The following is a 216,224-nucleotide window of genomic DNA, read 5'->3' on the forward strand; positions in this document are numbered from 1 at the left end:
TGCTGTGAGGCAACAGCACTAACCCCTGCGCCACCGTGCAGCCCCGCCATTCTAATATTATTGTGTAAAAACAACGTCATAGCGTTAGCTATTAGGTAAACAGTTAATTTTGCTGTTTTCAAACTGTAGCCACTCAGTAATCAAATGCATTGATTCATCTTCAAATATGGCTCTAGATCCCTACAGATTTCTCTATGGATTGTCTTTCATGCGGCTGGCCATTTTGGAAGTGATGAAATGATTAAAGGCAATCAATTTTTCTACGTAATTACAACATTGTTTTCAATTTGTTTGGATGCACAATATTATTGGTATAATATTTGCTTAAAAATGTAATTGATTACTGCATATAAGGAACATTTCTTCCGATATCAACAACTGATATCAGCTTTAAATATTCTATACTGGCTGTATGTTCAAAGAAGTTAGAGGACTTTTAGGCAGGTCCAACAGACCTGGATCAGCTGAAGCCTTTTCCTTTGTTCCTCCTCATTCTTTAAACTTTAAAGTGCCTTAACAACTGAAGTTTTAATTCTGGACTACATTTACATATCAGTATCAATACTGGTGTCTGCTTTAATGAATTGGCAGATATCAGCGTGATGGAAATTGGCAAAAATCCATTATTGTGCATTCCTTTAAATTTGAGCTTCCCATCTTGAGCCTGTCATCAGAGGTAAATGTGTTGAGAATATTTGTTAAATTGTGCTTTGGCTGTGCCAGATGAACCCAAAGCGGACTAGTTGATGTGTTGGAAAAACAAGTATGAAAGGTGTCAGGGATCAAAGCTTAGCTCAAAATCCTGTATGAAGAATGAAGAGTGGATGAGAGCTGACAGCCAAGAGAAGAGAGGAAAGCCCATCCAACAAGCTGATGCGCTCCAGTTCCTCCTATGTAAAGCGTGTCTCAAATGTCATTGAAAGAGCCAAACAACAGCCCGTCTCATATTCTTCTACTTAGTGGTATCTGTAATCCTATAGTTTTATTGTACAGCGGATAAAAACATTTGTTTCCCCTCAGAAATGTATTTCCATAGTCTAACTTGCATTCATGACTCAGTAACAGTCACAAAAGTCCTAGTCCAGCTCTTGCTGTTTACCTGCCGTGACAGTGAGTTTGTTCTCTTTAGCCAAGCAAAAGGAGTGAAAGATTTTTGGAACGAAAGAAAATATCATTTTAGATAAGTTCCTCAGCTCTGAGCATCCAACACAGACTAGACAGCTTACAATATGAGGAAAAATGAATAGGTGGACAAATGATAAGGGAATCTTGTTCAGTTTAGACCAGCATCTGCAGAGGCACATCAAAAGAGACATCCATTCATTTCTAACTTTTGGATAAAGATAAGAGCCCATCCTTCAACAGAATGGAACTTAATTCTGTTTCTAGGTCTACAAAAACATTTTAAGGAGCAATATGTGTTTGGTTACAAGAGTTTTCCGTTATAATTAGGAGCAAGTGCGATATAAATCACAAAGGGAAATCTCAAGCTACTGAGTTACAGCTACATGCTCCTGTGCCAAGACCCGACACAGGACACTGTCTGTGTACTTAGGATATTGTAAACTGTGCGGCGTTTAGAGGGTCCTCTTGGTCAAAAATGGTTTTTCATGGAGAACGTGTTATTAATGTTTGGGCTCCGTTGGACCACATCTGGCACTCATCACTGTGTTGTTCCAGCCCTGATGTCTGGCCAGGCCGCTCAATTAGATTTCACTTAAGTCTCTTCCTCTCCTCGACGTCCGACTCCTGCTATCTCCAGATCCTGAGCATTCTGCTGAAGTTGGAGATTACTATAAAATGTGCTCAATGGGCGAGTTTGAGAGAGGTGAGATTTAATAGGAAGAGACAGGAGTCTGAGGCCTCAGTTTGGCTTGAAGAATGTAGCGAGGAAAAGGTGAATGACTGAAACTCTCACCTTTCACAGGATCTCCCACTTGGATGCCCTTGAGCAAAGAACTTCAGCGTCAGCTGGATGAGTGATTTAGTTGATCTCTGCCTTCTAGAAATGCGCTAATACTACATTTTCATACATTTCAATGCAGTCATTTGGTAAGGATTGTTATAAGTGAACAACAGGAAGGTGGCAGGTTAAAGGTGGGCCTCTGTCTGGGAATTAAACAGACTTTACATCTGCTTCAGAGGGCGCAAAGTGTGGAGTTTGGCTCAGCCAGATGTTACCCCTGTAGCCCCCCACCTCTTTACCCCTGGCCCTCCTTACACAGACACGCACTCCCTTCCTATCTCTACATTTTACTTTCCCCAACTCCAAGGGGGCTCAGAGGTCAGGGTCGGAACCCCTGGAGGTGGTAATATGGATTCAGTGCTTTGCTGTGTGACATGTTAGTGGGGCTGACGTTGGGGGACTCTAGCAACCAAAGTGGTGAACTGCTCGTTTTGGACGCATTTAAATGACTAGTGGTTGTTAAATTAAGTTACAAGCATGCATGTCCAGGAAACCGGCCTCAGTCCTACAGATGCAGGAGGGTCTATGACTGTTATCACTGTGACCTAAATACAGTTTAATGGCCAAGTAGAAACATTAGCATGCACTTTAAAACGTGAGCTTCGGCACGAGTCTCTTTGTAAGCTAGCACACCGGCGCGCGTGCCTATCATGGAGTGGGGAATTTCTAATTTAATTAGCCTACAGCAAAAAAACGCTTCAAACTTATTAATCAAAATGTCGTTTAATCCTATTAAATCACGAGAAATTTATACCTAATTATTGTGACTGTACAATTTTTAACGACTTCTTACCGTCTTTACTTTAGAAAGTGAAACGAATCAATGTAAAGATAAGGCTAGTGATTGAGTCAATTCAATGCAAATCTGCGTCATGAAGCCACAGTATATAAATAAATACGTAGTTCTTTACACTAAATAGTTTCCTTTTAAACGGTAGATTTTATTAAAGAAACTCCTGACGAATAAAATCTAATCTAAACACATTACGATAAGTAATATTGTTTTCCTGTTTGTCCACTTACTTTTATTTTGAAATAAAGCTTAAAAGGACCATGGCAGGCTTATTTCATCATGATCAGAAGCAGAGCTTCTTGTGTCTTACCTGTGTCCAATATAGTGACCACTACACAGAGCAAAGCTTGGTAAATCCATACGTTTGTCCTCATGGCTATAAGCAGGATAGAATCCGATAAAGTGAGACAGACTCGGTGCTTGTATGAAGTCCACAGTGAATGCAGAGCAGCAGAAGACTCCCTCACTAAGATGCCACTTTGCCAGCAAACCACACGTCCTCGGTTCAACCCCCCCACTTAACTTGAGTTTGTGCTCCTCTTCTAACAGCGTCTCACCTCACCACTGCCAAGTACGCTGGATTAAATAGCGACATTTCCGGTGGGGAGTTTCAAAATAAAACCGGATGTGAGTCACAACGCTATTAAATTCCGCAGACGAAAGTCTGGTGTTGTTTTATGTTTTTCTGCTGTCAGCAAATAAAAAATATGAATCGGTTTTACTCAGCTTTCTCTGTGCCTTAGGAAAAGTCACGCAAAAAAGCAGACTAAATTGAAGTAAACATCATAATTGCATCAAGCAGTTGAGCATGTAATTCTTTATGGATGAAAAACAGTAAGCAACTGGGGAGAAACCCAGAGAAGCAGTACTTAAAGTGACTCACAGTGCTCAGATAGACATAAAACAACCAATTAGATATTTATCAAAGCGGGCCAACTTTGGCTGACTTGGTAGAGTTGGTATGAATGGGATTAATTAAAACTGATGGCAGCCTTTGCTGTCATCTTGTGGCTTTGACTCAGAACAATGACCTTGTTGTCTTTCAACCATTCCAGCGATGCTATCTCTGTATGCTTCGGGTCATTGTCTTGCTGCAAAATAAATCTTCCCCCAAGCTGTAGTTCTCTTGCAGACTGAGTAAGATTGTTTCATTTCACCTTCTACCTTTACAAACCATTCAGGGCTGGCAGCTGAGATGCATCCCAACGGTATGATGCTGCCACCACCATGTTTCACAGTGGGAATGGTATGTTTGTGGTGATGTGTAATCAATCATTTTACTGTACACATTTTTGTTTAATTTACATTATTTTGTATAAATCTTTTTTTACTTTGACCTTAATGCGTTTGTTAAACTACCTTTAATTAAAATTTGAATAACTTTGTGAACCATAACTCAAAGTCTCTTATTTTTACCTCTTGATGCTAGCCGTTGCGCTGTTCCAATGATGCTATCCATGCCTTCATAGCCCTTAAGGAAGCATTCCTAGCAAACTCAAGTGACTTTTAGGAGACTTTAAAGATTAAATCCATACCAGTAATATCTGACATTGAGCCTCTTTTTATCCATTTTTAATCCATTTCAATTCTTTATTGTCTTTAGCTGTAATGCTAACAAATGCATTATTACTATTGTGCTTGTCTGTTTTTTTCAGACATCTGAACTGTATCAGAGTTAAATAAAATCAAACTATTTAACAACCTTCAGGGGATTTATATCTTTTAAGAGCCTTTTTAAGAGTCCTGAGAATTGATTAGTTGTAAACACTAAACATCATTAAAAGCACTTTTAGCGTATTTCTACAAGCAATTAACATAATGAGGGAGAATTTGCTGATAATGTGAAAATAAAACATTTATTTTTCTGTACACGTTTAAGAAGCATTTGCAAGATATCAGTTTTTTTACAAACCTGACGGGGTTGAAATTTCAACACCTGATACTGCCTTAAAACACTTTATATGTTTATAAAGTGAAATTTATAGTCTAAGTGGTGCATAATGTAGCTGTTAAGGTTGCGGTAGGTAACTTTAGAAAACGAGTAAGGGCAGGAAGGGCTTTTACTTGAATTGATCAAATCATCTCCATATACGCATACAACTGGCATTCTCCTCTTTTTTTTCTCTTCCTGTCAGCACATTTGTCGAAGATAGTTTGGATTTAAAGCGACTTTTACCCAAACTGACAAAAAAACATCCCCTTAAAACCATTTCCTACCCAAGTCTTAATGACTTTATGAATGGCCTGTCTTCACTCGCCAACCAGCCAGCTTTTCAAAGAGGTCATCAAACAGGATCTTCTTGACAGGATGATCTTTCTGTCTCTCCTCGCTTGCCTCACTTTGGCTCAACTGAAAAGGCAGATGGGCTTCTTTACATGCTGCGCCAGAGAGCGCTTGGCCCGCTCTAGTGATTGCATCCTCAAAGGATTAGCCAGTTGCAAAATGCTTAAGACAGAACCAGACAAAGTGCACGAGCATAAAACACAGAAATGAAGCAGGGAAAGAGCCGACTGAAGTGTCTTAGTTCAAATCATCAAAAACCTGACCCTGTACTCGTGGCTGACTGAATCCACTGATGTCAGGTTTCTGCTGTTTTTTGATATCAAACATGTTGACGCTTTTCTGAAATGTTCCCAGCATGTCATAGCCTGTAAACTGCCATTTGCTTTGATTTATGCCCTCAGTAAAGTGACAAACTGGGACTGAAGTGCATAAACCTGATTTAGAGATGCATGTCCGTGCCATATCATGACACAGCATGTTTCTAATGAAAGTCTCCGCATTACAGTGATGAAAGATATCCGTCAGGGACTGAGGGAATATTTGTCCTGCTGTTTGAGCAATCCCCCTGAGAGGGCAAGGTATGGGGGAAAAACGGAGCGCCAAGAGTCTATTTGTGGTTTATTCAAATGGTACTTTGGAGACTGACCTCATACAGCTCCCATAAAGACTTCCAGTGTGAGGACACCATTGGACAGAGCATGCAAAAGCATGCAACTTTATAATATCTGGTATCTATATAAGAGGATAATTACATGATTATTGGAGTTTAAAGTGCTATAAAAGTGCATTAATGTCTCTATAAAGACAACACCAGGCTCTGCAAACACAGTATAACTCCCTATAGGAGCATGAAGTGACTGGGTTCAGGTGAGGCAGATGGAAGTGATCCCACTCATGTACCAGCCTGCAGGACTTTTGTTGGGCCCTAACCCTTACTTGACAGGAAATCCACACTTCAGCCGTTAACGGGTGGCGGGCTTAAAGCCCTCCAGAGAGAGCAGAACCGTTTCGAGGCAAACGCCAGACGCCCGGCCCTCACTCATTAAGACGCGTGCAGGTCATTTAAGCTTTTCTTTGTACCAGCAGGTGTAGAAGCGTGTGCATGTGTGGCTATTTAAGCTTTGGAGGTACCCACAACGTCAATCAGTGTCAGCACAAAGAGGAATTCCAGACACTCTGAAAATCTGTCTTGGAACAAATTTCCGCAGATTGGTACCTTTTGAACCTCCAGCTCGCCTTGTCCCATGTGCCTCACACACTTCAGGTAAATAAGTTAAGTTTGACAGCTGATTATGCATCAAGGGGGAAGATGTTGGAAGTGGGAGTGTTCCTCTATAATACAGCAAAGCAGTGGGAGTATAAACTTTCATGATTGATTTTTTTCACTCAAAGCCTCGGGCATTTCACGAAGGATGCCAAAATGTCAGTCATTCTGTGGCGGTGTTATTCTGAGCATGGGAAGTCTGGCAGTGAAACGATGTACGAGGCTGATGAGCATTTTTTTAAATACTAGCTGAAGAAATAATCAGAGCAACTGACATATATTTTACAGCTGCCAGTAATAACAGTGTCCAGTTCTTGTCCAGTCCTTGGACAACCAATCAAACACTACAAAGTTACTACCCAATGAGCTCCAGTAAATTTGTGATCCCATTTAATAAATCTGGAGTCATTTGCGGTCACTGGCTTTAAGTTACCTTTCATGGCTTTATAAATGTGACTACTTACATTTGACAAGTCTAGACAGTGAGATGATTGGGTCTATACAGTAGAAAATTCAAAAATGTTTTATTTTTACAACTAAATGTGCTGAAATGTGACCCGACTAGGTTTCATCCTCTCTGGCTTTTTCTGCCAATTTGGTTTGAAAGAAGAACCACATGGCTCGTCGTCTGGCCGGCTTTGGTAAGAGTTTGACTCACCAACTGGCTCTACTTACAGTAGGCATAGATATCGGAACAGCAGAGTTTTAAATGCTGACCAAGTTTACACGCCTAAAAGAGGAATTAGTGCGCTAACGCAAAGCCTTAATGTGCTCTGGTAAGCATAACGTGCTCAAAGTTTGATGAAATTTGTGCACTTCAGAGAGGATTCCCCTTGCTAACGGTGCTACATGCTAACGAACATCTACCTTGCTTCCAAGCAATTTTTGTGCATACACATAACGTTTTCACATGCTTATGAAAAGGTTTCATGTTCTGCTGGGAAAGTTTTACGTGCATGCTAGTGAGTTTTGTGTGATTACAGAAGCTTTATTTTTCACAGGCAACTTTGAAGTGCTAACGAACCAATTCAACATGTGTGCTCACATGCACGTCTTGCATACTTACAAAAGGGTTTTGCATGCTCATAAGAAATTTCTATGCACTAAGAAGAACATTTTTTGTTATCAGAAAGTATTTGATGAGTACAAGAAGATCTTGTACTCATGAGAAAGTTCTGCGTACTAGGGTACTAAGGAAGAAAAATACTAAGGAAGAAAAATAATAAAGATTATCCCTTAATTTTTTAGAAAAAATATCATCTTTAAGGTTATAAAGTAGTATATTCATAAGAAAAATCAAGGTTTTAAACTTATGAATCTAGGACATTGTAAAATTGAAAAAAATCGCGACAAATGGAATCAAAAACACTGGCTGGATAATCCTAATTCACAGAAAGGACTCTTCCAAATCCAAAAGATAATGATAATGTGATTTGTGCTTCATGTAGCTGGATTTTTCTCCATGAATACTTCTAGATTCAGCTACATAAGCTATGTATCTGAATCTAAGGCCAACAAGGGTACTTTATCGATGTAGATTATGTAGCTAAAAAGCTAACATAGCTGACATAGCAAAACCTAAAAATAATGTAGCTAATCTAGTATTGTTGGCTTTTGTAGTGACATATCTACATACTGTAGGTTAGTTAGCTTTAGATTCAGCTACATAGATAACCTGGCTAAATCTAAGGCTAACAAAGCTATGTTAGCTATGTAGATAATGAAGCGGACATATCTTAACCTAAAGTTAACATAGCCAATCTAGCTTTGTTGGCTTTTGTAGTGACATATCTACATAGCTTAGCTAGCTTTGTTTGCTTTAGATTCAGCTACATAGCTAATCTAGCTGAATCTAAGGCTAACAAAGCTATGTTAGCTATGTTAGCTATGTAAATAGTGTAACTGACATAGCTAAACCTAAAGTTTACGTAGCTAATGTAGCTTTATTGCCCTTTGCAGTGATATATCTACATAGCTTAGTTAGCTTTGCTAGGTTAGCTATGTAGCTGAATCTATAGCAGCTCAGTTGCTTTTAGATTTAGCTTCATCAGGGACCTTCACTTCTGCATAAGCGACATAGCTTTGTAGCTAATGTAGCTTTAGATTTAGTTACTTTGGCTATGTAGCTGAATCTATAGCAAACAAAGCCAATAAAGCTAAAGTTAGCTATATAAGTTACATAGATCATATAGCTATGAAGCTAATGTAGTTAAGTTGTGTCAGTGTCTTCCATGAATCAGCGCTATTTTCTACTTTATGATCTAAAAAATTCCAAGTTTTGGTTTCTCATAAATTAACAGATTTAATGTGGACAATTTTACTTTTTTCAGCATATATTTACAACTTTTTAGCTTGAAAATTGTATTTTTTTTCTAGAAAATTAACAGATCTTTTGTTTTTTTGTGGTTCGACTGTATTATATAGCTGAGCTGAGCTGGGAGGAGGCCAGAAGGAAGTCGACTGATGTGACCAAATATGGTTCATTTCCCCATAAAGGTTTAATCTCATCCTAAGAGACTGAATGTCTTCATGGTCACGCTCAAACTTTCTAGTGATCAATCAAAATGCATGAAATAGCATCTTGTGAGCACCAGAAATATAATACCCTCAGGAATCTCACATGATAATGAACAAACTGTCATCAAGATTAAGAATGGTATAAGTCCATCTTTCTCTCTGCTTGCCATTCTCTCCTCTCCCTCATAAACCACTTACTCCAGGGCCTGCTGAGTCACATAAAGAGGTGTGGACAGCAGAAGGCGGAGGAGGGTAGAGATGGGCAATGTTTATCGTCAGGGAGGGCAGAGAGGGTTTTAACACCGTCAGCTCCCAGGGCCAGAACCTGTCAGCACCCATGTAATCCAGGCTCAAGTTATTTTTTTCCTGACCTGCTAATGCACAATGCCAACAAGATGGGCTTGAAAAATAAAGTTGTTTTTAACACAGCTGATGTGGTTTTCCACCTGGCAGGTTTAATTTGGATTTTCAGACACTGTGAGCTGTTGGCAGGATGTGGTTCCAAGGGCCCAAAGAAAGGGCACAATGCTTCTCTCTAAATCTTTTCCTGATGGTTAGACTTTTTTGGATTGACCTGGAGTCACTTTACCAAAATCCAAGCGTCCATGCAAAGACCTAAAGAACTAACCATGGTGCACAACCAACATTATGTTGAAGAATCTATAGCACTTACTACCTTAAACACTCAACCTCGTGACTATCTTGCATAGTCAATTCTGCACAACAACTGTGTCGGTCATCTCACACCACACACTTCAAGAACTAAACTGTTAAATCTGTCATTATATATCAGCATGTGTGGGGTCTTTGATTGGGGCCAGGCTTTAGATAACCATTGGTGCAGACCATCCTTCACCATCATCATTGCTAATTGTCTTTCACGACTTATCGTACAGATCACCCGCACAGATTTACTAGTTCTGTTTTCATAGAGTGAGTTGAGCAACGAGATGACTATCACACCACGCACTAACAGATCTGGTTCAACAACAACCAGAGTCTCTGCTTTCAAAACTTCAGTAAACAAACTAAATGTGACTAAGCGATCTGGTACATTGATGGGGTAGCAATTTGTTCCAAGTCTGATTGTGGTATGTTTGACAGGATGCATTCATATAAACACTTGAGCTGTTGAAACCAGTCAGCAAGTTGGTCCTCCAACTCTGAGGTCCATCTAGTGCTTTGAAGATGCATTTGCCCCCTTCTGAAAAAAGCCATCTAAACCTACCGGACATTCCTCCTCAGGATTTTCTGGTAAAGAGCAGACTTCATGGTTCCATCAGGCCTCCAGGTCTTAAATCAGCAAAGCAGCCCCAGACCATCACACTCCCACCACCATGCTTGACTGTTGGTATGATGTTCTTTTTATGAAATGCTGTGTTACTTTTACGCCAGATGTAATGGGACACTAACCTTGCAAAACAGATGGCAATGCCCATTTCTGTGTTTCTCACCAGCGAATCTATCTTGCAAATCTCCCATCTGAACCGTTTGGGCCCGGTTAGAAAGTGACAGGACTAATCAGCAACGAGGGACAGTACTTTCGGGTGTGGTCGAGTCGTGACATAAGCAAGCAGCAACAAGAGGCCGGTGATGTTATGGCAGAAGACATTAGCGTGGATGCTGCTAAAGCGCCAGTTTAATCAGAACTTGACAACATTTCCTCGTTAAAAGAAGAACAAAGAACAGCAGTGAGTTGTTTTTTTTTCAAAAACGACAAAAGTCGTGTCCTGACATGTCTGCAGTCGCCATGGTTCACGTTATGCAGTTCTATATGGAGTTTATTCCTCCGTAGCTGCGCATGTGAACCACGGTAGCGACGATGACGTCATGTGTTTTGTTGCTCTGATTGGCCCGTAAAGATGTGACAGACAGAACGTTCTTCCAATCACACTTTTTTCAAAAGCTCTGCCCTTTCCTAAACGCTGTATATCAAGGGTTTCCAGATGGATAGGTTAATGGGACACCACCTCCCGAAAAATTCAACTGTTGACTGGTCAGTCCACACAATATTCTCCCAAAAGTCCTGGAGATCATCAAGATGTTTTGCTCTTTTTGGTCAGGAGGGGTTTTGGCCTTGGAACTCTCCCATGGATGCCATATTTGCCAGTCTCTTTCTTATTGTTGAATCATGAAGACTGACCTTAGCTGAGTCAAGTGAGGCTTGCAGGTCTTTAGATGTTGTCCTGGGTTCTTTTGTGACCTTCTGAGTGGGTCGTTGGTGCCCTCTTGGTGTAAGTTTAGTAGACCGACCACTCCTTGGAAGAGTCACCACTGATACAAGTTTTCACCATTTGTGGACAATGGCTCTTACTTTTGTTTGCTGGAGTTGCTGGAGGTTTGGATGGCTTTTTCCCCTCAATAAATGACATAATCATTTAAATGCTGCATTTTGTATGAACTCTGATTGTCTTTGTGTAATATTAACATTTGTTTGATGATCTGAAACATTTAAGTGTGACGATTATGCAAAACATAAGAAATCAGGAAGGGGGAAATACTTTTTCACAGCACTGTACCTTTATGCTTTCCATTTCAGTATTGTTGCCATGGCTGTGTTTGCTGTGCTTCCTCCTTCGGTCGGCTTGCTTTCTGACTGGCTGTTTCATATGCTGAATATCTTTCATGATCAACTTCACAGAACATTTTTAGCAATCTACAGCCCTGACAAGCTTTGAATCAACTTGCTGAGTATCTTGAATGATCACCAGCCCTGTACTGCCTCACAACACTGACCGTCTTACGAGATCATTAGTGCTGACCATCTTGTGCAACACTCAAACACTCTTCACTCTGACTTCTTACTTCATCAATCGACTAGTAACTCTTTCTCTCTAATGACTTTACAATCCAGCTGCCCAACAAACATCCCCTGTCCTTGCTTCCCTCCATCCCTACATAAGAAGAGGGCTAATCACCGGTGTGATCTCCCTCCTTTCACCTCTGACCCCCCAAAACATTAGAATAACAACCTCCACACTAGCCCCCAAACGCCTCGATGCTCCCCCCTCCCCAATTAGGTGGGTGCCTTTCCCTTTGCAGATGACAGATGAGGGGTCAGGGGGTTGTCGGACCCCCTTGCTAGTTTCTCGTCATGCCCACTGAGGGATGAAACAAGAGGACGTCCTTGCCTTGGGGAGTGACAAGAAAAAAGGTTTGGAGATGGAAGTTGCATTGACGTAGATAAATGACCGTCGGAGAACTGGGCACACTGAGCGGGGAAGTCAGGGTAGGAAGCAGATGGGAAATTAGACATGTTGGATCGAGTTTAGAGGATGGAGCAATTCAAGGATAAGTTGGGTCTGAAAAGGGAAAATCTGACTTAAAAGCAAGGGTAAAAGCTTCTGCAGGAAACTGAAAACTTAAGTGCAGAGAATCAGAGAAGACTGAAGGATAAAATGACCTAAGTAAAAGCAAATAAAACAGGGAACATGAGAGGAAAAAGACAGAGAGAGATAAGGCAGCTCTCGCTGTGCAGCGACTTTTTCCTCCGCTGCAATAAAAGCAGAGCCACAGTCCAATGAATCAAGGCGTTGGGGGGCTTTGCTCTCTCTGTTGTGTGTTATGTCCAGTGCTAATGGCCAGCAGATGTGGAGGTATTTCACAAGTGTGGCTTTGGAAAACATTCCCGCACATAAATCCAATTAGGTCGGACCCTGCACACGAGCTAGCTTGAGCAGAGAAGTGCCGTCGACTGCCCAAAAGCTGCGCAGACACAGTTGACTTAAATAATCAGATTTCTCACAGCAGCTTGAGGAAGATGTAGACTCGGTAATGGTTAAAGACTTCCCAAGCTTAAGTAAACTCACGAACTAATTCAGGAGTTTGGGCTGTTTGGGTTTGTCTGGTTTTGATGCTGTGATGGGTGATCAGCTCTGACAGCTCTGTGTTTGCTGTCAGGCTTTTCTTTGCACAGGTGCTTATTGGACTAAAAAGATCCAGTATGCCGCTTGTGTGCATCTGAAAGCAGATCTGCATCCAAGGACAAAGTTGCAACACCATTCGGGATGTTCTTCTACTAATGCTCTCAGGTACTAGGTCTATAATTCACAACAAACAACCTCACATGAACTTTGTGCCAAGCCAATAAACAAAGACGTAACAAAACATTTTCACTCCAAGTCTTCCTACTAAAAATGTCAACCTCTTAAATCAAACTGTTTGTTCCCATGGTGCAATAATTACGCTTGTTTGGAAAAAGACCAGAAGCCAGATAATTTCTTGCAACAAGGATTATGCTTTACGAGGTTCAACACATTAATGAAGTAATTAAAGTAATAAATGCTTTATGTGCATCATTAAGGCCTTTAATTACAACGCTGGCTCATAAATGTAGCTCCACTGTGGTCTAGCAAACATGAATAGGTAAGAGAATAGGCCTCATTTATGCTCACTCAGCCATGCGATGAAGAATTTCCTATAGGATGTAGGCTTACCTCATTTTCTAAGCCCAATAGTTAACCTATGCGAGCCTATGTGAGTGTTACGGATTTGTCAGTCAAAATTTGTGGCTATTTTCTCAAATGTAGAGTCTTAAATGTAAATAGTAAATGGACTTAAGCTTGTATAGCACTTCTGATGTCATCTAACTACAATCCTAACTCCAAAAAAGTTGGGGCACAATGATTTGCAAGTCTTATAAACAGATTTTTGATTCAAAATAGAACATAACATGTTGCTGGTGTCAGGCCAAAACCTTGTATCTCCAATATCACCACTTTTCAGGGAATTAAATGAACTGGTTAAAACCCACTAACAGATGTAAAGGATGATCAATAGCACTGATTTATGAAAAAATAAATAAAATCAAGGAAACAGAGGTATGAGGTTTTGGCTGACACCAGCAATATCAGATGCTGAAACTGAGACATTTTACTATTCTATGAAAAATATTAGCTCATTTTGAATTTGATGGCAGCAGCACATATTCCCAGATGTGTCAGCAGCTCATCCCATAGGTGCTAATGCAACCCTGTACCATCAGAGATGCAGGCTTTTGTGTGCTGATAACAAGCTGGATGGTCCCCTGCCTCTTTACTCCACAGCACACTGGGGTCATTGTTAAAAAAAAAATTCAAATTTTGATTCATGTGACCACAGAACAGTTTTCCATGTTGTCTCAGTCCATTTTAAATGAACTCTGGCCCAGAGGAGACGGCCGTGCTTTTGGATCATGTTCATATATGACAGGGGTGTCCAAACTATGGCCTGGGGGCAAAATGCGGCCCATGGTCCATTTTTCAGAAAATTCTTGATATAAAATGAAACACGGCCCACATTTGATCAATTCTGTAAACAAACATGTTGACAAAAATTATTTACACTTGTTTGGGACTAATTTGGGACAACACTGTAAAGAGTGAACAGATCTGCAACCAAGATCACAACAATATCTTGGTTTATAACACCCTGATAGATTACTGCTGCAAATAGCAATAGCAGTAACATTTCAGGGGCGGAGCCAGTGGTAGCCAGGGCCAAACAGGGCCCCCTGAAATCTAATCAGTCTCCCAAAATCCTGAAAATGATTGTCTATACCCTGACAGTCATTAACCAATCAGGCACACTCAATAACTTGGCATATCTTAACCTACATTAGATTGGTTTTATTGTTTTTAGATATTCTCAAGGTGAGGAGTATGAAAATGGCCCCACTATCCAGAAATAAATATTTCTGTATGTGGCCCTCAGTGGAAAAAGTTTAAACACCCCTGACATACGACTTCTTCACATGATTCAGCTTTAACTTACATTTGTGGATGGGACAGTAATCTGTGCTGACAGACAGTGATTTCTGGAAGTGTTCCTGATCCCATGCAGTGATTTAAAGTACAGAATCATGCCTGTTTTAATGCAGTGCCACTGAGGGCCTGAAGATTACAAGCATCCCATGCTGACATTTGACCTTGTCCTTTGCAGAGGGATCCCTCCTAATTCTCTGAATCTTTTCATTATAGTATGCACTAAAGATGGTGGGATATTCAAAGTCTTCACAATTTTACATTGAGGGGCACTTTTATGAAATCAAACCTCTGCCCATCTTTACCTCTGAGAGCCTCTGTCTCTTTAAAATGCTCCTTTTATACACAGTCATGTTACTGACCTGCTGTCGATTAACCTAATTAGTCACTGGTTGTACTCAAAGCGCTTTTTACACTGCAGATAATATTTACCTCATGAACCAATCAATCCATCCTTACTTAAATAGCGCCAATTCATAACAGATGTTATCTTGAAAAACTTTGCAGACAGGGCACATCTTGACCGTGGTCTGTTGTATTATTCATAAAGACCCAACATTAATCCACCATGAGCCAACAATAAGCCAAGTTACAGTGGCAAGGACCGACATCCCAGCTAGGAAAAAGGAAGAGGAAGATACAGGAATAAAGAATATGTTTGGCTTATTGGCTGGCATATGACAGTTTCATGATTTTAACAACAGGAAAAACACAGTGGCTGCTATGGAAACATCCAATCAGCATGCTCAATTATGGAGGAATTTGCATGTCTTATTAAGTCAAAGGTGGGATTACATAATAGACTCACAAAATCTGAGTGAGCCACCCCTAAAGTTTTTAAATATAGCAGGTGTAGCTGTCAACATCTGGCCTCCAGCTGTCAGCCTAAGTGGTTTCTAAATTAAAGATTTCCAGAAAAGAATTGATTTTATAAAATTTGTTTTCCAACAAAGTGTTTCATTGAAGTGTTGTGGTTGTGGGTGTTCAACACCCTTGTGCATTCAAACTTTGATACATCAGGACAACTTTTGATGAAAAACAAGCCTAAAATAAAACGAAGGAAAATGCTTTGTTTGATATGATGAGTTTGATTAGGTTACTTGTTTTGAAGATTTATTTTGGGGCCTTTTATGCCTTTATTTGATACAGGAAGGACGGTGGATAGACTTGGGAAGGAAAGAGAGTGGGGAGAGACATGGGGCAGAGGACCACAGGCTGGATTCGAACCCAGGCCGCCCGCGTACATGGGTAGCGCCTTAAACCATGCGACCATCTGCGCTCCTTGATTATGTTACTTTTAACTGTAACCCCACAGGACACTTTGCAAGGCTTCAAGTTGTGCAAACACTGTCAAAGTCAGGCCATTAAAGACAGCTGACATATTTCTCCCACATTTGGGTGCAGGTATGACCCACACTGAACACAGTTCACATGACCCTGACACTAATATCATCTCAACAATTACAGCAGAACACAGGATCTGACCTAGAGTCAGCGCTCTGCAGCCTACTGTGTCTGAATCACAAGCTATTGTTTCTCATGGCAGCTGCTGCATGCTTGTCTGGCACCTCATTCGCTGCTAACTGGCTCCACGTGTGTAAAACGACAGGTCCACGTACACTGAACACGCACTCTACAAGGTCCACGCATACGGCGTAAATGCACACCTCGCCACACGCCACAGATGGACACACATGCATGCACACACCCGCTAATCCCTTGGCTTTAGTGGCACAGTGGGAGTGTGGTGGTCTTGTGTGGTTTTATTAACCGGGGTGGGGCAGGGAGAGGTGAGAAGGTAGAACGAGCGAAGGATCGAGGAATGGGGTAGGGATAAGGGGGTTGGTGGGGAAGGGGGAGTCCCACCAGGTGCTAATAGATTTCCTGCAGCTTTGAAACGTTTGCTAGCGCTGGTCTCTTGGAATGGAGTCAGGTTTCATCTGTGGCAAATTACCCGGACCGAGGATTGACCTCCCTTCAACACACACCCCAGACACACGCCTGGGACACACATTCTGACACACATTCAACAAACGAGACAGATGTACGCACACACCCACAGTTACACCTACATCACACTAACGTTCATCCTGAGGAGTGAAATAGCCTCAACCATTTTCATTAGCTTTGTATTTCCCTTTATTTAAAAAGGTAAAGTCTCCTACTGAAATTAAACATATTTTATTATAAGAAACACCTGTGGCAAATTAAGTTGATTGGACATGATTTGGAAATACACACACCTCACACATCATCAATATCAGAGCAAAAACCAAGCCATGAGGTCAGGAGAACTGCCTGCAGAGCTCAGAGACAGGATTGTTGCAAGGCACAGATTTATAAAAGTGAGACAAAAAGGCTACAAAATAAGTCTGCTGCACTGAAGGTTTCCAAGAGCAAAGTGGTGGAAGACTACATAAAACATATCTGCAACAGTTAAAATGGAAAAAGGCATGTTTATCTGAATTTTGTTAGGGCCATCTTTCAAAATGTCTTTCCAAATGTGTCCGGTTCCCTTACTTCAAGTTACAGTGCGCTAGGCTAATCAACTGCCTGAACCTTGTTAGCTTAACGCACAAAGCAGGCTATCAGTATTCAACAAAATGCTTAGCGTCGCACAAATAAAATATTTTTGCATGTTTTAGCCCTTTTTGATTAAGATTAGCCAAAAGAGGATGACTATTTTATCATTGCTAAAAAGCAAATGGACGTTATCTAAACTGTTGTACTGATTCTCACCCACTTTAGCCGCATAGCTAATTTTTAAACTCAAGTTTTATCAAAAGTTGACAAATCTTTAGAGATTTATTTTTAATGGGTGTTGTGTTGGAAGATTTATGTTCAGTTCTGTTGGAGATATGTCTCGCTGATTTGTGTAAAACATATCCTGTTTCCTGTTTTTACTATGCTAAACTAAGCTAGGCTAACGGTCTGCAAGAGGTCACTTAGCTTTGATAAGCATATTATGAGTTATTTTCTCCCTTTTTGAAATTATGTCAGGATTTTTGATCCCATGATATTGGTGTTATCTAAAAAATAGCTTCTCCTTTATCTACTTTGGGAAGAATAGCTAAGCACTGCTAAATACTGAAAGGTTCCTCTAACTCTATCACCCACTTTAGCTACACTAGCTGCACTTTCTTTAAGTAACACCTGACCACACACACACATTAGCCATGTAGCAACCATTTCATAGCTGTGGTTATAAAGGTGCTGCACACGCCTGTTAGCATGCTTAATTACTCCCGTTTGTGTGGTTAGAGCCTGTTTTCACCAGTGGTTTTGCCTGAGGTGAGTTTTGATAGTGAGTCACTTGTACTCGGGAAAAAAAAAATGTATGAATAGTTCTATGATTGCTGGATATAATTATCAAACTGTAGGTGTGAGACTTTGCAAGTTAATCTGTCCTCTATGCATACACTCCTGATCAAAATCTTAAGAGCAGTTGAAAAATTGCAAGACTTTGCATTTTGCACTGTTGGATCTTAAGAAGGTTTTAAGTAGAGCTTTGAAATGCAAAAAGAAGAAATGGGAGTGAGACAAAAAAAAAAAATTGAGTAAGCAATTCATTGAAAACAACAATTAAACTGAAATAGGCTGTTCATCAGCCTTTCTGTCTCACTCTCATTTCTTCTTTTTGCATTTTGAAACCTTTCTTAGAATCTTCTTAAGATCCAACACTGCAAAATGTAAATTCTTGCAATTTTTCAACTGCTCTTAAGATTTTGATCCGGAGTGTATATTAGTGTGTGTGAGACGGTGTGTGGGCTTTTCTGCACATCTGCTGGGAGCCCGAGCCCTCAGATGAAGCTTTCATTAAATGCAGCCACAGTAGACGAGGCTTTGCGTGTCAGAGGGTCTTTAGGAAAGTGGCTTCTCCGTGTGTGCTAGACTTCAAAATGCTTAATCACGGGTATTATCATCACACGTGGATGAAATGCTGACTCGCCGCGTTGATCAGACACCTGGGGCAAACTGCGAAGGAAATAACTCACACCCCACCAAAGTAAAAGGTCTTTATTATGCAACTGACTTGTGTCTGATCTATCTGATATGAGTCTGCCTCTAAAACCAGAGTCATCGGAGCTGTTTGTCCGTCTGTGTGAGTCACTGTTTGTTACTCTCACAATGACTGGACATGTTTGCTCAGATGTTAAATGAGGCTTTCAGCCAAACAATCAGTAGGTCAGTAAAAAATGTGTCTGCTGAAAAGGAAGTACTGTCATAGCCTGAGCTAGGTACTGGCGAATTTCTGAAGAGCAAGTTAGTATATTTTAAATCAGACTGCATGACTCACTAACTGATTCGTCAACATGATAAATCTTATCAAAAGTGCAGAATCATTTCCCTTCTGGAATCATTATAGATGAAAAAAAACACATTTTCTGTGCTTTTGTTGGCACCAATAGTCATAAAGTTATCATGCTTGTGAACCCTAGCACAGTACAATGCAGCTGAATGGAAATGTGATGGGGAAGGAAACTTCTGATGAAATTTTAAAAATTCAGACCTTATTTTAATCATTAAGCAAGGGTGTCCAAACTTTATTTTTCACTGAGGGCACATACAGGAAAATATAATATTGACTAGGCCACTTTGATTTACCTGAATTTCATGTATTAAAGATGACATCCCTCTCTCCAGTGACGTTTTCCAGCTCTTCCTGAGGGACTGAGGCCTTCCTTGGCCAGCTGGGACATATAAAAGCTACATCTGAAAACATGAGAATATCATGAAAAGGCTCATTTTTACTGTAATTTTTTTTCTGTGCTCTTCCTGTTGCTTTTGCACCTTTTCTTACCACACTTTTCCCTTCCAGTCAACTTTCCATGACTATGCTTGGATACAGCTTCTGAGAGCAGCCTGCCCTGTCAGCTATGACCTTAGTGGCTTACCCTCCTTTTGGTCAGTGTCAGTGATTGTCTTGTGGACATTTGTCAAGTCAGCAGTCTTCCCCGTGATTGTGGCTGTGAGAACTGAACCAGAGTGAGAAGATGGAGGCTTGGGATATATTTAGAAATTTGACTTTTCTGCAATTTTCTAACATTTTGAGATAGTGGAATTTTTTATTTTTTTGAGCTGTAAGCAGTAATCAAGTCAACACAAAAAAGTCTTGAACTGTTTTACTTTGCTAACCTTGCAAAGCAGATGAGTTTGCCAGACTCCATCTCTATCATCAAGTAAAGCGGGGTACACACATAAAGATAATCGGGCTGTTTTTGTCCTGATTTTCCCCCTTCCTGACCAAGGATGGCAAACGCCCGATTATCTTATGTCTTGTATGATTATCCTATAAGATTATCCTGTGGTCTGAGGTGTGTTAAGAGTGAGTTTGTACTGATAATTGGCTCCGAAAATGGTTGGGCTGACAATCGTAAATATTACGACCCAAAATCTTCGTGTGTGGGGAAAGCCGACGACTCACGAGTCGTGACTCCGTGATTTGTGTCGTGGAATGGAATGTAGCCAATCAAGAAGCGAGCTGACTGACAACAATTCACCTCTAGCTCGCCCAGTAGACTACAAAGTCCCTGTTCACGCTGTCTCCAGGATTTTCTCCACGGTCTTCTCTTTTTTTTTAGTTAAAAAAAAAAAAATAGTCCCAAGTACACCATCATTCACTCTTCTTGTATGTCCTCTTCCATGTTGCGTGCTGTGTTGTCCGGTTGTTGCTATGTTTCTTCTTTGTCGTTTCTGTTAGATCACCCGTGATCACGCGAGATTTCTGACTTGGAGGACGAGATTCTAGATCGGTGATGGGACAGAGTCATGATGTGTGTGATGTGCAGTCTTGAAATTATCAGAGCACACCACACACAGTACGACCGAAACTGTTGAATGCCTGATTTTTTATCTTCATGTGTGGGGTGTTTAACAGATAAAAAATTTCTCAAGATTTAGAAAATCCTTATGTGTGTACCCCACTTAAATTGGTCTTGAAAAGCAACAATCCACAACATTTGTGCTGAACAAATCATTGTTCGGACCAATCAGTGTTGATGAGGCAGTAGCTATGGGTGGGCATTAGTTGGAGTTGAATCAGTTTGCAATACTAACTCCAGTGTGTTGATTAGCACTGATCGGATTTAGCTCTAGTAAAGCAATTTTATCAGATTTGGGCTGTTAGTGGAGTGATTAGCTCAGATGTAGCCACAGCGGCAGTTTTGTCAGAACTAGACGACATTTCTTTATTAAAACAAGGGCAGGGAGCAACACTGAAACTTTTTCATGACAGAAAAGATGTTTTTGCACTTCTCCTGGTCCGCTTCAGCATGAGTTTGTCAATTGTTACTGTCAGGACGAGGGGAGTTAGGACACAAAAGCAGGGGTTCTTAAAGTTATCCTAAAAGAATAACCACTAAAACCACAAGAGATCAATAGGGAGAGGGGAAAGACAACAGCTGTATGTTGGTATGTAGTAACTCTGAAGCACTGGTTCTAAATATAATGAAGAAATTAAACCACTGCTTGAAAAAGGAAACCAAAAATGGCTGCGTTAAAACCTTCAGCACTGATACACAATGATCTTTCAGTGACCAGAAAACTAAGAATTCGTACAGGAAGTTTCAGAAATACTTATGAAAATACACACACAAGAAAACCCAGAGAGATGTTCTCAGTATCTCTGAGGGTGAGATAATGAGTCAGCAAAGAGAGCTGGAGCTCAAGGCTTCCCACACCTGGTCATCAACGAAGCTAATCAGCCACACACCTGACTCTGCAGGTGAGTCGAATTACTGCCTCACCTGGCTCAATGAGCAGCATGAGTGAGTGTCCTCACAGTTACCGCTGTGTTTGCTGGCTCTATGGCTCAGATGTCGCTGTAGGAAAGCAGCAGTTTCATCAGAACTAGACCACAATTCCAATTGTCCTGGCAGAGAAGACGTTTTTGCACATCTCTCGACTACACGAAAAAAAAAATTATACCAAACACCTAGACTTTAAGTGATTAAATTACATGTAAATTTTCAGTGTATTTTTATTACATTACTTCAAGGTAAAATACTTGATTGATCTTCCCTGAATGTGGAGCAAACACACAACCTTCTTGTTGAGTGGTCATCACACTAACCACACCACTGTGTGTCTTGTAAGATCACTGTCATCTGTAACTGTCTTATTTGACTGTGCTGCTGCCTACCTTGGCCAAGACACTTCTGAAAAGGGGATTTTTAATCTCAATTTTTCTCCTGGTTAAATAAAGATTGAAAAAAAAGTAAAATAAATATATTTGACATTATGGACCTGCTGCCGACCGGCACCTTACAACCTGGGCTGTGCATGGGGATGTTGGTGTAAAATAAGTGTATTTCTACTTTCTTTGTCTCATAATAATCTCAAGTATGACTTCTACATAATTACTGAAACTTTATTGCTATCACATCTGTGCCCCGCCCCTTTTCAGAGAAAGAGCAAACCCATCTGATCACAGAGCGTTTACTTGGATTGTTTTAAATGAGTTAATGCAAAGTATGTTAATGTTGGTTTTAGTTATAATTATTGAATGACATTTAATTTGATGTAATTTAGTTACAATTTACTCAAAATTTTATAAAATCTTTTTTTTTCAGTGTAGCCGTGCATCAATTTTATTCATGCCATTAACAATATAGAGCAGCACAGAACAGAGCAACCCTGGCAGAGTTATGAAGAGAAAGATTTCAATGAGTGTGGAAAGAAAACTAGTGAGAGATGTGTCTGTAGATCCCAGGACAGCTGCCAAGACTCAAGTGAATGACTTAGCCAGATGTACTGACATAAACTAGAACAATATGAAACTTCAGAGAGTATAAAACATGACAAATCAAGAGAGAAGACAAAACAAGCATGTTTTAATAAAGTTTCATAGACTTTTTGGCAATTTAAGGCTGTAAAAGTTGAGTGACTAATAGAGTAAAATTTGTGGTCAAACCAAAACTGTTACAAAGATTTATTAGGAAGCTTTAGGTTTGTTTGAATCAGCTGAACTAGTTTGTCTCTTGTGCAGAGGACCCTCTCCATCATTTTCAAGAATGACCTCTTTCCCCCCTCTTTGTCGGGGCACCATCTTTTAAAGACAAAGTTTTGACAGCTTGTTTCTTTTCCACATCTGATCTGTCTGCAGATCTCTCCAGGAGCTGCTGTGTTTTCTCTCCTCCCTCGTTCCCCCCCTTCCAGCGAGATAAGGACCACTCATTTTTCCAGTCAAGGACAGCTGATACAAAACCGTGGGTGATGATGATGATTCAAAAACCACATCAAACCTCCGGTACTGGTCACTGCTCGGCCCAGTGAGAGAGTACGTCCCACATCTGCCCTGGATATTTTTTTTCCAATACAGCCTCCACTTAAGCCCCACTTTCTCTGCGGCCAAAAAACATGGGAGGAACATGAAAAACCAAAGCTACCAGACTGCAGCAATTACAACAAAGTGAGTGCATAAATGAGCAGCAGATGAGTCACAAAGTAACAGAACTCCCAACAGGGATCCAGACTGGTGCAGAGACTGGGCAGCAGGTGAAGGAATTTGGATCCAAGCTATTTTGGAAAGATAGTGAAATGCTTTGTCTTTCCTGAGTCAATTGTTTAAAGCTTTTTTCCAAGCTTTCATGTTGTACAAGTTACACAAGACTATATAAATAATTACTTTTGCTAATTTCCAGAGGAAGTGCATCATTGTGCTGTTATTTTAACACACTAAAGCTAGTCTGAATTCAATTGTGTAATGTACACACTGATGCCTCCTTCCTGGTGCACATTTACATGGAAACTATGACACTATTTTGCTTTTATTTCTGGTAATCTACCCATTTATAATTGTTTCTTTATCCAAATCTTAGTCCACTTTACATGTAACTTAATATCTCAAAGACTTGTGAAGTCATCTTTTTTTAATACAGTGACCTCGCTGACCTTTTGCATGAGCACGTAGTCGCAACAAACATCCCTAAAAATCAAAGCTGAGATTACGCTTTTGAGATTTCACAAACATGCAGTCTTCTACAGGTTGAAACCATCCACTGCAACAGTTTTTCTGGAAGATTTCTATTGGCTGATCTAGTGCTTAGTGACATACGTGGTGCCATCAAAATTCACAGCTCAACCAATCAGGTATGTTGCTGGGACACTTGGTGGGTACAGCAGTGGTAGGTACTGACACCTGAGATTGTGAATTAACCTTGTCTATCTTAACACAAAGTCGCTAATATACGACCCAATTCCAAAAAAGTTGGGACACCATTTAAGAATAAAATAAAGTAGTGCTGTTACTCAATTAAAAAAATTAATCTGGTTAATCACATCACTACACTGTGATTAATCATGATTAATCACAACATTTCTTTCAGTAGTTTAAGTATATTTTATGTTTTTAGTTTTTTAAAGGTTGTTATTGTCAAGTCTTTTACTTTAATTCATTTAATTCTATGAACAGCACATTGAAAGTGCTGATCTAAGTCCTTATCAATACCACTATCAATAATTTCTATAGTTTGGTGGAAAGACAAAATAAAGGCAAATATTTGAACCACAAGTGGTCTTAGCTGAATGGAGCTTGAGTTAAAAAGCTATGATTCAGTCTGTCACATCTATTTTATATCCCTCAAATATAAACACATATTCACTCTGTATTTATTGAAGTTTACTGTCAAAAACTACATATTCCCATTTTTATGTGACAATTGAACACATCACAACATATAGAATATGGTCTTCTAATTTACTGAGGTTACCTAAACGCATCATATTTTCCGTCTTCAGCTCGTAAAGTTAACTTCAACTTTGCGGATTTCTACACTGGATTAATATTGTTAACAAACAGGACTTTCTCAAAGTTTTGGAGCACTTTTCAGCATTTATCTGAGCAGCTGAAGAGATGGTATGACCATGGCTTGATCCCATGTTGTTGTTAGCATCTTTGCTAACATTAGCAAAGACGTGCTTTGCCCGAAGGTTGAACTTAAGACTCGTGCTTCGGTGTAAAGACACATCACTGCAGTATGTACCCACATTTTTGGATTTATCTTAACTAACATTCACCAGCTTTTAAAAAGAAAATTGCCATTAAACAGACCTGCGTCTGTCTCCTCATTCATCACTGCTAGTTGTGTCTGACACCTCTTCACACCCAGGCACATAAACATCCATGCTAGAGGACTACTGGAGCATATTGTGGTCAAACTTACTCATGTGATTAAACTGTGTTATTATTTTTATAACGCAATTTCAGAGATGTGTCCTCAACGTAAAATTGCGAGGACTTTGAATATCCCACCATCTCCAGTCAATAATATCATTAAAGGACTCAGAGAACAGATGATATTCAGGCTCTCAGGCAGCCCTGCATTTAAAAAAGGCAGGATTCTTTACTGGAAATCAGAATCATCAATTGTCTTCTCTGAACCAAAGCTCATTTAAAATGAACTAAGGTGAAATGGAAAACTGTTCTGTGGTCAGATTAATCAAAATCTGAAAGTCATTTTTTGAAACCATGGGGGCCGTGTCCTGCAGACTAAAGAGGACCATCCAGCTTGTTATCAGTGCCCGGTTCAAAAGCCTGCGTCACTGATGGCATGGGGTTGCATTGGTGCCTACACATCAATGCTGAAGAGTATGCTTTAGAGGCAACGTTTCTTTCAGGGAAGGTCTCACATATTTCAGCAAGACAATGCTAAACCACATACCACATCCATCACAACAGCATGGCTTCACAATAGAAGAGTACGGGTGCTGAACTGGTCTGCCCACAGTCCAGACCTTTCACCTACAGAAAACATTTGGAGCATCATAAAATGAAAGAGGATCAAAGAATGCCCAGGAGGAGCAGGTAGAATCCTACATAAGACAAGAATGGGACAACTTTGCTCTCCAAAAACTCCAGCCGCTGGTTTCTTCTAGATCAGTGTTACTCAACGTGTGGCTCTTCATCACATGTGGCTCCTTTGTGATGATCTGTGGCTCTTCATATCTTAATTTGAAAAATGTTTCCCCCAGAAAGCCGTAAAAAAAGAAAAACTTTGACTTTAGAAACTATCTATTGCAAGTCACTTTTCCGCACTTCTGCCACTTGTATTCAGTTTTTGATGCTTTTTGCCCACCTTTTTATTTGATTTTTTTCTCTTTTTGCCATTTCCTGACACTTTTCACCCATTTAAGCTGCCTTTTGCCATTAAATGCCACATTTTGCTAGTTTTTCTTAACTTTTTGCTACTTTTTGGCTCATTCTAGTCACTTTTCACTAATTTTTTCCTGTTTTCTGACAATTCTTTCCACCCGTAACTTACCTTATCATAATTTCTCACCCAATTTTGGACACTTTCTGCCCTATTTGCCACTTTTTCTTTCCATTTTGCCACTTTTTACCCAGCATTAGCCATTTAATGTCTATTTCGGCCCTTTTTGCCACCTTAAATTTGATTGTATTGCCACTTTAACGCTTTTTAGCCACTTTTCACCACTTGGATTGCGCCTCTTGCAAAGGAAATTTTGAACATTTTGGCTCTTTGGTTGAGAAGGGTTGAGGAACACTGTTCTAGATGTTTCCAGACTGTTTAGAGAAGAAGGGATGCTAGACTGTTTGCCATGGCCCTGTCCCTACTTTTTTAAGATCTGTTGCTGCCATCAAATTCAAAATGAGCCAATATTTACATGAAATGATAAAATGTCTCTATTTTATTATCTGTTTTTATTTACATTGTACACAGCACCCCAACTTTTTGGAATTGGGTTGATAATATACAAACTCATGTCCGTTGTATGACCATATATGGTTGTTTCACACTTATGTAGCTTGTGGTAACTCTACCTTGAATGTTCATGACAGTATGGCTAATAATAAAACCTTAAAAGCAGCATGGCCTGAATGATGTGGCCGATAAAGGACAGGAGAAAAGGGGGAGTGGGTGCAATCACTAAGACACCCAGTCAAAGAGTTGCCACATGGCGACAGACAACATTTTTTTCCCCACATTTACACCTTAGGGAAAGTTCCAGAAGAACATGCTGCACCTGGAGGAAACCCAGTCAAGGGGAGAACATGCAAACACTAAAGTACAAAGGTAAAATGAAATGAGGCTTTCTGAGGTAAGGGCAACATTTACTAAACATATCAATCTTAACTTCCTTGAAATGATATCCCCTTGTGCCTTATAAGTATCACAAGATGTCCATTATAGCAGTTGTGATTGGGTTTTGGGCCTGAGCCAAACAAATGCCTTTATGAGGTGTTTGAAATTTAAATGAAGGGGTATGAACTTCTTTTGGGATGTGGGTGGTTGCAGATGTTTCTCCTGAGCACAAAGTCAGAGTGCAGGCTTAAAATGATATAGAGGAGCTTAAAGACAGGAGACATGGAGAAAAACAAAAGCCACAACAATGCCATGGCGGTCTAATCCTCACTGTACTCTGTTGCCTGTTGAAGTTGTGAATGCTATATTTTTCCGACCACATCCCTCAAAGTTGTTCTTTCTTCCCAACAAGCATGTGGCTACTGAACGCATGCGTGCAAAGACAACATTTTCTCAGCTGTAGTTGGTTGTAACAGTTTTTGTGTGGGGCGATGTGCTCCTTAGTAGTCCAAATCTGGTCATCATTTAGTATCACTTCCAGGGAATAGAAAGGAAAACTACTTGCGAGAGTTGTGCATATAGATGAAGTGGTGACCTCTCCTTATGAAGGATTATAAGATTTGATTTCATTTTAAGAGTTAACTCAGGTGCTCAGAAAACATGGGACACCATGGTTGCACTCCCTGTAAAGGATCTTCTGTAAAAACAAATTTACAGTGCAGTGAGAGGACTGTTAATGTTTGCAGACTTAATTACTTGCATAGAAAACTTTTCAGATTTACTCCAGAGGCTGTTTACTTACTGGACGTCAGGCCAGATATCAATCAGTGACAGAGGGACACAAGCCTGAAGGCTTGGGATAACAATCAAAAACACAACAGGAGTGACCTCTCAGTGTAAACTGGTCAAGTTTGCTGGCAGACGCAAAATCCAGAGACTGAGGCAGGAAATCCACCAAGTGCTGTTGACATCGCAACTCATCCGTGGCAGACAAGGAATAACACTTTTGGAAAGGAAATGTCTGGAGAAAAACTCCAAAATACATGGCGCTGTCACTGGAAACACACTTTTAAGATTGTAAAAGGCATGAACAGGAAAGTGGCAATGTTATGGTTACGAATTGGTGGATGAGCTGAAATTAAAGTGAGTTAAAAAGTGCAAATTAGTCAGATTCCAAATTCAGATAGCGCTCAAAGTGTTGAAGGTTCTCATTGATAAACCATGAATTGTTTTATGATGATCAGAATTAGAATAAAAATCAGAGTCCTTGTCCTTGTGCATTAATAAAATGGTTGCAAGATGTGCAACGTTTGCATGAATACTGACAAGACAGAATCATATGAAACATGTAAGGATGTGGGCATGTGAACATGAGCTACATAAGATCATTTGAGATAGCTGATTAGTGTAAATGTGCATATGAGGTGAGGCATTTCACCACAGAGAGCCTTGTTGAGCAGTCTTCAGAGTCATTCTGTGACTGTTAAATGGTCACAAAGTGACACTGTGACTGTCAAGTGGATATCAGAGTAATGCTGCGTTTCCATTATCCTTAGAAATGTGCAAAATCTAAATAGCGCAATAAAAAACTGATAATGGAAACATCGGAATTTCAAAAAAACCTTTCAAATACTGCAAAAAAAAAAAAAGTTTTTCATGAGCTTTTTCAGATATATCACAAAAGTGCAATGGAAACACTTTCTGCATTTACAAGTCACAGGACGGGACGTATGGTGTCACATGTCCAGTTCATTCTGAGACAACATGGCGCAGTTTGTGTGGACAGAAGAGGAGACGAGACTTTTCTTGATATCATACTTGTACCCGTGTACGTGGCTTTTGCCGTACATACGGACTGTGCCTCTTGACTCTCAACAAAATTATCAAGGCAACCATGACTTTTTAAAGGATTCTTACTATAGAGCTAATGGCTTTTCTAGTTTTGTCTTGTCGCCATTATTTTCCTGTTATGATTGTTAGTTCGTCAAATTGCCTTCAAAGAATTTTTCTAAAAAGTCTTGCCCTTCCCATGAGAGTTTTCCCAGATGATGTGAAATATATCCTATTCACTGGATATATGAAACAGTCTGTCAGATGTTCATGTTAGGAACATGCAGAATTCCATACAGAATTAGAGTATGTTTTTAATGTCCACAATAAAGAGTAAAATGAGCCCATAGTTTGCCTTTGGGGGTAGTGAGGAATACTGACTCCAAGAATCTGGGCTTGAGCACAGCTGGTTTCAGGTTTAAGTGTGAAGCCGACCACACTAACGAGAAAGTCATTTACCATTTGATCAACATGCAATGGGGAAAACGGGATTTACTGTGAATTTATGACCAGAGAACATTACGGGTCGCTGTTAATGGACACGTCCTTGAGCCAAATTCAATGTTGTAGAGAGATGTGGCTGGACCCACGCCTGCGCCGTTTCTTTCCTGGACATTGTTGACTTTGGCTCAACATCAGTTTCTGATCTTGGCTAGACACTGGGAGAGCAGACTCAGGGTGCTTCCTTCTCATTCTCACACACATTTGGATGGGAAATGAGTGTTGGCAATGTGACAGAAGCTAGTAACAGAAATCTGGTCCACTAAGGAAACAAAATGACATTATGCAGCCACAACTGAATGAAATGCAACAGATAATAATCATAAACTTTTATTCTGAATATACCTTATTTGCACATGAATAAACACGTTATTCCTCTCCAGGATTATAAATATTCTTTTTTCTTTTTGTTGAGAACAACATCAGTTTTGTACAAATTTTTACATGACTGATTCTGGAGAATCAAATTCCACTAAAGCACAATCGAGGGAGACTGACAGAGAGGCCCACTAAGACCATCCCAAAGCAGAGTTTGGTGAGGGTTGACATGGTGGACGCCTCCATCGAAAGCCTGCCTTGAAATCTAAGGCAGAGCAAGGTTGACTGACAGGCCCACCAATCATCTGCCTAAGACTGGCAGCAAGGTAGCAGACACAAGAAAAACATATTAGGCAATCCTCAAGATTCCAGAAAAAAAAAAGAGGCCAACCCACACGATCCATACAGAGAGCACCAACATAATCAAAAACACTTCATATCACATCGAGAGTATATTGTTCCTGAGGTGACAGCATCTGAGTTTAGCACTTTGGAAAAGGATGGAACATCTGGATAAGTATGAAGCCCACCTTAATTTTTTTCCAATGGATTCTGTTAATAAATAATCCAGCTGCAGCATTAAAGAAGGTGCATATTCCCTTTGTTTCACATCTCTATGATGTATGCCTACAGTGACTTAAAGGACCATACCAGTGTTTTTGCAAGTAAAGCTTCTTAGAAAATCATTCTTGGTTTATGGCCAAAACTGCTGGTCGTAATTGACTTAACTTTTTTTTTTTTTAAACTGTTAAGCTAATTATTGATATCCAGTCATTTCTGTATAATTTTATAATTAAACTTAGACAAACTTAACTTGCTGTTGCTTAGCAAGTAATATTAGCAGTTTTCTTCATCATGCTTTAGCCTATTAGATGTAACTTCTAATACAAGACTAGTCCAGTCAGAGATGGAAGAGCCATGGTTTTTTTATGGGTTTGTATCTAATCAATTGACAAATCTGACCTATATGGGAAAGTTAACCTGCTATTGCTAAGCTAAAAAAAATTTTTATTTTAGCTAACATGACCTTCATTAAACAGAAAACAAAGTTGAAAATTTGAGAGATGAAAGTCGACACATTTAAGTTTAATTGTAACGCTAATGCTAACCTGCTATTGCTGAGCAGCTAATGTTGTTTTTCTTTATCCTAGTTGAGCCTGTTAGCTTTTTACCAGACACAAAAAAACAGTCAAGATAGTTAGTTTTCGCAGCTATATGCTAAATGCTAATTACATTCTAACCTGCTTTTGCTGGGTAGCTGTTGTTGACAATTTTTTTCAGCCTACATTAGCCTGTTTGCTAACATTTCGCGCCAAGAATGCTAGCGTCATTAGTTTTAAATCAAATTAATCAACTATTTGGAAGCATATATTAATCACACTGCTAACCTGCATCCTAGTTTGTCCTGTTAGCCAAAATTTCAGGACATAAACTGTACAGTTTATGACTGGAGAGATATAAATTTTGTATAGGTATATGCAAATAATGAACATGTTTGTGCTTAAAGTTAATACTACTATTGCTAAACAAATTAAGTTTAATGTAGCATGCTAGCTAACTTTCCCTTATTTAAGGGAACACATGAAGCAGCTTACATTTGAGCTACAATGACAATGAGAATGGTTTACTTTCTTGTCATCCTAATATAGTTTTTAGCTAACATTTTATTTTAACTTATTAAATTTTTGTAGGAATTGTAAAGTAATGCTGAAGTTTATGGGATATTAAGGTTTTTCAAATTCCAAATTGTTGGACAAATTTGACTGGATGGTTGTGCTATAATTAGTTAAAACACCATATATTATATAACAACAGGGTTATGATATATTTATTGGAGAGTTTTTGCTAACGGTAACTTTATGGACATTCTCCTAAAATTGCAAATGCCAGCCTCATAGTGGCACTAGAGTAAAAGGCAAACAAGAACATCATGTTTTTTTGTCTTACATTTCTAATTTGTTATAAGCACACTAAATCTTGCTGATTCACTGGTATGATCCTTACATAATTGATAATCCTACATGGGCTGGACCAATCAGACAGACCGACTAGAGCATTCAAACATCACGCTGGCAAACCAGGTTCACTCTCTCTTGCTGACTCAGGCTGCTGTCCCCTCAAGAGAAAGGCAGTTATAGCTGATCATATCATATCATATCATGAACAAATGCCTGAACATTATGCTTCCCAACATTACACACTAAAGCCGGAGCACACAGGATATGCTTTTTTCTTTTAAATTAGTCAGCCACTACCATGCAGCACAGAGAAACCATTTAAGAGACTTACATCTTGCTTTGATAAATTGCATAAATGTTATATTATGATAATAGGTTTCTCCACGAGAGAATACGAGAGTCCTATATGGCACTTAATATTCTTGAGTTAGTAAATGTGGAGCATAAATATCAGTGTTAGTTTCACCACATTTTACGGACTGATATAGATCATTAAAACATTGAGAGTTAATAGTGCACCTTAAATCCCCCTGACTTCAGAAAATTTGACTCCAGAATGATGGGACTTTTAAAAAAAGAGTGAGAAATAGATGGCAGTGGTGTTGTGACGCACAGAAATTATGATGCTTTTTTAAAGTGGTTTTCTCTTCCCGACAGTATAAAGAAAGCTTTCTGCAAACATGTGTCAGTGTTTTACCATTATGCACACATAAAAAAAGATGCAATCCCTGGTTTAGGTTTAGTGTCAGTAAAGTGTCACCTAAAACACATTTCAACAGTTGACACAGAAACTATTTTGGAGTAAACTGGAGGGAAATTTGGTGATGCTATTAACCATTAAACCAGCTTGTTTTTAAAATATCTAGTGACATAAATCTGTTTTTTACCCTCTTTATGAACTAATGAGGTACTGTACAGCATATGAATCCGTTTAACCCTTGATTGTCAAGTCTTTCCCAAAACCAACACACATTATTAAAATCAAAATTAGCTTCTTTCTTCTTCACAAACTCAAGTGCAGCAACAGTCACGTCACATAAATTTCTGTTTGTATTTACCCTTCAAATCAAGCAGTAGTTTCAATCTTAAGAGGTGTATAAATACATAAATAAAAAAAACACACATCTTTGTCTATATATTGCATATTCTGCATGGACTGAACATTTTCATCTTTAAAAGTGTATTCATGGAAGATGTCGTTTTCTCATTTTTGGCAGAGTTGTGAGCTGGCAACATACTAGACGATTTTCAAAACTTAGCTGATGTTTAAAAAACTGGGAGAACAAACATAAGGACGATTTCAACCAGTTTTGACCAGACCAGTGGTTCTCAACTGGTCCAGCCTCTTTTAAGAGAAATCGCACCCCAAATTTTTGAAAAATTTCAACCACTCAAATTTATAAAACAAAGAATTTGGCCGTTAGGGTTAGGGTTAGGGTTAGGGTCCCTAAATGGAACAAAACATAATCAACCAAAGATTTATCACTGTAATAAAAGAGCTTCATTACAGAAGGAAATGCATGCATGAATTTCATTTTACCCAATCTTCCTAAGACAGCTTGAAAATTTGGTAATTTCACAAGGAATTTCATCAAATTCTTGGAAAAACCTGCTTTTTATCCAGAGAAAAAGATAAAAATGAATTGAAATCTTGAGACAAACAGTGAAGTTTACTTATTATCATAGGAAAACCTATAGAATACACGTATGTACATATGTCCCCTTAGGGCTTCCATACAGTAGACTTTTTGCCACATTTTTCCCTGGCACACATTTTGCGACCCACTTGAAAGATCTTTGTGACCCACTTTTGGGTCCTGACCCACCAGTTGAGAACCACTGTACTAGACTATTCTGTCAGACTGTGAGACCACACACCTGCCCCTCCAGGAGAAAAACAAATATGGAGGATGACTTACATTTTCAGCTAGCTGAAAAAAAAAAAAAAAAGCAAAATCCCACTGTCAACGCTACCCAGTCTGCTGGCTCTCATTGGCTATAGTTAAAAAAAAAAAAAACATGCCTGGAATCATAATATCACTAATTTTTATGACCTCTTCACCCTTGAGGATGCAAGGACCCAATTGAAACTGAAAAAATATTATGATATTTATTTTTCTGCAAAATGCTACTTTGTGGGCTTCAAAATGCTGAAACACAGCGCCCCCTAATGCTCTGAATTTGCAATCCCTTGAGTAGATATGAACTACATACTTGAAAATCAGTACACACATGTATCCTGTCCAGACAAACAAAAAATGGTCAGGGGGAAAATTAAAAGGAAGTGAGGTTTTAACAATTAAACGTCAAGTTTTACCAATTTTTGGCCGATTCACAGGCTGCACTGTATAATGAACTGGTTGATATTTAATATTCAAGACTGGAAAGGCTCTGACTGGATAAAATAATAATACTGACATCACATAATCATAAAGTCGTGCCCTCCCAATCATAAGAGGAGGGAACCGGGCCAAAATCGGGCCTAAAATTGTCTAGTGTGAAGCCAGCTTTACAGAATCAGGTTGGTAAGACAATTTTCTGCCGTGCACTCAGGCAAACATGATGACACCGTTAAAATAAAACAATCTACAGAAACGCTGTAAATTTCTACACGTTAGCATCTTTTAGCTATGTAACTAATGAAAAAGAAGGCACACAAAATGAAAGGTAGGATCAGAAGTTCAGACTGACTGCAGTAATTTCTGATAGGCGATGTTACACCACACTGCAAGAGGGAGAGCTAAACTTTCAAGATAAATAACAAAAAAACATAGAATTAACACAGTGACAGTGGTTAATACAGATGTCCTAAATGTTGCTGCTTTTCTGACATGAATGACTAATGTGTTTTCAAAGCCCCATTTCATTTCCTGTTATGGTGGCAACAAAAAAACAGTAGCATGCCATCCTCATTTAAATAAATAGTAAGTAGTAACGCAAATACTACACTGTTTCGCTCTGCGGCCACTGTCTAAAAAGCTAAAAGTTTGCTGAGTCACAAAGTCCACATGGCACTAGAGAATTGTCCAGCGAGCATGCATAGGACACCAGCCAGGCTCACCTGGATTGGTTGATGTGCACTATGGCAGCAAAGTTCTCATTGGAGCAATCCAACAACAAGGTAGGAAATCCAGATCGTTGACCACTCACTCGATTGTGGCTCATGGTTGGACGATCAGCTTAGAAATGGAAAACCGTACTCTTAGAAGCAGGCGCTCTGTGGCAGATGAACATGATCTCCATATTGTATCCACATGTGGCGAAAACAAAGATGCCGCATCTTGAGAATCCTCTGAGATTTAGTAAAAATGTTCTTGGTGGTGTGGTCTAACATGGTGAACTCAAACCACACTTTCATCAGCAACCCAACAGAGGCAAAAGAAGGAGCTTGTGGTGCAAGAATTTGGCATTTGTTACTGCAATCTTAGCTGAATTCTCAACCACAGAAACAACAAATATCTAAACTATGCCCACTGCAAATCAACTCAAATAAAAGTGTTCCCTTGCAAAGGGTGGCGCTTAATCTGGCAGTGGTGAAGAAAACTGCCCAGCATCTTCGATAACTGTAAAGTCCTCCCCATCATGATTCAAATCCATCTGACTCTATAAGGCAGTCTCACTTCAGTCGTCATTAACATTTCCACGTCAGCCAATCACTGGATTCCTCTAATCGTTGTTGGCAGGGACCAGTGTCTTGTTGAAGGATAGGTATAGGTCCTTCAAGCCAATATCTTTCAATATCCATTTCTTCAGAGGCTTGTACATTTGCAAAATCACTTTGAAAGGGGGTATCAAAAACAGACCGCACAGGATGTAGGGCTCACAGGTGTTTGATTGTTCATTACAATCGCCTCTCATCAGGCGTTCGTCATTTTGGTTGGCGAGCTGGTTGCCATTTTTGGAGATAACCGAGGGGAGGAGAGTGAGGGTGGGATCAAGATGTTCGAAAGGTCATGATGGGATGGCGGGGTGTCTGGAGCCGGACAAAACCCAGAGCAGCACCAGCTGGAGGGCCACCATCAGCCAGAGTGAGGGACTCAGTCCGGACGCCCCTCCACAGTCAGGGTCCTCCTCCTTATGAAATACAACACATGAATTACTCTTCAGTTGACTTCACCTCAAAGCTTTTGTCCAATCATAACTTAGCAACAATACATTGGTGTAAACAGGTAAGAAAGAGGCTCATCTTTGTGACATAGCATGAAACTATTAGCATGTTAGGCTAACTATATTAGCTAGTGGAGTTAGGCTGGAGAAATACTTGCTGTTTGTGTTTGTGGCTGTGTCATTAGCATAATAGGAAATAAACTGACTATGCATGACTCGTGTTACTGATGAATACCTCTAGGGGGCACATCAGAGAGCTCGGAGTGTATACAACTATCTGATATATGGGATGTAAACTACAAACATGGCAACACTAGAAGAGGCAGGAACCAAAATGGAAAAGTTTGGAAAAGTTTACTTGGACTTTGCGATAATTCAAAAGCCTACTCAACTGCAACCCTAACCCGCAATTTCCACATAGGACAACTGCGCTGCACGCCGAAGCGCTGCGGGTTTGCTCCGACCAGAGGCGAGCGACCTTGCCCACTGGAAGCGTGTCTAGAGCGCTGTGCCGCGGCGTGCAGCCCTGATCAGTGTGCAGAGATCATGGGAGAACTGTGAGTTCACACAGGAATAGTATGTCAACTGCAGATGATTTTACCTTTTAGGGTTAATTTATCATCTCTTTCGGTTTCAGTCCATGATATTATTGCTTCCATCATTGGGTGAATACATTAGCAAGTTAAAAGGTTAATGCTTGCTTAAAGGATCTGTGGGTTTATGTAAAATTCTTTGGCTAAATATCCTCAAAAGTTAACTTTCCCTCATCAAGGGCGCCGTTGTAGCTCTGTGACCAACTGACTTCTTTGTGGTCCTTTGCTCTCGCTGCAAAGATGAGATGTAATGTTGGTATAGTGATAATTTACGATTGAGACTCCGTGCAACCGGATATTCTACGCTTGGAACTTCCTGTTTGGACTTTTCTGATCGATGAGAATTGATGCGGTTTTGCAGCGGCCAGTGCTGAAAATAGACCTGCAGCATATCTTGAACAAAGCGTATTGGAGTGGCGATTCAGGGACACGCCGCTGCTGGACTGGAGCACCGGCTGTGGAAATGCTCTGATAGACTAGAGAGAGGGAGTTCCTGTTCCTGTTTTAGGAGGCGTCTGGCTATCCCAGTAATCGGATGTCAGCAGAGAAAACACTGGAGTCTGTTGGTTTGGACAGAAAGTGATTGATGAAGACAGATACAAAGAGCATGGCTTGAAGATCAAAGTCACAAGAAATGGAGAAAATGTTGGTGAGAGACAGAGTGAGATGGAAAGGTAAGTTTAGGGAAGGTGGAAACAGATGGTGGTAGGACATACAGAGTGACAGTTGCAGATGACGAGGGCAAGAAAACAACAGAAAAAGACAAAGAAGAGGGGAAGCAGCCATGGTTGGAGATGTAAAAACAGGGGAGGATATATGGTGAGAAGAAGTATGAGATGATGATTAAATGCAAATGAAAGAGAAAGAGTGAGCATTATGAAACTGACCCGAGACAGCACATGAACAGTGGCAGCAGTAACATGAGCAGAGAGGAAGCCAATGGGGAGCCTGCGCTCCTTCTGCACATGACCTCATCCTAACCATCAACAGCCAATCACAGAGCAGGAAACAGAGAAAACAGAGAGAGAGAATCATGCAGCAAAACATCCAGAAAGTTAGCAAGACCTTAGAATGTAAATAAGAGCAGAAAAGAGGGAAAATTGGGTTAGAAAGCAGTAGTAAAAGAAGGATGCATTTTAAAGTGTCAGAGTAAGAGTGCATTCATGTGTGTTTGTGCAGGCGTAAGATTTCATTCATAAGACCGACAAAGTCTGACACTGGAAAAAGACTATAGAGTAAAAACAAACAGAGCATTCAAGTACAGAAGTTTCACACGCAGAGAGTCAGAGCAGCTCATAAAACTGTTTGTTTAGCTTAGTTATTCAAAGATGATTAGCAACACAGTGTTTGGCTTTGCGTGGGAAATCTGTGCACATAAACCTTTTGAAGCATTGCAGGGAAACAAAAAAGCAGTGACATGCACCGTGTAAAGATATTAGTGATGGAAAGGTGCCATGGGTAGGATTTCCTCACTGATGTATCATTTCCATTTTGGGAGCAAAGCTCAAAATTGTTGGGCGGGCTCCGGGCCAATGAGGCTGAAGCATTAACTTTATTTTAAGACTGGCTAAAATTCCACATATTTTTACTGATCTCTCTGTGTTGCACTTGTTACCTCTTATTTACCACTGTGAGAACAGATCAGGTTATGTCCTATGAGGAACACAGAGAAAAGAAGATATTCTACAGTGCATCATGATGAATATAATTTGACTTTTTTGCTTAAAAACCCCTCTTTAATGTCAAAGTAAAAACAGATTTCCACAAAGTAATGCCAATTAAATAAAAATATGCATGTTAAAATAGCGACTGCATAAATATTCAACCCCCTTTAAAGTGAGTGACCTAATTCAACAGAGGTCCGCACAACCGGTGCTAGTTGTCTCACAATTAGTGAAATAGGGATCACCTGAGTGCAGTGAATGTGTCTCAAGTCATTGTGGTATAAAGACACTTGTGTCAGGAGGGTCCAGTCACTGGTTAATCAGTATTCCTGGCTACCATTACACCATGATGACAAAAGAACACTCCAAGCAACTCAAAGAAAATGTTATTGAAAAGTACTAAACACCCCTCAGAGTTCAGCTAAATCCATTTTCAAGAAATGGAAGGAATATTGCGCATGTGTAAATCTGCCTTGATCTAGTGCAAGGAGATGAGTCAAGAGAGACCACCAAGACACCTATGACTACTGGAGTTACAAGCTTCAGCAGCTGAGATGGGAGAGACTCTGCAGACAACTGTTGCCATGGGTCTTCACTAGTTAAAGCTGTATGGGTGAGTGGCAAAGAAAGCCGCTGTTGAAGAAAACTCATTTAATTAGAGTTTGCCAAAAGGCATGAGGCAGACTCCATGGTCAAGTGGAAGAAAGTTCTTTGGTCTGATGAGGTGCTTTCTGACCATCAGGCAAAACTCTATGTCTGGTGGACACTAAACACTACACATCACCACAAACACACCATCCCCACCGTGAAGCATGGGGGTGGTGGCATCATGCTGTGGGGATTCTTCTCGGCAGCTGGCCCTGGAAGGCTTGTAAAGATAGAGGGTCAAATGAATGCAGCAATCCTGGTGGACAATCGCATTAAGTCTGCTAGAGAACTACAGCTTGGGAGAAGATTTATTTTCCAGCAAGACAATGGACTGAAGCATTCAGAAAAAAGCTACACACAAGGTTTAAAGACAACAAGGTGAATTTTCTGGAGTGGCCCAGTCAAAGCCCATACCTCAATCCAATAGAGAATTTATCTGGACTCAAAAAGGGCTGTTCATGCCTAATACCAACACACCACCCTGACAGTGAAGCATGGTGGTAGCAGCATCATGCTGTGGGGATTTATCTTGGCAGCCATCCCTGGAAGACTTGTAAAGATGAAATGAATACAGGTCTGAGTCGTTAGGCCAGACGACCAGCTCTTGGAAGAGTCCTGGTTGTGCCAAATGTCTTCCATTTACGTATTATGGATGTCACTGTGCTCTTGGGAACCTTCAGTGCAGCAGAATTATTTTGTAGCCTTCCCTAAATCTGTACCATGCTTCTGTGACCTCATGGCTTGGATTTTTGCTCTGATATGCATTGTCAGCTGTGAGGCCTTCTACAGAGAGTTGTGGCTTTCCAAATCATGTCCAGTCAATTTAATTTACCACAGGGGGACTCTGATCGAGGTGTAGAAACATCTCAGCAAAGATCCGGAAAAATGGAAGGAACCTGAGCTAGATTTCAAGTTTTTTTGCAAAGGGTCTGAATACTTAGTCAATGTGATATTTCAGCTCTTTATTTTAAACTACTTTGCAAAAAGTCTTTAAATTTTGTTTTTAATTTGTCATGATGGGTACTGAGTGTAGATTTAAAAAAAAAAAGAAAATTTCAACTTTAGCATTAGGGCGTAACATAACAAAATTGAAAAAGGTGCTTGAACACTCTCTAAATGCTCTGTAAACTGCACACTGTGTCATAATGTCAGTATCTAATAGATATGGGGGATTTTGTTATCCGTCTTTACTTAAGGAAAACAAAAGAATGCATTCTGATGATCTTTATCAACTCTCTTAGGATGAGAAAAACAGATTTTTGTAGCACTAAGCTGTTAGCAGGCCTATATTTTCTGGATGATAAACTTAAACAATCCAAAGCAGTGAAACCCCAAAAATGCAAGTTTGGAGTCATGGTTCATTTAAAAAGCTTTCTAAATGAAGCTGGATTTCCTGCAAATCTCTTTACGTCTTATGGGGCAATTAAGGCAGAAAAGGCCTGGCTGTTTAGTGGGGTGCCCATATTATAAACCCGACGCAGATCACCTTCACACACAACACAATTCAGTTCCTGTTGTTCTTACATTCTCTGTGTTGTCAAAGCAGACTGAAGGCCCTTTCCTGTACCGAGGATTCTGGGCCAGCTCACAGGGATCGGGACCGTCAGCTGGAGGAGAAGAGTCAGGGATATGACAGTTTCTGAGGGAGCCTTGACAGCAGCAACAAACGGTCATTTTTCAGTAGACACTTGTATCTTTGATTACCCCATAGCAGTTATGATTAAAGCAGAACATCAACGGGATGTATTGTATTACTATCCAGACCCCGCACTTTGAGTAGAATTATAAAGGGACCATTACATCTTTAAGCAACTTGTCTCTGGAATTTCACGCAGATTGCTCAATACTTCAACGACATGGTAGTCTTTTTCCAGGATTGTGTTTTTCCAAGAGGCTTAATCTGTAATTGACCACAGCCCTGTATTTCAGAGAACTTCATAGATTTGTTTGTATTCTGTTCAACAGACTTACCCCACACTTCCATCTGTTTTCCAGACACAAAGAACTCCAGCGCAAGATTCTTATGTCAGTAAGTGCGGGAATAATGACTTTTTGTTACTGATTTGGGATCAAGATAGATTAAAAGCCAAAGAATAAAGTTTTGACTATCATGGGTGATGGAAAAAAAACCCTTTTCAAAAGTTACAGAGAGATATTTGGTTATTTATTGCATGTTTTCTTTCACTTGTGGAAATTTCTGCTAATAGCAACATGTCAAAACAAACTATTATCCCAGTTATCTTGTAAAAACACACAAGTCATGAACATCTGCTCACTTAATCAAACTGTCATTGTCTATGCCAGATAAAAGCTGTGTTAGCTGAGAGGATACACTGCTGTTCGTCCTGTATTAACAGCTTGTTGTCACAGGATTTGCAGGTGTCTTTTCCATCAGCGATGATAAAAACCAGGTTGGTCTTTGGGAGCTTTTCCGCATGGTACATCCTGGAGAGGAGAGGACACACGAGAGACAAAGGAAACTTATTGAGCCCACAAAAAATGGAGGATAGTATTTCATTAAGGAACATTTCACTAGAGGATGAAGATTTGATTACTCCTCATACGTGACTAAGAAATCTTCAACACAATGAAAAGCACTGCCTCCTAACTGCTTAAACTCCTAAGGGGACTTAAATCCACTGTGCCACCCCCACCTCCAAGACCTTTACCGAAGCCCACATGTCGCTGGTGCACAAATGATTTTCTCTGCTTTTTTATGGTGGTCATTAAAAAGAAACGTGTGCGCAGCTAATGTGTAGGAACGCGCCGCGGCATGCAGGCAGGCACTCCATTAGCCGGCACGAGGGGGCCTTTAAAATGGCGGGTGCACAGTGACACACACGAACATGCCAAGACGGTGGTCCACGCTAGTGACTTGACTTCATCTTTATGGCATGTGAGTTTTTACAGCCCCTGCTTTTAATGCCGCCTCTGGGGATTTTATTTGTGTGTCACGGATGCAAACGGATCACTTCTAGTCTGTGAGCGTGTGGCAGAGAGGGAGTGGACACTCTTACCTGCTGCAGTTCACACAGTCAATTTCACCTCTGAAGGTCAGGCTGTCGGTCTCAAAGTAGAACTGAATCTGCTCTGTTATGCAGACCTCTTTCTGCATCACGTCTGCCTGATCGTCCTCCATCTCAGCTGCGGAACGACACGAGAACATTAACAAGCACGTCCATGTAAACAGGCTTCATTATGGCTGATATATACAGTTTATAATTTGTACAAGAAGCAAAAGCTAAATACATTAAAGTACAAGAATGTTTAAAGATGCTTTAGGAGATCCTCTGTCAGTACTTGATGATGGAAACTTTACGGGAAGAAAAACAAGCTTCAGACACAACATAAAGTCAGTTTGATTAGATGAAATTTCAATATTGATTTAAGTAGAAGTGCCCAACCTGGGTCCCCTGGGGGGGGCACCAAAGATCTCAGGGGGGCCCAGGGCCCTGTCTGCTCTGAGGTTGACAAAATTAAATAAAAGACAATCCCCTGATTTAAAAAAAAAAGAAAGAAATTTTTGAGGTTATAAAGTAGCATATTTACAAGAAAAAATGTGAAATTTCCAAGTTTAATAAGTGGTACATTTTGACATTATAAAATGAACAATGTCAAGTTTTCAATGGCATAAATTTAAAACATTATAAAGTCAAAAATTTACAGCAAACTGCACTGAAACCCCTGGTTGGATAATCCTAGTCAACAGAAATGACTATTCTAGGCCCAGGGATAACAATAATGTGATGATTCTGGGCTAAAATCACAATTACCTTCTTATTACTTATTAATATTCCTAAAAATTCTCTGTAACTGACAGATTTTTTTGAAGAAGGACAGTGGACAGAGTTGGAATCAGGGACGAGAGAGTGGGGTGAGACATGCAGGAAAGGGCCACAGGCCACCAGATACATGGGGCATGCTTTAAAACACTGGGCCAGCTACGCTCCAGGCTGTCCGTGATTTTGACAGACTAGAATGAGGAGGAGGAGCCTCCAGCACCCTCACACAGACAGATGCATAGACCTTTTTCATTTTGCACACAATAACTAACAAGGAGGTTATTTAATCTGTCAAAAATATCTCAGAGCCTGTGGGCTCTATCACTGACTAAGCTACTGTAGTGAAAGCGTGTTGGTCTCAAATCATTCAACTCCCTTTCCAGTCTCTACTGGCATTCTAAGGGTTCTGTACTGGGCCCTCTACTATTCATTATCTATCTACTTCCTCTTGGTCATATCTTCTATATATTAAACATCAACTTTCATCGCTATGCAGATGACATCCAGCTCTACCTATCCATCAATCCTATATCCTCCCTCCTCCATCTGTCATTGTTTACAGGGAATCAAATCCTGGTTTTCACACTCTATCTAACCGCTGTCAGTCCAGTCATGCCTCAATAATGTTACCTGGTCTGCATACTCTGGTCGCATTCAGTTCATACAACTCAAATCATTCAAATCACACCATTTCCAGTCTGTACTGGTGTTCCCCAAAGCTCTGTACTGGGCCCCCTTCTATCCATTGTCTATCTTCTTTATATTAAACATCAACTTTCACCACTATGCAGACGACACCCAACTCTATCTTTCCATCAATCCTATCTCCACCTTCCTCCCTCTGTCAGTGTTTACAGGAGATTAAATCCTGGTTTACACAACTTCCTCAAACTCAACAAATATAAAACCAAAGTTTCTATCTTTTTAAAACAACCAGAATGTCACAGCTACCTCTGCTCCTCACTTAAATTAAAGTGAGAGCTATTTTGTTGGGAGGGCAGAGCAAACACTGTTTAAAGGAAGGGAAGGTGTGCTACGTTTACCACACGACCTAAACTATGGAAAAAACAAGTGCACAGTGTGTGGCATCTGTTTTTTTTTGTTGTTGTTGTTGTTGTTGTTGTTGTTGTTTTTAACGCGGGACGCAAGAATTTTACCTGAAAACGAAACCTCCTAATTTCCCAGCTCTATTTCTAGCATCTCCAAAATTTTGTACATTATGGAGAGCAGGGAAGTTGGCATAATTATTTTTTTTTTTTCTGAAAAGATGAACCTTATTCTGTTCGAGGCATGCTTAATTAGAAAAGCCAAAAAACAGCTGAGTTATGAAGTGGAAAAACCAAAATGTGGTGCTGAAAGATACTAAAAGGCTAAATGGAGTGGAGAAAAACTGTAGAAGTCGTGTAATAATTCTCTGTGGGATCGTCACTAAATCCAATTCTGTGACATTGTAAATCATTTGACCCTTTGTTTTTATGAAAACAATGACGATAAAAGATTTGTCAAGGATTTGACAAGAATTACGGCCTTAGCGGTCGAATGCTTCTGCCAACTACTCATGCTCAGTTTGCATCCATTATTGTTTCTCAATGTATGACAATGTAACTGAAGCTGGGGCAAAGGCTTTGTATTTGTAAATAAAAATATTTGAGGGCAATGTTCCTAAAAACAAATGAAAGTCAGGAGTGAGACTTAATTAGACAGGGGAGGTTGTACCACATCATATACAGTGACAAAAGAGGACAGTTTTCTCCTTCCTGTTACTCTGCATGGAAAGGGATTTTCAGCTCAACCATTGAACAACTGCAGAATTAAAAGGCAAAACCTTTGGACATCAATTTTTTAAATCTACACTGCTTATCCTGTGTGGGGTCATGAGGGTGCTGAGCCAATCCCAGCTGTCACCGGGCGAGAGAGGCGGAGTGAACCCTGAGCTGGTCACCAGTCAATCACAGGGTGATCTCTTGGACAGATAAAGAAAAAAAATACACCAAATGTAATAAAAGTTCCACAGGCATTGATGACATTTCCCTTTCAAGATAATAGGATAAACGTGTCAATGAGAGCAAATCAAACTAGCTCAGCCTTCAGTCCAAGTTTACATTTGCTCTAAATTTAAACACATTCCCTTCAAGCCTTTCCTGTGATATCATGCCCACAAGAATGGAATAAAACAAAAAGAAAACAGACATTAGGGAGTCACAGTAAGGCGGATGGTTTACTCCTCATTGACATTTGTGTGAGACTGTATCATAGTAAGACTGATTTACATAGTCTCAGCGACCTCACTCATTGTTGTCTTGCCCTCTTTGGTGCCCTCTAAATGAAAAAAATACTTGGCTTTGTGTTCTCTACATGGACAAACATTTGACAAAGTGCACTCTTAGGTGCCCTCTTTGGGTAAAATCTGGCGTATGGCCCTGTAAACATACAAAATTTGATAAAGAGCCCTCTAGGTACCCTCTTTGTGGACAAAATTGCTTTCTTAAGCGCCATCTCTTTGGGCAAAATTTGGCTTATTGCCCACTAATTGTATATAATTTGACAAAGAGCCATCATTGGTGCACACTTTGGGGACAAAATTGGACAAATAGCCCTCTTTGGTCACCTCTTTATGGGCAAAATGAGACAAATTGCCCTCTTTGAATCTTGTTTTGTTGAAAAAATTGGACAAATTGCCCTCTTTGGTCCAGTCTAAATGGGAAAAACATGGCTTTGTGCTGTTAAAGTGGACACTCATTTGACAAATTGCCCTCTGGAGTGCCCTCTCATTGGGCAAAATCTGGCATCTTGCCATGTAAATGTACAAAATTTGATAAAGAGTCCTTTCAAGTGCCCTCTTTGTTGAAAAAATTGACCTCTTTGGTGCCCTCTAAATGGAAAAAATGGCTTTGTGCTGTCTAAGTTTCCCTCTGAAGTGCCCTCTCTTTGGGCAAAATTTGGCATATTGGTCTCTAAATGTACAAAATTTGACAAATTGCCTCCCTGGTTCCCTCTTATTATTAGCTTATTGCCCAATAACTGTAATTTGACATAGAGCCCTCATTGGTGCCTGCTGTTTGGACAAAATTGGACAATTTGCCCTCCTGGTGCCCTTTATGTGGACAAACTTTTGACCAAACAAATCCTCTATGGGCCCCTTTTAGGGTCAGAATTGGACAAACTGGACAAACTGGACAAACACTTTGGTGCCCTCTAAATGGACAAAATTGGACAAAGTGACCTGTTTGATGTCCTCTTTGGGGACAAACTTGGACATATTGCCATCTTTGGTGCTCTATTTGTGGACAAAACTTGACTTGATGCTCCCTAAGTGGACAAAACGTGGCTTTGTGCTGTTTAAGTGGACAAACATTTGACAGTAAGCCCTGTAAAGGGCCTTCTTCTTGGGCAAAATTTGGGATATATTGTCCTCTAATTGTACAAAACTTGAGCCCTGATTGGTGCCTTTTAAATAGACAGAATGGGACTTTTTGGTTCCCCCTAATGGATAAAAACACTCGGTTTTGTGTTCTCTAAGTGGACAAAACTCTACTTAATGCTGTCTAACTAAACAAACATTTGACAAAGTGCCCTTTTAAGTGCCCTCTTTGTAGACAAAATTGGAAAAATTGCCCTCTTTGGTGACCTTTTTGTAGACAAAACTTGGCTTTGTGCTCTCCAAGTGGTCAAACATTTGACTAAAGTGCCCTTTCCTCAGGTGAAATTTGTGTACAAAATTTGACAAAGAGCCCTCATAGAAAAAATTATACAAATTGCTCTTGAGATGGAAATAAAAGGCTTAGAACCTATAAGTGAATATGTACTGTATATATGATAAATTGTCTCTGCTTTGTTTAAATAGAAAATGTTAGCTAAATTGTGATCCATGCTGTCTCTCTACCAAACAATAAGTGATGAAATAACCTCCAGGGTTGTCTTCAAGTGAGGAGAGTATCCTCTCAGTGGATAAAACCACATGTACAACAGTGGAGAAAATGCAACAAAGTGCTATAAGCTTCTTGTTACTAAATTCATTTTCATTTACATCCTTCCTTGTTAAATCAATGGTTTAATGGTTCCTAATTTCTCGTCTTTTTACAAATGTTTGACAAATTTTTGAACACTGGTGCCCCACAGCACACAACAGGTGCCCTTTCTATCATTTTGCCCCTGACCCTCAAACATCCTGAGTCCACCACTGAATTATTGCACAATGACAAGCATCTGCCTTTTGACGCACCAAATTTGAACGCTGGTTTTTTGAGTAAAAGAAGACACTTGTGCCACATTTGACCATTTGTCCACCTGGAATTCCTGAAAAGAATGTTTGTTACGTCTGGAAACATACTGCTTCCTGGCCATGGCTTTAACCAGCATTTCCGGCTTCATTTTCAACACCAGAGGTTCCTGCTCTATGAAATATTGGGCCATGGGGAGAAAATGCAAGAGATCACGGTGGCCCTGACCTTGGCCCACTAAATTCTAAACAGTTCTTCCTTGAATATAAAAGTGGATATTTGTGCCAAATTTTACTATAAATCCACCTGTAATTCCAAAGAAATAGTGTTTAGTACCTATGAAAACACAGTGCTTTCTGACGATTGCTTTCACAAGCATGTAGGTGTAAATCCCCCCCCCCCCCCCCCCGGTAGGACTATACATCTATGGAGGACAAGATAAACAGCATTAAAATATTCTGCTTCAGCTCAACAAGGAGAAAACCATTCTACCTAACTGTAAATCTAAAAGTCTGACTTCTCCTGAGTGGCCAGGTGCATGAGAGAACACTGGATTTCTCTTTTAAAGGCTCCTGAGACTCTTGGCTCTCAAAAATCACATACCGTAAATCCCTGCAAAAAAAAAAAGTGCAATGCACAAACAACATAAGCAGACAAACCATTGAGTGGATGAGTGCAGTGGTAAACAAACAAGGCATGTGCTTGTTTACCCAAGTTTTAAAAAGAATACATTCCTACTCACTCTAAACTATTCAGCTGTTTTTGCTTTAATTTAACAGCATTTTGAGAAAAATGTCCTTGACATTGTTCTGTTACACTGACAACATAGACGAGAAAGGAGGGAATCTGTGGTTTTCATTAGAGATGCATTCTGCTGCATGAAGAGTCATGATGATCTGACCGTTATACCAGAAACACGGATTGAGGCACAAATCTCCAAACCTGAGCAAATTAAATCATGATTTACTCTGCCTTGCATGACACCAGCACCTTTAAGTCCGAATATGTCATTTTTCATGATTTGGATGAGGCCATAATTTAACAAGTTTCATCTTAATCATGTTAAAGGTTAATAAGAGACAGTCCTGTTAGGCTGCTCTGTTTTGGGTCTGTTGGCTATCTGGATAATCTAATAGCACATTTGTACCCACTAAACAACTCCACGGTTGCACAGTTGGGGTCAGGCAGGCATGCAATAACTTAAGACAAATAAGCATTACATTGTTCCTGTACACCAGGGGTATCCAAACTATGGCACAAAGGCCAACAAAGGCCAACATGGCACACAGCAAATTCTGAAAATAAAAACAACTAGAAATGCAAGCAGCAATAAAGGGCCCTTGCACCCTGGTGCATGCTGGGGTGTGTCGCAAGACTTGCAACCATGGGAGTGTTGGAATAATTGTGTGTAAGCAACCCATGCTGTGTGCTGCAGCAGAGCAGAGAAAGTATGTTGATCCTCCAAGGCCTGTTATTTGTCATGTAAAATGAGAAAAGGACATTAGATGTTAGTGATGCTTTCTTGCGGTAGGATGCTCATTAGCAAAAACATATAATACACATTTAAATACATAGAGGGCAAGACCCTAACTATGCCAGATTTGATGCAAATCATGAGTTTTATTGAAGAGTTACAGTGACTATCTGTGTAACGGTAAAATAACGAACTACTTGGCAATAAAGAAACAGCCCAATTGTGTCACTTCCTGTTGCCAGTATGGGTATTACATCAAACTGATTAAATTAATCTTTGAATATGTTGAGGGGCAGACCTTGATCCGACATGTGAAATGTGAAGGCAATCAGATGTTTGGTATGAGAGTTGCATCTACTTCCTGTCAAACTGGCGAGATGTTGAAACAATTGCCACTGCCAGTAAAACATATCTGTGTTGTGGCCAATTATTGACTCCTTTATTTCAAAATCAGAGCTCAATAGGTTAAACACAATAGAAGGAATGAAGACATATTGCGTCACTTCCTGTGGCCAGAAGGGGGCGCTATGATAAGATGTTTGCATGTGAGCAGGTTCAGTGTGAAACTGTTGTCTTGCAAGGAAGAGCAGAAGATCACAGAATATTGATTAATAAAGTTAAAATAGGTTCAAGTCATTTGGCACCATCAAAGATGGCTTATTTTGAAATTGAGATGAAGCTGGAGGACTTCCTGTTGGCATTTGGGTGTGGGTCTAGGAGGCTTTTTTGTACGTCATATGATGACCCATATGCAGAACAAAAATCATCAGCCTAGGTTGAATGGTGACAAAGTAATGATATTGCTGTATGAATGTATTCAGGATCAATGAGTGATCATCCCTGAGAGGTTTGGTGATGACAGTCAAAAGCGTTGAAAAGTCATAAAGCATTATTGGTTTCTTCACTGCAAAAAATGTACAAAAAAGTAGTTCAAGTTTGGGCTTCTGTCATGGCACCGCCCTGTGGTGAAAATTCACAGTTTGCACAACTTTAGATCTCCAGGTTGTGTAGAATGAGCTAAAAAAAATCTGGAGTCAATTTGATGAAAACCCTCAGGCTAGTTTGTTAAAATATGAAACTTGTGAGCTGCCCAGAAACACCAAAATTTGTATACAATACATATGTGTACTGATTTTCATGCACATAACCATCATCCAGTCTCGCTGATACTGAACAATTACAATGCATTTGAACATTTGGACAATGCTATTCTTCCAACTTAGTGGCAGCAGTTTTAGGAAGGCCCTTTACTATTCCAACATGACTGTGCCCCTACACAACATAAAGATTTAAGTTGAGCCAACATGTTCCGGGTGCTCTGCTTAAATAGCTGGCTACTTTTGTTGAGCCTACTGAAATATAAATTTCTATTGGAATTTTTTTTGCCACCTCAACATTTTCAGACATGAGCACTTTATGGCAACATTAAAGGTCACATATTTTACTCCTTTAAGACAAGTTGATATTGGTCTCAGAGGTCCCCAAAACATGCCTGTGAAGTTTGTTGCTGAAAAAACACTCCATTATAGGTTTTTTTGTATGTCTTAAAACCCCTCCGTTTTAGCCCTGCTCAGAACAAGCGGTTTCTGTGTCTGTGGCCTTAAATGTTTATGAGCTGTCTGACTCCGCCCTTCCCAGGAAATGGATATGGTTTAATGGATGTGGCTGTCCTCATCTTCATCTCAGCTGCCAGCTGAGAGGAGGATAGTGAGGCCAAGGTGGAACTGTCTTCCAAGCAGGTAGGGCCAACCAAACCTGAGGGTGGTGCTAACTCCCTTACACAACATCATGAGGGGAGAATTTGAGAACAGCTTGTTTCAGCACACATTTTCTAAAAGGTGTGTGTGGGGGGTTCTGATTCTTGGGGGAAACATAGTTAGAAAAAAAAAAAAGTGTATTTTATATAATATGTGACCTTGAAGTATTAAGTTGGGCCCCTCAGTTCAAAAAGCTGTTTTACATTGAGCCCTAATATTGCTTTTTACACTGAGTGCACAAAGCAAAGATGTTTAGACAGGGTTTGATGAGTTTGGTGTGGAAGAAGTTGACTGGCCTGCACAGAGCCCTGACCTCAACCCCATCGAGCACCTTTGGGTGGAACTGGAACAGAGATTGTGACCCAGGCCTTCTCGTCCAACATCAGTGCCTGACCTCATAAATGCTCTACAGAATGAATGGGTGCAAATTCCCACAGAAACACTCCAAAACGTTGTGGAAAGCATTCCAAGAAGAGTGGACGCTGTTGTAGGTGCAAAAGTGGGGCAACTCTATATTAAAGTTACATGCATTAGCCAAGTTAGGGCCAACAAAGGCCCCCTGAAATCTGATTGGCCACAATGACTGGCTATTTGTCTTGTCAGCCATTCGTGGAAAGCCGTTTTTTCCTCAAGCATATTCAGTTTGTCAGCATATCTGAGCCCACACTGGATCGTATTTTAATTCACTAAAGGTGAGGTATGTCAGAGCAGTGTAGTTATCTTTATATTTTCTGAATGTAGCTCTCAGTGAGAGAAGTTTGGCTGTAATAACCTGTTTTATTTCTAGCAACATATTCTTGGCCAATGTGCTCAAATTTAGAGATAAAGAAACAGTTTGAAAATAGTGTGTTTGCTATCTTTTAAGACCTTGTCAAAGTAGTTAAAACTTATCATTTTATTTCCATAATGAGGCAATTTGAGCTCTCCAGAGTGTAACATTATAAAATGCCGTATTAAAACCTTAAAGCTCTTTTCTGCTTTTTGTATAAAACTGACAGGAACTCACCTGCATCCAGGAAATTGGGGAATGTGATGCTGACCAGTAACTGTTGCAGCAGTGACCTAAGAGCAAAAACAAACCCCCCAAAGGAGGATTAAAAAATATATCTCTGGATTCATTGGAACATAATGTACAATAAATATTCTGTGTAAATGCTAATGCAACGATAAATCAACTGTGGATTTTTTGGAATGCGTACTGTCCTGGGAACAATTCAGCTGTTAAACAGATGCTATGTGTCCATTTTGTAGGAACAAATCCTGGCCTGCTTTCTATTACATTCCTGGTTTAAGGACTTATATTGCTGGATTTTTATAGTATATATTTTAGGTATTAATCATTTGAAGACAAAGTCTGTAAAAAGTTCTGGGAAAAAAAGGCTCACCATGCTGCAGCCGTTGCCCACCATCCAAGATTCAAAATATCTGCAATTGTGGGCTGAGAAAGAGACAAACAAAGTGGGAATTAGTGCAAAAAAAAGAGACAAATCTAAGCATCCTGCTTGTGTTTACAGAGGCTGCAGACTGCCCAGTCCAGCCAGGCAGGCAAAAGGTCCAAAGAGTAGACTTGATTTTTTTTTCCACGTTTTCAGAGGAAATTAGAGCACAATCCATCTTAACAGATGGGAGCATAAATATGTAAACAAGGAGCCAGTGAGAAAACAAAGCAGCACACGGTTTGAATCAAAAGCCCAACATGCTGCTCTGATTAGGGCTAGCATGCGAGGGCCTTGTTTTGGTGAATCACTGCTGTATCCTTTCTCTTCAGTCACCGGTGTGTTGAGTCATCAAGGAGTCTTAACTAACCGTGTTAGAGGCATCGCTGGCTGTACATGGCTTCTTTGATCAGACCATATCTGCACCTTTCATCTCACCTTGCTAACACTGGGAAGTTGTAAACATTTGAAGTCTGAGTCGGGGAATTATATGGCTCCAATTTTCTACCTTTGAAGGGAATTTACACATCTGTAAATATCTTCTTTTCTTGTCTTACTTCTGCTGACTACTACATGAGATTAATTAGAATTAGTAGACTGTCTGCAGCCTTGTTTGCATCATATCACTCAAAGTTGTAGGTGATGAAAAACAGCACCTCTTTCTACATCACTCGCCGTGTTAGCCAAGCACGCTAGACCACCTAATCCTGTTACTGTTACTCCTACTCCCACTCTTAACGCTTTCACCATACCCTCTGCTTCCCCTCTCATCTGCTCCATCCAGATTTATGGCTCCCTGGAGTGTGAAGGTTTTTCTGTATCTGACCATTTGGAAGTGTGCAAGCAAGCTGGTTTGGCTACAAATGCATGCATGTGTCCTTGCATCCGCCTGTGAGCTAATGCAGAGTAATGTATATATATATTCAAATGGATATCAAAATGTGTTAACATGTATATGTGGGTGTGCGTATGTGGGTGGTGTAGTGTGTGCGCTTAAGCATGCTAAGTTGTGTGTAGACGGTCTCTGGCTTATGTAACTCACCACATAGACAGATCGCAGGCCTGCAGCCGCCTTGCTCTCTCTCTTGGGGTCACAGAGCGACTGGTAGTCGAAGGTCTTTTTAAAGGTGAACAGGGACGAGTTGACAAGGTTTCTCATGAGGATCGGGTCGATGACACCAAAGAACTGGCCAATCTAAGAGCAAGGGGATGAAAGAAATTCCAACATTTTTAGAAAACCATACATTTTTTTTAGCAACATTTGTCCTCCTTTCTTATTTCAACTGGTGTGTTTCCACTAAGTGGTCTGGTTAGGATCAGTACAATTTGGCACAGTTTGGTGCTGTAAACCCTGATCTTACACACTTTTCAGCAGTCAATGCCAATCCAATCTAAATCACTTCATTTATATAGCACATTTAAAAAACATTAATGTTTTCCAAAGTGACTTAAACACATAAATAATACACTACAACAGCAGAAATACATCTAAAAAACATTAGGAAAAGGATGTAAAAGCAAATAAGAACATCATTGAATCAATGAAAGGAATAAAAAACAGATTATAAAAGTGTAAAAACAAATAACAGTCATAAAAACTCAAGGATTAAGAACATGAAATATAAAAGAGGGCAATGATCTCACAACTGTCATGCTCACTTCAAAACAAAAAATAAAAATCTATGTATTTTTGTTTTTTGAAAAAAAACAAAACAAAACAGATTTCTTTGAAGAAATGTCAATTAAATCACCTGAGTGATCATGAGAATGTATCTCATGTGACTGTAGTATATAGACACCTTTGTCTGGAAGGTCCAGTCACTGGTTTATCAGTATTCCTGGCTACATTACACCATGAAGACAAAAGAACACCCAAAGCCCCCAGAGTTCAGTTAAATTCATCACCAAGAATTAGAAGGAATATGCCACATGTGTAAATCTCCCTAAATCAGGCCGTCCTCACGAACAGAGTGAACGTACAAGAAGAAGACTAGTGAGAGAGGCCACGAAGACACATATGACTACTTTGAAGGAGTTACAAGCTTCAGCTGCTGAGATGAGAAAGACTCTGCATACAACAACTGTTCACCAGTCAAAATTTTATGGGAGAGCGGCAAATAGAAAGCCACTGTTGAAGAAACTCATTGAATCTCAACTAGAGTTCACTAAAACGCACGTGGGAGACTCCATGGTCAAGTGGGAGAAAGTTCTTTTGTCTGATGACACCAAAATTGTGCTTTTAGCCATTTTTTTGTTGTAAAAAAGCAAATATATATATATATACAAATCAATGAAAGGGTAAAACATCTAAGGCGGCTGTTCTTTTTTATAGGCACTGTAGGAGTCACCACAGAAGAGGCTCAATCATCTTGGGTTCCAATCTGTCTTTAGACAGAAAGCCATTCTGTCTTGATGAGGTGAAGCTGATGTCAGAAATGTACATAGGAGCTTATCTGTTTAAAGAACTAAAAACAGAGGATAAAATTTTAGAATGAATTCCAAAATGAACAGGGAGCCAGCAGAGAGAGGCCAGGATTAGAGTGATTTATGTCCATGTTTACAAGTACCAGTTAAAAGTCAAGCAGTGGCATTTTATACTTACTGTAAACACCACATAGAACCCTGTTAACTTCAACATAAAGGGCATTAAAGTAGTCTAAATGTGTAGAAATAAAGCATGAATCACTCTCTCAAAGTCATTCAAAGATAGTACCTGTTTAATCTTGGACAAAAGTCTAGAACAGTAAAAACTGGAGTTTATTTATTGATACAATTTAGAATCACTGTCGACCTTTATACCAAGAGTTAACACTGTGGGTTTACCATAAGGTAGCAGGGGGTCCAGGTCCCTGAAAGGTGCTTCCCAGCCTCCACTGGGGCCAAAAGCCATGAGTTCAGTTCTGGTTTTGTTAAAGTTTAAAAAGCCAGGGCACAGATGGCCTTGTGGTTTAAGATGTGCCCCATGTAGGTAGGTCCCAAAAATGTATCTAAAAAAATGTGAAAAGCTAAGAGCCATCCAGTCCTCAAGGTCTTTTAGACAGTCAAGCAGATGTTTAGCAGAGCTGCCATCATTTCTTTTAATAGGCAGGTAAATTTGAGTGTTGTCTGCATAGAGGTGGTAAGATATGTGGTAAATTAACCCAAGAGGCAGAAAACCTTGCAAAGCAGATAGGTTTGCCGGACTCCATCTCCATCATCAGACAAAATCCATCTTGAAAAGCTCCAATCCACAACATTTGTGCCAAACCGAACACCAATCGACTTGAAGCCGTTTGTAAAGGCTGCCTTCAGTACAGAGATTACCTCGGATGTTGCTTTCGCATAGCGTCACTTTTACTACAACTGGACATGGTTTCTGTATGAAAAAAGAATTAAAACAACAGTTTTCGTTTCTGCGATCTGCTTCAGCATGAGTTTGTGAGAGATATGGGATGGTGATAGTTGTGGTACGAGTGGTTGTATACCACGGATGCTAGAGGAGGGATTAGCTCGGACGTAGCCACAGTGGCAGTTTTGTCAGAACTGAACAATGTGACTTTATTAAAGCAATGGCAGAGAGCAACACTGAAAGCTTCTCATGACAGAAAAGATGTTTTCACTCTTCTTCAGGTCTGTTTCGGCATGGGTTTGTGATCGCTACAGGTAGTGTAACCAATGGCTGCTGCCACAGTAGCTATTAGCTCAGATGTAGCTGTAGAATAGCGGCAGTTTAATTGGAACTGTGCCACACGTCTTTTTAAGAACATAGAGTCACACCAAAACCTTGTCTTGGCAGAGATGTTTTTGCATGTCTTCTGACACGCCTTGGCATCAGTTTTATTCACCTAGAATCTCCGCCATTAACAATCTACAACAGGGTAGCCTGTCAGCTCAAGAGTAGTGCATGCATACAGGGTCATTTTGTTTGCTCTGATTGGTCTGACATGAAGGTGACAGGCAGAACGTTCCTCCAATCGCCTTCAGAGAATTTTTTGATAAGTCCTGCCCTTCCCAAACACTTTCTATGGGAGCTTTCCAAGATTAATGCGGAATATATCTCTGTAATGGATATAAGAAATAGTTGATCTTTATATATAGATCCATATCAGCATACATAAACATAAGAAATAATATGGAAAAGAAAACAACCTTTCAAACAGGAGGAAAAACTTTTTGAACTTCCTTCACAATCAACACAAATTTTATTTGCTAAACAGTATATCAATGTTTTTGTCCATAGCCTGTTTATGATAAAATGAGGGAGAAAAGCTGCTAAAGAGGATCTCTTAGCCTCCTGGCTCAGATCATTAGAAACATTTTGTTCCAGTTTAGAAAATCAAACTATTTCTTTATGTTGATTTTTATGTCCAAAATGTCAAAAGCTCTGCTATTTGTAGATTCCAGCAGATAAGAGCACCCACAAGGCCATGAAAGTCACACACATCACAGTGCTCTAACTATTGCCTGTTAATACACCAGTGTTTTCCTGAAAGTGCAGAAAACACGCACGCACTCTAACACACTCAGTAAATCACATTCAAACCAGGATGATGGACCTCAGTATAATCTGATTAACACAGTCCACCAGGCGGCCATAAATTTCCCCTAAGAGGAAGCAGTTTGTCTCCGCATTTCAGAGGTGTGACACGACCATGTGTATGGGAGTGTTTAAGTGCCTGTGTATTCAGAAGGGGTTTGTACTGTATTCATCTACGTGTGCTAAAAGACGGACATGTGAGGTGTGCATGGGCGTGAGGAAAAGCGAACTATCCCTTTCCTTCCACCTTGTGAGGTCACCGTTAACAAGCCGTCCTCCACACATCCATTTCTCTTTAGTGTAACAGCCAGAGGATATATAAATCTTCCAATCTATAATGTAAAACGAGCCTTCTCTCCTTCCCCTGTGCAATAACACAAATAATGAATTAACAGTCGCAGCCCTGCTGGCTGCAGACTCCCCGAGGGTTTTGGCAAAAAAGGAACGTACTAAAGCGAGGAAGACATAAAGTGAGCGGGGGAGAAAGCGAGAAGCTCACAGGGAGAGAGAGGGAGAGACTTTGCTCCTGTAGGAAATATGATTGAGGGCACACAGCCTTTTCTAAACAAAGCCTTGGGCCCCCGGGTTTTAGTGCTGCTGCCAAACTTCAGAGGGCGACTGATTTATCCGGCGCACACCCAGCGCTGATTAGCAAGGAGCCGAGGCAGCATGAAAAAACGTTTACTCAGGCGGCAGCGGGTGACTGCACTTAGCGTTTAGCATAAAGCAACAGGCCTCCTAAGGCCTCCTCTAAATGTGCTTGCGTGTTAAAGAAAAGGTGAGTTTTTACAGGTTAAGAATTGCTTGGACAGTTGGAGGCACCCTCTTTGTCTTAGCGGTGACATTTGACAGAAAATCTCTTCCTTTTTTAAATTCCAAATGTCTTAAATGTCACTCACTGTGGCTCTTTTAAATGGAAAATTTAAAAACCAACTATCATTCCTTCTATGTGGCCCCTACCCTGTGGTAGGGCAGGCAGGAAGGCATAAAAATGAACTACTTTGGTGACTTTGGCGCCCCCTGTGGCCAAGCAAGTACACATTATTGTAACTGATTTTGTCCTTTACATACATTAAATGTGTTCTTTTTTCCCTTAACCAAATAATCTGATCCTGCCGTCTTTAACAATCACTCCCTGCAAGGCTCTATAATGACAACATACACCATTCTGTACAGCTAGCAAGCTACGGCAAATTTTCTGAGAGGACTTCTGGGGAAACGCAGGGTTAGCAACCAATCATGAACAGACATCGCTACTGATGATGCAAAAAAATATTTCTTGAGGTAATACTAGATATTATAATTACCTTCTAATGATGGGAAATATTGATTAAAAAACATAATTTTTTAATTGTTGATTTAAAACAATTGCCTGTGTATCTGTGCGTCTGTCTTGATTTGCACGCCACACTGTTGCTCTCATTGTTCTTGATACCTCTTTGAACACTTCTTGGGTTTACTAGTTCTCAACTGAAACTGGTGTGTTGTCCAGTGATCACTGTTAGGTGCCTTTGCTCTTGTTTCTGGTGGACCAGAGTGAAGTTATTCACTACATTGGTCACCTACTGCCTATGTGGCAGGGGATTGTCTATAGCAAAGGCTGACTTTCTAGCTCTGCAACTTATCTATTTGCTCCATACTTGTCATAAGAAGCTGGACTTTGCCAAGGATGTTCAATGCAAGATGGCAATTTTTTAAGTATGAAAATTTATAAATACCTCAAATTTACACCCAAAGTGAAAGGAAATAACAGAATACTGTGCTAACACTTTAACACTATGAGTGTTAAAAATCAACACAACAAGGGAGTTAAGATATTAACACTTTCAAGTGTGATTTTAACTTGAAAGCCACAGATACTGTATAAACTCAGAAAAAGTGTTATATTTAACATTATGGGAGTTAAATTAACACTGATGATTTTGCCGTGTACATCTGACCGTGTAAACTTGTGACTATCACTTGAGTGCGTCCATGGCTGTATTTGTTTTACTTTAGGATTTCATGAACTCAAACAGATTGTTTTAATATTAGTCACACTCAAGCTGCTAAGTGCAACAATTTGATGTTCATACAGTAGCTATAAAAAAATTATACATTAATATTCTGTTCTACTTTCATTGATTTAATATTTTTCAACAACAAGTGGCCTAACTACTGATATCAAATATTCATTCATTTGTAAAGATTTTCACCCTCTGAATGTCTGCTTTTGTCATAATGCAACATATCTTTTAATTGAAAAAAAGAAAAAATAATTATTTTCAATATACAACATGCATATTAATTTCAGTGTAGAATGATTCTAGCCAGGGATATGCAAATGATTAGCAGCAACATTAATTTGTATGCATTGTTATTTGTTGTGCAAAGTCACTATCTGCCTCTCAAGGTGCTAAGAGCAAAAAATGTACTTTTCATAGTTATAAAAAAAATCATACTTTATTATTTCTTCTTCTTTTTTTATTGAGATCATTTTTTTCACCTAAAAATGACCTAACTATTGATATCAAATATTAAATTTTTTGAATTCTTTGAATGCCAGTTTTGGCATAATGCCACCATATTTTAAAAAAAAAAACAAAAAACAAAAACCAACAAAAAAACAAAAAAAACAAAAAAAAAAACCTGAAAAGGAATTACTTTCAATATACTATATGCAAAGTAATTTTTTGTGTTAAATTACAAAAGTCTGGCTGCCACAGTAAGAGCATAAAATGTGCTTTCATACTAGTAGCTATCAAATTTTTATACAGCAATATTTCATTATACTTTCAAAGAGCTATTTTTACCTGCAACTGACCTAATTATTGACATAAAAACCATTAATTTTTAAAGATTTTAAACCTTTAAATACAAGTTTTTGTCATGATGCCACCATGTTTCCAATGGATTATTTTCAATATACGACAAAGTAAATTTTTATGTGTTGAATGATTATAGCCATAGATATGCCAATGATTAACAGCAACAATGATTTGTATGCATTTTTTTTTTTTTATTTTTTTTTTTTGCATTTTAAGCATGTTTTTCTCCGAATGTCAAATATGACCAAAATTACACCATCTGGTGGAGAGTAGTAAAAACAATAAATTCCAAGGCAAAAGCCCAGATTGACACCCAGTTATGATAAAATACATGCATTATACTTTAATGGTCAAAAAGATCAAATACTGCAGTTTGAATCGGTTTCAATGGTCCACTTTTCGTGCATAACAGCTTGAGTGTAACTCTTGCCTGTAAACTGTGTATTTTAGATCTACTTTAGGAGCTGAGCTGGAAATAACAAGATCAAATAAAAATAAACAATCTTGCCAAAATTCATGCCCTTTACATGAACACAGCCAAAATTATCAAAAAATGAAGAATGAAAAGCGTGTAAGATTTGCACAACTTCCCCTGAAGGTTAAAGACATATCTGATGAGTATATTTTGACGTTTTAATGAAAAACTAAACAAAGAAACATTTACAAGAACTCTTTCTGTGTTCATCAGCTGCTGTAACAGTGACATCTATGAACATGTTTGGCTGAAAGTCAACAGTTAGCACAGTCACCAATTAAACCCTTACACCAGGAGCCTTACGTCCGCATGTAGAGGAAAAAGTTTGTTGACAGTGACCACTCGTCATCTGTTCTTGGAATCATCATTAACTTTAAAATTCTGCGCTGTACCTTTAAAGCTCTTATAGTGTTTCACACATGAAAGCAGTTCAGCCTTTTCAAGCCAACTTGGCCTTTTCTTTTTAAGTGTGTGTACATGAAAGACCCACCTTTTCAATATCACCCTCCTGATTGGTCATCACGAGGAAGCCACCATCATCCAGAATGACACAATCTACATTCTGTATTCACAGAGAGATTAAAATCAATGCTGCACATTTATGACGTTTATCCATTATGAATGGGAGAAAAATACAATCCATCCTTTTACCTTGTCATTTCGAAGGCAGCCACAGATCTCATCATTGCACTACAGATTAAACAGAAGGATAAATGAGACGGACAGTCTAATTATAAAGACACTGCACGTAGGCATCAAGCAGACACTCACATTCATCTTCTGAGTGATATTGATGAAGATCGCCATCCAGGCGCTGATGTCCATCTTTGCACCGACCACTACGATCAAACACAAAAAAAGCCAGACATCCTACATCACGGTGGACCTCTGCATCAACTTTACTCTCTGAACTTTGGAAAATCCAAACTTGGCCAAGGATCACAGGAGACCAGACAACTTGATGTGTGGTTTGTATGTGCGTGTGTTTGTGTGTCTATGTCAGAGGGAGAGGGAGAATAGACGAATGAGGAGTAGCAGCCTGTAAAAAATAGCTGTGTGAGTCTGAAGATATACAGAAATAAGAAGGTTGAGGTTTAAAGTTTTGAAACGAGGGTGTTTAAATCTAACAGTAAGTGTGAGTTTGTTTATATGGAGCTCACTTCAGAAATAGAAAGAATAAAGGTGTTAAAGAAACCCTGTGTATGTGTGACCTTACCGGCAGGTTTGAGTATGATATCATCAATCTTGAGGTTTACTGCTCTGCTCACCAGAAGTGATTCCATTACTGCAAGAAGAAGAGTAATGGAATACTGTTTATATGTGCAGACACATAGACACCAAACACATCCATACTGTAAGTCTGATTTACTCACTGCTTTCTTTTTTAGCATACGGTGTAAAGATATAAAGTTCATTGTCCAAGCTCCGCTTATAGAAACTTGACTCATACGTCTCTGCTTCTTCTGTCCAGTCCATCCCAGCGCTGGTGAATACAAAATGCAAAACACATAAAAAACACAAACATTACTAATATTGTAAACTTTCCTATATGAGCCCCACAACCTCAGTCTCTACAGTCAATGGTTCCTGTAACATCAATAACATTTGGCCTTTTTTGACAATGTGACTGCATAAATATTCACCCCCTCCAAGTCAGTATTTAGTCAGGTGCACCTTTGGCTACAATCACAGCACTGAGTCTGTGTGGATAGGTCTCAATCAGGCTTGCACACTGCAATCTTACAGCCCTTTTCAAGTCCAACCACAAACTCTCTACTGGATTGAAGTCTGGGCTTTGACTGGCCCACTCCAGAACATTCACCTTGTTGTCTGTAAATCATTTCTGCGTAGCTTTTGCTGGGTCACTGTCCTACTTGAAAATAAACGTTCCACCAAGGTGTTGTTCTCTTGCAGACTGGATTAGATTTTCCAGGATTTTCTTTTGTTTTGCTGCTTTCATTTTACCCTCTGCATTTACAAGGCATCCCCACAGCATGATGCTGCCACCACCATGCGTCACAGTGGGGGTGGACTGTTTGTGGTGATGTGCGTCAAACATATCGTCTTGTCTGATGGACAAAAAGCACAATTTTGCTCTCATCAGACCAAAGAACTTCCTCCCACTTGACATTGGAGTCTCCCACTTGCCTTTTGGTGAACTCTGGGTGCTGTTTAATGAGTTTTCCTCAACAGTGGCTTTCTCCCATAAAGCTTTGACTGGTGAAGAACCTGGCAACAGATATTGTATGCTGAGTCTCCCATCTCAGCTGCTGAAGCTTGTAACTCCTTCAGAGTAGTCATAGGTGTCTTGGTGGCCTCTCTCACTAGTCGTCTTCTTGTACAGGCACTCAGTTTGTGAGGACAGTCTAATCTAGGCAGATTTACACATGAGCCAAATTCCTTCTACTTCTTGGTGATGAGTTTTACTGAACTCTCGGGGATGTTCAGTCCTTTGTAAATGTTTTTGTATCCATCCCTTTATTAATATGTTTTAATAACCTTTTGCTTGTCATGTTCTTTTGTCTTCATGGTGTAATGGTAGCCAGGAACACTGATTAACCAGTGACTGGACCATCCAGACACAGGTGTCTTTATACTTCAATTGCTTGAGACACATTCAAAGCAGTCAGGTGATCCCAATTTCACTGATGGCGAGACTACTAGCATCAGTTGGCTGAACCTCTGTTGAATTAGGTCAGTCATTTTAAAGGGGGTGAATTTGTATGCAGTCCCTTATCCTTCCTTAAAAAATATATCAAATTTACATTAATTTGTAGAAAACTATTTTCACTTTGACATTAAAGAGTTTAACTTTTTTTTGGTAAAAATGCACTATTATCTTGACTATGACGGATTTTTTAAATCAATAAAAGGGCAAAACATTCATGCTTGTTTTTAAAGCCTGTTATGGTCAGGCATCACCTTACATTTGCAATGTCCTAATATTATACGAGCCTCATTACTGTTGTTTAAATCTCAGATAAAGAGAATTTTACATCCATAGTTACCAAAGTGTGGTAAACTGAAGGAACAGACTAGGGCTAAATGCCAAGAGATAAATGCCAAGCTTTGCATGGTCTGCTAGAACTTTGACTCAGTCCCTGACAAGTGGCAGCGGATGTTTTTCATTTTAAAAGAGCGGATGATCCTGAGCATGTCTGTTCATTTCAGTGCTCCTAAATCAATTCTCCTTCCTTGATGATTACCTCTTGGGGTAGACTCGCGTGATCCCTCCATCGGTGGCAACAAATCTGGCCGAGACACCATGCCTGACAAGCAGGGGAGATAGAGCTATAAAATATACAGTTACAAAAATCTGGAATGTGCTTCATGTCTGCATGACATTTATTGGTGATGCTGGAATACCTGAACCATCTGTGGTGAATTTTTCTGTATAGACATTCATACCGAATACAAAGCATTGGATTAGCCAATGAAAAGAAACAATAGAGGTTTCAGGGCTGACTCACGGTGACTCCTTATCTTTCCAAGTCTTCACCAGTTCTGAGGTGATGCCAGCATCCAGGAGCAATCTGTTCACCAGCTCCACATTACCTACAAACACCACATGAGACCCCTTAAGTTAGCGATTAAAACCATTTGCTTAATCAAACACTGCCAAAGTCAGCAATTAACTATTCAGTCTTTGATCAGCTTTGAAGTCTTACATCTTAAAAAATAGGGATACCCTATTTGTTGTTTCAGACTTGGCTTGGGAAGCCCATGTAACAGGAATCAGCTGGAATATGTGGGATTAATTCCAAAGGAGCATCAATAGCCAAAAGGGAATGCATAGTAATATGAGTGAAAAGAAAAATGAAATGAAAGGTAACCAAACAGAATAACAACACATGTTCTGCAGAGTTTTCTTCACATGGAAGCTTCCAAAATGAATTGCAAATTGATTGCAACATGTGATGTATTAGAAAACTCTACACAAAAGTCCATATGAGAGAATCTTTGAGAGAACAATCTTACAGACAAATGGATGATTTTTTAACACAAGGTTTCATGGTATATTAAAACTAACCAGCCAAATTGGTTGATAAAGGTGTCAGATTTTCCCCCAAAATCCACCTGACAGATATAACTGACAATAAAAGCTGCTCGCCGATTCATTGGCAGTGCCCACCACTTTGAACTCTCCAACAACCTGCTTCACACCATTAACAACGAGGCTCGTCGATACACCCCCACCACCTCTCCTCCACCTTTATGACACACCACACACATCAGAGAAAACAGCTGGTGTAACACTTTATCCCCCCCCATCCACCTCCACCTCCACCTTCCCTCTTTGGGCAATGGTTTTCATTAGGGATACTTTATTGAAGGCAGCCCAGGAATTCCTAATGTACTTCAACTTCTGCACCACTGCAGTGGCTTAACCGAGGAAAGCGTGTAACGATACTCAAGCTGCCAACAGTCCACATGGGCCTTACTTTAATTCTCTTTCTAACCTCCCTGTGGACTCCATTAAAGTAGCAGCTAATAATGGAGTAAGTAATAATTCAATTGGGTTAAAAGTTTTACTGGGTTGATTTTGTTGAGATGTTTGAACTAGGTTCCAAACTGGAGCTCTTTTATAGACGCCTGGGAACCTTTACTGTTACTCACTGGGTATAAATGCATATCAATGAGTATATGCACCAATGGCAGTGATGTTAATGCATTGGTCAGATGTTGGGAGAAGGTCCACCAGCCCCTGATTTGTGTTTTATTGCTCGGCTCGTGCTCCCGGCTTGACGTGTCCTGCTCTTTCTCACACACACACAGTAATTGGACGAGGCCGAGTGGGTATAGGTGGGGTGGTGTGTCACATCTAAGCCGCCGTGCCTCACACATGTGCACTCAGGCGTGTGATGGTCAGACTTTTAGAGTTAGCATCAAATGGGTAACGTGAACAGAGGGGGTTCCACATCACAAAGCATTGCCTGGTCATGCACACCCAAAAAAACTATCCAACCAGATCTGTGTTTCACTGAAGGGAAAGACCTCTGGGAATAGGTTTCCATTGGCGTTTTTCCATTAAATGTTCAATGCACACCTTAATGCCAAGCCAGATGGGCTGAGATTCGCTCACTTATGCATTCTAGGGCAAATACCATGAAGCTTAGCAGCTCTTTGACATGTAAATGGGCGTCTGTAAGGAGTATGACGCCCACGTGTGCTACAGACAGTAAAGTAGATCCAGTAGAAAGGCTTTGATTTTGGAGGAAACATAATAGTTGATGGCACCAAGATAAGGAGAGGCATTTCTTCTTGTTGTGATACTCACAACTGGGATCGTTTGGAGTCCTTATGTCGATGTAATCGTTGAACTCCGTGAGGAACTCTGTGTTGTTTGTGTTCTTGTCTGGTGGCTTTAAGTCCTTACAGTACACCCTACAGGAAAACAACAGAGCTTTATGCAAAATCAATGAAGTAGAAAAATGTAACTGTGCAAAGCAGATGGATTGGCCAGGCTCCATGTCTGTCATCATGCAAATTAATCTTAAAGCTCCAATCTGGAACAGTTGTGCCTTTTCTGAGAACAGACTGGACCAACCAGCATCAATTGAGGAAAACAAGGCGCTAACTATGATGGGGTTTAGAGTACGGTTTAGACCTCCCCTTTTTGTAAAGTGTCTTAAGATAACTTTGGTTATGAATTGGCACTGTACAAATAAAGAATGATTGATTCAGGGTTTTTTTTTTTAAGTTTTTTTAAGATTTATTTTTGGGCCTTTTAATGCCTTTATTAGATAGAGAAAGGACAGTGGATAAACTCGGAAACAGGGAAAAGAGTGGGGAGAGACATGCGGCAAAGGGCCACAGACTAGACTCGAACCCAGACTGCCCGCACACATGGGTAGCGTCCTAAACCACTCAACTATCTGCACTCCCCATGAATGATTCAGTTGTTCTGGGAGAGGGTTGCAATCACTGCCACCAGTGTAGCATTTAGGTTGCATGCAGCTATAGTATACATATTATCATGTAAAAACACGTACATGTACGACAAACACACCAGCATTCTCAACTTTTTCACAAATTCCTTTTCTTTATCCACATTATTAAACCTAAAACTTCTTAGTTTTAAAATGCTGACTCTCTGAAGATGAAAATTTCCTGACATTAAAAACTTAATGAACATCTTTAGGATTTATGAGTCCTGCAATACTTTCAGTGACGACTGTGGACTTATTTGGTGCTACAGATCTCTTGAGTTTTGGGTGCAGCTGTTCATTTTCAATGTCCAGGTTTGATTTGGGTTTTTTTTGTCTTAATTGAGGCAACAGCAGAAAAAAAAAATCTCACGCAGGTAGGATGTTGCAAAAGGAAAGAATGGAGCCAAGGCTCTCAACGACATTGTTGAGTCTGAGGTGACATCAGTGAATTTCTCCCGTTTAACAGTGTTGAAGTCATCAGCCTGTGTTGCTTAGTCTTGCCTTGCTGCCCCCACTTTGGGAACCAGTGACTTATGAAAAGGTGGCATTATATAAGCCCTTAACCGGTCTCACTGTCACTTTTAAATCAATAATCCTACCAAATATCAATGTTAATAAACAGTGTTGTCTTACCTTGGCGCGATGAACGTGTAGCCGTATTCATCAAATTTGTCCACCAGCAGGCTTTCAGAAACTGGTGAAAAGTAAAAAGTATTAATTTCCTCCCATACAGCTGATATTCAACAGAAATAACCACTGTATGCAGATGACATAGTGCTCTATTTGTCAGAAAAAATCAGTCTTAAAAAAATTCTGGAAATTTATTCAAGGTCACACATTATACTCTCTGTTAACAAGTTAACACTGGTCTCAGAGGTCCCAAAAACATGTCTGTGAAGTTTGTTGCTTAAAAAAGTACTCAGATACTGGATATTAGCATGCCGACAAACCACTCTGTTTTAGCTCTGCTCAAAACAGCCTGTTTTAGTGTCTGACCATGCCCCCTGCTGGCAGTGGATGTTGCTATGGTTTTCTTTATGTTTATAGCTGGTAATAGAATGGAGAAGAAGAGAAAAGAACTGCATACAGTTTCCCTGAATTACATCACCAATGGGAAAATCTCCAAATGGCTTGTTCAAGTAAACATTTTCTGAGTGGCAGCACTAGCAAGAGAAGGAAAGGAAGAGTGACTTACAGACCTCCTACTAAAGTGTTTTTGCATAATATGTGACCTTTAAAAGAAATAATTCCTTTATGAACCAAAGGTTAAATTTCAACCCAAATTCCAAAAAAGTTGGGGCACTGTGTAAAATGATAGAAACAGAATGCATGGATTTGCATGGAGGTTTGGGAGAGGAATGTTGTCCAGTTATTGTCTGATGTAGAATTCTAGCTGCTCAATAGTCCTGGGTCTTCTTGCCAGGTTTGTCATTTTATTTGCATTGATTTGCAAATCATTGCATTCTGTTTTCATTAACATCCTACACAGCACCCAAACCTTTCTGGAAGTGGGGTCGCATTTCTAATCACATGACAGACTGAAAGAAAACACTGGTGCAAAATACCTTTACATATTCAATTTTTCCCTCTTAAAAACCTGATAAATTCTTGACAAAATGCAATGGTTGAAGTTGGTAGTAAGAAAAAGGAAAATTAGACCAGATTTACTCTGCAAAGAAATTAAAAACTATAAAGAATAAAGCCTGGAGCTAAAGCTGTGAGAATCAGGTAGATAAGAGTAGAATCACAATAGACTCTGTCAGACATGCCAGGCAAAGGGATCGACGGGGCTCGAGCGAGAACAGGAGGATAGAGATGAAAGTAAAAAAGGAAAAAAAAAATACTTGCCATTTTCCCCTGGAGTGGAAAAAAATCCCAGCAGAGAGAAAGTGAGTGGAGGAGAGAATCATCCCCCCGGGGAGGAAAAGACGAGAGGGAAAAGAAAGGGAGAAAAGAAAGGACAGGGTAAAACCACAGGGGTCAGAAGTGGCACAATATTTTATTCACAGAGCAAGTCCTGAATAGAAATATTGCATTCCCAACAAAAGGTTTAAGGCCTTTGGATGGAAATGGAGATGATGCTGATGGAGAACACAACCAGAGGCTTAGAATGTGGTCAGGACTTATGAAGTTGACGTGTTTTTAGCGTTAGCTTTCCTCTTAATCTGATGTATTTGCACATAAAATATGAACCACAGCTTATAACCTCCTTTGACAAAGCATGCCATGTCCACTGTAGATTATTCCACACAGTGAAATTCTCATGACGACATGGGCTTCTCCTTGTCCTGTTTTCGGTGGTCGTGATTAGGAAATAATTGCACCCATGTGCCTTTTTCTTTGATATTGGGTCAGCACTTGCTAATCCAAGAAAGTATCTCTCATGATGGATCGCAGGGAGATTTGAGGAGTGACGGCTGCTTATTTTTTGAACGCCTTTTCACACTCACAATGACATATTTGCCAGTTTGTGAACATTCTGCACAGAGCTGAGTAAATACGTTGTCTAAGACATGTCTAAATGGGTTTCTACATGATTAAAGATCACACATACAACTATGCAAGACAAAAACCAGCACAAAGGAATGAAAAATAGATGTGGGAATTTGATGCATGATAGAAGAGGTACAGTGTAAGACTCAAACCAGGCCTCAGTTTTAGTCAATCCTGTGGAGATTCACAAACAAAAGTGATGACACAGCACACAGAAGGACACGGGAGAGATGCAGCTTTGTGTGTCAAGCGGGATCCTGTCTTCCATTAGGAGTTATTTAACAAGGTTGTAAAACACAAAGTGAGTCAAAGAGGAGAAAAGCCAAGAAAACAAAAAAAGCACCAACTCATGTTTTGGGCGCACACTCACAGCTTTCTCCTTTATGGGAACACCCTAAAATAATGCAAACATCCTGCTGTCTGTTCTTTGGACCACAGTGCCAAAACCACATCTGAGGGCCATCAGAACAGGTGGGGGTCCGCTACGTACATGCACACCGCGTGCACGCCATGTGTGGCACACTGTGTGGGCGCGTGTTGCATGCGAAGCCCTGCTTGTGAGTACAGACGCCAGTTTGATTCAGTGCTGTAGAATTGTCATTATTTATCAGTAATCATTAAAGAGAAGAAAACATAACAAGAACAGCATGCTTCTGTGGGTGGACAAGTGCAACATAATGTTAGGGGGTTAGAAGGTGAAGCACAGGGAGAAATTATTGCCCTAGATTTCCCAAATTTCAGAAGAAAACAGTTTTATTACAGTGTTTATTGAATTTAAGGTGAAGATTAGTTTTAGGTCATGTTTGCAACTGAGTTCAAATTCAGGGTTTGAGGTTTTAGTTAGTATAAAGCTGGCCATGAGTCTCTATTTGCAAACATTTGTAATAAAAAGTGGGTCATTCTGAAGAGCCCAGTGCCTTCAAGAGTGATACTTTACTGGCAGCACCTTTGCAATGAGAAGGTTTGTGAAATTTCATCATTCCTAGATATTCCACAGTCAACTGACAATAGAAAGTGGAAGAGTTTAGGAACAACAGCCACTCAGTAATCACAGAGAGGGGTCAATTGAGGCTTTTCATTTAACAAACAGGAGCCTCAGTATCATGTGAAAGAATCACACACAGCCACAACAGCCTCACAAATGCTTTTTGAAGAATGGGATGCCATCCTACAGCAGTGTGTCACCAGGCTGGTGACCAGCATGAGGAGGAGGTCCCAGGCTGTTCTGGCTGTGTCTTCCACATGCTACTGAGGCTCCTGTTTGTTAAATGAATAAATCGTTAAATTGCCAAAACGTCTTGTTTCTTCAGACTTGAATTATCCATTCCCCCAAACAAAATCAAACAAGAGTCAGTGGTTGTTTGGTGTTGGCAGAGATTTGTCAAATTTTTCATGGGTACAACCCATCTTCTCAGCTCTGCTGCTCATCCCACAAATGCATGTTCCTTACAAATGTGGCTCCATTTAAAAAGAAAATAAACAGGCTTTCCAACGGTATAAAGTTTATTACCAAGTTACAACAAGAAATAACCTACCAAACACTAATGTCCTTGCTTTTTGTGCCAAGATTAAATTATTTTTTTTGCATAAACCCCTCCATCTCCAACCATTAGGAGAAAGAGAGATGGCCCCACCCACTCAGGGACGCTCTCTGTAGAAGCAAAAGGGCGGAACTTTATCACAAGTATAGAATTCAAGGAGAAATTAAGTTTTCAAACAGAATACAGAACTTTTTTAATCTGGAGAGACTGGTGCCAAACTGGACATCTACCCTGAGAGTTATATATTTTACCTTTAAAATGCTGAAGTCATTTCTTTCCTTTTGAAGTCTATGCCCTTCTGTCAAACCCCCTATTTGTCACATTCCAATGTTCAGGTCATTAAATAAGCTTTAGAAATAATTTAAGATAACCAGCTTGAAGACAAAAGCCAGTTTTTGAATGATGATTTCATTCATTAAGGAAAAAAAGCACCCAAACCTATTCCAAATAGCTGGTTGTGCTACTCTTGGCAGCAAGTGTTTGCAATAACTGGCAATAAGTCATGGAGGAATTTTGGCCCACTCTATTTTGCAGAGTTGTATTAATTTAGCCATATTGTAGGCTTGTAGAGCACGAGAGGCCTGGTTAAGATCATATCACAGCATCTCAATTGGATTCAAGTCCAGACTTTGACTAGGCCACTCCAAAACCTTCATTATGTGGACTTTTTGGACATTGCATGAACCAAGTGTGCTTGAGCTTGAGGTCACGAACTGATGGACGGACATTCTCCTTCAGGATTTTCTGGTAGAGAGCAGAATTCATGGTTCCTCCAATAAAGTTGGTCCAGAAGCTGCATAACAGCCCTGGATCATCACACTACCACCACCACGTTTGACTGCTGGTATGAATTTCTTTTAATTATCACCTTCCAGAAAAGTTCTCCTTTTGTCTCATCAGTCTACAGAATATTTCCCCAAAAGTCTTCAGGATCATCAAAATGTCTCTTCCTATTGTTGAATCATGAGTCTAGTGAGGCCTGCAGGTCTTTAGATGTTCTGGTTTCTTTTTTGACCTCCTGTATGAGTCGCCGATGCACTCTTGGAGTAATTTTTGTAGGAAGGCCACTCCCGGGAAGGTTCACCACTGTTCCAAGTTTTCTCTATTTGCGGATAATGGCTCTCACTGTAGTTCAGTGGAGCCCCAAAGCCTTAGATTGCTCTGGGACCCTTTCTAGACTGATAGATATCAATGACTTCTCATCTGTTCTTGAATTTCTTTAGACTGTGGTAATTACTTTTTCACATAAGGCCAGGAAGGATTGGAGGGCTTTTTTCCTTAATAAATGCAATCACCATTTAAAAGCTGTATTTTGTAGTTCCTCAAGATATCTTGGTCCAATATTAAAATTTGTGTGAAGATCTGAAACATTTAAAGTGTGACAAATATGAAAAAGAATAAGTTATAGTAGCATGGGTGTATTTCTTACTAAGTTGCTCATGCATTCATCTGCTAGACCAACATTCATATCTAAGATATTCGATTGCATCATTTTCAAATGGGTCTGAGCTCAAAATAGCACTTAATTCAACTCTACAAGTAAATATGGAGGTGATGAAATGCCACATAATGATGGATGATGTGTTGGGGAAGTTTTAAGTCTCTGCCAGTACATTTTTTGACAGCTTTCACAGCCAAAAAGCAGGGAATTTAGATGTCAAAGATGTGATTTGCTCTGGAAAAAGAAGTTATTTTTTGTTTTTAATAATGAAAAATAAAACTGTTTTTCTTTTAAATTAGCAGACAGACAGTGAGAGCAAAGCTTTATGCAGTGAACACACACAGACTCACACACACATATATATGCACTGTAAAACAGTCTTTGAGTCAACGACAGCTTTTACAAGTGGAAACAGACAGCTCGAAAGAGATATGAGATGACAGCTCTGCATATGGACCCTCTGATCCACTGAAAAGCATTCAACAGGCTCCAGCAGAAACATACACGATCATCCACTTAAAGACACGCACATTCACTCAAAGCCATGTCTTTAGTTGTAAATTAACTCATGAGCAGTGTAAGTGTGAAAGAAAACACTGGAGCCACTCGTCCCGCTGTCTGGAAACAAGCTCTTGTTAGATAGAAACCACTGGCAGAAGGTTTCTCAGCCTTACATGGAGAAAAACAACGAAACACGTGGACTTGAGGAGTCATTTTCCAACATTTACCAAACTGTCCAAATAATGGGTCAACTTTAGTGAATGGAAAAACTAAGAGTGGAGCTTTAATGGCACTTACATTTTGCCTGGGTGATTGTGTCACTGATGGTTGTCCGGATGTAATGCATACTATAGTCAGGAAGCACCAGGGCCAGGCTGGAAGAGACATGCTCAAAAATATATCAAAATAGCAGGAAAGTGCAGACTTTTGCATGGACTAAATGCAGTATGACTCTAAGAACCACAACCAGGTTTACTGCCAAATAGTTTGAAACACACAAGGAATTTGTCTTAATATATTGGAGCTGAAGAATGAACACTGTGATGTTATTGAGTTTCACTGTAGTATTTCAGAGTTTGATTTGTTCCCTGTTTCAACATATTGTTTCATTGTTTTCCTCCTTGTGTTTAGTGTTCTTTGTGTAGTCTTAGAGGGTCTTAGTTTAAGTTTCTAGTGTTAATGTCTATGTCATCTCTCTGTCCCTGTGTCTCTGTGTTTCACTGTAATTGTTGTAAAAGTTTTCCATGTTCCCTGTTTCGTTTTGTAGTTTAACTTCCTTATGTGTGATTTCTAGCCCTCATGTTTTTCCCTCCACCTTGATTGCATCTCATTAGGTTCACCTGTGTCTGCTGTCACACCTGTGTCTGATCCCACTCTGTTTAGTTTCTGTGTTTTCTCTGTCCCTTGTCAGCTCGTTGAGTGTGTCGAAAGGCCTGTACAACAAAGCTGGATTAACACGCCCAGGATATCTCTCTGCTAGCTGGATTGACTTAGACATTCGCAATCCAGATCAGCTGTGTGACGAAGCCGGTTATCAACTTGGTAACTGCACCCAGGGTCTTCCAATCTGAATCATGCGCGCTCACATAAAAGGGGTGGTGTTTGCAGCATCTGACCAATCACAAACATGGAGAAATCCTGCAGAGCAGCATATTTCTCAATGGAGGAACATACAATAATTCTCAAAAACTATGAGGAACTAAAAGCAGTCATCCAGGCCACAAGCAACACTATCGCTGCAGCAAAAGCCAGTAAGGAATGCTGGCAGAAAATTGCTGACTCTGTTAATGCGTAAATTCGTCAGATTATACAATATTAATTAATCGGACAATATAAACGGACAGCACTCTGATCACTCAGTTTCACTTTATTACGGCACAGATGTTTGGGGCAGAGCTTCCTCAGAGAATTTTGTGTTGTAATATTTATTCCTCTCAGTGATGGCACCAGTAGTTGTGCGCTCCATTAATCCATGTTTCTGCAGTTATGCCATGTGTGACCATTATTATTAACCCTGTTATTTCAGATGCAACCCTAGTGGAGCAAAAAGGACTTGGGAACAAGTGAAAATCAAATATAAAAACACACATCAAAGCAGCGAGTGACAAGGCTTTATTTCTCCACACTGTCTCTGGATGAAATCACTGGAATTTATCGATCATCTATCCCTAAAAATTCTTTCTCTCCTAAGCGCTCTTCTTACGATCTGTGCACTAATGTCTACAGGATCTTCTAAGAATGGGCAGGCCATTTTCCAAGAGAACTGATTGGTCAGGAGGCGGTGCTTTAATACTCCCTGATCTTGCATCCAGAACATAACCTGCTCTGGAGCAGGTTAGCCATTCAGCATAAGTTACCACGATGATTTATCCTGGTAAGAAGTGAACCAGTGTTGTTGTACAGAAAATTCAGGGTTAATCCTGAAGTTATCTTGATAAGAGAAAATCCAGCTTCATCATACAGGCCTCTGACGTCTTTTGCCCCCCGGTGTTTCTTTGTAATATTTTTGTGAGCTCTTTGTATTTTGGAAGTTTTTGTGGACTCTTTTTCTTAAGAGTAGTTCAGTTTTAGTCTTTCATCTTTGTTTAAATAAATTTTGTTGTGCTTTGCAATTGGGTCCTTTTTAGATTTTTCTTTTGTTTCAAACATGAAGGAGAAAAAAAGTATAAAATAAATAAATAAACTGCTCTACTCCGACTGTGAAGGTATTTTAAGTTTTTAGCTCCTTTAAAACAAGGCTGAAAACTCAGATGCCTTAAATTAGAAATTAAATTTTAAGCCAATTTTTCTTTTTTCAATTTCGGTAGAATATAATAATTATCAGGCTTTAATGTCTTAATCTCAGAAATGTAGGAGTCAGATTTATATTCCGACCTTAATCTCAGAATATTGACTTTAATCCCAGATTTTTCTCTTGAAACTCAGAAATCTTTTTTTATCCTCAGAATTCTGATTCATATTCAAATCTTGATTTCAGAATATAGACTATAATCCCAGAATTTGACTTTGAATTTAGAATTCTGATTTATATTCTGAACCTTTTCTCAGAATATTGACTTTAATCCCAGAATTTTGACTTTAACTCAGATATTTGGCTTTAAATTTAGAATTCTGATTTATATTCAGACCCTAATCTCAGAATACTCGCTATAATCCCAGAATTCTGACTTTAAACTCAGAATTCTAATTTATATTCCAATATTTATGTCAGAATATTAACATTAATGTCAGATTTTTCACTTTAAACTCAGACACCTGACATTAATCTCTCAATTCTGACTTTATCCTCAGAGTTTAAAAAAAAATCAGTGGCCTCTATCCTCCTGTTTGTCTACAAAATGAACTTTTTCCAAAGATTAATATGAAAATTGTTTAATTTTGAAACCCCTTCCTTATTTTCGAATTAGCATCTCATTAACTGCTTTCACGAGATCTTGCTCAACCGACCCAGTCCACTTGTAAAAACATGTTTGGAGGAAGAATTCATTAAAGCCCCATGAAGATCTTTCACTAAGTCCTGCTAAGTGTTTTTAGCAGCAGGCGGGCCCCCTCAGCGCTCCACCTCGAGCTCTTTAAACCATGCCTGGCCTTCATCCTGAACTCGTTCAGCTTCAGCACAAATGAGAACGAAATACTTTTATGCAATTATACAGAGCATTTTGAAAACTCTGTCAGTGCAAAACATCTGGATGTCCGCCTTTTCTGGACAGAAAAGTACCATCAATTATTCATGAGTTCATGCTCAGTATTTACCTGTAATCTGTTCCCTTCACTGGTGCAAAGGTGTACGTCCTCTGGCCTAAATCAATGTAGCGCTTTGAGGGCAATAGAGAGGTCAGAACATTAGTGCACTGCATATCAAAGTAAATATGTTAATCACTATCATGGACTTAATATCTCTCTGTTATGAAATCACCTCGTCTTGGGATTTCACCAAAGTAGAAATTGTGTAATTCCCCGTCAGACCGTCAATCATTTTTCTTCTCATCTGTGGACCAAATAATCAAAAATAAAAGAATTAGCTAATTATCAAAGGAAACAAATAATCAGTTGTACAACATCCAAAAACATTTAAATCTATTGATTGTGACATGAGCTCAGGTGGAGTAATCTATTCCCCAAACCTCCACTTTGATCTCGTTCTCCAGCTCTGCGTCCAAGAAGTCCAGCGTTACCGGTTCATGAAACTGGACGGTCTGTGAGGAAATGTAAGCAATCAGTCCTCAGTGCATACTATAATTTATAATTCAGGGAGGCTTTGAGTACAAAGGCGCAGTAAACATCAGTTGTTGATCTTGTGTGTCCAAAATGAGATTGCTATACATACATTTTTGCAGCCTGGAACAGAGAACATAGTATGGTCTAATTTGTCTGTCAGCGCTGACTTTTGAGTGTTGTAATCATCTGCGACCAATGTGTGCATGGATAATTTAAAGGAAGAGTGCTTTTCTCAAAGGCCAATGAAAAACAGCTTGAAACGTTCCAACAAACAACACTTTGAACCACCGGAACATTTTACAATAAGAATTTAACAGTCAGCCAAATGAAACAAACAAAGTCAGTGTGGTAACCCAGGAGAGCTTTGGATGTGCTGCAGAGATTCACTTTGATGTTCATTTAGTACTGCAATATATAAGTGAGGTAGGAGATACTAAAACTTCCTCAGACACAAGCTCGCTTTTCTATTTCTTAAAACTCTCCAAAATATTTAAAAATATCCCCAAATTTTCATGAAAATGGGCATTTCCCCCAGACATCAAGCCAAATTCCCTGAAATTTGCCCAAAATATTTAGACATTTACCCTAAATTTCCCTGAAAATCATTAAAAATTTTAAGCATATTTCCCTAAATATCCAGAGAAATTCCCTTAAAATGCTCAAAATTTATTTTCAAATTATCTCTTCATTTCAAGCAGTTACTCAAACTTCAATGGACATTTCAAAGGAAATTTGCCCAAAAACTCAAATCAAATTCCCTAAAATTAAAAATACATTTTCCAATTTCAATGAAAATGCCTGAAAGTTTCCATACAAATTCCACCAAACATTCAAACAATTTCCTAGATTCCAATGAATATACCAAAAATTTCTACAGCAAATTTCCCGGTAAAAAATCCAATCCATTTCACAAAAAAATATAAATACTTTTTCCAAATTTCCATATGTATGCCTGAAAATCTCAAAACAAATTCTCCCAAACACCCAACGTTCCCAAATTGCTATGAAATTTCCTAAAAATTCTTCCAATGAAAATCATTCAAACATATCCCCAAAATTTTAAATTAAAATACTTGAAAATTTCTCTAAATTCCTAAAAATTTCAAACCAAATTCCCCCTAAATCAATTTCCCCATATTGCAAACATATTTTCCAAATTTCCACGATTTGCATGCAAATTTCCAGACAAATTAACCCAAAAATTCAAATTAATTTCCTAAATCCCCATGAAAATACCTCCCAAAAATTGAGGCAAATTTCTACCCAAAAATTTTCCAGTGAAAGAGTCGAAAATATTCAAACAAATCCCCTTTATTTCCATGAAAACATTAAAAAAATTCCAAGCAAATTCCACAAAATATCCAAAGATATTTTCCAGATTTCAAATTGTCCCTAATTTCAAGCAAATTACTCAGCTTCAATGGAAATTTGGGAAGCTATCTAAATAAAAACATAATGTCCTCACATGCAGAAGGAGAGAGTATACTGTAAGGCTTTGATTACACCTGGTATTAATCTGCTTCCTCTGTGGTCAGATCACAAGCTCTGCTTTCAGGTATAAACAGCCAAATGTCTTTAAAAAGGATTAAAATCAAACCACTTAGACAACATTGTGAGCTGGTCTGGGCTGCATATGTCCACAGTCTTTCAGCAGTGTGTATGCTAATATGTTGTGGACCACCCGTTCAGTCTCTGTGTTAAAAGACCATGTTGAGTCACAGCATGCTTTGCGGATTTAATACATCTAATGTCTTTTCAGTTATTTATGAACAGCATCCATGCATGTCCACAAAAACTTGGGGATGAATCACTCTTTGTAATAAAGGTGCTTTTAATTTTCAATGGAAGATATAAAAAGATGAGGGACACGTGTGAGACAGAGCCTAGACTTGGTTGAGGAATGTGACAAGATGTGATAAACTTTATTGTTAAGTGTCAAATCCTTGCTCTCTATACTTGTTTAAAAATGTGTGTTTACAAGTCTCTGTGGCTCAGCATCCAAGAACATTACTGACATCCTTATGACATATGAACCATCAAGGACCACATCTGGGGCTGGTCTACAGACTGTCCCGGGAGTTTGAACAACACACAGAGAAGCAGTTTTTTCATACAGCACAGTCCTGGAAGAAACTCCCAGATCATGTGAGACTAGCCCTGATTATGAACACCTTTAAGGTAAAATGTGCCAACAAATCCTGGGGGGTTTCCAGGCCAGCTCAGGCCGTGCCTGACAGATGGAGCAAACTGTGATTAGGAATCCATCCACCCTTTTATTATCAATACAGCTTATTCCATTTGAAGACTGGAGCCAATCCTAGCTGTCATTGGGTGAGAGGCGTGTTACACTCTGGACTGGTCGCAAGCCAATCACAGGGCTGGCATGTAGAGACAAACAACCATTCATGTTGATGCTTATATCTTCTGGCAGTTATATAATTTGATATAATTTTACTATCTTAATGGATTTTTGCTCAATGTAATGTGTTCAACAGCGTTGTGCTCTTGCCTGGCTACGCTCCTCCTCTTTTGTTGGCTTCTGACTTAATCAGTGTCATTCTGTTGTCATTGATGCCTTCTCTGCTCTGGGTTTTGCTGCTTCTCTCCCTGACTTAGGTTTTTCTTATCCACAGAGGAAGAGCTATTTACCTGCTAGACCAGTGTTACAATCCAAGTGATAGTTTTATGCAAGTTAACCAGTCTTTTGGAAAAATAATCTCTGGGGAAAACGGTTTAAGTCCAGTGATTTTTTAGCTTACCCCTGGCTGGAGATTAGGGTGAAGAAGCACATATCCATTGGGGTCAATGGCGAAGTAGTAACCATTTGGTCCAAACTACAAGAAAAAGGAAATATAAAGAGAGATATCTAGTCAGAAAGAGTACTCCAATATGCTGAAAATGCCATATAGTTGAGATCAAAGTCTGTTATTGTTTGTGTTCTTACAGTAAAGCGAGGTGTCAGCCTCTTGATATCTTCCAGGGAGACGTCTATAGCCATTACACCCAGAATGAGCTGGTTTTGAGATTTCTAAAAGAGAAAACCACAGCAGGAGTAAAAACAGAGGAACTAGGGGTAAAAGAGTCAGCGTAAGACATACATGAGTCCTGTTGTTCTTTCTGGATGAGTCAAGTCCCTCTGCGCACTCTGAAGGATTTCAAGGAAATGGAGTGCAACAGAAATCTGGACAGCGTCATTCCCAAAAGCTTTACATGCCGCCATGAGTCACTGACAAGGCATTTCCAGCTTTAACTTTGGAGGTAACCCCAAGTCCTTCGAGGCAGACATGTTAACTCATCTTGAAGCACTTAGCTACTGGATCATTTGTCTCCCTGATCCGCAGGTTTGATCTCTTTTTTGATATCTGCTTTATGACATCTTCCTGTGGAGGCACGTGGGAGGCCTTTAAGGGACCTCAGCGTAAACAAAGGATACAAGGAAGAGCCACAAGAAAGAGAAGCATGAAAGGAAAGGATGCGAGGATAATTGAGAGTAATCATGTTGTATGTCTATTGTTTTAGTCTGGTAAACATTATGGTGTAACCGCAGACTTAAATCTTCCCATGGGGTCAAAGTGTCACACTTACAGTAAATTTAGGCAGTGAGTCGACTGTTAACAAGACGGATGAAAAGAACACAAAAACTTTCCTCCCACCTTTGAGCCCGTGTTGGTCTTATTGAAGACAGGCAAAGTTCCAGTGATCACCAGGCCGAGTTCCTAAATATGAAACAAACAATAAGTTATTAAAGAAATAACCAGTTTATGGGCTTTTCAGCAGCAAAAAACATCAGAAAATGACTGAAAGACCCAAATAAGAAAAAGGAAAACAATTGCTTTACTAAAAACCTAACTGTCCTCCAAAGACCCTCCAAATTTTTGAGATAATGGTAAGAAAATCTGATTCAAGTTTAAGTCATTTGCTTAAAATGTTGGAGGAATTTGCTGTGAAATTTTCATGGATTATTTGGGGGTATTGGGGTATATGTTTGTGCATTTTAAAGACTTTCATTGGGAGTTTTCATGAGAATTTGGAAACATTGTTTTGATGTTTGGGGGAGGTGGCTGTGAAATTTCCAGGTATTTTGGGGAAATTTTGAAAATGTTTTAAGTAAATTTTTGGTAAATGGATTTGGAGGTGTGGAAGGTGTGCTTAGAAATTCTCAGAAATTTTGCATGGAAAATTCTGAGTATTTGTTTTGATGTTGTTTTGGGTATTTTTCATATATTTTCATGGAATTTTGAGAAATTTATTTGGAAACATTCGGGAATTCAATTAGAAATTTGCTCTGATATTTGGGGAAGTTGCTTGAGAATTTTCAGGGATTTACATGGAATTTACAGGAATATTAGGAGGAATTTTTGGCAGGGGCCCTTGTTCTTTTAAGAATTTCATGGAAATTTTCAGGGAAATTGTTTGGATGTCTGAGTAAAATTCTCTTCATTTTCATTGAATTTTTGAGGAATGAATCTGTAAATTTTGGAAAATTTGTTGGGACAAAGAATGGGGATTATTTGCAATTTTCAAGAATTTCATGGAAATTCCACAGAATTTGTTTGGTGTCTGGGTAATCTTTTCCTTCATTTTCATGAAATTTTGAGGAATTAATTTGTAAATTTTGGAGAATTAGATTGGGAACATGGATTTGAAAGGATTTTATGGACATAAAAAGTAATTTATATATAATTTATTTTAATGTCTTGGGGAAATTTCTATCACTTTCATGGCATTTTTGAGAAAAATTTTTTTTGGAGAATTTGATCAGGATTTTGGAGTAAATTAGCTTTGAATTTTGGGGGAAATTGCTTATAAATTCTAGGAATTTACATGTAATTTTGGGGACAGTTTTATTGGAATTTTACGGCTTCATGATAAAGTTTTATTGAAATATTTAGGAAATATTTTGAAGAAATTTTGGGGTACCTTTTATAGGATACTTCAAAAATATCTTTTAAGATTTTTTCACCTGTGAAGAATTTGGAAAATAAATTTAAAAGAAATTCAGATCCTTGAGAAATTACATAATTTGGAACAGCTACCATTTTTTTCTCATTCCCTCTTTTGTTCTATTTTCAATGCATATTTTTTGACTAAAAATCCAAATAGTGAAAACATTTGATCAAATATCATCATAAACAGCAGATTTATCACGGAAACACATAAAGCTAAATCTTTAAAATATGATGCTGCTTGTAACAAAAGGCAGATACATTTCTGCCAATGACAAGTTCAAAAAAGTCGCTAAAGTTGACAGCGTGTTATCAGTAAACAGATGACAGCATCCAAGCTGCTTGGCTGAGTCTACCAGACCGCTCTCTTATCATCACTGTCGCCTAAAACAGCGCTGGAACAGATAAATGCAGCATTTTTCAAATCAACTTTATCTGTCTTTACACAAACACGACTGGAGCAGAGTTGAGGCTGAGTTTACCAGGACCACAAATGTTTGGCATCATTGATGGAGACTTATCTGAAATCCTTTATCTGACAGAAAACAGCCTCATTCTCACACAAGTTTACAAATGCAGCAGTCACAACTTTTTCCTATATCTGTCATAGTTCTGCCTCTCCTTCCATGTTTGGGGAGTTTGTTAAATCACACAACCTACCAGTGCGTCCAGGTAGACGTTGGTCCACTGAACCTGTTTGGCCTTTTTGTCGGCTCGAACCATGGGCCGACCCAAGACATCCAGATACTCCTGCAGAGAGATGAAACTGGCTTTTTGTTGGAAACATGCACATGAGGCCTTCCACCACAAGAGGGGGACATTCACAAGGGTAAAAGCCAGGACAAGAGCTGGAAACGTGAATCAAAGTTTACCTGGGTGTTGATCCTGATGGCTCCAATAGATGGAATCTCATAGTAGTATCCTGACAGAGGGAAATACATTTAAAATATATATCAATGTTCATATTTTTCAGCTCTATTCATACATTTTACCCCAAATGATGTCTGAGAAAATGTTCAAATGGCCTGATTTGTCAGAGTTACTGTCATTTATAAAGTACACAAGCTGTTTCTGTACTTTTTTAGAAGTCTGTTATAGAGAAAAAGCTGTGTAAATACTATTTAGAGGATGACAGATGTGTAAGCTGCCCACGCCATAGGCACTAACTCCCTTAAACTCCATGAAGCAGTCATTTCTATAGTTTTTATGCACTAGAGCTTTGACTTCAGCATGAATTGGATACCAAAGCTCTGATGTTCCTCATACCTTTGTTCTGGCAGGCCATCCACTGGACTGGTCCTTTATCGTAGTTGTGTTGACCTACTGAAAAAGTAAAGATGCGCACCTATGAGGGAGAGACAGTGTAAGTAAAAAGTGAATTAGGGGGAGAAAATGTGTATTTTTACCATCGGATCATTTTGCATTTGCAGTCTTACCTCTTGTGAAGGGTTGTATTTTTCAAATATCTGCTCAGCCCGCTCTTCTCCTCCGTCAGTGAAGAGCATGATGATCTTGTTGCAGTTTGCTCTTGATACATTCACCTTAGAGATAAAAATACATCTCCATCACATTTGACCTATTTTGCCACTTCTTGCCCTTTTTTTTTGCCTCTGTTTACCCATTTTTGTGTCTTTTGACGGATTATGCCAACTTTTCAAAATTAATGTCCCCTGAGGGAAATTTGCTTTGCAGGCAGGTAAAAACATAAAACATAAGAAACACAATCACACAAATTTAGATACAACACTGAAATGGATAAATACATAAAAACCTTGAAGGACAACTGAAGGCAGAACCATCATTACATTGTAGTTAAAAAAAGAATGCATCGTAACTGTTAAACTTCATTTAACCCAAATCTGCCTTTTGGTGCCTCTATAAACCCAATTTTGCCATATTTTACCCTGTTTCAACACTTTTTATGCCCATTTTTGCCAATTTTAACCATATATCACAATTCCATGCACCTTTTTGCCTCTTGTTACTCATTTTCATTACTTTTTCTGCACGTTTTGCCACTTTTAACCTCTTTTTTTTTGCCACTTTCAGCACATTTTTGCCTCTGTTAACCCATTTTTGCCCTTATGAAAAGGAGTTTTTATTTTAAAGAAGGCAATATAATATGGCATAAATAAATGAAATACATTTTTGTTGCTTTGATAAGAGTGGCTACTATTCAGTAGAGATGTTCCAATACCATTTTTTCCTTCCTGATTCCAATACCAAGGTGTTGGGTATCAACTCCATACTGGTGTGAACTTTCCGGACTGACTGTGCAAAATTATTTTAGACTTTTATTTGGCTCAGAATTTGGCTCAACTTATAGAACAGCCTGCCACTGGCTGACAGACTCTCACAGAGGGTAAACATTATGATGGTTAGCGTTCACGCTAGCAGTAATAAATGATAGAAATTGGATTAACATTGATAAAAAAAGGTGTTTCTTATCGGGTTTACTGGTGTGGATTTAATCAGTAAAGTTCAGAAAAGTCACACGAGTTCCAGGCTTGCTGAAAATGCTGCTGCAAGGGATTCAAAGGCATCAATGGGAAGGCACAATGGCTAGCCTTAAGAGGAAGAACAAGTAAGAGGCAACGATTTACAGATAAAGAATTATTAAACTTTTGATAGACTGTGTCACTTCTTGTTGTGTACGACAGCGCCGGTCTGGAAGGCATTTTAACGATAACAATCAGAGAAAAAATGTCACGCAATGCTGCTGCGGTCTATGAAACAGTAACTCTTGCATGCAGTGTTTTCCAAGAAGAATAGATTTCATGTTTTTAACTCTACAATTTAGCATAGTTAAACAAAGCAAATCTAAAAAATAATACCTGCATTTTAATCTTTACTGGACGAATTTCCGATACTGGCATCCGAAACGGAAGAACTCTACTATTCAGGTAAAAACATTTAAATAGGGTTATGACAGCTTTACTAAAGCGCTATTTTGCAAACCTCCATGGGCCCCCCATTTAGCTGTGCCCCAGGATGCTCTCCCCTTAATCCCCCCCATACAGTCAGCTTTTCTTATACAGTACTCTGAAGTCAGCCACGTTTGACTGTAAAAGTGGTTGAAATCTAAAGACAATCCCTGATGTCTTGTAAAATAAATATTTTGTATCAAAACAACCTGCAAGCACTTTAAGGATTTTTCTTTTTTTGCCATATTTGGCCACTTTGTTGACCTTGATTTTCACCGTAATAATGAAATACATATATAATTGACAAAGATAACCACTGTATTAGGATGTCCACCAATAATATTCTAGGGCTTAAAATTTGAATTTCTAAATATTTCAGTGCGTGCCCTTTAAAGGGTTTATCATCTAAGTTGAATACATTGTTACATTAGCTGCCAAAAATGTCAATTTACACCTGATATTTGTGTTGACAACAGAAAGAAGCAGTTATGTCAAGCTGTAATTACTTATATCACCACAAGAGGGCACCAATTACTCACAGTTGTTCCATCCTTACTGCAGAATGTCCTACAGCATGCTATTATTTTCATAACTATTTAAATAGGCCAAGAAGTAATCAGGCTACTTCTGGACTTGTCTGCATGTTTCAGCAAACATGTTGGAGAAAATAATGAAAAAAAACCCAACAAAAAACTCTCATGATAAGACATCAATATGTCTCAGACCATGGTCTACCTCTGCGAGCTGTTTAAACGCCAGCTCGAAGCCGCTTTTGTAGTTGGTGGTGCCCTTGGCAGTGATGGTCTGCACGGCGTCTTTGAGTTTCCTCTTGTTGCGTGTGTTTGCCTGCACCAGGTTCTCGAAACACGTCGCGTGCATGGCTTTGTCATTGAACTGGAGGGGGGAAGAGGGAAGGAGGGATGACGGGAAGTGGAGGGAAGGCACTTTCACATATTTTTCTGTTAAATATGTGCTTTTCCCTTTTTTACGGAAGCATGCAGCATCCCTAACTTTAACAGGTCGGACTTAAAAAAAGCAAACACTTTAAGTTCTTGGAAATTGCTTGAATTTGTCATGCGGGAAATAAAATCAGTCTTAATTAAATCAGCACAGACCGAATGGAGCTAAAAAGGAGGAGAAGGAAGGATTGAGCAGGAGAGAAAGGAAGGCATAAAAAAAAGAAACAAAGCTTGATTATGGAATGATCATGCTGAAGAAACAAACACCACTGTAACCAGTTCAATCGCATTAACACAGGCCTGCATGTTAAAAGTCATTAGATTAATATTGGTGAATCGTTAATGTGGAGGAACAGATGGAATTCTTTCACATCATGCACACAGACATGCTGCATCCATGGAGGGATGGACGTGGCTCATTAATGCTCAACATCTGTTTAGACTTCGACTGCAAACATGTTCAAAACACACACTTACATTTGCATTTATCTGCACATGCACAAGGTGTACACTGCTTTTTCAGAGCTTACAAATGAAATCCTAAAGAAAGTCACCACTTATATCACATGCTTTTCTTTATTAACATTGGCTGAGATCATAGACTGTATAAACATGGACGTAGGTTCAGTCATGCCACTCATTGGTTTCTGAAGAGGTTATCTGAGGCCAAATGATGGCATCCGCCATGTTAGAAAGGCTAACGCCAACTAACTCATTCTTGGATAACAGTTAAAACACACCTATCTAGAGGTCAAATCAGCTAATGTTTATACCAATAAAAATGATCTATAGAGACCATTTTTATTCGGCTGAGTTGAGTTGTTGCTTTAAAAACTCAATTTTTCTGATGTTGCTCCTCAAAATAAAAGCATTTTATGATAATAAGAAGCAGAGACTTTTATTGGGATGAATCTGGTTGGAATGTAAAGTGTCTACCGTCGGACACTCAACTGAACTTTAGTATCGCGATGCTAGCTGAGAGCAGGGAGCAACATCTGCTGCTTTGAGAGAGACAAAGGCACAGCCCACTTCTTTTAATCATCTAGGACTAAAGATGAGTGGGATACCAGACAAAACATACCTTCAGCTGCTAGAGATATTAATTCCTGCTGGATTCATGTGACACCGATACAACCACTCTAGCAAATAGCCTGCAACCTGAAATGATGGTGCACTGTGGTCTTTTGGCCACCTGGATCCAAACCTAAGCCATGCTGATTCACTTTTTCATCACCAGTTTGGCCGAGTCGGGCTACGCTGCACCTGAAACAGTCCTGCTCTGGAGCAGGGCCCAAGCGTGCCCACCCACCTCCCAATACGCCATGGTGATGACACAGCTGTTCAGCATCGCCTCGCAGACGCGTTCAAGTAGCAATTGCTGCACCAAAATTTGAAATAGCTGCCAGATTTCCAATAGAAGAAGAAACTCTGAAGTAGAGACAATGGCCAACTCCTCTTCTTCTCGTGGAACAAAAATTGCTTACTGACGCGCTAGCCAAGCCACTCAGTGTAGGCCTCCATAAGTCAGAGCAGAGAGGAAGAAGGCTGGGTTTAAATTGACATTGTTTCTGTTGCAAATCACTCTGCTATGTTAGTGTTGATGTGCTTCACACCACTATATCTGATGCTCGGCATTGGACTTGGTGAAATTAGGCTTGCATGCAGCTGCTCAGTCATTAAACCCGTCCAGTTTTTGTGTTCACACTAGAAAATAAAGAGAGTGTCTAATAAAAGACAGTGAGAAAGACAACATGTACACCCAGAATGCCAAATCACACTCAAAACTTTGCATTTTGTATTTTCTATCTCATTATTTTAAGATTTTAAAACACTGAAGGATGCTGCAGCTCAGAAAGTCTGTTTCCAAAAGCTCAATGTGTTGTTGGAAGTTTCAGGGCAGACTCTGCCAAGACATTCGTCCTCCAAACAGACGAACGCCTACGCACAAACAGATTAAAAAAATTACAGACATAAAGTACAGGGATTTTTAAACTTTATCTAACTTATACCACACTTTATGAAAGCTACATGAGAAACACAAATTAAAGATCACACAAACACAATTCTGTATGTAGGCAGGATCATTGTACACACTTTAAAGGGATATTTCTGTGTTTGGATTCCATAAAGTCCATGGACATAGATCAGGGAATAACAATGGGGTGAGGTGGAAGAGCATGTAGAATACTTGTTGCACTGGAAAAAAGCGGCAAACCCACTTCAAAAGTTTTCTTTAAAGTGTGCATTTAAGCCAACATTTACTTTGGGCCCCTTTTTACCCTCTTAAATTAGCATGGAGAAACTGCGCCCGGCCATACTTTGACGGTACCCCTGAACAATCTCTCCTTAAAAGGGATTTTATATCAGTCTGGAAAGGGTTATAAAACCATTCAAGGCTTTGGGACTCCAGCAAAACACAGTGAGAGCCATTATCCACAAATGGAGAAAACTTGGAACAGTGGTGAACCTTCTCAGGAGTGGCAGGCCTGCCAAAATGACAAAGAAAAGGACCCAGAACAATATCTAAAGACCTGCAGGTAGCTACTTTTTGCTCTGGAAAATAGCGCCAAACCCATTTTAAAAGTTTTCCATATCGCGTACATTTTTTTAGGCCTATTTTTACCTAAAACTAGCTAAAATTCTGTGGAGCAACTGTTCCTGTCCATACCTTGAAGGTACCCCTGAGCAACTGGGCAGCACAGACTGAAATTTTTTGTAGCTAATATAACCACTATTACCCAGTACCCATAAAACTTCACTTCAAAAATAGTGAAATATCCCTTTAAGTGTGTGCAAAAGCCCTGTCAGGTCCTTTATGTTGTTGGTGGCATTATTTTAGTGCATACATACAGAACCACTCAAGCTCAAAGTCTATATAAATATACACTGACTAGCCACTTTATTAGGTACACCTGTTCTACTGCTCATTAATGTAAACATCTAATCATGTCTAATCATGTCTAAAAGGCATTTAGACATGTAGACATGGTCCCAATGATCTGCTGAGGTTCAAATCAAGCATCCAAATGAGAAAGAAAGGTGACTGAACATGCCATGTTTGTTTGTGCCAGACCGTCTGGTCTGAGTATTACACAAACTGCTGATCTACTGGATATTCACACAAAGTTGTCTCTAGGGTTTTCAGAGAATGGTGCGAATAAGAGAAAATATCCAAATAACCACTCATTACAAGGGAAGTTTGAAGAGGGGCATCTCTGAAAGCACAACATACTGAACCTTGAAGCAGGTGGGCTACAGCAGCTGAAGGCCAGTCTGGTTTCTGGTCCTGTTAGCTAAGAACAGGAAAATGGGGCTATAATTCATACTGGCTCACTAAAATTGAACAATAAAGAGTGATAAACCGCTGACTGGTCTGATGAGTTTTCATTTCTGCTGCTCCGACTATGTCCATGTACTTAAATACATTAGTTGGTGCCATGTTATTAGCAGATTAGAGATTTAAGTTAATGAGCAGTTGAACAGATATACATACTTAATCTTTGAGAAGTTTTTGGAGGAGGCAAGGGCTGAAAATGAGCCTATTGACATTTACCTTCAACCTATGACCTTCAACATCTAATCAGTTGAGTTCAGTTTCACTGGCCACACCCAGGCCTGATTACTGCCAGACCTGTTAATTCAAGAAATCCCTGTAATAGAACCTGTCTGACAAAATGAAGTGGGCTAAACAATCTCAAAAAGCAACACATCATGATGTCATCCAAAGAAATTTAAGAACAGAGAAACAAAGTCATTACATCTATCAGTCTGGAAAGGGTTACAAAACCACAAGAGCACTTCAACGACTCATCAAGGATGTCATTCAAGAACCCAGAGCAACATCTAAAGACCTGCAAGGACACAGTGAGAGCCATTATCCACAAATGGGGAAAACTTGGAACAGTGATGAACCTTCCCAGCTACCTAAGTTAATTCAAGAGTGCACTGACAACTTATCCAGGAGGTCCCAAAAGAACTCAGACCAACATCTAAAGACCTTCCAGCCTCACTGGACTAAGCTGAAGTCAGTGATCATGGTTCAACAATAACAAGGAGATTGGGTGAAAATGGCATCCATAAGTGGTTTGAAGGCCAAAACCACTGCTGACCAAAAAAGAACACAAAAACTAATCTCACATTTGATGATCCACAAGACTTTTGGGTCTGTGTACTGACGAGACAAAAGCAGAACTGTTTGGAAAGTGGTACCTCGTTACATCAGGCATCAAACTAACACAAACACCACACACATTTCCTAAAAAAGACATTGTATAAACAGTCAAACATGGTGGTGGTAGTGTGATGGTCCGGGGCTGCTTTTTTGCTTCAAGATTTAGGCATTAAAACTACATCTATTTAATAGGAGAGGTGCGTAGGAGAAGAGTAAATCCATCAAACATTTCAGGCAAACTCCTGCACACTGTCAAAATTGTCAAACATGCAATTTTTAGAAACTGAAAACAATAAAATAACCAAAATTGTGTGCCTAGGGCTTCTACTTTGGTTGCCATGCTATCATATAAGGTACCAATGCTATTTGATTCTTACTGATATATTAAAATTCTGGCATAATGAAGACCCTCCTGGACCCTACAGCATATAGAATCCCATTAATAAACAGAATCAGGTAGAGATATTGCTTGTTTAGACCACACAAACACTCAATCCAAACAGTGCTAAAAAGCCAGCCCAGCTGCTTTAATTACACTATTAAATCTGAGAGGTTCTGATAGATCAAACTTCAACTTCAAATTTATTTTCCAAGGTCTACTAGCTGAGATGGACGCCATAAATATTCTCATTATGCCGATGCCTGATTTGATTAACTTCAAAAGGCCTTTTCACTTAGCTGATTTGAAAGCCCCAAACAAAAACACAAACCACGCCTTTATTAAGGGAAGTGAAAGAAAATGTAATTAATGATTCATTTGAAAAAGCTTTTTAAGCCCCCTCCCACCAAGGAACGAACAAAGAGGAGACGAATGAGGGTTAGGAGGAAATTTCAAATTAACAGCAGGAATGCTGGAGCATGTGGTTTACTGTCTGTGAAAAATGCAGGTCATGAGAGTGAGATATCTAAGAAAGTAAATCTTTGGAAATTTTATAACAGCGTCTTTTCCAATCATGATGATGATTGATGTAGATGATGATGTAGATAGACAGTGTTTGGAGAGAGTGAGACATGAAAATGTGCTGTTTCTCCAGTTAAGATACAACAGAAAAGAACCTTCTAAGGTCACATTTACTGTTTAAGAAGGGAAATAATGTCATTTAGTTTTGTTAATCAGAAGATTAATGAACTTTTTAGAGTTAACAAAGGACAAAAGCATTCAGGTGCCTGACCATTACACCAACAGGGACTGTATTGACACTGCTTACTTTGTATGTATGTACGTAATGTACTTTATGTATTTAACTCTATGTATGTAATGTACTTTAATACAGATAGAGTTGGGCCCCCTGTCAACAACCTCCACTCTTCTTGGAAGGCTTTCCACAACATTTTGGAATGTTTTTTGGGGGAATTTGTGCCGACTCATTCTGTAGAGCATTTATGAGCTCAGGCTTGCCTTGCAATCTCTGTTCCAGTTCATCCCAAAGGTGCTTGATGAAGTTGAAGTCAGGGCTCTGTGTGGGCCAGCCAAGTTCTTTCACACTGAGATTTTCAAATCATGTCTCTATAGTCCTTGCTTTGTGCACTCCAGCACAGTCATGTTGGCATAGAAAAGCGCCTTCCCCAAACTGTTGCCACAAAGTTGGAAGCATTAACCTGACACGCCAGGTGGATTTGTTTCACACATCCATCAGGGAAAGCTTCAATAGGAAACATTTGAGAAAAGGCAGAGGCTTTGAAAAAACTCAGTGTGATTGGGTGAACGTTCTGTCTGTCACATCTCTACGGGCCAATCAGAGCAACAAAACATGTGACGGAGCCACTATTGAGCTGGGCGTACTCAGCTACTGAGGAATAAAGCGAAACATGGCGACTATAGACATGTAAGTACTCGACATTTGTCATTTTTGAAAAGAAAACAACTCACTGCTGTTCTTTGTTCTTCTTTTTATCTTATCTTAAAAACACAAGTTTTAATGTGACATGTCAAAACAGCATCTCCTCCTGTGGCGTCCCTCAGGGCTCAGTTTTAGAGCCCCTTCTATCTTCCCTTTACATGCCGCCGCTGGACCCCCTTATTAAAAGATACAACAAATCTTTCCACTACTTTGCAGATGATACACAAATGTATCTAAGCCTGAATTGCCACAGTGCTTAGCTGCTTCTTGACATTTTTCAGGACATTAAAGATCGGATGGCACAAAAATTTTTAAACCCAAAAGAACAGAGGTAATCCTCTTGGCCCTCCAACGGTTTTGAGTTAGCCACGCCTTTATATCATCCTGTTTAGAATACTGCAACTCCCTCTTCTTTGGAGTCAGTCAGTCAGTCGTCCCTCTCATGTCTACAGGATGTACAGAATGCTGCTGCTAGATCCTAGTGGAGGCTCCTGAGGCTCAAACCAAATGAGAACCACTGCAGTAAAGAATTTTATCCCAGCAATCCAGCCTCTGAAGGCTCAAAACGTCTTCATGTCTTTGCACAAATATCAGCAAAAAAAAGAGGGAAGAACCATTTAAAATTCTGTTATGATACTCCCAACAGTCTATTGTGCTGTAATGCATGAATTCTCCTAAACTGAACCATGCTGTATACATTTAAACAATGATGGATGAATATTCCTGCGATCCCCCTGTCAGTAAAACCTTTCATGCCTGAAATTCATGAAGAATTTCAATTAAGCCAGAGCAGCTTTTTCATTTCCATAGCACTGATTCAAAGTGAGGATCATAAATACATAAAGTAGTCATTTATCTAACTTATCTTGTGTCATTCCAGGGTTTGCTGGAGCTGTCCTACATGTCCACTTTATTATGCACACATACATGAACTCAGCTCTTGCATCACTCCTACATACATGCCTGCATCAACACATGCAAACTTAAATATATACTCTAAGAGATATATATCAAATAAATGAGCACACAAGCATGCATCCATGCAAATATGAAGCCACAATAAAGATCCATCCATGTGCGGTACATTGAGTCATTCAAAAGGTCACTGCTGTGTTTAAACCAATGACTCAAACAGTAAAGAGTGACGCTTCTTTAACAGCCACAAATATGTCCACATTAACATTCAGAGCTGTGTACACGAGGAAATTCAGAATCAAAACATCTTTTAAGACAGGATTTTGCAGGAAATTAAATGCTCACAGAGTGTATTTAAGCATAAGTTGCTTTCAGTGAAATTAAAGAATAAAGTGTGTGAAAAATACTTACATAAACCACGTTGACGTAGTCGTCGTCAGAGAGGGTCTCCAGCATCTTGCTTACAGATATTCGTATGAGTTTGAGAGTTAGACCGGAAACGCTGCCACTCCTGCAGAATGGGATAAACATTTTCTTGTCAGCATAGCCTAATATCAAAGAAAAAAGGTCTCTTATGTAAGCTCCAAAGTTCAGCAGAGTTGAATAGATCAAGTTGTGTAAACTCACTCAACAAAAATAGTTGAATTTACTTAATTATTTTGAGTTTCTGTGACTTATTCTTAATTTGAGTAATTACAACCGATCATTTTTTGATCAATCTGAACTATTTTGTGGATTAAATGTTCCATTTAATATTTGCTTTTATGAACTGGACAGAATTGTGTGTTACAGGTCAGACCGAATGATATTCTTGACCTTTTCTTGAGGAAACTTTGTCAAACCGGACCTTGTAGAATTGTAATTGATGATCCCTAAGCCCCACCAGCTTTTTTCTGCAGTTAATAAAGCACACCTTTAGTTTTAAGCAACAAATACAATGTCATTTTAGCAGACGCTATTATCCAAAGCGACTTACATCTGACAGGTAGACAGGTGTTCCAGGAGTGAAGGACCTTGCCCCAGGGCCCAAGATGGATAGTGACCATGCACTGACTAGGAATCGAACCAACCGATCTCCCATACCAGAGTCAGCAATGTAACCCACCAAGCTATCCAGCCCCATACTCAAGGTAAGTAGTTTTTGTCACTGTACTCAAATTATTCGACAATCATCCTTTAATCTTAGAACTTTTCCAGAACTCCTTTGGGCATTAGACAATCCTTCACCATGAGTGAAGTTACTCACTCAGTTAGAGAAGACCTTTCAGTCTTTGTCACTTGAAGACACAAAAATTAGACTGGCATGAGTGTTCAAATTAAGATATGGGCAAATATTTAAGCAAAAATGACAACAGGTGAGAAAAGTAAGTTAACTGAACCGAAATTTCCAAGTAAAATCAGGTTGATGTAACTTAAAATGGTTAAGAACCTGCTAGTACTTTAATAACTATTGCCTGCAAAGAATGTTAATTATATATAGCTACTGCCCCTTTTCTTTTAATTCCTTATTTAGCTTTTGTTCATTTACGTTGTCCAATTCTACTGTATTTTTACCACCTTTCTCCTTTGTTGTGTTGCTGCAATGAGAAAATTTCCCCTCTGGGGATCAATAAAGTCTTATCTTATCTTAAGTAACACATACTATTTTTTCCATGAGTGTCACTAAAATGTCTTAGGTAATCAGTTTCCCCCTAATATTTTAAGTTCTATTAATTTATCAGGGTTTACAGCATACCAGATTTGGTTTACTGAAGATGATAAGTACACTTTTATGCTTAAGTCACGTTATTGGGTCAGTATATACTCCAAATACCCAAATATATGTGCAAAAATACTTAAGTACTGAGTAAATATTAAGTTATATAACCTGATCAAAAGCTGAAGCTGTAAATTCAGTCTTAATTTAGATAAAGTCAGCCCAGAACATCCTCTAAATCTAACTTTTTAAGGGCATAAATCACTGGAAGAAACAGCTGGACTGTAAACGAGAAAGTCCTCTTGATACTCCGGCCTCTTTTTTGACTGTTTGTTTGTCAGTGTCACACGAGCGCTGAGGCAGCTGTGAGCACAGCGCAGTCGCTCCCAGCGGGGTGCCGAAGCTAGTCAGCGAGTTAGCATCACGGCCGTCGGGCGCTCTAAATAAATAAATAAAACTCAGACTGTAGGCTAAGGGATGAATCAGAAGGTCGTCACTCACGCATCCACCAGGATCAGCATGTCCTTGGGTGACGCCGCCCCCTGAATGTACCTGGTGAGTAACGACACAAGCAGACACACATAGAGAGTTGTGGATATTGAGCACATGAACGGATGGAGTTGAAAGACAGACAGGCAACTGCAAGGCAAGAAGGATGCTTTTCATGAAACTGATTTCCAAGGAACATGACCAAAACCTGTAAGAGTATTTTTGTCTCATCGCCACATTCAGTAAAAAACATCACTTCACAATAATCTGAATTAAAGTCTACCAATTTTACCTCTTTTCACTCTACTTTCTCCTCTTCTTCATAAAAAACATCAGTCCTTCTTTGTAGAGTTGCAGAATTCAGTAACTGGAGGGCCTGTTGAGTCTAATTAAATTTTAATATGGTGGTCTAAAGGGCTCTCATGGTGACAGGCCAGATTTTAATCAGAATAATGAAGCTTTTGTATTGATCGCCTTTGATATGCAGAAGCTTGATCGTGGTTGTGCTCTGAAGTGTTCGGCTTTGATCAGAAACTCTCACTTAGTTATTTTTAACTGTATGTTTGTGTGCAAGTATAAATCTTAACAAGAGTCGTCTGTTTATGGAAAATGTGAATGAGGTCTTTTAAAGCAGTGGTCCTCAACTGGTCTCTGTTCAATAAGAACTGTCCTCGTTAATCAGTATTCCTGGCTACCATTACACCATGCAGACAAAAGAACACACAAGCAACTCAGAGAAAATCTTACTGAAAAGCTAAATCCATCATCAGGAAATGGAAGGAGTATGGCACATGTGTAAGTCTGCCTGGATCAGACCGTCCTCACAAACTGAGTGACCGTGCAAGAAGGAGACTAGTGAGAGAGGCCACCAAGACACCTATGACTACTCTGAAGGAGTTCCAAGCTTTAGCAGCTGAGATGGGAGAGACTCTGCTTACAGCTGTTGCTCGGGTTCTTCACTAGTCAAAGCTTTATGGGAGAGTGGCAAAGAAAAAGCCACTGTTGAAGAAAACTTGTTAAATCACAACTAGAGTTCGCCAAAAGATTATGTGGGGACTCCATGGTCAAGTGGAAGAAAATTCTTGGGTCTGATGAGACCAAAACAGCGCATTTTTGGCCATCAGCCAAGACGCTACGTTCGCTAATGTAAAGCACAGTGGTGGCAGCATCATGCTGAGGGGATGCTGCTTAGCAGCCTGGCTGAAAAGTCAAAGATCCAACAGGGTAAATACCTTTGTAGGCACTCTATATTAAAGCAACTTCAATTCTGGATTTTATGGTAAATTTTGGTTGTTCTCAAGAGATCTTAAAAAATTAACACATGGGGAAAAAACAGAATTGTTATCCCCAGATAATGAGATAAATCAGTCATCATCTTGTAAAAACAACCAAAAATGCACTTTTTATCACTGTAAACATACTGTAAATATGTACTACATGGATGTATGTCTGCTTAGGGCTTCCGTACATCATAGATTCTGCCACAGTTTTATTAGGGATACTTTTCTGACCTTCTAAAAACAACTCAGTAACCCACTTTTTTTCCCCCATGAGTTGAGAATCACTGTTTAAAATTAATGTTTATTATGACAAATACAAAAACTGATTCAAACAACAATAGGTCTGCTTTTGATAAAACTAAGAAAAACAGACTAATAGGGACAAAGAAAGAAAATGTCATACTCACCACGGACGCCTGCGCACATCATAGAGGTCAATCTTATCGTCTGAACTGTTTGCATTGATCCAAGGAGATGCTGACAGAAGAATCAAACACGTGCATATAAAAATTCAAATCAAGCTTGGGTTTACAGTACTTGAAAACAAAAGCAGAGACTAAATGTTGTTTATCACAGGATGAATATTCTATCTTTAAGCCCCTTTAGGGTATTTTCAGTTTGTGCTGATAATGGCATCCCCTGTGGATGAAATAACACTATCTCTTTAGTAGATTAATTAGCTGGTCTTGTCCTGCATGTAGGTAAGGTGTTCTTTTCTTTTACAAACATGCTAACCATGTCTTCTTTAGACAAACAAATGAGTAACTCCTTGTGAATATTTGAAACTTACAAAGCTGTTCATGCAGCAGGCTGTTAGCAGAAATCTCCAACAGGGCCTTTACCGTAAATGAAAAACTATTACACTTTAAAAAAGGTGTCAAATTAAGATCCTGCGGAAAGACTGTGTGCTAAGTGTGCTAAGATTCATGGGTAACTGAGTGCAACAAGGGAATCAGCAATGATTTAACTTCAGCCAATTTACTAATTAGCAAAAACAAAATCTAAGTACTTGATATTGCTAAATTGATGCTAACTATAAAGCAAAAGGCTTAGTTTGATCAATTAGCTAGACATCCATTGAGTCTGCTGTAGTCCCTGAATGGCAGATGATGATCTATTCCTAAAAAAAAAAAATTGAAATAGAGAGCCTTTCTACAGAAGGTCTAAGAGGCCATGCTTTTGTGTGTTTTATTTTTATTTTTTCTTGATAACAACTAAATTTGGGTTCTTTTTCCTTTTTTCTTTTTCAACCTATTCATGTCCAAATTTCTGTAGAAAAGCACAGATTTATCCTGTGGTAACAAATTTATTTTAAGTCATTTTCTCATCAGATCAAGAAATAATCTCATCATCACTGAAAACAACGGGTTTTAACCTAAAAAACATAAAAAGTCGAGATCTTTAGGAGAGATTTTGCATTACAATGTCTAAATTGTTGGCCAAATTGATAGTGTCTTTTAAGATATCTAAGCTGCCCCCCCATACGAACTAATGCATTCCCATACCCCCATACAACAACGAACAAGAAATTTGAATTTAAACTGGGTTGATCACAGAACAGTTTTCCATTTTGCCTCAGTCTATTTTTAGGAGCGTTGGCCCATAGAAGACAGCTGCATTTCTGGATCATGTTAACATAAGACACCTTCTTTGCATAATAAAGCTTTGCAATTTTACCTTAAGAATTGTTTTTTTGAAATTGTTTCATTGATGAAGCTCTGCCCATCCTTACTGTTAACTCTCTAAATCCTCTTTTTATACCCAGTCACGTTACTGATCTATGTTTGTAAACCCAATTAGTTGCAAAATGCTCCTCCAGCTGTTTTCCATCATCACCACTTACATTTCCAGCCTTTTCTTGCCCTGCCCCAACTTTTTAAAGATGTGTTTATGCCATCAAATTCAAAATGAGCTGGTATTTTAATGTGATTTTAATATGTCTCAGTTTCAACATCTGATATGTTGTTTTTATTTATATTTTACAAAGCATCCCGACTGTTTTGGAAATGGGGTTGCATACTGAATGGAGGCCCATGCTCTTCGGGGCAACCCACCTGGATAGTAGCGAGCCAGTCCGGTGGCAGAGCCAAACACCTGCCAGAGGAGCGAGGGGTCCTCCTCTTTGTTTTTGCGGAAAACATCTTCCAAGGCCTCCGTCCAATTGAGCTCATTCAGAATAATGTTGGCTGGAACACACAGGCAGAGAAAGATTGAATGAGTCATATTTGTGTAGAAGTAGAAAATCATAAAAAGCACACAAGCTCAAAATGACAAAATGTCAAGGCTTTCAGAGGAAGGAGAGGGAGGAGAGACTACACTTGAAAGTCTTACACAAACACGCACACAACCACACGCACATTTGCCAGTATTAGGCGACTGACATTGATGGCTGAGAAGAAGCCTCCTCACAGATATCCAATCTGACGTCAATCTGCTATCATGCGATATTTCCATTTTTTTCAACTTTCTCGCTCTGAAAACACACACACAAAACACACCAAAATCCACAGTGAGTGAGCAAAAGAGGGGAGATAGAGGGCAGAGAGGGGAGGCAAAAACAAAATGATTCAATTTGATATTTCGGGAACAAGACAAAATCCTCTTCCTGGTACTCGCGGGGGACAGACATACAGTAAACGTTCTGTTTACCTGTTTGTCTGCAGGAGCTCTCACTGGCTTAATGCTTCAACAATCTAGTTTGATTGAAAAAAAAAAAGCAAAGCTCTGCCAGGGAGAGTGGGCTGCATGTCAAAGTGATGCTGTGCATGACTCATACTTGCATGTGTGTCTTTTGTGAGAGCAAATGGATTAAAAAGCAACAAAGGACAGAATAAAGGGAGATATAAGGGCAAGACGAGGGACAGGAGGTGCAGGAGGCGGCTGAATTATACATCGAAGGCGACAAGAAGCTGTGCGTTTAAAGTGAATTAGGACGAGTTAGTGTGTGAAGCATCTGCACTTTTAACTCAGTTAGAGAATTAGACTGACAGCTCAGCAGGAAAAGATGCCAGAAAGAGAGGCATGGCAAAGGAAAAGAGGAGAAATTCAATTTAGCCCCTCTGCGCTCTTGAGTGATGCATCTGCTTTGGTAAAAAACAGAGACCTCATTAGTGTTTAGCCAGGCATTAGCTTCCATTTGAGTCACCCTGATATCAACTCATCGGAAAGATCCAAACTCATTACCATCCATGATCCGGGGAACTCTTCAAGCTAACAGGAAATAAGAACTAACTGGTTCCAGCAGTGCTTTTAAGCAGGTGCTAATGTTAGCATGCTGACATACCAAGGATGTTCAAGGAGATATAATGCTAAGTAAGTCACCTACCTAATTTTAGCATGAGTTAACCTGTGCTGGACATGGCTATTTAATGGGTGGGGGTGAAAAATAATATGGCACCAAAAAGTAGAAAGATTGAGAATCCATCACATCCTATGAAACACTGGAAGGTACCTAAATGTCTCCAATGGAAAAATAAATTCCCTGAGGAGACAAAGTGTTTTACAGAGCTGCGGTTTTCAAATGGTGTGGCAAGACACTAGGGGTGTAAGAAAATATCAATACACTAAAAGTGTGATATTTTATGATGCAATACTGTATCAATATTTCAAAATGCAGTATTGATATCGCTTGCTGGCAGCAGGCATTTGACTCTTCCCTCTTCTCCTCTCTTTAGACAACGAGATCACGGAGGCTACTGGTCTGAGTGAGCCAGTTGCTCGTCCCTACCTGGATATGCGCACTTATTTTGGCTTCCTAAACATTAAAGATGGTGCAAAATAAGACAAGAGTCAAGTTGTAAGCAAGATTTGCCACGCCAGAGTGAAACACTCAGATAACACGATGAATCTGTGAGTTAGACATCATATTGATAGCGTTACAGCTAACGGCTAACGTTAACAAACAAGCCTGTTGAAGCTTCCTCTGGTCTCTACTCGTACGACCATAATCACAGTCAACACTTAGTTTTATTTGTAAGGACCTGCGCTGTCTGAGTGTTGTTAAGAATGACGCCTTCTGTAATAGAATTTAAAAAAAACTTGGCTGTCACGCCATCCCCTTCCCACGACACAGTCCATCAGTCTTTAAAGGGGACATATTATGCAAAAATCATTTTTCCCGGCTTTTCTAACAAAAACATGTGCCCCTGGCCTGCCCACAACTGCCTCAAGGACCAGAAAAATCCAGTACCCCAGGGCTTCTCTGAGAAGTCAGAAATGAATCAAGCATAACATTCAACCACTAAAACTATTTCTTCTGTTCAGGAATGCAAGTAAATAACTATAATTTGACATATGAATCAAGAAAATTTGATGTGCTTTACTATTTTTTCAGTTTTTTTGTAAATCAGTACATTTGAAAATTTATGGATAACAATAATAATTATATTTTAGCATTAAAAATACCATTTGGGTTAAAGAGCTTCTACATATTGGTGTATTTACCATTGCAGAAACATAAAAAATGTTTTTGGTAATTACCAATGCTGTTAATTCAGGGCAGCTGTGGCATAAACCTTACTTTGGTTAGGGTTAGTGTGGTCTAATAAATTTGTTAAGCACTGTATATACTGTTTGTAAATATATATATATATAGCATCACCAGATTCTTGCCAATTCACAGCCCCACAAGACACAACAGATCACCCTGAGGCAAGTCTTGCTGTGTCATGGGAATTTGTACAATCATACTTTATTACTACAGTATGTTAAATTGTATCGTACCGTATCGTGTCATATCATATCGTAAAGAATCGTATCATATTGTGTTGTACCCAAGCATCAACTACTGGTCCTGACAGATGAAGCCAAAGCAGAAGTGCAAAAAACTGCAATACCGACAGTGTCCACTTGGGGCTGGCTGCAGAGACACTGGAAGTCCCGTACACAACACATGTTAAAAAGCTGTTTTTAACACTAGAAATAAACTAGTTTACAGCCTGGTTAAAAAAATGTAACGTGTTTCATTAGCTCATGTCTTTAAATCCTCTCACTGTACAGGGTTGAATTTTTTTGTACCACAATTGTTTTGATTATCTTTAGTAAAAACCTCACTGCGCACTGATTGGTGCATCTAATTTGATTGACAGATAGCTTGACAGGCAGATGCTGCCACCAGTTGTTGCAGCTTTATGGTCAAGTTTAAGATTTTATACGTCTTGAAAAAAATCTGTCAAATTTCTGCCATGAAAACCTTTCTCGTACTGGTCACAAATAATCACATAAGGACCAAACTACAGCTACGTTAAAAAAGAATCTCTTTTCGGAGAACGCCTGGATCAAGGCTTAAAAATATAGTTTCCTCTCTACCTCCCACTTCCTTCTCATTTTTCTGCTCATCGCTGTCTTATTGCTGTCATACTCCCCCTCCACCTCGCTACCACGTCTCTGTTTTTGTGCATTGGATAAAAAAGAGAGTTTAGGCTTGCTCTTAAATGTCTCCCTCTGGTATTGTAGGGGAAAGCGTGTCCCAATGATAAGTGGTGACAATTTGCTCAGGCCTGATCTCTCTCCTCCCTGAGGATGGCCCTTAATGGATTTGTCCTGCCGGTTCCCGTGACATCAGTAACAAGAAGTCTCAGGGTAACGAGGCCTCATACAGGAAGCATGGGTTTACCCTCTTTCCTCGAACCCCATGCTGCTATAACTGCGCCGTAAACTAACAAGGAAAGGGGTCATTTAGGATGTCTTCTGCCCACCAGCTGCCACAACAGGAAGTCAATGCAAGCGTGATTTGTGTGTTTGAAGCACGATGAGGAGGATGGACAGAGTAAATGACTGTGTGTCCTTCCTTCTTGTGTCTGTGTGTGTGCTTCTTTGTTTGAAATTGATAAAGCCATTACAGTCTCCCACAGGAATTCTGGACACAAACATACATCAAACAGCCCCAAATGGGCAGTTCAGGCACCACTGATGAGCCCTTAGCAGCTAAATCCAAGGAAGTGTCCTCTAATCTCCACCAAATACTGGAACGAATCACGGTTTCAGCGTAAACAGATCCATCTCTGTGGTGATGTCTGTAGCTTGCTCGAGGTCATGATGATGAGAGGAAGAAATGAGAGGTAACACCAGAGCAGCCTAAGCTCTGGTCATCTCTATTTGTCAGGAGCAGTGTCTTGGCCTGTGGAGACTTTATAGAGGCAGGTTTTTGTGACTATGTACTGATAAACACAATATGAATACAGCAGTGCATGAAATCACAATCTGAATTTCAGTTAAAGGGTTTCCGTCAACAGCTGAAAGAATTAATGATAAACAACAAAGCAATGTCCTTGAGTTCTTGAAGAGACAGTTTCACTTTGATGAGAATTGTTTGATACTGTAATGAGTAAACAGAGACAGAAAAGGTTGAAATTAAGTTGAAAAGAAGAGAACAAAGGACACGTATGCAAGTCTTTGAAGTGTCAAGCAATATGTTGTTTTACCATGAAATTTGATGCATACCGCCCTTTTTGGATCTAAAAAGTTTGCTGCTTCCTATTTACTAGTGTGTTTTTTACCCCCCATCTGTGAGTGCCTCAAGCAGCCATTTTGTTGGGCAAAGCCTGCCATACACTGCAACATAGCAACTTAGGAAATAAACAAGTGTTAACTCTCACAGTAGTAAGGACTAACTAGAGTTGGAGAGCAACTCTCTAAGCTAGCAAACCTGCTAACATCAGTTGAGCTTTTAACAAACCAGTTAGCAAGCTGACAGCAAACAGAGATATGAGGGCCCTACACAGACGGCTAACTAGTGAAGACTATAGCTCATAAGTTAGAGGCAAACATCTTAACGCTTTAGGAACATGTTATTTAATTTTTTAGGTTTACATAGTATTTTCCTTGTATATCTTGTTGCCCTCCTTCACAACAAGAGTTCAATGGCTAAAGCAACAAAAACAGATAAAAAACTGTGATAAACTAACCAGGCTAGCAAACATCCTAGCATTAGTTTAGCCTCCTACAAGGAGGCTAAAGTTAGTAAGCTAAGTTATTAAGCTGACTGCTTGAGATAATAAGGCCCTGCAAAGACATCTAGCTAATGAACACTAAAGCTTAGAAGTTTGTGGCAAACATGGAATCAGTTTAGTAACATTATTCAATTTTTGAGGTTTACAGTTTATTCTCTTTGATATTTTATTGCTCTATCTCTGTTAAAAAAATTGGTCAATGGCAACCACAAAAAAAAAAAAAACAACAACAACAACAATTACATTAAAACAGATAAAAGGTGTATAATAAATTATCCAAGCTACAAACTTGCTAACAGGACTTTAGCCTGTTAGCAAGCTGAACGCTGACAGAATTATGAGATATTGAGGCTCTATATAGAGGGCTAGCCAGTAAACACTTTAGCTTAGAAGTTAATGGCAAACATGTATAGCAACATGTTATCTATCTTTTAAGATTTGCAATTTATTCACCTTTGATATTTTGTAAACACAGCACTTTGTTATTTAGCACCTTTTTTATGCTATACAAATAAAGTATTTATTACTATTATTTTAATATAGTGCTGCTCTACTTCTGTTACAAAAAGTGGTCAATGGCTACACAGACAAAAATAGATCAAAATTGTTATAAACCAGCCAAGCTAGCAATGCTAGCAAACTTGCTAGCATGAGTTTAGCCTACTACAGGCCAGCTCACAAGCTGATAGCTAACAAGACCATAAGATATTAGGGCCTTATATAGAGGGCTAGCTAGTGAACACTTAAGCTTAAGAGTGAATTGCAAACATAGAAACACTTCAGTAACATGTCATTGTTGTTTTTTGGTTTACAGTTTCTTCATTTCTGTGGCTCTTCTTCTGTTTCAAAAAGTTTTTAATGCTCCTGCATGCCACTTAGTAAACTGATAGCTAACAGGATTATGATATATTAAGGCCCTACAATAGAGGGCTAGCTAGTGAACACTATAGCCTAGAAGTTAAAGGCAAACATGTATAGTAACATGTTATCTATTTTAAGATTTGCAATTTATTTTCCTTTGATATTTTGTCAACACAGCACTTTCTAAACCCTTGTTTTTAAAAGCGCTATACAAATAAAGGTATTAATATTAATTATTATCATTTTGTGGCTCTACTTCTGTTACAAAAAGTGGTCAATAGCTCCAGCAAAAGAAATACATAAAAATGTGTGATAATCTATCTAAGCTAGCAAACTTGCTAGCATGAGTTTAGCCTACTACAAGCCAGTTAGCAAGCGTAAAGCTAAAAGGACCTTACAGCAGGGTCCTATACGTAGGGCTAACTGCGAACCTTGTAGCTCACAAGTGAACATGCTAACATGTTAGCACTTAAAGTTAATTTTCTTGAAGGATTACCTGCTTTAAGTTATGACTACATCTCTTCTACCTTCCAGTTCTACCTCTGTTACTAGAAGCAACCTGTACTAACTGAAAAAAAAAGAAAAAGAAAAACAGTTGAAAGAAACTGTTCAAGCTTGCTAATGCCAGTTGAGCTAGCTTTATCAAGTTAGCATTCTTGTTGTCGAAAGGGACAAAGAGCAGTTGACAGCAAAGGCAACAAAGATGGATTAAAGGTGGGAAAAGAAGGCACATGTTACTCATAAACATCAGGTAGCAAAATTTTAAGCTAACAGGATAATGTGTTCACACTCATGTCCAATGAAGGTCCTCAAATTATTCCTTCATAGTTCAAATGTGGAATGAATAATGCAATGAAGTCTTCACGTTAACATAACACAGATGTAATCCTAATGGTCTGTGCAAAACGCTGTTTCACTTACCCTATTTTGATTATTAGTGTAAAAACGGGCACATTTTGAAGAGTCAAACACAAGCTGATTATAAATTCAGCGGAGATGTCCGATCATGCCAGCCTCATAAATCACACTATCCAAATATCACATGGTTAACAAGTGAAGACATGCGCGATAAAGAAAAAAAATGAATGATTCATGGGGCGAGAAGACATGGGAACTGAATATGTAAAAGAAGACAGCCTACTAAATATTCCCTGTGAGGCATGTAGATGCTCCCAAAAACAAATCAAACTGAATTCTGGCAGTGACTGACGAGGGTGACGGGCATGGGAGGAGGGGGAGGAAAGAAGGGGGCAGCTACGCGGAGCCATGCTGAGTGATGCCCTGTGGTGTTCCCTGTCAACAGCTCGCTGGTGGCGGAAACCGCCTGTGCATTTGAAAGTAATTACATGGGGGAGGCTTGAGTGGCGAGAACCTGCAATCATCGTATCAGAAGGGGCCCGCCGCTCCATGATACTTCACTACTGATAATGGCGTAAGCCTTCACACAGCACTGACGCTACTTTTTACCACATCTGTAAATCATAATTCTCTGAGTAAATTACTTCACATTAACTGTCAGCATACAGTGCCTATAAGAAGTATTCACCCCCTTGGATGATTTGCCCTTTATTGATTTTATAAATAAATCATGGTCAATATAATTCGGCTTTTTTGACAAAAAAAAAAAAAAAAAACCCTCTTTAATGTCAAAATGAAAACCTATTTCTACAAGTGAACAGCAATTAAATAAAAATATGTAAGATAAAATAAGTGACTGCATAAATATTCCCCTCCTTTATAGTGATGGACCTGACCACCAGCCAATTGGTGCTGGAAGTCTCATAATGAGTGAAATGGGGATCACATGAGTGCAGTGAATTTGTCTTAACTGATTGTAGCATAAAGACACATGCGTCTGGACAGTCCAGTCACTGGTTAATCAGTTTTCCTGGCTACCATTACACCATGAAGACAAAAGAACACTCCAAGCAACTAAGAGAAAAGGTTTTTGAAAAGTATATGTCAGGAGATGGATTAAAAAAAAATTATTTTCCAGGAATACATCCAATTACATCCCGGCTACATACATACTGAGTCTGTGTGGCAGTAGATCATGTTTCGTAAAGACTATCAGACACGTGATTATTTCTAATGCCACAGGAGTAAATAATGAGTAAACATAAAATGAGTCGTGTGAAAAATACCAATGGCTAAATGAGGATGTGAAGGCATAAAGAACACTCATACCAGCTGTAACCAGTGGGACTAAATGAGAGATATGGACACCAGCCAACACACATACATATAACAAACACATTTCTGCAGCATGAGTAAGGTGTCGAGGTCATGAAGGTGAGAAAAACCCTTATGGTAATTTTCACTGCCTTAAGATTAAGTGCAATTACTCACACAGCACAAACACACTCCCTGACTTTAATGACTGCTGAGTCTTTTTAAGCTTTACTGATGGTATACAGTTTATAGGATTTCACTGGCTACAATACTTCCAACCAAGTCATCTGATTGGGCAAGAGGCATTAAAAAAGTCACAGCCCTGTTTCATTTAGTTTTGGAACCACTGTACATGTAAATGGATGTCAGGTCTCCAACTTCGCCTGTTGTACGGAAGAGAAGCTAAGGAGGACTGACAAAAATTGCTTAATAAAGCCAGAATCTATGCAGTACAAATCTCCTGGTAGAGTCGAGTTTTCTGAACAAAAACAGACATATCTTTCCCCAATAACACAATAAAAGGAAAAAAATCCCGACAGCACAGTAAGGGCTGCATTTGCCAATAGTGCTCTCAATCTTTGCACTCCCTTTTAACAGCATCAAATAAATAAAACTATGCTGTCAGAAAAATAAATACTCATGCATAAATGAGCATAATGAGAGAGCTAACTTTAATGACAGGAACCACAGTTGAGAAATTATTACTGGGCATGTATTTTGATTATAAAGTTTCACCTATGCCCCATCTGTTAATTAAGAGGAGGCGGGGCATATGTGTGGAAAGTTACAATTTTCTGTGCCTTGTTCATTCGTACAAACATAACCTGTCCCAGGTTATGAACTATACTGCAGCCAGTCAGAAGGGAGAGATAAAAATGTATTGGCTTTACTTTTGGGTGAAGTTTTCATTTCCATATTTTATATTTTATGTGTGGAAATAATAAGTTGTTGCCTGTTTGCACTGACCTGACACGCCAGATAGACCTTATCATATATCTCTTGCATGCATATATTTTACTCTCTGGGAAACCTCCCGTATGAAGAGTTTGTGAAGGGCAGGACGTTTCAAAAAACTCTCGGAAGGTGATTGGAGGAACATTCTGTCTATTATATCTATAACGGGCCAGTCAGAGCGACAAGAACAAATTAGGTTCTATGCATGGGCAGCTCCTCTAGTAAAGTAATTTCGCCAGGCAAACTCTGAAAAATGTTTTCTTCGCCAAGAAAAGCTTACAGTGTGGTTCTCTGCTCTTGTTTAACAAAGAAATGTTGAACAATTCTGATAAATGAATGGTTTTCTACTGCTATTAGCTTCAGTGGTAGTAGCTGTTGTAAACACTGGCATACAACAGATCTCAACCTCCTGTAACAATCGCAATTCGCAAACCCGTGCCGGAGCATGTTGGGAAAAGAGCAAAAAACATCTTTTCCATCTTGAAAGCTTTTTGTGTGGCTCATGTGGTCAGATTCTGATAAAACTGCCGCTGTGGCTACATCTGAGCTAATCGCTCCCCTAGTGGCCGACTTATACAAAAACACCTCCCCTTCATCGTACTCATGCAGAAGTAGCTTGGCAAAAGAGCAAAAACACCTTTTCTGTCCAAAAAGAGCTTTCACTGCAGTTCTTTATTTTTTTATTTCATTGTTCATTTGGTCAAAAGCAATTAAAACAAGGTAGCATGAATCTCAATATGAGGGTGGAATAAGCTTTATGCTATAAAGGAGGAGGTTGGGGTGGAGGAGGTGAAGCTTTGCAGCAGCAGCAGCAGCAAGGTATATCAACATTAATGTCAGCAGGGATACGGAGAAGTACGTCATATTTAAATACATCGCTGTTTTGAGAGAAAGAGCTGTGATTGGCTGTGGGAGCTGGGAGGCGATAATTGGGATCAGCTGGCCGTTAGCTGATCACAACTGGGGACAGCATCACTCCCTTGTATTTGAAATTGCGTAATGAGTGGTATTGGTAATTTTGCTAGAACTTACGGATGGTTGAAACATGATCTTCTTTAGATCTTTTGTGTTTATGGAGGAGCTCTGAATGTGAATCCCAATCAGCTGATTAGAACATCCTGGGAAGATTCCAGCTTGTCACAAGAACAGAGGGCACAGATAAGGAGGGAAGGGGAGAGAGAGATGGAGATGAAGATATTTCAGAGTATTGCAGCCAGCTCCCAAAACAAAACAGGACGTGTATCAAGTGGCACAAGAGTGCAAAGTAGAGAAAAAAAAATCAATTTATACGCTGTGAGCTTTGCCACAGGGACCATGACTTCGACACAAACACGCTCGCATACATGGTGTCAAAGTATCTCAGCACGTCACAGTGTTTGTGTGTCTCGGGCTGACAGGTGCCACACAGGGTTGATGCAAACAGGCATCAGATGAGCCTCGGCTCTCCTGCCAAGGCCGCAACGCTCTCCTCTCATCGCATCCACGCCAATCTGCCTAATGAGCAAGAAGACACGAATACGCAGCCATGAGAACCAAACACAGGATGGTAGGTGCACGAAATGAGACGCACATGCCGACTCTCACACCCAAAGTGTTTCTGAGCCTCTCTCTCTTTTTCTTTCAGACACACTTTCAGACTAACTCTGATTCATCTCCAGTGAGCGTGCACTCACATAAACACGATAATGAATCCCAGTCTGACCACCCACACCGGATCAGCAGGGAGAATAGATTCTGATCAGCAGGACTAATGCGGGGGAGAAAGACTGTGGCACACTTGTCTCCACTATTAATATGCTTGATAAAGTGGAACGAGGGATAATGGGAAGATTGAGGAGAAGTTAAGGAAATAAAACAATGTGCATTTATGACAAATAAGAAGGAAGCAGAAGGACTAAAAAACAAATGGAAAACATAAAATAAAACAGGGATGGAGTAAGAGAGAGTTCACTGCGATCAAAAAAAAGATGGATGGCACAAATCTCCTTCAGCATCAATAAAAGCCACAAGGACGCCAGCATTGTCTAGACAAAGTCCCCTAATCAAGTTACAAGTCCTCCCTCCACACAACAAGATAAAACACCAGGGCGTGTCTGAGGATGTGTGGCCTCCTCTACACACGTACACACGACTTGGGTATCATTACCATGGCAACGCTGACAGTGCCAGCCAGCCAGAGTGGCATCAATGTGGGAGCCCATGCTCGAAGATTGATGATAGAGAGAGAGAGGGAGCACCAACATTAACAGCTATAATGCTAAGTAGTGTTCCACCGAGGTTCCCTCTGCTAACACCATGTAGAATACTGAATGTGATCAAACCGACAAGTTAGTAATAACTCAGCATTAAAGAGGGTAAACCTAAAGGAAAAGATGTATGACATTTTTCTTAAAGATTAGTGACATCTGATTTTGTGTTATTAAGCTAAAATTGAAAAGTAACACTGAAAAACACTGAATGGATTGCTAGGGTAAAATAAAATTAAAGTCAAGGTTTTCTAGCAGTAAAAATAAAGAGGCTTTAAAAGATATATTTGCCATTATTGGGTCAAGATGCTTAAATTAGGACTCCATTAGCTGTGGCAAGGTGGGTCTCTTCTAACAAGAACAAAGCAGAGAGTCAACCTCATAGCAAGGCAATGCATACTAATAAAGAATATGCCCCATGTGTCCAGCTCTAACTCGGTGGATAACTTCACCATGGTGCAAATGCGTCTCAATTCAAAAATGAGCAACAATCCACCAGAAACATGAGCAAAAGAACCCCAGCAGGGATCATTGTACAGCAGGGGAACCTGGCCCACACATTCCCCCATGAAATTGCATTGGGTAATTGTCTCTTTATAGAGTTGAACTAACACTGGTGGATCAACAACACCAAATAACTCCAACACTGAAGACCATCTCACTCAGACTGGAGTTAAAATTACACTTTGGGAGTTAACTCAGAAATGTTTTAACCCTGAGATATCAACATTCCAAGTAAATGCAGTTAATCTGGTTAAAACTTACTAAAGTACTGCTTTCAAAACTTGTACTTTGAAAAAGTATAAGTACCCAAAAAACTACTCAATTACAGTAATTTGAGTTAATGTTATTAGTTACTTTCCACCCCGGGAAATCGGCACGTTTTTGTTAAGTGTGCATACAAATCAAAATGTCGAACCACAGAAGCTCTTGGTAGGAAAAGAATTGTGTGCAAGCTGAGTGGCGAAGACTGTGGCTGTCCCTACAACTTTAAAATTTGAATACCAGCTTCTTTAATTTGTTACTGAGAAAAAATGTTTGTTTTTTCTACAGGTAAATATGCAAAAATGTAGAACTTGTGGTTGTCTGGAAAACTGTGTGCAAGCCAAGTCGCTGTTACCACTTTACACCAGGAGATGGCGGACATGAGTAACCTCAAACCCAGCAGCATTTTGTGTGTGTTTCTATTCAAAGTTTTGGAGTTTATAGACTTTGAAAGATGCATGCCCCGTTAAGGAGATGAGTCAGAGCGTAATAGAGAGAAAAACTGCAAATTGTAATGAGAATACTCACGATGCTGGGAGGAATAGAGGAATATTCACCCTCTGCCATGACTTTCAGTCGTCCGGTGAGATCATGGGTGAGACTGTCAGCGCGACTGTTGGCACCAGCAGGCGATGCTTCCGCCATGACAGTCCACACGTAGCGGAGCCAATACTTTGCCTCACCTCACCATGTTTCCACCCCACCGGAGAGGGAGTAATCGGCGAATTACATTTTGGGACTGATCTGGATCATTGTCTGGATTCAGGAATGTTTTTAAAGGATTCTTCACTATTGGGAGATAGGGCTAATAGCAGAGGTCTGCGCTCTCCGAGTGCTTTTCTAGTTCTAAGCTAGGTTTTGTAGCTAGCTTAGTTTTTTGACAGTCATTGTGATGTAACTATCCATCCTATCTCAACAACACAAAAAATTATGCTATTAGTTGCAACTGATGCAAACTGTTTACCCTGATTACAGTCTTTGATCCAAAGTAGGTTTGATAGTTAGCTGATAATGATAAATGCTAGCTGTTTGGCCTGTTTTCAGTCTCTGTTCTAAGTTAGGTTTTCTAGCTGGCTTTATTTTGTATCTACAGACATTTGAGATGCAACACTTTTATGTTCTCTTAATAAGAGAAGACACTGGTAAGCTGTTTTCTAATGTTTTCTAAGCTATGTTTTATACCTAGCTCAATTTTTACTCAACATAAACTGAGATATAATTATTTTTTAAATCTTTTCTTGACAAGAAAAGATGCTTCTAAGCAAAGTTTCTAATTTACAACAAGTGAACACTAGCTATCATCCCAATTTCCAGTCTTTGTTCTAAGCTAGGTTATGTAGCTAGTTTAGTTTTTCGACAGTCATTAAGATGTGCATCTTTGTCCAAGAATAGAGTGTAGAATGATGGACACTTTGCACCCTACATCACACCATATTGGTGATGTAGTGGATTAAACTGTTAGCATGCTAGCGTGCCAGCTAAAGTTAGAATCCGCTAGCTAGTTAGCATGTTATTAGCAACAGCAGCACACTTCAATCAAGAAAAAGGCATTTAAGGTAAAATAAGTTAATTTTCTTTCAGTGAAAAATGTTAACATAAATTACAAGCTACACAAATTCAACAGTGAGTGAAAATAGCAGTCAAATTTCCATCATTACCACCTCAAGTGTGTTTACAACTCAATGTTAAGAAGTAGAAGAGGCTGTTTAACCGTTGTCACTTCCTGTAAGTGCAAGATGGCAGCGCGTGATTTGGGATAATACTAACCCTCTGCTATTAAGGGCTCTGTACTGCATTCAAGTGTACTGTATTACAGTATATTAACCGAAGTATGCAACTGGGGACACACCCTACATTTTATGGATACATTTTGATTCAACAAACATCTGAGCTGCACAAAACTTTTCATCTTCTCTTGGCAAGGGAGGATACTGGTAATTGCAGACTTACTAAAAGGATTTCATTACTGTGTTTATTCTACTTTTCAAGAAATTTGTGACCTCTTTTCATAAAAAAATGAAATAAATCAGAGTCTAAGTAAAGAAATGACAGACAGAACAGGACAGAGGTCATATGTAGCTGCAGAAAACAAACAAAGACAGACAGATGAATCACATGAGAACCCCCCTCCCTCCTCCAACAACCCCTCACCCTCTTCCTGTGTCCTTTCATCCTTAGAACTACTGCTTGCAAAAATAACTGAGTACATTCGGCAATGACAAAAGCATCTGCACAGTCAGAGGCCTCAGAGCCTGCGTGTCACTCTGCACATTTATAGTATGTGGAGTGACTCGCTGTGTAAGGGCACTGAAGTCGTATGACTGAGTCCACAGCATTTAGCAAATGCAGAGTGATGATCATTAACCAAATTGAAATGGATTGCTAGATCAATGCAAGGAAGGCTTTTAGCTCATGCATGGCTATAAGGAAATTATTTAACTGTTTGGTTGAGTTTTACATTGGTGTGTTGGTAAATGTAGTGTTTTAAATGTTATATCATAATATTTTAGTCATAAAGTGTCACAATAAGCAGCCTCATATGCAATAATGCAGAGTAGCTTTATTCTTTAACCATTCGTCTGACATTTTGAGGCTTTACATTGATCTAGATTATGATGTGTTTCAATGATTACATGTCCATTCTAATTTTCTTTCATTTATTGCTATTGTAAGTCTTTTAATAACATCTCTAGGGAAGGACATGACCTCTCTAGAGTGTTTCTTTGTGTCTCAAAATGTGTCTGCTTCCTCATGTTTGCTGCTGTGTATGTCAGCCTGCCCTTGCATTAAACTCATTAGTGTCATAGCATAAGAGGCTAATAACCCTGAGGGTTTGGATGTATAAGCGTGTGTTGCCTCTGTGTTTCTTTACTCACATTGATTTGTCCTTTTGCCAGTGAATAGATAACAGCAATTTGTTAAACAAGCACAAGCTTCCAGGGAGGAGCTAAATGGGGTAATGTATGGGTGGGTCTCCTTACACTCGCACTGGAGAAGACCATTCTTGTCCGACATTCAGCCTCATACAAAGATAGTACAAAGAAAGCACCCCATGAGATCAGATCTAACCCCCGTGGAATTTATGTACTGTACGTATAGGGTAGTAGGTGGAACACAAAACAAGTACTTGTAGAAAGATAGGACAATCGTGCTTATGGCGAGTCAAATCTTAGAGTGATATTGGTCTCTAAAAGATTACAAATTTCATGTCTACCAAGTGTGTTTTAATTTAATGTTGTGTGAGCAGCCAGAAATGTTGGGGGTAAGTTTAAAAGTAACCTGACCTTAAGTGAGAAGATCCTAAACAAAATGATAGGACACTAAACAAAACAGAATGAAACAACATGAAAAGGTATGATACAATATGATATAATACAATTTGATATGACATGATATAATTAGAGTTGTTCCGATTCCGATACCAGTACCAGTACCAGAAATACGTCCGATACTGTTTAAAAAGCAGGTATTGGTAGTCGTGGCAAGCACACGAGTTTACCATGCTAAATATTAGCGCTATAAACCAGTAATCAATTCACAAAAGCATTTTAGTCCACGTGTGTTGTTAAGGGTATTTAAATATCAAGAAATATTCCCATACGGTACATTAAGAACAGATAAAAATAATGTGATTAATTTGCGATTAATCATGAAGTGGCTTCGAAATTTGTGAGATCACAATTACAAATTTTAATCTATTGACAGCCCCAGTTATGATATGATACGATAAAGCATGATATCATATGATACAATACGGCGATACAATACAATGCAACATAATATAATACGTTACAGTAGGATATGATATGATTTAATATGATATGAAATATTATGATACAATATAATACAATAGGATAAGAAATGATGTGCTACGATTAAATATGACATATGTATGATACACTTTATCATGGACTCCAAATCTCACCAATTAGCTGTATGTACGTTAGTGCTAACATATAAAATACCAGCAACCCACATGTATGTATACAATAATAATAAACCTTATTATACAACAGGTTTAAAAGTAGATTGTTTTCTAACTTTGCCTACCTTTAACATGTTTTAGCCATTCATATAAATTTGCGATTTCTTAGTTTGTGCCTAAGTTGTGCAAAACAAGATGTTTTATGAAGAAAAGTTGAAAAGAATGTTTTTTTTTAAAAATGGCCCCATATTTTTCCAACTTGCAGAGTTGGGTGTAGAAATCATCTTACAATAAAAAGACGCTTATCTGGCTAATCACAGCGCACGACTGAGTGGTTGTTAATACATTGAGCAGATGAAAATAATCATCATTTATATAACACACCCCTAAATAATTCCGGTTCAGCCGGCCTCACCCTCTGAGTTTATGGCAAGTAATGGAAAATCAAATATCTGTTGTTTTTTAAGCTTCAAAATTGGGATCAAAGGGATTAAGAAACACTGAGGGAGGGAGGAAATCACTGCTAGGTTAACAGAATTGTTTTGAACAAATATTTAACTTGTACAACAATGCAGATTTTTTTGCTTAAATCTCCCATCTCCCCGATCCGTGCGTGGAAATTACCTTACACACACCTTCCTGGCGTACACACGTTTGATAAATGAGGGCCAATGAGTGTGACTGTGCCCAAAACAGCTCCCAGTACAAAGCAACCACAAAACAAGCTGTCCTGGACGGATGCACTGACTTCCTGTGAAACTGTCCTGAGAGGTCAGCGAGGTTAGTAATGAATGTGAGGGAAAGGAGCAGCTGGTGACCAGGGCAAAGAGAGGGCTATAGTGTGCTGCCCATTGGGTTGTTGGCATCTGTGCTATATTTAGACTGGAATGGCCTGGCCTGGGGGTGGAACAGAATTTACTGCAGAGAGCGCTGGGAGGCTGAGCTCCTCATCATGGGAACGTACTGTAGATAGTGGACATAGTGATGACAGGAATAAAGAGAGACAGAGCAAGCAGGAGGTGCTGGTTGCCTTGTTTTACTATTTATAAAGAGGAAGGTGTTGATGTGTTTATTCTCAGCGTGTGTGTTTTAACTTACAGCCTTCGTATATATCCGTAGGGATGTGCACAGCAGTGGTGTTGTACGAGACGAGTCGTTTGAAGTCAGAATCCATCGTAAGATCTTCTGGAATATATGCATTCTTCCTTTGTTTGTCTTTGTCTGTTTCATACAGCTGCAAGAAAACAGGGAAAAAGCAAAACCAGGAGTTCAAAAACATCCTACAAACCTTAGTTTCCCTGCCTCTGCATGTTTGTATACCCTCTAAACGTGGTTTCTCATTAATTTGAATGACAAGGTGTCAGTGTTGATGATCACTTAAATGTCACCGCTGTCAGATAAAGCTACGGAAATTGAATCAAAAGTTGACGCATGAAACATAAACCCAGGCATCCAGAGAGAAGGAGAGAAAAGGGGGGAGAGGGTCTGTCAGTCAGATACAGAGTGACATTAGTGTGCTTTGGGTGCGTCGTTCTCTCCCAATGGGACATTGAAGGGGAATTAGAAGCTGATCCCTTTTTATAAGAGCAGACAGATGACGTTGAAGGCTGCGGGGGGAGAAGGGGAGACATCTAATGTCTCACGCAGAACTTATGTGCTTTTAAAATTCTGGCACAAATCATGCAATGGTGCAAAAAAAGTGCTATCTTAGCGAAGTATATGGGATTCATTTATAATGTAATGCACAGCGTAACAAGTGGCGAAGGTGTTTTCAAATCAAAGCAGTTTTTTTTACATGCAATGACTGAGTTAAAAAGCAAAAGAAAACCTGGTGTTTGCACAAGCAGTTTATTTTGACTAATTGTTAGAAAATCTTGCAATTAAGTGTGTTCAAAAGCAAAACAGTTGTCCAACATGTCAGCCTCCTACGTCCCAGCATCCTCATATGAGGACATTATAATTTGGGTTCCCTGCACCATTACTCTTAAGTCTGCTTTACTTGGACCAGTTAGCCTCATTTGTGGACACTCTGTCTGCCATTATGAGGTCACAAAAGCCCATTACTAATATCAGCGTCCATTCAAGATGTCTAACATTCTTACCGAAATGCTCTACAGCAGGGGTGTCAAACTCAAGGCCCGGGGGCCAAATCCAGCCCATGGCACCATTATATCCGGCCCACCAGAACATATTTTTATTATAACTGAGGCCTAAATGGGGTCTGCAGATATCCACCAGTACAAAAATGTAAACATAACCTTGATGATTTAAAATCTCCTTGTTAAGTCATAAAATTTGAAAAGGCCATGAATAAAAATAATTAGATAAAAAGTCAGGAACATGGGAAAGTAAATTAATTTGTACTTTCATTTCACATTTTCAATTTTGCATCTAATTTTTTGACCTTACGATTCACAATGTTTATATTTTGAGCCATATTTTGATCTTTTAAGCTCATGATTTCAATTTTTATCTCATATTTTGACAATTTAAACAAATTGTTCCAAATTTAATATCACGTTTTGACTTTTTCTAACACACAACTTTTACTTTTAATCTCATATTTTGACCTTTTCAACTCCTAATTTCCAATTTTAATGCCATATTTTGAACTTTTAAACTCATGATTTCAAATTTGATCTCATTTAAACCTTTTAAACCTATGATTACAACTTTCTGTTTCATATATTTGCCTTTAAAAATAATAGATTTGACTTTACATTACATGTTTGGTTTGAATAAGTTTAACTTTTATCTGAGATTGTGAGCCTTTAACCTTATAATGTTGATGTTATTTACTCAGTTTTTTCCCATAATTCATCACCAGTGAAGATGAGGATGACAGTTTATGGTTAAGTGCTAATCCTGTCAGGCTCTCAGGTGAGACCTAAATTAAGAATCCGGCCCCTGCTGTGATTGTGTCCGACACCCCTGCTCTACAGCCACACTCGACAAAAAAAAAAAAAAAAAAAAAATGTTCAAGGTAGAAAAACTCTAGAAATTTTCTGATATAAACTTGTTTATTTCTGCTTGGTAACATTTGTAGTTTGATTTTTGAAGTTAAAGTTTTATCAACAGTAGCAAGCTTTAACACCACTACACAGGAAGTAATCATGAGGACGTTGGGACTTTTTTCAATTGTTGCCCCCTTCGAGGATTCACCTGCTTCTGTTATACTGCTCGTTTACCAAAACAGTGAAGAGTATGCATTTCTGAATACAATGACAGAATATCAGAATAGGTGGACGAGGATCAAGTTGCACTTACTTTATCTTTGGCGTAGTAGTAAATGAACTTGTTGGCCTGCAATGAGAAAGAGAGACAGGAAGAGATGAGCAGTGGATGACCACATTTAGGGTGAACACATCAGTGAGAAGTAACTTTATTCAAGGGTTTAAAACACATTTTTCTATTGGGAGTTAAACATTTTTACCATGAAGCATGGTGGGTGCTTTGCTTGAGTTCCAAGCACAACCACAACACCAGCAGAGCATTAGAAGGCTCTAATTACTCTTACAGGTTGCCTGGGTGTTTTCAAGCTGTTACCCCCGCTGATGTGTTTCGGTGTATTTTTGATGGAGTTTTCGTACTATTGTAGGTATGTCTTTCCATGCCTGTGGTTACACTTTGTAGGCCATAAAGAAACCTCAAGATATCCCTCACACCTTCATACTGATTTGTTGTTGTCATTTTAAAGTATTTCCACAAACACATGGAAAGAGCTTCAATATGAAAGGACAAAAATTGTGACAACATCACTATTCAAATGGATTATGGAGGGAAATCTGGTAAGTTGGGTAACTCGGGGCCCCAGGCAACCACCTATCGTTGTCTAATGGTTAAGTCTGCCCTGTGATCCACCTCAGCTCTACCTCTTTGTAATTTTCGCCAGTCTATTGTAGTATCAAAAATTTGTTCCAAGTCAACCCCTGAATCATTTTGTTGGTATATTCAAGGCCACCCATAAAGGAGGATAAAGGGGACAGCTTTCTGGTGCCCAGCCAAATGGGAGGCCAATGAAAAACCATGGTCTATTGTAAAGTCAAACTGTGATAAAAAATATTTTATTTTTAACCTGAATAATAGCAACTCTTATCAAAGCATCAAAACTACTTTTCATTTTTGCTGTAGTACAGTATAACAATTAAAATGTAAAACACTTCTCTCAAACTGAAATTCACTTTTTCTTATGAATGTTTACAATGTGCATGGGCAAATTGACTAAAATATTCTACAAATAATGTCAAACTTCATAGCTAAGCCATGATGTGCACAAATGTCAGAATGCCACAGAATAAAGTAGGGGGGAACTGAAATAAAAATAATGGAATAATTGGGAAAAAGGCTAAAATGTGTTAAAAGAGGCAAGAATGGGTAAAGACAGATAAAAATGGTGGGAAAATGGTGGAAAAATTGATTAAAAAGGTAAAAGTCGGTCAAGAAAGGCAAAAAGGAGTAAAACATGAATGGGAAATGGTGGAAAGTGGCAAAATGGGTTAAGAGATGCAAAACTGGGTCAAGACTAGCAAAAGGTGGTAAAAATGGGAGGACAGATGGTAAAAAGCAGTTAAATAGTGGCAAAAATTGGTTAAAAGAGTAAAAAATTATTCACTAGAGGCAAAAAAGGACAAAAATAGATGGGAATATGGTGAAAACTGTTAAAATATGCAAAGATTGGTTAAAAAGAGGCAAACATAGGTCAAGAAAGGCAAAAACTAGGTGGGAAAATGGTGGAAAGTGGTTAAAAAGTGGCAAAAATTGGATAAAAGTGGGAAAAAATGTTCAAGAAAGGCGAAAAAGAGGTAAAAATTGGTTAAAAGAGTTAAAAACATGTCAAGTGAGGCAAAAACATGCAAAAATAGATGGGAATATGGTGAAAAACTGTCAAAATATGCAAAAATTGGTTAAGAGATGCAAAACTGGGTCAATGAAGGAAAAAGGGGTAAAGAGTAGGAGAGAAGATGGTAATAAGCAGTTGAAAAGTGGCAAAAGTTGGTTAAAAGAGTTAAAAATGGGCCAAAAGAGGCAAAAAATGGGCAAATAAGATACTAATATGGTGGAAAAAGGGACAAAACATGGCTGAGAAAATGGTGGGGGCAAAAAAAGGGACAAAAACGCGATAAAAGAGGCAAAAATTGGCAAAAAATGATGGGAAAATGGTGAAAAGTAGTTAAAAAGTGGCTACAATGGGTTAAAAATGGAAAATGTGGAGAAAAAAAAACTTGAGCAGAAACAGTGATGAACAGGAGTTAAAGAGTGTTGTCAAAAAGTTATTTTAACATCAGAACCCAATAACAACTTGACTCACGTTTCAGCTCCAAAATGAAGCAACTGTTAGCCAGGATGCTAGCAACAATGCTACTGATATCATCAATAAATCACACCTGGGGAGGGAGTATTCACTGGGTTTGTCAGGGGAAAAGACAGGTAAATAAAGTCTTGGAGTCATCCCACAATGCAAAGTGTGACTAATACTCATAGTGTTTATCTATGTACACCGTGGGAAAAAGGAGGCTGCGTTGTGATGGTGTGGAGACAGTCCTGCATTGGAGCTTTGACCTGCTTTAAAATACTGCAATATAGGACATAAAAACCCAAGAGACAAATGCAACAATGGATCATTTTATCATCTGAATTGGGACAACGCAGATGAGCTATAGATGTGAAAACACCATTAAGGAATTAAACTGAAATTGAACTTTAAAGATGTTTAACAGTCTCTATTAAAAGTGCTTTGGTTTTAGATTTTTTTTTGTACTTCTTTGCCTTCATGTGGACAGTGGATCGAGTCAGAAACCTGAAGGAGAGATAGAGCGTGCAGGAAAGGAGACACAGAAGCCGGGCTGTCCTCTCTGAGGACAACAGCCTCTGTACACGGGGTGTACAGGCATAACCAGCAGGCTACTGGTGCCCTACATATTTGTGTTTTTGTAAAGTGTAATCTTGCTGTATTCCTCCGCAGGGCAGAGGTTTGTTTTTGACACTGAGGATCACTAAAGTAAGTGGTGTTGTTATGCTCTCACACTCCTCGGCTCCCTGTTGACACACAGGCTAGCAGGGCGCTAACGAGCTAGCCTAGCTGCTGACATAAGAGTGCCCTGAAGCCACTGAGCTGGTTCGCTGACTCCCACCACCTGCCCACCACTTGTGCAGGTGCAAAGTAACAGGATGGCAACTTGAAACAAATCTGCGACTCCTCCTGACACTGCTTCTGCTACCTTAGCTTAAACGTTCTGTAATTAGCACACAATAAGTGATTAAGCTGTGCCAAACGCTAACATCTGCTCTCAGTTTTTCTGTTTGGACTGTTAATGAGTTTTAGCAGGAAACGTGCAAGCTAATGTGCAAAAAGGAGGTGTTAAGCACAGATATCCAAACAATGGGATAACACCAGGAGACTGTCCAATGATGCTCTCTGTCATGTCATGTTAACACGGACAGATGTGCACCTTCAAAGGTGATGATAACACTGAGGTCACACCATCACACCCATCAGGGAAGCCGACTGTGCAGGAGCAGTTGATGTGGGAGGGTGCAGAACAGCATGTTGGGAGGTGAATGTTTAGAAAAACGTGGCATGTTGTGTTTAGAGTTTTTTTCTGCTAGAAAAAGAGATTTTGCTTCCTTGATACGCCTGTGTTTAGGGGCGTTTTCACATTAGGTCTAATTGTTTTATATTGCTTCCTCTCCTCCTCTGGTATGCGTTCACATTTCGTCGCCGTTGGGCAGATCTTTTAAGAGAGGGTGTACAGCATTCATGTTAAACAGGGCCAAAGTCATTAGAGTACAGAGCAAAACACATGCATGTGTGCAGTGCTACTGCAGCACTCACATTTTTTAAGTGTTTAAAGTCTGCAGGGAGACGTGCCCAGTAGTACTGGCCCACTTATCAAAGGTGATAGGTGACAGACGCATGCGCACAAAAACATACACATGCAGCACATGCAAGATGATCCACTTGGTTTTTCAAATATGCCTTATTGACACTGAGGCCGAGCATAAGCCCTGATCGCATATTCACAAAATTTCCTGAACTTTTCTAGGCAGGCTGCATGCATAAATGTAGTGGTAAGTGCTTGGTTTAGCTGATGTCTGAATGGCGGTGTGACTACCTCTAAAGCCAGTACAGAGGGACAAGGCTGCCCATAAGGGGGGACAAAAGGGGAGAGCTTTCTGGGGGCCCATGGAGGAATGGAGCAGAGAGCAAATGGTGTGCAGTTTTAGCAGATATTACCAACTATTATCCACTGTAAGTGAATTAGGCCCTGAATGTATTTGCATTTTTGTGATTGTATACAAAATCCTACAGCAAAGCATTATTCAGATCGACTTATTTTTTGTATTCAGGTAGAAATGTGAGTGCAACCTCAACATTGAGAGAGGATGCCACAGACGAAACTTGATCATGTCTGTGTACCCACTGCAGCCAACAGGAGGTGGAAACTCTTTCTAACCACCTGTCCTTAACACGAGAACATTAGAGGCAAGCTCTTTTCATTTTAACAAGCAAACAATATAAATGAACAGCATGAACAACAAATAGAAGCTCCCATATCTGCTGGGTAAAGCGCGACTGTGTGCAGCACATTGTGCGAGCTGTTGTTACCTCACCACCACCATGAACTGGACTGTCTGCATATTTAACAAAGAAATGATAGAAGTCCTATATTTTTAATTACAATTCAATGTTAAACCAAGATTTTTGATACCAATTATAATTCTTTTTTGTGCCATAATTATTATTAATTTGTACATTGCTTTGGCAATGACACTGATGATGTTTTGCATGCTGGTAAAGCCTGTTGAATTGAACTGGATTCAATCGAACATAGAGACTCATTGGCTGACAGAAAGTCTCTCTGTGTTGGTAAAAGCTTTCCCTAACCTCATTTCCAAATGTCTGTTGTCCCAGTCAAAGTGTTTTTAATGTGTAGTGTGGTTGAGATGTGATTGTCAGGAAGGCTCAGACTACTGACTGGATGGGAAAGAGCTCTAAACAAATCCAGCCTTCTATTACTCAGTCTCACATATTTTCCTTCCAGTGCTACAGGATATATTAAATTACTTTAGGTAGTGCAGAACTCCCCATTTCATTAACCAAAAAAAAGTAATTACATTTGCTAGCCAAGCATCACAAGCCAAAGGGAAAAAGTAATGCGTCTTATAAATGAAAATATTCCCAGAGAGGATATTTTTTTCCCCTTTTTTTCTCAGTGTGAGAAGTTAAATAAAGGGAAACCTCTAATAGAAAAGATTCATTAAGGTCTGGCAAACAACACTGCTTATTTAAGTTAATGTTCTAAATGGCAAAGTTGAGTTTCTTTGAAGTTCTTTCGCTACAGTGTCTATGTACAACGTTATTTGTCATTTAAAAAATGGCTGCCAATTAGAGAGGATTTCCTTATTGCAAAGCAGGAACGGAGGAAATGGACTGCCATTGTATAAATCAAGTCTTTCATTTATTAAACCAGCTTGTTAAGTAATTGAATGAGTTAGATAAAAATGTGCTCATATTACCTGCGGTACAATCCTTTTAATGTGCTCTTAATACTATGATTAATAGACAATAGCATAGGGTGTGATAATAACACCTGCCTATTTCTGCCTATTATGCACCATAATAGAATCCAACCTGGTATTAAGTCATTTCAGCGTTGCTGTCGTTGTAATGAGATTTGCCATCCTATTATTGAAATCATATTGGATCATGATTAACACCTCCCCCCTCCAGCTTTCTCTTATAGAGTTCACAGCAACACGTGTTCTGATGCAATCACTCACATCGCTGTCTTCCTGCCACTCGTGCTCCCTCTGGAGTCTCTCGGCTTCTGTTGCCAGGCGCTGAGGAGAGAAAAAAAATGTGTGTTAGACCATGGTTTGTCATTTGGTGCAGGGGTGTGCAAAAATGTCTAGGGGGCCAGGAGCTCAAATGAATACAAGGGCACCCGACCCACCCCAGGACTGAAAATATGCCAAAAACCGGATTCTTTCAAGAGGTGACTTCTTTACTGTTCAGTAGTTCAGATTAGGTAAGTGACAGGATCTAAGAGGGGATTCAAAACCGTACTTTCTTTTCATTTTAACTATAAAAGGATATTAATGAGATGGAAGGGGAAACAATTCAACCTTTCATGTGATTTACTAATTGCTTTAAAAAAGAGCTAAATAAACACCAGAGTTGCATGATAAAACACTTTATAGTCATTCATTCGATTTGAGCGTTCACATCACGTACACTGCAAAATTTCAAAAGTATGGCAGTAATTTAAAAGAAATTATTCCTCCAAACAAGCAATGCTTTTCAGTCATTATGGGTCATTTTAATGATCTAATGGATGACCTGAATTGCAAACTTTCACACCAGTAACATGCTGTCAGTTGAAGCTAATGCTAGCTAGCAGTGAGTGGTGAAAAAGACATTTAAAAAAGAAAATGCAGACAAAAATGATTAATATTGCACACTCAGGTATTGTGTCAAACCTAAAAAACAACAAGTTCACACAATACTTTAAGATGTAGCTAAAATGCACTTGATATTTGCCTATTTCTAGTACTTCATAAATCACTGAAACTAAAGTTGAAACATTCAAATTAAAATTTCCCCAAAATTCCACGTAAATTTAAATTTTCAAGCAAATTCCCCCAAAATTTCAAAGCAAATGCTGCTTTAAAAAAAAAACATCAAATTCCCCAAAAACGTTTCAATATGTTGTCTAAATTCCATTTATATAAGGACAGAAAATTCCCCAAAACATCCCTGAAATTTCAGTGACACCCCAATCCCCAAATTTCCCAAAAATAAAAGATAAATTTCTCAGATTTCAATAAAAATACCTGAAAATTTCAAAGTAAATATCCCAAAATATTCCAATCAAATTCTTTGCAATATCCATGAAATTCTTGAAAATTTCAAAGGACATCCTTCCCAAAAACATTTCAACATTGAAATATAAATTTCCCAAATCCATGAAAATACCTGAAAATGTCTTATCAAATTCCCCAAAACATCCAAACAAATTCCCTTTAATTTCTTTGAAAATTCTTGAAAATTTCAAAGGATACCCCCCAATGCCAAATCATTATTATTTTTTTAAATTCTAAACCAATTTCCAAAATTTACATAAAAATAACTTCAAATTTCAAACCTTTTTTCCTAAAACCATCCCCCAAAAAATTTCTATGAAAATGCCAAAAAAATCTAAAAGCAAATTTTCCCCAAAACTTATAATGGAACTCTCTGAAAAATACAAACACATCCCCAAAAAGTACATGGCAATAAGTGAAAAATACCAGCAAATTCTTCAAAGCAGCTGAACAACCTTCCTAGGATTTGCATAAAAATTTAATGGCAAATTCTCACAACATTTCAAGCAAATTACCTTAACTTCAATGGACATTGTGGACAATAAAATGAAAAAGTCTAAATTGCAGGAATTATTATCACATTGTAGGACAGACAAAATGTAATTTCCTCATACATGCAAGCAAGGTCTTGGGAGGTTAAGAAATGGTAATGGGAAATATGTCGAAATACATGATCTTCCTTTTTTTCTTGAGCCTTTTATTCACTAACCTGCAAAATATGTCTCTGACTTGCTTATCAAAGGTTTCTAAAAACAAATGAAGCTGAGATATGGAACAAAATGTCAGCGACAAAATTTGAAAAGATTTTATTTAGTGGTTCAAAGAAAGACTTTTTGGATCTGGCAGTTGTTGAGTCCGTAGGGACTCGGGTTGGGATTGTAGGGTTACCAGCCAAGGTCCCTAAATGAATCAAAGTATGGAACATGGTCTGGTTGCTAGAGAGGTGCCAGTTCACTGCCCGAGCACTGCCAAAGCAAGTCACTGAACTCCTAACTCCTCTTTGGTGTGCAGCCCTCTCACTCTGACATCTTTCCATTTGTGTTCAAAGCATCCTGTCTGCGCCTGTGTGTGTATTCCTGCCCTATTGGTGTGTATCATGTTTGAAAAAACTGTTAAAATTGAACCCTCCCTCTGGGAATTAACAACTATGACTTCTTGTTCCTCTTCTATTGTAGCTTCATACTAAAGTACCTTTTACTCATTATATAACTTGAAAATATGCTAACACTAGCTCTAACCCCGGTCTGATCTGAGGGCAAATAGGCACTAACCTCTTTTGGGACCTTTTCATGCATGTCAGGTCTTTGAATCACACATTGCTGTCAACATCATGATTTGAGCTTTGGCCCTGAATCTTATTTTGTCCAAAGACGGGATTTTTGAAAACTGAGGCTTTTCTGTGAATTTTTGCCTTCCATACACATGCAAACAGTGTTTTTAGATTATTGTTTCTGGGCTTTTTCTGCCTTTATCCAGATAGGGCAGCTGAGGAGAGACAGAGAATCCCTTTCACTATGACTTTCATTTACATGGCAATGGTGGACGCAGGAAAAGTTGTGTTGTTGTTAATGCTGGTAGCTGGACTTTATACGTGCTGACAGCCAGTATAAACTGGTGGCTGTGTAATGGCTGCGTCATGGCTGGATGCTCATTTTGGTGTGGATGTTCAAAAGGAGGACTTTCAGACTGCTTGTGTGAGCTGCGTCTTCTGTGCTAAGAGATTAGAGCCTTGGTTCCCAACCTGGGGTCCAGGACCCTCTTAGGGGGGTGCCAGAGATTTTAGGGGGGCCATGAAGCTCCATCTGCTCTGAGGCTGTTAAAATAAGATTTGCACATACTAACTAAAATTATGAGAAAACACTTATAAATAATGTCTTAGAGGAAAAACATTTGTGTTTAGGGCTTTTCATACGAAATTAAACAGTAAAAAGAATTAAGACTTTCTAAAAACAGAAAGTTTGCCTTCTTTTACTAGGGATGCAAAACGCGCAAGATTTATGAGTCAGTTAAACATAATCAACTATCATCTTTTATAAACACAGGCTTAAAATCCTGGTCTATAATGCTCTTTAAACTGTAAAGAATCTCTCGCCACAAGAGGCCGCTGTTACTTCAGTTGATGGCAGCTTCCTTCCTGTCTGAGATTTCCTCTGGCACGTCACTGGATATGAATATGAGAAATTTAGCAGTTAGCAGGAACAGTGGGGTACGACCGATTTTATATGATTAATGGAAATAAAGTGGTATGAAGGCTGTCATGTGTTGAACTCACGTATAAATACTCAACCGAAGTGAAAAGAGGCCACATATCAAAGCATGATATTAATCTACAAAGAGGAGCCAAGGCTGGCAGAGCTAGCTGCTAATGTTAGCCACACTGTACAGAATATACCAGGCTCACGTCAAACCCACTCATACGATGACCCTGTGAGGAATTTGACTATTTTCTAAGTATTTTCTACTCTTTAGACAAGTCGGTTAATGCAATTTAAATAAGCGTTTAGCTGAATGGAGAAAAAGACGCATGGAAACATCCCTAATTTTTGCAGTGAGTTGTGCGCGTCTCTCAGCCAAAATAGACAGATAAAAGATGAATATAGAGCCATATTTACCCTGTAAGCAGACATATATATGTCCACATCATCAGAATGCTCAGTTCAGTTATACAGTAAATCAAGTCACTTGTGGGGAGATTTATCCAGGTAAAACCTTTGAAAAAAGACTAGACAGTAGAATGGTGTAGCCAAAATGCAACACACATGTGCCAAGTGTGAAAGCTGTGACGGCGCAATCTGGAGCGACCATGCACAGCAGCCACAACGCAGCAAACACACACCCAATCTGAAGCAGCTGCTACAAATACACATTTACTCTCCCTCTATGACCCCTGAATGGATCACAGGGGTCACTGCTGCTTCATTCAACACTCTGAAGACACAAACCTTGCTGCTGGTATCAGTGGTTTTAGATTAGACCCGCTCTGGGTCGGTGCAACAGCTTTGAAACAGAAATGGTCATTGCAGAAGAATAGCAAAGAAATTCTTCGCCTGTCAAGGACATTGTTGTCCTTGAATGTTTAAAAATCCATGAGTGGATCAATGAAAGAAATATGTGTCAAGTCTTACCATGTCACTTTATGGCAGCTTAAGAAGGTGCTGCTGACGTAGAAGAGGTGTTTTCAAGGGAAAACACCTCATTTCCTCTCGGCACCTGCAGCTGTGAATGAGGACTGGCTTTGACATAATGTCAGGATAAAATTAGACACCACACTGTTCCATCTTTTCTCAGATCTGGTCCTAATGACTAGGTTAATGGGCTTATAATGGGGCCCAGCTTTTAATCTGTACCTGGTCCAGAAACACACTGTACTATTAATTTCCCCTGGGAAATATCACAGCCAGCTCTTCCTGCTTATATGTACAGCAGCACAAAGGGTTTCCAAGTCACACAGGATGAGCACGGATCTGACGGGGGGCAAGAGAGTAAATTAATTTAAGAAATGAGAGAAGGTGGGGGTTTGAAGTGATGAATTATTGAATTAATTCTGCTGTGGGATTAAAGAAGGCAGTCAAAAGAATCAGGGGAGGAGAACAAAGCTGATTGGGAATCACACGCCGGGATATTATCCACAAAATCAGACCAAAAACTTCACACTACAGCTCAGAACTTTTTGTAATTTTTACCCCTGTTTTCAAAAATCTCCTTAACCCTCAGAACAGTTTCTAGAAGTAGAGGGGAAATCTTCCCTCTGGTAGTGGGACAACCTTTCCAGAGAACATGTAATAAAGACAGATGAGTGCAAAAAGCCCCATATGTATGTGAATGTCTATATAAAGTAGAGCAGCATTAAGGGTGATGTTTTTGTATATTTAAAGAGCACAAAAGTGTATCTGACAATCATTACACTGCAGCAATTCTAAAAAAGTTGGAACTTCATGTGAAATGTGAATAAAAACATCCATCCATGCATTTTCTATACTGCTTATCCTGTTCGGGGTCACAGGGGGGCTAGAGCCTATCTCAACTGTCATTGGGTGAGTTAATCGCAGGGCTGACATGTAAAGACAGACAACCAGGCACACTCACACTCACACCTACGGGCGATTAACCTAACGAGCATGTTTTTGGTGGTGGGAGGAAGCCAGAGTACTGGGGAGAACATGCAAACTCCCCACAGAAAGGCCCTGACAGGTAAACGAACCAGGGACCTTCTTGCGGTGAGGCAACAGCACTAACCCCTGCACCGCCGTGCAGCCCTGAATAAAAACAGAAATCAGTTATTTGCGAGTCATTTTAAGTATTCCACTGAATACACCAAAAAGACAAGATATTAATCATTGAAGCTGATATTTAGTTTCTAATACACACAAAACTTGAATTTGGTAGATGTAACATGTTCCAAAAAAGCTGGGGCAGGAGTGTCATCACCTTTGCTTGTAACGACACTCTAAGTGTCTGGGGTCTGAAGAAACTGTTAAAGTATCTAACTCTTAAGAGATCCTAGGTACATTTTGTGCCATTCAGTCTTTTGGCTGTGTTTAATGAATTTAGCTCAAATTTTCTACAGGATATTAATTTCAAATTATCTTTAGGGTTGTCGTCTCACTTCCTGAAATTAGCCTAAAATAGTTAAGCTACACAAAATCCAACATATTTGTTCCTAAGGACAAAGATGTCCCATTGCACTACTTTATTGTGTTACTCATCATTCCACTTCAGTCTCAATATTTTGGCCCAAACATGCCTAAAAGTTCTGCAGTACCTCTCAGTATTAATGGATCCTTTACAGATGTGCAAGTTACCCAAGTCACAGGCACTTATACACCCTGACATCATCACAGAATTCTAACTTTGTATTGAAAACAATCTGAAAGGTGATTGCCTCTTTCAGCCAGAAAACTCAATGCCACCATTTCGAAAAACAACCTGCTACGAACAAGCATACTTAGCCGTGGAACACTTTTGGCATTCCACGTGTTGCAGGCATCGCTTTCAGAATGAGTGCATATTTTAAAAAAACTATAGTTTGAACATTGCACAATTTGTCTTTGTCCAGTATTTAATTAATCTTAGGTTGAAAATGATCAAATCACTGTATTCTGTTTTTTTCACCTTTTACACAATGTCCCAACTTGATGAGGAACTCTTATCTAGAAGTTGAAAACATTCACATGGAAATATTCACTGCCTATCAAACAGTGACTAACAATGACCACTGATGAGGCTGATGGATAATAAAAGAAGGAAAAAGGCATTCAACACTTTTAATTGGCTTTTCCAACACAACTGTGCCTCATCTTTAGCCACTTGTTCCTTCTCTGCTACTTATTTCATCCCAAAGATCTGCATATTCTTCTGGCACCGAGGACTCATTTTGATAATGAAACCCCCCTCCCGCAGGTCTGGCTTCAGATCACTCGTTACTTCATGCCGGCCCGTGATGCATGACGGGGGCTGACACTCTTGCGGTCTCTAACACAGTTACCGCTGCAGCCTCGGTTGGGTCTCATTAGGGCTGAAATTTAGCAGCAGCTGTCTGAGACGGCGGGACCTGGTGGCGAACAGAGGAGCAAAGGTGAAATGGAGCTCTGTGTGTGTCTGCATGGTCACTTGAATGTGAATAATAAACATGTTCCTGAATTTGTTTAAGAATAGGCCACTTAAGATAAAAAATAACAGTACTATGAGAAGTTAAGCCGTGAAAACAGAGAGCTTGATTATCAACAAAGTTTTTAGAGGAACTACTGCACATCCAGAAACACAGCGCCCAGCTTCCTGTTGCCAGTGGCCCCATAGCTGCAATACAAATTGAATATACCGTCTGCTTCCAGTCAGCTCATTATTCGCTCAAAGATTAAGGTGTGTGTTTCAATCAATCTAATAAACTTTGTATCTGATGCTGTGGCCACAAACTCATCGATGGTGATTTACTCTGGAAGCTTCAGAGGATCATAAGAGGAAAAAAAATCAATAAAAGTGGCAATAGGTTTGGTGTTTATCTGGAGTCTAAACTAAGATGACTTGCAGAGAAATGCTGCTGTAAAATCTATTAGAACAGGAGAGTATAACCTGTGGACTTCTGATAGTAATTGTGTTTGTAATCTGAAAATCCACCATAGCTTACACTTGTAAAATAGAAGTTCCAGTGCAAATTACATACATAATAATCCAGTCAAAATCTGTATCTTAGAGTATATTGGGGTAATTTTATTGATGATCTGTGCAACTTTTCTGCCTTTTTTTTGGCCAAAAAAATAGGGGCTTTGTAATAGTATTCTCACGTCTTTTTAAAACCTTAAATTTTCTCTTATTGCATTTTATCTTTCTTTCTCATTGCAATTTACTACCGCAACTATTTCTATGCCATATGGGAAATGAACAACATATCATGAGTACATTTTTATTGGTGTGTGCTTTGACCAAAAGAACTTTACATTAAGGAATCAACCAGCATCAGACCAAGATTGTTTCTGGCCTATATATAGAGGGATTGGCCAGAAACATGAAACTGTGTGGGACAGAATCCGGTCTCCAGATCAAGGTTGTTTCAGGCATCCGGGATAGGTCAGAAATGTGAAACTGTCTGGGACTGAAACCAGTCTACGGACCACGGTTGTTTCTGACGATCAGAAACATTGAACTGTCTGGGACAGAAACCAGTCTACGGACCACAGTTGTTTCTGACTGTTAGAAACGTGAAACTGTCTGGGACAGAAACCAGTCTACGGACCACAGTTGTTTCTGACTGTCAGAAACGTGAAACTGTCTACGGACAGAAACCAGTCTACGGACCACAGTTGTTTCTGACTGTCAGAAACGTGAAACTGTCTACGGACAGAAACCAGTCTACGGACCACAGTTGTTTCTGACTGTCAGAAACGTGAAACTGTCTGGGACAGAAACCAGTCTATGGACCACAGTTGTTTCTGACTGTCAGAAACGTGAAACTGTCTGGGACAGAAACCAGTCTACGGATGAAGGTTGTTTCTGACATGAAAAAATAAAAAATAAACAGAGAGGAACCTGGGGTTTTATCTTTTGTGGGTCTTATTCGCTGTTTTTATCACCTTTTACATGTTTCGTTTAAATGTTTCCATTGTGTTTCTTTTTCCCTTTGTCATTGTATTTTAATGTCCTGTGTGAAACACTTTGACTTGCCTTGTTGCTGAAATGTGCTATACAAATAAACTTGCCTTGCCTTGCCTAACATTAAATTATTCCTTTTATTAAAATATCCCTTTTTTGCCTTTTTTACCTGCAGATTGTCCGCTAACCCACTCTTGGACAACATTCTCAGCTGCCATCAGGTTCCTACAGCTGCACATGCCCACACACCTGCCCACAAAAACAGACCCACTCTAAAAAACAAGCACTTATTAATGAGAGTCTGGGATCAAGAAGTCAGATGGTCAGAGGTCGGCGGCTGCTGCGGCTCTGTTACGTAAAAAAACCCACACACTTTCCCAGCATGCTCCTGCCACACCTTTAAGTAGTGTCATCTCTTCTTCGTTTCACCAGTTTTTTAAGTGCTTTAAGAACACGTCTGCTAATAAGCCAGAGTTCCAGCATATATTCACAAACTTTCGATGTAAAACAAACTTCAAGCAACATTGAGAACATGCTGTAATTAAAGAGAATAAATAAGCATGAGAAAACACAGACTTGTTAATGAGCTGGCATTGTAATTCTACCAGATCAGCAAGCTGCTTTAGACTAATGAGAGAATACTGCTGAGTTACAGAACAGATAATGAGTGGAGACACATTTAAGTCTGGTGCTATCTACTTATTTAAAGTTGCTTGTGGGGCTTTAATGTTCTTATTACTAAATGCCCTTAACACGATGAGACATTAAGGACAGAATACAGCCCCAACCAGCGTGAGGAAAACTGTATTATAGCTCAAAAATGTAAATATGTATTATGCAAATAAAGATGTTAGAAAAATGTACAAGCTGTAAATAACTCTTTACATAAACCCTTTGCATGGACTTTATGTATTCAAGTGTATATTTATTTTCTGTTTGAAGAAATGAGTTGTAAATCACTGATTGACTGGCGACCAGTCCAGGGTGTACCCCGCCTCTCGGCCAGTGACAGCTGGGATAGGCTCCAGCCCACCCCCGACCCGGAATGGAATGAGGGGTATAGAAAATGGATGGATGGATGTATCACTGGTGCCACTGTTTAAGTGTCTAAATATTGTCAAATGAAAAAGTTGTCATCACTAAGAGACCCAAAGTTGTCCCAAAACCTCTGATTCTTGAACAAAAAACGCAAGCAAATGTGTGGAGACATTTTGGAACAATGGAAGGAAACACTATTTTTCTTAGATGCATTAACATGAAAAATATCTCTGTCTTAAATAGTTTTACCTGATGGTTTAAAACCTACAGTTAGAGTTTACACATTAGTGTGAATTCTTCGAGAAATTAAGCTACTATGCAATGTAAATTTCATTGACCAAAACAATGATTAAAAAAGTGAACTACCCTAATCCATGAAGACTGGACATACACTAGCTAAAAATAGATCTTTGTTGATAAAAAAAACAAAACAACTAAGAAAAAGTGGGTCTAGTTTTCACTATGCCTATATGCCTTATATAAGTGTTCTACATTTATTTTACAATTTAGCTGATTTAATTAGTTTAAAGACAAAAAGTGTGGCCGAAAGTAAAAAATAAATTAGGAGGACATTTATTGAATGAAACAAACCTAAGATGTTTTTTGACAAAAGCTAGCAAGACAGCCTGTAGACCGTTCATTTCTGCCGCCCATGTTCACAGACCATGATGGAAATACATGCAAAAATTTAAAAAATAAAATCAGATAAAACTTCCATTTAGGGTCAGGGTTAGGGTTAATGTAATGTTAGGATACTAAAAGTTAAAAAACTGAACAAAACAAAAAAACAAAAGTTTGATCAAACCGAGTGAACAGTCTGCTTGCAGGAATAAAAGTTGTCTACCACGAAAACATTCAAACGCAGCATTCATAACTTGAGTGGATCTGTCAGCTGAATAAGCTATGTAGCTAACATGGCAAAAGCATAGCTCACAAAGCAGCTAAGCTACCTATCAACATTATCTACGTAGCTAAGTAAGGTTTAGCTATGTTTGCAAAAGCCCATGTTGCTAGAGCTAACTTAGCTGTAGACAAAGGAGCTATGTAGCTAAACTCGCAAGAGCTGAGCTCACACAGCAGCTATTTAAGCTACCTATCTACATCATCTATGTAGCTAAGTTAGCTTTAGCTCAGTTGCAAAAGCCCACATTACCAGAGCTAATTTAGCTATAGATAATGGAGCTATGTAGCTAACCTAGCAAAAGCTGAGTTCACAAAGCAGCTATGAAAGCTACCTATCTACATTATTTACATAGCTAAATTAGCTTTAGCTACATCAGCAAAAGCCCACATTGCTACAGCTTACTTAGCTATGGGTAATAGAGATATGTAGCTAACCTTGCAAAAGCTAAGCTCACTAACCAGCCATGTAGGCTACCTATCTACATTATCTACGTAGCTAAGTTAGCTTTAATATGTCTGCAAAAGCCCACATTGCTAGAGCTATCTTAGCTATATATAAAGTGCACCATCCACAAAAACTTCCACAGGCAGGAAGTTATAAACTCATTGAATAACTTCACTCATGGTGCAAAGCTGTCTAACATAAAAATAAAAATCCACTAGAAATAAGAGCAGAGGAATCTTTGCAGTGATCACTGTGCAACAGGAAAATCCTATATATCTACACACTTAGCCCGAGAGCATGATTGAAAAACTTGGTAATGCACGTTTTTGTAAGGGGAAAATGTGTTTCCAGACCTTTGTTTGTCCCAGTCTGGGTGTATAATGGGGCTTAATGGAGCTTTTCTTTTAACATGAGCAAAAAGAAGCAGCTTCAGAAGTGGACCTGATTTTTATTCTTTTATTGTTTTGGCTAACTGATTAAAAATGAACAAATAATGAATTATTCAGGATAAAGTAAAGGCAATGGAGAGAGAAAAAAAGAAATCAATGAGAAACAAGATTTATAATTGAAAGGTTTTAAACATGAACACTGTGTTGCTCTTCTGGCACATGTTCCTGGCAGTCTGATTAGAGCATCGCGCCCTGCCAGGACGGACCACAGTCACACATACACACACCTGCAATCTCACTGATGTGCAGGGAGGCACGAGAGAGCAGAGGAAACATGAGCATCTGCTGTTGTGACTGGCAGCACTTTAGTCAGATCTATCCTGCAGGGAGCCAGGAGGAAGAAAAGGGGGAGACAGAGGGATGCACACACATGCGCGAGCATACTGGCACCAGAGAAAAACAACTGTAGAGTACAGTAAGTGCACATAAGCTAACAAGTTAACCCTATTTACTAGACAGGTAGTAGCCCTTGCCAGTATGCCAACTTGGCCGGCAGACTTGTTAGAGACTGGCGTTGGTCTGTGTTCTGCTCTGACAGCTCATCTCTCCTGCAGCAAACTCCTCCAGCAGAGCACGCCATGTATGCGCCAGCTGGCTGTGGACAACTCCCAATTACAGCTGCAACATGGAGACACCTAAACCCACTCACAAAGTTACTTACTTTAAAGTTTGGCCACCCTTTATTTCACTTTTTGCACCTTTATCTTTCTTGATACTTGTGATAAAGCTGAGACAGTGTCATAGCAACCATTTCTAGAGTCAGTGGTGATTTTTACAGACTAGCTTGTGTCAGTCTTGGTGTTGTTTACATATCAAGCTGTAAGAAAAAATTGGTAATTTCAGGATTCTAGCGACAAAAAAAGGAGTCAACAAAACTATGTCAACAATCAATTTGCACCTCATGCGATGACACATTTATTCTGGAGCACAGCTGCTGCCGTCGATACACAGTGACAGCGAGAGAGAGAGTATGATCCCTCTCTGTATGCATGTACTGTACGTCTGAGAAGTTTCAAAACAAAGATGACAAACACGAAGCTGGAAGCACGGAGACGAACACAGAGAGGGTGACAGCTGGGGCTGACTAAAGCAGCCAGACTCACACAAGCCAAGCATAACCGCATACTGTGGATGTGTGGAATAATGAGTCACCGGTGGTCAAAATCAGACACTCCATCGCACTGATTCAACATTTTCAGCAACAGTTAAGATTTCAATCATTCATATTTGTTGGTGTAAGTCCATACTGTTTTAAGTTCAATCCTTGTTCCAAAAAAGTTGGGCCACTGCGTAAAATGTCAAAGAAACCCCAGATGTAACAGTTGCAAATCTAAAAAACCCCAAATGGAAAATTGTTCTGTGGTCAGAGATTCAAAGTTTGAAATTCTTTTTGGAAACCATGGATTCTGTGTCCTGTGGACTAACAAAGAGATGGGCCATCCAGCTTGTTTTCAGCCAGTGTTAAATTTGGCAGCTATTTTTAATTTAAATCTTAGTTTTAGTCTTTAAATATAATGCATTTTATTTTTCGTCCCATCTTAGTCATTTCTCCCCTTTTTAGTTTTAGTCTAGTTTTGTCGACGAAAACTCAGAATATTTTAGTCTAGTTTTAGTCCATAAAAAGTCCTCACTTTTTAGTCTTTACTTTTACTCCAAGCATTTATTTCTTGCCCTAATCTGGTACCAAATCATGGCAGTGTGTTCTCTGCACCCTGCCAAACCTGGGGTCCCTGCTTTCTACAGCTGAGAGGCAGAAGAGATACAAATGCAGTGCATTTTGACAGATTTACCCACAGTGGAGAAATATCACAGGTTTTGAATGTCGGATGAAAGCTAAATTACATTTTAGTCTAGTTTTAGTCATTTTGACAAAAACTAAACTTAGTTGTTGTCAGTTTTAGTCATCACAGATCTATTTTTGTTAGTTTTAGTCTAGTTTCTGTCATGGAAAAAAAGGCTGTCGATGAAAAGTTTTAGTCATAGTTTTAGTCGATGAAATTAACACTGTTTTCAACACACAGTTCCAAAGCCCGCATCCTAGTATGAGGTTGCATTAGTGCCTATGGGGTGGGTAGTTTCACATCTGGAAAGAAACTATCAATGCTGAAAAATATATAGAGGTTTTAGAGCAAAATATGCTCCCATCTAGATGACTTACTGCACTTGTGTGCTGCCATATTTAAACTGCTCTAGCCTGGCTACTCTTCCAAGCTGCTTTCTCCAACCCTCCTCCACTCCAGCTCCTCCTTTATGCCAAATCTCACTTAAGTCATTTTCTGCTTCTTTCTGTGCCTCAAGCTTTCCTTGTAGGCACAGGAAGAGTAGGAACATGTGCTGTTCCTACTTGATGATTTCCATATAGGCTTGTGAAAAGGTGGGGATCCCACCTTGGGGATTCTGATGGTATGAGGTTGCATTAGTGCCTATGGCGTGGGCAGCTTAAACATCTGGAAAGGCACAATTAATGCAGAGAAGTATACAGAGGTTTCAGAGCAGCAGTTGCCCATCTAGACATTGTCTCTCCCAGGGAGGTGCTGCAAATTTTAGCAAACAATGCTAAACCACATACTGCATCCATCACAACAGCATGGCATCACAGCAGAAGAGTCCCGGTGCTGAACTGACCTGCCTGCAGTCCAGACTTTTCACCTGCAGGAAACGTTTCATAAAACGAAAATCCTGCAAAGAAGATCCAGGATTGTTGAGAAGCTAGAATCCAACATTACACAAGAATGGGACAACATTCCTCTCCATAAACTCCAGCAACTGGTCTCTTCACTTCCTAACAGACTGTGGTTAACAGAAGAGTGGAATGCTAAACAAGTCACGTAATAGGTAGCCAGGTGTTGCAAGGCGTGTAGCCTGCTGTAAACCCAAGAGAAGAAGAAGTACTAGTCATGCGCTCATCCCCATCCAGTCCACTAAAACTCAAACACGGAGATGACTGTGCAGTGTTCGCAGCAAAGATATTTTCTACTTTTATACAGCAGTATAAAAAATATTTATTTTGTTAACAAGAAATATAAGTTGTTCATTTTCTACTTTTCTTGGAAAATTCGACTTTTTACAAAAAAGATTTTCAGAACAGAGTAGGAGGTTGGGGGTGGAATAATGATTTATTAATCATAATCGAGGTAAAAAGACCAATTAATCATGATTTCTGATTTTTTCCATAATCGCCCAGTCCTAGCCCTGTCCCTACAAATTCAAAATGAGCTAATGTTTGTCATTTTTGTATATTTTGAAGCTACTAAAAGTTCATATTTACTTCAAAAACTTTCAAAGATCATCTTAACTATCTCTCCTTTGCTGTGCTGCCCTCTCCTCCAAAAATTATGCCTCATGCCAGGAAAGTAGCCAATTTGGCTAAAAGCACAGCGACCTGAGCAGTACAGGAAGTGTAGGGAGAAGCACTGAAGTTCTCTGATTGCCAAACACATGAGTCAGCCATTTTGGCATTTGATTCGTTGTGTTCAGTGTGATAGAGAAAGACACAAAATCCTAACCCACAGATTAATTTACAGGAGTATGTACTGTTATAATTGTGCTCCTTTAGACCATAGCACAGCATAACATAACCTTATGATTCCAAATAAAAAGTATAATAATAAAATTAGGGGTCAATCAAAATATATACTTTATGGATAGGATATGAAAGAATGCAATTCAATAGGATACACTACAATACAGTACAAAAGTGTAGGCATGTTTTTTTGCTCAATCATATATTTAAACCCCTTTTTATTCACATCTTATTTAAAATTTTGCCTGTTCCATTAATATTTTCCAACCTCATATTTACTCATGAGCTCCTACAGTAGCCAAACAGTGCTTTTCAATCTCCATCTCTTCATTTGCCCGTGATTGAAGGAGGTAATATTTCTAAAAGACCTCCCACGAAATGAATCACCCCCACTCTGCAGCAGGGCCGGTTACTCTGAGAGGCCCTGGTGCAGCCTGGGAGGCCATCAGCATAAATTTACCTGGCAATAATAACTCCCTGGCATGTGACATGAGTGGAAAATTTATGTTGTTTATTCAGCAATTTGGAGATAATAAATTTCACATGGACTTAGGTGTGATAGATTCTCAGAAACTGCATCATTGGTTAAGTAGCAGCTTTGAATCATTTTCACTTTATTGTACAGCTTCATAAAATATCTGTGAGGAGGATAATGAGCAAGACTGTGTCTGTGCCTTTCCATGATTAGGGCTTTAACAGCACTGCTTAATGACTCACAGCATGTCATCCAGTGTCAGTTTAATAACGCACTCCCAGACACTCCAGATCACCGAGTCCTCTGTAATTACGCACCACTACATAACACAACACTTAAAAGACGCTTTATTCAAGAGCTTGTATTCTTGTTCTTATCCTCTTTCCACAATTAAACGACCTTGAACGTTTCTAGACTGGGTGCTTTGAGTTTAATGCATGCATATGTGGGATCACGCAGAAAAAAAGGTGCTTCAGTTGAAATGCTTGATAAAAGAGAAAAGATTCTTCTTCATCTACGGTCCCCTGAGACGGCAACACAAGAGACCCAAAACGTTTAGTTCATTATCTACTCGTTGGAGAGGAAGCTATCCTTTTTTTCCAGGGCTCCTAAAAGCACCTCTATGTCGTCTTTTTGTGCCGACGCCAGCAGCCCACTCACAATTAGGAGAATTCACTTTCCTGTATGGCGCTGGGAGAGCCAACTGTTGATCCCACATCCAAAAATTGCCACCAATTGTTGCTCAGACTCTCATGGGCATCCAGAACTTTTTTGCGGATCTCCTGCCAATGCACAAATCCAATTCCCAGGCCTGAAATAACCCACAGCGATCAATATTCAAATAGCCTCTACTGTCTGATCTGTAGTCCTGCAGTGTCTCCTCTACTTATGTTCTCCTTTTTTTCTCGTGGGTGGTGTACACATTTTCCTTTCACTTCCCTCAAGAGAATATGTCTTCGAAACCAAAGACCTCTCTCTCTCTTATTCATCTTTCTTCCCTCTGTTCTCTTCCTGTCTTCGATTTTAATCACGACATCCTCTCTATATGTCAGCTCTGTGCAGGCGGTCCGTCTTGGGGAGGTCTTGGCAGGCAGCCATGTCCCTTTAAGCTGAAGCTTTTGTCAACAAGGATCCCTCAAGGTGGGTACAGAGCATCAGGAGTTCCCTGAAGCGATAAGAACAGAATAACCTTGCCCTCCTCCCATCAAGATAAGACCTTTAAATGTAGTTTTAGGCCAGTATCGTCTACTCAAATGCTCCATGGCATTTTAATGTCCAAAGTAAGGACTGCATGGATGCTGCATTAAGCATTAGTTTAGCAGGGACTTCATATCCACAAGTGCATACCACTTCTGATACATGTGGGAATCACAGGGCAACTCATGATACAATGCTTGCTTTAGGGTTAGGGTTAGCATCAGGGTTACCTGATTCTGCATTGTTATTTAACAGTCGTATGATACAGTGTTGACATTACATGGTTTCTGTTGAGTGGTGCCTTTTAGAGATTTTTGAAGGAAGGCATAAACATGAGGCCCATTGACCTTAGACTTTTAACTTCAGTTCAGCCTTGAGTCAGAGTGGACATTTCTGTGGAAACTGAAGAAAACCCATCAAAGCATTCTTGAGATATTATGTTAAAAAGTGAGGGATGAACATGAGACCCAGTGAGCTTCAAATTGGCATCCAGTTTATAATCATTAAATCAAAATTTGAACAAAATCCCTTAAAGCATTCTTGAAGCTTAGATTCAAAAGGAACAGAGGAACATAAGGCCCATTAACTTTGACTTTTCACCTTTAACCTCCAAAACCTAATCAATTCATTCTTCTATCAGGGTAGAGATTTGTGCAAAATCTGAAGAGAACCCCTAAAACCATTCTGAAGATACTGCCCTCATAAGCAAGAGATGAACATGATGCCCATTAAGTTTAACCTTTGGCCTTTTACCTTTAGCCTCTAGAACCTGAACCGCTAATCTTTGTGGCAGAGTGGATATCTGTGCAAAATGTGAAGAGAGTCCCTCAAACCATTCTTTTGATATTACCATTATAATCAGGGGGAGGATACGAGGACCATTACCCTTAACCTTTAAACTTTAACTCCCCAAACCTTATCAATTCTTTTGTGTGTCAGAGAGGACATTTCTGTAAAGAACAAAATCCCTTCAGACATTCTTTAGACGTTACAATCACAAGAAACAAAGAAGCACAAGGCCCATTAACTTTAACCTTCCACTTCCGAGACCTATTCAATTCATTCTTGTGAAGAGAGTCCCTGAAACGATTCCCTGGATTTCACCTTAAAAAATGAGGGGGTGAACATAAGGCCCATTAACTTCTACCTCCAACCTTCAACCTCCAAATCAGAATCAATTTATTCTTGTGTCACAGTGGACATTTGGGCGAAATTTAAAGAGAATTCTTGGAAGAATTCTTTAGATATTGCCTTTATAAACAAGGGGTAAACATAAACCCATTAACCTCAACTTTTAACCTTCAACCTTCAGAACCTGAACAAGAATAGTTAGCCTAGTCCTTGTATAATAGTGGATATTTGTTCAAAAACTGTATAAAATTCCTCTGCACCTTCTTTAGATATCACATCAAAAGCAAGAGGTGAACATGAGGCCCACTGACTTTAAGTTTTAACCTTTGACCTCCAAAATGGAATCAATTCATCCTTCAGTCAGAGTGGACATTTTTCAAAGATCAAGAAAAACCACTCAAGTATTTTTGAGATATTATGTTCAAGAGCAAGACATGAGCATAAGGCCCAATTACCTTGACCTCTAACCTACGACAAATAAAGAAGTTCATCATTAAGATGCAGACCTCTACAATGGAGTGACCTCGATCGTGGGGCAGGAAGTGGCATACATTACCCAAGCTGGAACCAGAAGCTTACCGTATTAAAGTTTTTTTTTTTTCCAACAGCAGAATTTTATTAATTAAAATCAAAAATTTACCAAAGGGGATACATTTTTATTAAATACACCACAAACTAAGGAAAAACCAAGGAGGGTTAGGGTTAGGCACCTGAACCCTAGAGGTTAGGATTAGGGTAAGGGGGAGGGGGATAAAATTAAAAACTGAAGAAAAAACAAAAAAAGGGTTAGCGCTTCACTTCCTGCCCATGGTTGAGGTCACCCGATGGTAGAGGTCTGCAAAAGACAAGCCCAAAATGCCCCACCATGGAGGTCTGCAGCCAGATCCCTTTCGACAAAGTTTAAAGAAAATTCCTCTAAAGGTTCTCCAGATGTCACGTCTTCAAGCTATGGATGAAAATGAGACCCAATGACCTCGCCCTATGACATATGACTTCAAATTTACAATTGAGGCAAAATGCATTTGTGCAAAGTTTGCAATAAAAATCTCTTAAAGCCTTCTTAAAAATATTACGTTCACAAGCAAGGTATAAACTTGAGGCTAAATAATCTTGACTTTTGACCTCCATTTCTCCATTTCTCCATTCAGAGTGGACATTTCTGCAAAGAATCCCAAAAGGGCTCTTGGGATAGGTTATACACACTAAAAAGGAAGAAATGAACATTAGGCCCAATGATCCTGACATTTAAGCTCCAACATCTAAGCAGTTCACTGCCATTAAAGTGGGTATTTTTGAAGAGTTTGAGCACAAACACCCTAAAAGTGTTCTTGATATATTGTGTCCACAAGCTAGAGATGAGCATGAGTCCCCCTTTCATTTGACCTATGACCTCCAAATTCTAATGATATCATCCTGAAGGAGTGTGGACCTTTCTACAAAGCTTAAAGAAAGTCCCTCCTAGCATTCTTAAGATGCTGCACTCACAAGAATAGCCTGGAACATCACTCAGTTGCAAGGATGGACTAATGGACCGACCACCCAAAACAGACTACCTTCAGCCTCAGCTATCAGCACAGAGGTATAAGTAATGATACATTTCTCTTAGAGCAAGTTTATACCTGTTACTAACACCTGTTTGTTTGTGTTGGAAAACAAGTGTAGTCACTCCAGTCTATTGGCTGAGGTCGCCTTACAGGTTGTGTAAGCTCTGACATTTTAAAATACTTAAAAATGACTTGGCGAGAAGATGCTTTTGGAGCTTTTTGCTTTGCATCCTCCACATAATATTGCTCCTTTTATGAGTAATGAACCTATCATGAGATCTCCACTAGTGTCACCGCAGGAAGACTAATGACCTATTCCTGAGGGGAAGTTAACCACAGACCCCATCAAAGAGTATTGGTTAAAAGGAACAACTCAATAATTGATGAGAACAGAGTCCGAGGAGTCACAAGAGGCCTGGATATCAGAGAGGCCATTTGACTGTCAAGGCAGGTTCAAGGAAGAAGAAGTAGGGGTCAGTGTAGCGAGCATGTGGACTTAGAGTGTCTGAGTGAGTGCGTTACGTGCGAGTTTACTGAAAATGTACACAGTAGTCAGTTACACCGTCACATAAAGATAAGCTCAGATTGGATATGGCGGCAAGTGGAGCATAGTACAGTGGAGGAGGGTCTGAGTCATCGACACACAGAAAGTGACAAAGACGAAGAATGATTGTATGCAGGGCAGATGCTGGCAGCTGGATCCTTCTATTGTGTTTTTCCCTTCTGTATTTTAACCTGCTATAGTGCTGGAATCTAACACATTTCATTGCCAACTCATCAAACATGGCAGCATTATCTCTGACACTTAAATATATTCCTTAAACCTCACATAAAGACATAAGCGCCTCCTTTGGATTAAGCTATCCGGCAGACCACACAGTCAGCTCAGCGTTAAGAAGATCAACAAGAATATTTGTATTTTTCGAAGGTCAAGTCTGCTGCAAAATGACAAGTGCAATCAAGTGTCATCAGTCATCATCATGCCAAACTTTGCCATGCATTAAGTCGGCTAGGGTTAGGGTTGGCAGAAATTACGCTCACTGGCCTCTTTATTAGGTACACCTGTTCAATTGCTTGTTAACACAAATAGCTAATTGGCCAATCACATGGCAGCAGCTCAATGCATTTAGGCATGTAGATGTGGTCAAGATGACTGGCTGAAGTTACAACCAAGCCTCAGAATTTGGAAGAAAGAGAATTTAAGTGACTTTGAATGAGGCATGGTTGTTGGTGTCTCCAGGGATTACAGAGAATGGTCTGATAAAGGGAAATATCCAGTAAGCGGCAGTTGTGTGGACAAAATTGTCTTGTTGATGTCAGAGGTCAGAGGAGAATGGGCAGACTGGGTCGAGATGATAAAAAGGCAAGAGTAACTCAGATAACCACTTGTTAAAACTAAGGTATGAAGAGTACTATCTCTGAACGGACAACACGTGGAACCTTGAAGCAGATGAGCTATAGCAGCAGAGGACCAACAGAGAGCAGGAAACTGGGGCCACAATTTGAATAGGCTCACCCCAAATGAACAATGGTTATTGGATAAATGTTGCCTCATTTGATGAGTCTCGACTTCAGCTGCAACATTCAGATGGTAGGGTCAAAATTTGGCGTAAACAACTTGAAAGTATGGATCCATCTTGCCCTGTATCGACGGTTCAGGCTGTTGGTGGTGTAATGGTGTGGGGGATATTTTCATGGCACACTTTGGGCCTCTTTTTACCAACAGTATTGTTTAAATGCCACAGCCTACCTGAGTATTGTTGCTGACCATGATCACTCCTTTATGACCACAGAGTACCCATCTTTTGATGGCTAATTCCAGCAGGATAAGGAACCATGTCACAAAATGGGTTAAAAGTGGCAAAAGATGGTGAAAGTGTCTTAAAAGCTGCAAAAAAGTGGCAAAACTTGGTTTAAAGTTGCAAAAAAAGTTGCTAAAAGTGGCAAACATTGTGGAAAATTGGTCTAAATGGGGGAAAAAGTGGCAAAAATAGGCTACTGCTGGCACAAAAAGTGGCCAAATTGGGTTAAAAGTGGCAAAAGGTGGTTGAAGTGTCTTAAAAACTGCAAAAAGTGGCAACAAATCACAACGGAGCAGGGCCCATTCTCTGGGTTTGTCAGGGGCCCCTCCAATCCCGTGTACAGGCCTGTTCCAGGAAAGGCATTTTTGACTTATTTTATCCAGGGTTCAGCTATTTTCAACTGAGATCGGTCTGAGTGCAGCAGCAAAAAGCAGCTAGTGCCAAGGACTTTTTTGCACCGAGACTGCTGGGCATTGAAAACACTGGACTACATTGGTTCAATGTTGAGAATGGGCTCTGCCCGTACAAAAAAATGACAGCTATGAACACAAAAATAATAAACATGCTCAGAGGCCAGCTACAACAGCAGACAGCGTAGGAATTCACATTTCTAGACCACTAAGAATAAGGTATGCAAAAGCTAGGCCCCATTCACCCTTAATACTGAAATGAAGTAGATAACAAAAGGTATGTTTTACATTTATAACGCTGCTTAAATTAAAAAGTCTGTGGATAGAAAGATAAGCAAATATTTTATGCTGCTTGTTTTGTACATACTGGGGCATTGCAGCCACTACAGACAGGCCAGGCTGAACAAGAAGTTGGAAACGGGCACACAAGCAAAACGGAGAGAGACCATCAAATTTTAAAGTGTAATGTTTTCTTACTTTCAGAATGAATTCATCATACCGTAGTCAGACTGAGCCGCATACACAAATACACACAAACACAGACACATCCATTCAAATGGGAAGAGATATGAGAGGACAGAAGGGGAGAAAAGAGGAATAGGGGGCAAGGCAAAACCAGGAAAATGGGAATGAAGAGTGACAGAGAATCAGGGTGAAGTTATGGGAGAGGAAGTTACGAGGGAGCTGTGAGCAATGAGGATGGAAGGAGGAGGGAGGAAGAAATAAAGCACAATATGTGACAAGAAAAGAGACTACGGAGAGGGTTTGAGGGTTGTGACAACGCTAAATAGAAGAGGAGGTGATTGCACTAGTGCATGTGTTAGCCACTGTATTCCCCTGAATAATCGGACTCATTTTGTGGAGTATCACAGAAATCCTCTGAAAACAAAACAGTCAGCTATAGTGCTAGCAGGTAGTAAGACTTTCAGGGTTGTTTCTGAAGTAAAAAGTTTCGCACTTCTCAGCTCTGCCGTGGTTTCATTCCTGTTGGGAATCCCACTTTTACTCGACGTCCCTTTAAAGACAAGGCATAAGGAATGCAGAAGACTGCGTCGCAACATGAAAGAGATGAATTCTTTGATCGCCCAGGAGTGGTTGTGAAACTAAATTCATTCCCCTAGTCAGATCAACAACGCTTTGGGAACATTAACATGAAACAGCTGAAACAGATGCCTGAGGAATTAGGTTTCATACGCTGACTGAAGAAGAGTGATACAGTACATCTGTGTTACATGAAAATAAAGGGACACGGCAAGACCGAAGAGCTGTGAAACTGCATCAAACTCCATATTTAACAACTCAGTGAAAAACTGTCCTTCAGTACTGGATCTTGACTGACACTTAAAAAGACTCAAGGAAATGATGTTTCTAGGACAGCTTTGATAGACTGGAGAAATAAACTGACAGTAAACAGAGCACAGCGTTTAAATTAGTGGAGAAATCAACATCGGCATTGGAAAAAATAACCAAAAACATAACAACAAAGCTAAATGAAACCTCTTTTAAATGTGATGAGTTGATCAAGGCTTCAGCTGATTTAATAACCTGACTACAGAAGGGAAATTAGCAAAAACATCTCATCATGATGTTGGGCCCAATCTCCCTCACCCCCTCCCAGTCAGCAAAGGCCTGATTATTAGTGATTAGTGATTTTTTTCCTCCCCGATATTTTAATGGAGGAATAATGGTAGTAACGCTGAATAAACTATCGTTCCATATCGTATCGTATCGTACCATTGCAACGTATCATATCATATCACATAGTATCATATCATATCATCGTATCGTATCCTGCTGTATTGTATCCTATTATACCGTATTCTATCTTATAGTATCCTATCAAATCAGATCCTATCCTATCCTATCATAGTCTATCATATCGTATCCTATCATATCGTATCGTATTCTATCATATTGTATCCTATCCTAACCTATCCTATCATGTTGCATTCTATGATATCGTATTGTATCCTATCGTATCCTGTCCTATCATAACCTATCATATCGTATCGTATCCTATCATATTGTATCATATTCTATCACATCATATCATATCGTATCGTATCGTATCGTATCTTATTATATCATGTAGGGCTAGGTATTGTTAAAAACCTCCCGATTCGATTCGATTTCGATTCTTTAGGTTGTGATACGCTTCGATATCGATTTGCTTCAATATTGATTTAGATGCTTTGATGTCGGTTGAGTAAGAAGTAGAAATACACAAATAACCTACTGACAATTTTCAATAATTATTTTCATGCCCATGTGAACACATGTGGTAAGTTACCTCACATTTTTGAGCAATAAAACATCTAAAAATAAATATTTGACCAAAAATATCCATCCATCCATACAATGTGAAATAGCGACCCCCATTGGCCAGGAGGTGAATCAATTCAGAGTATTTGCTGAATCAATACTGAATTGGGGGGGGGGGTATTGTAATGCATCGATCAATATTTTTACCCACCCCTAATATCCTACCATATTGTATCATATCTGGTCCTTACCTATCCTACACTTAGTTCTATTTGGATCTCTGAAATCCTTTTGTATCATATCTTGTATTATCATGCCATGCTGTATCATGCCATGTAACATCCCTTTTAATGCTATCTTGCGAAAACATGTCTCAAGAAAATGACTGAATTAACTAAATCTACAACAAAAGCATTATTTCCTGAAGATAACAAGATATTAGTTAATAAGCTGTAAAAGTAAAACAACTGAAATTTACTTGTTATCATGAGAAAATTGTTGAACAGAATGTGTCTATGAATTTCCGCTGAAGGCTTCTGTATGAATCTAATCCTGATCATTTTAGTCTGCACTTCTTAGTAGGAACATAGACAATAGACAGTAGAAACTACAAGTATTTTATCAGACAAATATGCCATATGATCCTTGATGTGATGAAAAACCGGTCTCTCTGTTACTAGCCACAGCTGCCAACATTTGAGAGATTACATGTCAAGGGGGCAGGGCCGTCAAACACAGCGATGGACTTGAGGTGACAGGACGGGTAGATGTCAGATTGACGGACAGCGATTCCAGGGGGGCCCTGATTAAGTTAATGACATCAGCCATCATTCTAATGGGATTGTGTTCTTTGACAATCACAGACGAACACACTTCCAGCCAGACACACATGTGCATAAACAAATAAACACTTGAGAAGCATAGCCAGGGGAGACAAGTTGCTCCAGCACAGGGGAAGATGCCACCAGTCAGAGAGGCGACGTCTTGTCGGCTGATTTCATGCATGACAACGGCTTAACAAGGGGTATAATACGGAGCATTTCAGGGGGTTTAAAGGGCTAGGTCATGATGTCCTTCAATATCCATATAAATGTCCTACTTATCTTTTTATTGGTGGTGGGAAAGGGGTTAGAAAGACGATAAATGTGAAACATTAATAAGGAGTGAACAGAAAGGAGATCTTAATGAAATGAAGCAACTTCTCTGGCGATTTATGAAACCATGCAGAAGAACCACACTGAGGTCGTGATGTCTGACCCTCAAACTATGACACTCCAAGGAGCTGCCTTTGTCAACAGAGCTATTGATGATGACATTACATCCGCTCTTTTTGCATTAAATAATTAATGAAAACAAAAGTACTCAGAAAAAGGAATTTTTTTTTATCAAATTCATTACGATAACTTTAAACTCTTACAGCAGGTCTCAGGTTTGACAAAATTTTATCTGTTGCACATTTTAACATTACAGGTTGACCCTTGCCCCATCTGTTAACATAGTAAAGGTGGGGGTTCATGGCCTTTATTGTTGCCAGTCAGCAGGGGGAGCTATTAGTGTATTTGGCTTCACTCCTTGGCAGCTGTTGCACCATCTGATTGATCTACAATGTCTACTTTTTATCCAGAAAGTAGAGTGAGAGACCTATTAACTGGAGCAACAGCACCATCTAGTGTTGGAGTTGCAGTATTATAACTTAGACGCAACAATTAACTAGCATTGTGGACCTAAAATCACAAAATATAAGTTATTTTATGTTTTAACTTTTCAAAGGAGATAAGGTGGACAAAGTAATATTTATGACGTGTCAAATCATCTCCAATGTCAAAACATTTTTGACTACAGGATTTCATGATAAATCAGAATTCAAGTGTTATCTCAAAGTAAGGCTAGGACAAGCCAACTTAAAGGTTATATAACACTATTAATTCACCACCTAAATGAATAGTCAGTTAAACTTACACCGTGCAGAAATTTTAACCATGTTTGGGCCAAAAATTGAGGCTAAAGTAAGGTGTGTAATGGTGAGTAAGCCTGCCCGAGGGTACCATCGAGCAAGGCAGCATCGACACAACCCCGCTTGCCTTTTGGATGTCCTTGCATATTGCCAGGAACATGGGAATATAATCGAGCAAATAAGTGAGGCCTAAGGTACAGTCTGGGTGGGTAGTAGGGTTGCTAGGAACCCCTGGTGTTGGTTTGGATGTCCTGAGGGCCTGAAAAACCGATGGTGGTTTCCAAGTGTATCACCAGTTGTGAAAAGGCTTTGAATGGGAAATAGTAGCGCCATCTGGTGGACAATATAAACATTACAAATTGAAACTTAGTAGTCCAAAATTAAATCTTAACATAAAGGAATGCATTAATTTATTTTAAGATAAATGTGGGATCAAAAATGTCATTTTCAATGGTTTTCAAAGGGCCATTTTTTGTCTTAAGCAATAAATGTGTCAGTGTTCGTGTAGCTTAGCTGTTTTAAGCTAATTTAGGAACTGAGATGACAAAAATGACAAGCACGAGGTAGTTAGTATCAGACACAGTAATTCTGTTTTAACCAAGATCGTCAATCTTGCTTCCTCGATGACCTATAAATTCATTACATTAACAGTTGCAAAGACAGCAGATAAAGTCTGGACAACAGCACCATGATTGGTCTGGTCCATCCTACTAGTGTTACAAGTCTGTTGGCCAAGACAGGACAAGAATTGTGTTGCATAGTCCGACATGGTGCCAACATTAAGGGCCTGCCCACAGAGGTGGCTGGGCCCCTGACAAACTGAGAGAATGGGCCCTCCCTAATTGTGATTTATTGATGATATCGATGCATGTGTGTTGGATCAGTAGAATTGGTGCTAGCATCCTGGTTAGTTACTTTATTTAGGAGCTGCCAGTGTGTCAAATATTATTGGGTTCTGATGTTAAAGTTATTTATTTACGGTTCTTTTAAACCATCTTTTCCATCCATTTTTTTCCACATCTTTTGCAACTTTAAACCAATTGTTGCTGTTTTTTTCTGCATCTTTTTACCTACTTTGGCCACCTTTTGCCATTTTTGCCCATTTTTTGCCTCTTCTTTGGCTTTTTTCCTTGTTTCATCCCATTTTTGCCCTTTTTGACCCATTTCTATCCACTTTTTTATAGTTTTTTTCCCCCTTTTTGCCTACATTTGATTTTTTTTTTTTTACCCCTTTTTGCCTAGATGTGCAACATCTTTGTGCAGCTTTTGCCTACTTTAGCCAGCTTTTGCCACCTTTGCTCATTTTGTGTCACTTTCGGCCCCTTCATCATAACTTTGTACCCATTTTTACCCATTGATGCCACTTTTTTTGCCACTCTTTGCCCTTTTTGACCCCTTAACACATTTTTTGTCACTTTTCACCCATTTTGCGCTGTTTTTTGCGACTTTTTTGCCAATTTTTGCCACTTCTGTTGACTTTTTACCCATTTGTGCCATGTTTTACTTCATTTTGATCTTTTTTCAGATTCTTTTCTTTGGTATTTAGGCTACTTTGAATTTATATTCCCATTAAACCAACAGAGAAATGAGTCAGCTTGGAACATCCCTATATCTAAATTGCAGAGAGATTTTTGTTACAACAATGTTGAATAGCAATGCTGTGCAAATATGAAGAGAGCGTTGCTCTTTGGGTTGTATGCTAAAAGGCCAAGGTTCCTAATGGACGGCAGGCCTGTAATAGGCTTCTACTCCTTTTGCATGCTGCCTCATGGGAGGTGTGGCTTAGTGCACTTATGAACTTCCTTCCACTCTCCCTCTGCTCGTCATCATTTCTCCCTCATGCACATTATAGCAACCAATCTTTCTCTTCATCTCAGACAGATGGCTATAAACTCTCACACAATTGCTCTATTACATGATTGCTTTATGCTGTGTGTAATCAGGCGTAGACACAAAAAGAAATTACAAAAAGGAGAGAAAGAATGTGGATAATGAAGGGTGTTTGTTATTTAAACATGTGTATGGAAAAATAACATGTAGGCCAGGTCAAGGCTATAACAGACACTGCCATCATCCTTTCCCCCCTTCCATTTCAATTCATGACTCAGCTAAGTGGACACAGCCACCATTTATGGTCCCTTACATAAATTGATCGCCATAAAGCTGGCTTGACTCCACTTCATTATACAAAGCGCCATTTACAGTATTCCACACCACCGCAGGTCCTCTTTTACTCAACACTAATGCAGTGACAAGAAAGCACACTTTCTGAGAGGGATAAAAACATCAGCATATGGTGCCGAGCTAAAAAAAAAATGTATATACAACATCTCCGACTCCCTCGCTGCTTTCACACCTCCAGCAAACAACTGTCGCTAACTGGCACAGGTGAAAAACACGGCAGATGGTGTTGATCAAATGGAAGGACAGAGTCTGTAGTTTAACATCTCTATTCTGTATCCATCAGTAAACTGAGCAGTCATGTTTGTCTCCCACGGTGTGACACCACTACACCTAAAGCTAATCATCCCCAATCCCCTGGCAATTATTGGGAGGTAAGAAAAACAAAAGGCTCAGGTGGACTGATGGAGTAATCAATGACAACATAACTATGGCAACAGGCTGTTGGGCTTTAATTGGATATTTGGAGCTCTTGGAGGTAGATTGATTGAGAGCAGGAGTGCTTGATCCTAATTCAGTTGGTTGGAAACTGTTGTCTTTAAAGAAAGGGGCAGTGGAAGGCTGCAAGGATTAATCAAAGTTGTTTTCAGTTGTAGCAAGAGTTCGAACCCTAGCATCCGCATACGAGCATGCTAACAATAAAAATTGAATGTCTATAATCACAGCAACACTCGGCCTGTGTCTGATTAGTCTACAGAATTTGTATAACAGGCAGAGAATACGTGGTGGAAAGGGTTCAAAAAGTGGCAAAAATGGCTAAGATGGGGCCAAATGGGCAGGAAAGGAAATGAAATAGAACTATAAGGGATAAAAATGGGTTAAAAGAGGCAAAAATGGATTTACATTGGCAAAAATAATTAAAAACGGAAAAATTGGTAAATGGGGCAAAAAAATAGGTAGAAAGTGGCAAAAATACGTTAACAGAGAAAAAAAAGTGGCAAAAATGACAGAAAAAGTGATGAAAGGGGTTAAAAAGTGGAAAAATGTGAGTAAAGCCACAAAATGGGGTTGGTAAAAAGGGAGGAAAATGGGTTCAAAGTGGCAAAAACTAATTTAAAGCGGCACAAATAGGTTTAAAGTAGCAACACTGGGTCAACAGAAGCAAAAAATAGGCTAAAGTTTTGAAAAAAGGCTTAACAGAAGTTAAAAAAACAGAATAATGTGGTGAAAAGGGGTTACAGGTGGCAAAAATGAGTATGTAGAGAGTGAAATACAGTTCGATGTGCAAAAAATGGCTTAAAATGTGGTGAAAGGGGGTTAATAGTGGCAAAAATAGTGGCAAAAAGAAGGCAGAAAATAACAAAAATAGGTTAACGGAGACAAAACAGGCAGAAAAAGTGCCAATGTAGCTAAATCATGGCAAAATGGGCAGAAAGGTTGGTGAAATATGATTAAAAGGGTAAAAAATAGGTTTACATTGGCAAAAATCGATTGAAAGAGAGGAATAGGTCCGAAAAAGTGAAAAGAGGACAAGAGGTTCATAGAGGTAACAGAAGGCAGAAAGAAACAAAAATGGGTTAATAGAGGCAAAAATGGGCTGAAAAAGTAAAAAAAGAGGTCAAAGAGGTCAAATAACTTAAACATCAGAATCAAACAACAGCTTTTCACAATTTTCAGCACCAAAATGTAGTAACCAGCACCACTAGAAGATAACTGCACCAATGCTACTGGGGACGGCCCATCCACTAGGTTTCTCTGGGTGTTTTCAGACAGACACGGTTCTGGTTCTGGCACCGGTTCTGTTCTGGAGACTCAGAACCTTGGGGCTTTCTGGTGAACCAGCCCATGTTCACACCAGTTCAAGCAGAACCAAAGTGGGAGGACATGATGGACATGTATTACCACATCTAGCTCCACTTTTGCCCGAGTCTTTCATGCAGTGCTGGTATTCCTTCTTCAGTTTCTTAAGTAAATCAATTATTTGGTCTGGTGTTCAGATGAACCCAGCCGTTGCCATCTCTTCTACAAGTTTGGCATATAACATGCTATTACTTGTTCTACTCTCCAGCTTCACCTGGAATTCTGTCAATGCCCAGATCACAACCAAACTTTTCGTCCCCCCAGCAGACCACTTTTTCTTTTTTTTTCTGCTCATCTTCACAACCTGGAATGTGATACGCCCACTGATGATGTCACGGTTCCCAAGAAAGAGTCAACGATTTTTGGTTCAAATCAATCAAGTCTAATGTGAGCACCCTGAGACAACAGAATCAAAAGAGCTACAACGCCGTTTTTTCTGGGTTTAGGACTCACTATTTCAAATTTTTGATTGTGTGATGTTAAAAGAGTTTTCAGTGTCGTTGAATTCTAACAGTGTTGTATGGAGTTTTTATTCTGGTATCACACCCTATAATTGAGATATTGCTGTTTGGACCAGAGTGGTGACCTAATATTATCGCAACTGTTATCCCTGCAGCTGCATGACTACGTAATGTTGTGTTATGTATGTAAATGTTATGCTATGTGTTCTGTGTGGTTTACACAAACAGAGGAACCAACTCTGACACAACCTCACAGCTCTTCCAAGGTCTTTCAATTGTCTAGTCAGCCATTCAACAAGAAGGAGTTCAGCTCCGTGTGATTAACCCTGTCAGGAACACTTTGCTACAAATAAAAGCATTCAGCTTGTGTAAGCTTCTTGCGATAAATAACCCATGAAAGCAGCCGTTATAGATTAGTGATGAAGGCCAGGCAAGCTTGGCCTTATTGGTCAAAACACAGACTAAGGATTCCTAAAGTTGAACAAAAACAAAACAGCAGAATGGTTCAACATATATGCTCACAATGTAAATGTTAGATTTAGTTGGCATGTTTCAACCCAGACTGGTAAGTTTGCATTAAGTCATTTAGCTGCAGGATGTCTGCTTATGTTGGATCAGTGAATGGCCTGAAGCAGTGGCTATGCTCCAGTGACGTGAAATGAGAAGAAGCAGACTGTTTCTGTGTGGGCACTAGGCACTGTGCTCGGAGAGACGCTGGACCTGATTTCACAAAAACACCAAATTTGCATTTTGTGTTCCTGTCTGAAAAAAATAACAGCTTTTACAAAGTCAAGATGCTCACGAAGAGGAGGCAGGAATGAAATTGGTCTCTGACTCTCAGAAGCAGAAACCACATGAGAGCGCTGTGTTAGCAGATCAAACTCACCGTCAGGGCTTGGGAGCGGTTAGTGAGGAGTTTCTCTATATTCCCAGCAGCTGTTGACACCAGTTCCCTCGGGTTGTTGTACCCCACGTCGAAGTCAGGTCTGTGGTCCTTATATATCTGGAATAATCAGACGAGAGAGTCTTTAAGCTTTAACACTGTTAACATCCAAGCATTTATGGCAGTTGTAGCAAAAATTCAGCTTCTTCCTGTCAAGAAGAAGGCCAAGTTTGCTGTCTAACCTTTCTCTCAATGTAAACAGTCTGGAAGACTGCATAAAAGTCAGTCTTCACATTTACATGGTATAACCTGATTAGGCCATTTAACATTATTGTCCCATTGCACAAGCACTGGAGGACAGTCCTTTTAATCGACAGTATTATGTTCAACAACTTCTTTCAAAATATCCACTACTGTACCTTTTTCTAGTGGAACTTTACATCTCTGTAAATTTTGTACATACTCCAGACTCTACCTTTGGTACAAATGAAATACACACTATTCCTCTAGCTTACAATGTTAACTGATGGTAGACAAAAAGGGTAACTTCTGCTATGGTTAGCATTTAGGCTGTTCTATCTATAGTTCCGATTATGCAGGGACATCTGGGCATGTGCAGAATTGCTCTGATCGAGGTGTACATTGGGATAACCGCCATGTTCATTCGTTCCCTTGCTTCTAGTAAAGAATCAGATACTCTGTTTCAGAGCACCTTAAGGTGTAAAAGCCCAACCCCTGTGTCGCTTGATCTTTTGCCATTCTTCCCAGCATTCAAACCCCCATTTAGTCTTTTGTTTGTTGCTGAATTTTTACAATAATAATTATTATTTGCAGTGAACTTGTGTTCCAGATTTGTCGTGGCCCTTGAGTTAGGTTATGATAACTGGGGGCTCATCCGGAGTGATTCCAATTTTCAAGATGGAGAAGGAAATCATCAATCATGAGTAAATCTGCGTAGATCAGGCTGTCCTCATAAACTGAGAGACTATCCAAGAAGGAGACTAGTGAGAGAGGCCACCAAGGCCCCTATGACTACTCTGAAGGAGTTACAAACTTCAGCTAAGATAGGAGAGACTCTGCATAAGACAACTGTTGGCTGTGCTCTTCAGCAGTCAAAGCTTTAGAGAGTGTTGAAGAAGCTCATTAAATCTGGACCAGAGTTAACCAAAAGGCATGTGGGGGATCAACGAACAAGTGGCAGAAAGTTCTTTGGTCTGATAAGACCAAATTTGTGCTTTCTGGCCATTGGACATGGCGCTATGTTTGGCGCACATCACCACAAACACGCCATCCCCACTGTAAAGCATGGTGGTGGCAGCATCATGTTGTGGGGATGCTTATCAGCAGGAAGGCTTGTAAAGGTAGAGGGTAAAATGAATTCAGCCAAACAGGAAAATCCTGAAGGACAAGCTTATTCAGTCTGCAAGAGACTTATGGCTTGGGAGATTTTTTTTCCCAGCACGACAATGACCTGAGGTATAATGCAAAAGCTATGGATATGGTTTAAAGACAACAAAGTGAATGTTCTGGAGTGGCCGAATCAAAGCCTAGACCTCAGTCCAATAGAGAATTTGTGGTTGGACTTGAAAAGGGTATACATGTTACATGTTTAATGTAAGGGTTAATTCCTTTTGAGGCATCCAGTTATCAGGTATCAATGAAAATGTGGAGGCCTGAACCGTCTAATGCACTCCACAAAGTCTGTCATTATCTTTTTGTCAGTTGCGTGACGGTTGACGCTGGCAACGCTGTACTCCCTGCTCAGAATATATGACTGCCTCAGGTTGCTATGGTTACTCCTCTCATCTAACAACTGCTGGGCATTCATCTCGAACAGTGTAAAGATTTTCTGACTGGGACAACTTGAGAAGTTCCACAGGCGTCCATACATTAGAAATTAATGGAAACCAATGGAACTTCAAGAGCCAATCAGAATCGAGGATTCACCAAGACCATGGTATAAGTATTCGTATTGTGTATATGAACTTTAATTTACTTAGGTAACTGTACAGCATTTGCTTAGTTGTTGTTATTGTTGATGTTTTCTTACATTCAACTTTTACTGGTGTATTTCCAGCATAAACACTGTCCAGTCCCCCCTGGAGGATCACGCCCCAGCAGGCATCATTACATTTTAAACCCCTGGATCAAACACACATACGATAAAAATGTTCTGAGCACTTCTCAAAAAGATTTTCCCCATGGTTCTTTGACTTGCTGTATCTTGGGCTCTGCATTAATGACTATCTTGTATTATTCATCCAACCTCGCTGACCAAAGCACAGTGATTTATAAAAGGAAGCTTCAAGTCCACTGATTAAACTCCAATGTCAGGTTACGTAACAGGACCATTTACTGTGCTGAGGAATATGCTTGAGCAAAAGAAATAAGAAACATAAATGCCAAACAGCCAATTATTTAGCAGCCTGGAGGGATTTCACTGTCCGACATTCGAAGCAAAGAAGTGAGCCGCGTGCGTGCATTCGTCTTCTACCTCGAGGCGTTCAGTGGATTTTGCTTTGGTGCAAAGTGAGGAAATTTGGGTTATCTTGTTGCACATCATCAAGGATGAATTTCTTGGAAATTCTGCTCTTAATCTGTTTGTTGGACTTTCAAATGATGTCTTTCATCAGGAATATTTGCACTCAACTCTCCCTCTTGCAATTTCATCCCCAAAACCAGAGAGGATGCACAACTTTAAAGAGGATTTAAAAAGGATTCAGTAACCACTGATGCATTTAATTTATTGTGAAAAGTCGTGTCCAAGCATCAAATAAGAGCATGTTGTGTAATTATATCAGCGATGCTTTAAAGTCGACTGATTTTATTCTCAAAGGAGGAAAATATCACAAGTGCCAGATGCATTATGTCAATCACTGTGGATCTGAGCTTCTTGTCCTTTGTCAGATGTGGCTTGTAAGTGGGTGTGCCATCACAGTACAGTCGTGACGCTGATCTTATCGGAGCGTGCACACACTGGGCTGGCAGAAAGGAAGAATGCGGCGTTATGTCTAATGAGAGGATGCTAAATATAGAGTGGAGATTTATTGTGACAGCTAAGGTCGTTCAAGGAGGGTTAATGAAGAGGAAGAGAAGTGGGTGGCAGAAAGAACAATAAATATGATAAAGGCAGTTTTAGTCACTGCTGCATGAGTTTGCTTTTTTTAACCTCTGAGTGAAACTAAAATTCAGTCATCTTAGAAAATAATTGTACTGCATGTATGGCGTTTGTTTTCTGATACTTTACAGACTCTGTAAATTTCCATCTTCACACTGTGACCCAAATTTCTTGCTAACATGTCAAGACTGTTGGACTTCCTCCCACAGAACAAAGACATGCTTGTTGGGTTATTGGGTGACACATTTCCCCCAAATAGAATATAAATAATGTCTGGATGGATTTTCAAGGCTGTTGACTGTATGATCATGAAAGAGACACGAATCAATATAGGCTGGTTCAGTAGTGAACTCAGACGGTTTTAAGGGCAGGGGCAAAAATAGTTATAAAATGACTCCTGCTGTATGTGGTGGGCCAGCAAGTTGACTACATTAACAGAAAAATACTCAGAAATCCTAATTTTAATCTCATTTGTTGTTTTATGTGATTAACCCTACTACAACTCCAATAAAACAGATGTGGAGTAATGCGCTTTTCAGCCATTTATTTCACGTGAATACACAAGGAAGGATGTCAGTAAAAGTCACTTAAAGCCAAGAAACTTCTGGCATTTTCTTGCATTTTCTCTGCTTTTGGACATGTGACCTAAAGGAAACTTTGTCACATTTTGTCCACAAAGAGGGCTGTTGGGAGCAGTAATTTTTGGGAAATTTGGGTAATAATTTGTCATCAAAGATATTGGTGGGTCCTGAGGCTGGACCAGTTGAGAACCACTGATCTAGAGTGCATTTGCCAAATCTTGTCATCTAAGATTGCACAAAAGAGGGCACTTTTATTTCAAAAGTTTCCCACCTGGGGGACACCTGAGTGGGCATTTTGCCAAATTTTCACACTAAGAGTAGTAGTAAGAAGGCACTTTGTCTTATAATACCTATTCAAAAGGCATCAAAGGGGGCACTTGGTCAATATTTTCCCACTAAGAGGAGAATTAGGATGGCCCTTTTTCAAATATTTTCCCACTAAGAGGAAAATAACGTGGGAATTTGTCAAATGTTGCCCACTACGAAGACACCTAAGGGGGCTTTTTGTCAAATTTGGTCCACATAGAGGGCAGTTTGTTAGATTTTGTCAACTACAATGGCACCAAAGAGAGCAATTTGTCCATTTTTTTTTTTTACCACTATGGGATACTAAAGTGGGCCTATTAATACATTCTGTCCATTAAGAAAGCACCAAGGACAGCTCTTAGTAAAAATCTTCCCACTAAGATGGCACAAAAGAGGGCACTTTGTCAAATTTTACCCGATATAAGGGCACCAAATAGTGTATTTTGTCTGTTTTGCCCACTTACAGGGCACCAAAGTGAAAAATTTGTGCAATTTTGCCTGCTTACAGACTCCAAAGAGGGCACTTTGTCCAATTTAGTTGACTTAGAAGACATCTAAGAAGACTTTTTTCCATTGTTGATAACTATAGATGGCAATAAAGAGGGAATTTCTTCCAATTTTGTCAACTTGCAGTGCTCCAAAGAGGGCACTTTGTCCTATTTTGTACAAATATGTACACTTACATGGCACCAAAGAAGACAGTTTCTCCAATTTTGACAACTAAGATGGCACTAAGGGGGAATTACTTGCTATTTTGTCCACTTACAGGGTACCAAAGAGGGATGTTGTCCAATTATATCCACTTAGATGGCAACAAAGAGGGCATTTTGTCTATTTTTGCCCACTTAAAGGACACCAAAGAGGGTGTTTTGTCAAATGATGTCCATTTTGTCAAAAGGGGAACCAAAGAAGGTATTTTGAAAGTATACATATAAGTACTTGTATAAGAGGGACCAGTTGAACACATTCTGGAACCAAGAGTGAGCAGGCTTTTTGGGTGGTCTGTCAGCATAATTAATAGCATAACAAGCTGTTTCATTTTTCTGATATTTTCATGAAAAAATCCCAAATGCCTAAGACATGGCCGAGAGGTGAAGCTCTTAAATTATCTGAGGGGACACTGAGCATACAGCTAGCGGCTTCCACCTGTAACTCAAATGCTAAACTGTCAGTCTAAATATAATTTAACCTGGTGAGTTACATAAACATTTAAATGTCAATCAACCGTCGTCATGTAAAACATCCAGGTAAAAGGCCTGAAGCTTTGACGTCTTTTTCATGAACACACCATATTTTTTACTCAGATTATAAATCTCTTAAATACCTGCCAGATCATGTTTGTATCTCCTTTCAACAACAAAGAGAAAAAGGGTCTAAAAATGTCTTAATATGGTTAATCTAAGCAACTATAGAAAGTTCTGCTTACCCGTATTAGATCCTCCACTCCACTGGCTGTGTCTACCAATGTGACTAACTCTTTCTGCATCTGGTCCACCCATTCTTTAATCCTGAAAAACACAAAATAAACAGTCAGTAGGTTAACCAATCTTCATTTACTATTGATCAGCTTAATCGAATCTGCTGAGCTGCTCCAATCACATTTGGTTCGATTTTAGCCTTGGAGATCATATGACCTAAAATGAGCCTTACTGATCACAACATTTTAACAAGAGAAACTGCTGTATAGACAACAGAGAGGCGGCATGAAATAATAATGTTTAACCGAGTGAATGCATTGCTCTACTCCACATGAGCTGTGCATTAAAGCGAGAGCTATTCATAGATCAGCATGAGAGCGTCGCTTCCTCTGGGGTGAGATGATGGTTAATGTATTCTCCTGATGAGAGGACGGAAGGGAAAGCTACAAAATCTGGAAAACAGGAGTTTACTATTTGTTTTATTTTACATGAATGCACTCGAGTAACATCTTTATGTGAATAAAACAATTTTTCCCTCAAGTAAAATAGATTTTATTATTGCATTTAAAACTTTAGCATACAGCCAACTACTATAACCCATGTCTATGAACATGTCTAAACAGTAATAACCAGCATGTCCAAACTGATATAAATCAGCTTAATGCCCTGTAACTTATCCATATGAACCTTAAGGACACCAGATCCTTATATGGAACCTGCTGACATTAAGTTCAGATCAGGTTGTGTATGTGTCTGCACAAGTATGTGGGGTGTATGAGACCCCATCCACCAAACCCCCCTCACTCTCAAAACACCACTGAATCTCTTCATGTGGCATGTATGACCTGACATGGCTTCACAACCTCACATGTACTATGAAGAGTGATTTATGTTTGTGCCTAAAATGAAAAAAGCAGACATAATTAAACATGTTAACTGCATAAGACTTCTTGTCACAAATTGATGTCCAAAACTAAGCTTTTAAAAACGTCAAGATTAGCCTATAAAGGATTACAAAAGCTTATCTGATCTTACAGCATATCAAATAACAATGGCAGAACAAGCCATCTTAGTGTCCTATGCTAACCAAATACTCTTTTCAACCCATTAGCAATAACTAATTAGCACATTGAGCTTCTTATTTAAAGCTTAGAAATATACATAACAGACTTAAACAACACTGGAACCTGCAAAAGAAAAAGGTTGGCATTTTGGAAAATACACTCTTCTTTTACAATAGACAGTGAAAGATTTATAAAATAATGTTTGCACAGTGAATGCCAAACAACAGTCAGGGAAACTACTGAGCTTAGTTTAGCATCACCTAAATGTGAAACTAACTAGCTTAGCATCATCCGCTAACCAATACTCAAACTATACCTTGAACAGCTTAAAAATTAACACACTAGCTTCTGTTTCTTGAAATTCACTGAAAAGCCCATTGTTAATTATGCTAAACTACTTAGTCTAGTTTAGCATAAACGAAACAGTGGCACAAGCTAGCTTGATGTCTTTGGCTAACCAATTGCTTATACAAGCGTCTCACATCCTCATAGTAGTATATTAGCATCTGTTTACTTGATGCAGAATAACAAATTAGGTATCTTTATCAGAAAAAGTTAGTGCATTAATTATCAAACAACAGCCAGGCTAAGTTTAGCATGAACAACAACAAGAAGCTACAATGTCTCTAGCTAACCATGACTTTACCAGCCTCTTAAAACTTCATATTAGCGCAGCAGTATCTGTTAACATAATACAAAATAACCATGCAGGTATCTGTAACAAAGAGGTGCTGAAGGAATATGCTGGTATCACGGAAAATGAGTCTAGAAGCTTTTTCTTACCTCAAGATATCATAGGATGCTTAAACTGATAAGTCAGTAATTTTCAAACTACAGCGAGGAGCTGCTTGGCTAAGTTTAGCATAAACAAACAAGATGAACAAGCTAGCTAGGTGTCATGCTAGCCAAATAATCACACAAGCCCCATAAAGAAAAATAAAATAAAGATTGAGTTTTTGAAAATACACTATATAACATTATTTCTTAAAATTCATTGTTTGCACAGTGAAAACTACAGCCAGGAGCTGCAAGTTTAGCATGAACAACAGTAACAAGCATGCATGTCTCTGGCTAACCAATTTCTTCTAGCAGCCTCTTAATCCTTTATATTAGCACAGGAGTATCTGTTTACTTAATACAAAATAACCAACTAGGTATATGTAACATAAAAGGTGCTAAAGAAATACAGTGCCATTGTCACTGCTTCGTGGAAGGATGTCAAGTGTCCGCGCTTGGATATCAGTAGGTCACAAGTTCGAGACCTGGTTAAAAAAAACAAAAAAACAAAAAAAAAAAAAAACCTTTCTGTTTTGAGGGCATGGCGGTAGTCGAGTAGTTAAGGCACGCACCATGTATGCAGGCCGCACAGGTTCGAATCTGGCCTGAGGCCCTTTGCCACATGTCTCTCCCCAACGTTGTCCCTGTTTCTAAATTCATCCACTGTCCTCCTCTTATTATCTAACTACCGCCATGTCTAAGTTTAGCATAAACAAACAATATGAACAAACTAGCTAGGTATCATGCTAGCCAAATATTCACACAAGACTCATAAAGAAAAAAATGAATAAAAATTGTTTTTTTTTTTTTTTAAAAAAAGGGGTTTTAAATTATTTCTAGAACTTCAATGTTTGCACAGTGAGTATCAAACTACAGCCAGTAGCTTCTTAGCTAAGTTTAGCATAAACAAGCAGTGTGTCCCAAATCACTTGCTTCTGTTAGTACCCTGTACCTACTGTACGATAGTACACTTTAATGCAATGCACAGTCCTTAATCACAACGGGTTCCCAAAATGCACACTGCTGTTTTGCCCTGACAGGAAGCGATGGGAGTTTAACTGCCTCTGTTTTCTTTTACTACTTCTTTTCTTAACAGCAAGTTGTAAAGAGACAGATTATTATAATCATGAATTTGACATTCATGTAACTTGTTTTTCATGTTAACATTTTTCACTTTAAAAAAAATAACTAATTTTGCCTTAAATGCCTTTTTCTTGATTTAAATTTGTTGTTGTTGCTAGTAACATATTAGCTAGCAGGCAGATGCTAACATTAGCAAGCGCACTAGCATGCTAACACTAGAGTTATCGACCTATCAAAAATATGTCGTTCATTTAGGGTGCTGTCTGTCATTCCACACTCAATTCTTAAACAGTTTTGAGTGAGTAGTGCTGCATTTGAGTAGGCTATACTTTCCAGAGTACAAATATTTAGTATTTAGGACACGAGTATGTGATTCAGGACAGGCCAAAGAGGAACAAGCTAGCTTGGTGTCATTCTAGCCAAATACTTCAAAACTCCATCATTTACACATGACTATTTAAAAAGAAAATAAGTTCTTTTTTTTTAGATGTTGTTCTGTTCAAGGTTTATGTGCTTATTTGCAATATTTTGGCTTGGATAGCTTTTATAGTTGATTTTATAAGCCAATGCTAACAGGCAGTAGCAGCCTTGCTTTTATGTAAAGCACAAACCTGAGAGCAGTATCAGTCTCATCACATCTCTGAATTCCACACAACACACTCTGCCCCCTTCTGAAAACAACACACCGTAATCACACCTTCCAACTCTCCCCCAGCTCTGTTACCACAGCCAATAAAAAATACATGACATAATCCATAAAGAAAATTACCCTTTCTCCCCCACAGTGTGAATTAACCTCTTCACCTTCCACACTGCCGAGGGGCCTTTGACACATGAACCCTGTCTGTGTTGTCTTATTTAAAAAATACAGTGTAATGTGAGCTGGGTTGGCTCACGCTGGAAATGTTTAGCATAGCACTCACACTGTATATTTAGCTTCTGAGCGACAGCTGAGGGCAAATATAGGATGGCCCTACTGTCAGCGCATTTTTTTTTTTTTTTACCACCCCTACAACTGTATTCTCATAAAATCACCTCTAATAAATGACTCCTAAGTGTATTATGTTCCTGAGCCTGGGTTTTTATACATGCTGACTACTGTATGATACTGTGGGCCAACTCCAGGGTCACAGTGAGGTTCATTAAACATATCAACAGGTGTGTATCAGGACTGCTATTTGTGGGACTTTTTCAAATAACCCCAGTTGGCCTCAAGCTGGAGTGGTGGGCCAGCACAACAGGTGTTCAATGAGAAAACTATTAACGTGCGTGGGTGTACAGTGGTGCTCCTTTGAAAAAGAAATGAGGCTCATTATTCTTCTGCTGTTTCAGCAAGTGTTTAACATTTTTGCAAGATTAATATTTCATGAAGAAATTCACATCTGATCACTTCTTTAAAAATAACATACCACATTTGCTGTTCACTTCTTCTATGGGAGCCTATCTAACTCTAAAAGTAAAAGAGAAAAGAACCCCCAAAAAACAAACTAAATCTAACATAAATCATATATTTATGGGATCAGAAGTCCCAAATAAGATAGAAAGTAAACATTTTCAGGTGGGAAGTCATAATTATGACCAGGGGTGTAGCTAGGGATTTCCCTTTGAAAAAAAAGAAGAAATTTCTGACTTTAAAACTAAAGCATTTTGAGTTTTTAAAAGAGAAAATTTCTACTTTATAAAGTCAAACATTTAGGACATTAGAAAGTTCCAAATGAATGAGAAAAGCAACTCAAAACACTGGTTGGATCAATCATCTTTATTGACCCTGCTAGTGGACTATATTCTTCCAGACAGCCCCAATTTACAGCAAGTCTCTCCTAAGTCTGGATGCTAATGATAATGTGATGATTCTGGGCTAAAATCTAAAAGTGTTTTTGGACTTTATAATCTCTAAAATTCTAAGATTTGGTTCTTGTAAACAAGGTTATCATAGTCAACTAAAGCTAAATGACAGTAAAATGTTAAAATAATTATTGTTAACTGAAACTAAATAAAAAATATGCTTTATATATAAAAACAAAACTAACTAAACTGTATTTTGCGCTAACAAAACTGACTAAAATGATATAGAATTAGGAACAAAATCTCCCTAGTTTTAGCCTTTAACACTAGCATTCTGACTGACATGAACACCGAAGCCGGGAGAGAGTAAAGTCACCTGATTTGGTTGAAGACAACTTCACACAAGGGTAATCTTAGGTCTTGAGCTGTATACAAATATTAAAATTGAATAATAAAAAAAAAGTGAGTGAAACTTTCGGGTCTTGCCCCAGATAGGTATCTCACATTGATGACAAAACTAAAACTAACACTAAAACTAATTAAAACTACACTGAAGTGAAGCATTATTTCAAAATAAAACTAAACTAAACCAAAAATCAGTAGTAAAAACAAATTAAAACTCAGACGAAAATTAAACCAAAAGGTGAAAATGAAAAAAAATATTAAAACTAATGAAAAATACAAAACTATTATAACCTTGCTTGTAAATGTATGCCTCTTTAAGCTTTTCTCTTGAATTTATGACTTTATAACCTTTCATATCTGGGAAGGACAGGAATTAAAAAAAAAAATACTCAGAAGGTGATTGGACGAACGCTCTGTGTGTCACATTCAATAAGGGCCAATCAGAGCGACCAGACAAAAAGAGGCAGTAGGCATGCACGGTGCTGTTGTAGTTTACCAACAGTGTAGTTTGTTGTTGGATAAAACTCATGCCGAGGCTAGTAGAGGAAAGTGCAAAAACATCTCCCCTGCCAAGAAAATCTTTAAGTGTGGATCTCAGCTCATTTTTCAATAAAGAAATGCCGTCTGTTATGATATTGTTATGATACTTTAGCAAAATCTGTGGTAATCGCTACACTGGTGGCAGCCATTGTTACCAGCCTCCAGTAGAAGTCAACCCAACCCACTTGACGCTGGTTGGTTGGGTTCATTCTCAGATCAGGTAGAATCATTTCAGACTGGAACTTTGTAAGATGGACTTGCCTGATCATTGATATTGAATCCGGCCAATCCATCTGCTTTGCAAGATTAACAACTTATTAAATTCAAATGGAATGAATAGTTAAAAAAATGTGCATCTAAGACGTATTCCAGATTCCTGTCTGCACCCATACCAAGCTGCAGATGTAAGTTGAGTATTGCTCTTCTGGGTATAGCTATCTGTGGTCATGAACTCACTGACATTACCGCTGTATTTACAGACTAATGAGGAGAGGACAGCTACGATCAAACATGATCCAGGGAAAGTCCCAAACTGCGCTAGCTGTACTTTCAAGCAAAGAGTTTGCTCCTTTGTCTGCAGGTTTTAAAACATGAAAAACATGTGAAATCATTTCACTCACTTTGTGCTTGGGTTTTGCAATCTTTCTAATCTTGGTTAAATAAAATCTCTCAGGGGGAAAAATGGAAGATTAAGCCGTGGTGATTAGCCACTTCAACAAACAACCATCTTTGTCTTATCAGTAAAAAGGCATGAATTCCTTGAATAACAGCAGGAAGTGTTGCTTCCTCGTGAGTGATTAAATAGTTTTCTGGTTGTTTCTTTAAGGGCAAAAGCGCACTAACGATGAGCGCTGTAAAAATAGGAGGAAAAAAGTGCAAAGTTGTTTAATGTGTAGATGAAAACTTGGAGCAGGACACGGAAAAATAAGATAGCATCATTATCTCATCCCACACTTGGCTCCTATTCGCCCCCCTTCTCTTTCCTCCTCTCTCTCCTGCTCCTTGGGGAAATCGAGGAGGGAGGTTTTTGGAGAGGAAGGAAGCCTTCAAAATGGCTGGTGAGCCATGCCGAGCCACTCGGCTACACAGCAGTTAGACTGCAGGGCCGTAAATGAGAGAATGTGAAACGCAGCCAAGTGTGAGACCTGCTGGCACTACAAGCCTTTTTTTTCTCTCACACTTGCCTCTGTGAGTCATTAATATCACACACTTATAAAGCAGACTGTTTCTCCGACAGGCAACTGTTGAGGCCCCCTCCTTTTTCATGGCTTAATGCTATTGTTCCCTTTTCCAGTTGTGTTTACACACTCACTTATTCTCTTATTTAGAGGTTTATTCATACTGACATGAAGGGCAGGCTCAGAGGATGCATGTTGGACCAGCCAACTACAACATCTGGGGGTGTTTTTGGTCATTATTTTTGGAGTTTATGCTATGAAAGGTTCAAAAGTTCAGTGCACTTAACAACCACATGCTGCAATTTGGACCAGTGGTTCTTAACTGGGCTACCCTTAGGAGCACCTACCACCTCTTCAATGAGCAATCAAGACCCATACTACTGGGAAATGTCAACCACTGAAATTTATTGAATGAAAAAATATGTAAGTTTGGATCTTAGATGGGACAAAATATATGACTGAATTCAAAATATTATGCTGACTATATGGACAAAAGTATGCCTGACTATTCCACCAACAGGGACAACAGTGACATTGCATTCAAATACATGGGCTTTAATGTGGAGATGGAGCTGTGACGCTTTTACTCTTCATGGAAGACTTTCCCCAAGATTTGAGAGTGTTTTTGTGGATATCTGTGCCTTTATGGGGCACTGATACTGGTAGAGAAGGCCTGACTTTATCTCTGTTCTAATTCATCCCAAAGGTGTTCAATGAGTTTGAGGTCAGGACTCCATGTGGGCCAGTCAAGTTCTTCTACACCAAACTCATCGGACCTTGTCTTTATAGTCCTTGCTTTGTATACTAGAGCACAGTCTTGTTGGAATAGAAAAAGGCCTTCCCCAAACTGTTGCCACAAAGTCAGAAGTGTAACATCGTCCCAAATATTGTGGTATGCTGACACATTGAGATTGCCCCGCACTGGAATAAGGTTCCTAGCCCAAACCCTGAAAAACAGCCCCATATCCCTCCCCCGCCAAACTTCACAGTTGGCACAATGCAGTCAGGCAGGCCATGTTCTTCCAGCATCCACCAAACCCTGGCTCGCCCATCTGACTGCCAAACAAAGAAGTGTGATTCATCTCTCCACAGCAGAACACGTTTCCACTGCTCCACAGTCCAGTTTCCCTGTGCTTTACACCACTCCATCCTACACTTGGCATTTGGCTTGGGTATGTTAGGCTTCCATACAGCTGCCATTCCATGAAGTTCTTGGGGGTTTTCCACTACTACTTTTGGCTGCGCCAATCCAAACCGAGCCATGCTGATATACTTTTTCATCACCAGTTTGGCAGTGCTGAGCCACACCTGCCCCGACCTCAGCGCGCTGCGGTGGTTCTCAAGGTGCTATTTGCCAGGGGGATTTACACTCTTCTGCTTCTGATATCCTGCCCCATTGATGTTCATTCCATGGGGGGATCTGTTTTATCCCTACCTCTGCTCGGACTGACAACAACTCCTTGTGGTGTTCTAATCTCAACTAAAATGTTTACGACACACGACCAAAACTTGAGATTTTATGTGCACCTACTGTGGTCCAAAAGTTGCATGAGGCCTGAGTTCAGATAAACACATCATCTGAAATAAGGCCTTATTGCTGTAAAGTAGGGATGCACAATGATTATCAGTACCGATAAATTTTTTGGCCGATACTGCATATATTTTACATATTTTAATTATCCGGATAATAAAATATTAACCGATAAAATCCACTGATAATAAAGGCATTTGTTTTCTTTCTCACGAGACAACACATTCCGAAACAGCAGGTGGCGTCGCATTAAGAGACCCGCTGTTAACCACCAGAGAAGAAGGACGCAGCCTCAGCCATACTGGCGGAGTTTTTCAGTATTTTTGGGGAGGATAACACAACAGTGTTTGCAAAATTTACCCTGCAAAGATCCTGAAGAGTGGAAACCAGTCCTTGAGTTTTCCACTCTCACACAACAGACCTTGTAAGTAACTTAAAAGTTGAAATGAAACGGCAGTAGCTGCTAGCGTTAGCCGCGGGCATTAGGACCAAGCCAAAGGTTAAGACGAGGCAGAGTGCTGATTGAGCAGGCACTGGAAACTACAGAAAGTTTGTCAGAGCCAAAAGGCAAAGCTAATAATGACAAAATCAGTCTGACAGTCTCCTGATCCACCGCTACATTCATAGGCGTATCCCTGCCTGCTCTGTTTGATGTGCTTTTGTTCAGTCTCATCAACATTAGGAACAGAAGTTTACCCACAAACCACGGCTGACTTTACATTCTTATCATTTCTTCTCATCGTTTGGTTTCATGTCTTTGACAGAAGTCAGCTGAATTCTTGTTTAGTTGATTGAAATGTCAGATTTGGCCACTTGTCAAGATACTTAAATTTATTTGAAGGGAAAAGGGGAAAACCTATTTCAGTTGTTTGTGTATGTTGTACTTTGGTACACAAATGTTTAAAAAATACCAGCTTTAGAGTCAGAATTGGTTTTGGATGTAAACACGAGTGATGTCAGTTAGAATTAGTTATAAAAACTTCATATTAACCCCTTCTTACCCCAAGATGTTCATAAAAACAGCAAATAAACTTATTTTTTAAAATCAACAATTGAAAAAAAATTATCGGTTTTTAGCAGTTATCAGCCATCAGGAACAGGAAATGAGACGGCATGTGGGGCCTTCTTCAGGCCAAAATAGTTCCTCAACTAGACCAGGAAAGCATGTGTCTTAATCTGTCTTTTACCCATGTGTGGTTGACTATGGGTGGGTGAAAAAAACCCTCCCCTCCCCATTAGCCTCCATCTCTCTAATGACTGGAACAGAAACAGCCTGTGTTAGAACAGCTGTCACGTGTTTTTGTCTACGTTTGAATGTAACCAGAGCACAGGTCTCTCAGAGGGCAGTGGGGGGGGGGGGGGGTTGCCGGGGTCAGAGGTCACCAGGACAGGTGTAGAAGCTTTTAATGTAATGAGGTGGGTGTGACCCATCTGTGCAAGTGTTATATAACACACCAATTAAGATGGATGGACCAAAGCGAGGCACAGAAAACCAAAACCAGTATGGAGAATCATGAGTGGCTCAGTTTGGCATTTTATTGTTTTGCTACCTATGTTTAACAACTTTGCGACATCAGACCAGCATGCACAACAATGAGACAAGGTCAGCAATGAGCTTCTAAATATATAGGAGGATTTAGATTCAAGATTAACATGAAAATAATGACCCTAACTAACTAACTAACTAACGTAGCTTTGTTAGCTTTAGCTATACTAGCTACCTAGCTATGTTACCTACATAGCTTACATAGCTAATATAGCTAAACCAACAAAGCTACAACAGCTATGTAAGCTATGTAGGTAACATAGCTAACATAGCTTTGTTGGCTTTCGCTATATTAGCTACATAGCTATGTTACCTACATAGCCTACATAGTTAACGTAGCTTCATTAGATTTAGCCTTAGCTACATTAGCTGCATGGAGGCTTTTTCCTGTAAGCAGACTGTTTGCTCAGCTTTACTGAAAATCTTGTAGGTGAGGTTTTTGTCCTTTAACTTTTTGATTTGCTTATCATGAGTTTAAGCCAATTTTATTTTGAAAGTTTTAGCTTGTATTTTCATTTGACACAGGTAGCGTCTCACAGTAGTGGTCTGCAAAGGGTTGTGTCTGAGATCTGACATCTGCAGCCAGAATGTCCTGATCCCCATATTCATGTACAAAACAAAAGAAACTGCATTTAGCAATTTAGACGATGGGTGCTATGTGCTTTGTAAATTGCACCTTGATATAAAGATGATTTGTGCTACTATTAACTGACTGATCCATTTGTCTTAATGTATCTGGGAGTTATCAGTCAAGAAATAGTTATTATTTCAAATATTTACCATTTATGGTGTTGTCTAAATTAAGTCATGAATCAGGGAGTTCTTCTTGTCAAAATGTTTGTTTACAGAACTAAACGAAATTCTGCTTTGTGTTGAAACAACGTAGTACAGCACAGTCAAGCTCAAGCTTTTTGTTCTGTTGCTAATTATTTCATTTTTAGAATTCTGTAGGTCACACTAAGGATGTTCCTGGTGGGCTATTTCCATATTTGGCATTTAAACTGTGTTTAACTGACAAGTCTAAAGAGGAGAAAATGCTTGGACAACAGCCAAACTCATCACAGGGTCTTAGTTTACTGGGTATATGATATGAGCCTAATATACTGAGAAGAGCGTGGCTAAAGTTAGCAGCTAGCTCCACCAGCCTTTGTTCCTCTTTGCAGATTAACATTGTGCTTAAAGTTGTTACCCACTGTGTTGGTTGAATAGTTATACATAAGTACAACCCCCAACAGCCTGCATACAACTTTATTTCCATTTTCTAGTTCAAAACACTGCCATACAACGCTGTTCCTACAACAGCTAAATGCTAAGCTTCTTATGCTAATGTCCGGCAAGCTCTAGCTGGACAGGGGTGACCATTAACTAAAGCTACAATGGCTACTAGTGGTGAAAAGCTTTATTACAGTTTTAAAAAAGCGTTTGACTGGGATTTCAGGCCCATGATTATGAAACTTAGATAATTAGTTTAACCAACTCTGCAGCTAACTTGATATCTGAATTTAGCCATTTATCCAGCTAACCACACTCATCCCTACTTCAGACAACCCTGATGTGAGAGTAGCGAGACATTGGTTTAAGCCATCTTTAGCAGTTAGACCCATTGTTATGGAGATATTCATCTTTTCTGTACTAGGCTCTGATCAAACCAAAGCTAACATCATTCTAGCACATGCTAGCCTATCTTGTAAACACTGACTCTGACATGAGTATAAGGTGGGGCAAAATATAAACACCCGTCCTACTTGTTAAATGTTTTTGGTTCTTGGCCACCAAACCTGCTGAGAAATAGAGACAGACAAGGTTAGCAACTAGCATAGCTGAGAACTTCACAGCAGGGAGTAAACACGGAGAAGTCACGAGAGCATGACTCAGCAGTTCTGCTTTAGCATCTTTCAGCCTGTCGTTTTGGTTCACAGACTCTTTTAAAGCTTTACTACATACACAGCAAATACACAATGCTAGCCACTAGCTTGTAGCAGGACAGAGAAGCTAGCAGCAGGGGTGGCCACAGCCCCAGGACCGATAACAACTCAGCAGTTCTGCTTTACATTTTAGCACCTTTTAGTCAGTTGGTTTAGACCAAGGTGTCTGCTTACATCTTTAAGATATCTGCCCAGCAACACACAGCAGACAGTCAAGGTTAGTGACTAACTCGTAAACGTAGCAGAGCTTTTGGCAGCAGGAGGGCACAGAGAAATAGTCATAATCTCAGAATAGAGAGCATGACTCAGCAGGAAGAAGTGCTGTCTTACTCCTGACCACATTAACCCCTCTGAGCAGGCAGCATTTGTCCTTCAGGGGGATTTTTGTGTTTATCTCTTCTTCTGTTTCTACATTTCAGTACCATAGCCTCCAGCCTTGAGTTGATGTGCAGCTGTTTAATACCCTTCTAGCAGTAATAATACACTTGGACTGTAAACTTTAATCCTCTTTAATAAAAAATATTAACTCCTTTATTGTAACTCTTATCATTTGACAAAGCGCTTCAGTCTGATGTGGATGGATATGACATTATAGCTGATAACCTAATCAGTAAAAACAGCATGGACTCTATGATGTAATGGCTGATCAACACAACACAAAAGAGAGTCAATGTTTCTGTCCCTGTCCTCAACTATCTAAAGACATTTTTTAAAATTACATGGTAGAAACTTTGGGGTTTTGATACCTTTGAGATACTCTTAACCGAGTACCCCCAACAATTCCTGCAGTGTTGTACTAATCCCTGGTGGATCCACCCTGGTGCCCTTTTGTTTGAAAAAACGCAGCAAAAGTGCTCTCTTGGATGACGCTATGGAAGATACCATGACACCCTAGATTCCCCTTTAGGATGTCGTGCAAGTGGGCAACATTTGACAAAGTGCCCTCTAGAAAACTGATCATCAACTGGCGGCCCAGGGGCCATATCAGGCCCCCGAAAGCTTCCTATCCAGCTCCAGAAGATCATTAAATTCAGAAAAGGTGAAAATGAAAACGTTATGGTTTTAAAGGTATTGTTCAGCTTTAAATGTGTGCAGCTGTTAAACCTACCCCAAAAGTAACATATTACCGATTAATGTTGAAAACGTATTTGACCTGTTTTTACAGAAATTCACTTGCCAGCCATTATTAGTGAATGTTTCCAAAAGTATATTTAAAAAATTTGTTTCGACTGGTGGAAATGTTGCAAAAATGGCCAGATAAAGGGGTGATAAAGGGGTTAGACTGTGGTAAAATGGGTTGTGGAGTGACACAAAGAGACAAAAGTTGGCAGGATATGGGTAAAAAAAGTTATAATGTGGCAAAAATCATTTACAGAGGAAAAAAGGGCAAAAAGTATCACAAATTGGTAAAAAGTGGCAAAAGTGGTGCAGAAATGGTAATGAAAACAGTTAAAAAGGGGCAAAATAGATGAAAAGTGACAAAAATTGTTGAAGAAATGCAAAACGGATGAAAGAGTGGCACAAAGGGGATAAAACATGGAGGAAAAGTGGTGAAAAGGGATAAAAGAATGGTAAAAACTGTGATAGAGAGGCGAAAAGGGGAAAAAAGTGTAAAAAATGTACTACAAGTGGCAAAATATAGCAAAAAATAGCCTGGCAATGTAGTGAAAAGGGTTAAAAAGTGGCACATGTGTGTACTAACTGGCAGGCAAGTGGCTAAAAGGGGTTAAAGAGTGGAAAAATGAGCTAAAGTGGCAAAACTTGGTTTAAAAGCGTCAAAAATGATCAAAAAGGGTTAAGAGCGGCAAGAAATGTTGCAGAAAAGCCTGATAAGTAGTGAAAAGAGATTAAAAGTGTTAAAAATGGGTTAATACTGGTGCTAAATCACAATTAGGGAGGGCTCCTTCTATGAGATTAAAAGAAAATACTAATACTAAAACAACAATATGTGAATTAGCCCAAAATATTTCTTTAATTGATGTATATTTGAATGTCTTTGTCAAGACTAAATCTGGCCCTCATTCAAATTTATTTGATGGCCCCTGCTCTACAGTGTCCTCCAAATGGGTAAAACTTCAACAGTGAAATCTAAAGTATCCAGTATGCTGTACTTCAAGTGGACAAAATTCACAAATGTCCTCTTTGGTGTCTTCTAAGTGGGTGTTATTTAACAATATGCCCTGTAGGCTGCTCTACAAGTGGGCAACATTTGACAAAATGTCCCCTTTGGTGTGCTTCCAGTGGGGAATATTTGACAATGTGATCTCTTCGCTGCTCTCTAAGTGGGAAAAAGTGGACAAATTAAGCTATACAGTCCCCTTTAAGTGGACAAAATTGACAAAGTGACCTCTTTGGCGCCTTCTTGCGCAAACAAAATTGTTCCATATGAATTTACCTGAAACCAACGTAACGCATTTAAGGTAGACTAAGAGGCTGATGCAAACACTGTTCGATAACAATCTACTATTGACAGCAAACCATTAAGATAAGGAAAGTTATAAAACTGCAATGACTTTTTCTCTAGCTGACCTCAATCTGTCCTTGACTAATTCTTTTTCCTTCTTTTAGTTCCAGTCAAGGTTTAGATGAAAAGCTCGCAGTCGGCTGTCAGAAGAGGGTTTGCTGGATTCTGTAATCCAACTTTCAAAGACGGTTCCCTGATGGAGTTCATGGGGAGAAGATTGGGATGATTGTGCCTTCTTTTACTTATTTTTGAGACGTTTCTGGAAAGAAAGCAGCGAGGGAACTTTAAATAGACACCCAGTAGACTGTATGCTTTGGGCTGTCAAAGTATTGGAAAAGTTTTTCATAAAATACTTTCTTGGGTTTCGGCTAAAACTCTTGGTATGACGACTTTAGAGGTGAATCAACAGGAGTGCAGCTACAGCTACGACTGTGCCGCCATGTTGTTTCTAAAGCTTTAACAACTTTGACTCTTTTCCAAGATTTATCTGACAACCTGTTAACACCCGAGATGAGTCAAAGTCCAGGAGATTGATCCAGCAACGTTGGACGCTACATCATTCCAGCTAAAGTCGGCTTCTTGGGGGCTCCGCCAAAACGAGAATCCAGGGCTCAATATCCAATCTCAGCGTTTCCACCCGAGCGCTCTCTCGTCTTGTAAACATCCTCATGTTTTTTGACTCGAAACCAAGTCTGCGGATTCACATCTGATGTTGCAAAATTGTCAAATCCGTCAAGGATGAAGCGCCCAACAGTAAACACTGCTGGCTTCTTTCTTCCCCTTTCCTTCCTGTCTCCTGTAAGACAGCTTGAAACCTAAAATCCGCCTCTGATTGTAGTAATTTGGGCTTCTAATATGTTCTTAGAGAGACAAGTCTTACATCATTACAGGAAGTGGAGGAAAAAATAGAAAGGGGGTGTTTGAGGATGGGAGTGTGGATGTAATTGAGCCACAGGAGGATAGTTAATAAGAGCTCAGACTATGAAGCAAAGCATCTAATAAGTAAGAAGCCTGACAGAGCCTTCCTTTCTCAATGCCTATTGCTTCCTTTTCCTTAATGTGCCCATCCATCACCTATCTGTTGGTTTAAATTTGCCTTTTCCTTCTTTTAATTTTGACAATATTTTCTTGTTTGCTTTACATGTCAGATAATTTATGTTTTTATCATCCAAACTTCACATAAAAGTGCTCTTTTTCTTCCTGATGCTTCCTATTTCCCTCCAAATCAACTCACAATGCTTCAAACATCTGTCCATTTTCTTCCCCCATCTCTCTACAGAGCACAAAAGCAGACAAGTGATGATATCTCCTTCTTTATTGGGGTCAATAATGCCATAATTGCAGGCTTTGTAAATGTCTCACGGCTTCAATCTGTTCAATGGAAAGACTTTATTGATGTTTCTGCCTCTCTCCTACCATTTTTCCTCTCTGAGCGTTTAACTGCAGACCCCCTGCCTCGATCTGAAGAGCAGTGTTTAAGCAAAACCTTGACAACAGCATTTTGCACACTATCAAACACTTAGGGTGTGTTACAGCTGTGGAAGAGCTGACGGACTTTAGGATCATTATCTAATGATAGGGGGGTGCTGGTGGGTGATTACGCTCCGGTGGAGCAGGTGTTGGTAACAGACACCGGTTCCACTGGGACTGATTTAACAGGTGGACTTATGGTCAAACAAACAGCTTTGTATTGACTTCTTATGCTCATTTTTACTCCAAACTGAAGCCAACTGATATCACACATCACGCTATGGTGTTGCCTCGTACAACCCCAATTCCAAAAAAGTTGAGATGCTGTGTAAAATTATAAAAACAGAAGGTAACAACCTGCAATCTCACAAACCTATATTTACTCACAATAGACACATACGACCGATCACATGTTAAAACTGAGGCACGTTACCATTTGCTCATCTTGAATTTGATGGCAGCAACACGTCTCATAAAAGTAGGGATGGAGAAACAAAAGGCTAGAAAAGCATTTTGCAACTAATGAAGCTCAGTGATACAGTCAGACGCCCAGCCGTGATCAGCTGATCCCAATTATCGCCTCCCAGCTCCCACAGCCAATCAACAAAACAGTGTATTTCAGTCTGATGTACTTCTCACTAATCCCTGCTTGCATTAATGCTGATGCAACAGGCTGCTGCTGCTAGCAAAGCTTAACCTCCTCCACCCCAGCCTCCTCCTTTAGTATGTATTCAATATGCATTATCATAAATGTATCTATCCATATGGGGGTTTCTAGCTATGCACTCCCTGGAAAATCAAACTATGCTGCTTGACTAACCCAGAGAGCATTGTTTGTTTGAGCACAGCCTTCTTCACCATAAATCCATTTTGCAATAAAACAGTATTAGGTATGATGAGAGTGTTCCTGACTGAGGTTAACTGGCAACAGGTCAGTAACACGACTGGACAATAAAGGAGCATTTTAGAGAGGAAGAGTCCCTCAGAGGTAAGGCTGCAATCGATTCATTTTGTAATCGAGTACTCTATTGATTCGTCTGGCGATTAATCAAGTACTCTACCAGTCACTTTTTCTTTTTTAAGACTAGTACTAGACAAATGAGAAAAGAAGCAGGGCCTCTTAAATGAACTACTTCTAAAATAAAAATTAGTATTAACAGATTCTCTAAAGAAAACATATTTTACAAAGTGCAATGAAGTTTTGATGACAGTTTACAATTCTTATCATTACAAGGACAGGAAGTTAAATAATGACATCAGATTATGCCATATTTTGGGGTTTTAGGGATCCTCTCCCAGGAAACTTTTGGTGCCAACACTTTATATCTTTTATTGTAGTTTATTTCTATTCTCCAATTTGTCATTAAAGTAAAGGGAGACTTCATAATTTTAACATCCTCTGTTTTATGCATGAATGTAATATTTCTCATTCTGGCAAGGATACAGCTCCATCATTCACACAGCGGTCTGATGATGTCTGACAGCTGAACCTTTAGATTACAGGAATATGGTCTATTTTTCAAAGGGTGTTCACTTTTAGTTTTTGAGCATTTTTGTTTGTGAGTTCATCCGCCATAAAAATCTGACCTTTTAAGACCACGGAGAACACATTTAAAGGGATAAAGCTGCCTCTGTGACCTGTTGAATCCTGATTATATGATGAAGAACTTTGATCTATTTAGTCTCTGTCTCAGTCACGAAAGAGAGAGAGAGAGAAAGAGAGAGAAAGAGAGAGAGAGAGAATGAGAGAGAGAGACCAAAACAGGAATTGAATTATGACGCCTGACAGTTTTCTTTTAAACTGTTGGGTTAATCAGAAAAGTTTATGAAATGCCTTGAAGTCTGCAGACACAAACTGAGCGCTGTCTCACGCCAACGAGTCATGCAGGCAGCATGTAAACTCTGAGATCTGCGTAGGTTCGCTGGTGCAGGTGTAGTGCCATATTTTCCATGAAGTGGATGCGTGCCTGTAAACATCACAGCATCAACATCTCTTCCCTCGTGATTTTCACACCTTAAATCATGCATGTTAAGCTATAGTAACAGCGAAAACAAGTGCATTGTGCCACACAAATAGCCGTCTGTATGAAACACAGCACGCCGTGCAACACACGGCGTGATGTCCAAGCTTACAGCATGGGCGTATATGGATACATGACTGATTTAAGCAAAGCCTTGAGGCAGATAATTTGCCTCTATTTCAAGAAATCATTTCAGCCCCACTCAGAAGTAGAGATGAGCAGGAAAACTGCAACTAAAAATTGCTGAATAATGTCAGAAAAATGTTCATCAATGTAAAATTGTGACAACCTTAAAGATCCCAATATCTATAGCAAATAGTATCATCAAAAGCAGGCCCTCAGGCAGCAGTGCATTAAATACAGGCAAGATTCTTGGCTGGAAATCTCTGCATGGGCTCAGGAACACTTCCAGAAATTATTTTCAGTCTTCACAGTTAGCCATGCCATCCACAGATGCAAGGTAAAGTTTTCATGCAAAGAAAAAAGCAATCCCATAATGCTACTGTCTTCTGTAGGCCATTTAACATGGACTGAGGTAAAATGGAAAACTGTTCTGTGGTCACATCCTTTTTGGAAACCACACATTCAGCTTGGTATCAACAAATCAATAACCATGACAAATCATTGTCTTACAACACAGCCATCCACAAATGCAAAGAAAAAGCCATATAAGAACACGATCCAGAAACAGGGCCGTCTTCACTGGACGGCAGTTCATTTAAAATAGACAGAGGGGAAATGGAAAACTGTTCTGTGGGGACATCAATCTAAATTTGAAATTCTTTTTGGAACCCACAGAATGCTTCCATTCAGACATCTTCTCCTTTAGAGAAGGCCTTGCAAATTTCAGCAAGACAATGCTAAACCACTTATCACAAGATCTATCACAACAGCATGGCTTCACAGTAGAAGAGTCCGGGTGCTGAGCCAGCAGACCACAATCCAGACTTTCAACCATTAGAAAACATTTGAATTCATCATAAAGTGAAAAAAGCAAGGCAAAGAAGACCAAGGACTGTTGAGCTGTTAAGAATCTTACATCAGACAAGAATGGGAAACACTTCCCAGATGTTTCGTTATTGTTATTTGTTGCAATCTACCAACTTTAAGGACACACAAAGAGCGCTGAGTGTGTGTTGTCTCTTACTACTCTACTATCCTGCTGGCACATTGATTGGCGCTTGTAGTTGTTCATCATCTATAAATAAGTTACACAAAATAAAAGTCTTTATTTATGCATTCACACCAAATCCCATGCTAAGAAATGTCTGATAAGTCAGACCAGGCCATTTGGTTATTTGAGTCCAGTTCTCTGCAGTCTTCCCACCAGCAACATGAGACTGTACAGAGGGGCAGGGGGTCAGACTGGCTTCCTCCCCATGACCACGTTTGACCTCACACTCTGGTCCACTACTACGCAGAACTGTCTCGCCGTCCCCTCTACGCTCAGTCTGTCTCATCCCCACCATCCATGTCAGGAGGCGCGCGTCGTGACAGAACTAACAGCTCCTGTTATATCACCTCTAGCAGCAGGTGTCCAGACGCATTAAAATTACAGCAAACAGGACTGTTGTGACATCTGTGAGTGTTTGCAGCATTCTCACCTGCTGGTGAGAGTCCAGCACAAATCTGGACCAGGGACCGACAACAGCATGTCAATTAGAGCAATTTTTCATTTATGCATGCATTGAGTGTTGCAAAAGGTTTGGTTTTAGTGGGCAAAAAAAAAAAACATGAATCATATTTTGGGGCTTAGCCAGTGGCAGCTAGGGCCAAGCAGCCATAACGTTGAGCATTTAGCATCAGTTCAGGCAGGCCATGAAGTCAAGCTCTGCCTAGATCAGCTGATCTAACGCAAGCCCTCATCAGCTGACTGCCAACTCATTTGCTCTGAGCACCCTATTGGCCAATCGCTCCAATGCTGCCTTATTTAAACCTCTCTTGCCTTGCCACACCCTATTGCTCTCTCTGCAAGCTGCTCTTGCAACCTTCCTCCACCCCAGCTCCTCCTTCATTATGCTTCTGACTTAATCACCTGGAGTGCAGAGTCATTTAGTAGAGTTATAATGCAATGCTCCTGTCTATTGAAAAACCATTGTATTCATGCAGTACAGGCCCACTACATCCTCTGAGCAGCAACGTAGATGTGAATGTAGGAAGAGTCTTTGTTGGCATCTCAAAAAGGATAAAAACATAGACTCCATGGTCGGCACAGAAAATAAACAAAAGCTGTCCAGTTGATGTGAGTGGGTTCCATAGTTGCTACTACTTATTTCTTCTTCTGATGGATTTGCAACATGCATACCACCACCGACTGTGTCAGACTGTGTACTCTACTGTGTGTTCTGGCAGGGAACAATGTCACAAATGTCAAAGCAGACCAGCAGAAGAGGTAAGGGGAACGTAATTGAGCTCAGCACAGTATGAGGCATTCACACCCAGTGTTAATATAGTCTTAGATCATGTTTACAACAAATTCATCCTAAAACAGCAACCTTTTCTTGCATTCTGGCTTCTTTTTTTTAAATTAAAACAGCTTTTAGGGTGTGTTAAAACACAAAACCCAGTAGTTCTTTAAGTGCTGCTCACCCAGTCAACATTTTCTTCAAATTTACTCATTTTGTAGTTTTATAATAGCATCTCCATCTCATCCTCTGTCCAAACTAATATTTGTGTAACTTGCCAGTTTTGTACATCTACACCTCAGCCATCTGAGGGTGGGAGCATCTGTTTGCATTAGCATGTTCTTCATTACAAAGAAACACCACCAAATTTGGCCTCGTCTACTGCAGCAGTTCTAGCTGTTTATGTGGATCACTGTGTACGCCAGTGGTTGTTGTCTAAACATGAAATTTTTCTGAAACTGAAAACCATAAATAACTATCTACAGTGGGTGAACTAGTGTAAAAATGACCTTAGTGACAATACTGTTGTTGTTTGATCTGGTAGTTAAACTATTGACAAGGACTATTTTTTACCTAATATTACACAAAAATAGCTAAAGCTACAAGCAGCGACAACATGGATTTTTTTTTTTTTTTAAACATTAGACGTGCCTTATTTTAATCCCTCTTCAAGGCCGCCAATAAGAGGGGATAAAGGGGGCCCTGCCAAATTTGGGGCCCTTGGAGGACAGCAAAATTATGGTCCATTGTTAAGTTTATCCATCATAACTATTTTTAACTTTTTACCTGAATAATAACCACTCTTATCAAAGCAAAAAAATACTAATAATAGTATTTTTTAATAATGGGATTTGTTTCAAACATCCATCTGGAAAACCTCTCATACACAGTTGGGAAAGGGCAGAGGCTTTGAAAAAATCCTTAGACAGTGATTGGATGAATGTTCTGTCCGTCACATCTTTACAGGCCAATCAGAGCAACAGTGGCAAACTGTAGAAATATCGGTACACGACTTTTGTTGTTTTTTAAAAGAAAAGAACTCAATGCTGTGATTTTGTTCTTCTTTTAATAAAGAAATGTCTTCAAGTTCTGATAAAATCTACACTTTACCAGCATCCACGCTAATGTCTTCCGCCATATCTGCACCAGCCTCTTGTTGCTGCTTGCTTACATCACGACTCCACCGCAACCGAAAGTACTGCCCCTCGTTGCATGCCTCAGAGCCTCAGAGCTCATTTTGCATGCATTGCAGACAGGGGCTTTGCAAGATGGATTCACCAGTGAGAAACATGGAAATCGGTGAATCCATCTGCTTTGCAAGGTTGACAATATAGCCTTTTTTCATCAAATGTAAACCCCTTTTCTGAAAAGAGAATTACATTTCTATTGGTAAAGTTTACAGTGTGGATGGGCACACTGAACTAAACTATTACAACATGACTGTTAGACTTCATAGCTATAAAGTGCATAAACTTCAAGATGCAAGAAAATAAAGTAGAAGAAATGGAGACAACTTTAATGGAAAAGTAAATAATTTTAAAAAATGGCAAAAATGGGATAAAAGTGGCAAACATTGGTTTACAATAGGGCTGGGCAATTAATTGCAAATTAAATTAAATCACAATATGGGATGCTGCTATTTTCAAATCACAGAAAGTGCAATGTTTCTTCAACCTGAAATGTGTCAAAATACCAGTGTGATGCAATCTTTTTTCTTTTTTATGCTCTACACATTATGTTAACATCCAACTGTCTATTTTATCTTTTATTTCTTTTACAAAAATCCTACTTTTCCTGTCCATGTACATGTTTTTCTTTATAAAAATGAAAATAATGTGAAAAATCATCACCCCCTTCAATATGGCAATTGGCATGAAATGTGCTATGAGCCAAAAATATTTCCTAAATTGTTTAGGCCTATCCCCTGTTTAACGTACGTGATATTGTGCTTGCTATAATACAGAATGATTTCTTGCTTATGTTTGTTGAACAACACATAAGATGAGGAACTGTGATCAGCTGACGGCTAGCTGATACCATTTATCACCTCGCAGCTCCCACAGCCAATCACAGCTCTTTCTCTCAACACAGCCATGTATTTAATTATGACGTACTCTGCACTAATCACTGCTTGCATGATGATGTACCACGCTGCTGGTGGCAAAGCTTAACCTCCTCCACCCCAGCCTCCTCAATTATAGCATAAAACTTACTGCACTCTCATATTGAGATTCATGCTACTATGGATTTTTGCTTTTGAACAAATTTTATTTTATTCAGTGTGCATTGTCATAAGTGTATCCATTCATATGGGGGTTTCTAGCTATGCGCTCCCTGGAAAGGCAAAGCATGCTGCTTGACTAACCCAGGGAACATCTGTAGAGCAGAACATTTTCCAATGCTAGCACTAATGCTATAGATCCAACACATACAATGATATCATCAGTAAATCTCAACTTGGGACGGCCCATTCTCTGGGTTTATCGGGGGCCCAGCCAAATCTGTGGGCAGCCTTTGGCGTCTCTAATGACGTGGGAAAAGTTCATCAAACTATTTAAGGTGGGAATGCAGAAAAACACTTTTTAGGGTCTTAAGGGTATCTTGAGTTCCCTAAATTGGAATAATTTTTGTCAAACCCAAGTTTTCTCCCAATGCTCCATTTGTGTTACGTTAAGGTCTATGGAAATGCCACTCTAGCAACTTTCACCATCAATATGTGAATGTGGAGTGAATGGGTTAGTGTGACCTGGAGTGTAAAAAGACTAGTTAGACAACTCTAAAAGCACTATTCAAGCTCGAGCCCATTTATCATTTATCTTCCAGTGCTCTGGCTCTAATAATCAAATGTTTTTCAGCTGAAAAATCTGTCTCTTTTCCCTCCTATTGCTCATCTTCACCCCTCCAGCCATCTTTCTCTCTGCTCCATGTCACTTTGAACTCCATTGAAATGACTAAACCTCCCCATCTCTGTCACCTTCACACTTTCTGAGCAAACTCTCAACCCATCCGCCAGTACATCAACCCTAAACTGCTGCCTGTGTACACGCACACGCACGCAGTATCGGACGACGTGTATAAATAGAGAGATTACAGAGCCCCCTTTGGCCAAAAATGCCCAATTAACGTCAATCTAGACGCCTACACAAGCAGACTACTGTTACTGCTGGACTGAGTCTCCCTGATGGTTACACATGCTGCCCAGTGCTGTGTAGTGCTGTAGTGTAGTGTACTCGGCATTAACGGCTCTCATGTCACTCCATTAAGGGGCTTGGGAGAAGCCATCACAGGCCATCATGGGTGCACTTTTCTCTACGTCTTTCTCAAAATATTATACATCAGATGGCTTCATGCGACTCACTGGAGATATTTTAAGCACTTCAAGCCTCTATTGGGTGATAATTGGCTTATTTAATACTTTAAACAAATCTAGATATAAGGAGCAAAAATAACAAAATTAACTAGTGGAGATTACTATCATTATTTGCTTCTAAGTTAGCCTACAGTGTAATAGCTGCAGCCATTTGACAAAAAGATAAACAACATTCTCATTTCATTTCACTAAATATTAAGCAAAATTAGGGACTGCTTGCTAGGTTAGCATAAAGGCAGGGGAGAAATTAGCCTGTTAACCTGCAGTAAAAACAAAACTGTTACTTGTTACTTTTACATAAAAATATTTAAATGCCATCTTGGTTTTATATGTCTTAAGATTTGTAAGTTTTATGCTGTAAGACGGATCTAAGTTAACTGTTTCCCCCGTATTTCTACGTTAGGCTAGGCTAAGCTAACTGCCTGTTGGTCATCATATTACGCAAACAGATCAAGAAAAATTGCTACTTTTGTTAAAGTGTGCTTTTATTTGTAAAACTGAAATTAAAGAGGAGATGACAGACACAGGAAGAAACTTTTACTCAAATAAGTTTGTGGTAAGTTTTATGCTTTGAGACCAATTCAAGGTAGCTGTTTCCCCATTTCTACCTTAAGCTAGGCTAAGCTAACAAGTTGCTCCTAAAAAAAAAAACTTATATTTTTGTTCTCGAGAGTTTTCACTAAAACTAAGAGTGTTTTTGTAAAAAAAAAAAAAAAAAAAAAAAAAAAATATATATATATATATATATATATATATATATATATATATATATATATATATCAAAAGTAGTCTAATTATTTCCCTTGAGATTCCTGAAACTGAAAGTGGATAGTTAGCTTGACTAGCACAGAAAGGGTAAGAAACTGTAGCTTAAATGAGTTGCCAGTTTCATGTCAGAAGTCTAATTCAAGCAAGTAGTTTCACTTGTTCCTACTTTAAGCTAGGCTAACTGCCTCTTGCTACCGATAAAACTGCTTTTTTTTTTTTTAATGTTAGTTTTTACTTGTACCATGGAAACTATGCATGGCTCTGTAACATTTTGAAAACAGGGTGTTATTTGTTTTCTTGCCAAATATTAGAAAAATAAATAAATAAATAAATAAATCTCATTTTTTCACTTAATATTTGAAGCCAAAGGCAGGTGGTTAGCTTGACGAGCACAGACAAAAACTTTTTCTCAGCTAAGTTCAGTATGTTTTTGCAAACAGCGGCTATAGCTCCATTCTAATTCACAATCTTGCCCCTGCATGTTTCTCACTTCTGTTTCCAATTCTATCCACTGTCCTTCTTGATCAAAAGGGGTGAAAAAAAAAAAAAAATCTTTAAAAAAGCATCAAACTCATTGTGCAAGGTTTTGATTTTTAAGATTTTTTCTCTATTTTTTTATCTGAAGTCCCAACCCAATAAGCCAGTGTTAACTTTGTCAACTAATACTATGACTACCATAAAATACCAAATAATTGCCGGGTCCCAATTAACCGCCGGGAGTGGCAGTACATTTTGACAAATAATCTCCTGTTCCAAATAAATGCAGGGTGTAATTTATTTAAAACTCCGATATGTGACTGGGATGAGATGAGAACCGTATAGAATCAACTCCCAACTCCCCCTCCCTTCCTGTTCTTCTCCCTGTTTGAGCTCCGTAGCTCCGCCCCTCTCTTTACGTACCTCCTCGCAGATGAGTATGTCTGCTGAATTGAATACTCATGGTGGCAAAGTGCTCGTGGAGTGATTTTGCTCTGCTTTTCCACTGAAATCAGTGGACAAATCACAGGCAAGAAAACACTTCATCTCATCAAGAACAAATTCTACACAGGACTGAACACCGTCGTAATCCCGCCATTGAATCAACTTCTCACTGAGCTGAGATACGGAAGCTACAGCGGCCAATAGGAACGCTCCCTCTTACCTGAGCCTGATTGGCTGCGAGTACTAGCCTCCTCATTGGCTGGGGCACCCCCGTCCCTTGCAGGTTTTCTCAAGTGAGATAGCAGCGCCATGCCCCGGTGCAGCGAAAAATATAAAAAGAACAACATTAACTTTAAACTGTCTGTCGTCAACTTTGTGTTTGCTTAGTCCCTTACCAGTATTTCATGTGTTTAGAGAGTGTTGAGTTGACAAAAGAAGACAAAAGTATAACTATGGTACTGTAATCTTGTCTTGCAAATGTAGAAGTGATATTCATACTGGTGTAAATAAATAGTTTGATTAAATTTACCATATTTTTCCAATTTTTGCTAAGCAAGATTTTTGTGAGAAAGGAATTAAACGGCTGTTCCAAATAGTCGCCTGGTCCCAAATAAACACCTGGTCTGCTCAGTGATTGAGACAAATAAACTAGGCTATTATTTGTTATTTTACAGTAAAAATGTTCGTCGACAGCCTTTTTTCCATGATAAAAACTAGACTAAGACTAACAAAAATAGATCTGTGGTGACTAAAACTGACAAAAACGAAGTTTAGTTTTTGTCAAGCTGACGAAAACTATACTAATATAGTAATGTAGTTTTCGTCGGACATTCAGAATCCGTGATATTTCTTCACTGTGGGTAAATTTGTCAAAAAACAATGTAGCTGTATCTATTCTGCCTCTCAGCTGTAGAAAGCAGGGACCCCAGGTTTGGCAGAGTGCATAGAACACACTACCATGATTTGGTACCAGATTTAGGCAAGAAAATAAATCCTTGGACCAAAAGTAAAGACTAAAATGTGAGGACTTTTTATGCACTAAAACTAAACTGTTTTCGTCGACTAAAGCTAGACTAAAACTATAAAGGGTAGAAATGACCAAAATGTGACTGAAACTAAATTAAGACTAAAATTAAAAATAGCTGTTAAAATTAACACTGCAATAAAAACATCAAAAAATAACTGACTGTATGTGTAAAAACCATAGCTGCTTCACCCTGTTTAAGCTAGGCTGAGCTAACCGCCTATTTGTCCTCAAATTCAGTAAACAAGTCAACAAAGACTGCTCCTTTTAATAAAGTAAGCTTTTCCTGGTATGGCTAAACGGAAATGTAACTTTTTGACAAAAGGCTCGACATTAAAAGAAGTCTAATTTCTTACCTAAAAAATGAAGATGAAAGCAGGACATGGTTAGCTTGACTAGCACTGACAAGAAGAAACTTTAGCTCTTATCAGTTGTCTGTAAGTTTAATGCCTTGAGACCAATTCAAACTAGCTGTGTCCTCCTGTTTCTACCTTGAGCTAGGCTAAGCTAACTGCCAGTTGCTGCTCAAAAAGACTTCTCTTTTTTTGTTTTAGTAAGTGTATTCTAATTCAATTTTTTGTTTATCCTTTATTTTAGCAGAGAGGACCCACTGAGACAGAGGTCTCTTTTCCAAGGGTGCCCTGCAGCAATACAATTTAGTGTAGCTAGGCTAAGTTAACTGCCTGTTTGTCCTCACATTTCATAAAAAGATCAACTAAAACAGCTACTTCTGTTAAAGTAACCTTATATATTAGATAAAAACACACACACACACACAAAAAAACAGTATCATTTCTGACCTAAAAGATATGACTGGAAGCAGTAAATGGTTAGCTAGACTGGCATGGACATAAAGAAATTTAAGCTCAAATAATCTCTAGTAAAACTACTTATCAAAATAAGACATTAAATACAAAATGTTAGGTTGCTTTTAGGTGTCATTGTTATTTGGCCCAAGACCAACCAAGGCTAGCTGTTCTAGTTTTAGTCTTAATGGTAATAAAAGTTAGGCTAACCTGCCTGATAGCTCAACCCTCATTTAGCTTAAGACTTTTATCAGCAAAGCAGTCTCTTATCTATAACAATAGATAATAGTATTTATAGTTTATAGTAATAGTGGAAGCGCAGTGTTGGGAATATGAATATTTGATAAAAACATCAATAGTAGCCACATTTATTCACGCTTTCCAAAGATGAAGCTGTAAGCAAGAAGAAAGCTACCCTAACTAATGACCCTTGAAGCAGGAAGAAAACTTTGTTTGCATAAACTTCAGTAAAACTTTTTTTTTTTTTTTTTAAAGAAACATTCATTGTTTGTCTTTTGGTGCCATGTTAAAACCATAAGTCAAAGCTAAGCTAGCTGTTTCCACTTGTTGACAATGTCTCTGTTACGCCAAGTCTTGGCTAAGCTGTTGCTTAGCCAAAAAGAACAAAAAGGGTAATGATAATCTTATTTACTAATCCTATGCAAAAATTAATCATCTCCCAATTTTTTTACAGTACATTTTCATTCAGGTATATGTGCTTTTTAATCTGAGAGATTTAAATTTTTTGGAAGATCTGTCCTGTTTCAAACAAGACTGTTTTTGATGGTGTCATCAGGTGTGTCTTGTATTTAGAGTGACACTGTGGTGCATTTAACGGTTTATTCTGATTCTTGATGGCCCTTATTAGTAGCTCTAACCCACATGCACATGAAACACAAAAGATTAAAGTAATTCCTTGGTGTGACAACAGGCAAGATTAGCTACAGGGTTTGATTTTCAACACAGCTGGAAAAAAAACTTCTCTCTCTCTACTCTTACATCTCTGGGGTACAACTTGCTCACATCTTTGCTCTGTTTTGCCTCTTTGTATAATACAGCATTCTATACGCTTTTACTTTACAGACTATTGATTAGTTTGGTGGGCCCTTGGGACCCATAAAGAGCTTATAAATAAATAAACCATGAAAGCAGCAGTGACACATGCCTGATTTATGACACAGCCTTAAAACCCACACTACTTTTGCTTTACATTATAGCACACGCGTGTGCTTCCTGTACCAGACAGGCCTCAAACCCTAACAGCTGGTAGCGATTCCCAAGATTGCCTGGGAAACGGTGCAATGGAAAATTCTTGAAACATGCCATGTGGCAAAGGATTGTAGGGAAGCTGCACAGCACTGGGTTACTAATTTTCTCTACACACAGGAAAGGGGGAGACAGCTTTTGTAATGAGGGAAACAAAGGAGTAGAAATGTAAACGAGAGATTAAAGCAACACTCAGGGAACACATAAGCAAAGCATTAACAGCACTGTAGTAGTGGTCGCTTTGTCCTGTGTTCCAAGGATCCAGTATTCTATATCTATAAAGTAAATAGTGCAGTATAAGGAGGTCTTTCTACCTTTCTAACTCAATTATTTATACCAGACTGCTTTCGATTAAACATGCAGTTTAGAAATTGTGCCACCAGGGGGCTCACAATCAACTCAACAACAGTAACTTCTTGTTGAAGTGAGAGCTCCAGAAAAACCTGCCCTCCATCTACTCAAAAAATGCTGTTTTCCTTTTTTAGATAACTTTCAAATAATGTCGGAGAAAAGCTGTTAAAGGTTGCATTCCTGGGTTGCACTACAAGTTACTCACAAAGGATTCTGAGATCACTCGCAGCACAAACGACTGACCCCCAACCGTTGCAGATTGATTTGGGGGTCTGGTCTTAATTGTTACAGGTGCACAGACTGTGAACATTAGGGCTGATACTGATGTTTAATTTTTTTTTTTTTTAATGTTGGTGAAAGACTGTAAGACTTTGGTGTAAGACCCCTCTTGTTTGACCAAAAACAAATCAGAGTTTGTCTGACGGATGACTTCTTCCATCTAGAGGAAAAAAATCTCGTCTTTGATACAGCAACAGAACGGCCACTTCCAGAAGTTAAAACTTAAGCAGAAGTTTTTGACATTCATTTCACTTTATAACAATAAACATTAGGGATTTATCTGGCTTTGAAAATTGATATACTTCAGGTAAGGTATACTTAACTAAGAATAAAAAAAACACAAAAGTACTCTTTTTTATATATATATTAGCAGATATTTTCCAGACTGTTATTAGAAAAAGTCATCTTGAAAAGTTCCAATCCATAATGGTTGTGCCAAATCAAAAACAGTTCTGTCTAATCAGCATAATTTAAGGACAACGAGGCAGTAGCTACAGGCGGGGTTAAGTTGTACTGTGAGCTGTTAGCAATGGCTGCCTCCAGTGAAGCTGTTAGCTTGGATGTAGCAATAATATAGCAGCGGTTTTAACAGGACTGGACCACATTTCTTTATCAAGCAAGAGCAAAGAGCCACACTGGCGGCGGTGGTGGAAAAGATGTGACCACTCTTCTCCTGAACTGCTTCAGGATAAGTTTTCGATTGCTATGGGTTGGGTTGACTTGTACTGTAAGCTCATGTATACAGCAGCTACAACCAGCATAGCTTGGGTGTAGCTGTAGAAAAGCAGAAGTTTAACCCATTGAGTGCCAGCTCTTTTATAAAATGGAAAGTGGCTTGTGCCAGCGTTTTTGGCAAACACCAAATAGCTCAAATGAAAGAAGAAACTCTCTATTTCATCATGGAAAAAAACGTTTGTTTGCATCTTGTTCGGTTCTTGATTTAACTTAAGCTGAAAAGAGGCTAGTTTTACCAAAAAGACCACTTTTTTTCTATAAAGCTGAGAAAAATACATTTTTGTGAGAGTGTCTGTCAAGCAAAACAGTGATTTGAATGTTATAATTTTGCCTTGAATGACATAAAAGACATCTGAAAATTGTATTACAAATGTTATTTTATTTTAACATAAATAACAGTGCCTTCAGTCACTGTCATGCCATTCACACTCTGGAACTGGACAGCCTCTGTGTGACCCCTCTATACGCCCACGTGCTCTCCTGCTTGCATGTCCCCTGTCACTGCCTGTAAATTATAGAAGTAATATAATAGCTATACAATATGTCTTATATGTATAATATATAATCCATAATATAGATTTTTTTTGTTCTTACCTCTTTTTCTGCCAACAGACAGTGTTATATAACTGCACTGGGCTTGCTTTTCTCTCAAGTCTGCCTCTGAAATCACAGGAGCATGAGTGATGGTTTCGTTCGTAAATTTGTCTGAATAATCAGTGGGTTCCCAGCGTTAACTTACGGAGAACAAGATCCGCTTCGCTCACTCAGCAGCCATTCCTTAGAGTCTGGGTTGGAAAAGTCTGTCTCTGAAGTGTCGTTGCTGTATGCATCCAGCTGGCGAGAGGCTGCTTTATTTCTCCGACGCACGGGGGAGACCTTGCTGCATTCTTTAGCGTCTTGGCCAGCCAAGGCAGATGAATGAAAGCGCTGATCCCTGGATTCGCTGTTGTTATGTTCAGTGTCGGTTTCAGTGTGTAAGCTATTTCTCAGGCAAAAGTTCAAAGTTTCTTCCAGCGTCTATTTTTAGAACTTTTAGCTTAGATTACCTCCGTAACGATCGCTCTGCTCTTTGACCCCAGGGTCTCCACCTCTGATCTCTGTGGCTTTGATCTACCGTCTCTTCCAACTGTAGTGTTCCGACTTCGTATCCCGGAAGCCCCAAAATTACTCACAGGGAGTGTGAGAGCGCCCCCTTGTGCCAACCGCCAAAAAAACACTTTGACGTATATATACGTCAATGACACTCAATGAGTTAATCAGACCTTAACCAAATTTCTTTATAAAAAGAAGAGCAAAGAGTCATAGCGAAAGCTTTCTTGTAACAGAGATGTTTTTGCGAGTCTCCTGTTAGGCTTTGACATGAATTTTTAGCCACGACATTCTTTGCCATTCAAACACTACAGTAGCGCTACTCTGTGTAGCTCAGATTAGCATTGGAGCTGCGCATATCAGCTACCTGATTGGCTCTGATTGGCCTCCTTATAGTGAAAGTGTTCTGAAGTCCCTGACTACTGAGTCTGACCTTCGCAATGGAGACAGATTCTCCTGCTGGTCTTGCTTAGTTGAAATGAATTCTGTTTAACAGTACACCCTGAATGTCCATCCTAAGGATTTGGGCTCACAGTTTGCTCCCTCTTTGTTGGGGACAGCCCTACGCTGCCCTGGAAATCCCCCATGGGTGTGCTGTGGTGGTAAAACCAGCGCTCAGTCTTTACAACCTCACACTTCCCCAGTTATAACTGAAATGCTTTAAAGTCATGAGAATAACTCTTTCTAGGTCTTGTGTCATTAGAGTGTATTAAATGTGAAATATCTCATCTGGAAACAGGCTAAATTTTGACAGACTACAAACGGAGGTTGAGGTAGGTTTACAGAATATTGAATGGTTTCTGGGTAGGGTTTCTGGATACACATTGTACTGGTAACATGGAACCCTGGAAGCGTAGGACCCTGGGAACATAGATAGGCCTCCTCAGCCCCTTCCCCAAGCTTTTTCTAAATTTAGCCCAGGGTGAGACGAGGGCAGAGGCAAGTTAGTGGGGAAAAAGGAAAGACTGTAAGAGGTGGGAAAATGTGTTTAGAATAAGAGGAGAGAGTGCTAAAAGAGCAAAACAAAAACATTCAGGGATGGTTTATGGAAACACGGCGGGATCAGAGAACAAACAGTATCCATGGGCACAGATCTCACACCCTTGTATGTGTGTGTAACAGATATAGCCCACCAGCTGCTCGACTCAAAGCGGGAGCATGTCCTGAAATATACCTGCTAGCACCAACTCCCTCATGGCCATGGAGGTGCAAATCACAGTCGAGGAAATCCGAGACCCATCATTTCCATCTGCTCATTACATCTGATTCATCCTCTTGAACCCTCCCAGTATTATCAGTGTCACACTCCAAGTTTGATATGTCATTATAATAAAAGTTGAAGGGAAATCTAATAATATCAACTGTTTTGTTTCTAATTTTCTGTCCCTCAATCGTATTAGTTGGGACAATCAAAATCTCTGTGTCCCTCCCAAAGCAAGAAAAGTCCTATGATTCAATCACAACCAAAGCCCAGAGCTGTTTCCAATGATGGATAAAAAGAATACAACAATAAAAGACCATTGTGTTGGACATTATGACTGTGGCCAGCATGATTTTCCGGGGGGATGGGCGCATTTACTGGTTCAAATCCTCTATCACCACAGTGATGATGAAGTAAGCATGCATAAGTTTTCTTTGCTGCAAGCCCACTTGAAGATCATGACTCCGGTGTTTGTACATCACACGATATGCCTTGAATGTTCAGCAGCAGTGCACCCAAGTATGTAGGATCCAGAGGAAGTTGCATGTGGGTGGCCTCATGAGAACTGAGCTATATTCATTACAAGGCAACTGTCAGTGTGAGGTCACTGTGATGAGACGACTGTCAAGATTAACAAAGACATCATGATAGGCTAAGTAAAGTGAGGCAGGAAACTGGACTACCATTAAGGAAATTCTCAGAGAAAGTACTGGAAATATGTATTCAACTTTAGCAGCAGTTTTTCTCAACTACTTGAGCAACTTACTTAGACATAAAGAGACAACTGGGCCAATGGGGATTTTCATTTACTACTTCTAAGCTTGGTAAATATAAAGTGTTAGCTAGCTAGTGGTTAGCCAAGCTCAGCATAAACAGGGGCAAATACCAAGCCTAATATTGTCCTGGGGGTTTAAATTCCACCAATCAACACCTTTTAATCTAACTTATTAATAGGTACAGTATGTGCACGGTTAGCTAGCTAAACGGCTAAATTTGGATATCAAATTAGCCGGGGTAAGATTTACGAGCCAGCTAAACTTATCTATTTTTTTCTTATGAAAACATGCCTGATATCTGAGTCAAACACTTTTTAAAACTGTAATAAAGCCTCCTGCCACTAGTAGCCACTGTAGCTTCAGTTAATGGCCTTCCTGTAAGAGCTTTCACTTGAACAGATGTAAACATGAGAAGCTAAACAGTTAGCATGTCAAAGGAACAGCATACAACAGTTTAGAAATTGGAAATAGAGTTGTATGTAGGCTGTTGAGGGTTTACTTGTGTATAATTACTCCACTGAAGTGGTGAGGCACATTACTCTGCAGAGGAACCAAGGCTGGCTGAGCTAGTTGCTAACTTTAGCCACGCTTTACTCGGCATACCAGGATAACATCATATACCCAATGACACAATGACCCTGTGATGAATTTAATTGTTTTCTAAGTCTTTTCTCTACTTCAGACAAGTTGGTCAAACACAATTTAAATGCACGTTTAGCCAAATATAGAAACGCTGAGAGCAAGATCAGGAGAGGAGGGCAGAACTTCCAACTGAACCTGGGGGCGGAGCTAACTCCCCACATGACATCATGAGGGGAAAATCTGAGAACGGCCTGTTTCAGCGCACATTTTCTGAAAGATAGAGAAAGAGAGTTGGGGGAGGGAATGGATTTTTCTAATACTTGAGGGGATTGTGGACAGGCCAGTGGCACATATTTTTGTAAGAAAAGCCTGACAAAGTGATTTTTGCATAATATGTCCCCTTTAAATAATGCTCTATATTGTTTCAACTCAGTCTACTGTGTTTAAATGTAAATGTAAATATGAATTTGTAATGGATTGACCAAATTAAAAACCTGCTACAGGTCATGTTTGAAAGCTTTCACATGTAATGAAAACTTTTGTAACGGTTAACCCTTGCTTTGTCAAAACAAAACTTAACTGTAGTATTTCCGACAACATACTGTATATGGAACATTTAACAGTTATTAGCTGGCAACTCAAGTTGCCGGGTAAATTCGGTAATCTAAACTGAATACAAGAGCATGCTGTTTGGATTACAATTAAATGTTTTGTAAAACAACTTCAGTAAACAGCTGTCATTAAAATATGATATTAAACTGTAAAATGAATCACTGTGATTTATTTTACAGTAATAAACAGTAATTCCACAGGACATTGTTGACAACTTGTTTCCCAGGTCTTTGCTGTAAATTCTACAGTCATTTTGTTACGGTGTATTTCACATTTCTGTTCACAAATGCATATGTTGCGCTCTGTCTAGCTGCAATGCCTTCACACATTAGGGTGCTGATCTGCAGAGATGAGGCCACATATGAGAGAGGCATGGCTCTTTAGCTGGTCGAGCATGAAATTTAGTTAGCATTTTTAAATAAAGCAAGTGAGAGTGGAAGAAATAAGGCAGAGGGTGATAGAAATGGAAGGATGGAGATAAAATATGTCTTTTTGGCGACTGAGGAGGCAAAACAGAAAGAAGAATGCAGTCTGGGCTGTGATTGGATGGCAGAATTCAGCACAAAGTGCTCAACATGTTTTGTGTTTTTGGTGTGGGGGTGAAAATGTTAACAGAACTTTCACAGAATTTATGCAGCACAATTCTACATAAAACAGGATCAAAGAGGCTTGATTTCTCCCTGTTGTTTCTTTATCTCTCCACCTTTATCTCCTCGTTTTATTCTCCTCGATCACTGGCGCCGAGGTCTCCGGGGCGCAGGCTATGACATCAGACTTTTTACATTTCAGATTCGATGATGTTCATCATCGGCCCTCAGGCAACAGAGAAAAAAAAAGAGGAGGGCGAGATAAAGAGATGCACAGGAAGCAGAAATGGAAGGGGAAGAAGAAGATGGACAGGGAGTGAAGGAGGCGGAGAGGGGGAGTGATGAGAAGGAGAGTGAGAAGAGAGGAGAGGACATGAAGATCTGAAGCAGACAGATGCTGGCATGTGAGGTTAGAGATGAAGCCTGGAGACACAGTCACACTTCAAGGCATGAGACAGCGAGGTGAGAAAGAGGGACGGACAGACTGGAGGACAGGAAGAACATGGAGATGCCAGTGTACACAACTTGAGTGGGAATGTTGATTTTAGTCACAAACACCGAGCCTATCCTGGAGAAAAACTCGCTCTCCATTCGGATCTCTCTGTCTCTGTCTTGAACTTTCACCTTGAGGAGTCGATGCAAAGCTTGTCACTCGAAATAATCGTCAACACGACAAAAAACCATGAAAATTTGTTGCAGAGAAGATTTGATTTACAAGCATCGTTCTGCAGATTTTTGAGAAAATGTCATTTTTACTGATAAATTAATCAAACTACAGATTGCAAAATCGTTATTCCTAGTTTTTAATCTGGCATTCTACTAAATAAGCTCTCCCTAACTGAAACCAAAAGTTCCTGCCAATCTAGTTCTGAATTTTAATGTTTTCATCATGCCCTATCTGCAGTTTCACTACTTTTAACTGACTTTCAATGCCATGTGTTTTTAAACAACACAAATCTGTTAATTTAATGGTCAACAATATCAAAAAGTGTCATTTGCCACTACTTTCATACAACAGGTGTTTAGGAGAAGGATTAATCCCTGAATGCTGTCTAGATTATGCTAATATGCAGGCAGGGCCGCCCATAAGGGGGATAAATGAGAGTTTTCTGGGGCCAATGGAGGTCAGCAAAATCATGGTCCACTGTAAAGTTAAACTGTGATTTCCATATTTAAATTCTAACCTGAATAATTACCACTCATATCAAAGCTACAAAAATGTTTTCATTTTATTAATGCTGTAGTATAATATAGCCTTTTCCCAAAATGTAAAGTCCTTTCCTCAGAACAGAATAACCTTTTATTGGTAACATCATCAATGTGTATGGTCACACTCAACTGAACCATTTTGAAAGCAACGTCAGCCGTCACAGCTAAAACCCGATTTGCAGAAACGTCAGGATGCCAGAAAATAAAGCAGAAGAACTGAGACAACTTTAATTGAAATAAGCACAAAAACGACAACAGAAAAACAGGTGATAAGCAAAAAAATGGGCAAAAAGTAGTACAAATGTGGTCAGAATGAGTAGAAAGTGGCACAAATGGGTCAAAGTGACAAAAAAAGTGGCAACAAGTGGGTGAAAAGTAGGGAAAAGAACAAAGAGTTTTAGTCAAAAAATGGTTGAAATGGGTGGAGAGTGGCAAAAATGGGTCAAAGTGACAATGAAGTGGCAGAAATGGGATAAGAGTGCCAAAAAGAAGTTGACAATATAGCTGAAAGTGGCAAAAGGGTGGTTAAAATGGGTGTAAATGGCAAAAATGAGTCAAAGTGACAATGACGATGGAAAAAAGTGATAAAAGTCCCAAAAATGGGATTAAAGTGCCAAAAAGAAGTGGACAATATGGCCGATGGTAGCAAAAAGATGGTTGAAATAGGTGAAAAGTGGCAAAATGGGTCAAAGTGACAAAAAAGAGGCAAAAACAGGATAAAAGTGCCAAAAAGAAGTAGACAGTATGGCCAATAGCAGCACAAAGGTGTTTGAATAGGGTGAAAAGTGGCAAAAATGGGTCAAAGTGACAAAAAAAGTGGCATTGAGCATTAAGTGGAAAAAATTGGATAAAAGGGCCTAAACGACTATGAAATTTTAGGCAAAAAGTGGTTGAAATGGTTAGGAAAGGACAAAAATGAGTCAAAGTGACAAATAAAATTGGCAAAAATTTGATAAATTGCCAAAAAAAGAGTGGACAAAGAGGGCAAAATGCATCAAAAAAGGCCATTAAAATGGTGGGAAAGTGGAAAAAATGGGTAAGAATGACAAAACAGTTGCAAAAATGGGATAAAAGTGCCCAAAACAAGTGGAAAATTTTGATTAAAAATATGGGAAACAATGTTCAAAATAAAAACAGCAATAACTGGTTAAGCGGTAGAAAAAGTGACATAACAGTGGTCAAATGGGCTTTATGTGGCAAAAAGTGGCAAATGTAGGAAAAAATTGGGAGAAAACAAACTGCAAAAATGGTTATAAAGTGACAAAAAGAAGTCTGAAAAATGAGCATAAAACATGTGGAAAGGTATTAAAAAGTCACAAGAATAAATAATTCATCCACCAGAACCCAGTAATAGTTTGCCACACTCTACAGCTCCAAACTGAGCTAACTGTTATCCAGGAAGCTAGCACCAATGCTACTGAACAAACACACAGGCACTGATACCATCAATGAATTACAACTGGGTAGGGTCCATTCTCTGGGTTTTTCAGGGGCCCAGCCAGTTCTGTGGTCAGGCCTGATGCAGGCAGTGCATCCTTACAGTGTGCAGGACTTTGCATAACATTTGGGAACATCTGGACACCAATATCCGTTGCCTAGGACTTCTAATCCTGTTGCACCGCAATTAGAAGAGAAATGATGACATTTGATTTTCACTAACATCATACTGAAGAATTGTGACAACCCTAAAGTCAACTGTTTGAAGCAAAGTAGGTCTGAGCCAGCCAAGCCTGTGTGAATATCATGTACACAGCCCACGGATCAATCCACTTAGTGCCCATGAAATATAGGGAGTGGGCAGGCCACTCAGCTAGTCTGACATCACTGTACGCGGCCATTAGGCTGAGTGCCATCACGCCTCGCCATCTCTCCAGAGGGGGGCTGCATTCAAATCCAAATCACCGCAGTTTGGCTTGAACCATCTGGAATATCTTCAACCTGTTGATGAAGTGTGAGGTGCAGCATTACCCACGTACATGTTTGTTACAGTTAGGAGCTGTATTCCTGGGGCTGGTGATATATCATCTGTTGCTTCCATTAATGTGCCGCTGTATATAGATAGAGAGGTGGGGAGTCAGATTTAGACAGCGTGAGTGATTGCTCGGCTTTATATCAAGATCATGATCCCATCCTGCAGGGCATGGAGACAGCTTTCAGCAGACATACTCAGACTTTGGCACCAAATAAAGCTCAAGTACTAGCTTTCAAGAGAAAATACAGACTTTCACATCCATATGGAGCGTTGTTTTAAGTATCTGTGTCATGTCTGTGTGCAGACTACTGTAAACTGACAGGCAGTTGCACCTATAAAGGAGGTTAAAGCTCCTGTGAGGTACTTTCACTTTGTGTACATTTTGCTAACATTTGTGTCCAGAGAAGTCTTGTACAATCACATGGACAGCTCATAGGGAATTTTTACAGTGGAAGCTGTAAAATAAAGCATTTTTTTATCCTGACACCTACCCCACACTAGCAGCATTTAAGACAGTGTATAAATAATGCAACCTCTACTTCCAAACTAGTGCCAGAGCACCCTCCACAGTTGGCAAGGACCCTATTTAACAGTAGGTGAAATTATTCCATCAAGCTGGGGCCCCAAACAGGAAATAGGAGACCAAGTAAGAGCTACATGCATGAAAATCAGTACACATATGTATCATAATTACATGAAAATAAAAGTCTATTGGGGCCATCCTCTAAAATGTACAGGAAGTGCACTACTAACAACTACTTGCCAAATGTTGGTATTTTTGGGCGATTCACAAGTTTCACATTTTAACGAATACTCCAAGACATTTTAGCTGATGGACTCCAAAATTTTTAGCTCATTCTACACAACCTGGAGATCTAAAGTTGTGCAAACTGTGAGTTTTCATCATAGGGTGGTGCCATGACCAGAGCCCGAACTTAAACTACTTTTTTTTGTAAATTTTCTGCAGCAAAAAAAATCAATAATTCCTTATAACTTTTTAGTGCTTTTGTCAATCATCACCAAACTTCACAGGGATGATCGCACATTGATCCTGGATACATTCATACTTCAGAATCATTTCTTTGTCTCAGCGCCCCCTTCTGGCAATCGAGCTTTCCCGCCACTAATATTTTTTAAATTTTCCCTTTAAATATTCAGCCTCCACACACCATTCAGTCTAGGCTTATAAATTTTGGTGTGCACATGGGTCATCATAAGACCTACAAAAAAGCCTCTTGTACCCATGACCAAATCCCAACAGGAAGTCCACCAGAGTCATCTCAATTTCAAAATAAGCCATCTTTGATGGTGCCAAATGACTTTAATCTATAATAACTTTAGTATACAATATTCTGTGTTCTTCTGCTCTTCCTTGCTAGACAATGTTATCACACTGAACACATCCACATGCAAACATCTCATCACAGCACCCCCCACTGGCAACAGGATGTGACACAAATGAGTCCTATTTTCATTCCTCTTATTGTGCTTTACCCACAGAGCTCTGATTTTAAAAGAAAGGCCTCAATAATTGGCCACAACACAGATATGTTATATTGAAGCATGTCTAAATGGCGATGCCAAGCATTTTAATATTTCGCCAATTTGACAGGAAGTATGTGTAACCGTCATACCAAATACCTGATTGCCTTCAAATTTCACATGGATCAAGGTCTGCCTCTGGACATATTCAAAGTTAATTAATCGTTTTGATGTAAGACCTCTTCTGGCAACAGGAAGTGACACAATTAGGCCATTTCTTTATTGGCGAGCAATTTGTTATCACAACAAAAATATGGAATCCCAACAAGTACACACATCCTTACATTTTATTTTCCTGTCATACATTTTGGTTTTGTTGTTGAGCGTTTGACTTGTTATTCCATGATAATGAGTCATTTTCTTGACTTCTCTTGTCAAGTTTCTTGATAAACTTATCACGGGAAACTAGCAGGATTTAGTGAGATAACAACAGATGGCGAGATTTGAGATAAACAGACACTGCTTATCGGGGAAGAAGTGATTAATACAAAATGTATGGATGTTTTTGCTGCTTGGCCATCCATACAAATGTTAAAAATTTAAGAGTAAATACAAATTTACCTAATTGTAACAGGATGGGACAAATTTCTTTTTATATTTTGGCTTTAATGTGTTGTTTCAGGAGCATATGTTGCGATAATTACCAATTATTCAAAAAATAAACTAACCATAACTGTAAAATTAGTCACAAAACTCTTCTCAAATGTTGTTTTCTTGATCAAACTCTCAGCTCTATGGTGTTTGGAGATGCTGCATGAAAAGTTTGTGGGCCCTTGACTCCCCATCCAGACCTCAGACTACCTCTTGGGGTTATTTGACTGCCAGTCACATGTCTCGCTACTGTGAGCCCAGCAAGAAGACAGTTGCTTTAAACACCATGTCAGACGAGGTAAAGTTGTATCAGAAGTAATGGCAGTCAACATCACTAGGAGAGACAGAGGGAGGGCTTTGTTTGCTGATTTAAGAATCATCTTCCATAATAAAATGACAAAGTGCATCACCTCACACTTTTGGGATATACACCCCAACTGTAGACGATAACCGTGCTGTTTTGAGGTAAATTATCCAACACTTTAAGAAGCCAACAGGCTGTTTTGTTGAAGCTGTACTTACATCTGTTCTGATGGGAATTGTCCGGTCGACACAGACGAAATGGTTGACAGGAGTAAAAGTAGGCACACTGAGTAATCCATATCTTTGTTTATGTCCTCTGAACCAGGATCCTGATCGGAAGAAAGATGTATACCCCCAAAAAATCAAGCTTTACAAATCCACAGAGCCGCGCGTACTTCTCAGCCAAACGCCTCTCACCGCCATCGGTGCGCGTTTGGAAACAAATCTCATCTGGTGTCTATGTCCCCCCCATCGGCGGAGTTGAGGAGTGTTAGTGTGTGTTTTTAGTTCAGTCGTGCTCCAATGTGTGTGAGACTGTTAAGCGTGTCCGTCAAACTGCAATGGGGTATTAGAGCACATCTACGGCGTGTGTCAAAAATAAAAGGAGAAAAGGGGAGGGAGCTTTTAGATCTCCAGCTTGGCCGGCAGAGCGGTGCCACTCCGTACACTGTAAGAAATATCCAGAAGTCACCGAGCAGAGAAGTTCTAGTGAAACACGTGGGGAAGTGATAAAACGAGTGATATCTGTTTATCTGTGACGCATTTCTCTGACGGCCCCTCTCACACACCGTTCATCTGAGTAGCCACCTGTCAGAACGGAAATACGCTAAAACTGTTGAAAAAATTGGATTAAAGTTCAAACTAGGGTTAGGATAAGGTTTAAGGTAATGGTTAGGATACCAAAGGCTATAAGTTAAAAACATGACCTGCAAAACCTAACTGCAAAACATTTAATAAGCTGTGTAAACTTCTTACAGGAAAATCAGCTTGTCCTCCATTAAAACTTTCCAACACAGCTAGCATAGCTTACATAGCTCTGTTAGCTGCATAAGCCATGTAGATAACTGCGCTACATGGATAGCATAGCTATGTAGATAAAGTAGCTAAAGTTTAGCTCACAAAAAGGCTTCTTGTAAGCTATTACCTAAGTTAGCTTTAGCTACGTTTGCTAAAGCTCACATTGCTGAAGCTCACATTGCTAAAGCTAACTAAGCTACATTGGCATAGTAACATACACTAGCTATGTTAGCTTTAGCTTAAGCTAACAGACCTTAACTGAACCACTGTTTGTGTAACTACGTTTAAAACAGGCCTATTCATAGTTCAATCCCAGATTACATCTCTGATATTTTTCTGTTTTATTTATGAAATGTTTCTAGTCTGTAGCTAATGTTAGCTATGTGGTTATTTCACAAATGTAACTGCCATACTATAATCATGAATAAAGTTACTATTATTATTATTATTATTATTATTATCATCCCAAACTGGAAATACGTTGTACTGGGCAAATTGCAGAAATTCTGTAGCAGGCTGTCTTGCCAAAATTTAACCCTTTAAAGCCTATTGTATCCTATTTGATTCACACTTTTGTGAGACCTCTGTCCAATTAACATGAGCATTAATTTCCTTAACCTTTCAATCTGATAAATGATAAAAATGCCCTCCATCAGGTTGGCAAAAAATGGCAATTTTCCTTTTTTGGATTTTAGAAGAAAGTTAGGAAAACAGTTCTGAAAATTTTACATTTTCTGGCTAATTGAGGTTTCAGGCTTCAGAGGATTTCAAAATTAAATCTGATTACAAAATGTTGAGTACAGCTAGTTAAACTGTCACTTTACAGAACAAAAGCTCTTCCTCAGTGTAAACACCCTAATGCAGCTAACATACTTAGCCAAAGCTAGCCTAGCTACATTAGCTTGCAGAGCCAAAGCTTATGAGGCTATGTTATTTTTAGCCACATTTGCTTAAGCTAATGTTGCTAAATCCACAGGTTATGTAGCTAGGTCATGTGAACATTAACTACATCCCTAGCATAGCCATGTTAGCTTTAGCTATGTAGCTAGATGCAAGGTGCATCACAGTATAACAGAAGAGACCAAATAATAATAAAACAATTTTATATATACCAGTGATTAATCACTCATTTAGAGAGGCCTGCTTAAAGATATTATATTCCATTATTGCCGAGTTTTTTCTGTTACAAGCTGCTAGGCTAAATGTGACACTCTACACCTTTAAATAACTTACAGCTAATCTTGGGTCTGGAAAAGAATTGGAGCTTTAGTGGGTTTTCGCCTTTTGGAAAACAGCAACAACCCACCTACCTGTCAGGCATATCAACCATGATCCTAAATATGCAAATTTATGAATAACTTTATCCGGATGAAATCAAAATAGATTAGTTTTAGGGGGGGAAATCACATTTTTATAGTGTGGACTTATAATAAATGAGCTTTTGATAACATATTTGTTTTTTGTACCAGGCTCTGAACAAGGTTATCACTGTTCTAAAAACGCTGTTTTTATATGGGGCCAAATGGGGACTTGCAAGCTTTTGCAGCCAGCCTCAAGTGGACACTTGTGGTACTGCAGTTTTTTTCACCTTCACATTGTTTAATCATTTTTGCAGCTTGGTCGAACAACAACCCATAGGTGTGTTTTGAGCGCAAATAAGAATAGCTGTGTCTGGTCACATGTGCAAGCATTCCCAGGCACCAGTCTCTTGTTTTGTTTGTCATATTTCACCAAACATCACTTGGAAGACTCAAAGAAAGCTGTCATCCAATAAAGCTCCTCTGTTTTATTTATACCAATTTTAAATCTTCATTTAATTTGCAACAGTGCAGTCAGTGCATCCGCTTATGCAGAAATGTGATAATAAAATTCCTCTTGCTCCAAGGAGCTGTGGCAAACTTAATAACAAGTGACATTTCCCTTTGCTGGGACAATCATAAGGGTAAATACTAGAAGAATATACTGTACTTTCTAATGAGTTTTATCTCCAAAGAGCCATGTCTGATACAAAACTAATCTCTGACTAATTTCCTCTGAGCTCTTCATTTATTATGGAACCCTAAAGTTATTATTCCTGCCTTTAATTTGTGTCTATGTGTTTGCAGCTTGAATAAGGATGTGTGCATGCATTTAAGGTCTAGTTTTTCTCCATCGAGGGTCACAGCAGGCAAACAAGGCTAAGTGTTGCTGACCTGCTACTGTATGAATCACACAAATAGATTTAATGTGCTTCCCATCACTCAGGTTTCACTCTAACTCTTACACAAGCTGCTCCGCTGGGACTTCTTGCCGGGCAGGGTGCTGAGGTGAGGAAGAGGATTGTGTATGCAGAGAAATAGGAAGAGACCATCAGATTTGAAAACAAAAACAGAGCCTCTCGAGACATTAATATGCTGAGAAACCCCCCAGAAAGATTCACAATAATCAAGCAAAAAATCCAAAAATCCAGGACAAATCCTTCATGCTGCTTCTGTTTTTGAAGCGAGAAGGCAAATGCAACACTTTCTTAAATAGGATTATCCGGGATTTTCACAGGGATTAGTTTGTTTTACAAATGCTTCTCAAAAGAAGCAAATTCAATTTGACTAAATGCATTCCCTCCCCATAAATGATTGGATTACTGACTGTCAGGAGGGTTTATTAAGCTAATAGTTTAGCTTAAAGGTATAATATGTAGAATTTTTACACTGAAATGTCATGTGAATGGCATGTTTTAGCTGAGTGCTTTTCAGGGGTGATTTTTGCAATTTGGAGGTCCAAGTTAAAGACCCCAACTCCATTTAGTCATAGCTGGTGAGAAAAAACTATATTCTCTTTATAAGCAAAGCCACAGAGATTCATAACTACAGGTTATACCCGAATGTGAGCAGCAGAACTTGCTCATCACCTTTAACATGAGAGAATAGGACTCCACTTCTCAGTAGTTTAACATGTCTCAAGACAAGCAGAATAATTAAAGGGACTGACCTAATTCAACAGAGGTCCACCAACTGGTGCTAGTAGTCTCACAATTAGTGAAATGGGGAACACCTCATTGTAGTATAAAGACACCTGTGTCTGGAAGGTCCAGTAACTGTTCAATCAGTAGGCTATTCCGGGCTATCATTACACCAAAGGAACACTCCAAGTAACTTTCAGAGAAGGTTATTGAAAGGTATAAGTCAGGGGATTGATACCAAAAATCTCAAGGAACTGAACATCCCCTGGAGTTCAGTTAAATCTATCAGTAAGAAATGGAAGGAATATGGCACGTGTAAATCTGTGGATCCTCACAAACTGACTGACTGTGCAAGAAGTAGACTAGTGAGAGACCACCAAGACACGTATGGCTACTCTGAAGGAGTTACAAGCTTCAGCAGCTGAGATGGGAGAGACTCTGCATACAACAGCTGTTGCCCTAGTTCTTTACCAGTCAAAGCTTTATGAGAAAGTGGCAAAGAGAAAGCCACTGTTGAAGAAAACATATTAAATCTTGACTCGAGTTTGCCAAAAGACATGTGGGAGACTCCACCATCAAGTGGGAGAAAGTTTGTCACACTGTAAAGCATGGTGGTGGCAGCATCATGCTGTGGGGATGCTTCTCAGCAGCTGGCTCTGGAAGGCTTGTAAAGGTAGAGGGTAAAATGAATACAACAAAATATAGGAAAATCCTGGAGGACCGTTTTTTTTTTGTCTGCTAGAAAGCTACAGCTTGGGAGAAAATTTATTTTCCAGCAAAACAATGACCCGAAGCATACAGCGAAAACTACACAGAAATGGTTTAAAGGCAACAAGGGGAACGTTCTGAGCTTGAGCAGTTTTGCAAAAAGGAATGGAGTAAAATTGCAGAGTCCAGATGTGCAATCCTGATTGAGACCTATCCACACAGAGTCAGTGTTGTCTGTCAAGCTCAGGTTACTACTGGAGCTGTGCATGCCCACTACCTCATTGTGTCTTGTCCCTCTGATTGGCCCATCATGAATGTGACAGATAAATCGTTCATCTAATCCCCTTCTGAGAACCTGAGTCCTGCCCTTCCCAAACACTTTGTATGGGAGGTTTCCTAGATGAATGTGGAAAATATCCCATACAATTGAGATATGAAACAGTCTATCTGGCATACCAGATTATCATTGACTGGTTAAACTGGTCTGGATGAAATGTCTTGTAACTATGAGAAAAGATCTCTTAAAAAGGAGAAAAAAAGAGAGATGTTTGTACTTTCAAGGTAAGGCATTTGTTCTTTGGTGAATGATAAGTGCTCCTATAGACCCCTGATCATAGCTATGTTGAAAGAATATGTAGTTACTGAAAGACAAGCTCAATAAACTTAGTAAAACTGGCTCCTGATGGACTCAGAAGTCAAAAAACAGTTTTTGTTTGACATATTAGATTGAACTTCTGTAAAGGTTGTCTGCTTCTCAGCATTGTGGATGACTGCTCTTTGATTCAAACTTGTTGACCAAACAGCAGAGTTAGCTTCAGGTCATGTTTCCAGGAAAGAGCAACAAAAGCAGTAAAAATCAAGAGTGCAAGTGTGTGTGTAATAGAGAGCGACGGGGAGGGGGGGATCCATGGAAAGGTTTCTGAGTGTATTAGGAATGTGGGTCTGTGTGCTTGCAGGCAGCAGGTGTGGCCTCTATCACCAGCTCCCAACCCCACCCACCTGTCCAGGGAATAGCCTGACTGCGGTTGCCTAGCAACCCCCTCGCTGTCTCCACACAGACGCCTCACGACTGAGCCGCGAGTGCTGTTGTTTTCCCAACCAGTGAGTGCACATGTTAGGAGCGTGTTCACTATGGGAGCAGCAGAGAAAGGGCAAAACGAGAGATAAAGACTGACATAAAGGGAGCTGCTCTGAGTTAAGATGAGCCTCTAAGTGGGAATTAACAACACAAAACACATTTTATGACTTGTCATATGCACCAACAGACAGAAACAGTCTTTAAAAGCAGTTACAATTAAATAATAAAATGGAACATCATCCTATAAGCTACTTTTGATCAGTTTCAGGAAAAAAGAATGGACGTCATAGCAGCAGCAAATGTGAAGCAAAACATTTAAAATGCTCAGAAGCCTGCTTCTATTTCCAGGTATTTACATCTGGATCTGATACACAACTTAGAAGATAGCATTATTTGTTTGAACCCACCCATGTTTCATGTGAGCAAAAGTACTGGAACATGTGACTGACGTGTGTTTTCGTTGCCCAGGTGTGTCCTATTATATTGATTATTCGATTGTAAAACTGAGAGAAGACGGAAAATTAATCAGAGCCATTGCACAAACATTGGCCATACCCAGTAAAACTATTTGGATTTGAAAATTGAATGTAAAATGGATTGGCCATATCTGTCATCAGGCAAATCCATCTTGCTATGCTCCAATCTGAAACAATTGGAGTCTGAAAATGGATCTAACCAATCAGGTAGCTACAGGCAGGGTTAAGTTGTACTGGAAGCAAGCGTAGCTTCCACCAGTGTAACACTTATCTTGGATATAGCTACATTAGAGTGGCAGTTTTATCAAAACTGAACCACAATACTTTGTTAACTAAAAAGCAAAGAACAGGACTAGCTTTTCACAATGGAAAAGATGTCACCCTTCACCCAACCTCCTATGGCATGAGTCTGGGATAGTTATGGGCAGGGTTTAGTTCTGTGAGCTGGTATAATGGCTGCCACTGCCGATGTTAAAACCAGCAGGATCAAACTTAAATAGGAAACTAAAGGGGGCAACATAAATCTAGACTAAAACAATGAAGAGTGAAATTGGCATAAATGTGACTAAAACTAATGAACAGTTTGATCTAATGATTGGGATTTATTATAAATTGTTGCCAAAATTACCACTGGTGCAGAGCAGAGATGAGAAAGCAGTGCCAAATAATGAGGTTTAATCCTCTAATAAAAGCAGCTCACTTTTCTTTAGGCCATAAAAGCCTTTACATTTTATACTAATGGCATCTAAAACTCACCCCTGGCTCAAATTCACATCAAATTTCCTTCAAAGTCAAGAAAAGAAGACAAAATTGTTTACTCATTTTTAGCCAACTCTTACATTTTGGATCATCTGTGTTTTTATGCTTACTTTCCTCAGTGCTGACATCAGTGGGAAAATGTAGTTTGTAAGCATTTGGAGAGCGGCCAAAGCCCCAATGACATGATACAATATGATGAGGCATCTGTCAAATCTGTCCCATGTCTGAAGAGTTTAAATGTCACTGTCACATCCTCTCAGATTTTTCACGAACCTGCAAGATAAACAAATTAAAACATCCTGCTGCCCTAAAGAGGAAAAATAACTGCATTAATTCATAAGTCTTGCATTAAGCTGTATTTCTCCCTTCTTCTTTCCAACAAGCTGCCAAGCAGGACTCATTTATTAATTCTTCTGGGCGAGTGTGTTACCCTGGCAACAAATTACTTCCAAGTTTAAAGTTTAATCAGCTTCTTCCCCACACAGTGTCTACTTGGCCATGATGATAGGAAATGTGTTTAAGTTAAAGAAAAATATGACAGCGCTGCAACCAGAATGACGGAAAAACTTGGGAAGAATGTCCCATAGGGGGATTCAGAGCAGGAGGAACAAGCTGGAAGGAGGGAAATTATGATTATGTTTTTTATGTAACAGGCACAGAATTGTATGTAGAAGCTGGATGTTTAATTTTTGATAAGATGAAGTACAAGGAATTACAGACATTTTGCAACAGGGGGCTCATCATGAGAAGCTAGTTCTCCAGGGGGAACTGTGGTGGATCAGATCTGATCCAATACTGGCATCAGGTCAATATTCACGATAATGTCTCTCTCTTAGTTAAATGTCTGTAATAATAGCAACATGAAGCAAGTGTATTGTCGGCATTTCTGTGGCTTTGACCATGTGGCTCTGCAGCAACTCGTATTACACCTGCTTAACACCTGTTTTAAAGTGTATTCACCTCATGCCTTGCTTCTTTAAATCCATGATGACTCAAGGAACTGGGCTGTTGCATCTACCAAGGTCAGAGAAGAAGCTGTGATCAGCTGACGGCCAGCTGGTCCCAATTATGGCCTCTCACCTCCCACAGCCAATCACAAATTTTCCTCAACACAGCGATGTATTTAAATATGACGCAGTTCTCATTAATCCCTGCTTGCTGCTGCTGCAGGCAAAGCTTGACCTCCTCCACCCCAGCATCCTCCTTTATAGCATGAAGCTTGTTGCACCCACATATTGAGATTCATGCAACTATGTATTAATTGCTTTTGAATTAATTTTATTGTGCTGTCAAAAATGTATGGGGCTTTCTAGCTATGCGCTCCTTGGAAAGTCAAAGCATTCTGCTTGATTAACCCAAGGAGCATCTTTGGAGCAGAGGGTCAGCTGTTCACCTTGCATTAAAATGGTTAAATGTATGACGAGAGTGTTCCTGATAATGTGGCTGGAGTAGATTCTTGCATGCCTGAATTTGACCCAAACTGGTCTAAGTGTCCTCTGCATGCTCCAGAGTCCCCATGCTTGGCTTTGACCCAGAGGTCAAACATCATTAGCCAGAGGGATGGCGTTTATCTCATTTGTGTACTGAAATTAAAGCATGGAGTTGTACAAATATCCACTTGCTTACTTTTTTGTCACTTGTCTTGCAGTTAAATGACCTTATAAATCTAGAATTTCAGCTTGACTTAACTGAGCATGTGACTGAGTGAAGCTGAATTCTTATTCCTTATTGGACATCTCTATCTTTGACTGATCATCATCAGTAAAGACATGTTAAGTTTTGTAGGTCACTGCATAACAATACCCCATCTGTTCTCTTGCACCACAGTCTCCTCCTTGGTGACGGTCGGCGTGGCTGTGCCTTGTTGACTCAGTGAGAGAGAAGTGATGTCGAATGTGTGCGATATGATGTCTCACTCTGGACAGGGGCAGCCTGAGTCCTCTCTGTGCACTGACTGATCACATTACTATTAGTGAAAGCTATTCTGTCAGCAGGAGAAGTTATGGCCCTGCCAAAGGGGCCTGAGGGTGAAACGGGCATCCAATGACAAGACGGACACTTCAGGGGGTATCCAAGGTGATTGGACATGAAGGCTTTGAGCTGTCCTGTTTTTACTTGTGAAATCTTGGATCCCCTCTACAAAATTAAGGTGTTAGCTGACAGTCAGTAGATTACTGATACAGTAATTCTCTTCTTCATCTGACATCACACGCGGGGTGTAAGGATGTAGAAGTTCATTCAATGGCAACATTTCCCTGAAACAACACAAACAAAAAGGAAAAACTCACCATATTCCAATAAAACTCCTTATATTTAGGATGTAACAATACCTCAAAAACCATTAAACTTCAATGCAAATGTAGACAATTCAAATCAATTAAAAAAAAAAATCTTGCTATGCTCTTTAACGGGTGCTATTTGCAATTTGCTGATCTTTTGGATTTAGAGATAGTGCCAGGGATGAAGCCACTAGTCATGGATGGATGATTGGTGGTCGGATAATCAGTTAAGGGATCCCTCATCTGGAGTTTGCTGATGATGTTCTTGCAGAGACTTTAGTTGTCTTTTTGGAGGCTCTTAACTTGCTGAGTCTGGAGGCAGGACACTGTGGCTTCCCGTCTTTTGGACCTTAGTCTGCCCAGTCTTACTATACTCATATAGGCCTGGACCCTGACTGATGGTGCCAACCGGACTCTGTCCTGACAACTTCTCTTCAGCGCATTTTTGGCATCATTGGCAGGACCATGAGAGCTCCAGAGAACGAGGATGGGAAGGGTCAGCTGTTGGATATGGGAACAGCAGCTCTGTGGGTTCTTGGCGTGCTTTCCGGGCATGATCCAGCTCACCTTTTACCGGGTGCCCATGACCTGATGGGCTGGACCAGACATCAGGGGCGGCCACGTGCAGCATGGAGGAGTCAACTAGGAAAATACCTGGAGAGATGGAGCATGGGCCTGGTGCAGGCCTTGGTGATGGCCATCAGGAGGCCAAAGCAGTACAGGACCAAGGATGGCACTGCGGAGTGCGGAACTGGGATTTGCTCCCTTACCTGACCTGACCTAGCCAGGTGTTTTTTTATTAATCAGTACCATTAGTCACCTTCTATGCCTATTAGTGGGTTTTACCATTTTTAAACAATTCAAAGTACCAAAAAGCTTGTGCCTTAATCTTATTACTCCTTTGTATTGGAGAAATTTTAACAAAGTTAAAACTCGTATGTCCATTTTCAATTGTCAATAACCCTGTAACTACTTTTAGCTTGATTTTGGTTTTATATATATATATATATATATATATATATATACACGGTATATAATGGAATGGCACATACTTATAACTTACTTTATAGAAAGGCATGATGCCTACTTTGACAATGCAGAGTATGATTAAAAACAAAAGACAGTCCTTTATCAGTTTCCTAAAAAAGCAGTGATTTTGGAGTTAAGAGGTTTGCACCAAACAGTGACAATAACTGTAGACTTGAGATAATAGCCAAGGGTTCAGTCCATAATTCTCCACATCTTTGCCGCGTATTATTGTCACAGCACAATGAAAAATATGCCTCATAAACCAGGTTTTTAAAAATGCATTTTTTCCCCCATAGACTACAATAGGAAAAACAGTGCTATTTGGTGGAAAGTAGTAAAAATTACAACTTTCACAAATATACTAAAGAAAAATCCCCATCATTTACTACATGCATGTTTTTATGCTCTAATAGCTCCAGGGTCAAAAAAGGTCAAATTATAATGGAAGTAGATGGGACCAAAATGGACACTAGAGGCACAATCGGCAGGATTTTTGTACACAGCATTATGGGTATGAGGTATGAGCTGATATGCCATGAAAATACAAAAAAATTGCAAACGCTCATACCTGAGGATTAAAAACTCATAAAAGGTGTTGAGACAAAAATGGAATTGTCCCAAAATGGTACATATGAAGGTTAACATCATGCAACCTCCTCAAGCGTATCCATGTTTGTAGTTTACATCCCACACGTCAGGTAGTTGTATACTTCCTGAGCACTCATGTGCTCTCTAGTTGTGTCCTAGGGACTAAAGACTAAATTGACTAAGAAGCAGACAGAGCTAGGTTGGACCTCAGCCTCCTGACACACAGCTATTCTGCTGGTTTGCAGTTATATCAGTTATATCAGCCATGCCCTCTGTAACTTGTATCCTTATTAAAACCAAAATAGAGGAGCTATACAGCGAGTGGCTAAATGCTGTAAGCCTTTTCCTAAAAGTGATTAGATTTTCCTTGAATCTTTGAGTCATTAAACAAATTTAATGAATACAATTTGTTAAGGGACCATGCACCATAATAAACACAAGCGTTGCCATTTGATGCACTGTACCAGAGTCAGCTCAAAGCAAATTTGCATCTGCAGTCCCATGGCAGGTCACATTGTTATTGTCTTTCAGTTGCTCATCAATCAAGTGTTAGTAAAAGTAGAATGATTTTCAGGTAGTCGACTTGGTTGCAGCGAGCAGCTACATTGTAGCTGCATGAGCCTTCTGTCTGAAGAATGACATGAAGGGAAAATGACCACTGAGCCAATATGGTCAGCAGCGTCAAAGCACAAAATATGGCCTTTGCTTAGGCAACATGTGCAGAAGCATATCCCCACAGATTGCTCTGATTAATGCTTTATCCTTCACTCTATGTTACCAAATGCACTTTCTGGCTCAAATGTATTAAACTCTTCCTGAGTTTCATGATCCACAACCTCATCCTCTGACATTTACCAGGCATGCCCTGCAGACCTGAGCTTAATTCAAGTTAATGTTTTAAGATACCGGCTTCATTTAATATCAAGACACTAACATCATTCACTAGTTGTGACAGCACATCCCTTTCTGTGTATCATTTGGACATCTGGACTTTTCCAGATGTCCACGTGGGAGCAGGAGATCAAATTTAGCCCAACAGGAAAAAGAATATCTAGTCATTAAATCATAGTCCAGATGGTTTTGACTCTCCTGCTATTGAACAGGTCTCTCTGTAATGTTATTAGGATGTCAAATGGTGGGGTAAAAAAGTTTTGAAGGTCAGGGACGTTTCTTTTGATGGAGTCTATGGTCATGAAAGCATGTTAGCAAGCCAACATCCGCAATTTAGAATAAACAACAATTGCAATTTAAATTGGGCTAACATAACTTTAAATCAGTGACGCTCATTTATGCCTTATTTACATATGACGATAGAAACTTACCCACAGGATTAAATGCAACACATGTTGCCACTAGAGGGTGCCATCTTGCACAGACCTCCTCCATTTCCTCTTTCTGTCATCCAACATTTAGCTATCGATCTGCTGTCTTGTTGTAGTTTTCGAACCCTGTGCTCAAGCATCATATATATGTTAATACAACCCAATTCTAAAAAAGTTGGGATGCTATGTAGTATTTAAATAGGAACAGAATACAATGATCTATACATTTTATTTTTTTCATTCACAATGGAACATGAGACATTTTACCATTTTATGAGAAACATTAGCTCATTTTGAATTCAATGGCAGCAACCCCTCAAAAAAGTAGGGACAGTGGCGTCCCTTCTTCTTTTAACAACCGTCTGAAACGTCTGGGAAGTGAGGAGACCAGTTGCTGGAGTTTTGGGGAAAGAATGTTGTCCCATTTTTGTCTGATGTAGGATTCTAGCTGCTCAACAGTCCTTTGGTATATTTTGTCTAATTTTTTCGTTTTATGATGCTCCAAATAATACTGTGAAGCCATGCTGTTGTGATGGATGTGGTATGTGGTCTAGCATTGTCTTGCTGATTTATGCAAGGCCTTCCCTGAGCAAAATGTTGCCTGAATGGCAGCATATGTTGCTCCAAAATTTCTGTACTTTTCAGCATTGATGGTACCTTTCCAGATACTCCATACCATCAGAAATGTGGCTGTGTATGGTGCTTCCACATGCTACTGGGGCTCCTGTTTGTTAAATGAATAAATTGTTAAATTGTCAATATGTCTTGTTTCTTTAAACTTCAATTATACAATCAACCAAACACCCAACAAGAGTCAATGGCAGAATAAGCTGTTTGGCATTGGCAGAGAAGATCTGGTACATTTTTCATGGGCACAACCCACATACTCAGCTCTGCTGCTCATCCCACAAATGCATGATCCTTACAAATGTGGCATCACTGAAAAGGGTAATAAACAGGCTTTCCAATGGTATAAGATTTATTACCAAAAAGCATTGTTACAACAAAGAAATAATGTACCAAACACACCTTGCCTTACTTTTTAAGTTTATCTAGCCACATTGTTAGCAAGGCTGCAAACAAAATCTGAAAATGATAGCATGACTTTCCTCTGAAAATAATTAGGCATTTCTGAAGCAATGCAATCACCTCAGCAACAAGGAACAAAGCCTCAGAGACTGAGTATATCTAATGAATTGAATGTTGACAACTTCTCTTTGGAGAAACAGGCATGTTTGATCTGTGTGTGAACTTTCTTTGACCGTGGATAAGCTGATGCGCCCGGCAATGTCGCCTGATGTAGCCTCGCCAGATTTCTGTCGGTTTGATCAGCCTCACTGCTCAGTGATTCAGAGACACAGGGCATATTCCAGGCCTGTCTGACGCAGGCCACATCTTTGAAAGGCAAAAGAGGGGAACAAACACATCTTTAGAAGTGAAGGATCTGAGGGATGCATCAGAAAGAGAAACGGGAGGGAAGGGTGGAGAGGGGGAACATGAAAGACAACAAAGGGACAAAAAACAAAAAGGAGGGAGGATGAGTGTAATGGAGATAACACAGTTGAATCTGGCAGAGAAACAATTACATCCTTTCAACAATTGTTGGTTCTCTTTACCATCAACTAAACCATGTTTTTTAAAACATTTTCTGTCCCTCTTCCACAAACAGTCAGCAGTTGGTTAGCTTAGTTTAGCACAACAGAAAAAAAAACTCTCACTTTATCTGAAAACACGAGAATATTTATGAGATTATATTGGACATAACCTAATATAAGAGAATGATAGAGGGGCCCCCTTTCATACCTTACTGCCCCACAATGCATTGTGGCCTCTATCCAATGGCAGAGCTTGCAAGGCAACAAAAAGTGGAACAAAAATAAAGGTAATGGTGACATTACTATATTATCAGTTATTTCTGATAAACTGTTATGATAAAAGGAGGCTGGTTGCCAGGAGGGTGTGTTAAGCCTAAGAGAGGTTTCATACACCATTTCATCTAAAAACACATCACGTACTATGAGCAACAAGCCAGAAAGGATTAAAAACAAACAGTGTTTTATGGGCTTTAATAATACTGTAATATGCACTTAATGATTAACAATACACCTTTTCAGCTAATAGATTAGAAAAAAAACACTAGTTTACTTTGTAGTCCAAGAAAATTGACAGCCAATCACTTTTTTATCTTTTTTAGCTGAACTTGCTTGAGTATAGCAGAAAGTAGCTACACGGGTGTGAGAGTCATTAACCTAAGGTAGTTAAAGTTACTGCGGCTGGTAAAAGGGCCCAAAAGTAGCTGCAACCAACACTGTAAGTCACGAATGCAAACTGAAAAGCCTTACAAAATTGTGTAAGACTAACAATATGTTTAGCTATCTTTATTCCCAAACTGTTAGCTTCTAATGCTTACTAAGCTAACTTGGTTACCTAACACCCTTCACCTGTGTTAAAACTGAAAGCTTTAAAAAAGCAAGTAGTCCATTAGCTAACATGTTTGTACATGTTAGCTGATGTCCATACATGCTAGTCCATTTGCTAGCATGTCTGTAAATGCTAGTCCAATCGCTATCATGTCTGTACATGTAGGCTAAAGTCTGTCATGTTAGCCCATTAGCTAACATGTCTGTCATTTTAGCCGAATACGGTACATGTTGGTCCTTTAGTTAACATGGGTGTTCATGTTATTGAATGTCCGTATTGTTAGTTCATTAGCGAGCATGTGCAGTCATGGATGAAAGTATTGGCACCCCTGGAATTTTTCTAGAAAATACACCATTTCTCCCAGAAATTGTTGCAATTACAAATGTTTTTTTTATACAGATGTTCATCTCCTTTATTTGCATTGGAACAACACAAAAAATCCAAAGAAAAAAGACAAAATTGACATAATTTCAAACAAAACTCAAAAAATGGGCTGGACAAAATTATTGGCACCCTCAACTTAATATTTGGTTGCACACCCTTGGAAAAAGATAACTGAAACCAATCGCTTCCTATAACCTTTAACAAGCTTCTTCCAAACCTCTCAACTGGAATTTTGGACCTCTCGTCTTTTGCAAACTGCTCCAGTTTTCTCAGAATTTGAATTTTAAGATCTCTTCATCGGTGTTCAATGGGATTTAGATCCGGACACATTGCTAACCACTTCAGAACTCTCCAGCACTTTGTCTCCAACCATTTCTTGGTGCTTTTTTTTTTTTTTTTTTAAGATTTTATTTTTGGCCTTTTTTGCCTTTATTTTGATAGGACAGTGGATAGAGTTGGAAACAGGGGAGAGAGCAGGGAGAGACATGCAGGAAATAGTGCCACGGGCCGGATTTGAACCCAGGTCGCCTGCATATATGGCATGCGCCTTAACCACTCGACCACCGGCGCGCCGATTTCTTGGTGCTTTTTGAGGTATGTTTCAGGTCGTTGTCCTGCTGGAACACTCATGACCTCTGACGCAAACCTAGCTTTCTGACACTAGGCCCTACATTGCAGCCCAAAATTTTTTGAGTCTCCAGATTTCATGATTCCTTGCACACAGTCAAGGCACCCAGTGCCAGAGGCAACAAAATAACCCCAAAACATCCTTGAACCTCCACCATGTTTGACTGTAGGTACTGTGTTCTTTTCTTTGTAGGCCTCTTTCCATTTTCTGTAAACAGTAGAATGATGTGCTTTTCCAAAAAGCTCTACCTTAGTCTTATCTGTCCCAAAAATGTTCTCCCAGAAGGATTAAGGCTTACTCAGGTACACTTTTGCAAACTCCAGTCTGCCTTTTTTATGTGTCTTTGTCAGCAGTGGGGTTCTCCTCAATCTCCTGCCATAGTGCTTCATCTCATTCAGATTACGACACATGGTCCAAGCTGACACTTTTATACCCTGAGTCTACAGGACACCCTGAATTTGTGTGGAAGTTGACTGAGGATGTTTATCCACCATTCCAACTATCCTGCGTTGCATTCTTTTGTCAATTTTTCTCCTCCGTCCACATCCAGGAAGATTAGCCACAGTTCCATGGATTATGAACTTCTTGATTATATTACGCACAGTGGACAACGGAATTTCAGGATCTCTGGAGATGATCTTGAAACCTTGAGATTGTTCATATTTTTCCACAATTTTGCATCTTAAGTCCTCTGACAATTCTTGGCTCCTCTTTCTCTTCCTCATGCTTGGTGTGACACACACAGGCACACAACACACAGGTTGAGTCAACTTTTATACATTCTAACTGGCTTCAGGTGTGATTTCTAGATTGCCAGCACCTGTTACTGCCACAGGTGAGTTTAAATGAGCACCACATGCTTGAGATAAAGTGATTTACCCACAGTTTTAAAAGGATGCCAATAATTTTGTCCGAGCCCATATTTGGAGTTTTGTGTAAAATTATGTAAATTTTGTCTTTTTCCTCTGACTTTTTTTGTTGTTCCAATGCACATAAAGACAATAAACACATGTATACCAAAAACAATTGTAATTTCAACAATTTCTGGGAGAAATGGTGTATTTTCTGGAATAATTCCAGGGGTGCCAATACTTTCGTCCATGACTGTATGTGTAGCCCGTCTGGCCATACACTCTGTTCTGCTATCAATATTTGACCTCTGAGTTGTGTTGTGATGAGGAATGAGGAGGCAGGACTGACGTTTCCTTGACCACTGGAGGCATTTATTCTGTGCAAAACAAAATACTTTAAGTACAGAAACTTGTTTCTGGGCTTCCACATGCACACCTCTCTCCTCAGTATGGCATTTGCCGTCTGAGTAAATGCATGTTCTTTATTTAAACACTGTTACTCATGTCAAACAATGACAAAGAAATTAAAGTATGTAACCATTTTTTTTGCTTAATGATGAACAAAAAGGAATTTTAACAGTTCACAGTTCTATTTAACTAGTACGTTGTAATATAAAAATATAACAGTATAAATCTGTTACAAAAACACAGGAATTAATATAAATACATGAAAAAACAGACAAGTGGCTCACATACCTGTTCAAAACACAAAACTTTAAGTACAGCAACTCGATTCTGGGTTTCCACATGGACACCTTTAAACGGGAGACAAAATTAGCAGCATACTGCATGAGAAGCCACACACATGCTTCACTGGGCTAGCTTAGATCAGGAAACTACTGTACTTAGCTCATAAACACTTTAAAATGTTTTACAAAACATATATTACATGTAGCAAACATCTGTGATCATTACAGCATACAGTTTGAAACACTTTTTAGCACTTTACACCAAGTTTTAGCACTGAATGAACGAGTGCATGAATGGACACTTACCTCATTCGCCGTCTGAGAGAAGCGCGAATGAACAGGATGTGACGTCATCACAGGAAGTCAGCAAAAATAAAACGTTTCTTTCCAAAATAAAAGAAATAAGATGCAAATATCCATGAAATAAATACTCAACCCTGGAAAATATTTAACAAAATGTTAACTGATACTGAGGATGGACTTTTGGTGAATTATAACTATTATTTTTACACATCTGTTACATATGTACATGTTAGCTAATGTCCGTACATGTTAGCCCAAACATGTCTGCACATCTTAGCTAAAGGCTGCTAGCTGTGTCCCTTCACAGTGTTTTCCAGAGTGGTTTTAAATATTTAAATCTTAGCAAGAGGCTAAACATTTACCACAGTGTCACACTATTCTTTCAAGACATTTTAAAATTACGCCTATGCTTCATTTGAGATAACTAAGTTTTAACCATTTCAACGTTATGCTCTGTGACAATCTGAATATAACAAGATGAGGCATGAGACTTTCTTAATATAGCTCTTGCTAAGACTTCAGTGATCTTCTATAATTAAAATCAATCTTCTATTTAAAACTGAGACTCATTACTGCTTACAGAGCCATAGCCTACAGTTATCAGCCGTTTATAGTGACTGCAACAGGTGTTCATGCAAAGGTTATATTTACAGTAGATCAGAAGAGACCTAATGTTCATCATCAGGCCTCACTTATCAAAATAGAATTAGATTAATTACAGACTGTTCTTTATTTTTTGGCTTCAGTTTGGCTTCACTATATTAACCTGAATATTGAGGTGTCTCTAAATCTTCCCGGCTCATTTTTATTTCATGACTCAGCAGCTGCAGAGCCACCACGCAGCAGGACACGTGTGTTATCCAGTCTGTCACTAAACACATTACACACTCAAAAACACATTTCCCCTACCACTTAGCATTACCTCTATGTTTTGCATGCTTGGGTGTCCTAATTCTTGTTGAAATGGAGGTTTAGGGTGAAGTACTGGGGGTACATGGCCTTTAAGTATTAATGTCTCAGGGCACAAAGACAGTGGAGCTTCGTTACTGCGCTGTTGAACTGGGAGCCTTGGTAAACTAACTGAGCTACAACAGTACCCCCGCTTTAGTTTTATTTTCAGAACAGAATAATCATCATATACACACTTCTGTCCTGATCGAGGGCTTTGGGGACTTGGGCTCTAGGTCTGCAGCTGAATACTAAGCATAGTTTCTGTTAGATCAGTTTAACTGCAGTTTAACTTTCATTAATAGATGACTGAAAACGACCGGTTCCATTCAGTTTTCATGGTTCCTATCTTTTCCCTAACATGAACGGGGTATTAGCACCATATAAATAAAATTACACATTAAAGACAAAGGCTGTTATGCAGCTAGGAAATAAACAGTCTTTAAGAGCACACGTGTGCAAATGAACAAGTGTTACTGTTGTTGTTAATATTTCTATGAATCATAGAATAAAAACCTTCTAAGACTGCAGATTATCATCGGGCATGGAACAAACTCAGAAAATAAACACCACATGTCCACTGTTTGAAGCCATTGGCTCTAACCCAAAGCTAAAATGAGTGGTTTTTATCACCATCTTTGTAAATCAAGCTTTCATTGACGAAAACCACATTTAGAAAGTCTTTACAGTTTGACACAGTTGTAAGCCAGCCTTGATTTGTTTAAAAAATATAAAATCATACTCTAGACTTTGATTATTTCCCTCTCTCTGTGGGAGTTTAGTGCCTTGACCAAAGGTTGAAACTTGTAAAACTATTTTAATCTTTGAAATGGATTTTGTTGTAATCTAGCTAAGTGCTATTTTCAGGGTTATGGGAGTCCCAGAGTAAGAAGTGTATTGAAGTGAGTGGGTGTTTTTCATTGTTTGGTCTGTAAATTGGCCTTGAAATGTCCCCTCCTGTCAGCTCACATCAGCAATGCAGTGTTAGGACTGCCGGCACAGAGGCCCGGTTTAACAAGTGTGCACGGCATTGCATGTATATGCTTTCTTGCTAATTGTTTCTATGAGCAACACAGGACTTTGATCTTAAAATTCATAGACCTGAGCGGTTAAAAGTGACACACAAAGGCACCATTTTTGAAGCTAACTACACCTTTATGCCTCCTGCTTTAGTGTCATGCTCAGAGCAGACTGGTTCATGTCTCTTTCCTTGAAAAACATTGTTAAAATGAAATTACAGGTCTCTGAAACTGGGTGAGAGATGCTAATTCATGGCATTATTATTCTATATTCACTCTTCATCTATCTCAGTCAATCCACCATCAAATGTTTGCAAATTACCCAAAAGGCTGCCACACTATCGCAAATCAGGTCTAGCAGGTCCA

The 216,224-nt window shown here is 39.4% G+C and overlaps 2 protein-coding genes across 3 annotated transcripts in view; both read right to left on the reverse strand.

Annotated features, from left to right (window-relative positions):
- The window catches only part of hgfa (hepatocyte growth factor a), a 39,036-nt gene extending 35,843 nt beyond the window's left edge, over positions 1–3,193 (reverse strand). The window contains exon 1 of the mRNA XM_041780291.1: positions 3,070–3,193. Coding sequence (XP_041636225.1) covers positions 3,070–3,133 — 64 coding nt within the window. The 5' untranslated portion in view covers positions 3,134–3,193. The remainder of the gene's footprint in view (positions 1–3,069) is intronic.
- Positions 3,194–29,257: 26,064 nt separating this feature from the next.
- Positions 29,258–196,969, reverse strand: LOC121505378 (voltage-dependent calcium channel subunit alpha-2/delta-1-like). 2 transcript variants are annotated; one of them, XM_041780650.1, is made up of 39 exons: positions 196,641–196,969; positions 156,252–156,333; positions 150,824–150,940; positions 120,194–120,253; positions 114,680–114,715; positions 112,511–112,646; positions 95,594–95,725; positions 93,947–94,016; positions 92,272–92,322; positions 90,486–90,585; positions 82,924–83,082; positions 80,701–80,805; positions 80,531–80,609; positions 80,137–80,186; positions 79,925–80,014; positions 77,972–78,034; positions 77,263–77,346; positions 77,078–77,152; positions 74,225–74,296; positions 74,017–74,088; positions 73,854–73,915; positions 70,899–70,975; positions 66,474–66,482; positions 65,259–65,319; positions 63,974–64,080; positions 62,166–62,250; positions 61,902–61,964; positions 60,069–60,178; positions 59,912–59,980; positions 59,467–59,534; positions 59,347–59,385; positions 59,186–59,257; positions 51,940–52,092; positions 50,847–50,899; positions 50,468–50,523; positions 41,246–41,372; positions 40,561–40,673; positions 39,753–39,835; positions 29,258–35,290 (listed from the first exon to the last, which is right to left on the reverse strand). In XM_041780650.1, the coding sequence occupies exons 1-39, from the start codon at positions 196,718–196,720 to the stop codon at positions 35,168–35,170; spliced, it is 3,243 nt and encodes a 1,080-aa protein (XP_041636584.1). In that variant the 5' UTR covers positions 196,721–196,969; the 3' UTR covers positions 29,258–35,167. The 2 variants fall into 2 exon arrangements, with proteins under 2 accessions (XP_041636584.1, XP_041636585.1); XM_041780651.1 differs by lacking the exon at positions 66,474–66,482.
- Between the last annotated feature and the right edge of the window lie 19,255 nt (positions 196,970–216,224).

Source organism: Cheilinus undulatus, linkage group 23 (assembly GCF_018320785.1).
Source record: "Cheilinus undulatus linkage group 23, ASM1832078v1, whole genome shotgun sequence".
In the NCBI taxonomy this organism is placed as follows: Eukaryota; Metazoa; Chordata; class Actinopteri; order Labriformes; family Labridae; genus Cheilinus; species Cheilinus undulatus.

Excerpts from the sequence above, each read along its gene's own strand:
- LOC121505378 (XM_041780650.1), bottom strand. The coding sequence starts at position 196,720 with ATGGATTACTCAGTGTGCCTACTTTTACTCCTGTCAACCATTTCGTCT. Across the intron at positions 73,916-74,016 it reads TGGTGAAATCCCAAGACGAG|CGCTACATTGATTTAGGCCA; the intron begins GTGATTTCATAA and ends TTGCCCTCAAAG. Across the intron at positions 41,373-50,467 it reads CCCCAATTTCCTGGATGCAG|CTGAGATGGAGGACGATCAG; the intron begins GTGAGTTCCTGT and ends GTCGTTCCGCAG.